The 286,735-nt window shown below is 46.5% G+C and overlaps 3 protein-coding genes and 4 long non-coding RNA genes across 35 annotated transcripts in view; 5 read left to right on the top strand and 2 right to left on the bottom strand.

The window, feature by feature from the left end:
* The first annotated feature begins 37,927 nt into the window (after window positions 1-37,927).
* On the top strand, window positions 37,928-48,905 carry LOC148004756 (uncharacterized). 3 transcript variants are annotated; one of them, XR_015625453.1, is made up of 5 exons: window positions 37,928-38,076; window positions 42,002-42,139; window positions 43,523-43,678; window positions 46,674-46,952; window positions 47,139-48,905. It is a non-coding gene; the product is annotated as an uncharacterized LOC148004756 (long non-coding RNA). The 3 variants fall into 3 exon arrangements; XR_015625454.1 differs by lacking the exon at window positions 43,523-43,678 and having other exon boundaries at window positions 37,947-38,076; window positions 47,139-48,768; XR_015625455.1 differs by lacking the exons at window positions 43,523-43,678; window positions 46,674-46,952 and having other exon boundaries at window positions 37,946-38,076; window positions 47,139-48,766.
* Window positions 48,906-67,142: 18,237 nt separating this feature from the next.
* On the bottom strand, window positions 67,143-80,321 carry LOC148004755 (uncharacterized). 6 transcript variants are annotated; one of them, XR_015625450.1, is made up of 5 exons: window positions 80,188-80,321; window positions 71,841-71,970; window positions 70,025-70,587; window positions 68,313-68,472; window positions 67,143-68,120 (listed from the first exon to the last, which is right to left on the bottom strand). It is a non-coding gene; the product is annotated as an uncharacterized LOC148004755 (long non-coding RNA). The 6 variants fall into 6 exon arrangements; XR_015625449.1 differs by lacking the exon at window positions 80,188-80,321 and adding an exon at window positions 73,720-73,837; XR_015625447.1 differs by lacking the exon at window positions 80,188-80,321 and adding an exon at window positions 73,764-73,833.
* A 32,020-nt stretch (window positions 80,322-112,341) lies between these two features.
* On the top strand, window positions 112,342-124,635 carry Pabpc1 (poly(A) binding protein, cytoplasmic 1). The gene is made up of 15 exons (NM_134353.3): window positions 112,342-112,733; window positions 115,077-115,270; window positions 115,456-115,571; window positions 117,749-117,888; window positions 119,338-119,432; window positions 119,701-119,838; window positions 120,015-120,110; window positions 121,191-121,463; window positions 121,694-121,784; window positions 122,371-122,481; window positions 122,560-122,714; window positions 123,156-123,240; window positions 123,547-123,677; window positions 123,988-124,080; window positions 124,556-124,635. The coding sequence occupies exons 1-14, from the start codon at window positions 112,541-112,543 to the stop codon at window positions 124,078-124,080; spliced, it is 1,911 nt and encodes a 636-aa protein (NP_599180.1). The 5' UTR covers window positions 112,342-112,540; the 3' UTR covers window positions 124,556-124,635.
* Window positions 124,636-137,305: 12,670 nt separating this feature from the next.
* LOC148004754 (uncharacterized) lies at window positions 137,306-166,784 on the top strand. 2 transcript variants are annotated; one of them, XR_015625457.1, is made up of 3 exons: window positions 137,306-137,722; window positions 144,941-145,515; window positions 163,523-166,784. It is a non-coding gene; the product is annotated as an uncharacterized LOC148004754 (long non-coding RNA). The 2 variants fall into 2 exon arrangements; XR_015625456.1 differs by lacking the exon at window positions 137,306-137,722 and adding an exon at window positions 144,321-144,459.
* Window positions 166,785-169,617: 2,833 nt separating this feature from the next.
* Window positions 169,618-230,164, top strand: Snx31 (sorting nexin 31). Of its 16 annotated transcripts, XR_015624324.1 has the most exons (15): window positions 169,665-170,126; window positions 170,256-170,330; window positions 178,286-178,400; window positions 179,700-179,764; window positions 186,255-186,365; window positions 188,757-188,847; window positions 192,078-192,165; window positions 194,896-194,965; window positions 198,297-198,389; window positions 200,371-200,574; window positions 205,750-205,863; window positions 211,748-211,825; window positions 222,465-222,521; window positions 224,958-227,318; window positions 228,723-230,164. XR_015624324.1 is itself a non-coding variant. In XM_087558501.1 (14 exons), the coding sequence occupies exons 1-14, from the start codon at window positions 170,061-170,063 to the stop codon at window positions 225,048-225,050; spliced, it is 1,317 nt and encodes a 438-aa protein (XP_087414627.1). In that variant the 5' UTR covers window positions 169,727-170,060; the 3' UTR covers window positions 225,051-228,504. The 16 variants fall into 16 exon arrangements, 13 of the variants coding, with proteins under 13 accessions (XP_087414630.1, XP_087414627.1, XP_087414629.1 ...); XR_015624325.1 differs by lacking the exon at window positions 200,371-200,574 and having other exon boundaries at window positions 169,618-170,126; XM_087558501.1 differs by lacking the exon at window positions 228,723-230,164 and having other exon boundaries at window positions 169,727-170,126; window positions 224,961-228,504.
* Window positions 230,165-233,884: 3,720 nt separating this feature from the next.
* Ankrd46 (ankyrin repeat domain 46) lies at window positions 233,885-254,859 on the top strand. 5 transcript variants are annotated; one of them, NM_001013948.2, is made up of 5 exons: window positions 233,885-233,957; window positions 234,676-234,786; window positions 245,962-246,294; window positions 247,417-247,575; window positions 253,135-254,854. In NM_001013948.2, the coding sequence occupies exons 3-5, from the start codon at window positions 245,984-245,986 to the stop codon at window positions 253,349-253,351; spliced, it is 687 nt and encodes a 228-aa protein (NP_001013970.1). In that variant the 5' UTR covers window positions 233,885-233,957; window positions 234,676-234,786; window positions 245,962-245,983; the 3' UTR covers window positions 253,352-254,854. The 5 variants fall into 5 exon arrangements, with proteins under 5 accessions (NP_001013970.1, XP_087412627.1, XP_087412628.1 ...); XM_087556501.1 differs by having other exon boundaries at window positions 233,909-234,307; window positions 253,135-254,859; XM_087556502.1 differs by lacking the exon at window positions 234,676-234,786 and having other exon boundaries at window positions 233,909-233,957; window positions 253,135-254,859.
* Window positions 254,860-279,973: 25,114 nt separating this feature from the next.
* The window catches only part of LOC134479711 (uncharacterized), a 25,907-nt gene continuing 19,145 nt past the window's right edge, over window positions 279,974-286,735 (bottom strand). The window contains exons 2-4 of one of the 2 annotated variants that reach the window (XR_015624762.1): window positions 285,252-285,419; window positions 284,318-284,484; window positions 279,974-281,478 (exon numbers count right to left, since the gene is read on the bottom strand). This is a non-coding gene — a long non-coding RNA (uncharacterized LOC134479711). Of the gene's footprint in view, window positions 281,479-283,606; window positions 284,485-285,251; window positions 285,420-286,735 lie in introns of those variants that run through there. The other variant, XR_015624761.1, reaches the window with a different exon arrangement.

Here is a 286,735-nt window from a genome sequence, read left to right as displayed (position 1 = left end):
ACATAGCCTAGACCATCATCAAGTACCAGCACTCCTCCTGTGGTATGCGTGTTGGCTTTCTCCAGCTGTGGCCCCACGTTGGGTTCCAGAAGGTTCCTTGTCCTGAGTTTCCTCCCTCAGGATGTCCAGGCACCAGGCTGAAAGGATGACGCAGAGTCTGGAACAGGTGGGGTCTGTAGATTCCAGTCCAGCTGCACTCACGTGTGCGTGTTCAAGTGTGCATGGTTCTCCAATAAAGGCCTTCTCTGGGGTTTGATACTCAGTGAAGCCGCTCTCTTAGATGATTTCAGTACAATAGCTGGTGCTAATTTACTGTATTAGGATGGACAAGGGCTTTGTATGAACTTTGGAGAGTGGAAAGGAGTTTTCTGTAGAGGCAGGTATTATTTCCCTAATTGGTTCTTGATTGTGTCAATAAAAAAGGCAGAAACCAATCACTGGTCAAAAGGAGAAAAGGTGGGACTTCCAGCTCCTGGGAGGCAGAGAAGGGACAGAGGGAAAGAGATTTTCAGACCAGGCTTTGCGTTAAGTAGGAAGCTTCAGTCACGTAAGTTCTTGGGGCACCTAGAGTTTCTAGCCTCCACTGTGGACTGGAGCCAAGGAGATCGGAGTGAGCTAACCATTAGCTGATAGGATTAGGGCAGGAAATTCTTCACCCAGCCATTGAGTTATCTGGCTAGTTTAAAAATAGTAAAACTAGTTTTTTCCATCCGAGGAGAAAGAGGACAGCCGGGGTGGTTGTTGGCAGCTTGGTGAGGCTAGCTGGGAGGGCCTGGGGGATCGAGCAATCACAGCTCCCAGGGACCTTCTGTGGAGCTGAGACTGGTGGCAGCCTATCACAGAGGTAAATCAGGAGAGGTCGGAGTGTGGGCCCAGGCACCAGGCAAGGTGGTAGTGTGTTTATAAAATTACACGCAACAGTTTTCAGGGTAAATGTTAGTGACTGGCTGGAGCTTAATGTACTGGGAATGCCTCATGTGTATGGAAAGGCATTCCGGGAATCTCAGGTACTTATCTCAGGGCAGGTTCTTAGGGGGTTCAGGGAGAGGAAGTTGAACTTGTAGGTTTGCCAAGGACTCCATAACCTTCCTCAGGTAGAGGGTGTGGGGGTCAGCTCCCCAGACAAGGTCAGAGAGTGGAAGCCCTGCTGGAAAAAGAGAGTCTTCCATTTTGTGCTGTATTCAGGAGAGCTGTGTGGACATGATGACTTTAACCTTAAGGAGCAGGGTTTCCCAACATCCTTCTGCTTCAGCTAGTCAAACAAGCAAAAACCCACAACAGTGGCTTTTAATGGGTATGTGCACAAGTGAATGGTGCTTTTCTCCATCGCTAGAATATTATTCACACCTAAAAAGAAACAAACCGTCAAGCTTCAAAAGACACAGGGAAACTTAACTGAATGCTACAGGAATGAAACCTAAAGACCAGGGTCAAGACACTCATGAGTCCAACACAGAACAGTCTGGGAACGATGAAGTTTATGTAGACCGTACGTAGGTCAGTGGTCTCCAGAGGTTGGCGGATGAAGATGTAGGATACAGGTTTCTCAATACTGTGAGGGTGACATACGTCACTTTGCTCAAAGTCTGAAGAATAGCTCCCCAAAGTGACTCACAAATGTGAACTTTGACAATGGAACCACAGAATCGTGCTCAGTCACGATCTATTAGGTGAACTAATGAACAAGGCCAGCTAACAGCAGACCCTATGCATTCATCCAGCAGAAGGGGTGAATCAGGACGAAACACAGCATGGCCTTGGGTGGAGATTGGTCCCAGGAATGAGTGTGTTGTGAGGTCCTGATGATAGAGACAGAAGAGGGGGATCGATGCACAGCTAGAACACACTACAGTGGCACACCCTTGGCAACAACTTCAAAACACTTTTGTACCCAATGGCAAACACTGTTCTCCCTCTCTCCAGCTCCCCTCCAGCTTCCCATAATCCAACATCAACACCTATAAGGTGACATCAGACCAGAGGGAAGGCTCTGAGACTGCTCTTTCCACAATGCAACTAGTCTGTGGGCTGTTCTGATTATCTAGGGTCCATACCAGGCTGCTGGCTAAGTATCTTGAACTGCACTGCTAAGTCTACCAGGGAGAGTTTTAAGAAAACCACCTCCCTGGAGTAAGGAGAGGAGGAGGTAATCATGGCTATTTGCTTGCTTCTTTTTTTCCTGTTTTAACATATGGTGTGGCACCGTGACAGCTATCTTGTGTTGGTGGGGTCCATTGTGTGAATATGTTCTGGGTCCTTGATGGACCAACGCTGCACCAAGGCTTTTCTCTAGATGCTTTGGGACATAAAACAAGATAGTTAAATACCTTTAATGGAAGTCTTACATTTTTGTTGTTACTTTTGGATTAACCCAAGCTGGGAGGCAGGTGTTTGAAAAGGAAAGGAAGGCTTAGGAAAGCAGAAGACTGTACCCAAGGTCAGGAAAGTGAATTGGGCTCAAAGGTAAACTTTCCCATCAGCCTTCTCTGTGGTTCATCCTGACTCCTCATTACTGCCCACTGAGCCTGTATCCATCATCCTCTGTCATTACCAAAAACACCTAAAAGAAACTACACACAAAGTAAAAAGATGTGTTTGGCTCACAGCCATGCAGGTTTAAGACCAAGACTGAGTACTCATATTGGTCCGGGCTTCTGGTCACATCTCAAGACCGGAGTTGAGGACAAGAGACTCTCTTCCCACAATTCTCTTTGAGGACCCTTCCCCAACACCCCACCCTGACCTAGATGTCCTACAAAAGCCACATTTTGAAGATGCCACATTGTTGGCCTGTGTACTGGATGGAGGCTGTCTGTGGAGACCTTTGGCCTGGCCCAATGGAAGGGTTCAAGTGAAGGGGAAAGGGTTTGAGCAGGGACAGGAAGGGCCTCTGCCTCTGCTGCTGCTGCTGCTGCTGCTGCTGCTGCTGCTGCTGCTGCTGCTGCCGCCCCTCCCCCTCCCCTGAGTCATTGCACTGACTGCACCAAGCCGAGCTGGCCTACAAGCAAAGTGCAGGGGAGCTTTGGACCCACACAGGAGCACCTCTACCACACTATGTGCACAGTACCTCCCCTGCAGACAGCCACTTAGAAGGGAGGAGGAAAATCCATGGAAACACTGGGTTTGTTGATCATGTTTATGTTTGGAACTCCTTAATAGAAAAGGCCTCATGACTTTTTTAAATTTAACTACTGAGCAACCTGCATTCCCCTGGGGAAGGGAGGTTCTTATTCAGGCTGTACCCCACCAGTCTCTGAGTCCGTCAGACTGGAGTCAGGCTTCAGACTACACTTCTTGGACATTCTCCGCTTAGAGGCTACCCCTGCTAAGGGACTACACTGACTTCCATTGCTGCCTGACCTGTGACTGTCTCAGGGGCCTCTAGAGCATGGCATTGTTCCAATACTGCTAAGCTGTCACTGCCAGCTAGACTGGGATCAGCGCTGGGGCCATCAATGCCCCTTCTGAGCCTGGGGCCCCAGTCAGGTCAGCAAAAGCTGGAGCTGGAAGACAGACACCCCAGAGCAGAGGCCTCTGACTGCTGACTCTAGTTCCCCACACAATGCCTTTGCTATGCCTCAGAGTTGCTGACAATACCACTCTGTGTCAGTAGATAAAGGGAATCTTCAAAATTGTCATACCCATGGATTCCCAGCTCTGCAGATTAGCACAAGCACTCTCTGCCTTACCTGCCAATCACCCAGTGTCACCACTGCTAGACATGCTGGGAATAAGGGCCCCTTGTGCGCTGAGGATGGCAGGAGGTCTAAAGGCAGTGTCCTGTGCCTGCTAATGGCAAAGAGCCCGTGGGCCCTGCAGGTGGGGTTCCAATGTAGGGCATCCAGATTTCCCTCAAAGGTGGAAGTCCTCTTAGCTTTCATGAACCTATTCCCCACATAGTATTTGAAACCAGGCTGTGCTCTGGCTAGAGAGGCTGGGTGATACTTGAGAGACGTGAGGACAGCCACACCTGACAGAAGCCCCACTCCCAGCCTCCCAGACCTCAGCCTCAGGTAGCTGTCCTTTCTCCCTCTTTGTGCCCCACGCCCCCCCCCCCCCCAAATTAGATACTCTGGTTATAGAGGTGTCTGCATTTGAGGGGAGTTACATGAATGGCTTGTACTTGAACCTGGGCTGTCTAGTCAATGTTGTGAATGAAAACTCCTCAAAGCAAGCGGTGTTTAGCTGTGAATAAAATCTGGAAGGAGTCTGTGGCCGCAGACACTGTGGAGCGATTGGAATCTCAGTGCTGTGGAAATTGGAATTTTGTAGGTTTGTTACTTTACCTGGGGCTAATTTTAGCTTCTGGAACTGCCATCCCTTGCCCTACCCTGTATCTAAACCCACGCCTTGTTATGATAAATAAAAACCTGTTAGAAGCTATTAGCTTAGCAGAACACTAGTTTCCACCAACCCAAGAACTAAGAATGTCATTAGATAACATTTTGGGCCTGCAGAAAAGCTTCCCCAACTCAGTGTAACCAACTCTTTGGTGTACTCAACTCTCTGGTGTACCAACCAGTGTATTTTAAACTTGCCTTGACTTCCTTTGTTCTGTAAAATTATAACAACCCCCCCAAAAAAGCTTCTAAAATCAGAACATGAAATTTGGGGTAACCCAAATCTGTGTTCCCAGGCCATGGTCACTCAATATGGCTCCAGAGTAAACTATTTCTTATTCTGTTTAAGATGAGAGCTGTGATTTTTAAGTTGACAGTATCTTATCCACAACCTTGAAGTCAAGTATAAACCTGATTTATAGGTCAGCAGACACTGAGGTGTTACCTAAAACATGCTCTCAGATAACACTGAGCACACAGGAGGAGAGTTCCTCCTCTAAGGTTCCCCTGACCAAGGTTCTTCCCACCAGAAATCAATAATCTAGGTGGGCACTGTCTCTTTGCCTGGTCCTCCTTCCTCTGCCTCCCAAGTGCTGGATTACAGGAAGAGACTTCCGTGCCTGATTCCTTTGATTTGCCATGTACTTCAGACTGGCCCGAAACTTACCCAGGATCCCAGGCTGCACTGGTTTCTCAGTTCTGCCTCAGCCTCCCAGACACCGGAACGATAAGCAGACACTGTCATGCCTGCTAACCAAGACCATGCCAGTTTGTAAACCACCACCGTCTGACTGAACTGTAACTGTGACAGTTCCTGTAACTTGCAGTAACTTGGTTTCCTGGAAGTAACTCATTTCTCTAGCTTTAATAGCTGGCAGGAAAGGTGACTATGGACCACCTAATACTTTCTGACTAGTGGTTCCTAGCAATGGCTAACCTCCAGCCAAAAGCTTTCTACCCCCTCCCACACCCCCATGTCACCTCTCTGCCCTGTACCCGAGCCAGCTTGTAAGTGGGTGGTACACTTTGGTTCTTACAGATCTCCTCTGCAGGATTTTCCCTACAGTTAAGGCCCACACTGTCTTGTCATCCCCTGTCGGTTTTTCCTTACTGCTGGCCTTTCGATATCCACAGAGCTAACTTCTAATAAATGGGCTCAAAAAATTCAGAAAATGTCATGTATATAATGAACTCTAATCTCGAATTATGGATATACAATTAGTTTTTCTCTGATTTTGAAACGATAAATGGTAACTTATTACAGCTTGGGACAAATCTGTCTGACCCTGTGTAGATGCCATCAAGTTTTCTGGCTGAGATGAACACTCATAGCTTTGCTGACTATCTTAGTCAGGGTTCTCATTACTGCCACAAAACACCATGACCAAAAAGCAAGTTGGGGAGGAAAGGATTTATTCAACTTACACTTCCACACTGTGGTCCATCACTGAAGGAAGTCAGGACAGAAACTCAAACAGGGCCGGAACCTGGAGGCAGGAGCTGATGCAGAGGCCAAGGAGGGTGCTGCTTACTGGCTTGCTTCTCATCACTTGTTCAGCTTGCTCTCTTATAGAACCCAGGACCACCAGCCCAGGGATGGCACCACCCACAATGGGCTGGACCCTCCTTGAATGATCACTAATGAGAAAATGCCTTACAGCTGGGTCTCATGAAGGCATCTCATTAACTGAGGCTCCTTCTCTGATACTTGTGTCAAGTTGACACACAGAACCCGTCAGTACAACTGACCCCTTATCAACTTGTCACGTTGTTGCAGGATATTTGACCACACTGTGAACCTCAAGATTGTATTGTTTACTGCACAAACCTATTTCTACTTGTGGTGTGGATCAGTCTTAGCACGCACCTTTAATCTCTCTGGCTGGAATATGATACACCCTTAGTACACATCTTCAATGCCAAACAACGAAGGTAAAGTTAGTTTGTAGAAGGAAGCACCCATGTTTGTAAGTGATGTCTAACTGAGGGGCAAAGTGATAAATCAGAGAGAAAAAAAATGATAGAATAAGATACGCCCAGCTCTCTTGAGAAGAGAAATAACAGTGTAGAGGGGAAGGGGGATGGGGAGAGAGAGAGAGAGAGAGAGAGAGAGAGAGAGGTTTTATCAGGAGACTTTTACAGAAACGGGTTGGAGGAAGAACAAACTAGACGCGGGTGAAAAGAGAATGATCCAGGGAGAGAAGGAGCCAGAAGATTAGAAAAATAAATTGTCAAATCCGTCTGAGGACAAGCAGAACAATCAGAAGCTGACAGAAGCCAGATTGAATCAGTCAGCTAGGAGAGGAGTTTAAGCCAGAACAGCTGAGTTGAATCAGAGATCCAGAGTCCAGAAAGAACTAGAAAGGGTGAGCTCATTCAGCAGTGAGTCTCCAAGGCCGAAACATTCTAGGCCTAGATTAGATCGGACGGAGACTAGAAGCTTCCAGGACTAGGCCTAGGTTAGCAGACTGAGGCAATAACTCTCGGAAATGACAACTGTATCAGGCAAATAAGTTACTTTTACAACACACAAACACTTCTCTGTTGAACTACAACTCTTCCTTTCCCACTCATCTTCAAGATCTCACATTTAAAACATAAACAACTTTACAAGTCCCAGTCTTTACAAATTCAAACATTTAAAATTTCAGTCCCTTCCTTTAAAATAGCCAATCTCTTTTAAAAATTCAAAGTCTTCTTTTTAAAAGTCAAAGTCTCTCAACTGTGGGCTCTAGTAAAATACTTTCTTACTTCAAAAAGGAAAAATCAGGGCACAGTCACAATCAAAGCAAAGCAAAACCAATTTCCAACTTCCAGTGTCTGGGATCTGCTCAATCTTCTGGGCTCCTCCAAAGGGCCTGGGGGGGTCCTCTCTAGCTGCCCTCTGTAGCTCACACCCTGTCTTCTAGACTTCAGCTGACTCTACTCCACTGCTGCTGCTGTCATCCCATGGTACCAGCATCTCCAAAATGCTGGGTTCCCTTGCTGCAACTGGGCTGAACTTTCCCCAATAGTCTCTCATAGGCTCGCTTTATGGTGCCAAGACTTAACAACGTCTCTGCACGACCCCATCATTCTTTGGCCTTCAACTGCCACTAAGGCTGCACCTTCACCAGTGGCCTCTCCTGCCTCTCACAGTGCCAAGCCTTAGCTGCTCTCCATGGCCCTTTCATAAGCCTTCAAAACCAGAACTACATGGGTGGCTCTCACACATTACCAAGTACAGCTTCCAACATTAGGTACAACTGTGGCTGCGTCTCTGTGCTCTCAGGAAACACTTCCCAGAAGATTTCACCTCAGTGATGCTTCTCTCTCTCTCTCTCTCTCTCTCTCTCTCTCTCTCTCTTTAAAGATTTATTTATTTATTGTATGTATGTGAGTGCACTGTCACTGCCTTCAGACACAGCAGAAGAGGGCATCAGATCCCATTACAGATGGTTGTGAGCCACCATGTGGTTGCTGGGATTTGAACTCAGGACCTCTGGAAGAGCAGTCAGTGCTCTTAACTGCTGAGCCATCTCTCCAGCCCTGCTTGTCTCTTTTTAATCACTGCTAATTTCTTACCTCTCGTCAATCAATATCCAATATCCCAACAAAGCAAAGGTTTTACTCTAGCTGTTCTGGTATCTTTGAATCACAGCTGCTTCTTCAGGCCCAGCTAACCAGAACCACAGAATCTTAAATCAAAATAGCAAACAGTCCTGAGAGTCTTTGAACTTCTCCCTGAAGCTTCAGAAGTCAGGCCTCCATTTTCTGCACTGTTCTCAACATAGTTATCTTCCAAGCTCCCACAGAACATCCCACGGAGCTCTCAACACTCAGTGGCTTTTCTAGCCCAGAGTTCCAAAGTCTTTCCACAGTCCTTCCCAAAACATGGTCAGGTCAGTCACAGCAATGCCACACAATCCTGATACCAACTTGTCCTAGTTTTCAGAAGTTATGAACAGTGGTGAGATAAAAGCTGTACCCAACTTGGAAAACGTAACAGAGCTTCGCCTGAGGCCAGAACATTTCTTTCTCTGTGTTAACGATCCCTAGACATAGGCCTGGAAGCTTCTAGCTTCTGTCAATCTAATCTAGGTCTAAAATGTTTCAGCCTCTGAAACTTACTGCTGAATAAGCTCACCCTTTCTAGCTCTTTCTGAAAGCTGTCTGGTTCGACTTATCTGTTCTGACCCAAACTCCTCTCCAAGCTGACTCATTCAAACTGGCTTCTTTTTGGCATCTGACTGAATTGTTCTGCTTGGCCTGAAATTAACTCTAGCAATCTGTTTTAATCTTTTAGCTCATTTTCATTCTCTGGCTCATTCTGTCTGCATCTGCAACCTGTCTCTGTAAAACTGTCTCCTCTCTCTCTGAGCGGCCATGCAGCTGCATTAAAATTCCTCTACGCACACCTGTCCACCTGGAGAGGGTGGAGCTACCGGCCTGGACAGACCTCAGACATACCCGGGGTTCCCTTGTCTCCTCTTTCCCCCTCACCCAGCACTTCCATTCTTCTAGGCTTTCCTGGTGCCAGTCTGACACCAGATTACCATGATCACCTGACTTCACCAGTTACACCAATTTCAGGATTAAACTAATCCTGGGTGGAGGGAGGGAATGCAGTGAACTTCAGGGACTTTGTATTCTCAGTGAAAAAAGGTTTGGCTTGGTTTGTCAGAACAGGGTTTCTCTGTGTAGCCTTGGCTGTCGTGGAATTCACGGTGTAGACCAGGCTGGCCTTGAACTCAGAGATCCACCTGCCTCTGCCTCCTGAGTGCTAAGACTAAAGGTGCGTAGCACCATGCCCAGCTTAAAAGTTGTGTAAAGTTATACAAATGCAAAGATTTAAGGAGAAGGTAGGTGTCTGACGAGGTTTGGTACTTTGTTGTGTATTGCAATGCTAAGTGTAGGCCTCCAAGACTTGGTTGCCCCAGGGATGAGAGAGTCCCCACATAGACCCAAGTTATTTCTGATTGGTAGATAAAGATGCTTACAGCCTATAACTGGGAAGAACTGAGATAGGCGGGGCTTGGTGTTCCTGTCCTTGGAGTCAGAGAAGACCATGAGGAGAAAGAGAGAAGGTGGAGAGAGGAGAAAGACACTATGGGTTAGGAGTCAAGAAAGCATGGCCAATCAGAGTTAAGAACAGCCCAGATGAAGCATAGAGGGTAGTTTCTGCCCAGCTTAGTGCTGATTAAGGCTTATAAATAGCAAAAGTGTATATGTGGTTTTTTTTTTCTTTTTTAAATCTGGGAACTGAATGATCAATGGTGGGGTAGAAGCCCTGGATTGAGATGAAATATTTTCTATAACAGGTGTCCAGCATCATTGGCCTTCCATATTGTTGGGCTATTGGATCCCCTCAGATTTCAAAATGCAGGAACTCTCTAATTCCTCTTTATCAGGCGATGCAGGGTTTGCAAACGGCCTTGCTATCATTTGAACTTGCTGCGTTCCGGATGTGTGAGTGCTGATTGACCGCTTTGGGGAAGTGGTCAGATTATGAAGGCTGTGGCTTCACAAATGGAGTCATAAAGGGACATTATTGGGAAGTGATGGAGACTTGACAATTGTCAGGCTATGAGGCTTCTTTAGTCTTTTTTTTTTTTTTTTTTTTTTTTTGTTCTTTTTTTCGGAGCTGGGGACCGAACCTGGGACCTTGCGCTTCCTAGGTAAGCGCTCTACCACTGAGCTAAATCCCCAGCCCCGAGGCTTCTTTAGTCTTATTCCTGGTCTCTTGCTGTCACATTCTCCTTCCTGTCTGCCAGGAGGTGAACTGCTTTGCCTTAACTCTCCCATCATCATGAAATTCCACTCACTCTCAAAGCAACAGAACCAGCTGGTCATGGTCAGAGACTTCTGAGGTCATGAACCAGAGTAACCTTTGCCCCCTTTAGGTTGCTATTTCAAGGATTTGGTTCCAGGAATGAAAAGTCAACTAAAGCAAACTTATAACATTGCAGATATGTCCTCCCCGAAGCCAAGAGCAGCTCAGCATGAAACCAAGATCATGAGACTGCGTGTGTGTGTGTCTGTGTGTGTGTGTGGGTATGTATGCATATACGATGTGTATATACAGGTGTGTGGTGTGTGTGTGCAGGTATGTGTATGTATATGTATGCATGTGTGTATGCATGTGTATGTATGTGTGCACACCAGTGTATGTGTGCACGTGCATGTGTGTGCATGTGTCTGATACTTGTTTTAATGTCGTGTGTCCATGAACTTTGTAAACAAGACTGTGTTGCAGAGTCAGAAGGCTGGATATTTGTACAATGTATGTCTACTGTACACCATTTCTGGATCGTTTGTAACCCCCAATACATTGTTCACACTGTGTAAGAGCTTGTTATTCAGTACTGTTTCAGGCAGTGGTCCCCAAACTTCCTAAGGCTGTGACCCTTTAATACAGTTCCTTATGTTGTGGTGACCCTCAACTGTAGTTATTTTGCCACAACCTCATAGTTGTAACTTGCTATAGATATTCAGATTTACAGTACAAATCATAATGTGTATATCTGATGACAGGTGGGATATCTGATAGGAGACCCTAGCTGAGAACCGCTGGTCTAGGGGGCAGTGGTGAGTAAAAGCAAACTTATACATATTCCATACAGACGCCACCATGATGGTCAAATTTGAAGCACTTACTGTACAGTATCAACTTCCTGACCCCAAACACAGCCTACAGGAGGCTTGACTTAACCACGGTGGGGACAACGGTACTTACTGTGCATGGCAGCGTCCTGCTTCGCTCACCCGAATGCCAACTCTGGGAAGGAAATCTCACTGAGGGTGAATAGGCAAGCAAGAGACCCAAGGGCCTGCATGGGGCCTGCCTGTGGCATCGTGACGGGGCCCCACTGGTGCCTGCTCTGTCCCGGGAGCCCTACTTAGCACACTGTAACCAACTTACTTCATCCTCGGGCCTAATCTACGAAGTAAGTTTTACTCTTGTTGCCATTTCACAGAAGCTGGATCTAAGATGTAGAAAGATGGAATCTCTGGCCCAGGGTCACACAGCGAGTTGACACCGAGGCTAGCATTGAGTCCAGACCATTCTAATGAGAGTTCAGATTCTTAACCCTCCCAGTGCAGTGGGAAGGATTTAGGGAGATGTGAACCTTTTCTTTTAAAGATTCAGAAACTTATAGGCAATTACTTCATCAGCCTTTCTGACCCTTTCTGTCAAACCCCTTGTTTCCACCAGACACTATGTGTGTACCTACTGTGTGCAAACTGCCAGCCATAATTTTATGTGGGCCTCACAGACAAAAAATAGTTGGTGCCCTTGGGAAAATGCCATAGGAAGCTGACTGGTGGGGCTCCCTGGTCAGGGATAATAGCATGGCTTTGCTGGTCCTTGAGTCCCTAGAGGTGGCCAGATGTGATTAGAACAGGCCTTAGAAGAGGGCTTCAGGCAGGTGTGGCTGCTAGGAGAAAGTTTCTTCCAGTGTTAGCTCCCTGCTGGTTCCAAACCCAAGAAGCGGTTGACTTGGCCTCAGCAATCAGCATCCCGCTGGTCACATGCTCCAGGCAGCTGCTCTTTGTTTTTATCCTTCACCAGGCCTCTCCGGCCTCTTGGGCCTCCCCGGCCTCTCCGGCCTCTCCAGCTTCTCCAGGAACAAATCTTGGAGTCTTGGGGTTCTGCTTGATCACCCAGGGACAGACCCTTCTCTTACTTCCAGTCCAGGGCTAGGGACATCGTATCCTTAGGGGCCTTCTGCCCATTTCCAGAGTGGTGATTAACCGTCCCTGGTAAGCCAGCATTACGTAAGGGGATTATGAAACTGTAACAGGAGGGTCTGCGAGATCTGTATGTATAAATAGACACAAACCTCTTTACTGCGCCACTGTGAGGTCCAGAGCCATCTAGCGGCAGAAAGCTGTATATGCAGCTCTTGCAAATCGGTTCAGAAAATAATTCTTTTATGTTCTAAATATGACACTTTGTACATAACTAGACACGGAGCCTCTCGGTTAAACTATGCTGAGAAAAAAGGGAGGCGAGTCTCTGTTTTTAACTTTAGAGGTAATATCCTTAATAAAAGAAGTCCCGCCCGTTGTACATGGGGTGTTAACTAAGAAATTCCAGTGTGGCGACTGTTTATGCGAGCCTGCCTTTCACGTTCGCGTACCCAGACGCACCGCTGCTTAGATGTTTTTAGATCTGTCCCTATATCATATTAAGTGCAGCTGATAAACATGTCCATGGGACCCGAGAATATTCTTTAAACCTGAGCATGGTTGTCTCGTCCACCCCCTCCCTCACAGTGCTGTTTCCTGTTCTGTTTATCCTTCCGCCTCAGTCAGAAGACTGGGTGGGGCTGTTACTGAAGACAGAAAAAGGACCGCAGCAAGGCATCTTTTCAATGGCTTTTGAGTTTCAGTAGAGTTGAACTTTTAGGAACCATGACGAATTTAAGACATAAACTAAATGTGTAACGTGTGTGTGTGTGTGTGTGTGTGTGTGTGTGTGTGCGTGCGCGCGCGCGCGCGTGTAATAAACTTTGGGGAAGTGTATAACATAGAGTCAGAGAAGTACAGGCAACATGAACTGCTCAACTTCAGTACACTCTGATACTGTTTTCTGAAGATGCCAGGTAAGGTTACAGTCCCAGCAGCAATGTGTATGTGTATGCATTTGTGTACACATTATATACATGTGTGTTCATGTATGTGTGTGTACATGTACATGTGTATGAATGTACTGTGTGTACATATGTAGGTATATGTGTACACATGTGTGTATGTGTGCATATGTGTGCCTATGTGTGTACATGTATGTGCACTTATGATGTAGTTCCTCATCCACACCCAAAGGAACCCCCTGACCAGTCGGAACCCCATCACTGTGCCTTGAAACCAAAAACACTTTCTATTGTCATAGAATGGGGGAGGGGGTGCATTTGAGAGAATAAATCCCAAACATACCTCCATTTTACCTGAGCGGGGGAGTAGATATGCAAATAAGAATTAAATTGGATGAAAATATGCTAAACATGTTATTTTATTTTTAGGGCTCACATTTGTGGGTGAACATACCTGCTACTTAGTCACTGGGAAAAACAGAGTCTTAAATCTGACTCAAAGCTGGGAAGAATGGAGCACATCTTTAATCCCGGCACTCAGGAGGCAGAGGAGATGGATCTCTGAATTCCAAACCAGCCTGGTCTACAGAGCGGGTCTGAAACAGCAGGGAGCACACAGAAACACTGACCTTAAAAACTACAACAACAGTAATAAATATGACTCAAGACACTGAAAAAAATACCACTCTCCATCCCCTCCCCCATAGGAGGGGAAGGAGCGGAGAGGAGGGGAGGGGAGTGGGGAGGAGGGAAGAGGAAGAGAGAAGAGGAAGGGAGGGGAAAGAGAAGAGAGGAGGGGAGGTGAGGGGAGAGAAGGGAAGAGGGGAGGAGAGAGAAGAGGAGGGGAGGAGGAGGGGGTGCAACAGAGAAGAAACACTTGCCTAACTTGTACATTAATCTGAATTCTTATTAGAAACAGATGGCAGTCTCAAATATCTAGTTTACAAAACTGTAAGTAGGATTTATACAAACAGGGAAGGAGTCATGTGGTTCCCTCGGCTAATCAAACCGTGAAATGTGGGCAGTGACCCGGACAGTGTAGGAAGCCCAGCGTGGATGCTACAAGACAGGACCCTAGACAGCAGGTATGCTTGTCACCAGTCACAGCACATGCTTTTCAAGATTTATTTTTATTTTATCTGAATGATTTTGTATGGAATCCCCGGAAGTGAAATCATGAGCGGTTGTGAGCCGGCATGTGGGTGCTCTGACTGGAACCTAGCTCTTCAGCCCCTACCACATGTTCTCAGCATTCACAAAGGGATGGGCGTCACCTGTCTCACCCACCCACTCTCTTGGCACTACCAGCAAGCCTCACTACTCTCAACCCGTCTTCTTGAAGAGGAGCTATAAAACAGGAAGGTTTGCATGGGGCGGGGGTTGGGAGGCAGGGTAGAGGAGGGCATGTGAGAAAGAGCTCAGCAGCTGTGGGACGGTAAACCATAGCAGGAAGCTTGGTGGGTAGAGCAGGTCTGAGACCCTGGAAACTCAGGGTACACATCTGAGAAGGTAGGCAGCTCCCTGCCAGATTCCTGGCTTGGAGCACGTGCCACACTTCCCACATAAGGGACCGTAGATCAGAACAGAGTTCCCCATGCTAATGAGGTTCCTAGAGGCCCCAGGGCTTAGCCAATGAGCTTCCATTCACAGATATTTCTCCCTGCAAAAGGTATTTAATCTCGGGTCCGCCCTGAGAGGTTGATACACATTCATTTTACATGATAATCAACCAATAGGCAGTTTAGAACCAAGGACTGTCATCAAGAACCCACATGGGAAGCATGGGGAAGGCCTTGGACTACTGAGCTGTAGCTCAAGTCTCCCACAGAAGGTCTCTGCACTTCCTGACAACCACACCCAAGTCACCTAAGGACAGTCACAGCCGAGCTAAGCCGGGGCTCCCCTCTGCCCGCCCCCAGACTCATCCTCAGCTCGCAGACCTCCTTTTCTCCGGCTCTTCCGTGACTTCCAGCGGCACCTGGATGTCCAAGAGTCTGAGAACCTCCATGGCTACAGCCTTGATCCGGGAACCCCCAACACTTCGTTTCTGTCTTCTCTGTGCCATTCTCCAGCAGCAACTAGAGGTCTGGAAGCCAAGAAATGCCAGCTCTGGCTTTCCCACACCTCGGCTACGTTTTCCCACCTGTGGAGAGGTGTCTCCCATTTCCCTAAAGCCCTGCACCCAGCAGCTGTGTTAGATTAGCTCAGTCAGGCTCCGTTTTGCCTCCCTGACGGCTGTGCCCTATGGTGAGGTAGAACGGAGCCCCACAGCAGCAGGTGTTCATCCCTGCTTCCTGATTGTGGGCGTGACCTTTCCACTTGGCCTCCATGACGGACCTCATCTGTGAATTGAGAGTCAGAACAAACTGTTTCTCCCGTAAGTTGCTTTTGTCTGGTATTTATTTCAGCAGCAGGAAAGAAAACTCAGAAACTACCAGAGCCAGGCATGGAGGTGCACGCCTATAATTCTGACACTTGGGAAGCAGAGGCAAGAGGGTCCAGTGGTCAAAGCCATCGTGGGCTGTGTGAAACCCTGTCTCAAAACCCAAACATAAAAACAAACAAATAGCCTTTGGACGAGAGCGAACATGGAGGAGTAATCTCTTCAGAAACCAGCTACTCCAGAAACACCTCCTCCTGCAAAAGCTCCTGGTCCTCTGCCTTTACCATCCACTCCTGATGAGCAGCCAGTATTCTCCTTCTCAGACCCCTACCTTACTCACCGGATAAACCACCTTCTCAGACAAATGCAAGATGTAAGAATTCTCCTTGGTCTCTGGTCATGGAACTGAGGAACTTGTCTGCCCACCGGAAGCCTGCCACTACAAAGAGTTAAGGACCGAACCCAGGGCCTTGCTCTTGCTAGGCAAGTGCTCTACCATTGAGCTAAATCCCCAGACCGGCTGATGACCATCTTATAGTGCATAAGACAACCCTTTTCCCCAATAAAATTTTTTTCTCGTCCCCAAATTTACTAGTGTTAAAAGTTATGAAATGTGATGCTAATAAATGCTAGGGGTTAATTTAAAAAAAAAACCAAATAACAAAGGATTTGAAACATTCCCAGATGGCTCTCCAGAGGTATAGTAATCCACACTTCTGTCAACTGCAACTGACCTCTCCAGCACTTGCCATTCACACCACTGAAAAGGAATATCATTCTTTCTTTTTAAAAAAAAAAAAAGCTAGAAATGGTATTAATTCCTATTACTGCTATCCAGACTTTCCCAAGTTTGAGACTTTTAAACACACACACACACACACACACACACACACAAATTCATTATCTTTACAGTCCTGGAGGTCCGAACTCTAAAATGGTCCTGAAGGTGTGAATTTGGCAGCAGGTGTGAGTTGGTGGCAGGTGTGAATTGGTGGCAGGTGTGGGTTGGTGGCAGGTGTGAATTGGTGGCAGTGATCCTGACTCCTGAAGCTCTGGAGAAAATGGTTTTCCTTCTTCCTTGCCCCCTGCTTTCCTCAACTTACCTTTTGTAAAGTCCCCTGTCTCCCTTGCTCATTTTTCTGTTGGTACACTAGTGGTTTTCCAGCTGACTTAGTATGTTTAGATATTTTGGAATTGTGAATTGCTTCCTGCTATATGATGCTGCTCATAGTTTTTTCCACATTTCTGGTCTTTGGCTGTGTGTTATATCAATCTGATCTAGCCATAATAAAATGCCATGTGCCAGGTGACTTAAACATCAGAAAACCATGTCTTACAGTTGTGCAGTCTAGAAGTCTGAGAGCAGGTGTCAGGGCCCTGCAGGCTTAATGTCAGCTCTCCCTGGCTCACAGAGGGCTCAGAAATTCCCCCTGTGTTCTCACAGGGTAGGGACACCAAGCCCCGAGTTTTTCTCTCAGCAGTGGATGCTCCCACCTGATAATGAACTAAATAAACCTCGGAAGCTGCCAGCCAGCCCCGATTAAATGCTTTCATTTATAAGAGTTGCCTGTTCATGGTGTCTCGTCACAGAGAGAAGCCCTAAGACACCTCCCAAGAAAGCACTCCCCCACTCTCTGTTCCCACCATGTTACTCCACTCTTCTGTCTGTGCACAGGTCATGGTGTGCGGCTGTGTTATTCGGTTTGCTTATTGTCTGGCTTCCTTGGTAGATGATCAACCCTAGGAGGGCAGGCACTGTGCTTGCCTTTTAATCATGGTTTCCTTTTTGATTCTCTCCAGACTTCTCAACAACATCTACAAGGGCTGGTGGGTTGGCTCAGTGGTTAAAGCAAGAGCTGAGAGTTGGGCACGGCTGAGCCCCTGTAATTGCAGTTGGGAAGGCAAAAAGGGACTTCTTGGAGCAAGACAGCTAGCAATACTGTCCAACTGATGAGTTCTGCATCAAAAGAGATAGAGGGTGACTCCCGGTATCTAAGGCCTAAGGCCTTACACATCCACATGGCACCTACACACCTACACACCAGACACACACACACACACACACACACAACCACATACACATGTACACAATGCATAAACATACACATATGCATATATACGTACATACACACACCCCCACATACACATCCAGACACATGCATACACACATATATATACATGTACACACATGCATAAACACACACATATGCATACACACACAACCACACATGCACACACACACACCCCACACAAACACACATAAAAAGTCACAATGCATTACTCTTTGTGGCCTGTTGTGCTTGCCTGGCCCCTCCTTCGTTGAGGACCTGTAGAGTCTATTAGTCACACTATGGTGAACGTGCTTGTGAGAACGACTTCCTCTCTGCCTCCAGTCTTACTTCCTGACTGTGCTCTTAGCAAGGCTGTGCTCACCAAGCATCATAAACATGTACATTAAGCTCATATACATTTGTTTTATTTTTATGTCCAACTCTAGCATCTAATTAAGGATGAATTATTACTCCTTCCCACCTAAAATATTTGGTTACTATTTTATTCTCTTTAAATGCAGCCTCCGATAGCCTCTAAGCACGTGAGCATTGGCAGTTCTGGATTTGCTGTCTAGATCTGCCTGTGGCAGCTCATGGGATCCCTTCTCTTTTTACACTGGCTGTAGAAAAGCATTTCTTTGTCTGTCTGGAAAAGCCATTCACTCAATGCAAACTAACAACCAAAGCCAACCTTTTCCATTAAAAAGAAAGAAAGAAAGAAAACAGTGAATTTTCTTAATATTTCTGGTTTGAATGGCTTTCCAGACACAGCAATTTATAACGGGCTGAGCTGAATGCATTTATGGCCCTGCATTCCTCTGAGCACTGAAGTGACTTCATCTTTTAAGAAAATGGGGGAGGACCTAGGAAGCGCAAGGCTCTGGGTTCGGTCCCCAGCTCCGAAAAAAAAAAAAGAACCAAAAAAAAAAAAAAAAAAAAAAAAAGAAAATGGGGGAAAGATCCCGTCCATGGAAAAACAAAACAAAAATGTGCTTTACTGGGGCCACTGAGGAACAGCACAAAGTCTGTTCCAGGTACTTGTGTCCAAGAGTGAAGAGATGTGATAGGGTCTTAAACCACACCAGGACCTGTCCTAGCTCTGTGACACAACTCAGTAATTAGTAACTATGCAGGCATGCAACATACAGAAACTATAGCACAACTCAGAGTAATTGGTCTCCCGCCCGTAAGATCTGATACCACAGATATAAGGCACCATACCCAGACACCTAAGACTTCTCTCATAGCCCCTGACTGTGCATCTCCATACAGTACCAAATGTGTACAGAGGCCAGCAAGATGGCTCAGCTGGTCAGATCACGTGTTGCCAAGGCTGAGTGTGATCCCTGGGACCTACATGGTTGAAGGGGAAAAAAACCAACTTCTAAAAGTTGTTCTTTGGCCTTCACATGTACGCCATGCCAAGTTCACGCCTCTCCCCACAAACACGATGAATAATTTTAAATAAAAATATGTGTATGGCAAGAAAACAAATGATTTCAAGATTTATATAATGTATTACATATTCTACACACACACACACACACACACACACACACACACACACACATCTATAGTGTGTGAGAGAGAGAGCTACTACAGGGTACAGCTCACAGTGCTGAGACCTGAGCCCATGACTCAGCGCACACTGAGCGCCCTTTCCTCTCAGCTGCACCTGAGCCTGTCAGACCACAGAATCAGCAGCCTCCAAGCCACAAATGTGCTGCGTATCACAAATGCGTTTGCCGCCGGGTGTTCAAAAGCTCAGAACTCACACTTCCACGGTGGTGGGGACCAGACGCATTCTGGATTTTTGCTTGGCTGACATTCTTTGTGTTCTGATTGGCAGCTGAAACCACACACTGCCTCTCAGGGCTGCTTCCCAGGCCATGCTGGCGATTAATAGAGAAAAGTAATACAACTTGTTAAGAATCCGTTTACTTCTCTGGAGTGACAGTCCTTCAGGGATTTTAACGTCAGATACAGACCAAATGGCGTCTATGGAAATGCAGGAAAGGTCTGGGGACCTTTGAAAGGATTAGGGATGGTGGCCCAGGTTTGGTGCTCTCACGATTGTCACTGGAGCCTAATAGTTTTTGCAAAGTTGTGTATTTTGTTTGTTTTTTTGGTTTTGAGACAGTGTCTCTCTAAATAACCCTGGCTGTCCCAGAACTCACTATGTAGACCATGCTGGCCTTGAACTCACAGAGATCTGCCTGCCTTTGCCTTCTGAGTGCTGGCTTTAAGGGCTTGCGCACACCATGCCCGGCCTCACAGCTGTGTTTTAGTCCACACATGGGGAGAAAGGCTCGAGTTAGTGAATTCTCCCAAAGCAAGACAGGCACTAAGGCAACTGCCCAGAGGTCCTGCTGCAGATGCTGCAGGTTCTTCAACTGTGGCTTCTGCGGTCACGGCTCTGTCACCTTACAGTAATTCTGGCACTAAATGCTGAAAGTTATCTGAGTCTGTGGCTATTCTGTGGGAGGGAATTGTTTAAAAAAGCAGAGGAGACTTGGAAAATCCATGCTAGTCTTAAAAGCAAAAGTAACCAGGTCAACTGTTAATACAAGAAAACCCAAACCTAAGTACGGATGAAGAAGTACATGACTGTCAGTAGCGTTTATACAGAAGCTACCCTGTCAACACCCTGTCTGAGGACCTGGGCTTTGGATCTTCCTTACAGCTTCCATGATGCTTGGCAACACTTGGCCAGTAGAGGGCACTGCAGGACACCATGGAGGACGGGCACCCTTCCAGGTTGCAGCTCCTTCTGCTCCTAGGGGTTGGAGTTCAACAGTGAAGGCAGAAGATGTGGGGTCATCCCCTCGGTCCGCAGCATGGACAGTTTTCTATAAAATTCCCACACCAACACATGGCTTCTCTCTAATAGAGGGGACCTTGCCAGTCCCTCCTGGCCACAAGCTCACTCACTTGGACCCTAGAGCAGCCCTACCTGAGTCAGGAATGCCCAGCTCAGCATCCTTGTTAGCCTCTAGGAGATTTTCCAGGGTTCTCTTTCCTCTGCAACACTGCTGTGGGATCACTGAGAATCCCCTGTTGCAATTCTTCGTTGTAAACATTCCTGGTGGATTTTTGTCTCCCGGCAATGAATTATTGTCTAACTCAAATGGATAGAATCATCTGGAGGGACGAGGGGAGGTGAACAGAAAGACACACCTTTTCTTAAGATCTTAGGTTCACATCTACCTCCATAAAGAAATAACAACATAAACGAGGGAGGACTAAAAAGCACAACGCTATTTAATGTACTTTCTGTGTAATGTGAGACCGTCCAGTAATGGAGACTTAAAAAGGCAAAGAAAGTTGTACCCATTCATGCTTAGGTTTAATGGCGACCAGGACCAATAATAGCAGAGGCAAGTGCTAGGTTAGCGAGCCTTTGCTGTGAGTGTTAGCACCAAAGTCACAAGGAAGATGTGTCCTGCATGGCCTCCCCAGCAGCTGCAGAGAATAACATGAATAGAACGTATATAATAGACTTCGGACCAACTTGAAGATGTCACTCTTCCAACAGTCCTGAAAAGCAGTGTGCGAAGGTCACATCTCTCTGGCTCTTGCTGTCCTAATCTCTAACACGGGGGCCACTCTTCTTCTCTGAATTTGAGATAACCTATAACGTGTCACATAACAGATCAGTACTGACAGTTTTGCTCCCTTTATTGCTTTTTTTAATTTTAAATTTGTTTATTCTATGAGCATGAGAGTTTTGCCTGCATGTTTGTCTGTGCACCATGTGTGCCTGCTGCCCATGGAGGCTGGAAGAGGGTGTCAGATTCCCTGAAACTGGAGTCACAGATAGTTGTGAGCTGCCATGTTGGGTGCTGGGTTCTAAACCTGGGTTCTCCGGGAAAGCAGCTAGTGCCCTTAACCCTGTGTCTCCAGCCCCCACCATGAGAGTAAAGCTATGACCTCAGTCAGACTCGGGTCAGGCGAGGAACAAAAATGAGCTGAGTGGTGCTGCCTGGGTGGTGGCAAAGAGGAATAGGCACACAGGGCTCAGTCAGCATGTCCCCACCGCATGAAAGCGCTGGTCTCCTCATAGTCACTCTCATTTCCAGGAACATCCAGGAGCCCAGACCCTGGGTCTTCTTGAGTGCTTCTGTGTATCCTAGAGGACTGGTCCCACAGTATCTTCCTCCATCGACTCAGCTTTAAAGTTGTGTGTGTGTGTGTGTGTGTGTGTGTGTGTGTGAAGGCAATCTGCAAGAGTCAGCCGGCTCCCTCCAACATATAGATCTCAAGACTAAAGTTTAAACCCAGGTCTTAGAGCCTGGTGACAAGCACCTTTACCAGCTGAGCCATCTTGCAGGCCCTCTCCAAGGTTTTGTCAGTGTCCCTGCAGACTGGGGTGATGGGATTTGAAATGTGCCCTTGGGGTCTCCCTTGCCCCTCTCTGCCCCAGAATCACAGGAAGACCATACTCTGGGCCCTCTTCATCCACATGTACTTTCCCTTTGACCCTTGTCCAAGTCTCTGCAAACTAGAAGCTTTACCTAAGAAAGTGGTCCAGGCCCTCTTCACACTGGAGTGTTAATGGTTTAACAGCTTCTCTCTTCACAATGAGCGAGGCAGAGCTTCAAAGCTACAGTAAGAAAGCCTTCAGAATCAAGTAGTAAAAACAGAGGATTTAGAGTATCTGGCCCCTCCCAGGAAGGAATGTGTTAACTTCAAAGCCTTCCTCAGCTTTTCTGATCTCACCAACAAAACCAAACCAAAGCCTGTCTTTGGAGAATGGGGCGGTGCAGGGGGCTGACTCGGGGAGGGTTCTGGGAGACCCTGGAGGGTGGGAAGCTTGAGGCCCGCTGTGGCACCATCTGCTAACTTTCATTCACCACTCCTGCCGTGTGCGGTGTCTATCAAGCATTTCTGAAACACACCTAAGATGCACTCTAACCTGGAGAAGCGAGCCACCCCAACCGGTTGCTCAAGATTACTCTAGATCAAAGAGAATGAGCAAGGCTTTGCCCATGACTTTCTCCCCGATTCAGGCCAAGGCTGCTTCCCTGACGTCTTCAAAGCAGGCCTTGCAGTTGAAGTGTGTGGTCACCAGGTGGTGAGAGCGTGCTGCAGCTGAGAACAGAAACCAGGAAGCCAAGCTCGCCAGGCACCCAGTTACCTTGGCCAGAGCCAGGACTCCCTCTCCACAGCAGCCACAGCCACCAAGAGTTAACAGAGAACAGCCACCGTCAGATGAACATCCACAGTGACCCAGAGCAGCTATGTAGACCAAACCCATCTCCGTGTCCATCTGGGAAAAGGAAGTCAATCTGTCCTTAGAAAATAAAAAGACTTGAGAGTGCCCACCTTTGTTTTTAAAGCCGTATTTGTTTATTGATTGGTTTATTGATTTTGCGGGGTAAGGATGGTGCTCACACAGGCGCACACTTATGCATGCTCAAGTGTGTGCAGCAGTCAGTTTGTTCTTTGCACTGTGTGGATTCTGGGGACCAAACTCTGGCTGTCAGGCTTGGCCGTAAACGTCTTTACCCACATTTCAATAAGTGTGTCTCTGTCACCTCATGCTTCCTTCTGGTCTCCTTGCAGGAGGAGACATTGCAATCTTGTGACACTTCTAGGAAAGAACTCATACTCTGAAGAAACGGGCACCCAGCTTTCATTTGTCACCACCTGGGAAAGAGCCTAGAGCAGTGTCACCACCTGGGAAAGAGCCTAGAGCAGTGTCACCACCTGGGGAAGAGCCTAGAGCAGTGTCACCACCTGTGTGTGTAGTAGCCTAGAGCAGTGTCACCACCTGGGAAAGAGCCTAGAGCAGTGTCACCACTTGGGAAAGAGCCTAGAGCAGTGTCACTACCTATGGAAGAGCCTAGAGCAGTGTCACCACCTGGGGAAGAGCCTAGAGCAGTGTTTCTCACCCTGCGGGTCTTGAAATCTTTGGGGTTGAACAGCCCTTTCACGGGAGTCCCCTAAAACCATTTGAAAACACTGATGTTTACAATATGATTCAACAGTATGGAAATTAGTTATGAAGTAGCAATGAAATAATTGTATGGCTGGGGGTCACCACAGCATAAGGATCAGCAGTAAAGGGTCACAGCAGTAAAGGGTCGCAGCAGTAGGGAGCCTGTGAACCACTGCCCTAGAGGAAACTCATCAGGGCTGAGCTATTAGGGTGTTAGAGATCAAAGATGCTGGGGCCCCTGCTCTGCCCTTCCTACTGGGACCTACGGGTTTGCTGGTGCCTTCTCCAACCTCACCTGTCCTTCTCAGATCTCCTTCCTGGTCCGTCTTCCAATACAGTCCCTTTATTTAATGTGATTTTCCACATGACATAGCTTCAAATATTTGCTCATTAAGTGAGCAAATCCTGAACCTGAAGGTGGTTGAGTTCATGGAGAACAGACAAATTAGGAGACGTTTTACCACCCGATCGACACATATGTAGCCTGTGTAGTCCTGATGGCTTATATCTGTAATCCAAGACTGAGGCAGGGGGATTGCTGTGAGTTTGTGGTCAGCACAGGTTAAAGCAAGAGGCAGTAATAGCACAGTGGGGGGAGGGGGGACAACAGGAGGGAGCAGCAATTGGGATGTAAAGGAAATAAATACATAAGTTAATGGAGAAAAAAAATAATAGCACGATCTTTCTGTTTAAAGACATTTCACTGAGCATTAACAATGGGTAACTTTTCTGACTCATGTATTACAGGCTGTGAGCCACCGTGTGCGTGTGCTTGTGCTTGCACTGTACTCACTCGAGCTCTGTGCTCAGCAGCAATGTAAACAACGTGTCAGCAGCAAAAAGCCTCCATGTTTTAGAAAAACAAGAGGGGGACACTACGTAGTCTGAGAAACTGAAGCCAAGAAACTCAGGGGTGAACAGGCCAAATCCTCATCCTGTTGGACCTACAGAAGTAGGAGCAGAGGGGGGCTCCCCACACCCCATCCCCAGACCATTCTTCCCTCCCCATCCCTCCCCACTTTCTGCCAGAAACAAATTAATGAGGAGAACACAAGGACGTTTGCCCACAGTTTTATGTGACTCCAGAGCCTTCAGCCGGGCCACCCACACTGAACTATTGCTTCTAATGCTGACACTTCAAGAAACAAGGACTGCCACCTGGGTGGACACAAGGAGCCCTGAGCTGGGGACACCAAGCCAGGCCTGCCTGTCCCCAGCCTTCCTGGCTTCTCCACTGCCACATCTTTTGCTTTCAGGGTGGGTCAAGACCCTTTGCTTCTATGTGGATGGTTAGTCCACAGCAAGATGGAGGCAGTGTTAGTGTAATTTGTTTTGTTTTGTCTTATAGCCGTGGCTTCTTTGGCCCACACTGGGGGAGAGGAACTCTGGTCAGTTACAGCTTGACTCAGGGGAGGATGGGGTGAAAGAGAGAAGGGCAGAGAGAAAGCTCGCTTTGGAGACCTGTGCTTTGAACTACTGTTTTCTGAGCCCTGGCCACCACAGCTGAAAATCAGAAGACTCAAACTGTCCACCTACTTAATACACATCTGGAAATGGCCAACAAGGGCCGCTGGAGTTGTGGTGAGGCAAGTAGGTGTGTTTGCAAATCCAGAACCTACGAGCCACCAGAACCAGCACACACGTGTATCTCATGCCTGCGTTTGCTTCTCTCTCTTTCACACAAGTCTCATCTGTGACCGTTCTAAGCCAGCAATTCTCAAAGTAGGGCTATAGGCTCCCACCCAGGAGGAAACATAAGATCTATCTTTGAACTGGCTAGAAGGATGCTTTGTGAATAAAGGTACTTTAGACCTAGCCTGAAAGTGGGAGGTGTGGACCCCTGTGGCTGAAGGAGAGATCCAACTTCTGTAAATTGTCCTCTGAGTACACAGAATCTAAGTAGACAGTCTGGTAGATAGATAGATAGATAGATAGATAGATAGATAGATAGATAGATAGACAGACAGACAGATAGACAGACAGATGGATAGGACTTGCATCCACCACCATCAGCCTTATAGGATCCATGAGGAATAGGCTGCCTGTCTTCCTTCTCCAAGCCACTGCATTCTTAGAGTTGTTCTGACAATCTGTTAAAACATGGTGGATTACAGTGAAGTTCTAGGTGTGCAGAGATGTGCCCCACCTAAGGGTTGAAAAGGGCAATTGACAAAAACACAGCCAAGAAGGATTGAATGGTGGGAGAGGAGGCAGAAGACACCAATTGGACAGTTTTCTGAGTTTGGTTTTCACTTTCTGAAACCTTATGAGGTTTGGGGGGCCGGGTTGCTGGAAGGGACTGGTTTTCATTTGACTTCTGTGAAGACCTATGTGGTGGCTTTTTTGAGAACCAAGGGCAGAAGCCAAGATTCGAGGTTCTTTTCTTCTGCCAACCATGATTTTCCTCTTCTGGAGGTGGATCTCTTCAGTCCATAAAGGTCGTGCTTCACTTGGGACACCAGGTCACAGGGACACCATTTAACCCTCTCCCGCATTATCCGAAGGCAGCTGGATGGCCAATGTCAAATCAACATCAACTTCTACTAAGATAGTTAGTGGCAGAAAAATCAGTACAAAGAGACTTGAAGTGAACCTTCAAGAAAAAGCCAAAGGTTGAAGACAGCCAGTTCCAGTCCTTAGAGCAAGGCGGTGAGGGAGACGCTGCTGCGCTTGGATAGCTAGGAATTCGACATACATTAAACAGGAACTTAATTACAAGTGATTTCTGAGGATTAACAGAAACTTTTTTTCAAGATTACAAATGAAAACTGTCAGTATAACTGCACCTGAAGTATTTATCAATGGCTTGCTATAGCCCCTATTTGTCATAGAACTTTGTGTTTGATATTGGGAGCACACAATAGGGTCAATATAATTGTCTCACCTTCCTTAATATTGCTATCATCTCTATAGTCTCTGTCTGTGTCTCTCTTTCTCTCATGAGCCTCATGACTCTTGAATACTGCTAGAGCTGACAAGACTGACTTTTAACACCAACATGGATTTATTTCCCAGTGGGTTAAAAAGTCAGGTAGTGTCAGGCTGCTGTGAAACTGGCAGGATGAACCTCCAATAGAGACATTTCTCTGCCCCTCAGGATTTAGTAGTGAAACAGCTTCATCAATCGCAATACAGTTGTGATTTGGTATAAGTGAGGGATGTTTTCCAGTCCTCGTTGTGCACGGGGGCTGGTGCTGTTCACGGTTTGTTAAGAACGTGGGACTGAGGGACCTGAAAGGACAGGGGCTTCACAGAGTCAACTAACCTGGATCAGAGATTGAACCACAAACCAAAGAGCAAGCACAGGCTAGACCTAGCCCCATGCCCGTCCTTATATGTAGCAGATGAACAGCTTGGTCTTCATGATGGTCCCCCAACCACAGGAGAGAGGTTGTCCCTGAGCCTGTGCCTGCCTGTGGTCTGACTCCTCTAGCTAGGCTGCCTTATCTGGCCTCAGTGGGAAAGGATAGGCCTAGTCCTGCAGTGGCTCTGTGTGTGTGTGTGTGTGTGTGTGTGTGTGTGTGTGTGTGTGTGTATTACCCAGAAGGGGGCTCCCACTTCTCAAAGGTCAGGGGAGAGAAAATGGGGGAGGATCTGTATGAGGAGGTAACTCGGGGAGGGGGTACAGGGGGGAGCTGGCATTGGGATGTTAAATACATACATACATACATACATACATACATACATACATACATACATACATAGAATGTGGTGCTAAGCTTAGGTTTTAAAAAGCTGTGAATTGGGTCTTCATCATCCTCTATAGTTCCTCATTTCTTTTCCCATGTCGCCTGTACCTCAGCCCTCAGTCTAGATGATGCTCATGGTACCACTACTGGTCTGTTTTGTTTCCATAACAGAATGGCGGATCATTTAAAAAAGAGAAGGTCTTTATTTGGCTCACAGCTCTAGAGGCAAAACAGTTCAGGATCGCATAGCCGCATCTAGCAAGGGCCCTCATGTTGTATCCTAACGCGGGTGACGAAGTCACATGACAGGAGCACACAGGAGAGTGGGCACGAACATTTGGAAGAGGGAGTCAAGGCAGTGACCCCCCTTCATGACAGCTTATCTCTAGTGAAACAGTCTGGTCTTCACAGAAAGACATTAATTCCTCTTAAAGGCCTCACTTGCCAACGTTGCTACATTGGCCCCCAAATATCAGCATGACGTCACAGGCACAAACATATCCAAACCTTTACTCTCAACTTCGTCATCAGCCAGAGATGGCTGAGTCAGTACCGGCCCATCGTGGATCAGGTCCTCCAGCGGAGGCCTGCCTCCTCCTGGCCAGAAGGCCACTCTTATCTCCAAGAGAGAAGAGCGCCAAGTAGGAAGTGGGCGGGGCTTGCTCCACTCTGCACACTGCTACTTCCGCGTCCACCTCAGCTCCTCGGGCCCCTGGTAGCAGATGGGAATATTTTCCAATTACGAACACCAGGTTAACCCTTTCCTCTTCTACTCCTGGTGAGTCTGAATTTGGGGGCTTTTGTGATGGCTTTGACCTCTTCTGTGCTTCCTCCCAGTGCAGTGTGGGAGGAAGGTCAAGGTTGGAGAGCTCCAGCTCTGACCCCTGCCCCATGGGGTGGTTCACTCCTGCGGCTTTTACCTCCAGTGCAGAGTCCCAAGCCGGATTCACACAGATTGCTCTTCCACAGTGACTATGGCTGCTGGTTTTATTACCTGTAGTAACAACCGGCATTTTCAAACTCCTACTGTGTACCAGACTCTAGGTGGGAAGCTGGCTACGTTTTTATCCCAGCTAATTGCTACAAGAAAATATGAAATCGATACTAATATTATCTATACTTTGCTGAGTAATTTGCCAACATGGATAGCTAAGTGCTGGAACTGGACTTTACCCCAGAGCCCAGAACGATGCTCTTGGAGCTGTTAGAAAGTCCTCCCTCCCCAGGTAAGTCCTGAAGCTAGCTTACCTTCTCCCCTCTTGGCTGACTCTGTTCAGCTGGAGTCAGGACATAAATACAGTAGACCTGTGTGCCCTGTATATCCTGCATTAGCCAGTGATTTATTCTGTCAGCTCAAGTGAAGAGAAAACCAGACTCAAAGCCCCCAAATTGCCCTTCGGAAGGGCAACTAGTTGCCAAGAGCCCTGCTCAGAGGTGCGCAGGGTTGCCAAATCGGATGTTGGAACTACTCCAAACAATACGTGTCATTGTCCCAGCTACTCAGGAGATGCAGGTGTCATAGTCTTAAATCCAAGGCCTGCCTGGGCTGGAATGAGTTCAAAGCTAGGCTGTACAACTTAACAAAACCTTGTTTCAAAGCAAAAGTCAAAACAGGTTTTGACCAGGTATTGAACACTTGTTCACCATGTACGAGGGCCTGGGATCAAGCCCTAGTATCGTAAACCAATAACAAATAGTGCATTGAAGAAGTGCTGTCATGGCTGCAGGACCCTGGAGCCTGGCTGGCAATATGACTCAGCTGCTCAAGCCCCAAGACCTGAGTTCTGATCCTAGATTCAGTTCCCTCTGTGAAATCGACTCCTGAAGTTTGTGCCTCTGACCTCCGCACACGCATGTGTATCACACACAACAATGATAAAATAAACTGATCAAATACCTTTTAAAAGCCACTGAGTTTGTCGACCCATAAAAGATCCAAAGGAGAGTGTGACCTGGGGCCTCTGGGCATACCCGAGAGCCTTCCCCAGAGTTACTGCTCTGCAGAGAGAGGCCTCAGACTCTGACAGCTCAAGGGGGTCAGCAGAACACACTCCATGTCCATCAAGAGAGGCAGAGAGTGGAGAGGGGAGAGGGGAGGCATCGGAGGAAGGGAGAGGAAGGCAGATTCCTTTCTGGCCCCAAACACACATCCCTGATTAAAGTTCAGAGATGCAGGTACCAAAGACAAGCTCTATGCTGAAAATGTCACCCAAACAGGGAATCCTACCTCTTGTCATTCAGTGCCAACATCACTCAAAAGTCACCGGCTGTCAGGGCAGAGCCCAGGTGTAAGTGAGGTGGGAGGGATCCTGGCAGGCTGCATTCATTCCGGTTTAGCTGGTTTCTGCTTAAGTCAATAGGTAGAGTTCCATTTGGTATCTAAATGATAGTGAAATGTCCTCTGTTCCTGAAGCAAAATGTAATATACATGGATATACGGATATATGGAATTGGGGTGAAGCATTTGGCAGGAGGCTGGTGAAAGCTGACTTCAGAGATGAACAATCTGGTGGCAAAGCTTCGATGACCTACGCTGTTGGACGTGGCATTGACTGCTGTGGATCCTGGACCAAGCACAAGGAAGACACCAAGAAGGAAGTTCTCAGATTGCAAGCGTGTGGCACCAGGGCTCTGTGGTTAGCTGTGAACAAGGGAAGTCACCCCCAATGTTCAAGGAAGGCCACACACTGCTACAGACCCACAGGAAGGGGTCACCAAAGTCAGGGTGACAAAGGCGAGGATGGCTCTTGGGGTGCAGGGAGTGGGATGAAGCTCATGGTCCTGCCCTTTGTCTTCAGTGGGCCAGGCTACCTTTAGCTGGTTAGTTCCTGAGCAAGAGTTTACTGCTCACAGTTCTGCAGGCTGAAAGTTCCCGTCGTCCAGTCAGCATCTGCTAAAATCCTGTGCCTCAGGAATGCGCCGTGTGTCCTCAGTGGAAGGGAAAGTCCATCCTTTCTCCTGTTTTGGAAGGATGCTAATTCACCCATGAGGACCCTGTTACCCCTGAAGGTCCATCTCTTATTGCTACCATACTAGAGATGAAGATCCAAGGTGTGGGTTTAGGGGAACACAAGCATCGAGGCTTTACCAGGGTCCTTGTGTCACATGACTTGAATCCCTGATTCCCACAGGTGTGTGTGTGTGTGTGTGTGTGTGTGTGTGTGTGTGTGTGTATGTGTGTAAGGGGTGGACAACCCAAGTTAGCTCAAATATTTAGAAAAGTCACACATGCATACAAACTCTTACAACAGACTAACGAGTCAGGAGAAAATGCAAAGGGATGCTGCTATAGCTATCCAGAGGAATGGAGAGAACCACTCTAGTGTTGAGCGGGAACCTGACCTCCACGGGCTGTCATGGAGGAAGGACATCTCTTAGTTAGGGTTTTTATTGCTGTGAACAGACACCATGACCAAGGCAACTCTTAAAAAGGACAACATTTAGTTGGAGCTGGCTTACAGGTTCAGAGGTTCAGTCCATTATCATCAAGGCAGGAGCATGGCAGCATCCAGGCAGACATGGTGCTAGCATCCTTCCAAAACAGGAGAAAGGATGGGACTTACCCCTTCCACTGAGGACACAGAGCATTCGTGAGGCACAGGATTTTAGCACAATGGCTTGCGGCCATTGGCAGTGAGCCGCAGCTGAGCCCCAGCTGAGCCCCAGCGACGTAATAGGTAGTCTGCAGTCTAAGGAGACACTGCATTTAACCAGGGGCAAGGGTCCAGGTCTGTACACTCCATTACCTATTTCTGCTCTGAAATGCCTTAAAGCCAACATTTGTCTTTATAAAGCTGATATAAAACCAAACAACGGACAACAACAAAAGAGAGCCAACCACACAAATATGAGATATCAATTGTAATGGGTTGACTATGCTCAGTTCAAAGAGTGGCACTATTAGGAGGTGTGGCCTTGTTGGACGAAGTGTGTCACTGTGGCAGTGGGCTTTGAGACCCTCCTCCTAGCTGCCCTTAAGAGCCAGTCTCTCCTGATTCCCTTCCGAACACGAACGCAATATAGAACTCTCAGCTCCTCCTGCACACTGCCTGCCTAAACACTGCCATGCTCCTGCCTTGATGATGATGGACTAAACCTCTGAACCTACAAGCCAGCCCCAACTAAATGTTGTTTTTATAAGAGTGGCCTTGGTCATGGTGTCTGTTTACAGCAATGAAAACCCTAACTAAGACATCAACAGTCACCAAAATCTTGTTTCTGTGGAGTTGTTTAAATTCATCACCTTAAAAAAAAGGAGTACAGGGGTTGGAGAGAGGGCTCAGCAGTTAAGAGCATTGGCAGCTCCTCCAGAAGACTGGAGTTCAATTCCTAGCAGCCACATCCGTTCACAACTGTCCGTAACTTTTGTTCCAGGGGATCTGACACCCCATGTAGACACACATGCATGCAAAACACCAATGTACATACAAAATAAAAATTAAAAATAAATAGCAGAAAAATCTGTAGAAAAAACGGGGCATAAAAAGTGAAATTTGGTAAGGAACTTATTAATTTCTTGTTTGTTTGTTTGTTTGTTTGTTTAGGTTTTTTTGAGCTAGGTTTTCTCTGTTCAACAGAGCCCTGGCTATCCTGGACTTCTTTGTAGACCAGGGCTCAAACTCAATAGCAGTCTGCCTACCTCTGCCTCTTGAGTGCTAGAACTAAAGACATATGCCACCATACCCAGCTCATGTTTCTTAAAACTTTCCACTTAAAAAAAGATCCTTGAAGCTCACCAATATATTATTATGTTTTTGAAAACAAAATGTATTATGTTTTATTTTTAAACGCTATTTTTTTAAACTGCCTTTATTAGTTTTTCACTAGCAAAGGTAGTCAGTATGTGACAGGAAGGACCTGTTCCCATCATGATAATAAACTTTGAAAAAGCTTTTTGACATATTGCCCTATTTGGTTGGAAAAACAGAACAAAACATCAAGTGGCTTCAGAATTCAGAAAGGCCTCTAGGCTGGTCCTCTGGACTGTTTTTGGAGAGAAGAAACAGGATAGGAATTTTCTGGATTTTGTCCAGGTCAGATCCAGTTCAAGATTCAAAGACAGAACAACACTGTCATTTGAGTTCAGTTTCAATTCATATTAAAATATCCATTTCCTGCTCTGGGTTCAGCTCCACTCCCTGCCGAGGGCTGAGAATGCCTTTTAGTGGAAGAAAAGATACTGGGGCAGGTATTTAAAAATAAAACAAACCCAGCAAAACTCCTGGAGCACAGGTAACAGTTCTCAGCTACACAGAATATCAAAGCAGGAGGGGTGTTCCGGGATTAGCATAGGCGAGCTTTGGGTTCTGAAGGAAAACAGAAACAAAATCCCAAACGTTAAAGAAACCGTCTTTGTAGTATAGTAAGATAGGGTCTTTTTGTTGTTGGTTTTTCAAGGAAGAGTTTCTCTGTGTAGTCCTAACTGTCCTAGAATGTACTCTGTAGACCAGGCTGGCCTCAAACTCTCAGACATCTACCTGTCTCTGACTCCAGAGTGCTGGGACTAAAGGCATGCACCACCACCGCCGAGTTTAAGAAACCCTTTTTGTTTTCCTGATGCTTTTTACATCCTAGCATTTTCCATGCAAGGATATAATTTACAATACTGAGAGTTGGTGTCTCCCTTTGAGTCTTTATCCAACTTTTCTTACATCTCTTTTATTGGCTGCTAACACCAACAAATACCAGAAGTGGTGGGGACACTTGCAGTTTTCCTGGGGCATCAAGTCCTGATGTTTGCTGAGTCCCAAAGTTGCTCTGCTTTTTGTCTGCTTCTAATAGTAACATGAATTGAATTTGACCAACACCCTTTTCAGCACCTACTGAGACGCTCAGTGGCTTCCCTGTTAATCTATGTGAGTACTGAACTACATAAATAGATTTCTTAGTGTTGAATTGCTTTTGAAGATCCGAAATGAACCCTACTGGGTCACAATGCACCATTTGAAATATTTTATTCAGTGTCTTTGCATCTATGTCCATAAGATTTAAGCCTTAATTTTGAGAGGCCTGAATGCCAGGATGTGGAATTTGGATATATTTGGTAAGGAAGAGTGGGGGAACATTGAAGGTTTGATCGATAGCTTGCCACGTGTAAGATCTCCTGGCCAATGCCAGGAATTTATCTTGAGTGATTATCTGGGACACTGTTCTGTTTTACATTGCTGAATGTTTCTTGTCTCAGTCCTGTTCTAGACAGTATGCTTAAGGATCATTGTGCAGATCCAATCACAAAATCTTTCCTTTTCTCTTAGTTGGAAATCAATCTATTTTGTGTAGCCTGAGTTTCTTTTCATGCTTGCATGTTTTTGGGAAGAGTGGTTTCCCAAGAAGGGGTGTGGAGCAATTTGAATAACAGCTTACAAGGAAAGAAGCCCTGTGCCCAAGACCTTCTACAGGGGTACTTACTGCAGTGAGCTAATACGGCATGCACACAAGCAGGGTGACTACTGTATCTGCTGAAATCTCCTGACATGTCAGGAAGTCTGTTCTGTTGTTAAACTATGCCAGTGTTGTGTCCCTTGCTGTTCTGAAAACAGTATCACTGTATGCAGAAGAGACCCCTTAATTCCAGCCAAAGTGTTTAAAGCCCAAGACTAGCTGATGAATTCAAGCCCAAAACAAAACAAGGTGGGAAACACATCTGTTGGCCCCTGAAGACTCCTGAAAATGTCTCAGATGCCTTCATGACAGCTCAAGGTCTGCAGAGAAGCTGTCTGGCCCCAGTTCTGTCCTTGGACTCATCACTCTGGATTGCAAGGGCCCAGCTCTCCTCGAGAAAGACCTTATCATTCTCCATGATAAAAAGGTTTAGCCCAGTCCAGAGGCTGTCAGACAAAAACTACATTTCCCAGTGTCCCTTGTAGCCAAGTGGCCACGTGACCAAGCTACTCTCAGAAGGTTGTAAACAGAAGTGTTGTTTTGCCGTTTGCTTGTCTTCTGTTTAAATACACTGGCCCATACTCCCCAATATAGTTCCCACTTCCCCAGACGTGGAGCCGAGGATGGAGGAGACCGGTCCAGACCACCATGCTGGCTCCCTCTCCATCTCTGTTATACAGGCGGTAAGCTAATGTCAGGGACAGCTGTATTTTGGCAGGTAAGGTGGACCAGACACCAAGCCTTGAAACTCCCTTTTGGGGCCATATCCATAATGTTAAGGGAGGCCAAGCTCACTTCCCAACAGGGAAGCTCTGACCCTGTTAATTTTCAATGACAGAGAAGCCAAAACTCAGCCATTATTCCCTGGAGTCCTGGAGAGAGGGGGCAGGTAAAAACCAATTGCATTGAGAGGGTGGGGTGGGGAGAAGTGAATGCCAATTGTATAATAGTTAAGTATACATCGGGTTTAGCATAAAGAAAGGCTGATGAACTGATGTCTCCTAACAGACGTAAAGATGAGGGAAATCTAAATTGCAAACACAAGGGGAATGCTAACTAGATTACTGCAAAACATTAAATAATTCCAGTGGGGTCCCTGCTTCTCTAAATTCAGATTAAACAGCACGTTCTTAGCTTTAATTATGGAAAGAAAACCTAAATGTTGGTTCAGGCTCCCTGGGCTGGTATGCTTGCCCAAAGCTCCCAGGAGAACTTACATCCAGAGGCACTCATTGAGAAATACGAATTAAGAACATAAATTTACAAACCAGTGAAACAAATGGAATTCTAACAAATGAATGAAAAGGGCAGAATATTGTAGAGAAGCCATTCTCAGTTCAGTGAGATGTTCTGAAACCAGGCCCAGCACGAGGAAGGCTAAGACCCAGGAACTGAGTTTGTGAGTAATCTGCAGCCTGAGGTAGTGAGGTGGAAGCTGTGTTCTAAGGGGGGTGGGACAGACAGTGATGAAGGAGGAGGCACAAGGTGTTTCCCCTGAGTGAGACACAAGTGACAGAGCACTTAAGAATAAGTGCCCCATCGCCTCCCTCCCCCCACCACATTCTACAGGCCTTTCAGTTCACCACCCCACATCAAAGAGTAATGAGAAATCAGCCTCCCCACCGTTCAGCCGGCTTCTAGTGTCTCTGAATCCAGAAAGTTGTTAAGACATCGTGTATGTAGTAGAAAAAAAAAAAAAACAACAGATAGTTATTCGTAATGAAAGCCTAATTGTGTGATTGCTCATTCTGCTTTGGGGAGGCTGTAAATGCACAATAAATACTTGTTGTACTAAGGCCAAGACACCAGTCAGTGTTCTGGTCCTATTACCTGACTCCTTTTTCCTTCACTCTGAAAGCTGCCCCTCAGATCCTCCCCTGCACAGTATGTCCTTACGAACTATGTTCTACGTTGGGGCTCAGTTTGTTTCTTACTCCCGCCTTGGGAAGTTTGAAAACTGTTTCCCGCTGGCTGTGGTGATACTTGGGATCCCAGTTTGTGAGGGGTGGAGGCCAGGAACATCAGGAGTTCAGATACAGCCCGAGCTACATAGTGAGTTCATGGCCAGCCTAGGTTTAACGGAAGCCAGGAAAGGGGTGGGGGTGGAAGGAGAAGTAACCGGAAAGAAAGGAATGAGAAACTTGAGGGGGAAGGAGAGAAAGGGAAAAGAAAAGCCACTAAGTCCCAGAGTGGCTAGGAGTAGGCCCCATGGGGAAGAACAGTAGGAGAGAAGGTGGGTGACATACTAAGAGCCCTTCAGACCCCCAGAGGAGGGTCAGGAGGTTAAATTATTCCAGGAAAGTGAGAGGGGAGTAAGTGGGGGAGCAGAAAGAGAGGGCTGGCCCTGGAGAAGCAGAAGCTTCCCTTTGAAGGGGGTGGGTCCTGTGCTGCTTGTATTCAAATGCTAAATTCTGTACCCCAGGATCTGGTTTCTCCAAGACAAGTGGGTCCTCACCTATACCAGCCTTCGTTGTACAAACCTTGCTCCCCAGTTTGAAACTATTCATTACATAAAACTGGTGACAGCCAGTTACTGGGGGACTAGGGAGAGGTGGAGTTTGAGTTACCTGACTGGGGGGTCTCAGGTGGGAACCATGAGGAGAAGGATATAGAAGGAGCTCAGAGGAGAAGGTTAAGAGAACAGGACGTATCTGTCAGTCATGATGGACTGGCATCACATGCTGGGGTGAAAGGCCTCCCCAGGACGCCAGACTCCTGGAGCAGAAAGAACCCAGAAAATTTCAAACGTCAAGTACCCAAACACAGTTGGGTAGTAGCCAGACTAGGTTAGAGACTTAGATTAGGGGTAACCCCCAGTAATTGCTCAGAGCTTAATAAATAAATATCATAGTTTGAGTCTCATCATTTGAAGCTAACTGGGCTAAGATTATTAAGCATTATTTTACATCCTGTCAGGAGACCAGGCCCCAGTTTGTGACTGGGCCACACAGGCTTGCAGGCCACTTTCATTGGGCCTACACAACAGAATTTATTTTTCTAGCCATTTTTAAAAATTGACATTTCACATAAAATCATATTTCCCCCATGAAACTGGCTCTGCAATCCCGAGCCTGCATTCCTCTGTAACAAAAGTCGCCTAGAGCCACAGCGTCCTGACAAATGGGCCTCTGGGCACCCCGGCTGGCCCCTGAGTTAAGCCTGTTGGGGATACTGGGGGCAGTGTGATCCTAGACAGTGAGGGTCATAAATAGGAAACTAGGAAACTTGTAAAGTGGTCAGGACAGAAGTAACCTCGTTCTTGTCAGAACATCCCTGGTCTATCCCTGACTTGTAACAAGAATTGTATGAAGAGTCCTTGGTGCTGACGGTGCCAGAGTGTGGCCTTTGAGCTCTGTAGCCAGCTCAAATGCTTGCTTATTTCAGGTAAGGTAGGAAAGTCTGTGGGAAGACCAACTAGGGTCCTCATGAGTAATCATGGTAGCTACTGCCCAAGCTGCCCAGCCAGCCCAAGTCCTCACTACCTGGTTGTTTGTTGGTTTGGTTTCTGTCAGGGTCTGTCAAGGACAGTCAAGGACACCAGACTGTCCCTGAATTTGCTTTGTGCCAAGAATAACACTGAATTCACGGTCCACTGAGTGTACACCCCTGCACCCAGTTATGCAGTGCTGGCCCTGGGAAGCAAGGCTGAGGTTAGGCAAGCCCACTATCAACTGAGGTTCATCCCCAGCCTCACAACATATGTCCAGACGGCCTGTGGTCTTTAAAGCCTGACTCCCTGGGTCCATCTGCCACCTGTTCTCAATGGTTCACAAAGACACCGCTGAGTATCGCCTCTGGCCATCTGAGGATTCCTCCAACAGCTGGGTCCTCTCTGGTTGGGCTGTCCTGCTCTCTGAGTCTACTCTTATCAATGAGCTTTATTGCACCAAGCTGTCATGTGTTTGCTTCCCTGTGTATCCTGTCACTTGCTCTAACGGTAGGGGTGCTGTCTGATTTTCTCTAGACCAGGGTGCAATCTGTCTGCCAGGCACTCTACGGAATCCTGTCCCTGCCTCCTTTCTCAGGAACACACTAGGCTCTTACACACACACACACACACACACACACACACACACACACACACACACACCTAGTGGGGAGTTAGGGCAGAAGAGACAGTTCATGGCATCATCAGAGACAATTCTCCAGTACCTGCAGTCTCTGTTAGCAGGCTTCCTTTCCCCTAGAAGTCCAGACTATGCAGCAGGATTGTAAAGGAACCCTTTTCTCTTGAGAGTCTGAGAGGGTTGGCTAACAATGCCAGACTGGACCATCTAAGAGAGGAGGAGCTGTCTGGGGCAGCTGTGGCCAGGAAAAATTGAATGCAAGCCACACACGTAATTCTAAGTTAGCTTCTGCCTCATGTAAGAAGGTCAAAAGAAATGTGGCCATTGACTTTAATCTTACCGTGTTTAATGTTAGTGTTTCAGCTTGAAATTCATTAGTTCATTTGCTGCTGCTCTATGTCTGCCTCCAAATTCAGAGTATGTTTTATGTTTCGAGTATAAACCACCAATCAAATGCTCAGTGGTTTGTGGCTTGTGGCTTCCTATTGCTCAGGAAGACTAGGTTCAGAAAACCGTTGCATTTGGGGAGGGTCTCTCATGGACACTTTAAAATATCACATGCTTACTTTCATCTTGGTGACTTTAGGGTCAAGCATGGCCTAGAAGATCTATTCAGGAGGGGGACGTGGACACATGGGCAGAAGTGAGGTGAGGTGCAGGGGTGAGGTGCAGGGGTGAGGTGCAGAGGTGGGGCAGGTACTGGGGTACAGGAGGAAGTGCTGCCACCTCCTCTCTCACCAACCATCTCTCAGAGTTCAAGGTGCCAGGCAGGAACGAGGGTCCGCTAGTAACCAGAGTGTTGGGGGATGGTTTTGTACATTGTTTATTCAGATACTGATTACTGGTGTCCAGAGATCTGGTTGCAGTCTGGATGTTAGCATTGTCAAGCATCTCCTGTCTCAATGTTGTGTAAAACTTGCTTTCCATCACCTCTGATTGGTTAGTAAAGAGCTGATCAGCCAATAGCTGAGCAGGAAAGAATAAGGCGAGACTTTCCATCCAAGCGAGGGGTCGTGGGTGACCAGAGGAGAGAAGAGTAGTCCCCAGGAAAGAAGGAGGGAGGACACTGATAGAGCAGGAACAACCCGGAGGAGACTCAGTCAGCAGGCTGGGAAGCAGGCCAGGCCAGCACAGTCGGGTTAGAATAGATGAGAACCCTGCCCAGCTATAGTGCAAGCCTTTTAATAAACATCCCAGGTCTCTGTGTCATTGTTTCAGAGCAAGGGCGGGTGTAGACAAACCTCAACCCAGATGTGATGGGTCAACCCTGTGCTTTTGGCACCTGGGAGACTGAGGCAGGAGGACCTTTTCAAATACGAGGCTGCCTTGGGCTACCACATAAGTCCACTTCTCAAAAAGGCAGGGAGGTGACTGGGGAGAGACTTAGTAATGTACTTACCACGTAAGCAAGGACTTGAGTTCAATCTCAGAATCCACTAAAAACCCCCAGGCATGGCGGTTTACGCCTAGCAATCCTGGTACTGGGGAGCCAGGGATGGGTAGATCCTCAGATACAACTGAGAGACTCTGCCTCAAAAACTGAAGTGGATGGATGCTGAGGGAGGGAGTCTGAGGTGGACTTCAAGCCCGCACGCACACGCACACATGCGTACACACCCGTGAGTCAGATCTCTTCCAGGGGGAGAGGGAACCGTGGAGCTGATAAGGGTCTAAGAGGACCGGGCTCAGACGACTGGGCATGTTAGATGTCTGTCTTTCAGACCCCATGCTGGCCTCTCCCAAGCCCCTGAGTGTTGTGTGTGGTATTACTTACTGTCAACCACCGTGTGTTCAAAAGGTGGCTATAGCATCTGTACACAGGGCAGCCTGGAAGGTAATTGCCCAGTTAGGAAGCTAGGCCTTGCTTCAGAAACTGCCATCAAAGGTCTGTGGGGCTCCCCGCCAAGCCTTGAGGAGCTTCTCCCGCTTTTTATTGGCGAGGAAGCACTGACTAGATAGCAGATGCCAGTAAACAGTGAGTCAGGGAGCAAGCCAGCGCCTGGGCCCTTCATTAGCACGGCGCTAGAATGATGGCTCTGTGAACCCTTCCTTGTGGACCAATGTCACCACATCCTGCCTCAGGGGATGGCTGAAGACCTAAGGGGTCCCCTATGACCCTCCTTACTCTACGAAGGTGGATGAAGGAGGCCTCACCTCTTCTTTATGAGTCATGCAGTTATGGTATTAAGTCTTCGTTAAGATTTATTTTATTTTTAATTGACTCATGCTCATTCTTTTTTTTTTTTTTTTTTTTTTGGTTCTTTTTTTCGGAGCTGGGGACCGAACCCAGGGCCTTGCGCTTCCTAGGCAAGCGCTCTACCACTGAGCTAAATCCCCAACCCCCATGCTCATTCTTAAATGATGCTTTAAACATGTTTTTTGTTTACCTCTTTTCCAGCTGCCATCTCTGTTACCTGACCCTTGTGCTCTGTTCTCCCTTTTCAAACGCTCTCCACTTTCCAAGGGCTCCTCCCTTATGAAGTGCTCCTCCCTTTTCAAGGGCTCCTCCCTTTTAAAGTGATTCTCTCTTTTCAAATACTCCTCCCTTTCCAAATGCTCCTCTCTTTCCAAATGCTCCTCCCTTTCCAAATGCTCCTTCCTTATGAAGTGCTCCTCCCTTATGAAGTGCTCCTCCCTTATGAAGTGCTCCTCCCTTTTGAAGTGCTCCTCCTTTTTCAAGTGCTCCTCCCTTTTCAAATGCTCCTTCCTTTCCAAATGCTCCTTCCTTATGAAGTGCTCCTCCCTTTTCAAGGGCTCCTCCCTTTTAAAGTGATTCTCTTTTCAAATACTCCTCCCTTTCCAAATGCTCCTCCATTTCCAAATGCTCCTCCATTTCCAAATGCTCCTTCCTTATGAAGTGCTCCTCCCTTATGAAGTGCTCCTTCCTTTTGAAGTGCTCCTCCCTTTTGAAGTGCTCCTCCTTTTTCAAGTGCTCCTCCCTTTTCAAATGCTCCTTCCTTTCCAAATGCTCCTTCCTTATGAAGTGCTCCTCCCTTTTCAAGGGCTCCTCCCTTTTAAAGTGATTCTCTTTTCAAATACTCCTCCCTTTCCAAATGCTCCTCCATTTCCAAATGCTCCTCCATTTCCAAATGCTCCTTCCTTATGAAGTGCTCCTCCCTTATGAAGTGCTCCTTCCTTTTGAAGTGCTCCTCCCTTTTCAAGGGCTCCTCCCTTTTAATGTGCTCTTTCCTTTTGAAGTGCTCCTCCCTTTTGAAGTGATTCTCTCTTTTCAAATGCTCCCCCCCTTTTCAAATGCTCCTCCCTTTTCAAATGCTTCTCCCTTTTCAAATACTCCTCCCTTTCCAAATGCTCCTCCCTTTTGACGTGCTCCTCCCTTCTGGCTTTCGTTTGACTGGAGCCTGGGAAGTCAGGTCACTGTGTCTTGGTATAGCTGTGTATACCAAGTATACCAATATAACTTTTTCGTCAATGTTCAGTTACCTACAGATAACTGAGGAGACCCTTTATTTGCCTGTAAATGTGACTTTTCTAGGCCATAGCAATCCTCTCTGCCTTTTATATTTGATGCCACTTTTTAGGATAGTAGAGAGAATAACTGCAGCTTAGGCTAGAGCACAGGGAACTTCCTGGAGGACGCACAAAGTTGGTATTATTTGCCTCATCAGACGGTTTCGTTTGCTCACTAACCCTGGGCACATTTACAGATACTTTTAAAGAATGCATTCATTGCTTACTATCTACACCAGAGAGGTGGAAACCAAGCTTACTTTCTCTCTCACTTGTCTTTTAAAAGCAGATCCATCTAGGGTGCCATTCAAAACGTGGAGAGAAATAGAAGCCCGCTGATTGTCTTAGGCTGGAGCCTGATGATAAAGCTTTGATGGAATCAGAAATCCTTCCATTTTCTGTTCCTCAGAGCATCTGCCCTTTACCCTTTTCTCTGTAAAGGACTTGAGGGCCAAATATGCAAGGCTAAGTCTCATGGGGGGAGGGGCAGTGAGTATTTCCAGTTCTCCAGTCAGAAGAGGGCAGGGCAGAGGGAGGGCTCTAGGGAGAGAACTGGGGGCCACTTGGGAAGATAAGGGACACGGAGTCACTGAAGCTGGCCATCATGGGCTAACACCACAACAGGCAAAATTCAGGGCCAGGTCACAAACTGGGTAGGAGATGGAAGGGAAGTGGAACGTGGCACCCATCTTGTTAAGCTCCTGTACAGAGACATGAACTCCTCCGTTCTGGGGAGACACCTGAAACCCGTGAGCAAGGTTTACACAATAGAAAGCCGTGGATAAACTGCACCTTTCCAGGAAGTGCGTGAGGTTGAGCTTAACCCCGGGGACAGCCAAGATCAGTTGATACCATGACTCAGCCTATGGCTTCATCAAGCCTCTGCCTACCTGTCTCATGGGAGGGAAGGTGGGGTTGTTGGTTTTGTAAACTTCCCTGAAGTCCTTTATTGAAACACTCTTCAAAAGGGCCCAGAAGTATAATTAACCCTCAGCTATTAGATACAGGGTCGCTATAGACAGGGCATGGGGTAGGGTGATGATGTCATATGGCCACTTTCCACAGTAAAAGGGATGGATGAGCTATGGTGGTTCTTTTCTGTCAGCCTGACTGAAGAGGCTCTGCTAGGAGACATAAGGCTGCACGTGTCTGACACAGTGTTCCACAGAGGCTTAACTGAAGTGGGTGGCATCATCCCCTGAGCCGGGGCACCAGACTGAATAACAGGAAAGGAGAAAGTCAGGTGAGTGTTAGCCCCCTCACTCCTCCCTGCTTCCTGACTGGATATAGTGTGCCAAGCCACCTCATGTCCCTGCGCCATGGTGGATAGACTGTGTTCCTCAAGCTCTGAGCCAAACTAAGCCCTCTCTTGCTTAAGTTGCTTTGTCAGGTGCAAAATGATTCACACATCTTTGGAGGGGATGCCTTTGAGGAAACTGAGGATTAACTTTCCAAAGAACCTGTGCATGCCTCAGAAGCCCCCCCCCCCATTTCTTTGTGCTGAGGGCTGGTCTCTCACGGGGACAATCCAGCACTTTCCAAGTGATGATGAGAGGTGAAGCAGATGCTCTGTGCAAGTGTGGCCTGCCTGTGACAGGGGATGCCTGGAAGTGCTCCCGGTGTTCTGGGGGACTGTACCAAAATGCACCTTCTAGTGAAGGAATATGGGCTCGTATGTGCTCCAGTGTGTGTCTGTGTAGACACGTTCTTGCCACATTTCAATTTGCCTTAAACAAGACAAACACGGACTGGTTGGGGTGGTACAAGTCTGTAACCCCAGACTTGGGAGTCTGAGGTGAGAGGGTTACCATGAGTTTGATGACAACCAGAGTTACATAGCAAGACCTTGTTAAAACAAACAAATGAAATTAAATTTAAACAACGCAGTATAGGCACCACCCTCCATTGAAATCCCTGTGTAAATCCCAGCTTAGGCAGGTATCTATGTGTTAGTGATATAAGTGGCATAGAATCCTCTTGGAATGGAAGTCTTGGTCGAACCTAAGAACAGACAGCAGATTGAATAATCAAACAACAGTGACAAGGGCTAGGTGTGTAACTCAGTGTTGATGTGCTCACCTAGAATTGGCCCAGAACTGAGTTTGATTCCCAGCATCACAAAGAAAGAAAAAAGAAAAGACAGAAAATGTGGATCAGTAGGTCTCTTGAACCAACACAGTGAAAGGAGAGAACTGACTCCTGCAGGTACTTCTCTAACCTTCACACACATGATGCGGTATGTAAACATGCATGTGCATATGTGTGTGCGTGCATACACATATACACAGACTATATGTGTGTGTATGTATATATACACGTACGTACATATTACACATTTTTTAAGAAGAAAAGAACTAAAGCCAAGCTGTCACTAGAACATAAATTAATGTTGACTAATAGTGCTACATTTCAACTTATTCTCAACTATGACAGCTTTTGCTCTTTTGTGGATTATTGGAGAGGCCACAACAGAGACCCGATGGCCCTCCGAGCTTTGTAGTATGGTAACTTCGAAAAGGAAGACAAGAACCTCCAAACAAATGAACAAAATTTCAAAATCCCTCAAATGCCATGACATAAAGAAATTCAAGACTTCTCAGTTTTTTTCTCTCCACTGTCCCCTCAGGAGCCAGATGCTCCCAGGGAGCTTACGGTGCTGCTCCTGAACCCTGGGCTCTGCAGCCCTCTTACTGCCTTCCTTTTCACCCCTTCCTCAAGTCTCCAGAGACTCACCGGCCTCGTGTACCCCAGGATAGCTATGAATGTAATCCAACACATAATTGTAAGCTTACTTTAAACATTATTGAGAGGAGGGGGAAGGGAGAGGGAAAGGGAGAGGGAGAGAGGGAGAGGAAGAGAGGGAGAGAGGGAGAGAGGAAGAGAGGGAGAGAGGGAGGGAGGGAGAGGGAGAAAGAGGGAGGGAGGGAGGGAGAGAGAGAGGGAGAGAGAGAAAGAGGGAGAGAGGGATATATATATATATATATATATATATATATATATATATATATATATATATATATATAGAGAGAGAGAGAGAGAGAGAGAGATATTTTTGCAGCTCATGACCCCAAATCAAGACGGTCAGTTAGGTATGGCTGCTCACACTTGTTAGCCTGAGACAGGAGGATCACTGTTCATTCCAGGCCAGCCTAGGCTACATAATAACACTGTCTTTAAAAGAAAAAGTCAGCAGGACTCTAATTTCATAAGAGGCCTTAGGTTTTCTTGGCAGAATTCAGTGCTGAGTCTTGGGCTCCTGGAAGCCATCAGAGCCATGTGCCATATGGCCACATCTGTGACACGGCACACTGTTTTTTCACAGTCAACAGGAGACCTTATCTGATGCTTCAATTCCCTCTTCTCAAAGAAATGTCTATTTTCTTCTCTGAAGGGATCATCTGGTTGGGCCAGACCAGTCAGGGTAATTAATCTCCCTTGGGTTAACTCAATGTCAACCTTAACTCGTCAGTAAACCTATTTTTGCTTCATCTTTGCTGTATTATGTGACTTTTGATTGGAGCAAATGTATTATATGTTTGAACATCCTGCCCACATTCAAGGGATGTCATTTCATCATAGGACAAGGGCTCAGGGGTCGTTCCAAAATTCTACCTACCTCATAGGTGCTGGCACCCACCTGTCCTCCGTTATTCACCCTAAAGTTATAGGCATTGGTTCTTAGCCTAGACAGGTAGACAAGCACACACATCCGGTGAAGGAAATAAACACAAAGTGTGAAGAAAAGTAGAAGGGGAAAGCTAATCTGTGGTTCCGATGATGGGGTAGGGGAGGAACAGTTAGTGGGAGACTTGAGAAGTGAGGTTTCAGTTGGAGAGACTTGTTGTCCTCCTAGGTTTTGTGTCTCCATTGTTAGCACTTGTCCGAGAAGCCCGGGACACCCTGACAGAGGTTGCTCACCAGTGACCATATGAATCCTTTCCATGTGAAGGCAGGAAGAGTACCTTGTAGACACAGGGAACTCTGTGCCGAGAGTCCAGAAGTGTAAAGCCACATTCTAGAAATGTCTGTTACTCTTTGAGCATGAGAGGCAAGAAGTTACAGAAGACAGAAACTAGGCTAGAGTGTGCAAGCCTTAGACATCCGCTAAGAAGGTAGACTTTGTTCAGTAAGTGAAGGGCACAGTTAATAGCTTTTCCAGAGAGAAAGATCTGGCTTCTGTGTGAGGACTGTAGCTCCCAGGAAAAGCATAATTTGAAGGCTGATTTTTGCTGGGAAGGAGAAATGAATGAGTAGGAGTGTTCAGAAGAGTTCATCGCAGAAGCTGTGTGGTCCAGGGAAGAGAGGGAAAGGCAAAAAACGGAGATGGTACAGATGGGAACAACTGGCTGCAAAGCCCCCCCCTCCCCCCGGAAGCAATGCTGGCACAGAAGCTTGCTTGACAGAATTTGAGGGGTAAGGCAGCTGTGGCGGGTGCCTAGCTTAGGAGAAGACCAAGAAAGAGATGGATTGAGCTTGAAGAGAGGGGAGGTCTGAGGCCTGGAGCCTGTGGGCAAGGCCAATGTGAAGGCAGGGGAAGGGCAGCTGTGGAGACCCAGGGCACCCTGAGGGTGTGTTGAGGCTTACATTGTGACAAACAAAGATGTCCCAGGGTTCTGATCTCTGTGCTTTGTGGAAGTCTCCAGCTTAGTTAGACGAACGAACACACATAAACTCAAAAGATGATGACGTTCAACTGAAATTTTCTAATGTGATGTCTAGGGAACATCCGCATTCTTGGGAAAATATTGATGAGCTTTTTAACCATAAAAGTATCATGATACCTGTAACCTTCTCTCAGTTCAGAAAAGAATAAATAACAGTGAGGCAGGGGGATAGAATGACGGCTAAGTGGTTAAAAGAACATCTATCTGTTTGTCCAGAGGATCTGAATTTAGTTCTCAGCATTCACACTGTACCTTCCATTTATCTGTAACTCTAGTTCTACAGGATCCAACTTCTTCTGACCTCCAAGACTATCAGGTATAGGTGTGGTACACAGGGATACATGCAAGCAAACACTCATACACATAGAAATAAATTTTGTTTAAAAAAAAGGACTAATGAGTCACGACAAGGAACAGTCACATGAGTCCATGCACAGGACATGAGAAGACAAAATTCAATACAACTCAAGTGTCAGGGTGTGAAGGATCCTTAAACTCAGTGTCTGGGAACATATACCAAGGAAGTTGGGGAATGCCTCATTGTCTTAAGGCACTGTGCCCAGGAAAACTCTTGCTGGCATTCCGGTGCCTTAAGAAAACAGGGGGAGGGGCTGGGGATTTAGCTCAGTGGTAGAGCGCTTGCCTAGGAAGCGCAAGGCCCTGGGTTCGGTCCCCAGCTCCGAAAAAAAAGAACCAAAAAAAAAAAAAAAAAAAAAAAAAAAGAAAACAGGGGAGCAAAGCTCACCACACCAGTGAGGTTTAAGGGACCATAAACCTCTAGTGAAAGTAGCTGGAGAACAGATCTGGGTAGACTTTTCTCCTGGTCTTAGAGAAGAGGCGTTTCCACTGAGATCTGTACCTTTTGGTTGAGGAGACATTGAGTTAAAATATATTATTCTCTTTTTAGCTCTGTAATTAAGAGATTGGGACCATGTATCCAGTGGCACCTCCTGTGACTTCTCTGCCCTGTTTTCTCATAACTTGGAGAACAAAAGAGTGTTTTTCATCAGAGCATCAGGGGTGGGAGAGGATTTCACAAGAAGGAGGATCGCTGTGAAAAACAAACTTTTAAAAGGAGACAAATCTGCTTTCGGTTCCCTTTTCTCTCCTCAGACTCCACCAAACAAACGGAGCAAGCAGGAGCTGCCGCTCTGGCCTGCCAATGCTTGGATGCGGTTCAGGACCGCCCTAAAGTGGATACTATACTAACTGAAAAAGCATATTTGGACAAAGGCAGGCATATGCACGTCGCCTCCTCCCAGTCATGAGACTCGTTATTCAGAACACTCAGCCAGGGCCCAGATCAGCTGAACCCAGAGATCAAGAGCCAAGCAGTAAATTTCCCCATTTTCTGCACCATGAAAGCCTAAGTCTTGCTGAGTAGCTGGCCAGGTATTAACATTCTCCGTAACTTGGCAAAGCAGCATGCACGCACGTGCACGAGCATGTGCACGTGCACATGCATACACACGGGGGCAGGGGGTGCTTTTGATCCCCTCTTTTAATTAGAATAGCAAACTGCAGTTCCAGGATGATGTGGAGGACATGTTTGTGAGACGATTCTTCTCTTGCATTCAGTCAGCAGGTGCTGAGACTGAGTTCAAATGTCAGTGAAGTTCATGGCTGAGAGAGGGATTTATGAACTTGGAACGGAGTCTGATAGGATGGAGAAGAGAGATCCAGTCTGAGGGAAGGGCAGGAGGCCCAAAGCCAACAGCAAGAGCAGCCTGTAAGGCGAGCCACCAGCCCCTCGACCTGTGTGAACCAAACCTGGATCCGTTAACCAAAGCAGAGTCAGAGTGGCATGTGCTGGCACGTGCCTGTAACTCTAGAACACAAGAGGCTGAGGCTGCAGGAGCTCAAGTTCCAGGCTAGCCTCGGCTACTTAGTAAGGATGCCTCAAAACCAGTAAAAACTGAACCAAACTGACAAAGAAGCCATAAGAAGGTAGGAAGGCTGGAGAGCGGTCTTTCTTTAGGATTTGTTTGCTTTATGTGTGTGAGTGTCTACCTCCCTGTGTGTTTGTGTACCACCTGAACGCAGTCACAATGGAGGTCAGAAGAAAGTGTTAGATACTATGGAACTGGAGACAGATGATTGTGAGTCACCACGCGGGGTCCAGGAACTGGACTCAATTTCTCTGCAAGAGCAGCCAGTGATTTTAACTGTCGAACTGTCTCCCTCTACCTTCCCCTCCCCTCCTCTCTCCTCCTCTCCCCTCCCCTCCCGTCCCCTCCCCTCCATCACAAAGGTCTTTCTTATTGAGAATGGGAATTGTTGCATGCCTCTCCCAAATGCACCTGGCAGGGTTTTGCAAGCCTCTCTGGAAAAGTGTGGGGATACTCTCTAACCTCTTCATCTACACGACAAGTCTACATGAACAGAGAGAGTGGATTTGAATACCAGTTCTAAGGGACTCCTCCTGAGACCTGAACACATTCATTTGCCACGAGAAGCTTTCGGTCAATGCAGAGGTGAAAATGCAATACAGCCAGTCCAGACCTGGGTCTGCTGTGACCCCAGAAGGCTCTGAAACGCCTCTGACCCTCAGTCCACACAGTGAGAACAGCAATGTTCCAATCTGGGATCATTACCAGCAACTCCAAAATTCGAAGGTTTCACCGAGGAATAGATTTTAATTTGTCTTATTTTTAATTTTTAATAGTGTGTGTGTGTGTGTGTGTGTGTGTGTGTGTGTGTGTGTGTGTGTGTGGTGTGCAGGTGTCCATAGAGGCCAAAGGCCTCACATCACCTGGAGCTGGATTTACAGACTGGGAGCAAACTCCAGTCCAGCAACTGTTTTTTTTTTTTTAAAGATTTATTTATTATTATATTTATATGAGTACACTGTAGCTGTTTTCAGATACACTGGAAGAGGGCAACAGATCCCATTACAGGTGGTTGTGAGCCACCATGTGGTTGCTGGGAATTGAACTAAGAACCTCTAGAAGAACAGTCAGTGGTCTTAACAGCTGAGCCATCTCTCCAGCCCGCAGCAACTGTTCTTAACCGCCGAGCTATCTTCCCAGCCTGTAAATTTTACTTTCTCTTAGTGTTTGTGGTTTGTGGTACATGTGCATGATGCGTGTGTGTTTCGGGGTTGTTGAAGGTGTCAATGATGGACGAATATATGAAGCACTTGTGACAAAACCTGGCACTGTGCAAATGCTCAGCAAATAAAACTACTGCCTATTATTTTAAACCGCTCATTGGGAGCCTGGTGTGAGTGCCCGCCTTTAATCTCAGCCCTCGGGATGGTGGATACAGAGGGATCGGGAGTTCAAGAGTATCCTTGGCTACATGGTAAATTCCAAGACAGCCTGGGCTACAAGAGACTCTGTCTCCAAAAACAGATAAATAAAAATGAAAAATAAAGACACTAGAAGACTTTGAGGTTGTGAATATGCTAGTTACCCCCATTGATCATTATACATTGGATACATATCAGGAAATATCTCAAGGAACCCCACAAATGTGTACAGCTTCTGTGTGCCTGCTAAAAACAAAGTCGGGTCAGGGGAGGTGGCTCAGTGGCCAGGAGTGGGGACCTCCATTCTTGAAGTGTATATGAGCTTCCCAGCACCGGTGTCCAGTGGCTCTCAACTACCTGTGACTCTAGCCCCAGGAAGTCAAATGCCTTCCTTTGACCTCCACATATTGACTCCCGATATTGGGCCCGCTCCCTCCAAAGGTTGTGTAACAATGGCTGAAGGCTCCGTGTTGGAGCCACAGAGACTTCCCTGTAGTCTCCCTGAGATCATTCGATTTCAGTTTTTTTATGTGAGAAATGGGCTAATAATACCTGGGGCCCGGTCCAGAGAGTGCTGAGGAGGGAAGCAGATAAACATTTCTACACAGTGTGTGGGCTGAACATCGAGAAGCAGAGTCAAGGGGTGAAAAGAAGCTCTCTGCCTGTCCCTCCGCTGGCCGTAAGCCAACGCCTTAGCTTTCTGCAAAAGCTGAAGATCAGAGCGGAGCACCAGGAACTCTGTTGCTGCAGTGTTCCAGAGTGACAGTGGCTGGAGTTGACTGTCGGTTCCTCCTCCTCCGGTAGGCACCTCTGAGATGTACGACAGGCATGCAGGTCAGGTTGGGAGACAGGGGCGCAAACAGATGGCACGGAAGTCAACAACGCTCATTCTCCATGAGCCCAGCCTCTGGCTGGGTAACCAGGCGCTAGCTTGACTACAGCCTCTATAAAAGGAAGAATTTAAAATTATAGGTGTGAGGAGAAGGAGTTGTCCTCTGCTACTCAAAGTGAATCCTTTCATAAAGCAAACCTTTCACCCAAACCATCACCTTGTCCTCAGGTGACCTACTCAGCACTGAGCTGAGAGACAAACACCATTCATTACAGAGGTTGGCATTGAACCTGCCCCGAGCTCTCTCCTGGCTTTACAACTGTGGATTTGACCTACATAACCAGCCTTTCTTCAGCCCTGAGCCACAGGACTGGAGAATGCCAGGTGTAAACTATTCTAGTGCCTAGGTGTTCCCAAGCCCCTCTCCTTCCTGCCCAGTAATAGGAGGCTCCCGGTGAATCAGGGGTCTCCGAGACACAGAACCGGAGTGAATGGGAGTGGGGATCGTTATGGGAGTGAGTGGTACATATAACAGGTTGGAAAAGGTCACTGTCTGTGAACCAGACAACCAGAAGGACAGAAACACAACTCAGTCAAGAAGCCGGAGGTCAGAGGTAGAGAGGCCCAAGAGCCTCTGTAGGGCCTGGGTGCAGGAGCTTAAGGGCCAAAGAACTTGGAGCAAAGTCCCACGGTCAAAGGAAGAGCCAGGCAGAAAGCTCGGTCCTGCTCCCACTGGAGGATGCTCTCCGCTGAGGTGAGGTTCTTGAACTTTGCTGACACACAGTCTCCTCTGGGGGTCCAGGCTCTCTGCACCGGTCAAAGTTCACGTCCCACAGTTAACATCCATTCTCTCTCCTGCTCCCTATGGGCCTCAGCTGCTGGCTCTCTTCAGAGATAAGTCAACAGCTCCCGGGAGGAACCTGAGGTCCCTGCCCTCCCTCCTAACAGAAAGCATGTTCTCAGCACCACCCTTTGTGGCTGCTTCCCCGGAACTTTCTCCTTCCTTCAGCGCCAGGTGGTTCAGCTGGCAGACTGGCCACGTGGTCAGGACCTCAGAAAAGCCTCAGGGACAGAAGCAGGAAGGAGAATGAGCATTAGACATTTTAAATTTAAAATATGGTCTCACTATGTATCTTGAGGTAACTTGAGTGTACTATGTATGTAGCCTTGGCCTCAAATGCAAAACATTCAATTGCTCTGCCTCAGTCTCCTGAGTGTTACAATTATAGACAGGTACTGCCACAACCTGCTTGGAGAAAAATCACTATTAAAGCACCTATTTGTCCTATGCTTATAATCTCAGTATCTAAGAGGCTGCAGTAAGCCCAACATACACACACAAAATAATAATGATAATAATTATTATTATATACATGCAAAATAATAATGATATAATTATATAAACATTATTGCGTATAAATATATGTTATGTTATATCAATACAATAATATATAACGATTATTACTTAAGGTTGTTTAATGGATTTAATGAGAAGCTTCATAGCTTCCATTTTGCATTCCAAGTCTATCTGCATATAATTCATTAAGTTGTATAGACTTTGGATCTAGTCAATTTGGGTGTTAGATTTTTTTTTTTTTATTAATTTGAAAGGTTTCTTAATACTGAAGCTTGTTAAAGTAAAAAATAATAAAGAACCATGGATGAGAGAGGAAGATAAAAGGAAAGAAGAAAAAGGAGGGCCAACAAGATGGCTCAGTGGACAAAGGTGCTTGCCTCTAAGGCTGATGACCTGGTCTCCATCTCTGGGGCCCACACGGTAGAAGGCTTGAACCTACTTCCACAAGCTGTTCTCTGACCTTGCAAGAGCAGTGCTGTGTCTCTGTCTCCCAACTTCAACCCTGCAACCCTGGGCTTACAGAATAATTTTCTTTCTTTCTTCCTTCCTTCCTTCCTTCCTTCCTTCCTTTCTTTCTTTCTTTCTTTCTTTCTTTCTTTCTTTCTTTCTTCCTTCCTTCCTTCCTTCCTTCCTTCCTTTCTTCCTTCCTTCCTTTCTTTCTTTCTATGAGACAGGGTCTCACTCTGTAGACCAGTCTGTCCTGGAACTCACAGAGACCTGCCTACCTCTGCCTCCCTAGTGCTGGCATCAAAAGTGTGAGCCACGAGACTTGACAAGATAAATTTCTTTAAATATAATTTTATAAAAGAAAAGAAGACGGGATAAGGTTAGATACGCATAAATAAACAAAATAACAAACCAGTCTGCATCAAACATGTCAGGACACACGGGCGGGCACTGTTCTCTGGCCCCTGTATTCTGGAAGCTGAGGCAAAAGGAAGGCAAACTGGAGGCCAAGAAGGACAATGTAACAAAACCCCATCTCAAATGGAAGAAGCCCCGGACCATCACTATGACTCAGCACTCAAGATGTTTGCCACCAAGGTTGACGATGTGAATGTGATCCCCAGAACCCACATGGTAGAAGGAAAGAATGGACTGCAAGCTGACCTCCACATACATGGCACCCGTGTCCATGCACACATACACACGCACACACACTAACAAGAAACAATTATTTAACGGAATTAAAATTTAAAAAAAGAAAAGGAGAAGAAAATTAAATAAGTTGGTTAAAAACTCCTATGGTTACCAGAGTGTTTGCACAGGGCAGAGATTCAATATATCATGCAGGTGTGGTGGGCTGGACACTTATGTAATCACAACACTCAGAAGCCGGAAGCTCTTTGTCATCCTTAGCTACGTAATAGCAAGTTGGAGGTCAACCTGCCATTCATGAGATCCTGTCTCAAAAAACAGCAACAAAATATCGGGTCCACAGTGGACACTCAAGTACCATTAGATTCCCGTGGCGGTTTGAATAAGAATGGTAACCGAGGGCTCATATTTTAAATGTTTATTCATTTAAGAAAGATTTCTTATTCACTTGAGAAGATTGGTGGGGTGGATGGCCTTATTGGAGAAAGTGTGTCACTGGGGCAGGCTTTCAGGTTACAAAAGTGGGAGCCAGGTTCCTTCTCCCTGCTGCATTCAGATCAGGTCTCGGCTCCTTCTCCAGCACCATGTCCGCCTGTGTGCCGCCGTGCTCCCACCATGAGAGTGGATTAAACCTCTGAAACTGTCAGCCAGCCCGAGTTAAATGTTTTCCTTTATAAGAGTTGCTGTGGCCATGGTGCCTCCTCACAGCAACAGACAGTGACTAAGACAATTTCTTTACCAAAGTTTTAGAGGGCACACCTACCCTGTGGTCGGCCAATATGGTGTTTTTGGCCATAGCAGCTACAGGTACCTAGGCTCTTCATTTCACCATGTCCTGGCTGTATTTATCTTCTTCCTTTTTCATAGTCTCGGCTTAAAGATGATAACTCCTGAACATGCAAGGAAGAATCTTTCTACTGAGCTGTATCCCTAGCCTTAAGCCCTGGTTTTCTACATTTTTTTTTCTAGTTCTTTGGGACCTTACTACAACATACGTATTAAGAGCAAAAGCTCTGTTAGGCTCACATGTCTTGTAAATACAGGTGTGTTCTGAGCACTGGGATTGACTCTAAGGAAACTTGGCAAGGGCTGTAGGGTGACTTTGCAAATAAATAGGTTTGCAACTCCATATATCTCGAGTCTATCAGTTAATTAAATGTGTCCTCTCCCCCACAGCTAGCTGAGAGCTGCAGCCCTCGATGAGGCCATCTGAGCAAGCCCTCTCAGAGGTGATTTCAGACCCGGACTCACAGCTGTGTCTCCATGCAGTTACTGTGGGCAAACTTGGAAATCGCTCCATGGTTAGTATTGATGGGCCGTCCTCCTCCTGCTGAGCCTGTGTGTGGTGGCTCAGCCCTGCTCATGGGCTGGCGTCTCCTCGCCCTTCTCTCTCAGCCCTCACAGATGAGGTTCCCTGGGGCATCAGGAGACTTGAATGCTCAGCCTCTTGTTAAGTGAGGCTTATGGGAAGGATCAGGGCCTTAGATGCCAGGGTGAGCCTATCTTGCTGAATCTTTTTTGCTTCAGTTTTAAAAAAAGATCACTGATTGTATAATAAACCCCAACTCTGTGCCTTCAAAGTTGTTCTGTACCTGTTAGAGACAAAGGGGAGGGTGCTGCTGCCTGGGTACCAGGGGCTCCAGACACTGCCTCTGGGCGCTTTGTCTCTGCCACCATGCTCAGGTGGTCTGACATTTACTGACGTGTTCATTCCAGGATAGTTAGAATTTTCTACTGTGTGAGACAGGAGCTGGCTCTCTCCAGTGGGGCCACGTATGGCCACCTCTCTAGTTTCTTTTTCTAAATGACATCCTATTTTATCACCTCGTGTGTTCTGGGCCCTGGTGTGCATCTGTGGACAGCAGTCAGCTTCCTGGAATTCACTCTATCTTTCCTCTGTGTAGATTGAACTCATCATCGGGGTCGGCTTCGAGCATCTTTACCTGCTGAGCTGTTTTACTGGCCCACCTCACTAATTCCTCACTGCTTAAAAGGCTGCGGTTTTGAGCCGGGTGTGATACGGACCTTCAGTTCCAGCACTTGGGAGGCAGAGGCAGCTGGGTCTCTGTGAGCTAGTGGCCAACCAAAGCCACTTGCTGGGCTGGTCTCAAAATAAAGGTTAAGGTTGCAGCCAGCTGCAGAGGCACGTGTCTGAAATCCCAGCTCTCAGGAGGAGGCTGGGGACAAGCGCTTGTGTTCTAGCCACACAACAGATTCGAGGCCAGCAGGGCTCTAACAGGAAAACGGTTTCTAAAAGCCAAGAGCTGAGGATGTGGTTCGGTGGTAAAGTACACTTCCCAGAGCCCCACCTGCCCACACATACAAGGTTACAGTTACCTCCTAAAATACAGCACTCCCAATTACAAGCAGGTTACAGACGAACTTCTAATATAAGTATGTCTGGGGCATATTGGCAGTGATTTTACTTGCTGACAGAGGCACTGTGACACAAGGCACATACTGTCCTCTGGGTCTGTCCTGTTAGGACTCCAACACCAACTCTAAGAAGACTGGAACCCAGGAGGTAAAAGAAGAATTTTTTTTTTTTTGGTTCTTTTTTTCGGAGCTGGGGACCGAACCCAGGGCCTTGCGCTTCCTAAGCAATCGCTCTACCACTGAGCTAAATCCCCAACCCCTTAAAAGAAGAATTTTAATCACACTTGCGGTATGTGCTCTGTGTGTGTGTGTGTGTGTGTGTGTGTGTGTGTGCATTTGCATACTTGAGCTATGTGTGATTGTGTGTTTGCATGTGTGTGCTTGCATGCTTGAGCCTGTATGTATGTTTACATGTGTGTGTATTTGCATGTGTCTTTATGTGTATATTTCTGTGCTTGTTTGAGTATTTCCCTATGTGTAATATGTGTATGCTTGTGTGTGTGTGTGTGTGTGTGTGTGTGTGTGTGATGGCAGAGGAGAGAGTGGTATGCATGGCTGATATGACTTAGATATGTACACACGTATGCATACAGGGCTGATATGACTTAGATATGTACACACGTGTGCAGATGTGCATGCTTTCTGGAATGCCAATGGTCCTCCTCCATCACTCTTCTGCCTTCTTCCTTTGAGGCAGCATCTCTGTCTGAACTTCACAATTTTGACCAGACTGGCTGCCTGCAGGTAGTGATCTTCCTGCCTCCCCAGCACAGGGACTGTAGGCAGAAGTGCAGGGCCTGGGGTCTGACTCAGGTCCTGGAGGCTACAGGTTAAGGGAGTTTTGTTGGTTGGTTAGTTTTATCCATTGGGGCTTCTAAAGACTAGGTCTCATTACGTGGCCCTGGTTGACCTGGAATTTGCTATCTAAATCAAGCTGGTCTTGAACTCACAGAGATTGGCCTGCTCCAGCCCTCCAAGTGCTGGGATTATAAGTGCCACTGTGCCTGGCTAACCAGTGATTTGTCTCTCCAGTCCCAGCACCTTGCTCTTACCTAAACCAAGTGTCAGACAGATTCATGTTGTTTATAAACACATTCAGAGCGTTCAGTGAGATGGCTGATTTTCCCTCCTGAAACTTTAAATCCTCTGATAGAAGGGATGCAGGGCAGGGAAGGAGCTGTGTGGATCACAGAGATGCCGGGGCTGCCACGTGGTGCCTGTCTCTTGAGTCTCTGATTCCCCCTAGTTGGATTAAATACCCTCTGAGGTCCCCTTCAAAGCTAAAAGTTGTATGGTTCTGCATTCAAAATGCTGAGAACTCCCCAAATACATTATTGTACAATGGTAGGTGAAAAGAAATTTTTAAAATTCATCCTGAACTTTTCCCATCTGAGCTCAGATCCCAGTCATTTGGGCTCCTGTTATTAGATTGAAGATTTTGCACAAACTTGTCAATTAGTGTCCAGGCACAAGACTCGCCTGTCAGACTAATGGAAGGTTCTGTGTGTCTGAACACCGTTTGCAAGATCTGGTTTTCTAATTTCAAGCTGTAACACGGATCATGTCTTATAGCAGAGGAAGATATCTGGGGTTAAGCAGTCTTCTCTTTTATGTTGTTTTGGCACTAAGGACTGAACTACAACCCCAGCCACTCATAACATTTTTGAGACAGAGTCTCACCTAAGTTGCTTTGGCTGGCCTGAAACGTTGCTGTTTAATTTAATTTAAAATTCCAGGTAAAACTTGCATTTTCAGTTCTCCTGTCTCAGCTTCCCCAGTAGCTGGGATTACAGGCCTGTGTGACCAGGTGCTAAAAACACTGCTAATCTACTCTCTAAGTGCATGCAGAAGGAGAAGTCTGGCAGATAAGTTAGACACCACACTCTTCAAACTTCAAACGATTCATCAAATGTCTAGGCTGTCTGCCCCCCACCTCCACCCCAGCATCCCTCTGGCTTTTTCCTTTTTAAAACTTGATTTTTTTTTTTTTTTTGGTTCTTTTTTTCAGAGCTGGGGACCGAACCCAGGGCCTTGTGCTTCCTAGGTAAGCACTCTACCACTGAGCTAAATCCCCAACCCCTTGATTTTTTTTTTAGGGTGTTTTTGAGATGAGGACTTATGTCTCTTGGACTGGCCTCGACCTCACATGTGGTTGGGGCTGACCTTGAACTCTTGCTTCTTGTGCGCCCACCTCTCAAGTGCTGAGATTAAGATGAGCGCCACCATGGCCAGTCCTCTACACTTCCTCTCGAGTTACAGAACCCAACTTCCAGTTCCCTGCTACAAACCTCTGTGTGGATATCAAACCCAAATATACCTCTCGTAGAGTTCCTAACATCTTCACCCTGTAGTCCGCTTAGCAAAACCTGGCAACCTAGTAACGAGCCAGGCCGAGTGATGGATACCGAGACCACTCAGCCCTGTTTCCCGAACCTCTTCAGTTCAAGCCCTTCACTCCACCCCAACCCTACTTCCTTGGTTCTAGCAGAATCCAGTCTTTTCCATCCATTCCTTCCAGCTCCCGTCATCCTGCTCCAGTGTCTGCCACTGCTGAGAAATGTCAAAACTCCTCCTCATACTGAACTCATTCGTGCCACAGCCGGGTTCTCCTCAGCACTAGTGCCCTTCCCTGACCCATTCTCTCTTCTGAGCTGGCCAGGCCTGATCCCTCCGTGGGAATGGCCCCTCCTCCCTCAGTGTCTTCGGCAGGCCAATCCGGATTCAGCCTTCTAGACCTGTTCAAAAGACACTCCCGGCAGGCTTCTCTGACTCCCTGCCATCACTCCACCCGAGACAGGGCTGATAACTGATTTCCCTGAGCCAAGTTCCCCGATGCTTTCTTTCCAAAACCCTGCCCAGGAATAGCCACCTCTGCAGCCCAGGACCTATGTACTGCACGGGGGAGGGGTTGTCCAGTCTCCATAGGTAAGCAGCCTTAGTCTATCAGCATCTGGGGATGAGGGAGGACACTCATTGAAGAGAGATTCTTCCCAACACTGGAGCGCAAAGGGGACAGCAGGAGCTTATGAGAATGTTGTCATGAAACCCATTCTTACGGTGTATATTTATTATTCTGTATAATGTGCCGATAAAAACCACTTTAAAAATAAAATACAAATGACTCGATTTTGCCCTTACTCTCGGAAGATGCCTTGCAGAACACAACATTTCAGCTTGGCAATTTTAGTTCAATGCTGGTTTTTGGCTTCTTTTGTTACTACTGAGAATCTGGTGATTGTCTAGTTCAGCAGTTCTCAACGGTGAGTCTTGACCCCTTTGGGGTTCAAATGACCCTTTCACAAGTAGTCACCTAAGACCATCAGAAAACACAGATATTTACATTACAATTCATAATAGCAAAAATTACAATTATGAAGTAGCAACAAAAATAATTTTGTGGTTGAGGGGGTCACCACAACATGAGGGACTACAGTTTAATACATTTTAAAAAGATTTATTTATTTATTATATATAAGTACACTGTAGCTGTCTTCAGACACACCAGAAGAGGGCATCAGACCTCATCATAGATGGTTGTGAGCCACCATGTGGTTGCCGGGAATTGAACTCAGGACCTCTGGAAGAGCAGTCAGTGCTCTTAGCCGCTGAGCCATCTCTCCGGCCCAGTCTAATACATTTTCAATAATGTTTAAAAACTTGGAAGGGTGGCAGCTGTGGAAAGGTTGAGAGCCACTAGACAGGTTGTCTCTCTCCGGCACAGTTTGTTCTGTTTTTGAAGCTCTTGCTTGGTTTTGGTTTGTTAAATTTAACTGCGATGATTCTAGGTCTTGGTTTCCTTTTATGTATCTTCCTGGTCAGTGTCCCCAGAGCTGTGAGGTGCAGTGTCTGGTAGGCTCTCGACACTTTTCAGTGGTATTTTTCTCTTTTTCTTCTGGGTCCAATCAAAGGAGCTCTGGGCTTTTTCCTCCATCGCTCTCCAGGCCTCTTGCCTTCTTTTCAAGTTTTCTGGGTGCTGTGTGCTACAGCCTGGGTAGTCTCTACTGGTTTGCATGTCTGTCCTCCAATTCTTGCTTCACTGTGTCTGAACTACCATTAAACATTTCTGTGGAATCTTCAAGTTTAGTTACTACATGTCTTATGTTGGGAAGCTCCATATGGTCGTTTTCAAACACTGTGATGGCTCCCTGGTCCATATTATCTCTTCCTATATTTTCTTCAAATTAAATAAGCATATTGTCTTTGTAGACTCTAGCTAATCATTTCAAAATTGCAAGTCTTTGCAAGTATTTTTCTCTAATTCATTTTCTCTCTGCCTCTGTCTTTCTCAATTTTAAAACTACACACACACACACACACACACACACACACACACACACAATTTGGGTGCTGGCTCACACATGCATGTGTGCAGAGGTCAAAGGACACCTTGCAGAAGTTGGGTCTCTTCTCCTGTCCTGGGAACTGAACTCAGATCATTAGGTTTGCTGGCACATGACCTTCAACTTCGAAGTCAACTCACTAACCTGGTTTGTGTGGTTGTTTGTTTGTTTGTTTGTGGGCTGCTGTTTAAGAAGGGGTCTCACTTGTTAGCTCAAACAACGCTGCAACTCATTGTGTGGCCTGGTTTGCCTTGGACTTGCTACAATCATCCCTCTGGTGTTGCCTCCCGAGTGCTGTCTTTCCCATCATGTGTCACCATGAACCAGCCCTAGCTCTCATTCTGAAGGGTTATTTTTGGCAGAAGTCACTGCCACTTGCCTATACCAGGTGACCAGGCACTTTTCATGGTTTCTTTCTTCTCTTTTCATTATTTCTTTTAAAAAATGTTTTCATATGGGTCATACATGTAACCTACAGGTCTAGTATTTGCTATGTGGTGCAGAATGGCATCAAGTCACAGCAAACCCTTTGCCTTAGTCTTAAAAACGCTTGGATTATATGCATGCCACCGTGCCTGGTTCTTCCAGTTTCTATTTTAAAAATATTTGTTTATTTGTTTGAAATAGGATCTTAGTTTGTAGCCCAGGCTAACCTAAACCTCACTATTTTGTTGGGGGTGACCTCAAGCTCTCAGCAATCCTCCTGTCTCAGCTTCCCCAGTGCTAGAAGCATGGGCAAAGTCACTACACCTAGGCTTATGGTTTATTTGGTTTTGCTTATTTATGTTTTTAGCAGCAGAGTGGTCTGGAGTCAAGCTGTGGGAGTGCCAGCCACAGCCAGGCATTCTGTGGCCTGGTCTGCTCCTCCTCCTGGTGACTTCCTGGCCTGGTGGTGAAGCTCAATCACCTTCTATCACCCTTGTTCTGTACGGTTGACCCATGAAGGGGTGGAGTGTTTGTGTGTGGCACCTTCCTCCTTGACCTGCGAGGCCCTCAGAGGTAAAGTTCAAGTTAGCCGAGTTGGCACAAGCCCCTCATACAACACCAGCTTCCTCTCCACTGCACTTCCTGAGTTCTTCACTTTTGATGGGGGGTTAGGTTTTATTGTCTTGTCTGACCTTTGATGTGTTTCAAAAGAAGGGCTGCCAAGGGTAAGGGCATCTGACGCCATGCCTAATGACCAGAGTTAATCCCCAGGTCCCGTGAGGTGGAAGGAAGAGTCTCCCACAAGAGTCAACCCCTGAATCATGTCCTCTGACCTCCACAGAGAGCCACAACAGGCACGCGTGAACAAAGTAAGGGTGAAAAAGAGAGAGAGAAGAAAAAGATTGGTTAATTTATTGTTTCATTGTAGTGAGGGCTTCTGGGAGTTTCGCACCGGGACTTTTCTGGTCACTACGGACCTTATTCTAGGATGTGGGCATCTTCTCCTGATCTTCCTGTTTTTTGAATGAACTTATAGACTAGAAACCCCATATGTCCTGCTCTCAGGAAGCTAACATATGGAAAAGGTAAGCATATGTTTTTAAAAGTCTTCTGTACCTCAGGAACAGATTCCTGGACAAATTCCCTTAAAAAGTGCCAAAAAAAATTATGGGAACATTTTAAGGAATAAATTTGAAAATTTCTAAGAATTTACTTTTTCACAAAAATTAATTTTCTAACCATTATTAGGTTATTTTTCAATCTCAATACTGTATCCAAAAGTTGCTTTTCCAGCAAATCTAGCCATCTAAGAATCTAGGACTAAGAATAAAAATCACTCTATGTGGTGCAATTACACAGCACAGACTTGGTTTGTTTTGTTTTTCTGAGACAGGTTTTCTCTGAGTAGCCCTGGCTGTCCTGGAACTCAGTCTGTAGACCAGGCTGGCCTTGAACTCACAGAGATCCACCTAGGGTTAAAGTCCTGTGGCACCACTGCTGCTTGCCTCAAGTATCTCATTTAATGTCTGTTATTCACCAGGAAATCTCTAAGGCCTAAATTAGAGCCTTTTAACTCACAAGGTCACACACCATAACTTAGGTTAGCCTTGAATTAACTCTGGTACTCAAGTGAGTCCCACACTCAAAACAATTCTGTCTCCGCCTCCCAGACACTGATATGAGAAGTGTGAGCCATCGCTCCTGGCTCAGAGACTCTTAAAGAAGCCTGGCTCTCAGGGTCTCTGCCCTGAAACCCTTAGAAATGTTACTCTAAAGACAGATGCACGTTTTGGAAGCTCATTTTAAGAGCAAGGAATGTTACCTGGCAGATTTAGGAAGACGGAAAGGCAGGACTATAAAAACCTGTCTTCAAGCGCAAGCAGCAGCAGGATGGCCACCCTTAGCCCAAGGTGACACAGAAGGCCTGGTTCTCAGCCCCACAGGGTGGACAAACGTGTAATCTAAAGATGGCAATGCAAAGCCTCACACAACCCCTGCACTCACGTTCTGGAGTTACACAGTTAAGATTTAAAAGGTGCCTTGACGGTGAATTCTTTTCAGATCAGGACAATATTAAAATCCAGTTTCCTTTGGAGACTGGCTCTGGAAAATCCAGCAAATTAAATGCCTGGGTTGTGCCTGCGAGTCCCCTGCCTCTGACCCAGTAGGGTGTGAGTGAGCATCTCCTCAGAGTGATCTAAAGTGGGGGCTCAAGAGAGACAACTCTGGAGGCTACAAGTGAGAGCTCCTGCTCAACCTCAGAGAGGGCCACTTTGGGGAGTTGTACAAATACCAGCTCAAAATGTGTAATGCCAAGGGCAAGTGGTGATTAGGTTTAGGGCATACGTGGAGTGCAGGGAGGAGGCTGCTCCTGTCTACCCTGTTAAGCCTTTCAAGTCATCACAAACGGACAGAAACCTAAGGGTGTCATTGGAGGCCTGGGTCAAGCCGCTTGCTGTTGGGAGTCAAGAATTTCAACTACACTCAGGAACAGGTCTGAGGGGCTGGAGACAAGCTCAGTGCCTAGGAGGATTTGCCAGACAGCCATGAAGACCTGAGTTCGGAGCCCAGCACCCACAGAACAAGCTGGGCATGATCACAAGTGCAGGTCTCTTTAATATGCCTCATTGTGAAGTAACTTTTATTTACCCATTGTAATTGTTGTCTCTGAGGCTTACAGCCTCTGTTTGCTAACCTAGGTCTAGGCCTGGAAGCGTCTAGCTTCCGCACAATCTTGTAAGCCTAGAATGTTTTCAGCCTCTGAGACTTACTGCTGAATAAGCTCACCCTTTCCAGTTCTTTCTGAACTCTGGCTGGCTGGTTCAACTCAGCTGTTGTGCCTCAAACTCCTCTCCAAACTGACTGATTCAATCTGGCTTTTCTTTGGCTCTGCTTGGCCTCAAACTAATCTGTTCTAATCTTCTGGCTCCTTCTCATTCTCTGGCTTGTTCTGTCTTTACCAGGATCCAGCTTGTTCTCTCTCTGTAACCCGTCTCTTTAAAATTCTCTAGGTAAAACTGCCCCCTTCTTTTCTTTTCTTTCTCTGTGCTGCTCTCTTTCCTCTCTCTTCTCCAGAGAGTTGGGCATATTCTATTCTGTCAAATCTTTCTCTGATTTGTCACTTTGTCCGCCACTAAATAGACACTACTTTCAAACACTATGCTTCCTTCTATAAATTAACTTTACCTTCATTGTTTGCGATCAAAGGTACATGCTAAGGGCGTGTCTGTATTCCAGCTAGAGGAATTAAAAGTGTGTACTGAAGACTGAGGACTAGAAGCATTTTTTTCAGTAAATTACACAATCTTAGGTTAACAATGTGATCAAATATCCTCCAACATGTCATAAATCATTCTGCAACTTAATTTACTGTAGAAAAGTCTTTTTTAGATAAAATAAATATACCAAAACATTTAACCTCACTTTTGAACCTTTCAACAAAATAGCCTCAAAAGTTAGCAAAATCAGACGCACAGCTGTTAATACAGCTAAATGTGACGTGACACTCTTGAGAAGACTCTGCCCACTCTTCGTTTCTAAGTCAGCCCCCTGAGCCCCACACCATTGCTCACCCATGCTTCAGTTGAGCCATTTCCTTAATGAAACTCACGCTTGGTTCACGTTGATCCATCCGAATATTCTTGCTGGAGCCTAAGAATCCAGACTTAGTTGGCAAGATGAGTTGATGAAGCCGTTTGTCCTCCGGACAGCCTGAGCTCAATCCCCCACGGAGACCAGGAAAGAGAGCTGACTCTAAACAGTTGTCCTGCACTAGGGCTGGATGTGGCTGTCACGCATCTTTAATCCCAGCACTTGGAAGGCACATGCAGGGAGATCTCTGTGAGTTCAAGTCTAGCCTAGTGTATACAGCAAGCCTCAATCCAGCCACCTTACATAGTGAAACATTAAAAGAATCTCAGATTCTTTCTCTCTGTCGCTGTCGCTGTCGCTGTCTCTGTGTCTCTGCCTCTCTCTCTCTCTCTCTCTCTCTCTCTCTCTCTCTCTCTCTCACACACACACACACACACACACACACACACACACACACACACACACTTTCCAACCTAAGCCACTGGAAACACTGAGGTGTCCCTTCAGTTACACTCTAGCACCAGAAGAAGATGAGCGCCGTGGGCAGATAACACTGGTAGGAAAGACTATGACTCTGGAAGCAGGGACTTAGGATTTGAGGTCAACCCTGGCTACTCTTTTGAGGCTCCCACAAACTTGAACACACTCTCTCTTCCCTCCCTCCCTCCCTCCCTCCCTCCGTCCCTCCCTCCCTCCCTTCCTTCCTTCCTCCCTCCCTCCCTCCCTTCCTCTCTCCTTCTTTCTTTCTCTCTTTCTTTGTCTGTTTGTCTGTCTGTCTGTCTGTCCTTTTCTTCTTTCTTTTTTGGTTTTGGGTTTTCACCTGAAAGCTCCTATGTCCCATAAAACTTTTGTTTAAATAAATGTGTTATACTTTCTTCCTGTTAGTTTGTCTTTGTCAAGTTTTATTTCCAACCCCAGGCCAGACTCCTAGAGAGCACAGGAAAGTTCGTGTTCTTCATAGAACCTTACTGCAACAGGGTCTCATCTGTCAAGGATCTCCAACTCAATATGTAGCTGAGGCTGGCCTTGAGCCCAAGCGTTGGAATTCGGTATGCCCCACTGTACCAAGCTGTTCTCATTACTTTACTATTAGTATCACTGAAAAATCTTAAAGCTGGAAAATCCAGCCATCCACATACTGTTGGGACTCAAGATAATGTGGCTCTGCCACTTAGCACAATCTCCCCCCTCCCCTTTCTTTTTATTTTAAAGACAACGTCTCGCTATGTAGCCCAGGCTGGACTATAGTGCTCAATCCTCCTGCCTCTGCTAAATTGCTGGTATTACCCCTGCAAATGAGCAATTCCTTGTCTCATCCTCTTAGACTGTAAACCGACTTTGTTATATTTTACATTGTTCCTATTCAGGAGTGGACTTAATAACAGAACTGTAGGAAAAAGTTTCCATCTGTTTTCGGATTCCTTCTGCAAACTAACCATCTGATTTGATGGGAAGCAGCCATTGGAAGAGCATGGAGGTTACTTCTGTATGAATAGAAGGAACAGTGAGATCAGCTAGCTCTGTCTGCTTAGCAGCATTGGAAGCACACAGGGCTCCCAATGCTATAAGCAAATGTTTCCAACTCTCCATCACTCAGCCAGTGGGAAGACGTACAATGTTTGTTTTTAGGTTGGCTATTGCTTTAGGCAGAGATTTGCTGTACTCCCCTTGGCTGTCCTCAAACTCATGGCACTCCTCCTGCCTCAGCGTCCCAAGTGCTGGTTGACAGGAATGAGCTATCACACCCATATTTTTGTTTTGTGTTGTTTTTGTCTCAAACAAGGAAAAATGTGACCCTGGCCTTCAAGAAGTCACAATGGGAACTGGAGAGATGGCTCAGCTCAGTGGTTAAGTGTGTTTACTGCTCTCACAAAGACTCAGGCTTGGTTCCCAGCACACACACCGAGGCTTACATCTGACTATAGCTCTGTTTTGGGGGGATCTGACACTTTCTCCTGGCATCTGCAAGCACTGGCCATGTAAGATGTACACATACATACCTTCAGGGAAACACTCATACACATAAAAACTTTTAAATGTAAAACTAAGTTGTAATGCCAGGCATGGTGGCACATGCTTTTAATCCACACTAGGGAGGCAGAGGTGGGTGGATCTCAGTGAGTTCGAGGTCTATAAAGTGAGTCCAGGACAGCCAGAGATATTACACAGAGAAACCCTGTCTTGAAAAACCAGAAGGACAAGGATAAAAATGTTGCGGTATGAGATCAGTCGTAAGAAGGGCTATAGAGGAGGGTTGTGGAGGAAGAGCAAGGTCAGGCATTGGGCAGGAGTTGAAGAGATCAGTCCACAGCAAGTCCAGAGAGCTGAGCAGCCTCAGCTTGGCCCGGGGTCCTCCCTTCTCCTTTCAAATCTAGCAGAGCTTCAGGGCACCAATCCTTTCCAGGCCACTCTCCTGGAGGCTCCTAATAGATGCCTATCTGTATATCCACAGCCTTCAGCTCCTAATCCGTGACTAGGCTGAGTGGCCTCCGGCAAGCTGTTGTCTGGGTGTCTCAGGAAGCTGAGGCAGGGCTACAAAGAGTGCTTTCATTGGCTCTGCCTTTTACTTTATTTTATTATTATTATTATTATTCAGTGACTTATTTGATCTTTTAAAAGATGGTCTCTTGTAGCCCAGGCTGATGTCAAACCCATTGTACAGCCAAGGATGACCTCGAACTCCTGATCCTCCTGCCTCAGTTGCTCCTGTCTCCCCTCACAGTTGTGTACCACTATACCTGGCTGGGATTCTCCCTACAAGCAACTCTAATGTACTTTACAGATGTGAATTCTCTACTCTTGAGGAAAGCACGGTGGTTGTGGTCAGGAAATGGAAGTCTAAGAAGGAGCTAGTAAGACAGTGCCAGTTGCTCTGAATGAGCCGAATTTTGTAAGACCTAAGAAATACCGGCTAGATTTGAAATGACTTCCACATGTGCTCGTGCAGTGGCATCTTCTCCTAAGAAGGTGGGAGAGCGGCAGACGAATTAGATGCTTGAGGTCCAAGATTTCTGTTGTTGTAAAATTACATTAAATGGTTTTCTTTTACCCCCACCAGGTCCTGCGCTGCAGTGCCCCAAGATATCTGGTAGATATCTTGCCAGAAACACACATCCCAACTCCGTGGTGGCCCAGTGTCCCTAGCTGCCGCACACTCTCTTAAACTTAAATCACTGCATGAAGGAACATACAACACAATGACCTCTGATCCAATTGATAAGATATAATTGCCCACCTAAACATGCAAAGCCCGGTACCATCCATCCCTTAAGAACATTCATAACAACCTGTAAATGTACGGAGTGGAATCTTAAATGTCAGCCTCCATGTTCTCTCTGCAGCTACTCTGCCTTCTCCAATCTCCTCCTCTTCCCTTAAACTTTTCTCCCACCCATCCTTCCTTCCCATCCAATGACAGGCCCCGTTCTACCTTGTACCTGCCTCACCTGTATGACAATCCTACGCAATTGCAAAGAGAGATGCAAGAAATCAGAGGCCCCAGCTTTAAATGGATTCCTAGGCAAACTTTGGAACGATTTCACCGACAGCATCTTACGTACTTAAAAAATGTAAGTTCCACAACTGAGGGTGAAACTCGGTGATGTGTCATTTATTAGCCTGAGTGACTTCTGGGTCTGGTCCTTAGCTCAGAAGCAAACGAAGTATCAAAACCAAAGAAGAACATTAGGAGAAGAGGAGGAAGAATGGATGGGCAGCCCAGAGTCACCACAAATAAATCCATATTTAAGTCACATCAACTTATTGAAATTACTTGTTATAAATTATTAACAAAAACTCAGGAGATATGGTTCAATTTATAATCTCAGGACTTGAGAGGCAGAGGCAGGAGGATCTGGAGGGCTAATGCTGAGGACAACCTGGGCTTCTTGACATGACCATGTCCCAATTAATAAATAAATAAAGTCACAATTAAAAATTATATATAAACTCATGGCATACTAGCCTATGTCTATAATCCCAACATTTGGGAAGTAGATGCAGGGGGATTAGGAGTTCAGGGCCAGCCTGGGCTACAAAAGATCTGTCTCCAAAACAAACAAAATGTGGAACTATACACACTAACTCACCTGTTTCTTTCTGTTACAGTTGTTAGAACTATGCTAAATATTTTGTTAATTACTAGTTGATTTGATCTTATTCCAATAATAACAACATAACACATGAATAACAATAAAAACAGTAACCTATTAACTGAAACTAAGGAAACTAAGATTCCTCAGGTAGGCAGTCCAAGGCCAGATACTTAGTATTTTTTGTTTTTGTTTTTGTTTTTGTTTTTGTTTTTTGTTTTGAGACAAGGCCTTGCTATGTAGCCCTATTCTGGTAGTTGCTACATAGTTCAGACTGGCTCAGATTTAGAGCAATTCTCCTGTTTCAGTTTCTCAAGCAATAGGATTATCAGTGCGAGTGATACCTGGTCGAAGCTAGTATTTGAAAAGTAGGGTTGAACTGGGGTCTACTGTGAGGACAAATCTGATCTAAGAACTGGACTGTATTCCACAGGGGCAGGAGACTTGAATAAAATGCCACACCCCAAGAGTGCCCCTCTATGACTTCATGCCAGCAAGGAGGAACTCACTAAGGACCAGCATGGCTCTAGAAAGTTGGTCCAGGGAGGAACATTTTTATGAGCCCGGGATAACGACTCAGGCTTATCACATTTACAGATGACAGAAGGCTATGTGGGAAAGGCAGTTTATATAGTGAATGGGAGAATCATGACTCAGAAAGGTCTTGGCAGATGGGAATAACAGACCAGAGCCAACAAGATACAATTTAATAAGGACCATGATAAAAAAAATCCCACACTGCAGCAGTAAATACATGTAGGGATGCCATGTTGTATACTCTGGTTCTCGGGCTTCCAAGAGGATCTCTTGTCGCTGCCTCCTGTCTCCCACTCAGGAGTGCTGGAATTACAGATTCTTGGCACCATAACTCACCTTATATTGGTTCCAGGGATCAAACTCGATCATCGGGCTTGTGCTTGCTACTTTGCCTCACCCGGCCTTTCCCTGGCCCCTTCTTGTCATCTTGTCATTAAGACAGTGTCCACAGAGTTTCAGCAAAAGACCAGGACGTGTTACCCCTGAAATAGTCCTTCAGTTGTTGAATGAAAGGTTGACAGGTTGCAGCTGTCCACTTACACCGTCAGAAATATAAAGTGACCCGGCACATGTGTCACGGTGATGCTTAGTGATGCTTGGTCAACAAAGTCCCACTGACTAGGAGAGGTGCCCTTTCTTCAGAAATGTAAAAAGCCAAGTGTCTGGAAAGGAATAAAGCAGCGTTTAAACTGTACTTGCAGACTGTACCCCTTCCAAATCCCGGGATCCATCCTGCCTGATCATAGGGGGCACTCATGACCTACTGACACAGTCCTGTCTCCTCAGGGTAACTTAGTGTTAAGCTGAGAGAAGAATCCAGATCCTTCCAGGCAGGACGTGAGTCAATCACCCACCTGTGGAGTGACTTGGACTTCCTGGCAGCTCCTGCTTCACCACCTCCCTTCTGGGTTCTTTACCTCTGGAATGAGAATCAGCACACGCCCAGCAATCATTCCCGAAACTGTACTCACAGAGTTGGGGATTTCCAAACAGCAGCCATGTTTTTCTTGTTACCTGTAGGAAATGCAGTGGCTAAGAACTGAAGCAGGTTTGAGTTCTGTCCTGACAGATGTGTGTGTGTGTGCTCGTGAGCGTGCCTGTGTATTTTATATGGTGCTAGGGATTGAACACAAGACCTTGTACATGCAAGGCATGTGCTCTGCCATAGGCCCACAATGAAAGACACCATCTAAGCAGGCCTTGATAAGCTTCAATGACCCCATCAGTACGACAGCCATCATGACAGTTATTAGCTACATAAGATAAAGTATGTAAACTGTTGAGTATCTCACTGGGCACATCCACGTGAACAATATACAATGTACAATTACTGCTATGCTTTATCTCTGTGCCTGTTCGGTATAGTTTGGAAGATGATCTATGATCACCGTGCTTTTATTTCAAATGAGTGAGTTTATTAAGTATACAGCAAGCCAAGGGTAGAAAAGTAAGTAGGAGTAGGTAGGCGGAAACAGCCGTAGATACCAGGGTTTAATCACAAACACCCTGCAGAATCAACCGAGGAAGCCCAAGTAAGGGAGTCAGCTGGGGTCAGCTGACCTGCTGAGTCCCGTGGAGAGTGGATCAGCTGGGGTCAGCTGACCTGCGGAGTCCCATAGAGAGTGGATCAGCTGAGGTCAGCTGACCTGCGGAGTCCCATAAAGAGTGGATCAGCTGAGGTCAGCTGACCTGCGGAGTCCCGTGGAGAGTGGAGCATCCCCATGTGAAAGGGCAACTAGTAAAGATAGATGACGTCATCAGTGCCTAGTAGAGACTGACTGGAGAAGCTGAGATGGTCAGCTGGAGCCCACGTCTGAGAATGTTCCCCAGGCTGAGCGTCCTCTCCACGGATGAGCTTCCGTGGCTATAATGCCCAGATTCCCTCTCCACTGCAGGTACCTTTGTATCATGAGACAAGCACTAGCCACCTCTATTGGGAAGTGTCACCAGGCATTTGGTGCCATTTCCTGTAGGCTGCTCTGGTATCCTTCTCCCTGCCTCTTATAGGAGGATAAGAAGTCTTAGGAGATGTTTTGAGGCAAACAGGCTTGGACCTGAAATGGGAGAAAACAGTCCCCCTTCCAGAGCCAGCTCCTTAGTGAGCTCAAGCAACGCGCGCCACAATAGACTGCCTGTTGCATTCAACCCATGACTTGCCCATGTGGTACTAAAGGAGACTTTTATATCTATTGAGTTATTCTATGACAAATAAGTGGGTGTTTTAATACATTTGGAGTCAAATGCAATAAAGAAAATTAGTTTACTATGAATGCTTTGCTGTTTTAGAGCCTTGTCCTTTTGTCTGGAGAGCTTGCCTATCTCATACCCAGATGCAAGACCCTTTTTTTTAAGTGTCTTTTCTTTCCTCGTTGGTTAAACCCTAATTTTTTTTACATATTTATTTTAACTATGCATTTGTTCTTATTGTAATATTTTCTCCTTAGGGATTTGGAACCCAGTTCTTTTGGCCATGGCTGCTCTTCAGTGCTTTGGAGCCAGGTAGAAATGAACAATGGGCTGGCGGGACCCCTTCCCCAGGTTCACATAAAGAGGGTTGTGGCATTACCTTGGATAATACAGCAGCCCTCGGGAGAAGAAGGTCGTCATGGTGTCTGGGTTTACACAGCCTTATTTGAAGTTATAAGGCCTGGAATTTGGAAGACGTCCCAATCACAAATAAAAGTGGACCAAAGACACAAAGAAAAGTTAAAACAGTAAGGTGCACTCTTCATAGAATATGCCTCAGGATTCAGGCCGGGAAGATGGGACAGTGTCTTTGACCAGTAACAATCTTTTTGTTTTTGTTTGTTTTTGAAGAGGCAGATCTGGGTATCCATTTAAGGGGCAGGGGAGGGTTGAGAGACTGCCTGGTGGGCACAAGTCCTCATCGGAAGTTCCCTTGTGGTCCCTTCTGAAAATAAAACGTATGTTCTCGATGGATTTGTTCCTCTGGTAACCGCCTTGCTCTTCATGGAGAGCTGGCCTGGAGAGTGTCTCTTCTTAACCCATTACACTTTCAAACTTGCTTTGGTTATGTCTTCTGGTTCTGGTGTTTCCGACTGTAAATGGCCCCTGATTAACTCTTTGTTTTCATCTCTAAAGTCAGCTGAGACTCCTTAATGTCAGCTCCTACAGTTGGAGGAGAGGTTTTTCATCAGCCATGCCATCTGCAGGGAAGGGTCAGGTCTTCCCGACCTTGTGACTTCCTTTGGAATGTCCCTCTCCCTTCTCCCTACAGGATGCATACTGGACAGAGCCATCTCCATAGACTCCATGGCCACTCTGGTCAGGGGCTATGAGATGACCCAGAAGGGTGCCATCATCCCCTGGGTTGTGGTTGATGTTGGAGGTCAAGGGCTGTCTCCCTTGTTCCTTCCTCCCCTCCTTCCTATGTTGGCCTCAGGCTTGGGCTGTGGAATGCTCTAATTGATGGCCTTACCAATCTTATAATTTTAACTTCTGTGTAATATTTAAAGAAACCATTTAGAGAAGATATTTAGAAAAATCCAACAGTTTTAAACAAACCCTGGTTTTGCTAAGGTCTAAACCAGTGGTTAAAGCCTAACAAAGATAGGAAAAGCACAATTATCTTGATTAGACATGCAGGTTTTTAAAAATTATTTATGTACTTTTATTTTGTGCACATTGGTGTCACACTAAAAGATGGCATCTGATCCCATTACAGATGGTTGTGAGCCACCAAGTGGTTACTGGGAATTAAACTTAGGACTTCTAGAAGAACAGTCAGTGCTCTTAACCACTGAGCCATCTCTCTAGCCCGTTTTTTTCCTATACATTTCCTATCCTTGTTAATGATTTTAGTACTTTGTAAGCAAAAGATATAACCCCACACTTATCTACTTCCTGTAGCTTCTCCATGAGAAGCTAGCTCATCCATGGAGAGGAGGCTCAGTCAGCAACTGCAGTAGCTGCCGCCTCAGCTTCCCCAGTCAGCCTCTGTTTGATGGCTCGCGAGGTTGCTGCCTTTCTGCCATTCATGATCAGAAGCCGGGCCAGACTTGGCTGGCTGCTCCTTTCGGTTCCCTCAGTCAGTTCCGAGATTTGATGATGTTTCGCTCTCAGCCGCTCCTCTCCATCTGCTACTCATTATTTCCCCCTTTAATTTGGTTTCTGTGATCTTAGTAACTCACTCACTCGAACTAAAAACATGATTATCCTAGCCCATTCTCAGACAGAAGACAACTATGTGGGAGCATTCATTTATTGAATTTCACATTGATCCACAGTTGAAAGTGAAGTAATAATAACGGCTGGAGAAAATACGGGCTGTTACCTTTGAAATACCAACACGGAGAAGGCAGACACCAGCTGGTTAGGTGCTAACTACGCTGAGAACCTGATCCTGAATCTCCAGCCCTCACCTTAGAAGGTAGGTGTGCTGGAGCACTTCAATCCCCGGCCTGGGAGGTGACGCAGGAAGCTCCCGGGCGCTCACTAGCCACACAGCTAGTCCCTCAAGTCAGTCAGTGAGCTCCTATTACAGCGAGAGACCTAGACTCAAAAAGAAAATAATGATGATGATAATAATAATGGTAGTAATACAGCGGAGAACAGCTGGGGGAGACAGCGCATGCTCGCCAGCCTCTGTTCTCCGCACACGTGATCAGGGTTCGTTGTGGAAGCTCCGGCCGGCGGCAGACAGGGATGATTAGTTCTGGCCTTGTGACTTGAAAACGCTTGAGTTTCACAAGGCCTGAGGAGTGTGCATACATCTCCTGAGTGTGGAGCTGCAGGCTGTGTGGAGAGGCGTGTGATGGAGAGGCCCGTCCAGGCCTCACATGCAGATCTCTGAGTGCAGAGCAAGAGTTGTAGAGTTGGGGTTGGAAGGATGGCTTTAGTGGGGTGCAGGGCTCTGATGCCAAGCGCGCAGGAAGGAACTCTGGGCAGGAATTACAGCCCTTCAGAAAGTTACGTACTGCCCTCAAAGCTCACTCTCCTTATTTGCAAAAATGTAAAAATGATTTTAACAGGATCGTGCAAAATTAAATCTGAGAGCTGGTGCCAAAATCAGAAACGAAAGTTTAACTCACAAAAATGTTTGTTCCCCTCACAGTGACAGTTAGGTTATTTACACTTAAAAAGTAAGATTTATTGTGTTTCGGTAGGGGGTTCCACAGGTGGGTAGAGATGAGAGGACAACCTGAAGGGATCCAGTTTTTCCTTCTATCTATAAGCCTGGGAATCAAAATCAGATCATCGGGTTTGGCGGCATGTCCCTTCCCTGCTGAGTCACCTTGCTGGCCTACTGTGTTATTTCGATGGAGCTCTGTAAAGAAGATAGTGCCTTGACTAAGGCTCAGGTTCTGGAAAAACAAAGGGAATTCAGAAAAACAAAAGTTCTCCTGGAGACATGACCCAGTCCAGAGCTGAAGAGCACGGAGTCTAAATCCCAACTGGCTGGAGCTCAGCTGCGGAGGTGCTTTAAGAATGCACGTTGGTCCAGCTCCAAAAAAAAGAAAAGAAAAAAAAATGCACGTTGGTGTTGAGAGCAGCGGAGAGGAGAGGGAATCCGGGGTGCAGGGTGTGCCGGGATGAGCTTTTGGGAACGTGACAACTAGGTGGAAAGATGGTGACCTAAACCTGGCATGACAGCTCGCTCTGCTCGCTCTCGGGGACTGAGAACACTGCCATGGAGTGAAAGGGACACTACCAAAAATGGGCCAGCATAGTGATGGTGGCTATAGTAAAAGATGGCCACCATCAGCAAGCGCGCTCTCTCTCTCTCTCTCTCTCTCTCTCTCTCTCTCTCTCTCTCTCTCTCTCTCTCTCTCTCTCTCTCTCTCTCTCTCTCTGTCTCTTTCTCTGTCCTTCTTTGTTTCTTTTTCTCCCCGCCACCCCTTACTATGTAGCCTTTCCTGTCTCCAAACTCACTGTCTACATAGACCGGGCTGCCCTGGAACTTGAACTAGCAGAGATCCACCTGCCTCTGCCTCTGCCTCTTGGGTACGGAGATTAAAGATTTGGGATGTTAAACTGGACCTTGTAGCTTTTTTCAAAGTAGGAATAGACAGGATATTGAGATGGACTGGATGAGGATGTTAAAGGCAAGTGTGGGATTTTTGGCAAAGGCAATTTGGCGGTGAGCAGCCGCAGTTTCCTGTGTGGAAAAGCTGAAGAAGGGCAGGCTCCAGGCGTATGTTCGGGCTCAGTGTGGGGGTCTGCCATTGAGACCCGACCGATAGAAACCAAGGTAAAACCGCAAGCAGTGAAATGCATCAGCTTGGAGTTCAGCAGAGGTACCAAGGACACAGCTGTCGGTTTAGGAGTCACCACAACCAGGTTACCCTGTAGCCGGAGTCTGGATGAGTATTCTCAGAGTGAGGACTGACAGTGGAGACAGAGGACTAAGCCTGGGGCCTATTTACTGCTTAGCAGGACAATAAGTAGAAGCCTGAGGGGGCGGGACCGGAGGAGGCGGAGCTTCAGGAGGAGGTTTCTGAAGAGACAGCCCTGAGAATGGACCTGAGCCTTGCAGTGTGTTGGCAGCAGAACTGCTTTCCGTAGGGTCAGATGATGAAAGTTTTAAAGAGAGCAGCCTAAATGCAATGTGGTAGTCTGGATTGTATCACTGTATCACATGCAGAAAAACCCAAATAAAATCTGGCCTTTAGTGAGCATTCTGACTCTCATCTCTTGCTTTTGACAAGTGTACCAAAGTCTAACAGAAATTGTTAATATTAGAGGAAGTTGGATTGGGGGGGGGGTTGGGATCTTTCTGAACTGCTTCCAATTTTTCTATAAATCCAAAACCAAGGAGGGAGGGAAAGAAAGGGAGAGAGGGAGAGAGGGAGAAAGGGAGAGGGAGAGAGGGAGAGAGGGAAAGGGAGAGGGAGAGAGGGAAAGGGAGAGGGAGAGAGGGAAAGGGAGAGGGAGAGAGGGAAAGGGAGAGGGAGAGAGGGAAAGGGAGAGGGAGAGAGGGAAAGGGAGAGGGAGAGAGGGAAAGGGAGAGGGAGAGAGGTGTCTCAGTTCTTTCAGGATAAAGTCATTCGACTGTGTATGAGCTGGGTCTCTGCTGAAAGTCTACCATTAAAAGTTTCAGCTCTGGAAAAAGCTGGGTGGTGGAGGCACACACCTTTTATTCCAGCACTCAGGAGGCAGAGGCAAGGGATCTCTGTGAGTTCAAGGCCAGCCTGGATACATACAGACTAGGATAGCCAGGGGTCTGGTACACAGAGAAATTTTGTCTCGAAAAAACAAACAAGCAAGGTAATACACAGACTCCAGTGGAGGAGAAGGTAAGTCAGCAAGGAGGTTTCTTCCATGCTTTCCATTCTGGGACCCGCCCGACGTCCTCCATGACGGAAGTGTAAGTGAAATAAGCCTTTCTTCAAAGGGCTCCACCACCCTCCCAAGAAATAAAAATATTATTTTCAACTCTTGGCTTGGAAAGATGGTTCCGTGTGGGTAAAGGGGTTTGCCCTTGATGGCCTGACAGGTTGGGTGCTGGCCTCTGGGGCCCATGCAGCTTAAAGTGAGAGATGTCTCCCGAGTTGTTCTGTAACCTTCACAGCTGAGCTGTGGCATGCAGGAGCAATGGTACACACAGAAAATGAATCAACTAAATTGTCAACTCTTCCTCCTTCTATGAAGTATAATAATACATTACAGTACCGCCTCAAACCCTGCACATTCACACAATTACAAATTGTCGATTTATACTGGAAAAAAAAAAACATAAACACTTTCAGCTCTCCGGCCATGATTCCTTTCCAGTGCTTGGCAGTGTCTGCCCTGAGTTTGACAGCTCCTGATTAGTCATTTGGACTTCAATGTGGGTGAGTTGATCACTGTTTCCTAACTGCAGGAAGGTGAGGAGCCAGGAAGTCAGGCTTTGCAGACTTCACAAACTGGTTTAGCGAGGGACTTTATAGATGCTTAGCTTTTGTTCTGTTTTTCTCCAATTGGCCTTTTTCCTCCTCCTAGTCCTCTTCCCCTTCCTCCTCCTACTCCTTCTCTTCTTCCTTTTTTCCTTCTCTTCCTCATCCTCTAATGATCTTCTCAAAAATTAGCAAAATTGAGGAGTGGGAGGGGATGGGGGTTTGTAGAGAGGAAATTGGGAAGGGGGATAATATTATAATATTGAAATGTCAATAAATAAAATAACCACTAAAAAATGAAAAAAAATTAGCAAAATTGGAGAAGTACGCTCTCCTCCTTGGTCGGTCACAAGCACTTTCGGAATGTTTGTGTTTACAGCCTCTCTGCCTTTGGCACTGGTCCAGTGTTAGTCCACTGCAGAAAGCATATCAGAGCCCCCAGATGACTTCACCAACCCAAGGGGGGTTGACAGCTGTCCTGCTGCCTCTGACAACCCACATGCTGCCTTATCTCCCTGTCCCAGAACCCTGAACTTGAGTTCTCTCATGCTGTTACTTCAACTAAGAGTGTTGGCTTCCTAGGACTGAAAGAGGAACCCCTGAGATCTTACACCTCTTTTAAGTGGTAGGTCATATATGTTTATAAACACTATTGTGACTGCCCTGTGAATGAAAGCAGTGAACATATGCTGAATTAATCATATATTATGTAAAACTTTGAAATGTGTCAAAATAACAAAACCTTGACTCATCAAGAATTCAATTACGCCCCGCCCCCTTCCCCAGACATGCGAGCTGGTTGGTGTAAACCTGTGATTCCCAACTGCTTTAGACATTGAGGCAAGAAGATCCTAACTTCAATGTCAGTCTCTGCGATTTAGTGAGACACGGTTCAGGATGAAAGTAAAAGAAGAGTGAGGTCGTGGCTTAGTGATGTAAAAGAGTGAGGGCATGGTTTAGTAATATAAAAGAGTGAGGGCGTGGCTTAGTGATGTAAAAGAGTGAGGGTGTGGCTTAGTGATGTAAAAGAAGAGTGAGGCTCAATGATGGCCTGTGTAGCCCACCCAGTGGGAGTCCCCGGTTTCAATACTTCCAGTTCAGGGGGAACTCGGGGCAGGTTCATTTTTATAACATCTCACGTACAGAGAAAATATATATACTAATCATTTACTAAGTATTCAGTCTCAACTAAACTTTAAAATATAATTGAATTCATTATTTCATTATTATTTTATACATCTGAAACCCAAAGTCTATAAATTACAGGGTTTTTTTTGTTAGAAAAAGATCCAATTGTAGTGACCTTTTCACATTTCTACCTACTGATGGGTTCTCTCTGATGGCACCTACACTCTCCTCTGCTTAGGAAGTCTGTCATTGCCTTCAAGGCAAACTTATAGGAAAATGAGAAGCCGTCTTAGACCTCATTAAAAAGAAACACAAAACCTTTTAGTTTGATTAGATGTTCTGCCTGAGATCCAGGCACAAACAGGGTCATCTGAGCAGCCCTGCTTCATGTGCGATTCCAGAAGCTTCTATTTTACCTGGAATTGGTGACTCTTCCTGAGAAGGCACTTACAAGGATCTAGTCACCCCTCACAGGGCACCGATGACACTCTAAAGAAGTGATTCCATCCAGGCCTAGTTTGGTGAACCAACAAGCTTAGATAAGTTACAGAACTGGTGACCCAATGGCAGATAAATTATCACCTCAGCCTGGGTGACAATTCAACAATGTCACATCCCTGGACCCTCTGGACCAAGTGGCTGGCAGTTCCCTCTCAGAGCAACTGCTTTCAGCTTTAATAATCTTTGGGGAGGAGCCTTGCTTCCTGGACCTTATGAGTTTAACCAACTCTTGAAGTGCACGAGCCTCCCCTCTCCCTCCAGAAGAGAATGCTTCACTTCAGGAAATGGCTAAAAACCAGGTATTGACTCTATCGTGAGCAAAAGGCTGCTTTGCTCTCGGTGGCTCAGAGGCAAATGGATCTCTACATTGAAACTTCAGTTTCATGGGAATGTGACAAGGCCCTGTACTCAGAAGGGCCCCATTCTGTCACTCTCTGCTCAATGGTTTTCTAATCAAAAGGTTGAGACTCTTGTGACACTGGGCTTTGCAAAGTATACACCCAGTCCTGCCTGCTATACTGTAGAGCTTTGTGGAGTGTGGAGAGCATTACCACAAAGGAACCATGCGTGCAAAGAGCCTTCGGTAGATACCCCAGGAAGGAAGTTGGGATTGTGGGAAGGTGTGTCTCTGTATATTCAGTTGTTGATTCTGTACCGGCAGAGAGCAAAACGCTGGCAGGATCTTGGTATTGTTATTTCTGTGGCCCAACTCCAGCCATCTTTTGTAAACATTCATCCTTCCTCGATAGCCTAGAGGCAATCTAGAATTGTATCTGATTGGCTGTAGTAAAGAGCTGACAGCCAATAGCTGTGCAGGAAGTGGAGGGCGGAACCTCCTAGCTGGTGGACAGTCAGATGGACAGACTGGTAGAGCTAGTCACTTGATAGTGCCAGGATTAGTCGGGTTAAACTAGATAGCTGGCCCTAGGTAAACGGCCTAAACTTTAAACTGTATTTTTAAAAAGCCTCTTTGTCGTTATTTATACCTCCTGAGGGTCCAAGAAAGTTCCGCTATATATAGCAGGACAGGCAAGTACCTCACGGTAGAAAAAGCTTTGTATGTGTGTGTGAGCAAGGTTGCTGTACTGTTTCCAAGGGTGTCGTTCACCCTTCAGCCTCCCCGCAGTTCCTAGTGTCTACAACCTGCCTGACTGCACATGGCGGGCCAGAAAGGACAGTGTGGATAGATGGCTGGAGTCGGGTGAGCCAGATCACATAGACTGCCGATGAATTAACTGCTTATTCTAATCCGAGATAGCTGGTGGATTTTAGAGAGATGACTAGTGATGTATTTGAGCACACAGATTGTGACACTGTGTCTTCAGCCACAATGAGATGTCACTTCACTAGCTTCAGTGTCAGAATGGAAATGGGGAGACGGTTGGTGGTCCAGCACAGTGGCTGGTGACTGGTCCACAATGGCACAATGACTGGTTTGGGGTGGTAGCACAAGAAGTGAGATACAAAATGGCCAGCAGCTTGTACCTTTGTCCTACATCTTGAGTAATAACCGACTCTTAAGGCCATCCGCCACGCTAGAGCAGAGATCTGGGTGACTCACTTGCTATGACAGTACGTACTTGCATAAGAGGTCTAGGCTTATTCAGACTAGACTGCAAAGCCATACTCAAAAATGAAACAAACTTGAAATTTTTGGCTATGTTTATTTTTGGTTATCAAATGTCTTTCTCATATCAATAGGAAATGAAGTTGTTAAAAAAAAAACATGAAAAGTGCTGGACAAGAAATGCTGTATCATAATGACTGCGTTCCCATAGTGATCTCACAAGATGCAAAATAACTGGGGCCACTTTGCAGTCAGCACACGACTATGAGTTGACAATAAGCTGGCTGGTGGATGCTGCCTGTAGCTGTAAATTGCTTCTAACAGGCAAAACGTCACATGAACCAGAAGCAGAGAGCTAGAAGCAGCTACCTTCCATACACGTACAAGCACAACTGCCCAAGATTTAGAAACAAACAAAAAAACCAACTGAGCCCTTTAGAAATAAGCTGATTCCAAAATTCTCTCGGCAATGATCACAGTGGCTCTGAGCTGTCCTCACCAATTTGAAGCTGTCCACGCTCTACAAAATGCAGAGGTAACATTGGGAGTACCACAGCCCTGAATCTGAGTCCTGACCCTTAGAACTGATCTACTCTTTCCAGTACATGGTAGGCAGGAACAACACTGACTGCTTACATTGCCCAGAAGAATCTGGGCTTCTGAGCAAGACATGCCACAGGACAAAGGGAAACACGAGTCTGGAATGCTGGGAAGGAAAGCAAAGCCCATAAACCAGGATGGTGTGTCATAATTAGACTGGGGTGGGTCCACTCAAGCAGATTGGAGGAGGAGGAGGAGGTAGAGGAGGAGGAGGAGGAGGAGGCAGGGGGATAGGAGGAGGAGGCAGGAGAGGAGGAGGCAGGGGAGAAGGAGGAGGAAGAGGAGGAGAAGGGAGAAAAGGAGGAAGAGGAAGAGAAGGAGGAGGATAGAACCTCGGAGATTTGGGAAACAAGTTCTCCAGGCAGACACAAACTGACAATTTTCGCATGATAGCTTGCAGCAGGAAAGGTATCAGGGATCCTCTTTGAGTTTAGAGACTTAGGAAGACAGGGTGGTCCTGGATCTTCTACAGGCTGCCATGACCATCTTTCTGTCTGGGGCTTGGTTTGCATCATTTGTCACCTGGGACCTTCCCAGTGCTTGCTCTGTGAGTCACCTTTGCAGACTGTGATGCCACGTGGCCATGCGGCTTCGATGAAGTCCTCTGGCCTCCTGTTCCCTGACACCCCTCCCACAGCAGACACTTGGTCTTCACTAACTTCTCCTTCTGTCTGTGCTCAGCTCTTCAGTGTCTGTCTGCCCAGATCTCCTTCCTCTCACCCTCTGGGCAGCCCTGTGGGTGTCATTTCTCTGACTACCACATTGTTTCGCAAACATAGATCTTGGGCTCCCGAATCCTTCCGATCTTACCAGATCACTGACCACAAGACTGCACACTCTGCTCCCTTCCGGCCTCCTCCTCTTTTGACACATCACTGCAGAGACCAAGCTGACATCAAACTTTCGACCCTCCTGACTCTGCCTCCCAAATGTGGTGCTGAGGTTATGGGCATGTGACGCCATACCTGGTTGTACCAGGCATTTCTGGCTTACTCCTTAACCAGGACCCACTGAGCCTAGAATGAAGCCCACGGTCCTCCCCCTCTCCCCTCCCCTCTGGCATTTTGGCGGTTATCACAGTCATTGCACACTTGCCTGGAAACTCAGGACGTGTCCACCTTCCCTCACCATGAGGACAGAACAGTCATCAAACCATGGTTTTTATTTCAGTACCGGGACTAAATGCGAGAGTGGCATCTGTGGCCAAGCACTGGGTTATATTCTCAGCCCTCTTTTCACTTTCGATTTTAAGACAGAGTCTTACGCTGTTGCTCTTTCTGCCTCAGCAGACTGAGCTCAGAATCTGCGTCTCAGGGGCACCCCTTCCTCTGGCCTGTGCCCTTCCTCTGGCACATGCACTTTTACCGTAGCTCTCCTCAGTCCTGGGAGAGGCTGTTAGCTCTGTCAATGCAATGCCTTTATTTATCATTGGTATAGGATCCCACATCTTAGCTAGAGTCAGAACCTCTCAGAAAAAGACTACATTTCCTAAGGTTTCTCACTGCTGTGTAATAAATCTCTTGACCCTACAGCTGTAAAACTGCGTTCTTGCCTACATGAACCTCCAACTTCAAGCACTTTCTTCGAAAGAAATGTCATGTACTCTTACTGCTCCTTTCTGCCTTGCCACAGGCTGTACCTGAGTTTAGACCTGACAACTGAGGACAGAATCCTTGGTTCAGCATTTCCCAAACGTAAATGCATTACCTGAAACACAAGTGTGGTTGGAGCCCAATGTGGCAGCATGTGCCTGTGAATTCAGAACCTAGGAGGCATAAATAGGGATTGTGAAGAATTTGGGGCCAGCCTAGGCTACCTGTTGAAGCCCAGTCTCAGAATTGCCACAACAACAACAGAGTTAAATGAAATATAACCCCAGCTATGGAGTTTCTGGTTTGGCTTCAAGTAGGTGTATCTGAAAATTACATTTCTGGTGCATTTCCGGAAGATATCCGTTCTGTTGGCACAGTGACTTCTGACTAAGGACGGTGGCCTTAGAGGACTATAGAGAAGCAAGCCAAATTTGGACCTGAGCTTCACAGGGCCATGCCCCTTCTGTGGCTCATGACCACTCCCTTTTAAACCAATATGAGAAAGAATGGAATCTGCTTGGGTCTTATCACACGTGTCTGATACAGAAGTTTTATATCCAAATAAAGCATCCATTTAAATCACCTTTTCAACCCTCTGAGCTTTTGGCCTTATCACACATGAGCACAGCTCAACTCAACCAGAACATCTGGTTGAGAACTGGGCACCAGAATGGCAAACCAGGGAGCCTATGAGATCTAGAAAACCCACCCTCTGAGTGCAGCATGCTGTCTGAGTGATAAGAGGTTCCCAGAATCCACTTCCCTTGAAGGTAGGATTGGCTATGATGAGAGCATTAGTCAGCAAACAGCCTCACTCCCTCCTTGCTGACAGGGCCAAGGTGTGTCACAGGCCCTGCTGTGACAGCCTGCATCTGTGACAGTTCTGACTGAGACAAGTCATCCCTGTAACCTCCTCCTGGGAGGAAGGCTGGGGCTTGGTTAGCCCACATTCTTCCTCTTCCCCTCAAAGGAGATGGCTGCTCTCTTTTCTCTTTCTCCCCTTCTTTTTCATTTTTCTTTTCCTCTTTGCTCAGCTTTTTGAGACAGGGTTTTACTGTAGCCCTGGCTGGCCTATCACTTGCTGTATAGACCAGGCTGTCCTTGAGCTTACCCTGTCTTCCTGCCTCAGCCTTCCAAATGCCAGGATTTCAGGTGCATACCAAAACGCTCACTTTTCTTTTTAATGACAGGACCTCACACTGAGTCCAGGACAACTAAACTCGATCTATAGCCCAGACTGACCCTGAACTCATGACCTCCTGGGTCAGCCTCCCAAATGCTGGGATTAGAGCCATGAACCTCCATGTTGGCTCACAAGTGTTGAGCGTTAAGAAGCATGTTGTACTCCAAAGTCTGTTTCAGTGTCCGGTCTTATTGAGCCCTGCCTGCGACATAGCCTGAAAGTACAAGGAAGCAGGCCCCATCCATGAAGGACCACAGCTCTGTGGCAGGCTGGGACGTCTACCCTCAGAGAAATTCACGCTCCTTAGTGTGGTGTTCAAGGCTCTTTACAGTTCGATTCCAACTTCCTCTTCTCTCTTATTCTCCCCAGTGGTCATGGCCATGTTGAGGTACATTTGCTCTGGAGGCTATGCCCACCATGTGCTCTTCCTTCTTCATGGGCCTCCTGTGTAGAACTCAGGCATCACCTCTGTGGTGCGTCCCAGAACGCCCTGGGTAGGAAAGAGAAGTACAGAGAAATGACCGGAGCCCAGGAGTTGGTCAGGTCAGAGTTCAAATCCACGTGGAGAACGTTGTACCTTCACCTCCTGTCTTTATTGCTGACTGCCTCAGTGGGTTGTAAACTAAATAAAATCTTCAGGTCCCCCAGACCAGTGTTCCTTAAAATAACATGCATAGAGAGTCCATGTGTGTCTTGTCAAGGTGCAGAGCTGAATCAGCAGGTGGAATTCTACATCTCTAACAGGTTTCCAGGTGGGATGGCTGCTGGAAGTCCCTGGACCATGCACCAGAGCCTTAGTCTAAGGGAAGCACTCATTGACTTTTACACCTAACCCCATCCCATCCTTCCTCCTTCCTCTTGTCACCCACAGCCTTTTAGCCACACCCACCGATACAATGCTCACACTTCATGTTTCGGTTGGCTGCTCTGTCAGTGTCTCCCACTAGACAGGGTTATTGGGGCCCAGGAGAAGGCCAGGCTTACAAATGGAGATTAATGTGTTTGTTGAACTGAGCTTTATAAAATGCAAATGGAAATGCCAACTCTTGTAGACGAGAATGGGAATGGGCAGATGTGCACCTGTGAGACGGGACGCGGGAATGTGCATCGCGTGCTGCACATGTCTGTCTGTCCACTTTCCCTTCTGCATCTGACTTACGCACCTGAAGCATGCTCACTTGTGGCCACAGCTCTGGTGATTATTAAAACAAACAGAACAGAACAAACAAAAAACCCAAAGCCAGATTCGTCTTTAGTTTAAAACTAAACCGAATCCGTTCCAGGATAGCAAGTGAGACACGCCACCGCTGACAAGCAGCAGTGGCCTGGTCCCAGTGGAGATGTGTCTCTGCATCATATCAAGGCATCAATCGATCACCAATCAACCACAAGCAGGCTCCAGCACCTCTCTCCAGGTGGCACTTGGTTTGTAAATGACCTTTTCTTGCCTACCTCCCCACAGATGCGAAGGGAGAATAACCTCATCATCTCCAGCCTGTTTGATGGATATGGCATTCGGACGGGCCAGAGGTGAGGAGAAGGAAGAAATATCACGGAATGTAGACTGCAGCAAATCAGAACACTTTTCTCACCCAGCTTGGTATCGTGCGGGCTCTCTAGATTCACGTGTGTTCTGGAAGTCTCAGACATACAGGAGACTTGTAGCCTGTCTGCTGAGGATATGAAATACTTGGTATTTGTTTGTGAGGGTTTTTTGGTTTTTGTTTTGTTTTGTTTTGAGACAGGGTTTCTCTAATATGTAGCTCTGGCTGTCCAGGCATTCACATAGACCAGTCTATCCTAGGACCTCCAGAGATCTGCTTGCCTCTCCCTGGCTGAAACACTTTTAAAGGAAATAAATAAATAAATAAATAAATAAATAAATAAATAAATAAAACTTCTTACTTTATTGCCCAAGCTGGCTCAAATTAAGTTACCTTCCTGCCTCCACCTCCCAAGTAGCTACAGGTGCCCATCCCGGTGCCCAGCCCTGTGAGGAGAATTACACTGAAGACTGGTGTGGGTTAAGGCAGCCAAAGGAGGAGGACTGAGGGAAACCTAGTGACTAGTAACATCATCACCCAAAGCCAAGAGTCAAAGAGTCAGAGCTAGGTTAAGAGCTGGAGCCATGGAGGAGCCCAGGGAATCATAGCAAAATGCTTGCCTCAGAAGTTAAATCCCCAGAACCACGTCTGCTTTTATTTGCTTGTTTGCTTTTTAAAGAGCAGAGAGTTTAGTGGACACACATAACCCTAGTGGTAAGGAGGCAGGGGCAGAGGAATCCCTAGGGATCCTGGCAGGCTAGCCTAGCCTAATTGGAGATCCTGTCATATAAAACAGGTGGACGGCGCATGAGAAATAACATCCAAGGTTGTCATCTGGCCTACACACACACACACACACACACACACACACAGAGAGAGGGGGGGGGGACCATGGGAAAAGGGCTGCCTTATAAGAGTGCTGTCCCAACAGAGGACACGTAGTTGGACAGTCTGTAAGTGAGAGCTGCAGGGACAAGTAGAAGGCAGTAGTATCCGGGTCCCTCCCCATTTCTCCCCCTAGTGTCTCCATCAGCAGAGTCTAACCAGAAGCCACGCAGACAGGGACCCAAAGGACACTCAGTATAGACATCAGCCTTCCAGCCATACAACAGTGTAGGATAAAAAATAAATGAAGGGTGAAGCGGCAGTGGGCAAGATGGCTCGTGCAGTAAAGGCTCCTGACAGTGGCAGACCTGAGCCCAATCCTCAGGCCCCCATGGTGGAAGGGGAGAACTGAGTCCTGCAAACGGTCCTCTTGTCTGTATACATGTGCTCTACCATGTATTCATGCACACAAAAGAAAGAAAAAAGTAGAACACACTGTAAGAAGTTTTTATTTTGTGGGTATGGGTGTTTTGCTTGCATATACAACTGTGTACCATGTTCATGCCTAGAATCCAAGGAGGGCAGAAAAGAGGTAGGAGCCCCCGGAAATGGAGTTATGGAGAGCTGTGAGCTGTCATGTAGGCAATGGGAATAGAACCAGGTCCTCTGGAAGGGCAGCCAGTGCTCTTAATCACTGAGTCATTTTTCCAGTCCCCTAAGTGTAATTTTTTTCTTTTAAAAAAGGAATGAGGGTTTGAGTGTGGAACCTGGTGTCCAGTCAGTTCAGCGGTGCACTTGAGCTCTTGTCCTGACTTTCCTAACTCTCATATCCATGCTTCCCTGGTTCCTGGTCTTTCCAACTCTTCAAGTCTCATCAAAATTTCTCACACCTGGAGCAATACCTCCACAGCCCTACAACATGAGGCAGTGCAGCCATTCCGACCGGAGCCACAGACCTTAATGACAGAATTTGCTCTCAGCTGCAGCAGCCATTACAAGTAAATTGTGTGGAGTCCACCAAATTATGGTTTTTAGCAGTCCAGGGCCAACAACATTATTCAATCAAAGACTACTTTTTTACTAGCGATGGAAAGTGCATGTGTGCTGAAGTTTAAATAAAGTAGCAGGTTATCGAGAGGCAGGGGACGTTTCCAAACACTTCTTTATGCTCATAGATCCATACCGGAGAGCTGTAAGATCCTTGGACCTACCGTACCTGCCTGAGATCTGCTCTTCTCCTCACAGAGACTTTAGCACTCACCACAGTCACAGGCTGATGATTGGCCAAGGGACAAGTTGGACAAACACCAGAGATGAAGCTTTCCTTTTAGGATTGTTTTTTATCGTTGTCTTCATCAGAGGGGGAGCGACAAAAACTGCCCAACAAAATGACGTTAAAATCTGAGACCAACAAAGTTTAAAGTATAAACCAGAGCCAGGGCGAAGACTGCAGATGTCCGTGCTAACCCAGAGAAAGAACGCATCTCTACATGCAAAGGGGAAAACAGCAGAGTTAAAAAAGCAAGTCCAGGGTGCCCTGGGCCAAGACACCCTACACACAGGCGGCAGTACGTGGTGATTGCAAGCCCGGTAGACACAGCACCAGGGCTGCTGAAGTTGTGATTCAGAAGCCAGGATTGTTCTGTGAAGAGTTTCACAGGACACCACAGCCAGATGCGTTAAATCTACTAGGATAGTTTAAACTCAAGAAAGCAGGAAGCACGGAAGCCACACTGGAGTAGGAGGGACTTGAGGTCACTTCTGCATGTTAGAACTCAATGCTGATTGCTCAGCTTGGTCCCTAGACTGGGGCATGGATGAGCGCAGGAAGCTGCTGTTCCAAAGATAAAGGGCACAGGGAACCCAACCTGCTTGTGCTCGCTCGTGAGTCTCTCTCTCTCTCTCTCCCTCCCTCCCTCCCTCTCTCTCTCTCTCTCTCTCTCTCTCTCTCTCCCTCCCTCCCTCCCTCCCTCTCTCTCTCTCTCTCTCTCTCTCTCTGTGTCTCTCTCTCTGTGTCTTTCTTTCTGTCTCTCTCTGTCTCTCTGTGTGTGTGTGTGCGTGTGTGTGTGTGTGCATGTCTGTGCACATGTGCATGTGTGTGTGCATGTGTGTGTGCATGTGTGTGTGTGTGTGTGTGTGTGTATGTGTATGTGGTGTGGCATGGATACCATAGCATGCATGTGGAAGTCAGAGGAAAACATGAGAGAAGTCTGTCTTCTCTTCCCACCAGGTAGGTTCCTAGAATCAAACAAGGTTTGCCAAGCCTGGTGAGAAGTATCCTTACCTACTGAGCCACCTTGCTGTCTTACTTTACTTTTCTTTTCTATCATGAATAGTTATAACAATAGTCAGCCTACATGTACCTGTTAATTTACTTATCTTTTCACTAGATGCTTAACTGTTCAGCAACTATGTGGTTGGCCTTAACACCTTTCATGCTCATCATGAAAGGGACGCCGAACTCCAATGTATACTTGAAAGGCAAACAAATGAATGAATAGCTTTTAAAAACAAATAAGAAAGTGGGCAGATAATAACCCCAGAAGAATAGGTCTGGGACCCTTTGCTCAAGGCTAAGAACTGAGCATGAAGTCTGGAATGGGCTGCGTCCTTCCAGCTGGTGAAGCCAGTCCACTGGGGTACCCCACTCCTCACCGTGATGTCATGCTGCCAACCCTTGATATAGGAAATTGGTTCCACATTCATCCTGATTATCAAACCCCACAGATACTCTACCCTCATATGAACCTGCACTGTATTTGTGTACAAACCACACACACCACCCACAAACTTTAAATCCCTTGGAATGCCCACTGCAACGTAAACGCTATACAAATAGTAGCACTGTATTGTTCAGGGGATGGCAAGGACAAAGTCAGTCAGGACAATCCGTACAAATGCAACACGTTTTTCTAAATACCTTTCACCCTCCTTTGGTGATGTCTACCCAGGGCTGTGGAAGGCAACTTCCTGCCTTACGGTTTGAGGTCAGACAGACCTGGCTGCAAACCCAAATAGCATTACATCCGCCACTGGCTTTGTTAAAGCCCCTGATGCCTTTGCCTCTGTTTCTTTTTATATAAAACAGTGGATAGCATTCACTTTGAGCAGTCATTCCAAAGAGCCAAGGAAGTGGGTACAAGGGACCCAAAGCGCTGGCGTGCAGATGGTATTCTGTAAGTGGAAATTGATTATGAATAGGTAATAATAAGTCATAAGTGTGGACAAGGCTGGGACGCAGCTGGGGGATCAGCAGGGAGATGGTGCCAGGGGCGGGCATGCGAGGTCGTAGCTCAGGAAGTTCAGGCAGAGCCTGCTCACAGGTGTGAACATTCCTCTTGTCAGATCCTGTCATCAGGTGATCCAAGTCGCCTTGACAGGGTAGAGCCTGTCACTGCTGGTCCACATACTTAACTGAGGGGAAAGTCTGGGCCTTTACTGCAGGCCCCAACCCACCTTCTCAGCCACATCTCCCAACATACCCAGGCACCTTCTTAAATGCCTTGGCCCCCAGGATCCTGGACGCGTTCAATCCGTACCTTTCTTGTTCCTTCTGCCTCCGACCTTTTGCTCACTTCATCTCTGGTGTAGCCTGGGCTCCAAAAACTCTAGCAAGAATTCCTGGAAGGCTCAGGGCCAGGGAAAGAAAACAAAGGTTTTGGTTTACAATTGTTCTCTGTGTCAGTCCCCACGAGGGACGCTGGCATGGTGGGAGAGGAGTGTTTTGGTGGGCTGTCCTGAGAGTGTTGGCATGCCAATTCAGCCTTTGACTGTAGACTATAGAGCACGGAGATCATGTAGAAACTGTGCTTTAGGATACTGTGGGCAAACGTCCTGTCTGTTGGTGGCTCTGCATGAGCTCACACATAGCAAGTACATTTCTGGTATGTAGAACTTCTCCTTCCTTACCCATATACAGAGGCTGTCCACTGGGAACCTGCCTGCAAGGAGGTCACTCTCAGTAGTTTGACAGGGCGGCCATTCCATTCTTGAGTCATACTCACAGCCGCTGGCTAAGGAGCTTTAAAATGACAGAGATTTTTTTTTTTTCCAGCCCTTCCCACGTTTTCAACAGTCACAACAGTATTATGTAATATGAATAAAAGACAAAACAATCTGAAGGTTGTTTACCAATTTTAATGCAAATTTTTAGCAGGTTATTGCCTGATGGCTGAGGCTTATTAAAGCAAAACTTCCTCAATGAAACTTTTAATGAGTGCTGAGGCAGATGTTCCAGAGGGCCACAGAGGGTGTGGGGACACTGCATTGAGGTCTCACAGCAGAAGAGAGAGTGTAGGACCTACTCAGAGCCAAAAAGCAGTGGGGCTGGGGGACAGTTTCTAAGAAGAAATAGTCAGTGTTAGGAATTAGACTGCCCACAGAATTCTTACTGAAGACAGGCCAGGAAACCCAATATAGCCCAGGGGTGTGGCAACAGGTGAGGAACTTGACCAGACATGGTGACCAGGAATCAAGAAGGAGGCTTCTTGTTAAACTCACTTAACAAGCTTCTTCGCTAAAACTGGATTTTTCGAGGAAGGGCATAGATGGGTTTAGCCGTCTTCCTAAAGTGCGGACAAGCAAAGAATGTGGGCCCTTGGTGGACCTGAGCTGTTTAGTACTCAGATTTCTAAACTGGAAAACCTGGAATGGAGACAAGCTTGCCACTTAGGACAATGCCCCTGTGATGATTTCAGAGACGGGAATATTTTCTGCTGTTACTGCCTGTGCGGGCTTCCCTGACAGAACACAGCCCCCTTTTCTCTAGGTGAGTTCCAGCCTGGAGTCACATACAGAGCACATGCAGAGCCTGGATTCAAACTCCTCTGTGAGCGTGGGACCATACTCACCTCATGGGGTTGTGGGTAAGAGTGATGCCATGAGTTCAAACAGCCCTCATCCAGTGACCACACTGCTCGTCCTTGAGATGCCCCAAGGTCATGTGTTGAAAGCTTGGCCTCCAACTAGCAGGCCTAATCTTTGAAGGATGATTGGGGTCATGAGGACTCTGTCATGGATAAATTCCTCGAGGATTCATAATTCGATGGATTACTGAGAGATAGTAGACACTTCTTGCGGTGGGTCTTGTTGGAGAAACTAAGTCACTGGCTATGGTGGTGGGACTCTCTCTTTCTTGGACAGGAGGATCTTCTTTGGAAGATCCACTAGTCCTTCATTCACTAGTGGGAGATGATAAGAGGTGTCTGGTGAAAACAGGGTGATACTGCACACAGGACCTCTCATGACTCATGTACTAGCTAGCATCAGCCCAGGGGCCTTCCTGCCAACCTTAAAGCTCTTTCCCCTAACTGCTTGGCTCCTAGACAAGGGGATGCTGGAAAGGAAGGTGGCTCATAACAACGGTTGCCTCCACACCAGCACCTCAAGATGACTCTGAGTCCCAGCAAGGTTTGTGAAAAAGATGATACACACGAACTGTCTTCACCCCCTCCCCAGACATCCTCTCCTCAGGCCACTGATGACCACCATGACCCAGGGCCACCATCAGCTGGCTTACCTGATACACCTTGCCTTTGGTCAGAAGATCCTGGGAACTCTCGAGCGCTCCTGCTGCTTTTGTGTTCCTCCATGGTCGGCTCTTTGCTTATGTCTTACGAGTTCCCCTGAGGTCCTTCCTTGGACTCTGTTGCTCTTACTTGTCTGGGCAGCTCTACACTTCCCTGACTTCACTAACCCTGTGAGGATGTCTTAGATGGACATCTTCATGTCTAGCCCTGGCTTTTCTCTTCAATCCCAGGCGACTGACTGCATCTGACTGAATGCTGGGTATTTCCCCCTAGAAGCCCCATAGACAGGTAGAAGCTGACATTCTCAAAAATAGCCCCATCCTGTTCTCCTTTGTTAGTTAGGCCCCACCTCTGGACCACACAAACAACCTGAGACACTCAGCCACTCAGTCCATTTATAAGTTCCTGGTACCACCATTCACAAAGACATCCAAACCAGACCAAGGGTGTCGCCTAAGATGTCCCCATTTTCCTAGTTTGGTTCCTCCAGTGTAATAGTTCAGAACCCACCACCTCAAATCTACACCTCTATCTATAACTGCTGTTGGACTGGCCCCTTAAAACCGTGTTCTACCCTCAGACTGAGGGATAAAGCCAAGTTCTTCCTCTTCTCCTACTCCAGAGGCATTGAGGGCTCTTTTTCCCCTGAGACTCTATCCTCCTCCAACCTCCGACTTTCTCTTTCCCCTGAGACTCCATCTTCCTCCAACCTTCTCTTTCCTAATCTTTGATTTCTTTTTTTTTTTTTTTTTGGTTCTTTTTTTCGGAGCTGGGGACCGAACCCAGGGCCTTGCGCTTCCTAGGTAAGCACTCTACCACTGAGCTAAATCCCCAGCCAACCTTCTCTTTCCTAAGCCTGTCCACGTGGCTTCTTCCTACCCTGACTGTGCTGGGAAGACTCCGCCCACCTCTTACTCACCCTTTACGATATCGTTTGGATGTTATCATCTCCAAGAGTCTTCTGAACCCCCAGGATGGTTGTAGTTACCGGCCATCCAGCCCTGTGACTATGTGTCACAGGAAATAACTGGAGAGATGAGCAATCCGTCTTCTAAGATGTTCCTTGGTGGGAATGATCAGTCCAGGTCTGGGTCTGGTACTCAACCTGGCAAGTGCAGCACCTTGATTTCGTCAGGAGAGCACTCTCCCTGTAAACAGACTTGTGATAAGCATGGAACCCAGGACAGAGGCTGTGAGCTGAATGACACAGCCTGTGGGCTCAGAACTAAAACTTGGATCCCCTGTGTCCCAGTCAGGAAAGGAACTTTCTTTCTGATGGGCTCATGAGATTAGAAGACTTTGTGTGCACCCTTCTTCTTGGAGGGAAGCCCTGCTGCTGCCTGCCACGGCTCTCCTCTGTGATTCCCTTTGCATGCCCCTGGCCAACCAGGCATCCATCTCATCCCTCTCTCAATGCCCCTCAGTGATCCTCTGCTAGAGTTACTGCAGAAGCCTGTTAGCCAAGGCCAGCCCGTTGGCTCCTGCTGTGATCCTAAGTATGGATTTCCTAGTTTAAGAAACAGTCTTGGGGCTGGATGTGTAGCTCAGTGCTAGAAAGCTTGGGCTCAACACCTATCACAAGAAGAAGGATCAGGAAGGAAATGAGAATCTCTGATCCTGAAACAGTCTTATTCTGCAGCCTAGAATAGATGGAAACCATATAGTCCAGGCTACCTTCAAACTCAATGGGATTCTCGCTCCATCTCCAGCTGGGATTGTGGGCACAAGCCCCCATCCTTCCATGTTTTCTACCACCATTTTCTCTTCTGAACACCTTGCATCTGAGGTTCTGACCCCTTTCCTTTGTGAATGACCCTTCCTACCTACTCCAGTGAACATCACAGTAGCTAGTCTTGAAGCTGGGCTGATTGACGTTAGGTCTCTATGACAAGAAAGTGTCTCCTAGCTTTGAGATAGCTCATCACTCCCAGATAACTTGCATCAGACAACAGGGAGCAGAAACTACTGAACAAGCCTCACGAGCAGCCTCATGGCTGCCCCAGGGAGCTGGCACGTGCTCCCACCGGAGTCCAACCACCTTCCTTCTCCTCAGAGCTAGGCTCCTCTTCCTCTCCATTCCCTTTGGTGGTCTTATTCCTCTCAGATGACATTCTCAAACTCAAAATGTTTCCCACGTGTGTCAAGCCCTCTGACTCCTGACACATTCTTTCCCCACAGGACTGCCTTCTGCCTATCAAAATAGCCCAAAAAAGGACTTTGCTGTGTCTGATTCCTCAGTCGGAGGCACCTTTTACTTGTCTTTAGAGGAGCCATGGACTTTTAAAAATGACATGTATCATGTGCATGCATGCATCCATGTTGAGGGGGTGGGACATGCATGGAGAACCTGTGGAAGCCCGGAGTCAGTTTGTTCTTCCCTTCCCTGCCCTACCCTTACATTAAACCCAGGGTTAGAACTCAGGTTGTCAGGATTGGCTGCAAGTGCCTTCCCAAGTGGAGCCATCTAGCCAACCCAACGATGTTCATTTCCCTCTCGTAGAGTAGAAAGGTTGTGCCTGCACAGGGTGTGGGGGGCATGAGGAGTAAGACCTCAAGCTGGGCCATGATGGTGCAAGCCTTTAACAGTCAAGCAGGAGGATTTCTGAGTTCCAGGCCAGCCTGGTTAACAGATCAAGTTCCAGGACAGCCAGGGCTACATGGAGACAACCTATCTCGAAAAACAAAAACAAAAACAAAAAACAAAAAAAAAAAAAAAAAAACAACCCCTACCCCTAGAAGCTTCCAGAGCACAGAAATTCAAAGTAAGGAAAGGAACCAGCCTCAAAAGAAGCTCATAGAACTAGAGTCTGGCCATCTTAGCTCACAGGGAAAGCTGAACCCCTGTCTTCCAGATGCCAGAGACACAGAAGCCCAGGTGCCCCTGATGCAGGAAACAGTCCAGCTGAGACGGCAAATGCACACGTTTCTCAGGAAGGTGTTCCTACATGGGTTGGCACAACTGCTGTCTTGGTGAATGTATATTTCTTCATCCTGGCAAGCCTTAGAGTTAAAGAGACAGGTAGTGGAGGAGCTCAAACCTGCTGCTTGTGAATAAAATTCTCTATTGTGTGGTATTTTAGTGTTTTAGTGCATGATATTTTAAACAGTCCTAATCTTTAATAATATTTATTAGTAATAACAAAGTGCCTAAAAGACTAACCACGTGATGCTGAATTAAATTATACAGTGTGCCACTCTAGATTTGGTTCTAAACTATAGACAATTTAAGTTTATTCGATACTTTGGGACTTTTAAGAAAAATTCCAATTCACCTGTGTCTTACTTTAACTTAGCTTTCCTTTTCTTGTTGTTTTGCTGTTTTTCAAGTGTTTTATGTAATCCAGACAGGCCTCAAGCACTCTGTGTGGCTGAGGCTAACCTTGAACTTTTGTTTTTCCTGCTTCTGCCTCCCAAGTGTGAGAGAACAGGTACACATCACAATCCTATTTGGTTATTGTTTTTAATTTTTAAAATTAAAAATATAAACTTTATTATTAAAAAATATGATATGCTGAGTGTGGTGGTGAATGTCTTTAGCTCCACCAGTCAAGAGGCAGAGACAGGTAGATCTGAATTCCAGGCCAGTCTGGCCTACAGTGAATCCCAGGAGAGCTAAGGCTACACAGAGAAACCTTGTGACGAACAAACAAAAACCCACCAAATAAACAAAAACAACAATCAGACACCACAGTTAACAAAACCCCAAATCTGTGCACATCAATGGCCATCTCCATAGTTAGAAGACCCGATCGGAGGTTCTGTAGTGTACACTGGGCCTTATACTTTCAATGCTGAATACATTTTATCCACTTATTCCCTACCAAAACCGCCAAAATCTGTGACAGAGGTAGAATTAGAAAAGCAATTAGTTTTATATCTTTTCTCGTTGCTCGTTCTTTTAGGGTATTTGTGTTTATTTGCATGTGAGTGTGTGTGTGTGTGTGTGTGTGTGTGTGTGTGTGTGTGTGTGTGTGAGGTGCATGTTTGTGATATATTTGCATGTGGAGGGTGGTGTACTAGCCTATGCACTGCAGTTTGGAGGTCATCTGGTGTCCTGTTCTGTCATTCTCTATTTCCTGAGACAGGGTCTCCTTGATCTAGAGCTGGACTGGCAACCCCCAATCCTGCTTCCACCCCGAAGTGCTGAGGCCTGTGAATGGCTAGGCCTGGCTTTTCATGTGGGTCCTGGGGATTCAGACTCAGGTCCACACGCTTACATAGTAATCACACTTACCTGCTGCACCGCCTCCCCAACTCCTTTATTTTGTTCTGCCTTGAGACAGGATCTCCTTGTGGGGCCATAGCTGCACTCTAATAATCACTGGTTCTCTTGCCTCAGTCCCAGAGTGCTGGGATTACAGGCATGTGCCACCTGCCTAGCTAGTTTATTATCTTAATGAGAATTACTTTATAATTTAAGAAGGTTTGTCAATCAGAAAAATCAGCATGTTTGAAAAATAGTCAAATTATTAAATTAATAAATGCAGTTTTAAGTGTTTAAGTGGATAAGATATCAATTTGTGAGGTTTATAAGTAGAATGATAGAGTAAATAAGTTTAATGTAAAAGCTTGAGATATTTTTAATTTAGAAGTAATAAATATTAATTTTTTAAATCCAAAATAACTTCAAAATAACTATTCCAGGAAAAAAAGTATTTACTGTTTGTTTTTTTTTTTTAAGATTCCCCCTTTTTCCCCACTTCGCACTATCATACAGAGAATTCACAAGGAAATTCTTTAAGTATGGATTCTTCACAGAGAATTGCCAAGAAAAGAGCAGGGACAGAAGGAAAGGCAGCAAGGTACAGAACTCTGAGAAGAGAGATATTCAGAGAACACACAACATGAACTCTGACCCTATCCTTTCCAAACCTACTTCCTTCCTGGTGTCCAGGCCTGTAACTTCACATGCCTGCACCAGGCCTGTAACTCCACATGCCTGCACCAGGCCTGTGACTCCACATGCTTACACCAGGCCTGTGACTCCACATGCCGGCACCAACTTTGCATTTCATTATTTCCTTATCCCAGTCTTTTCATTCCCACCGAAACGGGAAGACTCTTCTCCAGAAAACATACATTTAGTGTATACGCCACCTAACCCCACAGGCTGGACTTGCACATGTGTTCTATCTTTCATCTTCCCCCTTACCTAAAGCCCTGATGTGCCTTTCAGTTTTAGGTGTGCTCGCTTCCAGCTGTCATATTGTCTATGACCATGTTCCTCATGCCAGACATATCATACAGTACTACTACACCAGTCGTGTGTGTGTGTGTGTGTGTGTGTGTGTGTGAGTGAGAGGGGGGAGAGGGGGGAGAGAGAGAGAGAGAGAGAGACAGAAAGAGAGACAGAGAGAGAGAGAGCGCGCGAGAGAGAGAGCGCTGGGGCACACAGGTGTATATAAATATGTGTGTATGTATGTATGGAGATCAGAAGTCTCTCTAGCTGTACTCCATCAGACTGTGTTTCCATGTTCTTTTGTTCTTTTGGTTTTTTTTGTTGTTTTTTTGTTGTTTTTGTTTTTGTTTTTGTTGTTTTTTTTGTTGTTTTTGTTTTTGTTTTGGTTTTTTTGGAGACTGGGTCTTACCATGTAGCCTAGGCTAGAGTTTAAATCACAATCATCCTGCCTCATTCCCCAGAGTGCAAGAATCATGGGTGTGTGCCATCTTGCTGGACAGCTAATATTCTAGTGATCACTAACTTTGCATGAGTTTCTGTGGCTCCCAGTACATAGATCAAACAGAACCTGAGCTCCCCCGACACTCACTAACTAGGTGTCCTCCCTGACTCACTCACTGGAGTCCTCCCTGATATTCACTCACTGGAGTCCTCCCTGACACTCACTGGAGTCCTCCCTGACGCTCACTCACTGGAGTCCTCCCTGATATTCACTCACTGGAGTCCTCCCTGATATTCACTCACTGGAGTCCTCCCTGACTCACTCACTGGAGTCCTCCCTGATATTCACTCACTGGAGTCCTCCCTGACACTCACTGGAGTCCTCCCTGATGCTCACTCACTGGAGTCCTCCCTGATGCTCACTCACTGGAGTCCTCCCTGATGCTCACTCACTGGAGTCCTCCCTGACACTCACTGGAGTCCTCCCTGACACTCATTCACTGGAGTCCTCCCTGATGCTCACTCACTGGAGTCCTCCCTGATGCTCACTCACTGGAGTCCTCCCTGATATTCACTCACTGGAGTCCTCCCTGACACTAACTGGAGTCCTCCCTGACACTCATTCACTGGAGTCCTCCCTGACACTCACTGGAGTCCTCCCTGACACTCATTCACTGGAGTCCTCCCTGACACTCACTGGAGTCCTCCCTGACACTCACTGGAGTACTCCTTCAGCTCCCTCACTTCTCTTTTCCATGCTTCTCCCTCTTGCTGCCAAGCTAATTTAGGCCGATATTCTTCACATGGCACCGTCTAACGAATGTCTTTCCATGGCCCATTTACCTATCTCTAGAAGATTCTGGCCCTTTGTGCCCTTGGCCCCTCAAATCTGGATTCTTACTTCCTCCCAAATCTTGTGAAATACTGACTTCTTCCAGGCTTCGTGAGAGATTTGCTTTGGTCCTCCACCCTTCCCAGCCTCTGCTGTATCTGCACACACGAGATGTTGGCTTTGGCTTGCTTATATTACTTACTTGGTAACAGCACCTTTGCTCTTGTGTACCTCTTCTTAAAGAGATGGTATAAATATGTTTAGGAAAGGATTTTTTTCCTGCTCTGCCAACCCCAGGATTGTTAAGAGGATCAAAGAAGAAGGTTTGCATGAAAGGGCTTTGTAAGCCATAAGGTTTTAACCAACTACTGTGTAAGAGGGGTCCTGATGGTGCCAAAAATGTTGAAGACTAGGACTTGGAAGATTGAATTTATTTACTAGCGCTCTCTCTCTCTCTCTCTCTCTCTCTCTCTCTCTCTCTCTCTCTCTCTTCCCCCTCCCTCCCTCTCTGTCTGTCTTTCTCTGCCTCTCTGTCTCTCTTTCCCCCCTCTCTCTCCCCATCTCTTTCTCTCTTTCCCTGTCTCTCTTTCTCTCTCCCTTCTCTTTCTCTCTGTCTCTCTCCCCCTCCTCTTTCTCTGTCTCTATCTCTTTCTCTCCCCTCCTCTTTCTCTCTCCTCCCTCTCTTTCTCTCTCCCCCTCTTTCTGTCTCTCTGTGTGTCTCTCTTCCCCCTCCTCTTTATCTCTCCCCCACTTTTTTCTCTCTTTCTGTCACTCTTTCTCTCCCTCTCTCCTTTCCTCCCACCTTTGGGGGGGGTATGTAGTCCAGGCTAGCCTCAAACTCCTTATGTAGCTGAAGCTAGCCTTGAACTCCTGATCTTCCCTTTCTTTTCCAAGTGTTGGGTTAGCAGCCATGTGCCACCACACTGACTACCAGCTGTGTCTCTTACCAGCTGTGTTAAGTAACATGTAAGCCCTATTCACCAGCCTCCCCAGGGGAATGGCCATCAGGGGCTTTATAGAGCAGAGGGATGGGGAAGATCAGATAAATGGACACCAATAAAAACTCCTAACAAACTTTAGGGCTCTCATAAATGTATGTGCCTCAGAAATGGCGAGGCAAGCCGTTGGCTAATAAATGCTGGATGCAAATGCCAACACGTGTTGGCTTCCTGACTCAGAGGAAGAGCACATTCCACGATGGCATCCACCGCACCCCTTCCTCAAAGGCAAGTCACGGTGGAAATGTGGAGCACGTGTTACTCAAACACGCCTCACATTTCTAACCTACCAAAGAAATGAGACTCTGTGGGAGTGGACTAGAAGTCACTCAGTTATAAGGGACTCCTTTTTAAATGTTTTTATTTGTTTATCGTGTTTGTGTCTGTGTGTATGCATGTGGAGGTCTAAGGACACCTTGCAGAAGTCAGTTCTCTCCCTGCATCCTGTTGGTCTCTGGGATCAAACTCAGGTTGTCAGGCCCAGTGGCAAGTGCTGTTACCCTCAGAGTCAAGAGGGACTCTCTCTGTAAAGCATATTTCCCTACACTGCATCAAGTTCTAGGGCTTGTATTTGTTATACATTTAGTATGTATGTGCTCATAAACAGTTTTTGTTGCAGCAAATATTAATTGTATATACTCTGTACACCAGGTATACCAGTCGTGGGCTGTGGAGATACACCAGTGAGGATTAGACATCTCATACTCCAACAGCACGGGTGTAAACAAGCCTAGTGCCCTAGAGAGAAAGCGGCAGTTTACGGGGAATGGTAGTGTGGCTGGGGGCATCCAGGGGCATCAGGAGGAGGCGACACTTAATCAGCGTATAGGATGGAGTAGACAGCTATACAATGCAGCAGGAAGGAGCAGGGCCCATTGCAAGGCCAGGAAGACAAAGTCTCCGTGGCTGGGCGAAGATGCCCACAGGGCCAACGCCTAATGCTAAGTCCACAGCCACCCGGTCCCAATGGTACATCTACAAGACAGGCCACACCCACGGCTCAGAGCACCACACACCCCCATGGGGCAGAAAGGCCACACCCACGGCTCAGAGCATTGCACAAGACAGGGCAGACCCACACCCACGGCCCAGAGCATCGCACAAGATGGGGTAGAGAGGTTGCAAGAGCCAGCGGGTCAGGGACATCAGAGACTCCATCCATAAGTCTCCCTGACATGGCTATCCTGATGTGACCTGCACAAGGAGGGCTCCAACAACCAGATGGGGAATGGGGCAAAGGTCAGGAGGCTTCGACCTACACAAAGCTACAGGCAACTGGGCATAGCGGGGAGTGGGAGGGAGGCCCGCCCTCACTAGGGAAGAGCACAATTGGTTGTCCAGTGCCAAGTGCCAGCCCCAAAACACAGACAGTAACATTATACAGTCACAACAGGTTACACGTAGCAGTGTATGTGTACATGCGAACACATACATGCAAACACATATGTGCAAATGACTATTGACAAAAAAGGCCATGGATGTGAAGGTGAGGTGGGAGGGGCAGATGAAGAAAAAAAAAAAAAAAACCAGAAAGTGTCCACAGCCAGATCATGAGAAGCCTGGCAGGCCTAGGTGAGGAGGATTCTGGGGTGTATTCTGTATATAACATAAAATGAATCAATGAGCTCATATATTGTTGAAATTAAAATTGTGCCTTTTCCCTAAAGATAAAAATCCCATTGAGCTGGGTGGGGAGATGACTTGGTGAGAGCACTATCTACTCATGTGAGGACTTGTGTTCAGATCATAGCTCCCACATAGAAGACTGGGTGGCTCTGTACCTGTCACTCAAGGGCTGTAGGGGCAGAGACAGGAAGATTGGGGCTTTTTGGTCACCAGTCTGGGTCCAGGTTCACTGAAGGGAATAAGGCAGAAAATGATAGAGCAGGAACCCTACCTCTCATGTGCACACAGCACACACACACACTCACACACACACATCATACACACACATGCCAGACACACACACACACACACACACACACACACATACATGACACACAAATTACACACACACACACAGAGTTATTTTCAGTGTTAAACAGTTTGTGTCACTTCACAAAACTTAGCCAGATTTTATTCACATCTTAAAGAGAGGACTAAGCCTAAACTGTGTGGTTGCAGGCTGCCATGGGTTTAACCTGCTGCTGTCATTCCTGGCTTATGAAACTAGGATTCTTAACATTCCAAAAGCAAGCTATCTTATTAATTGCCAAGACGGCAGACAAGCCATCTTTCAGCAACCTTCACCAAACAGATTCTTCAGACTACAGTCCTAGAAAAGGGGGTGAGGGGCTGGTGAACCAACATGGTGGGTGATGTCCCAAAACATGTCAACAGAAAAACAAAGCCTCATGCCCAACCACGATGACTCATAGCTACAGTAAAGCCCCCAGGTAGAGGGTGAGCAAAAGTCTTATGTATATCTTCTTGTCATTTTAAGATGTATTCTTATTGCTTTGCTTCTAATTTTCATTATTTGGGGTTTTCTTTGGAGGGGACGGAGATCAGAGGACAGGTTGGTGGAGTCAATTCTCACCTTCCACCACACGGGACCTGCAGGCTGAACTCAGGCCATCAAGCTTGTAGCAGGCTAAGCCATCTTGCTGGCTCAGCCTGTTTTGAGTTCTTTTCTTTAGAGACAGGGTCCAGCTCAGGTTGGCCCTGAATTTGCCTTGATCTTCTTACTGCTACTGAGTGTTGAGTGCTAAGACTAGAGGTGTGGGCCACTATGCCTGCCTGTGTCTGACTCCAGGCATACATGTCATAAACGATTTTGGTCCTTTGTTACAGTACCACATTTCCAGATGCGTCTAGCCCCAGGTTCATGTGACTAATGCCTACCTATTAGCATAGGCCTAGGACACATCCAGCATCATATGAAGTTTATTAGGTAGCCTGTTGTCTACTTAGCTAATTAATGCATAGAAACTCAGGAGTCAAACAATTTAAACAAATTCTAGCACTCATTTCCTAAGATGACTCACTAGAACCACATTTCAAGAGGCAACACAAAAACACCAAGGATTCCATTTCTGAGCAGACAGGGGTGTGTCGGATGAGTGACTACACAAATGATTTTTTCCCGATGACTTTGCTCTAGTACACTCACGGGCAGCTATGGCTTAAGAGCTGGGAATTTTATTTTATTTTATTTTATTATTTTTTTTTTTGCTAAACATAAATTTCGATTAAGTACAACTAACACACTTAGTGTGCAGAGAATTATGTGTTCTGGACTGACACTAATCATGGCCTAACACACTTAATGTGCAGAGAATTATGTGTTGCGGACTTTTACTAATCATGGCTGACGGCATTAACAGTATGTCGGAGTGAGTGATGGATCCAAAGCCCAGTGTTAGAACTGTGTATCGACTTTTCTCATGTTTCCATCTTTGTGGACTCAGTCTTCACAAATTAATGCCTTTTGATTAACTGCAGTCGTCATGTTCATATTGGCGTTCAGACTGACGGAATCCAGATGGACAGAATGCTGTTGTATTTTAGGGTGTTCTTGCTTGTGCCCTAACAAGCTGCCCGGAGTTCCTCTGTACGTTCTCAAGCCCATAGATGGCCGTCTTTCCAGGGCATGTTGGCTCACTTAAGTGAAAAGGGACTTTGCACCCCAACATTCGAATAGTACAAGTCAGGCCCATGGTGGTGGAGCAACATTGTCCCGTGGCCACTCACTGAACAGAGTTAGAAAAGAGCTCACTGACTACTATTACTTACATCAGTCTTTCCAACTGAGTCACACAAGCACCTCAATTCTCATTTTTCCACATTTTTATCTCTTTTCTTTATAATTCACTATAAGTAAAAAGATTCCTGAGTTAACATGAATATTTCCTTTATCTGAAAATACAAAAAATCATCACATATTAGTACGTATACTAAACTATCAGATAATATTCAAAGTTTTCTTTGCTATTCTCTTGACTTGAAGCTCTCTAGGGATGACCAGACCAATTATCTTCCATTTATAAGTTTCCCTCTGTGTGGTCATCTTCTACTTACAGAAGTATGGTCCAGGCTTTGGGTCTTAGCTTATATTTGAGCCCATTGACATTTAAGCTCTGGGGCTGACAGCTTCACACATTAGCCTCTTGAGAAACTAGTACTTTTTTTTTTAAAGTGAAATGTCTTCTCAAATGATTGTAGCTTTGTAGCTAAGCTGTCTTTGCATTATATTTTATTTTATTTATTTCTAGGCGTGATGGCGCATGCCTGCAGTCCCGGCACTCAGGTGGTTTGAATAGTAGTGGTCCTCATAAGTTCATATATTTGAATGCTTAGTCACCAGAGAGTGATACTATTGGAAGGATTAGGGGGTGTGGCTTTGTTGGGCCCTACCTTGGTGTTTCCCTCCCCACTCGCTGAGCCTTTTAGCCTGCTATAGCAAGAAATTGTTTACACCCTTGGCAGCTGCTCTTAGCCCCTGATTTGGGGCTGGGATTTTTCCATGGCATCCTTCCTTCCTACCAAGCCTTCCTGCCTGTTGTTGTTAAGAAGTTGTTTATGCCCCTGATTGGGCCGGAACTTTCACCACACAGACTTTTCCTGTTTTCCTGGTTGGGGATTTTCACCTGCCTTGTTGTTTTCCACAGCTTTTGCCTTGGGTATATAAGGAGATCTCAGTAAAGCCTTGGTGGCACTCGCTGAAAACAGGTGACCTGTGTACGGGTTTTCTTTCAATCCCACAGACCTACGCCTGATATTCACATACTGGCGGCGCAGGAGCCAACATGGCCTTGTTAAAGGAAGTGTGTCACTGGGAGTGGACTTTGAGGTTTCAAAAGCCCAAGCCAGGCCAAGGTCTCTCTCTCTCTCTCTCTCTCTCTCTCTCTCTCTCTCTCTCTCTCTCTCTCTCTCTTGCTCTCTCTCGCTCTCTCTCACACATGCACACACACACACACACACACACACACACACACACACACACACACACACCCCTACCTTGCGGACCAGTGGACCAGGACATAACTCTCTGCTACTGCTCCAAGCACCGTGGCATTCTCCTGCCATGATGCTAATGCACTAAGCTTCTGAAACTGTAAGCAAGCTGCCAATTAAATGCTTACTTTTATAAGATTGGCATTGGTCATGGTAATAGAACAGAGGCTAAACAAAAGGAAGATTACAGTAAGTTTATAGCTAGTCAGGGCTACATAGTAAGACTCTGCTTCAAAAAAATTTTTTTTAACATAAAAAGAAACAAACACTATTTACTTTTTGTTGTTGTTGTGACCAGGAAACAGTGTCACTAAATTACTAAAATTATTAAAATATTTTTGGTTAAGGGGTTTAAAACCTAGACTATGTAGTAAGAAACGTCCTGGGCAGGGGTCTGCACATCAAGCTTATGAAGTTGATGGCAGTTGGCCACCACTTACCAATCACACATTTTCTTACTCAGCCCGTGAGTGAACCTAAAGAAAGACTTCTAGGCACAGGCTCTTCTTATCTTGCTGGTTTCCTGGAATAAAAATACAAAATAAGGTGATGAATGTGCTTTGAGGTTGTCAGTAACAGACTGGGAACCTATATCCTCTGACAGGCAGGTCACTCTTGACTCACAGCTGCTGCTTGGAGCTCTATGGGGTGGGGTGGGGTGGGGTGGGAGGGAGATGCAGGAGTGGGGCTAACCCAGAGGTGAGGCAACACTACGGAGCGTGGATATACGGCCAGTATGGCAGAGTACCGTGTCCAGCTTCACCACAGCCTGCCCTGAGCTGATGGCTATTATGGCTCTGTGAACCATGGCCTAATTTAACCATGGTTAAATTAGGGACACCTAGCCAATTTTCCCTTTTGCCCCTAGCCCCAAATACTTGCAAAGCTGTTTTCAATGTGTTTGTGTGTGCGTACCCAGAACTGAGTCTCCCTCCTACTTACTGTGACCCTGGATTTCTGGGAAGAAGCTGCCTGCACAGGCTGATTGGCTGAGAAAATGTCAATGGCTGTGGAGAGGTTGCTGATCAGACAGCATGGGGGTTTTCTTAACTTTCTAAGGAGCCCCTGACCAGTGGGCATCAGACCTGACATCCAGAATCAACAAAGAACAAAACCCTATTCTCCCTCAATGGAAATGCTAAGACTGTCATTAGATAACATCTGAGGTCTATAATAGAGATCTTATATAGAGGACCCTATAGCAAAGAGCCTATATAGGGGGCCCTATCTTATATAGAGATCCTGTGTAGAGGATCCTATAGTAGAGATCTATATAGAGGATCCTATAGTAGAGATCTGTAGAGGATCCTATAATAGAGATCTGTAGAGGATCCTATAGTAGAGATCTGTAGAGGATCCTGTAGTAGAGATCTGTAGAGGATCCTACAGTAGAGATCTGTAGAGGATCCTACAGTAGAGATCTGTAGAGGATCCTACAGTAGAGATCTGTAGAGGATCCTACAGTAGAGATCTGTAGAGGATCCTATAATAGAGATCTGTAGAGGATCCTGTAGTAGAGATCTGTAGAGGATCCTGTAGTAGAGATCTGTAGAGGATCCTATAGTAGAGATCTGTAGAAAGGATCCTGTAGTAGAGATCTGTAGAGAGGATCCTGTAGTAGAGATCTGTAGAGAGGATCCTATAGTAGAGATCTGTAGAGAGGATCCTGTAGTAGAGATCTGTAGAGAGGATCCTGTAGTAGAGATCTGTAGAGAGGATCCTGTAGTAGAGAACTGTAGAGGATCCTATAGTAGAGATCTGTAGAGAGGATCCTATAGTAGAGATCTGTAGAGGATCCTATAGTAGAGATCTGTAGAGAGGATCCTGTAGTAGAGATCTGTGCTGCGATGACCTCTGCCATTTCCAGCAACATGATTTTAAAATGCCTTGATATATAACTTTCTCTGTTCTGTAACTATAAAAACTCCATGAAACTGCTTCTTCCTTAAAACATTAGATTAGGTTTGAGAAGATTGAAGTATGTATCCCCAGGTCATGGTCACTCATATTTTGTATTTTTTTTGTTTGTTTTTTTTTTTTTTGTTTTTGGTCACTCATATTTTGTTCCAGAGTAAATGATGTCATTTAACAGTGAGCGCTGTTTCTTTGGATGGCAGTTCCATTCACTGCATCTGTGGCTGTCATGTCTGTCAGTCCATTAGACTGTGACAGCCTTCATATAATATTACACCATCATAAGCAGCTCTTGAAAGCATACATTCACTGGGGAGTTATAGATCCTCCTTATACCAAATAAGCCTCTTGATGCTACATGCAGGGACTCACAACACTAGTTGTATTAGTCAGGGTTCTCTAGAGTCACAGACTCTATGGGTAGTCTCTATAGAGCAAGGGAATTTGTTGATGACTTCCAGTCTGTAGTCAACTCCCCAACAATGGTCAGCAGCAGCTGTGAATGGTAGTCCAAGGATCTAGCAGCTGCTCAGTCCCACAAGGCAAGCAGGCAAAGGAGACTCTTCCTTCTTCCAATGTCCTTATGTAGGTCTCCAGCAGAAGTGTGGCCCAGATTAAAGGTGTGTACCCCCACACCTGGATCTGGAACTAGGTTAGATGACCTTGAACTCAGAGATCCTCTTGCCTTAGTTTCCTGGGATTCATAGCCACTTTGCCTCAAGCTCTCTATGCCAAGATCTGAAACTTGTATCTTGCAGCCTCAAGATCAGGATCTCAGGTGAGCCTTCCAATCTTGACTGTAGTTCATTCCAGATATAGTCAAGTTGACAACCAGGAATAGCCACCACAACTAGTCAACTCTGATTGCACTCATGTAATGGGATCTATGTCATTCTAGGTATATTCTAGAGGGCTGTAGTCCAAAAAAGTATGTCTCTGAGGAAGTTCAGGTTATCAAATTTTCTAGAGAATTTGGAAAGTGTTACTAAAATTTTTTAAATTCCACAAGGATGATGCCTTTGTAGCTGAGGCAGGAAGATCACTGTCAGGTAGGGGCTAGCCTGGGAGCTACACACACACACACACACACACACACACACACACACACACACACACACACTCACAGACCTGCATGTGCTCATTCACATGTACACATGTAATTCATATGGTTAAAAAAGAAAAAAGGGGCTAGAGAGATGGCTCAGCAGTTAAGAGCACCGACTGCTCTTCCTGAGGTCCCGAGTTCAATTCCCAGCAACCACATGGTGGCTCACAACCATCTGTAATGAGATCTGATGCCCTCTTCTGGTGTGTCTGAAGACAGCTATAGTGTACTGATATACATTAAATACATATAAAAAAAAAAGAAAAAAGACAAGCAAATTCTTTAAAGTGGCTGTCGTTATTTTACATTTAACATAGGGATTTTCTTACCTTTTCCTGCTTCTGAAATGTTTGAAGGTATTTAATAGATTGCCCATCAGTTTATGTGGAGTGGGAGCGCCTGTACAAGTCCGCAGAAAGTCTGATTTTAGTCTCCAACAGAGAATAGTTGTACTTTAGTCACCTTACCTGAACTTCACTTTGAAAGTGACTTTAATCCAGCCCAGCGGAAACCACTGCTAACCAAGACACAGAGCCTCAGGCTTAGGCCACACCACCTTCAGTCTCCACAGAGCTGGTACCTCAGCTGTCAATCACTATAGGATACGCTTTTACTGAATCAAAATCAGCAACTACTGAGAGCTGACCTAAGGAATAAAATCCACCTAATCGATTCCTTCATATGAACACAGCAGCAATAAAAACCACCATTTAAAACCACTGCTCAAAACTGTATATAGTAGTATGTGTCAATAACTCAGCATTTGGGAAGCTGAGGCAGGAGGATTACCCTGCATTTCCCTATTGTGTGAAACTTTGTCTCAGCACAATGAAACAAAAAAATATAAAGCAGAAGCAAAGGTACTCTGACCTGATTCTTTACAAAGTGAGCATCCGGAGACAGAGAGGCTGTGACTTTTATCATTGTACAGGTGGTGCCTTTGCCTCCCAAATGCTGGGTCAATATCTTCTTAATAAAGAGCCGCACACACCCGCGTTTTTAGTTTCACATTGGGAAAAAGAAGCTGTCTTCCTGAATCAGCCTAGAGTGTCCCATCCCTCCTCACACACCCCAACCAGGGAGATTTGCCTTCACTTCCCAAACAGCAAAGCAACCCTTTTCCAGGGACATTTCAATTGGCCTTTGTCTCTCATTTCTCAAATCCAGGACTGCAACACTGCTACCAGAATAACCTATGGGAAAAACCTACCAGGACAAAAGCTTACACCCTTCTTTCCCAAACTGCTCCTTCTAAGCCTTGATCTCGTGTGCAGCCAGCCCTTCCTTCCCCACCCAGTCTTGCAGCACCACATTTCCACCATGGGACTTTGCCCTCCCTTGGCAACCCAAAGCGTATTTCTACCTCCAGGACACTCTGGAAGGGATTTTCTCCCTCCCGGCCCTTTCTTCTCCTTTTTCTAAACACAGGTCTCCACGTCAAAGACCGCATCTTTTGAAACTTGGGCATCAGAGTTTTTTTTTTTTTTTTTACTTGTTAAGCCTCAGTCTATTATCGGCAGTTTTGTCCTTTCCTGTCTGATAAAGAGCTGTACAGAGGCAGTAAAAGCACCCAAGTCCCATACGTTGCGAGCTCAGTAAGTCTTAGCCATTAATAAAATGAATTCAGTGGACAGAAATGGGGCTTTGTTGTAGCTCGGGTTTACCGCGTGAACTTGTTATGGTAGTGACAGAGGCTCCATCGCCTCAGATATTCACACTGACCTCTGCACAGAACAGCAATGGTTTTTGTTTTGGTTTTGGTTTTGTGTTTTTATGCAGCTGCTGTTGAACCCTGTCTGGAGGAGGCCACTTCCCCGGCTGGCCACACCAGAGCCTCAAAGGCTGGGAAGTGGCAGACTTTTCTGTCCTACAGTTAGTTCAGTAACAGCTGTTGCTTGTGTCATCATGCATGTGCCTCTGTCTAGTGTTTCTAACACTTGTGTTTCTGGAAATGAAAGGCACTGAGTAAGGGGCTGCATTATAAACCTCTAGGCCATAGACTAGCTCTGCTAAGGGGACAGCGGTGCCCCAATCATGCTAACCAGCATAACAGATGGAGACTTCACATCTCGATGTAACTTCACATCGAGAGCTATGCTCTAGGAGAAGTCGTGGTATTCTGAGATTCCTGCAAGTTTCTGTTCTCCTCTACAGAAAACTACGTCATTCCTCTCTGTACTATTGTGGGTTTCTGAGTCTGTGTGGAAGACAGTAAGTGGGTCTCTGTTGAAGGATATAGGCCTTCTTGCTTGACAGTCACCGTGTAAGAACTAAGGTCAGATGATGTCATCTGATGTACATTCCAGGGAAAGGCCCAAGTTTGTGAGTGTGTGTGAGTGTGTGTGTGTGTGTGTGTGTGTGTGTGTATTGGGTGCACATGCATGTGCATGTGTGCATGCAGGTGTCTATGCGCACATATACATTTCATTCTGCTCCTTTCTGCATTCTAACTTGTACCATACATATTACATATTGTATATGGAAGAAAATAAAATCTGAATGGGATCTGTAGGAAAGGAATCCTAATTGTGGACATGTCAGTTTATAAATTGGGAATTCCTTACCAACCCCAAACAGAAACAAAATAGCCAATTTCCTGAAACATTAGATAACATTTTTCTATTCAATATAGTTGTTTCTTTTTTTTTTTTTTTTTTTTTTTGGTTCTTTTTTTCGGAGCTGGGGACCGAACCCAGGGCCTTGCGCTTCCTAGGTAAGTGCTCTACCACTGAGCTAAATCCCCAGCCCCAATATAGTTGTTTTTTATTTCAAGGATCAACAAGACATATACTCAGTAGGTAGAGAGGGCTACTATGTTCATCTATTGTCCATTCCCAACACGTTACTCAGTATTACCTAAAGATTTTCTAAGTCCAGCCAATTTTTACTGTGCTATGATATGAGACACTACAAATTAATGTGGATGTATTCTTAGTATAACCTGGGTAAACCTAAAAATTACTTCTACATTTCTAGTGAAGTGCTAGTAAATAGGTTCTCTGGAGAGTCTTAGAATTTATTCCTTAAATAAAACAAGTTATTGAATGATGTTGATGTCATTAGACATCTTTAGGCCCCCACAGAGAGATGGTGCAGTCTAAAGTTAGATAACACAGAGAAGTCAGATAAACATAGGCAGCATTTGAGAGAGAGAAAGAGACAGAGAGAGAGAGAGAGAGAGAGAGAGAGACAGACAGACAGAGACAGAGACAGAGACAGAGACACAGAGCCTCAAGCTTACGCCACACCACCTTCAGTCTCCACAGAGCTGGTACCTCAGCTGTCAATCACTATAGGACACACCTTTACTGAATCAAAATCAGCAACTACTGAGAGCTGACCTAAGGAAAAAAACATAAACATAGGCAGCATTTGAGACAGAGAGAGTCAGAGACAGAGAGAGTCAGAGACACAGAGAGACAGAGACACACAGAGAGAAAGAGACAGAGAGATACACAGAGACATAGAGAGACAGAGAGAGAATGAGACAGACACACGCACACACACGCACACACACGCACACACACACACGATTGGAGAAGTGCATTAAAAGCACAAGGAATTAACAAATCCTGTCCATTGACTTCCTATGAATATCCTTAGTCTCCTCTAAGGGAGGAACCCTCTCTGGAGGTTGCCTGGTTGCTCCTGAAGGGAGTCAGAGCATAGTAGGATCACCATTGTCTTCAGTTGTTGAGGTCCGGAAACTCTTTTCACTCGGTAGTCCTTACTTGCCTCTGCTTGCTTGGCTGTGCATTAGAAGTCTATCTGTGCTGGGCAGTGGTGGTGCATGCCTTTAATCTTAGCACTGAGGAGCCACGGGTAGACAGATCTCAGCTCAAGAACAGCCTGGTTTATAGAGCAAGTTCCAGGACAGCCAGGGTTACACAGAGAAACCCTGTCTTCAAACAAGGTCTGTTTATTGCCTGCATGCCTAGAACCAGAACCAAGAGCCCAGGCAGCATCTTAGGATGTGCCTCCTATAGTAGCCAGTGGCTACTAGATGTCAGATGGGCAAGCAGGCCAGGGCCTCTGGTGTGCACCGTCCTAGGGTGACAAGTTGGGGTTGTTCAGCCGGGTGTGGTGGTGTATGACTTTAATCCCAGCACTCTGGAGCAGAGGCAGGCAGATGTCGTTGAGTTCGAAGCCAGTCTGGTCTAGTGAAGTCCGGCACAGGCAGGACTACATAGACACATCTTGTCTTTAATAAAAATTAACGTGTAAAGAATGAATATTTCTGGTGACTAGAATGCTTCTTCTCTCCACCACTCAGCATTCATTTCCTGTACTAAGCTATCCTGAAGGCTGAATTACTAATTGGACTTTCCATTTGAAAGTCTGTACAAAATGGATGCATAGCAAAAACACGTTTTAACAGTTGTTTCTGGAGGAAAATGAAGGTACAACCTGGGAGCTATAGAATATGCATCCTCATCTCACTGCTTGCTAAATGCTCGCTCTGACAAAGTAGTCCGTTTTTTGTTTTTTGTTTTTTCTTTCTACTTCTGCCATTTACAATCATGTCTTCACGGGGACTTATGCTAAAGAGATGGCTCAGAGGTTAGGAGCACTTGCTGCTCTCTCAAAGAACCTGAGTTTGATTCCCAGGACCCCCCTTAGGCAGTTCAAACCCATCTCTAACTCCAGCTCCAGGAGATCTGATACTCTCTTCTGAGCATCATTCATGGGTGGCATACACACACTCTCTCTCTCTCTTTTTTAAAGGTAATCTCTTCCTCCAAGAGGGTATATTAAAAATGATAGGTTAAGGTAGTGATTATACGTGGTTTTAACTCTTGCTGCCATCTTTGCAAGTTATTGGCCATAAGGCTCCTTCATGCATTATTACAATGGTATTATGTTCATGCCCTTGGAATGAGTGGTCAGAGAAATACTTGCAGGACTTGGTTCTTGCCTCCCATCCTGTGGCTTGGGGTATACAACTCAGGTCAGGCAGGGAAACAAGCACTGTCAGCCACTGAGTTTTACAGACAGCCTTCTCCAAGGCCCCTTCTGTTTTCGTTCTGTTTTATATTGCTCTTTCCTTAGGAGCTTAAGTGCTAAAATGATGCCATTTTCTTTTAAACAATAACAATGGAATTTTCACTCTCTTATTTTGAAGAAACATTTTAGAATAGATTCTAATAGTTATGCCCCACCTGATAAAAATGCTGGGACTGGATATTTATTCACTGCCCCTTCAAGCATTTACATTTATGAGGACCAGAACAACCATTATTAAAGTGCTAAGGTTAAGACCTTGGCTTCGCCATCTTTATTTCAGGATACCCAGCATGATAGGCATTCAATGACTATACTAATGGAACCGACTATGCTCCTAGTAGAGTGAAGGGTGTTTTTGATTAACTATTTAAACTATAGCCTTATTTGAGTAAACAGATTGTGTAGTATGTTTTCCTAAAGAACAGCCTTAAACGATACTCATTTGTAAAGCATACAACGTATTTTTCAAAACTATTATCTTCCATTAATATGAGTGGGGAGGTGAGAATGGGAAGATGGGAACAGCATCTAAGATTCTCTGGACCTAAATTCTAACTGAGAAGAGTTATGACTAATTTACACTAGGCAATAGGCTAAGTATGCACTGACGATCATTGCATTAAAGAGCTGAGCAGTCATTTAACTTTTGACACTGTTAACCGTAAAATTAGTAAGTACTATTTGCTTCACTTCCCACACATCACTGTCAAAGGATGTTTATATAGGACTTCAAAACTGTAGAAACCTACTAAAGTGTGGTTTTTATGTTGATGTAATGTCATTTCTATTTGTGGCTATCAATCATTTACATCATCCCCCAACACTGGCACCCAGGAGCTAGATATGTAGATTAGGGTGCCCCTCAACTCGGAGATCTGCAAGACCCTGCCTCTATAACGCTGGGTTAAAGGCATCGGCGCCACCCCTGGTTAAGCGGGTGAAAGGCGTGGCCACGAAGCCTGCTTAAGCAGGCTATCTAGGTTTGTTTGGTTAAGAGTGACAGAGTAACTGTGAGAAACGCATACTTTAAAGGAAAACCCATTTTTCTCGAGTCCTGTTTACCACTGTAAAAAATGTAGGAAGCAGCTCAGAGATTCCGACAGAATATCTTAAGCGCCAGACTTCCAACAGCCGCCTCCCCTTCCCTCCCCTCCCCCTCGTCAAGGGTCCTGGACCCGTGCTGGGTCACGCCCGGGACGGTTGGGGTCCGGTTGAGGTCAGCCAGCCCGCGGCCGTTGAGAACTCCAGCTCCCGGCAGGCACCGCTTCCGCGGCCCACGCGCGTGGCGGCGCTGCCCGCTGGGACTCGTAGTGCGGTCCGGGTAGGAGAACGTGGCAGCTACCCTGCCTCCCTCCGCGTCCACCTCGGAAACTCGGCCGGCAGAGGCTCACGCCCGCCCACCCGTGTCCGGCGCCGCTCGGGGCGGGGGGCTAGCGAGGCAGAACCCCAGCCGCGGCGCCGGGAAGAGGCCGCGACTATTCGCGCACGTGAGGGGCGGTTGGCGCCCAGAAACCCGGAAGCCCCGCGCGCCGCCCACCCGCTGCGCTGACGGGTTAACGCTCTTTCGGGCGGAGGCGGGGCGTGTGCGCGAGGGGCGTGGCCAGCAGCCGCGCCGGGACCGCCTACTAACTGCCCCGCCCTTTCCTGGCCCTGCGCAGCGGGAAGTCGGCCCCTGGCTGGGGCGCGTGCGCAGAAGCCCCGCCCCGCCTCGGCCACCACCCCCACGCCCGCAGCAGCCGCTGCCGCCGCCACCTCTCCCTTCCTCTGCGCTTTCCTCCGCCTCCTCCGGCGCCGTCGCTCGCGTAGGGCCCTGGCGTCAGACGCGCGTGGGCGGGGCGAGTGCGGCGGGGGGTATAAGTAGAGGGTGCAGGAGGCGGTGCTTCCCCTTCTCCCCGGCGGTTAGTGCTGAGAGTGCGGAGTGTGTGCTCCGGGCTCGGAACACACATTTATTATTAAAAAATCCAAAAAAAATCTAAAAAATCCTTTGAAAAAACCCAAAAAAATTTACAAAAAATCCGCGTCTCCCCCGCCGGAGACTTTATTTTTTTTTCTTCCTCTTTTATAAAATAACCCGGTGAAGCAGCCGAGACCGACCCGCCCGCCCGCGGCCCCGCAGCTCCAAGCAGGAACCCAGAGACCGAGGCCTTCCTGCCGCCCGGACCCAGCACCGCCAGCCTCGCTCCCCCGGTTCCACGGCCGTTGAGTACGCGTCGATTCCGGTTGAATTTTGTCCCTCTGCGCTCGCCCCCGCTCCCCTCCCCCCGGCTCCGTCCCCCGGCCCCGCACTCGCTCTCCTCCTCTCACGGGAAAGGTCGCGGCCTGCGGCCCCGCGGGCAGCCGTGCCGAGATGAACCCCAGCGCCCCCAGCTACCCCATGGCCTCTCTGTACGTGGGGGACCTGCACCCCGACGTGACCGAGGCGATGCTCTACGAGAAGTTCAGCCCGGCCGGGCCCATCCTCTCCATCCGGGTCTGCAGGGACATGATCACCCGCCGCTCCTTGGGCTACGCGTACGTGAACTTCCAGCAGCCGGCGGACGGTAAGCGGCAGGCCGGAGGGTGGCGGGCGGGCGGCCATGCGGCCGGGGCGGCGGGCCTAGCGGGCCGGGCCGAGGGGGCGGGAGGGCACGGCGCCGCAGCCCCTCGCGGGCCGGCACTTCCTCCTCTGCGACCATTTTCTCGCCATCGGTCGCTCTCAAACTTTAGGGCGATGACGCGCCGGGAGGGTGGGTAAGGTAGCCTTCCCGGCGCTCCCGCCACAAGCTGTGGGGTTCGGGGGTTTCGAGCCCCCTCTGGAGTGGAGCAACGGGTGGAGGCGCCCCTCCATCTCCTTCCCTGGCCCGGCATTCAGGCTGGGGAGGAAGTACGATTCAGTGTTGGGAAATACCACGTGTTGAACCCTGTAACCTCACAGGCCCGAGGCCTGTTCCTGCGGGTGGCTCAATCGCTGGGAGGAGCCCCAGGCTTTAGAAGAAAGTTAATAGGGAGATGCCTGTTGGTGGTCCTTAGGGTCATGAGCTCCTTCCTAATAGCATACCCCTGGCTTGTGGACCGCGAAAGGGACATTATACCATGTGCACTGCCTGGGGTTTTCCCTAGATGAAGTATTTTCTGTCTTTAACCCTGCAGTGGAGGAGGGGATGTGGAAGACTCTAGGGCACCAGACACCTTGGCTCATTTTCAAACAAATTAGTTGGATATTAAGTTTAATAGAAGTGATTATTTAATGTATACATGCATATTTTTTCTAAAATAGCACCAGTGGTTATGAATTTTAAACTGCTGACCAGTTTTGGTCGTAAACATTAGGGTAACCTGGATAGGATTATGCTGAATTAGTAGCAGACAACTAATAATAGCTTCTTTGATTTTTTTTTGTGTGTGTGTGTGAAGTGTTTCAGAATCTTGGAGTAGTTGAGAAGTAACACATTGAGTTTATATTCTTAAGTTTGACAGTTCACTGAAACAGAAATCCAAGAATCAGATAAGGTCTACAGTCTGATGTTAAGTTTTTAAGTCTAGATGACCCTGACTAGAAGTCAGTTCTGTCTGGCTTTTATTTTAATAAGGAAGACTGGGGTTGATCAGTTTTTCATAGATAAAGGTGATACTGAGATTTTGAGTAAACAGCATCTTAGGTGATCGGAAGCCACAAGTTACAAGTTGTAAAAGTGCACTGCAGGTGGCCTGCCCTTTTGCTCTCAAAGGGCACTTTTAGTGTCACTTCATTAGAGCTCTCAACTCACAGGAGATGACAGGATGTAAGCTAAAGAAGGTAACTTGAGCAAGTAACCGAAAGAACTTCTATGAAAAGAAAACTTAAGAGACTTGAAACTTAGTGGTTTCTTTTTTTTTTAATTCAGAAAAACCCAGTCCTGACATTTGAAAAGTTGAGTTTCAAATTAACTTTATAAATTCATGTCAGTGAACCAATATTCTAACCGCTCAGAATCTTGCCTCTACATTCTTCATTTATTTTGTGGCTGTATGTTCAATGTTCCATCTTTTGAAATAGTTTTAACCAGTTTTTTCCTTTTTATGGTATTTTCTTATGTATTGCAGTAGTTGACTAGGGTTCTGCTAGTGACCAGTATTCAGTTTAGTAGGAAGATGTGACTCATTAGAAAAGAAACCAAGCTGGAGCACAGTCAGCGTGACCAGGGGTGCTTAGGAGGTGTGGCCAATTGATAGTGAGCTGGCTGCTGACTGTCACTTACTCTAGGAACTGGAATTCATTTATAGGAAAGCGGTTGGGGGGCTGGGTAAGGTGGTTTCTGCACTTATTCCCAGCATGAGAATCCCAGCATGAGTATTTCAGAGGTCTTGGCCAGCCTGAGCTACATGAGTTCCAGGAAAACTAAAGCGACACAGGGAGACCTTAAAGAAAAGGTTGTTGAAAAACTTGTTCTGTCAATAACTACATTTATTAGTGAGATTTGAAATTTGCTTCAGGGATTCAAGTGGACTGTTCCCCTAGAAGGTCTGGTTTCTTAGGTAGCATTTTTCCATTTAAGACAGGGCAATGGATACATAATTTTTGAAGGCAGGGACTCGGCCAGATTGGGCTTAATAGAGACCCTGTATCCAAAAAATTGTCTCAGCCTCAGCATTTCTTTTACAAGTATACATAAATCAATCTTTTTGGAGGTCTCAAAATTGTAGAGTAGGATTTTTTGATGTGAAGCATGCCTATCCAAAAATAACTGGAATAAATTGTTGGTTACGATGATCAAGGTAAAGGTCACGCATGGGTAGTGAAGTTCAGAGGAAGATGAGCTGAGGCCACGTGACTACCCTTTTACTCGAGGTCACTGGTCATTTTATAAAAAGTGGCTAATGGGATGTTACAAGTGATACTTACTCTGAAAATGTATTTTTCGCAGCGGAACGTGCTTTGGACACCATGAATTTTGATGTTATAAAGGGCAAGCCAGTACGCATCATGTGGTCTCAGCGTGATCCATCACTTCGTAAAAGTGGAGTAGGCAACATATTCATTAAAAATTTGGACAAATCCATTGACAATAAAGCACTGTATGATACGTTTTCTGCGTTTGGTAACATCCTTTCATGTAAGGTAAGCTGAGATGTAACAGGGCAGTATTTACAGTGTTGTGCTACGTTTAGATTTGGGAGTGACATTTGTGCTGTCTGTTAATGCTGTCCTTATTGTGAAGTTCCCTAGGATTAGGTAGCTAACATTTCTACAAAGTAGAAAAGCAATAGCAGGTAGTAAAAAGTGAGTGTTCTGTTTTACCTTAGGTGGTTTGTGATGAAAATGGCTCCAAGGGCTATGGATTTGTACATTTTGAAACACAGGAAGCAGCTGAAAGAGCTATTGAAAAAATGAATGGAATGCTTCTAAATGATCGTAAAGTGTAAGTATAACTACATCTTTTAGGGGACATCTTCAGTCTGTTTTTAGTAGTTCTCCATTAATTTAAAAACTAGTCAATGTTTGCTACTAAGTGCAGCTGAACTTGGTGGCATGTCTTTAATCTTAGTACTTGAGATCTCTAACTTTGAGGCCCACCTGCTCTATATAGATTGCAACATCCAGGGCTACATACTGAAGCTGTCCCCAAAAAAGATCTAACTGGATAAGTATATGCCTGTGATTTCATCACTGGAGAGGTAGAGGCAGAGGGTCTATGAATTCAAGGCCAGTCTAGCTAGGCTACATGAGAATCGCTCAAAGAAATCGGTCAAACTGTGTATGCGTGTACATACAGCACTGACCCACGTCTGCTAGGTTTCATAATCATTCGTGATCAGTAATGTCAGTTGCTCATCATAGAAACCCAAAATGAACCAGGTAACTAGAGATATAAAACTTGGTCAAATGAGTGCATTGCTGGATCCATACGATCTAATTAGGGAACTAATTCATCAGCCTGTCTTCTGTTTAGAGAAACTAACTAAAGAAATCAGAGGTGCTGTAAGACCGATGACCATGCACTGTGTGGTCTGGATACAGAGCTAGCTCTGGTGTTTGTTTTTTCCAATTAATCTTTTCCTGAAGTATTATTCACTTATCTAAAATAAACTTAACAAGAGTTAAAAACATTGGCAAATGACACTGAAAATTAAAAGGCTGTTGTTAGTAGAGATCTCTTCTTTGTTTGAGACAGTATTTTTTTACGTTATCTTAACTGTCTTGGTGAAACTTACTCTATAGACCAGGCTGGCCTTTAACTTAGTAGAAAGATCTGCCTGCCTTTGTCGCTGAGTGCTGGGATTAATGGTGGGTGCTACCACAGCCCAATTTGCAGGTTGATCTGAGAGTTCTTGGTGTAAACTCTAGTGGTGTCATGCTTGTTGACAGGCCATTCATTTTCATGACAAATTTCTGCTCGTTAGAAACTCAGAAAGATCATGGGTTGAAGACCAACCTGAAGTTACATTGATCTGGTTTCAAAGACAGAAACACCCCACCCCTGGGTTTCTCTAGCTAGTTCTGGCTGTACTGGAACTCTGTATATCCATCTGGCCTTGAGTTTAGATCCACTGCCTCTGCCTTCAAGTGCTGGGATTATAGACCTGCATCACCTCCCATCCTTGTTAGAGCATTCACTTATAAAGTGAAGGAGATGCTGATCCCAAATGAGAAATCTGAACTCCAAAGTGTTCTTTGCAATCCAGCAATTTTAAAGCTTGACAAGTAAGACTTTGGCATATTCGATTTTCAGGTAGAGGTGCTTAGCCTATAAATATCTGTGAAACCTTCAAGGTTATTCAACTTGTAATCACGATGGGAAACCCGATAGCAGTGCTTTAGTAGAAATTTAAAGGTCTATACTGTACTGGCAAGATCCAAGTAAAGACTGGTTTGCTGCTGACTTAAGTGTATAATACTGGAAAGCTGGTTGACTGTACATATAATTCCTCTTCCCTTTGAACTGTGGTGTTGGTGACTATCCTGAGAAGATGCTGTAAGTTAAAGCATTACTTAGGAGAGCAGAAGGCTTGGTCTGCAGTGAAATCATCTACTGAGGTTCCTTCCTCGCCACACTACATGGAGAGAGCGTGCCATTTTGAGGATTGAAAAAACCCCAAATCTCTTCATGCTTTTGGTGCTGTTGAACAGATAAGAAGCCTAGAAGTTTTTGATTGTGTGTGTGTGTGTGTGTGTGTTGGGGGCGGGTATCGAAGTTGGTATTCATTCCTCTTTGGTGTATTTATTATTGTATTTCACACAGTTTTTAATTCTGCAGAAGTGAGTTTTAGAGACTAGACCAAGCTCTTGTTTTAGAGAATTGAGGATTTCTATTTGAGCAGATGGCATAATGGTAGGACAATCCTTAAACAGTCATGAAGGAGAGAAAGCATGTATGCTAGGCTCTTTGGCACAGAACACTTATTTGGTCAGGAGTGTGAACCCTCTTGTATCTCCCTCTTGTATCTCTGCTAAATCAAATGCATTGTAATTATAGAAAAGTTGTTGTATTTTAAAATTTATTCAGTGAAGACATTTTTATTTTGTGATACATTTTGTAACCATCAGCCTTCATCTGAGCTTTATGATGTTAAAGTACTGACATTTTCATTTTACTAGGTTTGTTGGTCGATTTAAATCTCGGAAGGAACGAGAAGCAGAACTTGGAGCAAGGGCAAAGGAGTTCACCAATGTTTACATCAAGAACTTTGGAGAAGACATGGATGATGAGCGTCTTAAGGAACTCTTTGGCAAGTTTGGTAATGTGTCCAAGTTAAATCTTTATATTAAATTGTCTAAAGTTAGGGACTAGCATTTGACTAGAAGGCTTTAATACTTGGTTAGAATTAAGCTATAGTTTACTGCACAACAGTAACCTGGAAAGTAGACTGCTTTACAGTGACTAACACAAGATCATGTATGGGTGGCTGAGGAGATTTCAAGGTTTTGCCACATAATTTTAATTAGGATAATCTTAATGCAGACGTTAGTGTAAGAGGTAGGTGGATGGCTTCTGAGATCTTAGGGTTGGAGTAAACGAAGAGGAAATCAGTATTTGTAGGTGATTTAATGCTTATCATTGAACCTAAGAATGGGCTTTATTAAGTTCTCTATTAAAGCTAATATTGTAATGCTGTGTTGATTTGCCAAAGACAGGGTCTCATTTACGTAGCTCTGGCTAGCATTCAACTCAACAAGAGATGCCTCTGAGTGCTGGGATTAAAGGCATAAGACACACACACAGGGCTGAATCCTCTTTTGAGCAAGAGGAATTTTGATTATGCACAAATGTTAGTCATGCAAGATGACTCAAGTTTCTTTTGTATCTCTGTCTTACACCTGGAAGTTTTAAAATAAAAAGTGTGTGTGTGTGTGTGTGTGTGTCAGGGTAGCTCTTTGTACAAGGTTGGCCTTGGATTTACGAGATCCACCAGTTGTCTCCCAAGGGCTGAGGTTGGATTTTTTTTTTTTTTTAACTTATGTCACCTCTTGTACAGCCTGACTAGACCACTGTTGTAGTTGCTTTTCTGTTGCTAAGTGCTCAGACAAAGCTACCAAGGCAGCTTGATAGAGGAGTTTATTGGGCTTAAAATCTAAGGGTGGATCCATAGCCATCTTGGCAGGGAATGTGGTAGCAAGCAGGCCTGGCAGTGGAGCAGCAGCTGAGAGTGAGCTTGTTAGGATAACAGCCACAAAGCAGTTAGTTAACTGGAGTGGTATGGATCTTTTGAAACCTCAAAGCCCACCAATCAACTAGGGACCAAGTATTGAAATGTATACGGGTTTTGCTTATTCAGACAACCACTCCTAGTTCTTCCTGTACCAAGGTGTCACCTGCTTATGGTCTTCCCCACAAAAAGGGAAGGCAAAGCTTGTGTTTTTAGAAACTTTCAGGTAATTCCGTTCGTTATTTCCTGCCTGCAGATCTAGCCATTTATTCCCTCTACTGTTGAGAAGCAGATGACCAAAGAAGACTTTTTTAAGATCATTCTAAATCAAATTAATGATGTAAAGGGACAACTCTACTGACATAAGAATAAAATCTTTTATAAGTTTGTAAGACATCCTAAAAAATCTTAGAGTCCTTAGAAGTACATATGACCAGTAAAACCTTAGAACCAGGAGGCCTGGGATTTTTTTGTGTTATGTTAAAACATGAAATGTGTACACTAACTGGACTATTTTGAATTATTCAAAAAAATTTTTAGGGCCTGCCTTAAGTGTGAAAGTAATGACAGATGAAAGTGGAAAATCCAAAGGATTTGGATTTGTAAGCTTTGAAAGGCATGAAGATGCGCAGAAAGTAAGAGATTAAATCATTCTTCATTCTATGAAAGAATACTGTACAAAACCGTTGCTCTTGTATTGACGTTTGTGTATTTACATGCCAACATTATTGATGGAGGCTTTACATATCGTAATCACATTTGCATTCTGTTTTTAGAGTTGTGGAGATTGGGGATGGGTCTGTTAATGTTAGTAACTGGATGTTTTCCTTGTTAATGAGATGTATGTACTTTGACAAGCAACTAAGTTTTTATTTTTTTTTTTTTGGTTTTTGTTTCTGTAAGGCTGTGGATGAGATGAATGGGAAGGAGCTCAATGGAAAACAGATTTATGTTGGTCGAGCTCAGAAAAAAGTGGAACGGCAGACGGAACTTAAGCGCAAATTTGAGCAGATGAAGCAAGACAGGATCACCAGATATCAGGTTCGTTTTTACTTGAACAAGCAAATAAGACAGGATGTGGGATCCTATTATATTATTTCAGTTACTTCCAGGTAACTAGGAGTTTGAGGAGGAAAAAAAATGTGGACTCAAGTGACAGGTGTGTTAAGGTGCCATGATGGTCTCCTGCCTCTTCACAGTTTGTCTCTCCTTTTCAGGGTGTTAACCTTTATGTGAAAAATCTTGATGACGGAATTGATGATGAGCGTCTCCGGAAAGAGTTTTCTCCATTTGGTACAATCACTAGTGCAAAAGTAAGTGTGTGCTATGTTGTGTGTTGATTTGATCGTGTGAGTCACTTTGAGGCTAGGGAGTTGGTCCTTAGGCTCTGCCCTGTCACTGCACGGATGCTGGGGCCCTGTTCATTATGGGTACTCAGCTTCCCCCTACCTCCACCAGGTAGAAAAGATCCTATTTCTCTTTACTTGGAATCATTGCAAAGCAAAAAGATTATGGTCTAAGAACCTAAGTTGTGAGTTTTTACCCAGTGTCCATGATTTGAGGCCATCTTGCAGAGTTTTAGACGTATGTAAGTTTAGGAGCATGCACAGGAAAAACAGTTTTGGTCCCTGAATGATCCCCTTTGCTGGCCTTTATTCCGATTTTCCAGATACTCCTGTTGACTTAGACATTTATTAGAAACAGACTATAGGTGAATGCAAATAAGAAATACAGGCATGTTTGCCTTGTGATTCATCATGCACTTTTCAAGAATTTGCATTTCTAGTATTTTTGAAGGTCTTTGATTTCAGTGTTTGAGTCCACTTGTATATGATTGTACGGGAGGGGCATAAAATGTAAAATAACATTTCTGGCTGAGAGAAGCCTGGCAATTTAAACTACAGGACATGAGTTTAGTTCTTATTTACTAAAATAAAACCAGGATTGCCAAGCAACACAAAATGGCAAGTACTGGTCAGAAACGAGCTAGTCTTATTTCCTACACTGGACTGGAATTGCTGAGGCAGATGTGTTCAGATGGAGACTCTGGGCATCTCTTGGTCTTAACAGACTTCTCAGTAGAATAAGTAGTCCTGTCGTTTGAATGTAGTTTATTATTTACTGGTGTGCCTGTGTGTTTCTGTTTTTGGTTGTCCTGATTTAAGGAGGAACATTTTATGCTGGATTTAGACTTGTGCAGTTCTTTTCAGTGTTACCACAGATAGAAGTAATATTGCATGTCTGTACCTTGGATGCTCTTAAGTATCAGTAGTTGTAAGGAACTTAGTCAATACAGGATGGTTCTAGCATTAACAAGATTTGGTTCGATGACTAACTATAAGTGACAGTTCTTGGTTATTCTGTCATTTCCCTAAATTTCCCTTTTTTTATAGGTAATGATGGAGGGTGGGCGCAGCAAAGGATTTGGTTTTGTATGTTTCTCCTCCCCTGAAGAAGCCACTAAAGCAGTTACGGAGATGAATGGTAGAATTGTGGCCACCAAGCCACTCTATGTAGCTTTAGCTCAGCGCAAAGAAGAGCGCCAGGCTCACCTCACTAACCAGTATATGCAGAGGATGGCAAGTGTACGAGCTGTGCCCAATCCTGTGATCAACCCCTACCAGCCAGCACCTCCTTCAGGTTACTTCATGGCAGCTATCCCACAGGTAAGTGTGAAGAAGAGACAAAGAAAGCCATACTGGTTTCATAATGTATTTTGAGCTCTCCACAATAAAAAAAAGCACTAAGTATTAGAAATTGGAAAAACAAATGGCAAAGGTGGTAGAGTTAATTGTTCTGTTTTTCTTTACAATAAAAAAAGCACTAAGTATTAGATAGAAATTGGAAAAACAAATGGCAAAGGTGGTAGAGTTAATTGTTCTGTTTTTCTTTACAGACTCAGAACCGTGCTGCATACTATCCTCCTAGCCAAATTGCTCAACTAAGACCAAGTCCTCGCTGGACTGCTCAGGGTGCCAGACCTCATCGTAAGCCTCGTTTAGTTGTTTGGGAATTGGAGATGGGGATGGGTGGGTATGTGGGTGGATGATAACGTTTAACTTACCATGAGCTAGACTGTGGGTTCAATTTCCCAGTACTTCCTATTGTATAAGAGGCAAATTGCCCTGTTGCAGTGGTAAATTGCTTCTGGTAATTATGTTTGGTAGATTTGGCACATCCTTCGAGATGTTACTTAGACTGGTACTGACCTAGCAAGCATCCACCTCACCTTTGAGTGCTGAGAAGAGCGTGGACTGTCGTGCCTAGCTCTCAGTTAAAAAACTAAGTCAGTGGGTATTTGCTTCAGGTCTTCATTTGCCTTGGTAGTTATAACTTCAAAGTTTGCACTCTCCAGGAGGTAACCATTTTGGTCCTTACCCATTGCATAGCAAGCTGGGTTTAGGAGCACTTGGTGTTTCTTTTTCATTGTGTTTTTATCTCGAGTATTAAATTAAAATTCACTGTATACAAGGGTCTCTTCTAGCTTTTCATACAACCATTAGCCCTAGGAAAGCGTTGGCTCTCAGTCATTGAAATTCCCAGTTCATAATGAGTTTTTACCTTTCAATACAGCATTCCAGAATATGCCCGGTGCTATCCGCCCAGCTGCTCCTAGACCACCATTTAGTACGATGAGACCAGCTTCCTCACAGGTTCCACGAGTCATGTCAACACAGCGTGTTGGTGAGTCTTAAACCGAGAAACATTGATTCCCCAATTTAAAGTGGCACAACAATCAAGGTATTTTTTTTTTCTCTTTAGCTAACACATCAACACAGACAATGGGTCCACGTCCTGCAGCTGCTGCTACTGCAGCCACTCCTGCTGTCCGCACTGTTCCCCAGTATAAATACGCTGCGGGAGTCCGCAATCCCCAGCAACATCTTAATGCACAGCCACAAGTTACCATGCAACAGGTATAGTTTAATCATTTATTTGTAAGGGTCATAATGCTTAGCTGAACTCAAAGGTCTGACCTATGACCATAAACTATCTGGACCATCTTATTAGTTGATTATATGTGAAGAAAGACAGGTGGCCAACAATCTCCCTGTGTGTTTTGTTTAGGATGAATGTGAGGGACATGTTAAGGGAAAATTTATTGGTATTAGATTTAATCTTTTTCCTAGTCCTGCAACCAAAACCGATAACGGTAAAGGAGACTAAAATTATGTATCTCAAGTGCAGGTATGTCAGATGTGATTATCTGTACTTACTGATCTTTAGTTAATATTTCTTTCAGCTTCTCTTGGTCAAATTTAGGTAGCACTCTGTCCTTTCTATGACTGTCCATTATGGACTAGCTGATTTATGTCTCATTACTTAGATATTAAGAGGGTTTTCTGTTTTATATGTAGCCTGCGGTTCATGTGCAAGGTCAAGAACCTTTAACTGCTTCCATGTTGGCATCTGCACCCCCGCAAGAGCAAAAGCAAATGTTGGGTGAGTGACTTCATTGTCTTGACCTGTCAGAGTTGACAAAAATAAAGATCACTTAGACTCTTTGCACCTAAAATGAGATGGTGGTATGTGAAGGAATACTGGAAAGTGGTGGGCTGTTGTTTGCCATTGACATTCCACTCTAGCCTTGGAACAAGGAAACGTTTATATGTAATACTAACACTTGGGAAACTACTGTTCATATGGGTATGGTAGCAGGCACACACAGTACTATGTATTACATACGGTTCCTAAACCCAGGTTGATAACAGCATTACTGCTTTCATCAGAGTGTCCTTTTGTTCCTAGGTGAACGGCTGTTTCCTCTTATTCAAGCCATGCACCCTTCTCTTGCTGGCAAAATTACTGGCATGCTGTTGGAGATTGATAACTCAGAATTGCTTCACATGCTTGAGTCTCCAGAGTCTCTCCGCTCAAAGGTACTTTCAGTCTATGTTCTTCACAGAACATGTAAATGGAGCCTTCAAATGAGTATACAATTAGCTTTATAAATAGCACTGCAAACCTCTTCAATACCACGGAATAGCATGTGATTTCTCTACCTTGGCTAATTTACTCAAAGCTCACACTAGTAGATTGCTAAACTTGCTCAGGTCCAGTGTGTTCAGCTCCTGCAGCTGGATTCATGAATGCTGGTGCTTGGAGCTCATTCCATATTCACCTAGAACTGTGTGGTGAGAATTACTTTGTTGACGTGCTCTCTGAGCCAGTGTGTTCACCGTTTTCCAGGTCGATGAAGCTGTAGCTGTACTACAAGCCCACCAAGCGAAAGAGGCTGCCCAGAAAGCAGTGAACAGTGCCACTGGTGTTCCAACTGTCTAAGTGAGTTCTCCCTGCTCACCCCAGACATAAGGACATTAGTACAGGTTTCCAGAAAGCTATATTATACATAACAGAACCTTTCCATCTGATACTGACCAGTTTTAAGTCAATACTAAGGAGCAGATTTTTTTATAGTGATGTGTATGCAATGGCCTGTAACAGAAGTTAACTTTCATAATTAATGCTTTTTATTAAAATTAGCTTTAAGTGTTTTCTTGGGCCTCTGTCCCACCACCAGAAAACTGTTGGTGTTAGGTTGAGTATAGTAAGGTCACCAGTAAGTTTGTCAGTTAAAAAAAAACCTACTAGTAGAACCCTGTTTTGTAGGCCATGTTGTATATGATGTAATAGCTGTGGATATTAAAGGAGTAGGTATGGCTGAGTGCCAATAAAAACAAACAGGCAGCAGACTGACTCACTGAATTCAGGCAAGGGCTTTAATTATGTCTTTTTTTTTTTTTTTAAACATTTACAGATTGATCAGGGACCACGAACAGAAACTCGTGCTTCACCGAAGAAAAATATCTTAAACATCGAAAAATTTAAATATTATGAAAAAAACATTGCAAAATATAAAATAAATAAAAAAAGGAAAGGAAACTTTGAACCTTATGTACCGAGCAAATGCCAGGTCTAGCAAACAGTGCTAGTCCTAGATTACTTGATTTAAAACAACAAAAAAAAATACAAAAAAATAGTAAAATATAAAAACAAATTAATGTTTTATAGACCCTGGGAAAAGAATTTTCAGCAAAGTACAAAAATTTAAAGCATTCCTTTCTTTAATTTTGTAATTCTTTACTGTGGAATAGCTTGGGACGTCAGTTCTGTTCTATGGAGCAGCTGATGACTGAGCAAGGAAACGTAATTTGGATTATAAAATTCTTGCTTTAATAAAAATTCCTTAAACAGTAGATGGTTATGCTTTCATTTGCTTCCGTTCTCTGAGCAATTGGCAGGTGTAGCAACCTCTTACGTTGCTGCCTTAATAGGACAGAGCTGTAAGCAGCTACCAATTCTGAAAAGCAAAAACTGCATGTGTGTGTTGCATATGTGTTGCGAGCAGGGCTCTTATGAACGTCTTATTTTTTTGAGGTTATTCTAATTAATGTATTTTATTATCTTAGTTCCCCACATTAATTATTGAGCTATTCTGTGTATTGTTGGCTTCTTTAACATGCCTGCTTATCATTAGTATGGTTTCTGTGCTACAAAATTTTAAGAAGTGACAGTCACAGTAGCTACTCTTTATTGGTAGAAAGGACACAGTAGGTACTAGAAGGCACCATGACTACCCCTGTGCTACTCTTAACCCTACCAGAGTCTTAAGGACTGTAGTACCTTGTCACCCAGACCACTGGGAAAGTAAATGTACAAATTGGGTTGTGTCAGGATTGGCTTATGACCTTTTCATAAGCCTGTATACCCAAGCAACTTGTACTTTTGAAATACAGCTGTATTTGGGATTATAGGCATACACTATCAGATATCCAGATTTAATTTCACAAGCTGCTAAGATTGAGCTCAAATACATGCAGATAAGACATGTGACACCTCATCTCATGGCTTCTGCCTGGAATCACTTTGGCTTTGAGACCTGCCTGTGAGAATCCTGGGTTGCTTTGGTCTGCTCTTAATCCTACAGTTGATTGAAACAGGAACTTACGGCCACCCTGATACCTGTTGGGGATCACACAACACAAAATGTCACCAAACTTGGCTTTTGAAGGTGCTTAGGGAAGACAGAATATCTTAAATTTAGTAAAGTTTTAGGTTTTGGTATTTTGAAGCAGGTTCTAATTTGAAAAGCTTATAAGTTTTTGTGTGAAGTCATACAATTCAGGGAGATAGGGTTTGCCAAGACTGGCTTTTTTTGTTGATTGGAATTAATTTCTCATGGATTAGGAAAGTAGAGCACATCTATTTTAAATATCTTTGTTAGTAGATGGTGGGCACAAGCAGTGAATGATGTCCTACAGGAATTGCTACAGATGTTTAAAGGGTTTATCTGCAGATTTGCCTATTTTAATTTTTTTTTCAGTCAGGGTCTAACTGTAAACCAGGCTAAACTCAAGCTCAGATCCACCCGCTGGGTACTGATTTTAAAGGTGTGTGACACCACTGCTGGGCTTAGATTTTCCTATATAAGTGAAAACAAACTGCTTACAGTAGCTGTGGCACGGACTGAGTTACCTGACAGTGGTACTCTTCCAGACGAGCTTCTTGGTTTACTGCTTGAGTTAGAAATGTTATAGGGTTTAAAGAAGTATTTTATGTATGTGGATATACCTGAAAGAGGGCATCAGATCCCATTACAGATGACGGTGAGCCACCATGTGGGTGCCTGGAATTCAACTCAGAACCTTTGAAAAGTCAGTGCTCTTAACCACTGAGCCATCTCTCCAACTTCCACGTTTTGTACTTTTAAAGTGAGCACCAGTTAGTGTAGAGATGTTTGCTTGCTTTTAGATGCATGTGTATGCCATCTGTATGTCTGATACCCAGAGAACCTAGATGAGGGCCTCAGATCACTTACAACTGACAGCTGTGAGCCACCGTATGAGTAATGGGTGGCCACTGCAAGAGCAGTAAGTGCTCTTAACCACCCCAGTCCCTAAGGTAAGTCATTGAGCAAGCAATAGGAAGAATGAGATGCCCTGCAGAGAAATGGGCATTAGGTAAGCTTGGACAGTTCAGTGAGCTGCAGTGCTGTTGGCTACAATCTGTGTTGATACATTAAAGATGTCTTGAACTTCACCAGTTGCCACATACTTACTCTTGAAACAGGTTTTGGTCATTCAGAATTGATGGTGACTGGAAATACAAGGGTGTTGACACTATATCTGGAAGCTACCATTTTTATCTATTTGATTATTACTTTAAACTTGCACAGCATCATGATAGAATTTGAGCTGATAGCAGTGAAGGCAACTGCTGATAGGTTGCCATGGTGCTGTGCTGATGAAGTGGTACTTTCTCTCCAGTTTAGATTAACCTGTGAGATCCTATGTACTTTGAATTTCTTACTCATGAGGTAAAGTGAGGGCCCAGGCTATGTAAGCACTTAAGGCGAACCTCAACTTAGAACAGGTTTAGAGTATGTTCTAAATTGAGCAAAGTAAAATGATGGGTTTGGTTTGGACTGGAAGTAAGGTTGTCCAGTGCACTGGCTAGCTACTTCTGCCAGGCTGTGCTGTTTGTACACCTCTAAACAGGCCGGACTAGCCAAGGAGACCCTGAGTAAGCCTGCAGTCAGCCCACCTTAGCACAATGTCAGTGTCACTGGCTCTGACCTCCCACCCCCACCTTAGGTTTACTCTGCTGAGAATAGAACCTGTCTGCATTTAAGCAGCCTCCTAAGGGGGGGCTTTTCTCACTCCAGTCCCTTGGATACCTTTGAGATGTGGCTTGTGACTACCTGGTTCTCCAAGTGCTAGGTTGATGTGGCAAAAAGCCATAGTGCTGTTACCTGCTGTAGGTTGTGCTTTCACATTTGGGCAAGTTTGTATCCCCTACAAGGGTAGGAGAACATGCAAGCTACTTCATTGCAGACAATCCTCCAGGAAAACTTGGGTGGCATGGAGTATTAACCTCAAATTAGCATTCCTTCTGGTAGTCAAGGGATTTGTATTTTCAAACATACAGAAACATGTACATTATAAAGTACATGTTAATGGATTGATGTATTGTTGCTGATGGAATTCTAAGTCACACATGAATGGCACATGGGTTTTTGTTTTGTTTCGCTGAATTACATTCTGAGTTCTTTATCAGTCCATGAATAATTTCCGTTTCTCACATGTAAGTTAGGAGAGGAATGTACAAGATGGTATACTAAGCGTGCATCCTTTAGAGTTTTGAGCTAATCTAATAGAATTTTGTATGGGTAACTAGCTTAAAAATGATGGTTCTTTTGATACATCATAATTGGATCAATAACAATCATGAAGTGAGGACATAAGCCTGTACTAAGGTGACAGATTGAGGGCAGTTAGTATGAGAGATCTTGAATCAACTTTTCAGTTTCATTTTTTGAGACAAGGTCTCTCTGTAGCAGGCTTGGCTATCCTGGACTTTGTAGACCAGGCTGCCAGTCTCTGCCTCCCTAGTGAGGGTGAGTGCCACCACACCCAGCATCACTCTACTTGAGTAACGATGGGAGAAAGTGGTTTGGATCAACAATTCTAACTGGTAATATTAAAACCATTAAATAGAATTAATGGAGAGAACTCATGGCCAGGTGCACAGTAGGTACACAACACAGCTTAGTTTTTGAGACATGTTCTTGGCTATCCCAGGACCTACCTGCCTCTGCCTCTTGAGTGCTGGAAAAAAGGTGTGTACCACACCCTGCTCATTTAATTCTTAAAGGCATCCTTTGGGACTGATTCTGTGGCTACTGCATATGGAGGCTTTAACTGGTAATGGAGTTGGGGTTTGACTTCCCTGAAGCCACACAAGAAGCATCACACCAGAAATCTGAGGAACTTGGCCTGCTTTTGCCCTGAAGGAGGACTAACAGGCAAATAGTGTATCTTAAAGTTTCAAATCATGCTTTCTGATGGACATTTTGGGGTAGTCAAGAGGAATCCTTTGGGAGAATTAATGAGTCTCCCTTTTGAAACCCAGCAAAAGCCTGTACATATTCCCTAATTGTCTTTGGATGGATTGAAAAATATCTCATTCCTTTGACCCTTTTTTTTTTTAAACCTGTGAGCTTCTATAACAATTAGGATTTCAAACTTCTGAACATGTTTTTCAGAATGTATAATAAAATGCCAACTGTCACCCATGAAGAAATTGGCAACAAATGGAAACTGTTGATGGGGACAGGAATCTCAGCTCTTCCCTCATGCTCCTTGGACTTGTTGGGAAGGTGGCGTTGGTCCGCACGTCTCTACATGCAGCAGTACACAAGCTGCAGTGCAGTGTTTCTGTCCAGTGAGATCTTGATGTGCATAACTTAGGGACATCACCCGTTCCTTAGCTTTATTTTCAGGATTTTTACTACCTAGATTTAATTCTACATAGCTTTTAATCTGTACTATTGAGTATAAAAACTGTTCATACATATGTATGTGTGAGGCAGTCTCAGTGTAGCCCTGGCCTTCGACAGACTAAGCTGGCCTTTGACTCTCCAGGGCCTTCCTATTTCTACTTCCAGAGTAGTAGGGTTACATGTATGTACACATGAATATCTGGTTTACCAATTGTGATTACAATTTACCAATGTAATCACCTGTGAAAAAAGAAAAAAAGACTTAATAGTGCTTCAATTGTCCCTTGTTCCTCCCCTCAGTTTATTATTCCACCGTACCCCAGATGAAAACCAGCTCTACCATAATTCTTAAACTTGAAATGAACAACTCCCGTGCTTGGCTTCTGTGGGCTAGTATGTCTGTCTGCACCATGTATAGAGGTAGTGTTGGCTACTTGAGACTATCGGTGAACACATGAAAGTATCCATTGTCTCGTGTGGATAAACTTGTGGTTTTAGTTCTTGGCTATAAAGGTAACAAGCTCGTGAGTGGACAGGAATCACTGTAAGACAGGCAGAGCGGGGTGTTAGGCTGCAGTTACCATTGCCACCACAAATTATAGTTTGCTGCATTGCACTGGAACAAGGCCCAGGCCTGGGACAGTGGAACAGATCACTGCAGGACAATTAGTGTTTTCATATTGATTGGATTATAAAGTTAAATTTCATAAAATGTGTCCTATTTGTGAATTAGACCTACACTTGAATTTCTCCTTTGAGAATTAACTTGATGTGGTGTGATGTGCACATCTGCACCACTTCACTCTTGGCACCGCCTCTCCAGAGGCCAGGAACGTTGAGTCCTGGGAACTGGAGTTGCAGATGGTGAGAAGCTCCCCGAGGGTGCAAGGCATCCAAGCTGACTGCTTTGTGAAAGCAGTCAGGGCTTTTAACTGCTGGGCCACCCCTAAATTTTAGTTGTTTTTTTTAAGTAATATTTTTGATTCTTTGAAAGTTTCATATTGATGCATATCCCTTTGCTACCCCTAACAACTTTGCTTTTCATCTCCTGTCAAAGGTTAGGAAGGAGATGTGCCATTGCAAGAAGAGACATATAGTGACAGCAACGACAAGCCAGGGCTTTGCATGAAATCTGTCCTGAATGCTGGGTTCTAGATGACGGACACTTTATCCTTGTACAGAAGGCAGACAAGGCAGACCCATCCCAACAGGGACCCAGGCGGAGGGGTGCGCCATCACTGCAGCAGATGCTGTCGTTGCAGGAGTAGTGTTGGGAATTCTCACAGACTCAGGCTGAACCCTTCCTTTGCTGCTTGTGCATTTCCAACAATCTTCTTTCTCTTTATGGAACTAAGATTGGACCTATGGCCACCATGCTGTCTGTCAACACAGTCTGGCTGAGGTGGGCAGGTTAGCCTCGGTCTCCTGGACAGCTGGGACTACAGCTCTCCACTAGCTTAGTCTAATAGACACTGCCTCCCCTTTACCCCCTCATGTCTGCCTGCTTGGGAGAAGGGGGGTTCTTCATGAGTTGTCTTACACAGGCAGCACAGTTTGGGGAGACAGGAATTCCACTTTGGTACAACATGTAGGCTAATGCCCAGCTTGTTGGTCACTCCATGTCCTTCGCACCTTAGTCAATCTAGGACTACTTAAGGAATTAAGTTGTCTTTCTTACTGGTCCTCAGGTTTTTGTTAGTGTGTTGCTTTTGCTTTTGTGCAATTGAAATTTTATAAATGTTCTTCAAGTTGGGTTCATTGTCATGTCCTTAAAATTAGATTCAGGCAATGGATTTCCAGCCTACACAGTGGCTGCACCCTTACCTCAGCTATCATTTAACTCTTTCTCCCTAATCAGTTTGTAGAGAAACTCAAAAAAAAAAAAAAAAGTGCAGAATTATCAAACTCTCCCTATGCTTCCAAGTTTCTTCCACCAAACACAGATATTTACATTATGATTTGTAGCAGCAGCAAAATTACAGTTATGTAGCAAAGTAATAATTTATGGTTAGGGTCATGGCAATATAAAACTGTATTAAAAAGTCAGAGCATTGGGAAGGTTGAGAGGCACTGGGCTAATGGGCATCTTGCCTCTCACCACATCTAAGACTTGGGCTGGGTATTGGCCATTTATTTATAATGCACGTTAGAGATGGCTTTCATTTTGTACTCTGTCTTAACTTGACATATGGTGACTTTGCAAAAAGGGACTTTGCTTTGGTTTGTCTTGTGTCTCAGACTGGTCTTGACCTTCACAGTGTCCTTTATCTCCTTCCAAGTGCCTAATCTAAGACAGGTTTCCTGAACCTGGAGCTCACTGAGCTAGGCTACCTGACCCCAGGCCTCAGTCTCTGCCTACCCAGCCTAGCGCTGGGATTGCCCAGTACTCATGTTATCTGCTGGCCCCCACTTTATAATGTAAATGCCGGGCTCTGAACACACCCTAACCCTAACCCTAACCCTGAACGCAGATGCCCACGGTTTGTGCTCTATCAACTGAGTCATTTTCCCAGCCCCTGAATTTTTTTTCTAAAGTCTAGATCTCCAAACTATTTGAAGTTGGTTCTTATGTGTGGTGTGAGGAATAGATTTACTTTTTTCTTTTAATTTTTAAACTATTTTTAGATTTACTTAATTTTAGGTATATGAGAACACTGTCACTCTGTTCAGACACACAGAAGAGGGAATCAGATCTAATTACAGATGGTTGTGAGCCACCATGTGGTTGCTGGGGATTGAACTCAGGATCTCCAGAAGAGCAGTCAGTGCTCTTAACGGCTGAGCCATCTCTCCAGCCTGGACTCTTGATTCTTGCTCCACTTGCAGTGCATGCCTTGATCATCGTCAGGCGGTAACATGCTGATACCTAACAGGAAAGATTTCTTCAGAGTGTTTACATTTTCAAGAGTACTTCCTAGTTTAATTCATTTGGTAACTGAATATTTCTTGTTAAATCTCATTAATTCTGAAATATTAATACTTACAAATACTCTGTCGGGCAGCTAGGAGGAGGGTCTCCAAGCCCACGCCCAAAGTGACACACCCACTCCATCAAGACCACACCTTCTAATAGTGCCACTCCTGGGCCAAGCGTATGCAAACCACCACAGTTGGGGACCACTGCTCTGGAGGTTGACAGTCTCATCCTTTGGTATCCATCCTGAGGTGGGTTCTGTTTCCTGACTCTCTTCTGTGCTCTGTGTAACTGTTGGTACAGTTCCTCCTGTGTGGTGGTTAATAGTAGGAATGCAATCGTCTTGGGTCTGATCATGCCCAGAGACCTCTGAGGTCTCAGCGTCGAGTGAGGCACGTGAGGTCCACCCACAATTACTGATGTGGCCCTGGATTGATTCTCATCACTAACTACAGACTGTGGCAAGTTTTAATGTGGCACATCCTCACTTTTTTTTTCTATTTGAAGAAGCATATGGGTTTTTTCACTTTTTCAAGTGAAAAATATGTATATAATATATGTATAAAATTATGTATATGATTTTCTATCTGCACGTACAGCTGCAGGCTAAAAGAGGGCATCGGATCCCAGTAGAGATGGTTGTGAGCCACCATGTGGGTGCTAGGACTTGAACTCAGGACCTCTGGAAGAGCAGCCATGCTCTTTAGTCACTGAGCCCTCCCTCCAGCCCCTATGCTGCTTTTCCTGTTGAAACTCTTTCCTCTTGTCTGCCATTTTTTGTATCTTTGATTGTTTGTTGGCTGAATGGTCTGAGACATGAACTCATTCTGTATCCCCTAGGCTTGAACTCACAATCTACCTACCCCAGACTTTCGAGTGCTTGAATTACAATCAGAGGCTGTGTGGCAGAGGCTGACCTTGGACTTGTGACTTTGTATTCTGCTCCCAGCATCAGGCTGCTGCCATGTATAACAACACCACCTCTACCCAACACAGAATATTGTTATTAACATATGAATCTTGACATACATTTTATTTTAACCTAAATTCATTATTTTCTTTTTAGGTACTTCAATTAGAATATGTTAAATATCCATAATTATGGGCTTTATCATGACATTTTCATACATGTGCATATGCATTTTAATCATAGTCACTCCTGCTATGCTCTCATGTCCCTGTCCGCCAATTCCTCTCCTCCCCAGTAGTCACCCTCCCTTTGATTCAAGTCTTTTTTTTAACAACCCCATGAGTTTCCTTAGGAAACTAGGAGCATGGGTGATGGCTTGTGTTCAGAAGTGAGTTTGCCATCCCTGCATGCATGTCCAGGATCCACGGTGCCTTCTGAATTCTAAAGGAACCATCAGCAGTTACTGATCTTATTCTGGTTCTTATCTTTCCTCCCCCCACCCCCGTGTGTGTGTGTGTGTATATGTGTGTGTGTGTGTGTGTGTGTGTGTGTGTGTGTGTGTGTGTGTGTGTGTGTTGCCTGCATGCATTTCTGTGCACCACATGCATGCAATGTAGAAGGCTTGAAGGCACCAGATCCTCAGGAACTGGAGTGACAGAGTTCTGAGGGGGCTGGGAATTGAACCCTGGTCCTGTGGCAGGGCAGCAGTGTTCTAACTGCTGAGTCATTTCTGTGACTGCTCCACCCTTCTCTCAGTTGTTTTTGTTGCTTCTTTTTTGATATTTGCAAATACATAAAAGTTTAGTAAGCTCTACAGTGCTTTCACAGGCTCTGTCAGCCATTTTGAATAAGCATCAGCACCCTGACAGTTCTTACATCTGCATACCCACAACCTGCATGTGCCAAGATGGGAAAGCAGTTTCAGATACTGTCTCTAACGTCATATGCTGGCGCATACAACATACAGAATACATCATTTTAATCCCAACTCTTCAGAGGGAGAGGTAGGCAGGCTTCTGTGAGTTTGAGGCCTGGTCTATAGGACAACCTAATCAGAAAACCTGAAACCAAAGGAAGAAAATAAATTCTATTTCTTTTTGTTTGTTGTTAGTTTTATGAGCTGGAGTCTCACCATGTAGTCCAGGCTGGCCTTGAACTTGTGGAAATCAGACTCCCAAGTGTTGGGATGATAGGCATGTGCCCATGCCTAGCTAACCACTTATTCTTTAATATGAAGCTATCCAGTCAGCACCCGGATTTCTCCGGTTGTTTGTGTAAGTATCTGTTGTTCTGTGAAGTGTGTTTGTGTACAGACGTCTCACAACCATCTGTAATGGGATCTGATGCTCTCTTCTTGTTTGAAGACAGTGACAGAGTAGTCATGTACATGAACTAAATAACTAAATAAATAAATAGCTAAATAACTAAATAAATCTTTAAAAAAAAAAAAGAGTCCTCTTGTTGCAGCCGTCCAAGCAGCTGAGATTAAACATAAATACTGTCATAGCAGGCTCCAACTTTTTTTTTTCTTTTTCTTTTTTCTTTTTTTCGGAGCTGGGGACCAAACCCAGAGCCTTGCGCTGGCTAGGCAAGTGCTCTACCGCTGAGCTAAATCCCCAACCTGAGGTTCCAACTTTTAAAACTTGGGCTGACTATTTATTGTTGAAATGTAGTCGTCTGTGTGTCCTGGGTCCAAGCTGCAGGACACATGTGCTTCGAATGTTTTCTGTTTCCTGATTGTGCCCACTCTCTAAATCGTGACCTCTTGACCTGTGGGTCATGACCCTATATGGGGTAACTGAACATGGAGACCATGAAAATGTGGCAGAAATGAAAGGTTTTTAAAGTTCAGCAAACAAAGTAACTCAAGCACCCAATGCCCGGTGGGTCTGAGGTCTTTCTGGCAGTGTGCACCCAAACTGCTCGTGATGGCTTTGATGGATTCTGAGCACACATGCACATGTCAGACTCCGAATGCTGTCCCAGCCTACCCACGGTCCCTGCCAGAAACAGTTTGAATTAGTTTGAGATTCCTATGTGTATGAATAGCAGCGTTTTACTGTACATACAAAGGTTTCTGCTCGTGTAGAAACATGATTTAATTATGGGAAACATGGGCCTTGATTATGTTTCTCCTGCCACTCTGAAGCTTGTAAGTATCAGGGAAGTAAGTTTTGGATTATATTGTGTCAGAATGCTTGGTGTCTATTTACTTGTTTATTTTTAGTCCTTTGAGACAGGCTCTTGCTATGTAGCTCTGGCTGTCCCGGAACTTACTATGTAGACCAGGCTGGCCTTGAAGTCAGAGTTCTGATTGCTTCTCTGTCCTGTGTGCTGGGTTTAAAGACATGTACCACCATGCCTGGTTTAAGTTTAAAAACTGTCATTTGAAGTCGGGCAGTGATGGCACATGACTTTAATCCCAGCACTTGGGAGGCAGGGGCAAGTGGAGCTCTGTGAGTTCAAGACCAAGCAGGTCAAAGGTCAAGTTCTAGGAAAGCCAGGACTACACAGAGAAACCCTGTCTCAAAAACAAACAAACAAACAAACAAACAACAAAAAACAAAACAAACAACAACAACAACAAATTGCCATTTGAGTTGTCTATTTGAGCTTCAATAGAAAAACAAAGACGAAAAAACTGTCAAGTAAATTTTGGCCTGAAATCAGGATTTCCAGCCCTTTCTGCAATGTCCTGCTACCTTGTACTACATACAATCTTATATGAAACGGCTTCTCAGTGCTGATTGTAAAACATGATCAACTTCATAAACACTGAAATGCTCTGGAACCCGAGATTTAATTAAAAATAAACAAGCAGATATATCTCGTTTTAAATAGATATGCTCAACTTATGTGTAACACATAATTGTTTTAGGATAAATTTACGATTTCTCAGTAAGTGTTGGTTTGTGTGGTTGCTCTATACACCTGTGTACCCGGGATCACGCAGCTACTCCTCAGGCGGAAAGGTCACAAGAGGAACAGGTTTTAAGACGTTCTGCTCTAAATGGTGTCTTTGAATGAGCAAAAGACTTTCATTTTAGTAAAACTCAGCAGACTGATTCTGTACATGACTCCTGGTATATTCTGTCAGGACTCGGCATGGTAGGAGTGTTACACTTAATAGGAAAAAATGCCAGTGAAGGTTAGTGTCAAGCAGTGCAAACCTGGGGTTAGCATAGTCACAGCTATCAAGGCTCTGTCTGTCGCTCTCCAATGGTTAAAGCGCTTCTGAAAAATCAACTAAAAGTAAGTAGAAAGATTCTTGTAACTGGAGGTGGGGCCTGATAGCAGGGAATTAAAAACAAATTAAAATTCAAACATGCCTGGTATCCTGAAGAGTAATTTTAACATTACCTTTTTTTTAACCGATTAAAAATATTTAAAAATATTACGTGTATGAGTTCTGTGCCTGCAGATAGTATGTGTACCACATGTGTGCGTGGTACAGAGCCCCTGAAACTGAAGTCACAGGTGGTGGTGAGCCGGCTTGTGAGTGCTGGGAACTCAACTTGCAAGAAAACTACTAGACCTTAACAGCTGAGCCCCCCCAACACACACACCCAGCTTCTTCATTATGTGCATGCTTGTGCCTATGTGGGGCATGTGTAAGCCAGTGCAGTGCCTGTGGAGTCCAGCGGGGGTGGGGGGAGTAGGGGGTGAGGGATAGGAGTGGGGGATAGGGAGGTGGGGATTGTAGGTGGGGGGGTGGGGAGGTGGGGAGTGGGGAGTAGGGTGTGTGTGTGTCAGATCACATGAGTCTAGAGCTGCACTAAGCTGCTGCCCAGTAGGGATGCTGAAAACTGAACTTGGGTACAAGAGCAGAGTATGCTCTTAACCTCTGAGCCAGCCCTCCAGCTCCCTGACTTTTTAAAGGAGAGCTTTAAGACGGTCAGATCCAAACAACCATGCTCACATCCAAGCCTCAAGCCCCCTGTGACAGAATCGAAATGTTCTGCTCTAGTGCCGAGTGGTGACGTTTCTAAAGTTTATTTTTTTTATTTGAAACTCTCACAAAAGGTATTAAAGAAATTAAAGAATATAGTATAAAGAATTTAGTTTTAAATCCATTTGAGAGTGAGTCACCAGCCTCATGCCTCATGCCCTGAGCACTGAGGAAAGGTGGTCTGCCAGATGATGTGACCTCTCTGCCCTCAGACCCCTTAATGTCCCTGGCTGTCCTGGTAATGTCCTATACAGCGAGAGACCTAGTTCAGAACTGACAGCCATTCCGTTGTTGTGACTCTTTGTCTCATTTAGTTTGCAAGCATGCTCCAGTCTCCCCTTGACACTTCTGAACATCAAGGAGTGGTCGGCCATTCTGTGGAGTAACCCTTATTTCCAGCTCCCCTGGGGTTTTCTTACTGTCGAACTGTGACAGTTTATGGATGGTTTCATGGGAGCATCACAGGTCTTAGGCTGAATTCTCCTCATTGGGTCGTCGGTTCTCAAGTGGTCTTACATTGTTCTACTGCTGAGGACACGTGATTTGAATACTGAAGCCGCCATCCACCAAGGTAAAACTGTGGCCTTCTCCGAAATCAATGGATGCTTCTTAGGAAGTAATTTGTAACAAGGCAGACACTTGGTTCAAATAAGCATTGTATTCATCAGCTTGTCTGTAAGGATTCATGGCTCCCCGGTTTATTTATTTTATATTTTTCTCAATGAGTTATCATCTGTTACTTCCATTAAAAAATTCCCATCTCAGGCCTGCCTTCCCCACATGCTTGTGCCATGGGTCTGCACCCGTCAAGGAGCAGAGGAGTGCGGCTAGAGCCAGCGGAACCCATCTGCAGTTTTGTCCAACATCCAGGTGAGTCAGAGGCTCTTCAGGATTTGTGAAGAAGCCCTGCCCCTTACTGAGTGACCTCAGCAGCTATGGGGGGGTCCCAGCCTGTGCAGCTGACTGCAGAGGAGGATGGGAGCTGAGATTAGCCTCCTTCCTTGAGTTTCAGAACAGTTCTTCCAGTCTCTCATTGCCTAGAATTTAGTCACATGATTAATGCAGGGAATCTAGGTCCGCTCTGTTAGTGGAGGGGTTCGAGAAGAGTTCACTCTGTAGCCCAGGCTGGCCTAGAGCTCACTAAATAGCTTAGGCTGGCTTTGAACTTCTAGTGATCCTCCTGCCTCAGCCAAATTTGGGATTGCGGGCCTGAGAACTTGGTGGCAATCTGGTTTCTTAGTGGGGCTCATTGCCCTGTGGTCTGTCTCTATGGACAACATAGGTGATAGCTACTGATACTTTACAAGTGTCCCTGTCCTTTGGCTTTATTTGGTGGTGGTCCATGTATCTCCTCGGCACACTGGCAAATTGCTGGTAGCAGCAGCCAGCTCCAGGCAAGGAGAACATCAAGGAGAAAGATCCCTGATCAGGTGTCCCTTCTATGCAACCACAACTCCTACCTGGCGCCATCGTGAAGCTAGGGCAAGAATTCAAAGAACAGCATGATGGGATCAACAGCTTGGAAGCACAGTGGAGTGTCAGAGTTCAGAGTCAAGTCCCGGCACCAGCCACTGCTATCCTGTAGGGTTATAGGAAGTTGTTGCCTCTACAATTCTCAGTGCCAGGCAACCATGTAGAGTGACCTTCCCAGGTTGTCACCAAGACATAATGGAAATTGACAATTATACCAAATTTGACAGTCCCATTGAGCATCAACTCCTCAGTAGAGCAGGGCCCTGAGCAGGGGCAGACTCTCCTCCAGGAGCTGACAGCCAGATCTATGTTGGACTTGGGCCAGGGACCTGATCTGCAGGAAGTGTGACAACCATGACTCTAAGTGCTGTCAGCCTAACACTCTAAGCCCAGTGTTTCACCAGCTTAGCAAAGAGCAGAGGCTGTTTCTGCTGTGCACCTCTGTGAGGCCAGCTCCCAAGGCTCTCCTGATTCACCATGGCTTTATGAGTCCATCTTTGATTTGCTATTGTTTTGTGGATGCATCTTTCCTTGCCTGAGATGGCCTCTGCTTCTTGACTAATCATTTTTATTTTTAGAACAGAAAAACAAACCAACCCAAACCAAAAACCCACAAACAAACTGCCACGATGTTTAAAGCATTCACCCTTGTTTGCATGCTCTCTGAGATAAAAGCCTGCAGCCAGTATGGTCACACAGAACACAGCATTGTGTTGTCTCAGACAAACATCCGGGTAATCTGGCCACTTTTACTGGTTTGCCCGAGTACCCAGGGGATCTTGAAAGACCAGTTCTTGCTGTGTTCATTTCCTCCTTGACTTAGCATTGAACTTTAGAATGCTAATGTGTTTGCCAAAGGCTTCTAGAAATATGTAAGATATACGGAGAATTCTTCTTCTTCTTCAGATCCAGGACTCTATGACATCAGAGTAAGCACTTAGAGAATGCCAAGAGTGTGTGCATGTTTGTGTCTGTTTAGTCAGAATGGAGACGAAATGCTCCACCCTGGCCCACTTGAGCTTCTCTGCCTCTTGACAGCTTGGCTGACGCTGTTGGCACCAAACCCCCTACCTTTTCCACTCTAGCTGAGGCCAAGATGTGGTGCTAGAGGCCATCTTGGATCCCGTTAGTGCCTGTGCACCTGTGTGCCCCCAGCACACCTCACTTAGGGCATTGCTTATCTTGGCGCCTTGCCTGATGGCACTCAAGGGTGTGGTAAATGAGGTCTTGTTGGTTTCCTCAGTGGCTCCTCATCTATACTGTCTCTGCCGTGGACTCTGACAACTGCGTCTGGGGTCTGGATCCCTCTTCTCTTTAGGAAAATTTCCCCAACTTCAAGAGAACCTAGTGGATTTGATAAGTCACAGTGCCTGGCCATTCTCTGGGGGTGACAGTGTGACCCATCCAGGTGATGTTAGTCCTGTATCCCTCTGGGAGGTGTGAAGCCACCTGGAGAGTTTGATGTCATCCTGATGGCAGCCTCTCCCCTGCTTGTCCCAGCCAAGCTTCAAGGTCCATCCATTCTAGACTTCTTGACCTCTTTGTCCTGTTTGCCTCCCATCCCTCTGGGCCCAGGGACTGACATTTCTCTCCTGAACATCTGTATAGTCTCCAGTGTTCAGTGTCCTATGGCTAGAGTTAAGGGACAAGTGTGATTCTGTCACCCTTTGGCTTCCGTGACTTAGGGGAAAGGCAAGAGTCCTCACAAGCCCTGTGGACTGCTCTCTCCACTCCTCCCTACTTTCTTCTTTCCTCTTCTTTCTGCTTTCTTCTGGTTCTTTCTGCTCAAGCCCTTTGCAGCTCCAGGCCACAGTTGCTGCTTTATCTACAAGTAAACCTTCAAGCAGAAAACCTTCCTCAGCTTTTTGCCCGGAGACTATTTTTGATATCAGTTCTAATTTCCCTGACCCCTATGTCCAGTCTGCCACAGATCAGTTCATAGTGGCTGGCCAATTGACTTATAATTATGAACTCTAAGGCTGGGTGTATGTCTACTTTTCTCTTGCTGTGACAAAACACCATGACCAAGTAAACTATAAAACAAAGCATTTAGTTGGGCTTCCCGTTTTGGAAAGTTAGAGACCATGATGGTGGACAATAGGCCTTCCATCAGGAACAGCTGAGCGCTCACATCTTGAGCCACTAAGTAGAAAGCAGAGAGTGCACACTCGGAATGGTTGAGTCTTTTGAAACCACGAAACCTGTCCCCATGACACAACTCCTTCAACAAGGCCACACCTTCTAATCCTTCCCAAACAGTTCTATCACTGGGGACCAAGTATTCAAACTTAAGAACCTATGGGGGCCATTCTCATTCAAACTACCACACAGTATCACTTTTGTTAATATTTGTTGAATGTGCTGGAGAGATGATGGATCAGCTGTTGAAAACTAGGCTCACAATCAAAAGTATAAAATATATGTTAATGGACACTGAATGCTTTGGTCTAAGCATCCGACACAGGCCTGGCTAACAGAGGCTTTCCATCATTTCCCAGATTTAAGGTGTGAGGAATCCTTCCACCTGCACTGGTACAGGTGTCTACCTGCCATGCCTTCTGTAATTACCCTCTGCACAGTGAATCCTGGACAGTGCAAACAGGGTCCTGTGGCATGAGGTCCCTCACTTTATGAGCATCTGTGGCTCTTCCTTCAATTCTCAAAGCTCTTATCCCCCAGCCCCCTCCACCCCCACGCACGAGGCTGTTCCTGGAGGTAAAAGCCTAGATATCTTTTGTCTGAACACCTGAGTTGGAGTTCTGTAAGCTGTGACATGAAACTCCTCAACTAAGGGAGTTAACAGCGATCTGGGTCTGGAGACTTGTGGCATTAGGTTAGGCCATGAACACAGCTGCAATTGCTGTCACTACAGGAGGGGGCCTTTTGTGTTTGCTACCTGCTCTAGGCGTTTGGGGTATGGGTAAAGGTTTTACCAGAATACACTCTTCACAATCGGTTCCACTTTCAGCCATCTGTGTGTTCATGCACCTAACATGCCCCGTGCACCCACTGTGAACAACATTCACACTACAGGGAACTCAGCGCTAACGAGAGTCAGGCCCCTTAAAAGGTCTACAGGATACTTCGTTGGGAAGTGTGAGGTGGACATAAACAGGACAGGGAGTGCTCAGAACCCCTGGTGCTAAAGGCAGAAAGGCTGGACACAGGTGGAGGCGGCAAGAGGACAGGTGCGTGGGCTTGGGGCAGAGATCCAAGCGCGACCTCTGGCTCCACTGCTCCCTCCGCTCAGCCCTTCTGGGTGTTTGCCACTGCAAACAATGCTAAGGACACCCCCGCGGGTTAAAGGGAAGATCCGTGTGGATAGGGTGCATAAGCTGTCCAGGAGACAGGCAGTCAACCAATTGAACTAAATGTTGTCATGTGCCCTGGGTGGTACTATGAGGGCGACCTGAGAGATCTTTCACCTAAAATCACACTCTCTTCCCCCTTGGAAGCCATCGTAGTTGAATGACCAACCTCTGGAATTGGTTTTAGGATTTCTGGAAGACCCATGTTGAAGGGCAATTGTACCACTTGGAGGTGGAGCCAGTACAGCGAGCCATTATCAAGAACTAGTCCAATCAGAATAGGCCTGGTGGCACCGGCCTGCCGTCCCAGTTCCTCAGTAGACAGGCACAAGGTGCACAAGTCAAAGGCCTGCTTGAATAACATATTGAGCCCTGTGTTAAAACAAGTAAAATTTAAAGATAGGTAGATAGAGAGAGAGATAGATGGACAGACAGACAGATAGATGGGTAGATAGGTAGGTAGGTAGGTAGGTAGAGGGCTGGAATGGCTGGGGAGGTGTCTCAAATATTGAGTGTTTACTGTGCATATATGAGGGCCTGAGTTTGGATCCCAGCACTAACGTGAAAGTCTGGGGTGCTGTGTGTGTGAAATTCCCATCCCTGGGAGAGCTGAAATGGAAGGATCCCTGGGGACTTCCTGGACAGCTGTTCTAGCCATTCACTGAGCTCAAGACCAGTCAAAGACCCTCTTCTCTATAGAAGAAGGTATCTGATGTCAAACTTTGTCCTACACACACACACACACACACACACACACACACACACACCACATATACATGGATACACATACACACACAGCCTAGAGACATGCTCAGTGCTACAGCATTTGCCCAGGCCCTGGGTATAATCCCCAATATTGAAAGAAAAGAAAACCCATCAGTTTAATTTATCAGCAAAGACTGGACTTGAAGAACTAGACACTGCTGTATCTGTGCGAAGTACTTTTTATTCCCACTTGACTGTGGACTACTGACCTAAGTAAGCTCTTGGTGGCTCCTCCTGACTCTCTTTCCCTCGGCAGTGTTTGGGCAAGGGCATTGCACACAAAGGACAACTTCTGGGCAAGAGGGAGTCAGAACCGAGGCGTGTTTGGCTGTTAGCCAGGGTCCATCCTGAGAGGAAGAACCGGAAGGAGAAGTGTTCTTTCCATTAGGAGCGAGATTCCTACAAAGCCTGAAGCAGTGTGAACGCTGAGCCGCTTGTAGTAGTCCACAGGGGGGCGCCATGTGCCAATCTGTCACCTATGAGATGGTGCTGCCTGCCAGGAGGCAGAAGTTCACAGAGACCAGTGTTGGTGCCGCTGCTTGCCGCAGAGGGAGCCCTGCCTGGCTTTCTGGTCCCTGCTCTCTCCTGATCTAAAAGTAAGGATCAGCCATCCAGCGGCATCAGGAACTCCCAGGAAGCTCTGACAACTGCCCACTCCTCAGGGCTGCCCCTGGGAGGACCTGGTCAGAAGGCCAGGACAGGGCAGAGCAGCTAGGGGTCTGATGGCGACAGTTCTATGGGGCTGTTATTTGCATAGGTTGTAACTCACCCATTAAAGTCACAGTTCGCTGGGGTTGCTGAGCAGACTCGTAGTTATATAAACACCACCCCAGCCAATTTCCGAACATTTTAGCATCCTTCAAAAAACCCTCCGGGCCTGTGTCCTCACTCCCCCAAACCCCACTCCCAGGCAACAGGGCTCTTATTTCTGAGACTGTAGCGTCACCTGCCCTGGAGACTCAGACACACAAAGTAATGAATTCAGTGCCCTTGCTTCTGGCTTGCCACCCTGTTTTGCAAGCTTTATCGCTGTGGCACATGTTTTAAACAAGAGAATTCTATTTCACTGTGTGGTCATCCATGCTTTGTTCATTGGGTTATTATTTGATGGTTTCAGGTTTTTCTGTGTTCTAACTTATTGTGAAGGATGCTGTTATGACTGTTCTTTTTGAGAATAATCATTTATTCTTTTTCTTTCTTTCTTTTTATTTATCCTTGTATGTGGGTGTGGAGGTCAGGGAACAACTTCGCAGAGATGTTCTTTCTTTCCAACTTTCTGTGGGTTCTAGGGATTGAACTGTGCTACCACTGAATGAGCTCACCAACCTTTCCTATACATGCTCTTATAGGGACAAGATTTATTTATTTATTGTATTTGTATGTAGTGTGCTTGTGTGTGCCTCTGTGTGTGTGTGTATGTGTGTATGTGTGTGTGTGTGTGTGTGTGTGTGTGTGTGTGTGTGTAAACCAAAGGTTGCCGCCCACTATCTTTCCCTGACCATCTTTATTTTTGAGACAGTCTCTCAGTGAGCCTGAAGCTACACTGGCTGGTGTGAGCTTTAGAGACCACCTCTCTGAACCCACAGTGCTGGGGTGACAGGAGTGTGTCACTATGCCTTGCTTTCAGGCTGGCTCCTGGGAACAGAGTTCAGAGCTTCAGGCTTGCAAGGCAGACACACTTTACTGACTGAGGATTGCCCCCAGTGCAGCAAGACTTTAAAGTCTTCTCCTGGATGAATGGCTTTCTTTTTTTCCTCTAATAGACATTTGGCAATGTAGGGAGAGTTTCTGGTTGTTCAGAAGCTGCTAGTGGCAAACCGGTTGAATCTGAGGAAGCTGCTAAATGTCCTTAAGTGCCACTCCTGTGAACATAGCTAACATGCCAAGGAGAGCGTTTCTACCTTAGGGGGCAGGCATTCCTCAGAGAGGGTTGGGAGACTCCATGGCTTCATTCCCTCTTCCTTCCTGGAACTGTATCCACATGATCTCAGACTTCTACAAGCCATCCTGGGCCGTGAGATGGAGCAGGGAGTACAGGCATCTACTGGTAGGCCTGACGATGTAAGTTCGATCCTCGGGGCCCCACATGGTGGAAGGAGAGAACGGATTCATGAAACTTAACCTCTGACTCCCACAGATGTGTACCCCAAATAAAAGAAAAGCTACCTTTACTTTCAAAACCTTTTTCAAAGAAGTGAGAGAGAGCCATTCCCATTTCATAGACCTCTCCAGGCTGAGGCTGGGCGTGCTAGAGCTTTCAAACACAGGGCCTGCCTAGCGCTGGGGACTCAGAAACCACTTGAGGAGCCTTTACATCTGCAAGCATGTCACGATCACCTGGAGGTGAGCGGCCAGCCAGCCAGATCCCTCACGTTGTCCCGGATGGCTCTTTCTCCTCAGTACTCGAAATCAACATCTCCAGGGTAGAGAATTACTCAAGACTGAGAGGGGAGGATGCTGCTGGGTCCAGGAATCGGGGTTGGTCCATTTACTCATCTGCTAATGCAGACACAAGCTTAGGCCATCCCTTCTCCCTTCACAGGAGAGCAGCAGTCCGTGAAATCTTTTGGACGAGAGGGTGAGAGCACTGAACATCCAAGTCGGTTGGTTGTGAATCTGTAGTTGGCTGCCCCTGGTGGTGGAACCTGAAGGGTGATGTTTATGCTGCAGCTTTCTCACCTGAAAATGGATCTATCAGTGACAGTCACTGCTGTCCCTGTGACTTGGCTGTGCAGGTCTGTACTCCCAACTACTTAGAAGGCTAAGGCAGGTAATACAGAGGTTCACTGTCAGGGCTAGTGAGATGCTCGGCAGATAAAAGCCCTTGCTGCTCAGCCTGATGACCTGAGTTTGAACCCCAGAATCCATGTCAAAAAGCCAAAGATGTTGGCATATTTTGGCATCTGTAATTCTAGTTCTCCTGCAGCAGGGTGGGAGGCAGAGACAAGGGAGTCGCTAGAAGTTCTGGGGCCATTTTGCCTGGAGTGTGCATCAACACAGAACAGGAGGGATCCTGTCTCCACAAGGCTGAAGGAGAGAGATGGCTCCAGAAATCTGTGCTCTGACTTCCACATGTCCACTCGTGACATCTGAATGCCTCCCTGGACACATGTTCTGGTAAGAATAAATAAAAGTTGCTTAAAGTCTAAGTTTAAAGTACATAGAAAGCTCAAGTCCAGTCTGAGTAACTTAGAGGAGCTCTTTCTCAAAAACACCAAGAGCTAGAGATGACTCAGTGGTTAAGAGCACCGGCTACTCTCACAGAGGACCAGGGTTAGATTGTAGCATCCACGGAGCAGCTCACAACAGCCTGTAACTCTAGTTTGAGGGAAATCACAAGCCATCTTCACAGTGGTGCAGACATAGAGGCAGGCAAAACACCCATACATACATACATACATACATACATACATACATACATACATACACACACACACACGCACGCACGCGCACACACACACACACGCACACACACACGCACACACACACGCACACACACACGCACACACACACGCACACACACATGCACACACACCTACCACTGGACTGTTTCAACCTGCCAGCTTCTAACAATGGCACAGAGATTCATATTTATTCATAAGTTTAGGCCTCATCACTAGGCTCTTCCCAAGTAGCTGTGTAACTTAAGCTGCTTATTGTACTCTGTGTCTGCCATGTGGCCCATTATCTCTCCCGTTCCTTCCTCCCTCCCTGTCTGGGTAGTGAATCCCTAGTGCCTAATTCTTTCCACAATCCATGTCCTTGTCTGGAAGTTCCACCTTCTCTTTCCTGTCCTGCCATTAGCTCTTTATTAAAGCCAATCAGAGAATGCCTTAAGCAGGTGAGGAAGGACAGAGACACATCTTCACACAGTGTACACCTTCACCCAACACATATACACAAACTGTAAAATAAAATATTTTATTTTAAAAAGCAAACAAATCCTTAAGGGCTGGGCTTATATCTCAGCAATAAAATGTTTGCTGGACTGGGGCAGAGTTCTGGGTTCAATCCCCAGTACAACAGGAAGCAGAAGTTAACCAGCTTGGTGGAGAGAGTGGAGGTTGTGTACGCCTAGGGCTGCCCAGCCGGCTATGGTCACAATGTCTTTGTTACTTATTTGGTGATGTTTTTTGTTTCTTAACACAGGAATAATCAATGTTAAAAACACGGAAATCTCAAAACTGAGACCTTTCTGAGTGGAGGGTCATTTCTTAGTGGTATGCCAATGTGATGTCTGTTGGTTCATTTGGAGGCAGTTTTGTGCCCAGTATTCGGGAAACAGTTTAACCCACTGTTAAATTCCATGATCTGGTATGAGGAAACAAAAATGAAGTCAGTGAAGGGCAAGAACCAAGGGTATGAGGAGGGCATGACAGAGTGCTTGGTAGACATTGCTAAGAAACTGACATTTGTTTGAGACCTAAAGAAAGTGAAGGATGGGGCAGGAGGGTGCGGTTGGAGCTCAGTGAGTAGAAAGCTTTCTGACGTTCACGAAGCCTTGGGTTTGAACCCCAGCACCATACAGACTGGAATAGTGAATCGGAAGCTCAAGGACATCCTTGGCTACACCGTGTATTTGGGGTATCCTCAGCTACATGAGACCCTACTTAAAACAAATTAGGTAAAGGATGGGTCATGTGGCCATCAAGGGAAAGAACATTCTGGTTGGAAACAGCAGGAGCTAAGGAGATCAGAAAAGCAAGAGGTCATTTGAGGCCTGAGACCGGGGCAGCAGCATGGCCTGCTTTAAGGGGAAAATGGGGCTGTGAGCAGAGCCAGTCTAGAGTCTGCTAATGCGGGTAAGGGAGACAGTGGGCAGATCAGTGTGGAAGGAGGAGGAAAAGCATTGCTCTCCGCACACACAAAGTCTGTGTTGTCAGATTTGACCCAGGGTGGGAGAGGCGGCAGAATCTAAGCTGTCCCCAAAGAAAACATCATAACATCCACAACCTGGTCAAGTCTGCCAACACCTTAAGCCATGTTCATGATCAAATGTATTTGATTTTAAGCACTGCTAATGTGACTGTGAATCGTTAATCTGCTTTGAGCTCTTGGCAGGTGATTGTGCTTCTAGCCACCAGCCAGAGTTCTCTGGATTCTTGAATGAAAGACACACAGACACAGACAGACACAGACACAGACAGACACACACAGACACACAGACACAGACACACACACGCTTATGCCATGACTAGCTCAATGGCTGGGCGCTTCTAAACCTTCCTGTGGCTAGCACACACTTCCCCCCTGAATTCCCAAGTTATGCTCCAAATCTATATCTAATCTTTGCCACCTGGTTTTCCTTCCGGACAGCCCTCCCATGGGCTGCTTTCCTACATTGCTGGATGATTTCTCTCCAGAAGTTCTTACATTTGACTGCTCTGCTTCCTCATCATGGCAATTCTGTTCCTTCCCTCCTCTGTGATTCTGCCTGGGAATCCTAGAAGACCCTCCTCTTTCACCCTGCCAACCACTGGCCACTAGCGTTTTACTGATCAATCAAAAACCAGTTGGAGACAGGGACCCTCAGTGTCTGGATGAGTAGATTCCCATGTGATTTTAGGAGCAGAATTAGGACAAAGCATTAGAACCAGTCCCCAACATCTAATGCTAAACTAATGAATAAAACCCTTCCCCAACACTTAAACAGCTGCAAAATAGCTAATGAATTAAGTTCTACAGTAGCTTGCCAGCTATGCAAATGTTACATTTTCTTTAACAAACTAAGCTATATCCTGATTACTCCTTTACACACTGACCATGGGACCACAGATCTCATATATTGCACACTAGACCCACCATGTTATTTTTGTGTGTCATACACATCATGGATATCAGTTGATAAGTATTCTGTAGACTAATTCTAAACTTAACACTACATATTAACACAATTGGCACAGCTTTGGACTCTGAGCCCAGAAGTTTCTGGGCAAAGTCACATCCATAGGGGTTGTGTGGTATCACTATCTGGGCAAATGGGGGTGTGCGGGCATTGGTGTGTGAAAGATGGCTACTATTGCTTGGGGTGATTCTGGATCAATCAGATAGTTTTGTTGGGGCACAAATTTTGAAGACACTGGTGCAGGGGTCGGGGTGCAGGCCTGGAGAGATGGCCCAAACGGCTAAGAGCACACACTGTTCTTTCAGAGGGCCCAGGTTCATTGCAGCACCCATGTGGTGGCTCACAACCTTGAGGAACTTCAGTTTCAGGGGATCTGATACCCTTTTCAAGACTTCAAGAAACCAGAATGTACATGAGCACATAAATGCACAGGTACATATAAAAATAAACAAGCAAACAAACAAATAAAAGACATAGGATTCCGGGAGAACGACTCCTTCCTTCCCCTCTCATCCCTCCTTCTCTACCCCACCCCCTCCCTCCCTTTCATATATATTTCATAGACAACAAGGAAGAACAAGTTGATGCCAAAGGGAAAGGTTTCATTTCTTGCTCTTCCAGAAGGTTGAGGTGGTTTACAGGTCTAATCTCCAAGTTCAAATTACTTTTTGCTGTTGGCTATAGGTCAGGATTTGGAGACACAGGGTTTTATAATTTCCACCCACCTTGCTGGCTAACTGGACTTAACTGGTTCTCGACTCTGACTCCATGACGGGATAATTCCATTTAGAGCAGTGTGAAAGCTGGGCTAGTGTGATGGCTGAGGGCTGAAGTGGCTATTAAGAGACTGAGAAACAAACTCTCGGATTGGACCCAAGTACAACAGGAACTGCCTGTTCCTTCTTCCCAGAGGGAGAGCTTTGTTGGAGTGGAGCCAATGGCCTTGACTCTGCTAACGTAAGGTGAGGGCCAGGCCTTCAAAGGTTTTTTTGTTTGTTTGTTTTCTTTTGTTTTCTTTTAATATTCAAAGTTGCTGACTGTCTTAGTCAGGGTTTCCATTCCTGCACAAAACATCAGGACCAAGAAGCAGTTGGGGAGGAAAGGGTTTATTCAGCTTACACTTCCACATTGCTGTTCATCTCCAAAGGAAGTCAGGCCTGGAACTCGAGCAGGTCAGGAAGCAGGAGTTGATGCAGAGGCCATGGAGGGATGTTACTTACTGGCTCCTTTCCCCTGGCTTGCTCAGCTTGACCTCTTATAGAACCCAGCCCAGGGATGGCTCCACCCACAATGAGCTGGGTCCTCCTCCTTGATCACTAGTTGAGAAAATGCCTTACAGCTGGATCTCAAGGAGGCGTTTTCTCAACTGAGGCTCCACTCTCTGTGATAACTCTACCTTGTGTCAAGTTGACACAAAACCAGCCAGTATACCGACATCAAAATCTAGTCATACGTCACTTATTCAGGAAGGAGGGGTGGTCAGTTACTGTTGTACTTTGTGCTCAATTCATGATTTTGTTCTTTGGTCTCTTAGTAGTCACCTCAGCCCTGGAGTATCTGTCATAGTAGCACATTGTTCTAAATTTATTCATTATGGCCACAAAGGCCAAGAGTGAGTCACAGGGCCAAAGAAGCCCTGAGACACTTCCTGTGTGGCGGTGAGAGCATACACAAGAGTTAACAGAGTAATCAGATTAAGAAAGGCCACGTGGAGTTTACTAGCATGCACTTCTACAGTTGTATTATTAGATTTTATTTTTAACATCTGTGATGGTTTGAATATGCTTGGCCCAGGAAGTGGTACTATTAGGAAGTGTGGTCTTGGTGGAGTAGGTGTGCCCTTGTTAGGGGAAGTGTGTTACTGTGGGGTAGGCAATGAGACTCTCCTCCTAATCACGTGGGAACCAGTCAATCTTCTTCTAGAGGCCTTCAGATGAAGATGTAGAACTCTCAGCTCCTCCTGCACCATGCCTGCCTGGATGCTGCCATGTTCCCCTTGATGATAATGGACTGAACCTCTGAACCTGTAAGTCAGCCCCAATTAAATGTTTTCCTTATAAGAGTTGCCTTGGTCATGGTGTCTGTTCACAGCAGTAAAACCCTAAGACAGAAGTTGGTACCAAGGACTGGGGTATCCCTGTGATAGGCCTGACCATGCTTTTGTTCGGAAGAATGTGGATTTTGGAACTTTGGGCTTGGAAAGCAATGGTATGCTTTAAGTGGGGCTTAGTGGGCCATCCTATTAGGAATATGGAAGACTTTGTTGCTGAGAGTGATTTGAACTGTTCAGACATGGCCCAAGAGGTTTCAGTGGTGAAGGATTTCAGTATGTGGCCTAGAGACTGTTTTTGTGTGTTTTGGTGAAGAATGTGGCTGGTTTTTGCCCTTGTCTGAAGAGTCTACCTGAGGCTAAAGTAAAGAGATTTACATTAATTGCATTGACAAAGTAATTCTCAAAAGAGCCCAGCAGAGACTTTTTCTCTGGCTTAGTCTCATGCAGGGTATTCTGATCAAGCATGGCAAGCTGACAAAGAAAAAAAAATTCAAATCAGTGGTTCAAGTGATAATAAAGGGGCACCAGGAATTGAATGCAGCTGGATCCTGTGTTTGAGGAGATAAAGAGATTAAGAGAGTGGTGATCTCAGGGCAAGATCCCATCCAGCTATGCATATTATTTATGTTTTCAGTTGAACAAGGAATAGTTTAGGCTTTTAATCTGGAATGAAATTCAATCCACAAATGGAAGGCATACTTGTAATCCAGATCCCAGGCTGGAAGACACAGGTTTTTGATGCAGACCTTCTTCCTTCCCTCCTTCCTTCCTTCCTTTTTTCTTTCCTTTCTTTTTCTTTCTTTCTCTTCCTTCCTTCCTTCCTTTCCTTTCCTTTTCTCTCTTTCTTCCTTCCTTTCTTTCTTTTTTTTGGTTCCACGGGAGAGGTTTAATGAGAAAAGAGGAAAGGAGGCTGGCCATGGGCATGTGGGGGAAGGGGGAATGAGGAGAGAATGGACAGGGACAGAAGGGAAGAGCAGAGAACAAGGAGAGAGCAAGAGAGCAAGAGGTTGATGCAGACCTCGAGGAACAATGGCCATGAAAGCTTAGGTCCAAGCATGGTGGTATACACCTTAAGTTCCAGGAGACAGAGGCAAACAAATCTCTGAGTTCATGAACAGCCTGGTATAGAGCAAGTTCCACATAGAGAAAAGCTTAAGTCCAGGTGTGGTGGTATATACCTTTGATCCCAGCATTCAAGAGACAGAGCCATGCAGATCTCTAAGTCCAAGGTCAATCTGCAGAGCAAATTCCAGGATAGCCAAGTTTAGGCAGTGAAGGAGTTGGAAAACAGAAAGCTGGTGATAATGTAATAGAACAAGGGGCCATGTTCCAGCTTCTGAAAGCAGCAGAACTCAACAGCTTCAGTCATGTGGCTCTGGCTTTATAGTCAAGAGGAGAAGGAGACTACTGAGACCGTTGATGCTGGTTAGCTGGAGCTAAGAAATTACTGGTGATTAAGAAGAGACCAAGATCACTGAGGTGAAATCTGGAAAGTGTTTTCTGAGAGCACAAAGAATCTGTGATCTAGAGATAGCAAAGATTGTACCTGTGCTATAGTTGTACTTGGTAATGTGTAAGAGTCACCCAGGTGGTACTGGTTTTGAAGGCATGAAGGGGTCATGAAGAGCAGCTGAGGCTCAGCACTGTGAGAGGCCATGGAAGGCCATTGGTGAAGGTGCAGCCTCAGTTGTAATTGATGGCACAGGACTGAAGGGGTCAGGAAAAGGATTTGAGGCTTGGCACCAGAACCTATGAGAGGCTAATTGGTGAAGCCTAGTTGCAGGGGAAGACCCCGGTATATTGGAGATGCCAGTATGGTGGGATGATCCTCAAGAACAGCAGCAGCAGTGAAATGTAGTCAACCAGAGCCTAGAGTGCTACAGAGGGCAGAGCTGGTGATGCAAGCCCTTTGAAAGGAGCTCAGGAAATCATGTGTGGATCCCAGACATTGGAACGAGAAGTGAGATGCCAAATCTTTTAAGTTAATACTCCATTTTAGAGAACCTAAGTTTATATTCCAGTAAACTAACAGGCTAGTAACTAGCATTAGTTTCCAAGTTGCCTCCAAACAAAACCTGAGCCTGGCTCCAGTCTCTAGGCTAATCCCAAACAAGACCAGCATTTCCGGGTTACACCCTCAACAAGACCAGTGTCTCCAGGTTATTCCCCCAACAAACCTGCACCCCCAGGTTACAAGCCCACCCCCTACCTAACAACCACCAATGCAGAGGGGAGCAGAAATAAAGTTTATGATATGACTCCCAGCACCAGCCAAATATGTTAAAGGCCACAGTAGCTTTCCAATTATATGCTTGCACTAGTAGTCCCTTGCTGCTTACTATAAAGCCTAGCCCCCAGTAGACATTTGGGGCTCTCCCCCAAAAAATATCCTGTGTGACAGTGGTGTGTTGGGGAGGGGCAGCTCTTGCTGTGAGTTGCATCAGATTGGTTCCTGTCTGTGTTTTGGGGACTACTAACATTTCCCTGGCACTACATTTTGGTGCATTGGCCGGGAAGTTCCCCATGACACACAGGACTACTAATCAGGAGAGTCTTGAACCTAGAAAAACAAATCTAGGTATTTGTGTTTTTATGTTTGTAACAATGTGTTAAACTCCTTGTTTTTTCCCTAAGCACTAACTTTGAGTTTTCTTTGTGAGATCAGCAGAGTGGAAAAGAAGCAAGCTTGTGTAGAAATAAATGTAACTCTTCCAGCCATGCTGAGATGATTTATTTATGTGGAACCTAGTGGCTGTGGTGCCATGGTAATTCTTCTGGGTTTGAGCCACACTGAGGAATCTTTGTGTCAGAAGTTTTCTATGTGGTCTGAGCAGGTGAGTACTTGCCCAGTAGCACAAAAGCTTGTGATTTGTGTGGTGGCTAATTTGTCTGAATGTTAGAAACTTTCTGTGAGATCTACAGAGCATAACAAAAACTTGTGTAAAGACAAATGACTTATGTTGCCATGGTGATTTTTCCAGGTCTGAGTAAACATGCCTACAGTACTGAGTGTTCTGTGCGTGATTACCAATTTCTGGTTGGTTCATGTTACTGCCAGGTGTATCCTTTTCTTCCAGGTCTGAGTGGTGCCACATCGTCTTCTGTGAGCGCCTCCTTCTTGTTCATTCTTGTTATTACAATCTGTATCTTTTTCTGGATTTGGTTGGTTTTTGTTTCTGGTTGTGTCCTTTTCTGTTCACTGAGTCTAAATGGTGCCACATCTTTCTGGGAACAAGGCCTTGAATTTGTTCTGTTGCCAATTTGTCATTAGAAAAGTCATGTCTGGGAGCTGTGGGAACAGTGAGGTCAGGAGATGTCCTGAGCCAGTTTGGGTGGGTGTGACTCAGGGGAGCCAAGAGATACTCACTAATCTGGTTCTTTTCTTCTATGTGTATGCACCACTTTCTGGTTGTTTCTTGTTTCTGCCTGATAGAGAGAAAAGGTTGGACTTGTGTTTTGGGTGGCACAGAGAGGTCTTTTGCATAAGTGCCACTTTCTGGTTGTTTCTTGTTTCTGCTGGATGGATAGAGATTTTATTTGTGTTTCTGTGTGTTGTATTTGTGTTTCTCATTACAAGATGACTTTGATGAAGTAATTTTGATGAGATGACTTTGACAGATGATTTTAAAGAGGTGACTTTGATGGAGTGACTTTGATTTTGACAGATGTATTAACATGAGACAGGCTATGTCTACCACATTCTACAGGTTCCCTGCACTACAGAAGAGGCCAGAAAGCAGGTTTTTGGCCCCACAGGGGATCCTACCAGTAATCAAGCAGTTATTGATGCTTGCTTCCCCCTGACTGACCCAGATTGGAACTTTAACATCATTGAAGGTAAGAGGAGGCTCTTGGTCTACCATCAGGTTCTGCTGGCAGGTCTCAAGGTGGCCACAGGATGGCCCACAAATTTGGCTAGAGTATATGACATTAGGCAAGGAGAAAATGAAAGCCCTGCAGCTTTTTTAGAGAGGCTCCCATCTGTGTTTTGGGGACCAACACATTTTCCTGGCACTATAGAAGCTGTAATGTTGAAGTTGCCTTGGAGACTCCAAAATGTTTGAAATGCCAGAGCCATGGTATACTTGTTGAGGAAAGCTGCTAACAGGGAGTGGAACCAGCCCAGGGGAGTTGTGATGCAGTCAATGAAAGTGAAAGGAGTTGGGCATCAGACACGGAGGTTCAGACTTTGGAGTTTGCCCAGCTGGTTTCCTGTCTTGCTTTGGTCTGGTATTGCTTCACTATGACATTTTGGAATGGTAACATTTATCCTGTGATGTTGGAAGTGTTTGGGCTGCTTTTGATTTTGATTTTATAGGGGATTGCAGTTAAGAGATTGCATGAATAGACTATGGGGGCTTTGGAAGTTGGACTAAATGTATTTTTTATTATGCTATGCATAGGTATGGCCCCCATAGACTCATGTTTGAACAAGTCTATGGGGGCCAGGGAGTGCAATGTGGTGGTTTGAATATGTTAGGCCCAGGAAGTGATACTATTAGGAGCTGTGGCCTTGTTGGAGTAGGTGTGGCCTTGTTGGAGGAAGTGTGCCATTGTGGGGATAAGCAGTGAGACCCTCCTCCTAACCAGATGGGAGCCAGTCTTCTCCTAGCAGCTTTCAGATAAAGATGTAGAACTCTCAGTTCCTCCAGCACCATGCCTACCTGGATGCTGCCTTGTTCCCCTTGATGATAATGGACTCTGAACCTGTAAGCCAGCCCCAATTAAACATTGTTCTTACAAGAGTTGCCTTGGTCATGGTGTCTGTTCACAGCAGTATAACCCTAAGACGATGTCTTACTATCTTTAGCTTATAAACATATCATAAATCCATGTATTTGAAAGAATACGGCAACTCTGAGTGTGTATGGTTCAGCACAATCATTGGTACATATTCCTGTAGTCAAGGAGACAATGCCATTATGGAGATAATGAAAGAGAGAGGCTCAGGGATGGTAAGTGTGCTACACAGCATCCTCCAGCTGAGAACAAGTTCATGAATTGTATTTCTAAATCTTCCAAATATTCTCCTCCACTAAAGCCGCGTGACCTTCTGTGAGAGTCTAGAAGCACAATGTGAATGCTCGTTTTTACTGTCCGTGCCTCATGTGACTCAGGACAGTGGTACTACAAACACCTTTCTACAATAGAGAATCTTCCTCTTTTTGCTATGCAGGTCCCAGAGTTTGAAAAGATTCCAGGTGCAGGCAGGGTTGCTGGAAATGGGGGATCTTGCTGAGTGTCAGAACCAGCCAAACCTTCCTACATCCTTTTAACTGAACTTGGAACTCTCTTTAAAGCCTTGGGATACCCAGGACCAGGGCTGACATCCACCATTTTCACTTACCTGCAAGTATTGGGGAGGACCACCTTGTTGGCAGTGGCTCCCCAGGCTCTGGGTACCACAGTGTGTCATAGAGATCTCTGTCTCTTGGAGCTTACACTCTGGTGTGGACAACAGGCAGACAAGTATGCAAACCCAAAGATAGTGACAGCATGGCATTGTCTGGGTCATAGTCCACACTCTAGCTACTGGGGCTGGGGGAGGCAAGTACAGCACTGTGTGCTATCAAGGACATCATTTAACCTTTCCCGATCTCATCTCATCTACAAAATGAGGAAGTCAAATGTACAGCAGAATCACTCCTGTCTGACCTGTGAATTTTCCAAGATAATGACAGGAGGTTTGCTGGTTGTCTTAGTTATGATTTTATTGCTGTGAAGAGACACCATGACAAAGGCAACCCTATAAAGAAAAGCATTTACTTGGGGCTTTTAGAGATTCAGTCTATTATCATCATGGTGGGAAGCATGGTGGAGTCCAGGTACACATGGTGCTCTAGAAGGAGCTGAGTGATTTACATTTTGATCCAAAGGCAGCCAGAAGAAGGACCTCAATATGTAACGAGTGGAACTTGAGCATAGAAGCCCAGAGAGCCAACCTTCTTCTAACAAGGCTACACTTCCACCAAAAAGGACACACCTCTTAATACTGTCAGTCACTGGGCAAGGATAGTTACACCACCACACTGGTTATAGCAAAAGACAGAGAGGAGGACACCCCCATGTGGGAGAGTGGGGAGGACTCGCCTGTGGTGGACAATAGGGATGACTTACCTGTGGTGGAGAATGAGGAGGACTCTCATAAGGTGAAAACTGGGGAGACACTGATGTGGTGGATAGTGAGGACATTCTTGTAGCAGACAACGGGGAGGGCATCCTTGTGGTGGACAGTGAGGAGAACGTCCCTGTAGTGAACAGTGAGGAAAATGTCCCTTTGGTAGACAGTGAAGAGGATGCCCCAGTGGTGGATATGATGAGGACATCCCTCTGTTGGACAGTGGGGGGAACTACAGTTCAATGGACAGTGAGGGGGATAGCCCCATGGCAGATAGTGAGGAGGACGTCCCTGTGGTGGACAGTGAGGAGGACTCCCCTGTGGGAAGAGTGATGAGACCCATTCTGACAGTTTCCTTGAACCCACCTCTCCTCTAAAATAAAGCATTTTAGGGGTTGGGGATTTAGCTCAGTGGTAGAGCGCTTGCCTAGGAAGCGCAAGGCCCTGGGTTCGGTCCCAGCTCCGAAAAAAAGAACCAAAATAAAATAAAATAAAATAAAGCATTTTATGAGGAATGAGATGATGGTAGCAAATATGGCATTCTTAAATATGAATTCTTAAAGAATTAAGAATTCATTTATATAGTCAAGTGTGGTGTAGCATTTTTGTAATCTCAACCCTCATGAGACAGATGCAGGAGGATGGATAGTTGTTCTTGTCATTGAGATCTTTTTCAGATTTATTGTTTTTATGTTCACATCTAGTGCTGCTTTGCTCTCATATATGTATGCACCGCCTGATCTCAGATACCAGAAATGAGGCAGAACTTACTCCTGGAAGTGGAGTTACAAACAGTTTTAGCAGCCAAGTCGGTGCTAAGAACTAAAACTGGGTCTTCTGCAAGAAACAGGTGTAAGGGTCTAGTAGCAAGTCCTCAGTTGCCAAGGAATGCTGCAAAATTTACACCATGCAACAGACCTCGCTGGAGACATTCATCAGAGGTAGGAGGGATGTGAAAGGCCACCACTGAGCAGAGATAAGAGAGAGACAGAGCGGGCGACAGACAGCAGGTTGTGTCAGCCCAGACTTTATAAGGGCTATGGAGCATGTGCCCAAGGGATGTTGGGGACATCTCATTACTGACGATGTGCCACACTGGCATGTAGTGATGATGACTTCTGAAGGTGCGGTGACAGAACACCTGGGTCTAACATTCCGCCCTTTTGTTTATTTTAAAAGGGAAGGAAATGGGAAGGGGTGGTTGGTGAGGTATTTGTGAGGCCACCGTTCTCTTTAGACTGCTTCCTGTTGTCTAGTGACATTGGCATCTTTGAGCTGGAACGCTGGCTAAGGCATTGCCACTCAGGCTCTGAGGGACCCTGGGGTGGGGAAGCGCAGGCTGCATTGGAGCACTTTGCAGTCTCTGATGGATTGAAAACCTGCTGGAACAGATATATGTTAGAGAAATTAAGAAGTTAAGAAGTTTAGGGGATTTTTTTAGGTGTACATTTTTACTTTTAGACCTATGGTTCTGCTGGTTGGGGAAGAGGAGTCCCAAGATCAGTGTGAGCATGGGGTGAGACTCAAACCCTCAAGAATTGGGAGGTAGGGGCCATGCTGTTGATTGACAGTACTTGTGTGTGTGTGGAGTCCATTTGACCTTGAGAAGAGGATTTGAGTTGATTCCCTGAAGCTTATGAAGATTTTTTTTTTAAGTTTACAAAAGGATAAAAGTTTTAGATCTGTTAATAATACCACTGTTTGTACTCAGTTCTGAAATCCACATTATAGAAAGAGCAGTAGACTCATGCCTTTGAGGCATAGTAGAAGCTTGGAGACCCAAAAATTATTCTGAATTAAAAGCATGAACACTCTTTCTAGAGGGCTGGGTATATAGATTGGGCAAAGATGTTCTTAGCACAATGAGAAGCCACTTTAAGTCTATACTTAGAAAACAACCAAGGGAAATTTCAGCTCTTTAGCATGTATGCTATGCTATGCATAGTAGCATAGCATACTATGATGAGATAATAGCAACCCGTGCTTACCAGAGAAGGTTAATAGCTTATCAGAACCCCATTGGTTAAGGTTCAAATTCTGAACTTTTGAAGTTGTCTTAGTTAGGGTTTCATTGCTGTGAAGAGACATCATGACCAAGGAAACTCATAAAGTAATATTTAATTGGGACTGACTTACAGTTTCAGAGGGTCAGTCCATTATCATCAAGGCAGGAAGCATGGCAGTGTCTAGGTAGACATGGTGCTGAAGGAGTCGAGAGTTCTACAACTTGTTCCGAAGGCCTCCAGAAAGAGATGCTCTTCCACATTGGGTGGAGCTTGAGCGTTAGGAGACCTTAAAGCCCACCCCCATAGTGACGTACTTCCTCCAACAAAGCCACACCCACTCCAACAAGGCCACACCCACTCCAACAAGGCCACACCTATTCCAAAAGACCAGGGCTACTCCAAGAAGGCCACACCTCCTAATAGTACCACTTCCCATGAGCCAAGCAATTTCAAACCAGAAGTCTTCATGTAACAATAGCATAGAGAGGGGAAAGTTAGACATTTTTAATGTGCTTTAAATCATTTCATTAGACCTTTACAATCTACACACCTTACAATACTTTCTTATACCTTTATAACGTACACTTACATATGTTATAACACTTTTTAAAACCCTTACCCCCTATTTAAGCTTTCCTATCCTCAGACCTTACATAAACTTTACACTTTTTTTTACATCCAGTCATTTACCACGAGACACACATAGTTATTACTGAAAGAAGGCAGTGATTGTAAGGCAAGTTCCTTTATGTAAAATGAATTTGTAATTCTAGCCTGCCCATAGAGAAGACATACAATCCAGGTATTTTATTTACAAGTCGTAAGATTGGACAGGTTTAGACAGAGCTAAATCATTCCCCAGCTGTACAGTCCCTTGCTACCTGCTCATTCTCCTGGTCATTGTTCATGGTCCAGCTCCTCTCATCTTCCTCTAGCTCAGTCTCCTTTCCTTTTCTCCTCCCTCTACTTGTAACCCTCTTGGTGATCCCCAAGTCCCTCCCACCTTTCTCCTTCCACTGCCCAATCACAGGCTAGCCCTTTATTGATCAGTTAACTTGGGGAGTCAGGTTTACACAGCATCACTTGGTGTACATAAGGGGCAACTGCATCTTGAGAGTCAGTGTTTAGCATTAGAATATAAGCAGCATCAGACCATCACCACACCCAGTAGTGCTTTCCAGTGAGGAGAAAGCAGTCGAAGGCTTGGTTGATGCTGTTAAACTGTCAACGCTGGGAACTAGCCTTGTCCTCAGCACCATCAGAGCTGAGAAGGGTAAATTTCATCAGAGCAAGCAGGAAGTATGGACCAGGCGGCTCCCAAGTCTATTGAGAATGATGGAGACTTACTGGCTCCCTGGGCAGTGAGTTCCTAGGTTCCTCTGTGGAAATCTTGATTTCCTTGTGAGCAGAGCTCTCAGGATAGTTTTGACCACCAGGCCCAGAAGATCCAACAGACTTTCTGTGGAGTAGGAACCTGGGGACAGTCCTATCTTGTCTAGGCAAAGCAGAGCAATCAACTCCCCAGTGCCCTGCTTGTTCACAGTTTGGTCAGGGTGGTGAGTGAAACGAATGGCAGTTTCCCCTAGGGTCTGCTTTGCCTCGTTTAAAGCAAGCTCCAGATAAGTTCGGTGCTAATCATCCTCTTTGGGGAAGATGTCAGGGCTGCTGGCACTTTTCTCTAGTATGGGAAGCCTTTTCCTGCTCCTCCCTTTCTGCTCCAGGATTTAAGGCCAGCCTATACTTCTATACTTGCTGGGCAACCTGAGCTACATAAAGAGTCTCTCTCTCTCTCTCTCTCTCTCTCTCTCTCTCTCTCTCTCTCTCTCTCTCACACACACACACACACACACACACACACACACACACAGAATTACTGAGTATAAATTCCTCTGAACAATTTCAGTAAACAAAAACATCTTTACTAAGAAGTAAACCATCTTTGCTTCAACCCCAGTAGCCATTATTTTAATATCAGTAAAGAGAAACTTCTCTAGCTTCAGGGGAAGACATTTTGAAGGGAAATGAATCTGGCTAGGAGACAGGAGAGGTGAGAATGAAAGAGGAAGGACCCATCAAGTGTCCAGGAGTCAGAAAACACTGAATGAAGCAAGGTCCTGAGGTGGACAGTTCACATCCAAGAAGAGGAAGGCGGGAGGGGGCTGTGTGGAAGCCACAGGCAGAGAGCCCACTGTGTCTCCAGCTCCTCGGTATGGGTGCCAACCTCCCATAGACCACCTCAGGCTGCACAGCACTAGATACTAGGCCAGGCCATGAAGTATGTTCTCTAAATGCTTATTTAATAACAGGATATTAATTATTAACCATGCCCTGTCCCCTGTGAGTAAATTAGCATATCAATATTGCAGGTCCAATTATTTCCTGCTAGCTTTATGCAGAACCCAACAGAGAGAGCCTCCTCAGACTTTGTTTTCATAAAAAAATATGAGTCCACAGCCCAGGAGAAGGAGGAGGAGGAGGAGGAGGAGGAGCAGCAGCAGCAGCAGCAGCAGCAACAGCAGCAGCAGCCGCTAGATGACCACTGATTGAGAATATCACAAGGCTTGTGCTTGGTTCTGTTAAGAGAATGGGCACGGTTCCTCTAGCACCATTTGTACCTGCAGCCAGGGCAACCAAAAGAGTGCTTTGTGTTTCCAAGGGAGGATTCTATGCTCAGCCCAGTAGCCTACGACCATGTGTGCACATGCATGTAGACACATGCAAACCAGTTGCTCCCCAGTTACTCTCCTTAGGAAGGCTAGAGCAGCAGTAGGAGTCAAACAAGTAAAGCTTGTTTGCTTGGATTCTCTCGCTTGGATTCTCTCTCTCTCTCTCTCTCTCTCTCTCTCTCTCTCTCTCTCTCTCCTCATTTTACAGATGTGTGGATAAGCATGGTGCCATGGAACCATAGTGTGAGTGACCCCATCTTGGTTTGTCAGTTGCTCATTGGAGTCTCCCCTGAGCATGCTCACTGAGCTGGGATTCCCGCCATTCTTTAGCAGGAAGTTCTCTGGACTGTGGCTTCCTCACAGTTCTTTCTCATGGACTGTGGCCTCCCTGTGCACATTTGTGTTTGGGTCATTCTTTTTGTTCTGCTCAAGATGCTTTGTAAGCCCTGAAGGAGTGCTGCTTTCTTTTCTTTATTTTATTGGATATTTTAAATTTACATTTCAAATGTTATTCCCTTTCCCAGTTTCCTAGCCATAAGCCCTTTATCCCACCCTTCTATAAGGATGTTCCCCCTCCCCAGCCACTCCTCCCTCCCACCTCCCCCCGCCATGACATTCCCCTACACTGAGGGGGTCCAGCCTTGGCAGGACCAAGGACTTCTCCTTCCACTGGTGCTCAACAAGGCCATCTCTGCTACATATGCATCTGGAGCCATGGGTCTGTCCATGTGTAGTCTCTGGGTAGTGGTTTAGTCCCTGGGAGCTCTGGTTAGTTGGTACTGTTGTTCTTATGGGGTCACAAGCCCCTTCAGCTCCTTCAATCCTTTTTCTAACTCCTCCAATGGGGACCCCATTCTCAGTTCAGTGTTTTGCTGCTAGCATTCACCTCTGTATTTGACATGCTCTGGCTGAGCCTCTCAGGAGACAGCTAGAGAGTGTTTCTTTAGCACTGTCCAAAGACTCAAGCTCCTAACTTCTGTGTGTGCATGTGTATGCATGTACATATATGGGCATGCACATGTGTGTATGTGAATGTGCATATAGGCATGTTTGTGTTTGTCTACATGCAAGAGTTCATTTGTGCATGTGCGTGTTTGAGTAATGTGTATCTATGCTTGTCTGATATGTGTGTGAGGAATCACGGTTGCGAATCCATGTGTATGTATGCATTTGTTTGCATGTACCTGAGTGTTTGCATGTTTTTGTAAGTGTGCATGTATGTGAGTGTGTTCCTGCTTTTATTGATGTGTGCTTGAGTATGCATGTGTGTGCTTGTACATGCACTCATGCATACTGTTGTGTGTTTGTGTGTGCTTATTTGGGTGTGTGCACATGCATGTAGATACATGCAAACCAGTTGCTCCCCAGTTACTCTCCTTAGGAAGGCTAGAGCAGCAGTAGGAGTCAAACAAGTAAAGCTTGTTTGCTTGGATTCTCTCGCTTGGATTCTCTCTCTCTCTCTCTCTCTCTCTCTCTCTCTCTCTCTCTCTCTCTCTCTCTCTCCTCATTTTACAGATGTGTGGATAAGCATGGTGCCATGGAACCATAGTGTGAGTGACCCCATCTTGGTTTGTCAGTTGGGCCTAGTACAGGAGCTCAGTGCAAGCAGTGGCCTCTGGATTTTATCTGGCCATTATTAGCATTGATTGATTTTTAAATTCAATAACACAGGAATAGAGGTGTTACGCTCTAGTAGGTCAGAGACTGTGCACAGATACCTTAGCAGGCATGTTCATAGGGCATGCCTGGGTGCTGTTGATAGGACCAGGAATTGACCAGATTCTCCTGCCCAGAACTTTCAGGCCAGGGACCCAGTGAACAAAATTCCTGCTGGGACTGTTGCTAATGTAAACACCACGGGAGTATGTGGGGTGGGGGATGGGAAGTGATCTCAGAACTAGGGAGAGCTGATTTGCAGACAGACCAAAAGAAGAAAGGAAAAACTGAAGGGTCGACAATGCTCCTTCCACAACTTAGCCCTTCCTGAGGTCCTGCTCCCGCCCTCTTTACATTTGAGGTAGTAAAAACACATCACTTAGAGTGGACTCAAGTTTAGCAGGTCAGGTATGCATAAATGCTTTCCCCCAGACCCCATTTTTTCTTTTCTGCCATCTTAAGAGGTTTGGAGGGACTGCTAGCATGCTCCCAAGGGGGTTAGCACCCTTGATTTTTATAATCAGAATTTCTTCATAAGCACAAAGTGATAGAAGTGTGGGGGAAAGGATTTTAGAGATCATCCAGTGTGGGGCTTAATTTTCTCCTTCCACGATCCCCTCTCACCTGAAGATTTCAGGAACCCTCAAGTATACTGATATATAAAATAGTTGCACAAACCAGACATTTACTTAACATAATTATTTAATATAGATAGACATTTTCATTATTGAAGATGAGACTGAATTTGTATAGTAAAATGAATGAACTTATTTTTCATAGAGAACTAAATCTTGGCTGAGTATTGATACTGAAGAATGTAGACCATCAAGGATGTAGACCGTCAAGGATGTAGACCGTCAAGGATGTAGACCGTCAAGGATGTAGACCATCTGGCTGGAGAGATGGCACTGACTGCTCTTCCTGAGGTCCTGAATTCAATTCCCAGCAACCACATGGTGGCTCACAGCCATCTGTAATGGGATTCGATGGCCTCTTCTGGTGTGTCTGAAGACAGCAACAGTGTACTCACATACATAAAATAAATAAATGTTTAAAAAGAAAAGGATGTAGACCATCAAGGACGTAGACCATCAAGGACGTAGACCGTCAAGGATGTAGACCGTCAAGGATGTAGACCGTCAAGGGTGTAGACCGTCAAGGGTGTAGACCGTCAAGGGTGTAGACCATCAAGGGTGTAGACCATCAAGGATGTAGACCGTCAAGGATGTAGACCGTCAAGGATGTAGACCGTCAAGGATGTAGACCGTCAAGGGTGCAGACCATCAAGGATGCAGACCGTCAAGGATGCAGACCGTCAAGGATGCAGACCGTCAAGGATGCAGACCGTCAAGGGTGTAGACTGTCAAGGGTGTAGACCGTCAAGGATGCAGACCGTCAAGGATGCAGACCGTCAAGGATGTAGACCGTCAAGGATGCAGACCGTCAAGGATGCAGACCGTCAAGGATGCAGACCGTCAAGGGTGTAGACCGTCAAGGGTGTAGACCGTCAAGGATGCAGACCGTCAAGGATGCAGACCGTCAAGGATGCAGACCGTCAAGGATGCAGACCGTCAAGGATGCAGACTGTCAAGGGTGCAGACCGTCAAGGGTGCAGACCGTCAAGGGTGTAGACCGTCAAGGATGCAGACCATCAAGGATGCAGACCATCAAGGATGCAGACCTCAAGGATGTAGACCGTCAGCATCTTTGGAGTTTTGATTGCTCACAATGAGAACACTAATGGCAGAAGTATGTTTGGGCTGTTATAGGAATTGTTGGAAATTCTGCTCTAATCTCAAGCCAAATTTTGTTTGTTTTTGTTTTGTTTTGAGATAGGATCTCATGCAATCCAGGCTGACCTTGAATGTGAAGTGCATCAGAGGATAACCTTGACTCGTGATCTTCCTGTCTCCATTTATGACTTTTAAAATGAAACTCCAGTTAGCAGCTGTCTTAGTTAGGGTTTTACTGCTGTGAACAGACACCATGACCATGACCATGACAACTCTCATAAAAGAAAATATTTAATTGGTGCTGGCTTACAGGTTCAGAGGTTCAACCCGTTATCATCATGGTGGGAAGCATGGCAGTATCCAGGCAGACATGGTGCTGGAGGAGCCAAGAGTTCTACTTCTTGATCCAAAGGCAGTCAGGAAAAGACTCTTCTTCCACACTGGGAGGAGCTTGACCACTAACAGCCTGTAGTGGGTTGGCCTAATGCTGCTTGAATCTAATGCTAATTTGGAGCCCCTAACACTAGTTACCTCACACATAAGACACTGAGTGACCCTGCCCCTAGTTAATTGTGATTGGTAAATAAAGCTGCCAATAGCCAATATCTGGGCAGAGGAGACAAAGGTATGGTTGAGGTTTCGTGTGCTTGGGGAGAGAGGACCATGAGGAGGGAAGGAGAAGGAAGGAGACACTGTGGGATAGAAGAACTTGCAGGAGAGGAGAAAGGAGTGTGGCCATGGGATAAGAGAAAGAGAGTGTGGTCGTAAGTGCTGCCTAGGGAGCTAAGAGCATCCCAAATGAACGGAGTAAGTAAACTCAGGTTATCAATGGGAAGTAGATTCTAACACATGGAGGATAGGCAGCTGCCCAGTATGCTTAAGGCATATTATAAATACACAGGCTGAGTATGTCTTTCTTCTGGGAACCCAATAACCAAAGGCAGGGTAGAGGAGTCCCAGGCTGGGATTTTTGATATTTTTACTACAGGAGCCCTCAAAGCCCCTTCCCACACTTTCTCCAGCATGGCCACACCTCCTAATAGTGCCGCTTCCTATGGGCCAAGCACATTCAAACCGCCACAGAAATTTACATGGTACTTTGATCTTCTTATTTATTTTTGAGACAGGGTTTCACTATGTACCCAGTCTGGCCAGGAACTGAAGTTAAGGCTCCTGCCTCAGCCTTCTTAGATGTCCTGTCAGGCCAAGTTCAGCTTAGCTCAACCTCAAGCCTTGCCTCTGTTTCTCCAAGGCTCCTCTCACCATCTACATGCCTCAGGTCAGCTCACCTCAGCTCACACTTACGCACTGAGTTAGTGTCCCTTGCTCCAGTAAACTTTCCTGTCCCTAGACTCAGCTGTTCTGTCTGCTTCCTTGTAAGACTGTAGACGTTGGGACAGTATCTAGCAGGTCCACCGTGGGTCCCACGGCCCAGGCTGGATTCCAGATACGCAGTAGAAATATGCTGTAGGAACTGCCTCCCCCACACCCACCCCTTGGCTGAAGGCCAGGCTGCTTTCTGAGTTCCTCACTGAGGAGGAGCCAAGCTTCACCTTGCCCTACTGCTCCCTGTCTGGAGATGCAGAAAGGCCGGCTGTGCCCAGTTTGTGTGTATTTAACCCAGACCACAAATGCCGAATGGTATCGCTGACTCAGCAAGTTGACCTCATTTACAGCGCACATGGCATGGCTGAAGATGCGGTTCCTTGTCCCCAGCCCCGACTCTCTTATTTCTGTTGAAGAACTGAATTCCTCTTCGTGGGTGTCCACAGGCAGGGAGGGCTGCTCCTATTGCTTCCCAGGATGCCGTGGAGCATCTGTAATCCAGGAGCATCCTCCCAAGGTGGGAAGAGGAGCCAACCAGAAACAGTGACCTCTGCAGCAAGGAAGGCCTTCTGTGGGAGCCCTAGGGCTCAGAAAGGAGTTGCTGTGGTTTGCAGCGATGCTATAGAGGGAGGAGATCTGTTTCTGCTTTTAACCTGGGAACATGGATGCTAGTCACCGAAAATCGCATGTTCCTGATTTTCACTAATTTATTTGCAAAAAACCAAAACTGTTTCATTTATTATTAATTTTTTAAAAATCAGGCCAAATGAGTTCTGATCTCCTATTGTTGGAACAGAGAAGGGCGCAGAGGAGCATCTGTCTCCAGCCATAGCCTTGGCTGGGTGACCAATGACCTAATGTGAAGATGCTTATGATAGTTAGCCCTAACTCTTTTTTTAAAAGTTTACAATGGTGCAAAGGTAATATGCATTCAGTAGAAACACGCTATAATAAAAGAAATTAATAATTTTTCAGTGTTTAAATCCCTGTCCTTCATTTGCTGTGATAAAAATATTTCGAGGAGAGCAAAGGAGACAGGTCAGTCGATAATGGTGGGAAAGTCACGGTTACAGGTGTGTGAGGCATCTCACCACATCCCACCCACACTCAGGAAACAGAGAATGATGCACACTAGTGCTCAGCCTTCTCCTGACATCTGCCCCAGCCCTGGATCCCTGCTAGGGAATGGCAGCACCCAGAGTGGGCAAGCCTCAAATCAGCCACTGCAGTCAGGATAGCACCCACAGTCAGGATAGCAGCACAGGCACACTCAGTCACTGCAGTCAGGATAGCACCACAGGCACCCTCAGTCACTGCAGTCAGGATAGCATCCACAGTCAGGATAGCATCACAGGCGCGCTCAGTCACTGCAGTCAGGATAGCACCACAGCCACCCTCAGCCACTGCAGTCAGGATAGCACCCACAGTCAGGATAGCACCACAGGCACACTCAGTCACTGCAGTCAGGAGAGCACCCACAGGCACACTCAGAGGCCCATCTCCCAGATTTTACATTCTGCCAACTTGACAATTGTCACTGACCATCACAACTGGCTGCCAGTACCTGGTCCAACCCTGCCTGAGACTGGGCACTGGAAGCTTGTGGTTAGCTGCTGGATCATGATACTACCAAACACTGTCTCTCTAAGCTAGGGAACATGCTTTAAATTCACCAACCACTTACCATTGTGTTCTCAACTTACTTTAGATTTATGAGGAATTAATCCCACCACTAATTGAGTAGTATTCTTCCATAAAGTTGTAAGGAGTGTTTAGCCTAAAGTAATCTTTGTAAAATATTAATCATAAGCCCCAGAGTAAACCAAGAAAGCATATCAATAAGGCTAGATAAACACTTTTGACATAGATATACAGTGGAATACTACTCAGCAATGAAAAAGGAATCAAATTATAAAATGCAACATCACTAAGCCAAAAGAAGTAAAAGTTAAAAAAGAAGTGCAAACTCTGAATATAAACTAGAGAGATCTCTAAATAACTATGCTGTGCATATGGAACTAGACCATACAGTATATACTGCCTGATTCCACTTATATTCAAAAAGGCAAACTAATCCACTGTGACAAAGCAGATGAACTGTTGCTTGTGCTAAAGGAGGTGGGAGGGACTGGAAGCCCTGAATCTGGGACTCACAGGGTGGAAGGAGAGAACAGAGTTCTGTGAATTGTCCTGTGACCCTGACACATTCTAATAAATCCAGTACAAATGAATAAATCTAACTTCAAAATAATTTAAAAGTGCCAAAGGCATGCCAATAAAGCGATGGTACAAATACGGTTATTTTTAATTTTTAAAAATTATTTTTATTGTTTTACGTATATGGTTGTTTTGCCTGAATGGGTGTGTGCCTTGCATATGCCCCATGCCCAAGGAAGGCAAAAAACATCAGATTCCCTAGAACTGGGGTTACAGACAGCTGTGAACTGTGATGTGGGTGCTGGGAGTCGAACCCACGTTCTCTAGAAGAGCAGCGTGCTCTCACACTGGCTGGTCTCTCCAGCTTTCCAAACGTGGTCCTTGAAGAGGAGGTCTTGGAGCATTGGCTGGAATTAGACGGAGAGTAATCAATAAGCTGGTGCAAAGCCAACCCTTCTTTCGTTCCTTCGGGTCCCCAGTCTGTGGTGCCACTCAGTCTGTTGACAGACAACTCACAGATGTACCCAGAGGTTTAGCTCCTAGGTGATTCTCAATCCCATCGAGTTGACAGTCAATTTTAATCATATTCACAAATTAACATTAATCAATACCAACATCGAAAAACCAAGAAGTCCGTGAAAGATCCTGGGAAAAGATTCATAAGAACCCAGCCACAGAGAGAGGAGTCTAGTCAAGAGCTGGGCTTCCCCAGGTAAGAGAGATCCAGGCCCGGGTTGGGGATTTAATTCAGTGGTAGAGCACTTGCCTCGCAAGCACAAGGCCCTGGGTTCGGTTCTCAGCTCTGGGGGAAAAAAAAGGAGAGATCCAGGCCACTTCCATGTTTTTATTTCCTATTAAGGGAAAAAGAAGACGTAAAAAGCCACAAGAATAAAACAATAGCAAACCATCAAAGCTGTGTTACGTATGGACAGCATACCATATGCTGTAACAAAGTTAAGAGAAAACAAAACAAACAAAAAACCCCTGAGCCCAATGCCACTGTGATGGTCATAGGTACCCATTTAATTAACCTCTGAAGTGGCTTTAAGCCATCAGAACACAGGCACCTGCAACATCCTTAACCTTCTCTTTAGCTCTTCTGCCAAAGACTTTGGCCTCAAGATGACAGCTTGCTTAGGGAGCTTCCCTTTCCCCAGAACTTCATAGTAGCCCGGTCAAACAACATCAATGATGGGAGCAGGCTTGTTTTTCTCTGCATTGACCCATGTCTGTTCGCTGACCAACGGCCATAATTTATCCAGGTTGACAGTTGGGCAGAAGCTCTGGTTCCTCTCCAAGTGGTAATCCCTCATGCTAACTTTCCCGAAGTAGCCTGGATGGTATTAGTCAAAGTTGATCCTGTGGTGATGCATAACTCCAGCATCCCTGCGGCCTCCTGTGTGCTCACCGTGCTTAGCGATGCGACCATGGCCATGGCTCACGTGACCCCGAGGTTCCGGGTCTTCCTCAGTCTGGATGGCATGGCGGTGGCAGAAAAGAAAGAGTCCCCCCTTTCTAATCTTAATCCACAGTATACTGTAGCCAGTGCTGTGGTGGTGGGAAACTCTCAAGTCATCAAAGCTCCCTCCGACAAAATGACAGGAGTTCCGGAATGAGGCGGGTCTGAATGACCACCCCCCTCTCTCTGGTAGTGAACATACATTCTGTTGGTCACAGACACTAGACCTGAATCCTGAAGTGGCCCCGGAGAAGCTCTGTTTCCTTAGGCAAGCTGCCCGGCTCTAATGATTTGGGGCAGGGTTGGGTCAGTGACTTTCTGACAGCTGAATAGAATGTTCATGTGGCTAGAGCCAGGATTCTTCTGTGGGTTCAAGGAGCTCCCTAAAAAAGAGTTCGACGCTCTTCCCTGCTCCCTGCCCCATAGAGGCACACTTTCCTCCTCAAAAGTCTCTAAAAGTCCAGCCTCTGTCCTCCAGGATAACCCTGGCCAGAGAGCTTCTGGACAGAGGAGGGGCGGGGCGGGGCCAGGCGCAGACCCCGCCCACCCTCAGACATAAGGCTGGAGCGGGGGCTCAGGACACAGCATAGACTCTAGGCATCAAGTCCTGTTCTCCACGCTGTCCCTGGTCATCGCCAGAGTCATGAAGATGCACTTCTGCATCCCGGTGTCCCAGCAGCAGCCAGACACGCTGGGGGGCCGCTACGTGGTGCGTCTGGGGCCCAGTGTCGGCTGGGTGGGGAGGGGCTCGGTGACCCTGTGGTCCCCCTCTCCAATCCCCCCCTCCCCTCCGTCCTCGCCTTCAATAGATAACCGGGACGGATGTCTGTGCTTTCAGTTGTACTCCGTGTACCTGGACGGGTTCCTCTTCTGTAAAGTACGCTACAGCCAGCTGCACCGCTGGGATGAACAGGTGAGCCCCGTGGGAAAATGTGCCCACTCTGAAAGGCTGTGGGGTGTGTGTGTGTGTGTGTGTATGTGTGTGTGTGTATGGTGTGTATGTGCGTGTGTGTGTGTGTGTGTGTGTGTGTGTGTGTGTGTGTGTAGGGGGAGAGGAGGGGGGGGGGGCTGGCTACAGTCTCCTGATCCGTGAACTACAGGAACTTTCAATCCCAGAGCAATCTCCTATATCAACATCTCCAACATCAGGTTAGCCTTATAATATGAACAGGATCATAATGACCAGTTGCAAAGTCACCTCCTTCCCCTGGCTTCCTGCACTCATAGCCCTCAGACCTATCCCAGAGTAGAGTCAATCAGGACAAGTGGATTTATAAAGAGTGTCATTCATATAGGTTCTAGTTCTAATGCAGTCTCATCTGGCCCTATACAGATTGGCTTGTGGCAGCTAATCAGGAAGTGTTACAAGATTCAAAAGCATCTAGGGGGATTTCTGGGAGACTCAGGGCTTGAGAAGGGACTCCAAGCAGAGGAAGTGACAGTGGCAGATAAGAGCAGGAAGTGTAAATAGGCAAAGAGAAAGAGAAAAGCTAGGCAGGGTGTCGCATCCCAGGGGAGACTGAGGCAGGGGGCTAGAGAATTCAAGACCAGCCTGTGCTACACAGAGTTGTCTCGCATCAAAAAGAAAAGGCTGTGAGGTGAGTAGGAAAACCAGATTAGCTCAGAATGAGGCAAGAGCTGGGGAGGCTGGCACCTGGCAGGAGGAGCACCCAAACGGTCCCCTCTTGTGACGCTCCCTGTGCAAGCCTGATCCCCCACAAGCTGACATTGCCTTCACAGGCTTCTTCAGAGCTGGGGAAGGTATTGCAGGCAAATCAGGGGCTTCGGTCAAACTGGCTGTATTTATCTAAAGGCACAGACAGCTGAGCTGGCCAGAGAGTTCACACGGCAGACAATAGCAGCGCTCAGCATCAGAAGGTCAGCTGCAGCCCTTGCAGGGGTTTTGGTGGGGATAGGGCTGCAGCTGACGTGTCAGAGAGCATGGGTCACAGGTCACAGGTCACAGGTCACCTCACAGAGCCGACCCTTCTCTTTCCCAGACTTGGTCTTTTATGAATTACCCTGGCTGACAAGAACTCAGGAACATGCCACCCAGACAGGAGCTCTTTCTTAATGTTGCAGGTGTCCAATATGTGGGATATAAAGTCAATATACTTTTATTTTTGAGACAGTCTTACTATGTAGCTCTGGCTATTCTGAACTTCACTGTGAGAGATCTGCCTGACTCCGCCTCCCAAGTGCTGGGATTAAGGGTGTGTGCCACTATGCCTGGTAAATTCAATTCCTACAGCCAAAACCTATGTTAGCAAAGTTGTAAACTTTACTTAACATAATACACGTATAGTAAAGGCTTCACACAGAGCTCGTAAGGACGCAAGCTGGCAAGGACTTTATATTCCACCCCCACACACATATACACAGCCTTTTCTTTTTTATGGTACCTGTATCTGGTCAGACTAATAAGAATTCGGGCTAGGAAGATGGCTCAGTGACACTTGCTGCAAACCCCTGTTAACTCGACCTCAATCCCAGGAACTCACATGTAGAAGATCTCCAACCCACATGTCGTCCTCTGACTGCACACATGTGCCCCGACTCCACAATCAAATAGATGGAATTTAAAAAATGTTTTAAAAAGATTTGGAGCCATTCCACTTCTGAGAGAGAGAGAGAGAGAGAAGAGAAGAGAAGAGAAGAGAAGAGAAGAGAAGAGAGAAGAAAGGAAGCAGGCTGTGTGACCCACACCTTTAATTCCCGCACTTAGGAGGCAGAGGCAGGGAGATTTCTGAGTACAGCCTGGTCTACAGAGAGTCCCAGGGTATCCAGGGCTACACAGAACAACCCTGTCTCAAAACAGAACAAAAGAAAAAGGAAAGAGAAAAAAAACTGACAGAGAAGGATCTGGAAAAGCCCTTCAACTTTTGCCAGACTTGGAGAGGACACACACACACGCACACTCACACACACTCACACATATTCTCACACACACACTGTACACATACACTCACACACATTCATATACCACACACAGTTATACAGATTCACTCACACATATGCACACACACACACACACACACACATTCACACCCTACACAAGTCACACAGACTCATACACATGCACACACTCACATACACACATTCACACACTACACAAGCCACACAAACAGACTCACACACACGCACACACGCATTCCCACACCAGGCTGAGGATGTGGCTCACTCAGTAGGTAGAGCACTTGCCCAGCACCTTTGATCCCTAGTTTTTGTAAAGCAGGCATAGTCCAAGATCATCCTCAGCTACATCCCAAGTTCAAGGCCAGTCTAGAAAACAAACTAACAAAAGAAAAAAACTCAAACAGTAATGAGTGGAGGAACTATTTTTCTCTTCTGCACTCTTTCATGGAGGCTTTGAGGAGACTGAGGTGAACTCTCCAAGTCTTGGGATGCCAGTGGCTGCAATAAGCAAACCGAGATCTGCGAGAGGCCTGTGTTGGTAAAACTGGGCCGTGGAGATGATTTTTGACTTTTGACAGAATTTACTCAGCTCATCAAATATTTCCCATCTCCCCCCTCCCGTCCCTGCCCCAGACTTCCTTCAACAAGAAACATGATTTCTTGAGGAACCTGTCCTTGCTGTAAAACCTGCTGGGTGGTATTCTGCTCCATGTCAGGCACTAGATTCTTTCTCCACCGTGCTCCTGGCCTCAGGGCAGGGGCTCCCCTCCATTTGGGCAGATGGGTGACTCAGGCAGTCCTGCTGTCTGAAGGCTGCTGTGACTAGAGATAATGAGGGAATGTCTGTGACATGTATGTACACACGGCAAAGAAGACAATTCCCTTTCTGGCTCACTCGGTGAGCTATCAGCTAACCAAGACACAACTGCATGCAAAGAGGACAGATTTCTGCTTCACTGAATGGCAGCAGCAGGGGTGCAGAGTCAGTGCCCCGGTTGGTGGAGCAGCCCTGGCTGACGGCGATGCGGCGGAGGGCCTTCTGAGTCTTCCACATTGCTGTGAGAATATTTGATACGGTCCCAGATGCAAGCTGGTCTGCAGGGGTGAGGTAGGCAAGAGGCAACGGAACATGATGGGAGTTATTACCCTGCCTCTCAACTGATAATTGCCTGAGGGAGGACATGACCCTGTCACCTCCAGATCTTCTGATTTTCTGAAGGGAATCCAGAACATCATTTTTTAAAAAAGTTTTATTTTTGTAGTAACAATCTTAGTTTATAAAAAAGTACAACAGTTTCCACACACCAGTCATTCAATTTCCTCTATTCTTTTCTTTAAACTATTTCTAAGATTTATTTTTGAAAATGTTTTAAACGCATGTGAGTGTTTTGCCTGCTTGTATGTGAACTATGTGTGCACTCTACCCTCGGGTGTTAGAAGAGAGCGTCAGGTCTTCTGAAAATGGAGTTACAGAAAGTTGTATGCTACTGTGTGGGTGATTGGAATCGAACCCAGTCCCTCGAGGATGACAGCCAGTGCTCCTAACTGCTAAGCCTCTCTCCAGCCTGGTGTCCTCTATGCGAACACTATTTTAGTGTGTCCACTTGTTACAGTGATCCAGTTGGCAAGGATGTACTAATACAAACTGCGCCCATAATTTATTCAGACTTGATTAGTTTATGTCTAATATCCAGTTTCTGTCCAGGACCCAGGAGCATTCCCCCTCACGGTCATGTCTCCTTTAGCTCTCTGAGGATGCTAGTTCTCTCTGACTCTCCATGGTTTTCATGACCCTGACAGCTTAGAGGGGTCTGGTCAGATCTTCTGTGGCTGTCCTTCCATTTGGAGACTTTGTTTTCACATGATGAAGAGTGAGTCGAGGTTTTGAGGGTGAGGGCCCCAGAGGTAACTAAAGACATTCTACTCACATCGCCTCAGATGTCTGCCAGGACATGGCTCTCCCTGCTGCTGTTGCCCATCTCATGGCTGAGGAGATGAAGAGGCATCCATCTGGTTTTCCCATAGCACCCCTCCCCCATCCTCTGCCCCTCCCAATCCCCTATAGAGTACTCTTTGGAAGGACATCGATGTGCACAATGTATCCTTAAGCAATGGGGATTTATGTTTTCTGTTCACACTCACTATCTGGAATTCTGCACAGAGACGGGCCTGTCCCTTCCTAGTCACTCAGTCAGTGATTTAGTTAGGTCGTCATGGGATGATGGGTATTTATGCTTTGGATTATGTATTGACGCTGCTTCATTATTGATCTGGCTGTCTGAGCTTTGGCCACAGGACTGCTTCATTTGGTTCCCATGTCTCTTTTATGTTCAGCCATTGAACACTTCCACACTTTCTCCAAGGTGGTCCGGGCTCTGTCTTAGAATGAGGAATTCCTCTGTGGATCTGGGGTGGCTTTCAAGGAGGAATGAGGCCCAGGTCTGGGTGCAGGTGTGCTCGCTGCTGCTACAGTGTTGCTTCCAGGCCTGCCCTGCGAGCTGGGAGGGAGACACCATGTGCAGCAGCCCAGGCTTACCTGTACAGATTCCTACACGTGTCCATTCCTATTAGTTCTTCTTATTGCTTCAATGAAGGTTCTGACAGAAACAATGTAAGCAAGGAGGGGCCTATTACGGATCACATAAGGCCCATCGTGCAGTGAGGACCAGAGGGGATGAGAGCATGCAGCCTGAGCCACAGTGGGTCTAACCCTCAGTGCCCACTCCTAGTGACCTACTGCTGCCGGCCAGACCCTATACCCACATGACCTCATAGAAAATACTACCAGCTGGGGACCAAGTACTCAAATACAGGTGCCAGGGGGGACATTGCACATCCAACCACGAACCATTTGTATCTTTCTTACGCTAAACAGGAGTTCTTAGTGAAGTCTTTACATGGGCCATTCTGGCCCCCTGCCCTTATCTAGAAATTCACTCCAGCAGCGAGGTATCTGACCCCACCTGCCTGCCTGCCACTTGCATAATTGTGCTTGAGTCTGTGTGCTACACAGTAGCGTGAGAATTAGCTCACGTGGGCATGGAAAACGTTTTCGTCAACAGTACAGAGTGGATCTTTGTGCATTCGTCTTGTGGACCTGACACTCTTCTGTCCTGCCTGACGTCACTGCTCTCCCCCTCTCCCCACTCCTTCCAGGGAGGTGGTGTGCTGTGTTTGTAATGCAGCGAGGGTCTTCTGTCACCTGCTGTATTCCATCCTGAGATTCTCCAGACTGCCTAAATGATTTTTAAAATATGTGCATATGTCAAGCTTGTGCTATGAAGCTGAGCATGCCTGGATGAGGGTGGAGCGACCGTGGAGCAGCGTGGAGCAGCGTGGAGCGCCGTGGAGCGCCATCGAGCGTCTTAGAGCGCCGTGGAGCGCCGTGCCCCATGGGCATACGCTAGCACAGAAACTTTTCTGCTCTCAAATGTGTGCTTTACCTATTCAGTACTCCCCTGTCCCACAGCTCTGTTGACAAGGGAGCTTTGTACTATATTTATATTTTTAGCCTTTTCAGATGGTCATATACTTGAATTCAGTCCGTATTGACTTAGTAGCATGCATAGAGGGTTCATCTGTATCCTTTTGTACCTAGATCTTTTCATGGATGAACAATATTCTATTGTAGGAAGGAGGTCACTATCTATCCAGATCTTGAAGGGCATCTTTGCAGTTTCCTGATAAAGCAGATTGGGGGTGGGGCAGTATTTGCTTTTTGAGACAGGATTTCCCTGTGTAGCTCTGGCTGTCTTGGAACTCACTTATACTGTAGACCAGGCTGGCCTTGAACTCAGAAATCTACCTGCCTCTGCCTCCTGAGTGCTGGCATTAAAGGCCTATGCCGCACTAACCAGTTTCAAGCAGAGTTTTACAGACTTATTTGTGTGTGTGTGTGTGTGTGTGTGTGTGTAGGCCGGAAGAGGCTGTCAGAGCCCCTGCTACTGGACTTACAGGAAGTTGTGACCTGCCTGATGTGGTGCTAAGAAATGAACTCAGTCTCTTGGAAGAGCAGCAAGTGCTCTTAACAGCTGAGCACAGGCCATTTGTGTGGATGAAGTCTTTAAAGGAGCTGAATAAATTGTTTCAAGTATGATTGCTGGATTCTATAGTGAGACTATGCTTAACACCGTAAGAAATCACCAAACTGTCTTCTAACGTGGCAATAATATTGTGTATTCTCTGCAGGCTATGCTTTTAAAATTTAAATCACACACACACACACACATAAAAAAAATGCTGGCATCGAATTTGAGTTCTCTAGGACCTGAACAACAGCCAAGCAATAAACAGCAGGGGGCCATGGTTTGTTCAGTCAGACAGTTAATAACCTTTCTATATTCAGATCAACTTTTGGCCAGTAGAAATTTCTCTGCAAATAGAGACACTGTATACACGATCTGTCCAATAGCAACTTGCCATATGCCACTGTCCATCCAACACTTGGACTGTGGCTTGTAGGACTTAAACTAATTTAAAATTTTTATCTCGTTTAAGTAATTGAAGTGTCATTTTACTTACAAGGCAAGTGTAAATTTACTTACAAATTCCTCGTCACGAAAGCCATAGTTGTGTAATGTGGGGACCCTCATTTGTGTTCACTGTGTGGGTACACGGGTGTCATGGTTCTAGATCCTTGGAACGCTTTTCCCTTTGACTTGGGCGGTGAGATGCCACCGAGGATTTTGAGCAAGGCAGTGTGGCGACTCTACATTTTTGAAGTATTACTTGAGATGCTGTGTTTGGAATAGGTAGGCGGTCACTAAGAGAAGCAGAGAGACCGCACAGAAGGCTGCTCTCAGAATCCAGGAGCAGGAAGGCAGTAGCTTGCACCAGGTCGGAGAGAAGTGGTCAGGTTCTCCATGTGCTTTGAAGTTAGGGACCACGTGAATTGCCAGATACACCCAGTGATCATGGCAAAGGCGACTGACGTTAAACGGAAGCTTACAGTCTTGTCTGTTTGTGGCCTCCTTTCTCTTGCATCTGATTTCAGCTGGTTTCAGTCTTTAAGCCACAGGCTCTGGTAACAGTCAGGGTTCAGCCCCTCTGCCTCCCAGGTGCAATGCTAACATTTACTAAAATAATAATAATTTCCTTTACTAAAATAATAATAAAATTATCATCATCATCATCATCATCATCATCATCATCATCTCTCTGTGTGTGTGTCCCTGCATGAATGGTGTCTGTGGAGGTCAGTGGGTAGATCCTTCTGGAGCTGGACTCACAGGCAGTTGTGAGCTGCCTGCAAGGGTGATGGGAATAAATCTGAGTCCTCTGTAAGAGCACATGAGTAGTCACTCACGTACCATCTCTCCAGCCCCTAAAAGTTATATGTCTTCCATAAAAGTGACTGCCACCACAGTCTTCGGGTCTGTGTAGAAGTAAGAGGGAAGGCCTGCTTAGGCTTCATGTCAGCCTTCTAGGACATCTGTAATTAGCACCATCCCGTAGAGTCGACAGAAAGGACACAATTTAAGTTTAGGTGGCCACCTTGATTAGAGCAAAAGGAGCCAAGAAATGTGGCTCACAGCTTTAATCTGACTTAGAAGGCATCTAAGGAGGAGCCCTGTGAGTTTGAGGTCAGCCTGGTCTGCATAGCAAGTCCCAGAACAGCCAAGGCTACAAAGTGAGATGATTCAAAATATTTTTTAAAAAATGATCTGACTATAATCTCTGAGCTTTCATATGAAATTTAAGGAAATGCATGCTATTGTGGCAATCTTATAGAAATAGAAGGACTGGGTTAGTGCTCTGTGCTGTTACGGGGCGGCTGTGGAGCGCACCCTGGAAGACTCTTCAGAAAGACATTCATAGCCTCTTCCCCTTCCTCTGGCCACCAACGAGATTCATGTTATGTTTCTGTCTAAACAAAGGGCTCCAAGACAAGGTTTTGTGTCTCATCAGCTCCTCGTTAGTGCCTCACACTGACTGTGTCTTCGCACCTTTCAGCTGAGACGGGTGTTTGGGAACTGCCTGCCCCCTTTCCCTCCGAAGTACTATCTGGCAATGACTACCACGATGGTGGAGGAGAGGAGGGGCCAGCTGGAATGCTACCTGCAAAATGGTATGTATGGCTTGAACTCTGTTTTATAGCTTTATTGCAACCTAAGTTCCTCGTCACAAAGGTCGTCAGACCATCAGCACCATCTAGTTTTAGGGTTTTACCATCATCCCAACAGGAGACTTCATGTCCATCGGCAGTGATGTCTGTAACTTTAATTTTTCAAACCCTAATTTTAATGATGGTTCTTGAAAGCTTTAACCTCCCTTCTAGCCCACCACCCACCAGAAGTAGTGGGAAAGGAAGAATGGGGGGTGGGCACAGGAGGGCGAAGTGGACCTGTTTAGAAAGGTACTTTGGAGCAACTCTTGTCTGTGTCTGGAAATTGGCAGTTCAGTTCGGCAGCAGCAGCTCGATCCACTTGCAAACACTTCACAGGTACACCATCAGTCCAGGGCAGTAGAGTTGGGATAACAAACAGGAATCAGCAACGGTGACACTCCTAGCAGAGACAGCCAGGCCTTAGCCTCAGCACAAGTCAGCAAGAGGGACCAGGGCCAACAGGAACGCCAGGAAAAGCTCTCGGCTGTGTCTCTCTCAGAGAAGCGAAGATCAGTCAAGACTCGAGACCAACAAGCATCTAGCTGTGCGATCGAGCAAAGCTCAGCCTCCATCACTGTCCATCAAGTCCTTTGTACACTCCCTTCAAACATCACGTGTCCCCCATGGTCTTGCCTCACCACGTGAGTTTGTCTCAGCTGACATGATTGCCAATCAGCCCAAATCTGCGGAAGCACACCACCAGAAGTTTTTGGGTTTTTTTTCGTTTGTTTTGTTTTTGTTGTTTGGTTTTGTGTTTTTTTTTTTTTGTTTGTTTGTTTGTTTTGTTTTTGGTTTTTTTTTTTGTGCATTTCTCTTTATGGAATCCTGACAAATGGAGGTCAACTTGCAATGTAAGGTGGACATGTATGTTGTGACCTCCTACCATGTGATAAAACACACAATTAGTTCTTCGGGCCGATTTAAACGTTTCAAATTACCAAGTGTTTCACTGAAATGACTGTCTAGACCCGACCAGTGATATGTTTTTGCTTCTTGTAATGGTTCTATTATTACCCCAGCGGGTAGTAAGGGGACTTCTGAGCAGCATGGGTGGCTTCCGTGGGGTGGGAGTCCTGAGTGGGCTTGATAGTCTCATATTGCCAAGGCCACCTCAAGGGGGCAGATCTGTTGGTTGTCTTGTGGTGAGAACTCTCCTTATATCCCGGAAGGCCACACTGCTAGGGCAGGATCTGAGTTCCTGGGAGACGTGTTAGCAGACCTCAGCCTCTGCTCACTTAGTCTGCTTCCCATATCTTTCAGTAACTGCGGATCCCCGTGTGACAAGGAGTGACGTCTTCACTGAGTTTTTAACACTGGTGCAGCTGGTAAGCTTGTCTTCCTTACTGAAGCTGTCATTCCCTCTGCGGTCCGTCTGTCTCCCAGGCACACAGATGCCAGAACCTGGGTGAAGTGGATTCCTTTCCAGTAGACTGGAGGCTGCTTCCTGTTTGAATCCTACAGGGGAATGAAGTGTGTCTCAGACTTTGGTTTACAGCTTAAGCAGATACCTTGTTCTGTAGCCTGAGTGCCTCACGTCCCCCTGCTTGTCCTAAGAAAGGGAGAGACTGAGCTGAAGTTTTAGCACTTGGATCCCCATACTGGGATGAGACCCAACAGCTGTAGCCAAGGTCCTTAAAAGCACCACAATGCAGACACTGGGGCAGCAGGCCACGCTGCCTGCCGCCTGCCTGTCTTCCTAACTCCATTGTTTACTGACAAGATCTAGCCTGAACAATGTGCCTAAGGCAGCCCTTTTCCAGGGACTCCTAAAGGAGCCACAGGTCCCTCACAGCATAGCCTAAAACTTTGATAAGCCATTTGACTAGCAAAGCTTTCGCTCCTTTGCAAGCATTTTTGTGCCTGTACTTGGGACCTTGACTGACCAGAAAGGGAATGGAATTATTATTGGATCAGACTCCTGCATTAATCATGTTCACACTGCTATGACCAGAATATCTGACAGAAAGAAGGACGAACTGCTTCTGTGGCTCAGGAGAGGGTTTCTGTCCATCAAGGTAGGGAGGGCTCAGCCTCAGGAGAGTGTGTTTGGAGAACAGCTGTTCATATCACTGCAGACAGGAAGCAGAGGACACAGCGGAACCAGGGCTGGACTGTAAATTTCACTGACTCACCTCTAGTGGTAAGTCACATCTAAAAAGTCCATCACCTCCTGAAACGGGGCCCCCAAATGGGAAGCAAAAGTATAAAACACCAACCTGCCAGGGCCTCCTGTCAGCTCCAGACCACAGCATCAATCCCTAATAGGGAGAGGAATAATACCTTGACCAGAATCACAAAGACTCAAGGAAGCTTTCTAAACACAGGGGTCCACGTATGTTCAAGTGTTAACTGACCTGGTCAAACAGAGAAACAGCTCTAGGGCCATCCGTGGTGCAGTGGTTTTACTTTGTAAGCACTCCTTTTCTTTCTTCATGATGGTGCAGATCTGGCATATGACAGGAACACTGTGCTATCTGTCTGCCACCCTTGTCCACACTCCCAGCGTCTGTCTGTCTGTCTGTCTGTCTGTCCCCCTCTCCTTTCATTGTTGATATAGCACTACTTATTACTGATTGTAGGATAATTCCTAAGAGTGTACACAATGCTAAGGGACTGTCCTTTCTTCACAGCCCCTCTGCCAGGAAAACCCCTATTTTCAGTACATTTAGTCTTTCTGTACAATCCATGCATGTCCACGGATATGAATATACATTTTATTTTACAATAAGCACATAGCAGATACACTTTCTTTTTTGAGACATTGTCTCACTGTGTTCGCCAGGTTGTTTCCCAGATCATTATGTAGTCTATGCTGGTCCAAAACTCTCAGTCTCCAAATGCTGGAACTATAGGCATAGCACCAATGGCCTGACTTACAGGTCTTAAAACTTGCTGTTTGGAACTTAACATCTGGGTCTGAGAGATGACTCGGTGGTCGAGATCGATTATTCTATGCCACAAAACCCTGGTTAGGTTCACAGCACCCAGGTCAGATGGTGCACAGCTGCCCGGATCTCCAGCTCTAGCTGTGTCCTCTTCTGGCTGCTGCTTGCAGGATCACACAATGCTTTTCCTCCTCTGCATTTCTTCTGATAGGCCACAGCCCAAGAGGGGCTGTCATTGAGTCACTGAAGTGGAGTAATTTCTGGATCTTGTATCTTATTTCTGAGCCTTTTCCCATTAATGCTCTGTCCTAAGACCAGTACAGTCTGGGGTGTGTAGCAGCAATGCATAAGCCAATGTCTCTTACAGTGACCCAGCATTTCAAATGCTTCTGTCCCATCCTATCAACAGACCCAGACTCAGCCTGGTGATTGTGAGTCAGGTTTGGAAGGGAGGCCATGAAGATTAGATTTTGATTTCTGTGACTCAGGACAATACCTTCAGACTCTTTAACTCCCTTCCCTTCCCTTTCTCTTTCCCCCTCCTCTCTCTCCCTCCCCCTCCTCCTTCCTTCCTCCCTCCCCTCTCCTCTTCCCTTCCCTTTCTCTTCTCTCTCCAGCCCATTCCCCCTCCATTTCCGAGTCCCCATTCTCCTTTCTTTTATACTCTTTGAGGCAGTGCTCACTGTATCACAGGCTGGCCTTGAACTTGTAATCTTCTTGCTTCTGCCTTCCAACTGCTGGGGTAATGAGTAGCAACAACACTGGGTTTGTTTAGCCTCTTTACATATTAGTTTCTGCAACTGAAAATGGGGAGCAGAGTTCCCGCCTCTTGGAGCTGCTTTGAGAGTTACACCAAAACTCACCGGAGGCACGGTGCTCCCTGGAGGGGGGAGGGGGTTCGGGCACAGTATTGTGGCTGAAGTTAGACCCATTTCCTCTTCCGGGTCCTGCAGGAAAGCAGTCTTTAGTGCTCCCAGAGTGACCACATATCTCTTGTGATGGTCCCCGAGCTGTGCTCTTGGCTTGGCTGAACCCTGAGACAGCATAAGTAGAATGGATTGCTTCCTCTGCTTCCTGTGGCATGACCGAGTCCATTCCATTACGCTGAAGAGATTCTCAGAATGTCCTGGGATCAGGCCTGAGACTCTTTTCCAATTTTCAAAGACAGTTTTTCCTTTCAATGTTTTCACCTTAACTGCAGAAGGGGTGTAAGGCAGAGGAATCTTACGCCTAAAGGTGTGTGCCTCCCCCTCCTCCCTCAGGGCTGAGGACTGAATGAACCTAGGTCCTTTTGCTTGCTAGGCAAGCAGTCTGCCACTAAGCTAAATCCCCAACCCCTTGAAGGTGTCTTTAAGAGAGGTTTATATTGGGGTTGGGGATTTAGCTCAGTGGTAGAGCACTTGCCGAGCAAGCACAAGGCCCTGGGTTCGGTCCTCAGCTCCAAAAATAAATAAATAAATAAATAAATAAATAAATAAATAAATAAATAAATAAAATAAAATAAAATAAAAAAGAGAGAGGTTTATATTAAAAATTTGAAGAGGAAATTAAGTTTGAACTGGGAAGGTTGTCTTATTATGTACCATGTCTTGTTTTATCTCACATGTTCTACATAAAACAAATATGTACTAAGGGGTGGCTGTGCACCAGCCCTTCTCTAGAGGCATAGAGACACCAGTAAATGATGCCCAGGCTGGCTCGTGGACTCTGCTCACTTGGGGTGACAGAAAATTCTCTAGGCGTATAAATATGTGTCCTAGTCCCTGGGCTGCAGTTTGCCATGAATAGAGACTTAGATCAAGCACTCTGGCACATGGCCACAATGCTAGAGAGAGTTAGCAACCTGTCAAGATGCTTCTCCCCACAGCCCCGTCCCGGCATTGGTGGGCCCTGCTGTTTCCAGCGATCTTATGCCCATTTACCTGAATGAAGTCCACACATACTGTTGTTTCTATGAGGTTATGTGAGACCTAAGAGGGGGGATCATGGGTGCTGTCTTAGTTGGGGTTTTACTGCTATGAACAGACACTGTGACCAAGACAACATTTAATTGAGCTGGCTTACAGTTTCAGAGGTTCAGTCCATTATTATTAAGGTGGGAGCATGGCAACATCCAGGCAGGCATGGTGCAGGCAGAGTTGTGAGTTCTACATCTTCATCTGAAGGCTGCCAGTGGAAAACTGACTTCCAGGCAGCTAGTACGAGGGTCTTAATGCCCATACCCACAGTGATACACCTATTCCAACAAGGCCACACCTTCTAATAGTGCCATTCCCTGGGCCGGGCATGTATAAACAAGCCATCACAGTTAGGAAGGTATTCTAAAGGTGATGCTTAAGCTGGTCTTGAAAGTTTCCAGAGTGGGCATTACGGAGAGTTCATATTATATATTCTCCAGCTCCCCTCTCATCGGGGATAAGAACCACCAATAAATCTGGATGTGTGTTTGTTGGGGCTCAGGGCTGGTACTTGTGAAAGGAAAGCAGCAGCTGATTCCATGGAGTGTGGGTCCACATCTCACCGACCCAGCAGCCCTCTGACTGGCGCCCTCTGGAGCCAGATCAGCAACACACCGATGTCATCAGTGCAGAAAAGAAGCAATGGCTGAGATGGCTGAGCTCTCGCAGTTAGATTGCCCCTCTGGGCTTCCGAAGGCTGAAGAGCCGAGATAAGCAGGGGTATGTGGATCTGCCAGACGGTGGAGGCGCAGAGAGAGAGGGAGAGAGAGAGGGAGAGAGAGAGGGAGAGAGAGAGAGAGAGAGAGAGAGAGAGAGAGAGAGAGAGAGAGAGAGAGAGAGAGAGCAGGCACGAGGCAGCTTTGCCGCCTGGATGTTTGCACTGCAATCCATGTGTGGTGCCTGCAGCCTGCTTAATGCCAAATAATCACATGGCCCCTTCAGGGCTCGAGAGCATGAAAAAGGTAGAAAGGTTCCATCGAGGACAGCAAAACCCCGGCTGCAAAAGTAAAAGAGGCTTTGACCCTATGTTTGGTGCGCTGGGCTCTGGGTACCCTCTTATTTCTCATTCTGTGAGGAAAGAGGTATTATCCTGGGTTGATATGCTTCTAGTTAGCAAAAGATCTGAATCCAAACCCACAGAGCCTGGATTTGGAGCCTCTGATCCTTTGTGTTGGTGTTTCTGGTGGATGCAGCTTCCAGGATGTAATCATTCTGGCTTGTGTATCTAAGATTCACTCCCCAACTGACCATGCCCTGGATTTTCGTTCCGTGTATGCTTTAGGAACAAAGGGATTGTGAAAAGGCAAAGCTAGAGTCTGTGGACTAAGGACTCCTTCATGCTCCTGCTTGACAAACCTCAGTGTGCCTAGGAGCCTAGGTTTGAGGACAAAGGAGGCCAAGGAGGCATTAAGAGAGGCTTCTGCGCCCTGGGAACTTCCTTATTTAGGCAGTTGACCCTACTGAGTTATTGTTGGGGACATCGGGAAGCCACAGTTCCCCCCTTTCCCAGGAGCCGTGGTGCCTCCATTTCGGGAAACCATGGGCCCCCATTTCCCCATAGAGAGACGATAGGGTGCGTTGTGGAAGCAGCAGAAGTGAGGCAGATGTGAGGTCATGCCTGAGCTTTCTTAGATTCAGTACCTCAGGAATGGACACTGAAAACTTCTGCTTCTCCACTATACAGTTTCTGAGGTGCTGGGGATCAAACCTAGAGCTTTATGCTTTCTAGATGAGAACACTACCAACTGAGTGGCTGGAGCTTTCTTGACTCCTTTATTTAATATCTGTCACCACTAATTGAAATCAGTGTGACTTTCTCCTCAATCCTACCTCTAACAACAGGGAAGCGATAATTGTAGTGCCTGGGTGTCGGGGATGAGTTCTGCTTCTGTTCCTCGATGTTCCCGAGTCCTCACCATAGCCCTCTGAGGTGGATGGCAGAGTTCTCCTTACAGTAGAACTGAAGGAATGAGGTATATAGCGGAGAGCGATTAGCCCAGGTTTACACAAGGCCATATGCCAGGGATAGCCAAATCTCACAAGATGTCCCAAAACAGTGGAGCTGAGAGAACTTCCGGGGCGCTAGAGACATGGAGGTGCTGGGATGACAGACCCCGTAAACCTGACCCTAAGTGTCTCTTCCATTCAGCTCTTTCCCAGACATCTTTTTTGTACTGTGCTGGCAATAGAAAGGAAATTGTTTCCCCAGACTCTTCAACTCATTCTAGCAAACTGTGTGAGTCGCAAGACCCTCCAGAGTTTGTAATAAGCTGAGAGGAAAGGTGGGCAGCCTGAGTTTCCCAGGTTCTGCAGTGGGGCAGTCTTGCTGTACTGAGGCTTTCACTCACAGTGTCGTTTACGAATGCCAGGCAAATCGTGCCAGCAGCGAGCTGAACTTCCGGGTGCCCATCTGGTGTTCCGGCTCCGGGAAGTTCAGCCAGGTATCCTGGCACATGCCTTTAATCCTAGCACTCTGAAGGTAGAGGCAGGTGGATCTCAGTGAGTTCCAAGCCATTCAGGTCTACAGAGAAAGTTCCAGGCCAGCTAGAGCTGCATAGTGAGACCCTGTCTTTAAAAGGTATGGGGTTGAGGATGGAGTTGGCTGCTGTGGGAAAAGCCCCACCCATCCAGCATGCCACAGAGCCAGACCTTTAGGGTACGTAGACACATCTAAAGTGAGTTAATTCAAGTTACACAGCAAGATGTGGATGATTTTTATCAAAAGATTTTTTTCCCTCCAAAATGGATGCTGTTTGGAAGCAATTTAGACCTCACACTATTGCTCTGCCTTGACTCCTCTCCAGACCCCCCTTCACCTCTGCTCGGTCCCACCAAAGGACCTCCACTAAACCTCTGCACTGGGTATTGGCTCACTTCAGGGACCATCTCCCTGCACACAACGGGGACGGGCAGGGAGCTCTGGCCCTCTCCGTAATGGGCATGGGAAGTGACGTCTGTGCTTTTATTTATAGCAAACACTGAACATCACCACCAAGAACGTTGTGCTGGCTGTCTTTCTGCCTGACGGAAGGAGCATTAACGTGGGAAGTCTAACATCAGATACTGCTGAAAGGGTCCTCGAGGTAAGCTTTGCTTAGCCCCAGCTCCAGAAATGCAGAAGCAGGTCTTACGAGGCAGAGACTTGGATGTGGTGAGATTACCTCCCAGGAGTTCCTTGCCAATTATTTCACTCCATGGATGATCTATCTGCAGAGGTGCTGTATATAAATCATCCCAAAAGGGAAAACTGACCAAGGAAGCCAAGGGATAGCCCATCCTCAGGGGCCTCCTCAATTTTATCCTTCCTGAGACCTCTGTGGGTTTTCCTAAGGTTGTGGCTACTTCCCAAGCTCTGTCTCAGAATGCTGTGTGTGTGAGAGCAGGAAGGAGCGCAGTGCCCAGTGGAGTCTGGAACAGCCATACCCAAGAGGGCAGGGGCAGTCCTGCCTGGCAAAGAGGGGCAGGGGATTTCTTGAAGACTCCCTAGAAGCCATGTCCAGAAGGTCTAATGCTGAGGTCCAAGGGCCTGACCTGAGTTTGAGTCATTTTGAAGATGACAAAGACCCTAGAGCATTCTCCCTGCTTCAGGTGTGGCCATCAAGCAGTTCTGCCTCCTTGGCCTTGTCACTCTGCCCCAGCCGTGCTGCAGGGGGATGCTGTCTTCCCAAGCCAAGCCTTAAACATATAGGCTAGGTGGAGGAGAGCAGTGGCCCGTGGCCCCTGCTAAGGAAAACTGAGTGGAGGTACATTTGTTTTTTGGAGTTTTTTTTTTTGGGGGGGTGTAGTTGTTGTTTTGTGAGACCACATTTCAGTAGTAAGCATAAAACCCCAGATGTTGACATGAAAGCCTGTTTTCAAAGAGGACTATCCTGAACCTGGAGTTGGAGGTTTCCATGGAGCCACGGTTGAAGTAAGTTACACTTAAATGGTTTGCACTGGACCAGAGTCACAGCAAATCACACTTGACCATGATAGGGTGCATCACAGAGAAGCAGGACACCAGCACGCACACTTGTATTTGCCACTGAGTAGTGGGAAATGCCTTTTGCTGGGTGTGGACAGGAAGGCAAGCCCCTGGATGCCAGAAAACAGATGTTTGTGGAGAGTGCTGCCTCAAACCATAAACTCTAGGACAGCCCAGGATACAGGTCCACCCTGAGCAGGACAACCAGCCTCAGGGGGCCCAGTTGGCACAGATTTTGCCTTTATTCACCCTGATTTTCTAGAACCAACATTTTGTTAGCTACTTCTCTCAATGCCCCAACAGAAACAGGTTCAGGGAGGACAGCTTTGCTTTTGTTCATGGTTTGGGAGGGTGCCCCATCATGGTGCAGCTCATGGTGACAGGGATGCACAGGTCATGGTGACAGGGATGCACAGGTCATGGTGACAGGGATGCGCAGCTCATGGTGACAGGGATGTGCAGCTCATGGTGACAGGGATGCGCAGCTCATGGTGACAGGGATGCACAGGTCATGGTGACAGGGATGCACAGGTCATGGTGACAGGGATGTGCAGCTCATGGTGACAGGGATGCGCAGCTCATGGTGACAGGGATGCAGCTCATGGTGACAGGGATGCAGCTCATGGTGACAGGGATGCGCAGCTCATGGTGACAGGGATGCGCAGCTCATGGTGACAGGGATGCAGCTCATGGTGACAGGGATGCACATATCATGGTGACAGGGATGCACAGGTCATGGTGACAGGGATGCACAGATCATGGTGACAGGGATGCGCAGCTCATGGTGACAGGGATGCGCAGCTCATGGTGACAGGGATGCAGCTCATGGTGACAGGGATGCAGCTCATGGTGACAGGGATGCGCAGCTCATGGTGACAGGGATGCAGCTCATGGTGACAGGGATGCGCAGCTCATGGTGACAGGGATGCAGCTCATGGTGACAGGGATGCACAGATCATGGTGACAGGGATGCACAGGTCATGGTGACAGGGATGCACAGGTCATGGTGACAGGGATGCGCAGCTCATGGTGACAGGGATGCAGCTCATGGTGACAGGGATGTGCAGGTCATGGTGACAGGGATGCGCAGGTTATGGTGACAGGGACGCGCAGGTCATGGTGACAGGGATGCACAGCTCATGGTGACAGGGATGCACAGGTCATGGTGACAGGAATGCGCAGCTTTGACTCCTCACAGCCCAGAAGTGGAGCTGGCCTAGAACCTCCAAGCCCCAGCCCAGCGAATGTGCGATAGCATCATGGGCGAAAGTCTCGATAATCTCCAAATTCAGTGCTGCCTCTTGTGTGCCAAGAGTTCATGAACCTGTGGAGGCCATTTCAGATTCAAACTGTAATAAGTACTGAGCCATTTTTAGATTCCAGCATGTTTCTTTGCATATCTGCTGGCCTGCAAAGGCATTCACCATTGGTGTGCACCAGACCCTTCCAGCCTGCCCCTGCAAGTATAGCTATTAGCCCAACTGTCCCCCTTTGCTTGTTCCTGGTTAAGGTGGTGGCACACAAACTTGGACTGCATCCAGAGCTGGTGGGCTACTTCGGCCTTTTTCTCATCCAGTGTTTCCCGGAGGGCAAGCTCTCTGGTAAGACGAAAAAGGGGGAACCCAGGAGTTGGAAAAGTATGAGAGGGATTTGGCATTAGGGTGTGGAAAATACCCACAGAGGGACTGGCTACCCTTCAGATTGAGGTCTCTACTGCTGTCTTCATCTCTGGATCAAAGACTTAAAGAATGTACCCAGGTGTAGTGGTGCTCACTGTTAATTCCAGCATTTGGAGGTGGAGGCAGAAAGATCTCAGTGAGTTCAAGGACAGCTGGATCTACATAAGGAATTCCAAGACAGACAGAGCTACACAGTGAGGCCCTGTCTTAAATGAACAGACTATTTGGAGAGTAAAAGACTGTGTCATTGTTCAGAGACAATGTACCCCCAGAGAGGTATTGTGTCATTTCAACTTCATGTTATGGTGATATAATACCTGATAGAAACAACATAAGGAATTATTTATTGTTTTCCCATGACAGGGAAAGCAACAGGGGACAAGGCAGAGCAGTTCCCATCATAGTAGATAGAGGAAAAAGCAGAGCAGTTCACATCATCGCAGATAGGGAGCAGAGCAGTTCACACCATGACTGATAGGGGGCAGAGCAGTTCACACCATGATTGATAGGGAGCAGAGCAGTTCACACCATGACTGATAGGGAGCAGAGCAGTTCACACCATGATTGATAGGGAGCAGAGCAGTTCACACCATGACTGATAGGGAGCAGAGCAGTTCACACCATGACTGATAGGGGGCAGAGCAGTTCACACCATGACTGATAGGGGGCAGAGCAGTTCACATCATGATTGATAGGGAGCAGAGCAGTTCACACCACCCATAGCTGATGGGGCAGAGCAGTTTACACCATGACTGATAGGGAGTAGAATAAAAGACTAGGGAGAGAAAAACAAACAAAACAAAGGAAAGACACATGGTAGAGGTCCACTTCCTCCAACTATTCCACCAAGGAATGAAGTGATGCATTAGGCTAGACCCTTTATGATGTGATTGTGTCTGGAAGCACCATCTCTCTCTCTCTCTCTCTCTCTCTCTCTCTCTCTCTCTCTCACACACACACACACACACACACACACACACACAAACACATTGCTTTATTACAATTTCCTAGGCTTTATTAATGTAGTCAAATTGATGAGATTACTCTTTCCTTCTTGACATAACACACACTCAGGGGGGGAAGGGAGGGAGGGAGGGAGGTAGAGAGGGAGAGAGAGAGAGAAGGAGGAGGGAGGGAGGGAAGGAGGAAGGGAGGGAGGGAAGGAGGAAGGGAGGGAGGGAGAGAAACAGAGACAGAGACAGAGAGACAGAGACCATCACACATGGTGTAGTCAGAACCTAAATCTAAGGGTGGGCCAATACCTGCACTTCTGGAGTCTACTGGAGTCTACTGTGGTCCTAACCTCTGTGCCCTGTCACCTTCATCTATGGCTTAGTGACTAGCTATGCCATCGCCTCCTGGTTGATGGGGTGCTGGACTCCTGGTACCAAAACACATCTCATAACCACACAGTGACTCTTTGTTAGGGAACATTCGCTGTAATACAGGAATAAGTGAGTGCTTAGATTCTTTATAAGAATTCCAACAAGGGGTTGGGGATTTAGCTCAGTGGTAGAGCACTTGCCTAGGAAGTGCAAGGCCCTGGGTTCGGTCCCAGCTCCAAAAAAAAAAAAAAAAGAACCCCCCAAAAAAATTCCAACAATACAGAGAAAGAGGGCAGCCTCATGTGTCTTTTGTTCTCTTTCCACTGCAGTCTAGATGACGCAAGGCCTTTAAAGTTGTGAAATTGTGTCAATTACCTTAAAGCTGGAGGTGGTTTGCAGTTAGAAACCAAAGGACTTGGGGTAGGCTGGACTCTAGGGGCTCATGGGTCCTGGCATGGCTTTGGGCACCTCTAGACCTATCTCTTTATCTGAACCCCAGGGTAAAACATCCTACCCAATGGGCTGGGATTTGATGAAAATAAAATATTAAATTTGGGGGGGATGGATTTCAGAAAATTGAAAATACACACATGCAAGAGAATATTTTTGTTCCTCCCTGCTCTCAATAATATTGCCTTACCTTCTCATTTGAAAACTGTTTGTAAACTGTGCATGCTAATTACCTGAGCATGCTATTCCAGAAACAGACAAACACATTCGTGCCTTTCACAATGTCAGAGTTTATGGAATGACACCAAATTCACAGGTACAGCAATTTGCTGGGTTATCCTGCCTGCTGGGGTCTTAATTACTAATACTTTCTATTCCATATCTTAATTACTAATATTAGCTGCTTTACATCAGAGAACACAGTTGGTACGGTCTCTGTGTTTGTCTATATGTGGTTTCCACAATGAATACAGGTTAAAGAGAGTGCAGGAGAGCTCAGAGGCTTCAGAAGCCGGGATGGTACACTCAGACTGGTGGCAGGAAAGAAACTGTTGCTGTAGTGATCAGGCATCAGGAGAGACAGGGTTTCCAGTAAATATGTAGTGGGTTGTGGAGAAGGAAGGACAGAACTAGTTCCAGAGCAGAAACAGAAGGTCCAGGTCCAAGTGGGCGAACAGGAAGGTGTGGCCAGGCAGACACATGTCTGGGGAACATGGGGAACTGGGTGTGCTGAAGGCTTACAACGTTAGCTGGAGGTTCTCTGGGAGTCCTGCTGCTGCATACACAGGTTCCAGATGGCAGGTTGAGCCAGGGCTATGCCATCACATTGAGAAGAGGTGAGAAGAGGCGTTAATCACTTGATGGGATCCAGGAGAAGCAGTTCACCCTTTCCCTGGTCCGGGGTGTCCAAGAAGTTTTGGAGCCTTGTTTTCTTGTAATTTTAGTATACCTCTGTGCCCCTACAGTCTCAGTTCATCCTACTATGAAGAAGAAGTTATTTTTTTTTTTTTGGTTCTTTTTTTCGGAGCTGGGGACCGAACCCAGGGCCTTGCGCTTCCTAGGTAAGCGCTCTACCACTGAGCTATATCCCCAGCCCCAAGAAGAAGTTATTTATCAGTCTGTGCTGGGTGGCTGATGAAGAGAGATGACGGCAGATGGTGTGTGTGTGTGTGTGTGTGTGTGTGTGTGTGTGTGTGTGTGTGTAGTCACCCTGACTTGCAGTCATTGTCTGTCCTCAAAAGGAAGAGAAACCACCAGCAAAAGGCTGTGCAATGGAGTCCCAGGGGCAAAGTGTGGCCTGGAAGAATAGTTTTACACAGTGTGAGGTCATGCCGAGCAGGGCTGGCCTGATCTTCATGCTGCCTTCCCCCTCTTTAGTGGTGAAGAAGCTGGCTGATTTTGAGCTGCCTTACACTAGTCTTCAGAGTTCTGAAGTGGAAAACTGTAAAATCGGACTCAGAAAGTGGTGAGTACCTGTAGCATCAGAAGCCACTGTGGGTCAGACCTTGCCAGTCTCACCACAGCTTGAGACACAGGTGTGTGTGGGGGGATTGTGGGCTTGGAATAAAAACTGGCAAGACATTCCCAAAGTGTGGCTTTGCTCTGGGCTGGATGACTAGCTGTAGTAACTGAAGGAGTCTTGGAAATTATAAGCAGGTCTGGTGACTGTTGGACTGTGGTCTGCCTGGAACGCAGAGGTAGTGACTCAGGCGTTCACACTGAATTTGACCCATCGTGCTCGTGGCTCACACTCCTAAGGCAAGAGCCAGGGCCACCTACACTCCTAGATTAAAAGGAAACAAGTGTCCCTGCAGAAAATGCTGTTATTTTCCTGGGAAGGGGAGTCCTACCAAGAACAAGGTCACAGAAAAATCACAGGGCAAGGCGGCTTGCTTTGTCTGACAAGCTCAACCCCCAGTTATTTCTGTGACTGTTGAATTGCTACTCAAGCTGGCTCTGTCCAGCTCGGTTTTTCTGTAATCCGAGGATACAGATGTTTTTAAAAAGACATCTTTGTATCTAGGGATAGTGATTTACTTGGCCCAGTACTGTTATGCTGGGTCTAGTTTGTGGCTTTGAATCTCGAAGAGATAGTCCTGGCTACTCAGAAACTTTAGAGAACTCATTAAAACCTTGTGACTTGAAAACTTGAGGAGGAGGAAAGAACCCTGCTTCCATTTAAGGGTTCAGTCAATAACTCTTCTGGTGCTGCTTCCAATGCTGTGTGTCCGAGTGTGGCAGGTCCTAGAAGCAGAGGACACAAGCTAAGCTCCAGCTTGCCAAGTTTGGTGAACTCCCCAAGCCTCAGTTGACATGCTTGTAAAATGGAAGAATAATCCTCCTAGGATTATTGTGAAGATTAAAGCAATTCCGAATACTGAATAAAACCTGGTCAGGTTTGTTACCATCATGTTGGTAAGAACAGCAACAGTAACAGAAAGAACCTGGGCTGAGATTTTTCAAGTTCACACTTTCCCAAGGGCTGGAGATCAAAAGAGTGTGTGGCCAGACTGCTTCCTCACACCAAGAAGCCTGCCTGCATTAGACATTAGGCTGTGCCTCTGTCTCCCTTAAACAGCTGCCTCGCTGCAAATGCAAGGTAAAGATCCGCTGTAGTCACAAGCCAGCACCTCCATCCAACAGAAGGAAGAAAAGACACACACTGCTGGAGCTGGAGCTGAGGGAGATTTCCATAGGGGAACAACATGATAGAACACCCTGGTGCCTACCACCTCTCCAGAGGCAACAGAGAAGCCAGCTCCAAGCTGCATGATTCTAAAGGGTGGGCCTGGCTGGGTTTGAAGGATTTGTCTACATCCAGGACCTTTCTGAGTGTCTCTCTAGTGATTATATGGCTCCTTCTAGATCAGAGAGAGGGGTGTTGACCTTGTCAGCTCAGGGCCCCGCCTCTAAAGGTGTCTCAGGGCTGTCCAACCGTGATGTAATTCTCAGCCACACAGGGGCTTCTGAGGTGTGGACATTAGCTGAGGAGAAGGTTAGTCGGAATGTTTCGGTTGCTTTTCTCCCCCAGACTGAGTGGGCCCTTCAGATCCTGTTTCCGTCCTTTCCTGGGTCGGATCCAGTTCCCGGTTTGATCACGCTGTTCCGCGTGCTGTAGCTGCTCACCTCTGTCGTCTCAGCTGAACATCACCTATATCTCCTCTCTCCCTTTCTGTCCATTCTCAGAGCGCCACTGTGCTTGCACACAACAAATCTGTTATCTTGGTGGTTCTGATCCAACAGATAGACACGGATCCCCAATGTGTGCAAGTCACTCCCCTGAACCCAGAAGGATGCCCTTCTTATGCTTGAGGGCTGGAGCCTCCATAGCTGGTGTCAAAACAAGTTGATCAAAGCAGCAATTGGAATAAGTTGAAGGCACTGATGAAGCACAGAAGAGGAGTGTTAGCCTAGGCTGGGGAGCAAGGCCCAGGGAAGAGGTGTCTGCAGAGCAGGCTTTCAGAGAAAGGAGTGTGTTGAGGCAGTGTGTGACCTTGTAGGAAAGAGGGGAGGAGGAGAAGGGGGAGGGAAACATGGCTGAAATGTAGAGTTGCTGTGGGGGTGGTAAGAGATACAGGGGAAATGAACAAAGAAGGGAGACGCAAAGTGCCTCAGACATGAGCAGGAGAATTGATCCAGTCCCCATAACCAGAGAGCTGAAGGGCTGCTCAGGAAAAGTCACCAGGAAGAAAATGAAGCAGGAGGAAGGATCAGAAGCCTGGGTTGGGGATGCTTCCTGAGCAGCTCTAGAGGCAGAAGGGCATGGCCAGGTGCAGGGTGCTGAATATGTATGGGCAGGTGCAGGACAGGTGCAGGGCAGGTGGACAGGGCAGGTGGACAAGGCAGGTGCAGGGCAGGTGCAGGGCAGGTGGACAGGGCAGGTGTTATGCAGTGGGGAACAAGAATACACATAATTTTCCTAAAGCGCTCTCTCTCTCTCTCTCTCTCTCTCTCTCTCTCTCTCTCTCTCTCTCTCCCTCTCTCTCTCCCTCTCCCTCTCCCTCTCCCTCTCCCTCTCCCTCTCTCTCTCTCTCTCTCTCTCTCTCTCTCTCTCTCTCTCTCTCTGTGTCTGTGTGTCTGTGTGTATGTTTTATGAGAGAAGGAGACCCAGTTCCAAGAGCAGAAGGCCATTGCTTTCCAGAACATCTGGCTGTGTCCTTAGGCCTATGTCATATAGGATCATGTAATCGTGCAGGTACCTGGACCCGGCAATGGACTCCGTGTTGATGGACTGCAGAGCAGCTGGGGACTTGCTGTACATGCAGGTGAGGTCAGCACTGGCTGTTGGGGTTGGAACTATATGTTTCTCTAGAAGTTGAGAATCTATATATAATTGGCAAGTCATGAGACAATCTAGAAAAGTTTTCAGGGACTGGGATGGGGTGGAAGAAGAATGTTATTTAGCGGGTATGCAGGGTTTTGTTTTTGTTTTTGTTTTTCTTTTATGTCATTGTTATTTTGTTGTGTTTGTATTGTTTGGAATAGGGCCTCACTCTGAAGCCTGGGCTAGCCTTGAATTCTTGATTCATCTGCCCCAGTCTCCTAAGTGAGTTAAAGACACGAGTCACTATGGTGACTCCAGTTTGGAGTGTTTGTTGGGAACTATGGAAGGTTTGGTTTAGATGGTGGTAATGGTTGTACAACGTTACACGTATGTGAAACCACTCAATTATGTTCTGAAGATGGTTGGAGCTGAGCTGGAGAGAAGGCAGCTGCTGCTGCAGAGGGGCCAGGCTGTTCCCAGCACCCACACGGTGTCTCACAACTATAACTTTAGTTTCAGGGATTCGACATCCTCTTTTGGTCTCCATGGGCACCAGGCACACACAGGATGTGCATACACACACATAGGCACACATGCATATGCAAACCAACAAGGCAGGTGGTAGTGCATGTCTGTGAGCCTAGCACTGGGGAGATAGAGGCTGGGGAATTAGGAACTCAACAGTTCACGTCAGCCTGAAATATATGAGAGCAGTTGTTTTCACTGGAGTCTGTTGCTACACTTGTTTAACTTAGCATGCTTTCCTGTATGAATAGCATATGGCTTTTCCTCATGGTGTTAATTATCCTAGATAACTTTTAAAGCTAGAATAACCTAATATTTGATTATACACCAACTAAGTTTCCTATTTCAGGGTATTTTATACTGCGTGTTTTAGTCAGGGTTTCTAGTCCTGCACAAACATCATGACCAAGAAGCAAGTTGTGGGGGGTGGGATGGGGAAGATTTATTCAGCTTACATTTCCACATTGCTGTTCATCACCAAAGGAAGTCAGGACTGGAACTCAAGCAGGTCAGGAAGCAGGAGCTGATGCAGAGGCCATGGAGGGATGTTACTTACTGGCTTGCTTCCCCTGGCTTGCTTAGCTTGCTCTCTTATAGAATCCAAGACCACCAGCCCAGAGATGGCACCACCCACAGTGGGCTGGCTCCTTCCCACTTAATAACTAATTGAGAAAATGCCTTACGACTGGATCTCCTGGAGGCATTTCCTCAACTGAGGCTCCTTTCTCTGTGATAACTCCAGCTTGTGTCAAGTTGACACACAAAACCAGCCAGTACAATTGACCCTTTGTCAACTTGACACACAAGCACATCACTATTAAACCTCAACCCTTGCTTTCTTATTCATCCAAGATCTAAATTTTAAAACGTCCCACAGTCTTTACAAATTTTTACATATTAAAATTTCAATCCCTTTAAAATATCCAATCTCTTTTAAAATTTCAAAGTCTTTTTACAACTCAAAGTCTCCTAACTTGTGCTCCACTAAAATACTTTCTTCCTTTAAAAGGGAAAAATATTCGGGCATAGTCACAATCAAAAAAGCAAAATCAAACTCTAACTGTCCAATGTCTGGGATCCACTCACGATCTTCTGGGCTCCTCCCAGGGCTTGGGTTGCTTCTCCAGCTCTGCTCTTTGTAGCACACACCTTGTCTTCTAGGCTCCAGATGCCTGTGCTCCAGTGCTGCTGCTGTTCTTGGTGGTCATCTCATGGTACTGGCATCTCCAAAACACTGCTGTCTTCTGCTGCAACTAGGCTTCACCAATAGCCTCTCACAGGCTCTCTTCATGGTGCCAAGCCTCAACTCCTTTGCATGACCCCTTCAGTCCTGGGCCATCAATTGCAACTGAGGCTGCACCTTCACACATGGCCTTCCATGGCCTCTCACAGTGCCCTGCCTCAGCTGCTCTTCATGCCTTCAAAACCAGTACCACCTGGGTGACTCTTACACATTACCAAGTCCAGCCACAGCACGAGGTACAACCTTGGCTATCTCTGAAATACAACCTCTTTGTGCTCTCAGAAAACACTTCCCAGAAGATTTCACCTCAATGACGCTGGTCTCTTCTTAATGGCCACTAATTTCTTAGCTCCAACTGACCAGCATCAACCGTCACAGTGATGCAAAGGTTTCACTTTAGTAGTTCTGGTATCTCATTAATCACAGCTGATTCTTCAGCTTTCTATAAGAGAGCAAGCTGAGCAAGCCAGGGGAAGCAAGCCAGTAAGTGACATCCCTCCATGGCCCCTGAGTCAGCTCCTGCTTCCTGCCCTGTGTGAGTTCCTGTCCTGACTTCCTTTGGTGATGAACAGCAATGTGAAACTGTAAGCTGAATAAACCCTTTCCTCTCAACTTGCTTCTTGGTCATGATGTTTGTGCAGGAATAGAAACCCTGACTAAGACACTACATGACCTCACAGGGTAGCTGTAGGCTTGGAGTTGAAAGTGTAAGAATATCACCTGACACATTATCAGTACTGAACAGCCATCTTTCGGTGTCCACGGAGGATCGCGGCATCTCTCTTCAACAGAGATCAAACTCCAGGAATGTTTAGGACCCTCCTATAAAATGGGACAGCATTCCTGCATACAGAAAGCTGCACTTACGTATAATTACATATGATTATTTTTTGCATTCATATTCTGCCATCATCCCTTAGAAAGATAGTCTTTCCCTCAAGAGAAACCTATTCATGTTTAATTTTCTACTTTTAAAAAGATTCATTTCTTAAAATCATGTGTGTATGTGTCTGTGTGTGTGTGTGTGCATGGAAGGGCAGGTGTCTGTGATGGCCAGAGGCATGGGATCCCCTGCAGCTGATGTCACAGGTGCCTGTGGGCCATCTCCCATGAATGCTAGGAGCTGACCTCTGGTCTTCTAAAGGACAGCACATGGATTTAACTGCTAAGCTACCCCTACCCCTGCCTTTCAACAGGTTTTATACTTCAATCTCTTAGGAAGTTGACTGGATGATAAGTGTTCTAATAGTCCCAAACTGTGGAACACTCGTTTCCTCCTCAGTAATTTGATTGACTCTAAACCAGCTGTGGTGATGCTTTCTGTTAATCCAGACGTGTGGGAGGCTGAGGCCAGAAGATCACGAGTTTGAGGCCAGACTGACCTACGTAAAGAGTGCCCAATATTGAGACCCTGTCTCAGAACTAAGCAACAACAACAAAAAAAGCCATCTTTATAATTTGTCAAATCCTTATGTAGATCCTCTTGGATCTAGGTTTTTCGTCTTTTATATAGATCAATTTATTTCTACCAAGGTTGGTAATTATATAATTATGCTATTTTAAGGCAGTGCAGGACGTTGAAATAGAATGGATGAAACCCACACAGGCTCAGAGGGAAGAATTAAAAGCGCTCCAGAAGCAAGAGAATCAAACAAAGGTGAGTTAAGCTTGGTACCGAGAGGGTCCCTTAAGGTCAACTCCATACATACCCTAGAATCGAGCTGTTACTATGGTTCACAAACCCACCAAACACTGAAAGTGAGAGCATGTATGTGTGCTCATGTGTGTGTGTGCTCGTGTGCTCGTGTGTGTGTGCATGCACTTGTGTCTGTGTGTGCGTGTGTGCGTGTGAATATATGTGTGTGTGTATGTATATGTATATGGAGTCTTTGGCCAAGTTAATTAGAATGGATCCTCCACATTATTACATAACTGCAGAGTATTCTCCCTTATGATTATGTTATCGTTTAGCCAGACGGTTTCCTTTTATTAGAAGTCAAGTTGCTAACAGCTTTTGCTGAACCACGTTCCAGGACTCTAATTTATATTTCCTCTTCTTGTGTGAGCTTCCGGTTTTGGAACAGACATGGTAGCTGGCACCACCTCATCTTATGCACACATGCAAGGATACTGAACAGAAGAGGACTCAAGGCAATTTGCACCAGTTTACCAGAGATGAGCTCACTATGGCTCATGAGCCACTGTTGTTACAAATAAAGTTTTATTGGCACACAGAGGCACTTATCTGTGTCTATAGTAGTCACTTTTGTGCTACCGTGAAAGAGGTATGACACTGAAGAGAAAGTAGACTCCTAAAACCATTGCCGGAGACCACATCCAGGACCTCACACATGTGGGCCAGCGTTCACACTGAGCCCCAACCCATTCAGGACCTCACACTTGTAGGCAAGCATTCACACTGAGCCTCATGGCCCAACCTCAATTATATATTTTTTTTTAATTTTCTAAATGAAAATACATAAACATGCTATCCATGGCTATGTGTGCTGAGTTGACTTTTCAAGGTAGTTGGTCTTACATAAACGATTTGTTTTATCCCTGTGTGTGTGTGTGTGTGTGTGTGTGTGTGTGTGTGTGTGTGTGTGTGTGTGTGTAATTAGTGGGGGGTGCCCATGGAGGCCAGAAAAAGACATCAGATGTTTTTGGAGCTGGAGTTTCACAGCTGCCTGACCTGGGTGCTGGAAACTGAACTCCTGTCCTCCTTGCAAGAGCAGCAAGTGTTCTTACCTGCCAAGCCACCTCTCAGCCCCAGGTACAGTGTTCTCAAGAGAATGGAGTTTTCAAGTGGATAATCCTTGCAGATTTCTGTGCTCTGGTTTCTAGGCGTTGGTATCTCTACATGAATAGCAAATGCCAAGGAGTGTCCGTCCGAGTAAATTAACTCACTAACAAGCAGCATTGTAGCGTTGCCTTTAATTAAATCCCTTCACTTCTCTAGTGCACAGCAGCTGAGAGGTTATTGAATGTTTAAAATTCTCCCTTCCTCCTGCTTTTTCCCTTCAGTTCTGGGGATTGAGCTCAGGTCTCATGCACACTGGCCAGTGCGCTGCCTCTGAACTGTTCCCAGCCCTCATTGCAAATGAAAAGGAGACAAGAGTTGTGCTGAAAGATGGCTCAGTGGTGAGGAGAATCTGCTGCTCTTGTAGAGGACCCGGCTTTGGTCCTTAGCACCTGCACATTGGTTCACCACCATTCATAGCTCCCCCAGGAGATCTGATGTCCTCTTCTGACCTCCCCAGGGACACACAGGATACATGTGACACACATGATACCTGCAGGCAAATCACTGTGAGTTAGAATCACATCCACTCTTTTGTTTTCTCAACTGGACACTTCCTCCATTCATTACTTGAGTGTTTTGACTCCAAGGACTCAATAGGAGCAGGGTCAGAAGTCAGTGTGGAGACGAGCTCCTGCATGGCCTAGCAGGGACCCTCCTAGGGCTGTTGTCTACACTGGGGACCTCGTTTGAATACTCTAGAACCAAGGGGCTTTGCTGTGAGCCCATCCTATGGGTTCCATCAGCAAGGCACAGCTCAGCCTCCCTCCCCACTGTGAGCTCTGAACCTGTGAAAACTGGTCTCTTGCTTCCTTCTCCCCCACCCACCTTGGAGCAGTTTTTGGAGCTGTCACAGAAGGTCCAGCACTATGGGAACATTCAGCTGGATCCCTGTACCTGCAACCACCCGGAACCTGGCTGTGGGGTCCTGCTTTCCTTTGGCAATAATGAGATCAGCTGCCATATAACCCTGCCGGATGGTCAGACCCAGGACATTGTTTTCCAGATGAGCAGAGTGAGGTGTTGGCAGGTCACTTCCCTTGTGAGTATCTTGCGCCATGCTTTGTCATTTAAAGTCTCCTCCTGTGGCAGGTGGAGGGGCAAGCCTTTAATCCCAACACTCAGGAAGCAGTGCAGACAGATCTCTGAGTTCAAAGCCAGCCTGGTCTACAGACAAGCTCCAGAACAGCCAGGGCTACATAGAGAAACTGTTTCCAAGAACATCAAAAATAAAATAACGTCTCCCCTTGTGATCTGAAAATTCTGTCACTTTGGATGTCACAGTTGGGGCTGGGCGGACAGGCTTGCAGGAGAATCAGTACCTTGGTGGATAGGCATCTCGACCTGGTGGTAGGACATGCCTGTGGTCAGTACAGACTCCCAGCCCAGAGCAAGAGAGACACAGCAGTCTTCTTACCTTCTCACAGGCATCCTTGTGGCTTGGAAGTTAGAATCATAGCATAGAGGTGACAATGACAATGGTGACCACATGTTTATTGAGCACCTACTATGTGTTTAGTGTTACCAAGAAACGGGTCACTGCCTAGTAAAGTCCTTCTGAAGGAGTCCTGGCTTGACCTTATAGAACTACTTCCTTTATACTACAAATCTTTAGCATCAGATTTCTTGATGTATCAGCTACTGTACCGAGAATTGTCACATCTGTTAGTTGAATTCTGTCAAGTGCTCAATAAGCAAACTGTGTTTGTCTTGTGTGCACAGATCACTGGTAGAGGACAAAAGCTGCTAAATTATGAAAGCTACAGCAGCACGCCCTGGGCCTAATGCTCACCCTCCCTCCTTGACACTGCCAAACATTTCTTCCTTTAAAAATTGTTAAGCGGGGTTGGGGATTTAGCTCAGTGGTAGAGCGCTTGCCTAGGAAGCGCAAGGCCCTGGGTTCGGTCCCCAGCTCCGAAAAAAAGAAGCAAAAAAAAAAAAAATTGTTAAGCACTATGTGCATGCATGTGAGCTGGAAGGATGGCTGGATAGATGGTTGAATGGATGGTTGAGTGGATGGATGGGTGGTTGGGTAGATGGATGGATGCATAGACATATGTACATACGATTGGATGGATGGACAGACAGTTGGATGGATGGAAAGATAGATGGATGATTGAATGGTTGGATGAAAGGATGGGCAGTTGGGTACATGGATGGATGGATGGTTGAACAGATGGATGGATGGATGGATGGATGGATGGATGGATGGATGGATGGACAGATGGACAGATGGATGGACGAACAGACAGATGATTGGATGGTTGGATGGAAGGATGGAAGGATAGTTGAATGGATGGATAAATGGATAGATAGAGATGTTGTGGGGGTTTTGTGTGTGTCACAGTTCACATGTGGAAGTCAGGGGACAACATCGTGAAGTCCATTTTCTCATGCCTTTACATGGGTCCCAGTGTTGGGACTCAGGCCACCAGGCTTGCATAGCAAGCACATTTTCCACTGAACCATCTCACTGGTCCATTTTTTCCTTTTCACAAAGCTCTGTCTCTTCCCTCCCCGTTGTATTGGCTTTCTGAGACCTGGCAAGTCCCAAGGTGGAAAGTCAGACAGCTGTTCAGATCTCTCCACCACCCAGCGTCTCCCCCCTCCCACTGCTGGCCACTTCCCTCTGGGTCTCAGGAACATTGTAGCCTCACGTTTCCCACGGCAGACCTGTCCCTTGTCCTTAAGTTCATCTGCACTTCTTCCTGCTGTGTTTGCGGACTTGGCAGATGATACTCCACCCTCCAGCTGCCATACCATGTGCAGAAATTCCTTGGCCTTTTCTCTCCACTCTTCTTTTGTGCTTCATTGCTGATGGATCCACCTGCTATCTTGCTATCCCGCACAACCCTCCTTCCCCAACACTCATCTCTGAGTCTCCACATCCCCATACAATGGGTGAGACCAACTCTTAATCCAGCCCCCAGCCTTTTGGCCCTTTAGGTTCAAAGAAAACAAATTATGTGATTTTATTACTTTCAAACTTGTAGAAATTTATTTTGTGGCCCCAAATTTGATGGACTTTGGCTAGTTGCAAATGTGTCTGACAGGACTGTTTTCTGTTGGGTGGAGATCTATCCGTGGTGTTTCTTATCTCTCTCTTCTCTATCACAGTGTAATTCTTTGAAAACTCAGTCATGGCTCTGTATATATTAACCATGTTTCTTTCTGAGTGGCAATCTCTGGTGTGATAGACTGGAGTTTTCTATCCCTCTCCCGCAGACAGCTTGTTTTGGGGTTTTAGCTATGACTGTGGTTGATATCAATGCTGGCTTTGTCAGAGCTCAAGTCTCCATTCCTGTGGAGTATTTAGGAATTCTCAGTCATGCAGCCGCTGCCACCATCAACTTCATCAACTTTTATCACTTTACAAACAAGCCATGTCCATCCCATACCCAGTGTCCACCAGCCTTTAGCAACTGATTCATACTTTCTATCTCTACGGATAGTCTTTGCCTGTTCTAGAAATTTCCTATTAAAAGCAATACATGGTAATACAATATGGCCCTTTGTTGGCATTTAGTCTAGGCTCTGCCCACAGTTACCTGGCAACAGTCAAGTGTGCCTGACTCACTATAGAAGGGGCTGCTTGTCCCCTCCTCTCTCTCTCTTGTCCTTTTGCTCTTGCGCCTGCTCCTTACCCTTTATCCCCATTCCTGTCTCCCCTCTCTATGAGCTCATGGCCAGCCTCCTCTCTCTCTCTCTCTCTCTCTCTCTCTCTCTCTCTCTCTCTATCTCTCTCCCTCCCTCTCTCTCTCTCTCTCTCTCTCTCTCTCTCTCTCTCTCTCTCTTTTCCTTTCTCTGTCTCTACTACCCTCTCAACTCACCTCCCATGCTCTGAATAAAACTCCATTCTATATATACTGGCTGGTTTTGTGTGCCAACTTGACACAAGCTAGAGTTATCACAGAAAAAGGAGCCTTAGTTAGGAAATGCCTCCATGAGACACAGCTATAAGGCATTTTCTCAACTAGTGATCAAGGCGGGAGGACCAGCCTGTTGTGGGTGGTGCTGTCCCTGGGCTAGTAGTCTTGGGTTCTATAAGAAAGCAAGCTGAGCAAGCCAGGGGAAGCAAGCCAGTAAGTAACATCCCTCCATGGCCTCCGCATCAGCTCCTGCTTCCTGCCCTGCTTGAGTTCCAGTCCTGACTTCCTTTGGTGATGAACAGCAATGTGGAAGTGTAAGCTGAATAAACCCTTTCCTCCCCAACTTGCTTCTTGGTCATGATGTTTGTGCAGGAATAGAAACCCTGACTAAGACACTATACTATACCATTGTGTGTCTGGTACCTCAAGAGGTGAAGGGATGCCTCAGCATAGGCTCGCAGAAGCAACCTCTTCCCCGACACCATACTGCCCCTCCACCAAACATCTCTGCTCTCTCCTATCTTTTTATGAAAAGCAACACCCTTTGACTAGATTTTTACTTAGCACTCTAAGGTCTAAGGTCATCCTTCCCATAGCAGGCATCGTTCGTTCGTTGCTCTTTACTGCTGCATGCTCCACTCTATGGTTAGACACATTTGACCCCTTATCTCTAGATGGGCATTTGGGTTATTTCTGTCTGTTGGTGGTAACGGGCCATGCTGATGTGAACATCTGCGCACTAACTCTGGGAGCTGTTTCCAGTTGTCTTGGGTGTGTCTAGGAGCAGAATTACTAGGTCAGATGGTGAGTCTGCGCTTAACCTCTGGAGTAGTTGGCAGTCTACTTGGCAAAGCAGTTGTAGGAGTTTATGTCTCAGTTAGGTGTGCTGAAGGCCCTGCTTGCCTCCTCAGCCTTGCCAGCACTTGGTCATAAGCAGACTTTAAGAACTGTAGCCATCCTAACAGATGTGCAGTGGTACCTCATAGCTTTCTTTATTTCAGTCTCCTCCTCCTCTTCCTCTTCTTCTTCTTCCTCCTCCTCCTCCTCCTCTTCCTCCTCCTTCTCCTCTCCCTTTTCTCTGTGCATCTTGGAGATTCAGGACTAGTGTCAGAGTTTCACACCACATGTTCACAGATCACAGCTCAGCCAAACACTTCACAAGTGCCCTCAGGATGTTCCGCCCACAAACTCTAAACTCACCTTCACACTTTGCCTTTCCTCTCACCTCAGCAGGGCGTCTTCCTTTGGGTTCCCCCACCCTGGGCTATGTACAGAAACTCCTCTGGCACAGAGTAACTGAAGCCTCACTCCTTTATTCCCTTTCTCTGCAGCATTATCTGGTAGAGCATCTGAAAACAACTATTGCTAGTTTGTTCTTCACATAGATGCCGCAAGACTAATATTCCTGTATAAATCAAACTGCATTGTCATCTAGCTTCCCCAAATCTCCTAAGGGGTGTCCACCGTCCTCAGGATGAAGTCTGCAATTCTTGGTTTTATTTATAAATCCATGAGAATCAGGCTCTTTGTTAGTGAGCACTAGAAGCCTACACATCCAATTTTAGTAAGCCAGAGGACTCTGGAAGGATGAGTGTTGATTACTTGCATGTCCAAAGGAACAAGGAAGCAGAAGCTTAAAGTCAGGAGCAAAAGAGCTTTCATTTCCAGGCAACAGGAACTCTGTGGAGACCTTCTGTTAGGACATCTCAATTCTGGAGTCAAACGAAGGCACAGAGTGTTTGTCAAGGTGGCCTACCCTTTCCCCTGTGTTTTCCCCTCATGTTTTTCTCCGAGGGTTCTACATAGTTAGCTACGGTGGAAAGGGTGGCTTTCCTAAGGGAACTTGAGTCTTCTTTACTAGGAGAAACAAGGATAGATGCTGTATACAAATGCCACAGCCTTCAGAATCTCTCTCCTGACTCTCTAAGTCTCCTCCTTACTGCCACCTTGCTTAGAGCCCAAGCCACAGACACACTAGGTCCTTCACAGTGTCCCCAAACCACCAGTCACCCACCAGCCACCCTCATCCCTCAGGGGGTTGACCTTTTTCTTTCTTCTACCAGGAATTACCCCTCACCTTCCTCTCTTAAAAAACAACAACAACAAAGCCAACTGGACAGCTTCTCCTCCTGCTCATGCCCCTCCTTCCAGGAAGCCTTTCTTTATGCTCCTACCCCTCCCAGACCTGTACCTGTCCCCTAATATCATTTCCGGTAGTGTACTGTGCTGAATCACTGCCATGGCTCCTGGGGAGACCAGCAACCTTTGGAGAATTGTTGCTGCGTTGATGTCACGAGCGAGCACTGGTTCTGAAGGCATGGATGGTCATGGTTTCTTCTCCTCTGTAGGGAACTCTGCTGGATACTGATGGGCCCCAGCGAACTCTCAACCAGAACCTAGAGCTGAGATTTCAGTACAGTGAAGATAGTCACCAGCAGTGGTTTGTTATTTACAGCAAACAGGTGAGTTCTCAGGATAGAGTACAACTTTGTGGGCTGATGGGAAAAAGGACACAGTACTGCGCCCAGCTTGTGGGAGGACAGTTCTTTACTGGCACTGGACTGAAATACTTTGCTTTTATTTTCCTGGTCACCATGGTCATAATTTCAAAGAATTTAGTTAATGCAACAGCCAGCTTTGAGATGTGAAAAAAATCATCTCAAAGGAGGTATATTGTGGCTCTCGAGTCCAGTGGCTTCAGACTGCATTCACTTGGGTTCCATGACTTGTGGCAAGGCAAAACATAGTGGAAACATGTGGTAGCTCAAACCGTCTTGGGTCACAGTGTAGGAAGCAGACAGAGGGAAGGGGTGGGTCCTAATGCTCCCTTGAACGTCACGCCTCCAATGATCTGCTTTCTGCTAGTTACCACCTACTTTTGTCTAAGGCCAAACAGAAATAAAGGAAAGCAAGCGGAGGGGTGGGACTTTTTTCTGATCCTGTGCTTAGATACAGAGCTTAGCAAGACTGAGAGTGGGTAGTTGACATCTCCACCTTTCCCTTGGCTTTACTCAAGAAGATAAGCCTTTGCCCCTTAGCTGATAAATAAACTCCTCCCAGGAGACTTTGCCTTTGTCTCACTCCCTGCTCAAAGGAGTCAAGGAATCAAGTAGCTGCCAGAGAACAGAATCTATGGCGGGGGTTAGAGCAGACATAAGTCATTGCCTGGAGCCAGACACTTAGACCCCAAACAAAACCAGAATCTCTTAGCAGAGAACATCCGGATCATAAGTGTCTGACTAAACTGAAGAGAAGCCCCCAAAGGAAAAGAAACTGACAAGACCCCAACTCAGCTACTTCAAGTTGGAGTCAAAACTACAGGTGAAAAAATTTTAATTAAAAAATAATAAAGAAGCACTTGGGAGGCTATAGGATGATGTCATTATACAGCAAGGCAGGTCCAGGATAAGGCGAAGCCTATCATTGGATGAGAAGGAAGGTAAGCAGGGAAAAAGTCTAGGAGAGAGAGAGAGAGAGAGAGAGAGAGAGAGAGAGAGAGAGAGAGAGAGAGAGAGAGAGAGGAGAAGGAGGAGCCGGAGAATCAAGATGGAGATGGAGAAGGATGATCCAGGTGGTCTTCAATTGTCCAGGTAGCTGGGATGGACATCTGTAGGCAAATTTATCTTAGCAAGGTGAGTGGCTTATATCCTTATCAATTGGTTATAAGTTTATTGTGTGGATATATTGTGCATTGAGAATTCGACATGTAAATCTGATTGTTGGGTTACAGTTTGTTGAGTCTTGATTTTACTGGCTAGCTGGAACCAGAGAGTTCATGGCTAGCAGAGAGCTGCCAGGAGAGATGCTAACCAGAGATGAATTAGCACTAGTTCCAATGGCCTGCCAGAGCCAGAACTAGCGAGAGAGCATGACCGCCAGGGTACAGGACTGCTAAGGTAGGTTTTTTATTTTTACCACAACAGGAGGCAGAGGCATGGATCTCTGAGTTCAAGGCCAGCCTGGTCTACAGAATGAGTTCCAGGATAGCTAGAGTTACATAGAGAAACCATGTCTTGAAAAACCAAAATACTGCTGCTGTTGCTGCTGCTGCTGCTGCTGCTGCTGCTGCTCCTGGTGATGGTGATGATGGTGATGATGGTGGTGATGGTGATGTTGGTGATGGTGATAGTGATGTTGGTGCTACTGCTGCTGTTGGAGCTAGCTGAAGAGATGGCTCAGCAGTTAAGAATACTTACCACTCTTGGAAGGACCTGGCTTCCATTTCCAGAACCCACATGGTGGCTCACAACCACCAGTAACTGCAGTTCCAGTATTCAACACCCTCTTCTGGCCTTTGAAGGCACCAGCATGCAGGCAAAAGGTTGTACCATAAATAAAAATAATAAATCTTAAAATTAATAGTTTTAGGTGTTCTAGATCCAAATAAAAATACTGAAGTAAACTTTACACCGATGTTGTTTTCAACATGAGTCCTGCTTAGTTACACAGAAAATTTTAGAAATTAGAATTTAGAAATTTCTGGTCACCAAAGCCCCCCTTTTGACTCTCTAATACAGCTGTAGCCACACCAGTGTCCTCTGAAAAGCAAAAAGAACTACAATCCTAAGTGAAAAAATGCTCCTTGAATGTCTTAGCCAGGGTTACAATTGTTATGATAAAACACCATGACCAAAAGCAGCTTGGGTATGGAAGAGTTTATTTGCCTTACTCATTGATAGCACTGTTCATCATCAAAGGCATTCAGGACAGGAACTCAAGCAGGTCAGGAATCTGGAGGCAGGGGCTGATGCAGAGGCCCTGGAGGGGTGCTGCTTACTGGCTTGGTCCCCATGGCTTGCTCAGCCTGCTCTCTTATAGAATCCACAATGGGCTGGGCCCTCCCCATCAATCACTAAGTAAGAAAATGCCCCACAGGCTTGCCTACCAACTGGTTTTCTGGACCATTTTCTCAACTGAGGTTTCCTCCTCTCTGATGACTCTAGCTGTGTCAACTTGACATAAAACTAGCCAAAACAATAGGTCTCCTTCAGCGTGAGGCATCCTTAGGAAGAGAATAGGACATTTTGTGCAATTTGCAGGTAGTTGGTGGAGGGGGGGGGGAGAGAGAGAGAGAGAGAGAGAGAGAGAGAGAGAGAGAGAGAGAGAGAGAGAGAGAGAGTTGAAACCCCCTCCCTTCACACTCTCCTCAGAATACTGTGCTGTTAAATTTTATTATAGTCTTTTAATCGAAACAGCAGCAAATGAGGCTAGGCCACCACAGAGGCACAATAAACATTTCAAAAAAGGAACTCCAATGAGATCATGCTTCCTTTGGAGGATGAATCATGTTGATGAACACCCAAAGGGCTACCTTTTTACAGAAGGCAAGAATGTGACTGTGCATTCCAAATATAGGAGGGCCGAGGGGTGAGCTCTCTCGTGCTCCTCTAAACAAAAGCTCAGGGGTGTTTTGGTTTTTGTTTTGTTTTATTTTGATTTATTTGTACCTAGCCTGATCTGGTTGATAGAGACCCTGGCTTGTAAGAACAGCATAGGAAGATAGTGGAATCGGTCCATATCTTGTGGAACACCATTTAAATATGCAAACTACCCGCATCAGCTCAGGGTTTTACTGTCTTAACTTGCATCTTGATTTTATAAAAGTTACATCTATGTGCAGGTGCACAGGACTAGTCATTATAAATTAGGCTTTATATACCTATGCGGTGGTGGACATGAGAGGAGGCCTGGTAAGGGTGAGCTAGGGCTTCAGGGCCCTGAGACCCTGAAGGGACAGTAGGAGCTTCGCCTGTTCCCAACTCCATGTAGCCACAGCCACCCATAGAGAGACTTGTGGCAATCAATCACATAGAGACAGTGCCCGAAAGCCCCTCATCACGTAGATGAGACAACTCAGGCCAAGCCGGTTAGAAGTACCTGCTGTCAGACCCACCCCACCCCGAAACTGTATATAAGATTCTATCCAGAAGGAATATAGGTGTGCGAGAGTTCCTCGGTTGGCTGAGAGCATCTCTCACAAGTGCTGTAACACTGCCTGGGAAGAGAATGCTCTGTACTCTGCTGGCTAGCTTGTCAGCCCTCCGCCAGCCCATCCTCCGCCGGCCCATCTCCGCTCAGCTTGGTGCAGCTTCTCAGAGCAACAGTGGTTCCAGGTTCCCGGGGCAGTGACACCAGAATAGTGGTGTTGAAGGCCCTTCCCGTCCCTGCTTGTGCCCTTTCCCCTTCGCTTGAACCCTTCCACTGGGCACGGCCAGAGATCTCCGTGGATAACCTCCCGTTAGCAGGCCGATACACACCACAGATGTTACTCTTCCTTAAGCACCTTTTCTCTCTTTCCCTCCTCCTGCCCCTGGGAGCGGTCTCATTCTTCTTCTGTTCTGTAGCCATCCAAGCTGTTAGTCAGATCACCCAGTCATCCTGCTGTCTCTGTGGGACCCTGAGAGCCCTTGGCCATCACTCTAGCCTGGTTGCCTCTCCTCTGTTGTCTGTCCCAGCAAAATGACCAGTGCTGGACTCAGGGCAGGAGTAAAGTCTAGCAGCTGCAGCCTTTGCTTCAGTGCCTCAAACCTTGACAGAGCCAAGCCAAGATTTAAAAAGAACCCAGTTCAGTAAGGAGAAGGGTCATGTGGGAAAGAGCATGGGTGGAGTCCCAGGGACCTTACGTCTGGCACACGGGGCACACAAAAGGACCCCTTGCTCCCCTGGAAGATGTGCAGCTGACCCACTGTGATTGACACTGATGACTAAGCTACGGGGATGCTGTGGCAGCAGACCAGCATTAAACAAGTGAAGATGGACAGTGTGTTTTAAAGTTTTCAGTAAGTCAGGTACATAGCATACGCACTTAGAAAGCAAAGGCAGGCAGAGTTCAAGGCCGGCCTGGTCTGAAGAGTTTCAGGACAGCCAGGGCTACACAGAGAAACCCTGCCTTAACCTCTTCACCTCCCAAAGCAAAAGGTTTAATTTCTTCTTCCCAATAGACAAGTTAGTTTTGCCTAATGATAGGCCTCTCAATGATTAGTGCATCATTAAATGGAAGATTTCCTTATTGATGACTAGTGTAAGTAGCGTGTTGCTTATTGCTTATGATACACAACCTTCTCATTACGTAACAGAAGCATGGGACAGAAGCAGGGTTAACAAGGAAAACGGCCAGGAATGAGGTTCTGGCTGTTATACTCATCTGTCTTTGAAAGACCCTCAGATGGAGGAGACTCTCGCTCCAATCCTGAGGACGACGCCACCCCACGAACACACGAGACTCACGTCTCCTGATGCAAAAGCAAGAGGTTTATTCAGGATACCAGTGCACTGGGGCTCGACACAGTCCTCACACAGGAGGATGTGAAGAGCCCCGGATAGCAGACACATATAGTTTATATAGTCAATACAGCTTCATTAGCTCAGCCATTCCAGTACCAAGGACATCTGACCAGTCAGATGTTTCCAGTCCTGGAGTTCCCAGGACAAGGCCACAGATTGCTATATCAGCACAGCCATGCCAGTACCAAGGACACCGGACTTGACAAATGTTTTCCAGCCTGTAGCACAAGCTATACCACCTGTTCTTGTAGGCAGCTAGCTTCCTGGGGAGTAGGTGGGATGTACTCCCTGTGCTTCCTGATCTATTGTCTAACGACTAGCTAAGCAGAGGCCAACGTAAAAATGTTTTTACTCTTAAGAAATGGCTGCACTGATGTCAAATGGGGATCTTCCATTTTAAAATGTTCTCTTAGTACACTGCTGCAATTGAGAAAGCATTTGTTTGCCTGCTAATAGCACTTGAATCTAATTTCTAAAAGTTAAGGACGAAATTCTTTAAAATGTTCTGGTGAGTTTTAGTTTCTATTATACAGTTCGAGGAGAAGAGGAAGGAGGGGGGAGGGGCGGGGCGGGGAGATGGAGGAGGAGGAGGACCTCTGGAGCTGAGGGAGGATTCTGTTGTTTTAAAGATTTGTTTATTTTTATTACTTTTTAAAATGTGTACGGATGTTTCGTCTGAGTGTATGTAAATGTATGTCTGTGTAGTGTGTGCATGAAGGGCCCAGGGAGGCCAGAAGAGGGCATCAGATCCCTTGGAACTGGAGTCACAGGTGGTTGTGAGCCACCATGTGGGTGTTGTGATTCAAACCTGAATCATCCCAAAGAGCAGCCAGTGCTCTTGACGGCTGAGCATCTCCCCTGGACCTGATGCTTGCTTGTTTGCTTGTTTGCTTGTTTGTTTGAGACTGGGTCTTAAGCCTTGGCTGGCCCGGAACTCATTGTGTAGACCAGGCTGGCCTCAAACTCACAGAAATCTTTCTGTCTCCACTTCCCCGGTGCTGGGCTTGAAGGCATGCGCCACCGTCCTGGCCTAAGAGAGTTCTCTATTTCTGGGTTTCTTAGGCTTTCTTCCTGAGCAGCTGCCTGAAGAAGATGGTCTCAGAGAAGATGGCAAAGCTCACTGAGGAGAGCCCAGAAATGGTAAGAATTTGAGATCTTTTTGTGTATGCCAACACGTGGAGACCAAATCCGCCTCTGAAGTCCCAGGGTTAGTGGGCCCTGTCCTCTCGGGAGGCAGCCACTGCTCTCAGCAGGTAACTCTGACTTTGCTACCAGAGTTGTTAGGGTGGGAGCCTGGGTCTTAGCAGCTCTTACGAACATCTGTCTCCAACAGCCAGTTAGACTGACAAGCCGTGGTGAAAAGCAGAGAAAGGAGCTGTATTTTCCCCAGACTTCCTGTCTACCAAATAGGAAGCTACCAGAAGCTGCTGAACGAAAAACTCTCAGGGCAGTTTTTGTTTTTCTTCTCAAAGTTTTCTTTATTATCTGGTCTATCTATTCTACTGAAGGCCTAGTAACTTCCTGAAAGGTTTGGTGCATAAGCTGTAAAACAAAACGAGAACAGCCTGAGAGCCTAACTTCTCCGATTATCTGATTACTGTACAAACACGTTCTCAACAAGATATGACAGGCTGATGGACACGCGTATTGGCAAATTTAATATCTTTAGAAGGTTACATCGATCCTTAAAAAGGTTTATTCATTTTATTCTATGTGTGAGAGTCGTTTGTCTACATGTATGTACGTGTGTCCTGTGTCTGCCTGGTGCCTCTGGAAGCCAAAAGAGGGCATCAAATTACATAGGACTGGAGTTTGTTTATGAACCACCAGGTGGGTGCTGGGGACTGAAGCCCAGTTCTCTGCAAGACCAAGTGATTTCAACCATCTCAGGCTCATACACTGATCTTTAAAATGACAACAGAAAACATTTGAACACTTCCTGTAATGTTTTTCACTTATACTTAATTCTTTATTAAGAATGTGGCAGGCGGCGTCTTTAACAGTAATCTTTATGGCTCTTCTTCTAAGAAACCAATTGTCCTTTGACTTAATTTCCTTTTCTTCTGGATCTAAAAGTATCTCTCCAAAGAGAATAAATTCTCTGCCTCCTGGTGATGTAATGGTTTCAGTTGTACCAGAGAGCAGTCGATGAAAGAAGAGCTTTGAAAACAGAGTAATAAAATCTGCCCTTGTAGGCACAGTCCTCTCTCTTAGGCTTTGATTATCATATATTTATAAAGGGGGAAAGAAAAGCAATTAACTAAAGGAGGATTTTTTAAAAAGAAAGACATGCCCGCAGGCGCAGAAGAAACGACTAGCTAAGGAGCGGCTCAATAGAAACCAACCAGACCACACACCTGTCCTTAGCACATCACTTCAAATTTACCATTTACTTCAGTGAACAACAGAATTAACACTTTAGCCAGTAGACATGGATCCAGCCATCAAAATATTCAACAACAGTCCCTTCTACAAATTCTTCATTTATTTTATTTATCTGTTATGATCTATTTTGATTCTTGGAGAGAAATTGCCTTCAAAGAGACACCACATTCCATGCTGAATTCCCCCACAAAGCATTCAGTAAAAGGTGCCCTGGTGTGAGCTAACCTCTGCCCAGCCTTTTGCGCTCAGTGCCAGGCCTCTGCACAGAGGAACACAGACTAAAGTCACTTTTGGCTTAAAGTGGTCATGTAAATGTAAGGTGGTGACATTTGCTTGTTTTCTAGACAAATACATTCTTGGAAGAACGCACGGAGACCTCCTCTGTCGACTAAGGCACACACACAGGTCTCTATTTAGTGAGGGGATCCTGAGTCCGAGGTTTTGACAGTCTTGAAGAATTTGGGGCAAAGGGGAAAACACTGGGGAACTTTAACCAAATGAGCCTCAAGATTAAAGTACCCAGTCCCCCAAAATACTGGGTTTTCCCATTTAGAGGGGGTCAGAGAGTAAAGATATTCCATATCAAATCAAAATCTATTAATGTCTTGTTAGTTTGTGCAATTATTTCAAAAGAACAGCTTGAAGTAGTCCGGTGACTCTGAGAATTCCACTCTCCAGGCCCCATGGAAGCTGGTTGGGCATGGCAGCCCACCCTCCTGTTACCCCAGCACAGAAGGCAGAGGCAGGAATCCTCAGAGCGTCTGGCTAGCCAGGCAAGCTACAACAGCAAGCTCCAAGTTCAGAGAGAGCCCCTGTCTCCACACGTAGAATGGAGAGGTACTAAGGAAGGCTGGACGACAACCTTGGGCCTCCGCAGGCACACACATCTGCATATGTATGAAAAGATAACCCACATACACAAAGCAAAACTAAAGTAAGCCTTAAAATGTTTATGAGGTCTGCTTGTTGTTGTTTGCTTGTCTGTTTGTTCAGCAGAGTCCGGCTGTATACTCCAGGCTAGATTTGAACTTAAAGCTATCTGCCTGTTAACAACTTTCCAGATGCCAGGATTACAGATCTGTACCACCACAGACATCATTAAAATCTGAGTCAAACAGTTGCAGTGAAGAATAACATAAACACACACTCCCAAAATAATTTAGAAAATTAAACGATTTATTTGCTTTGTTTTATGTATATGAGTGTTTTGCTTGTATGCACGTATGTATGTGCGCCACATGTGTGTCTGGTGCCTGTGGAGGTCAGTAAAGAGCACTGGACACCCTGGCATTGGAGTTACAGATGCTTGTGAGCCTCCGTATGGGTGATGGGAATTCCACAGGTGTTTTCAGCCATCTTTCTAGCCTTGTATATTTAGCATTGTAAGGCAATATTAATCATAAGCCAGAGAGGTTGTGTGTGTATGTGTGGGTGGGGACAGATTATAGCATTCTTAAAGCTCTCTCTCCTCCCACATACAGACCTCAGTGAATTTCTCTAATACTTGCTGATTTTTATTTATGAGTACAGTGAGAAGGCTTAGGAGGGAGGAAAGTCAGAACAGAATTATAAAGATGTTTTATTTTAAAAGAAAGTGTATGGGTTAGGATAAATTTTAGCTGCATATAACAGAAAACAAAGTAAACATCTTAGCCGAGTTTTTGTTGCTGTGATAAAAACACTGACCAAAAATAGCCCAAGGAGGAAAGGGTTAACATCATCATACAGTTTACAGTCCATCCTGCAAGGAAGTTGAGGCAAGAATACAGCGGGGGTGGGAAGGTGGGGGGACTGAAGCGGAGACCATATTGGTTTGCTCCCATGGCTTGTTTCTTTGCTTTCCTATACACCCTGGGACCACCACATGCAGTGGTGGCACCGCACAAAATGGTCTGGACCCTGCCACATTAACCATCAATCAAAAAAATGTCCCACGGGCTGGTCTGATGGAAATATTTCCTTTTTCAGATATGTCTTTCTCAGTTTGTGCTAGGTTGGCAGTTACAAACAGACAGACAGACAGACAGACAGACAGACAGACAAGCCCAAAGCCAACCAGGACAACAAATGTCCTAAACAAAACAGACGCCGCTTCTCTCTCATCCTGAAGAAGCCCGGAGACACTACAGTGTAAAGAGAGATCTTTCTGCTGTTCTGTCCTCAGTGTGAACTCTCACCTCTCGTGCTCTGTCTGAGTACCAGCCTTGGCTCGTCCTTAGACCTGGGGACTATGGAGAATGACTTCCATCCTTAAGGAGGACTCTAAGAAATCTCTCGCAGACTTTGTCAATCACCCCGAGGCTGCCAGAGTCTCCTGCATTTTCCTTCTGCCCATCTCCTTTGGCAATAACCAACCGTTTTAGTTGGAGAAACAAAACACCCTGTTCAAAGTTACATTTACCAGAGCCTCAAAGGCAACCACAGGTCTGCAACATGATCAGCTCTCATCGGCTGAGCCATAGTATGTGAGACTCTGAGACGAAAGCTGTTCTTCAGGCACTCAATAGAGTGGAGGGCTAGGCACTGCCTTGCTAGGGTGTACAGTCCCTGGTTGTTTAATAGTTCTTTTCTTTCTCCTGAGGCAGAATCCAGAAGCCTGCCCCCAACCCCTGACTAGCTAGATTACATTCACTAGAGGTGCCAGGCACTTCTCCCCCTGCTTGGTGCCCGCCCATAACCTCTGGGTGCTCTATGACTCTGCTCCCCGTGAGTCACCAAGTGGGAAAAGAGGTTGCACAGGTATCCCTCCAGTCTGTCCTTGCCTGCCATCTGTGCCTTCATATCTCCCTGTTGAAGGCTACAGTTGTCATACACCCCCTTCCTGCAGCCACCCCAGACTCCCTCACTGCAGTCCCTCCATCAAATGCTATGCAGATAGTTCTAGAAAAGGCCTGCAGTCCCAGGTGTGCTGGTGCAGAGACATGAGCCCAGGGTTTGGTAATCTCAGGCAGGAGGGTGGAAAGTTTCAGGCTGACTTGAATTATATAGAATATAAAACCAGCCCAAGTTAACAGTAAAACCCTGATTTGCTTAAGGGATATTTAGGTCAGCAAGATGTCTCAGTGGTTAAAGGTGCTTGCTGCCAAGCCTAGTGACTTGAGCTCCAACCCTAGGACCTGCATGTTGGAAAGAGAGAACTGATTCCTAGGGTCTATCCTCTGACGGCTATATGCATAGAATGGCACACACACACACACACACACACACACACACACACACACACACCCCAAACAAAGAAATAAAATCACACACAAAATAAACAAACAAATAAGTAGAACTGTAAAACTAACAATTCAGTGTTGTAGTAATTTCCAACCCCAATAAGTCTGTATAAAAAACACACAACCAAGTTATTACATCTGTAAGCTATATGCCTAGATTGGGCAGACCTATCACTATGCTAACTTATTCCCCAGCTATGAGACCCCTTGTTACTTGTGGTTTCTCCTGGCCATGTGGTTCTGCTCCATCTCGGCTTTCCCCTCCTCTTCATCCTCTCTCTCTCTCTCTCTCTCTCTCTCTCTCTCTCTCTCTCTCTCTCTCTCTCTCTCCTCACTCTCAAAGACCTCTCTTCCCTACTCCCTCCCGCCACTGCCCAATCCCAGGCTCTAGCCTTTATTGATCAATTAAAATGGAGAGAAGATTCACATGAGATCACCTGTGTATGTGATCGACTGCTTGTCAGGGGCAACTCCTCTTGAAACAGAATTAACATCAGAATTCAAACAGCATCAGAACATTCCACAGCATTTCCCCCGTTTTGCCCAGTTAAAGGGCTCTTTCACTCAGATATAAATCGAACACAATCATACAATTACTTATAAAGTATGATATGTACTTAATATCCAGTCTATCATATTTGCCAATTTAGATAAAGTACTCTACCATCTATCCTAACTTATGAAGTTTACAATTCTGTGCCTGAATTATGTTGATTTTAATTTTTATTACCACCCTTCTAAATCTGCAAAATCTTCTTTAATGCTAAACAACATAAATTCAATTATGAGACTATAACTAGTCTTCAACCCCACCAGAGATCTGAGAAGGAATTAAATATTACCGAAAATGTAGGAAGTCCAAAACATAGCTTCTAAAACTATACAATTTGTAGAAACAATTGACTGTCTGGACAATCCTTTAATTTCTTATAATGTTCAAGCATCTGTCTGCAGCCTTCTGGCCCAGAACTATCTGACAAACCTTAAGGGAAACAGGAATTACGAAAGACTAGCTTACTCTGACTTGGCAGAGCTTAGCAGTCAACTATCCACATCTGTTTGTCCTTTCTGAATAGTATTTTTGTCTGTAGATGAATTAGGACAATTCTTGCCCAGTAGCTACCTTGCCACAATCAATACAACTTCACCTGGAGGTAATGCTGCTCAGTATCTCCCTTGAAGTGGAATGAGGGTACTGTTAGGAGCACACATGTCTCATAGTCAACTGATCTTCAGTAATGACATAATATTAGATGCCAGATTCTATGAATCTCTGATGCTTTGAAGATTTTTAAAAATATATTTTATATATTTTTGAAGATATATAGCTAAATTATCAAACATTGATTATTCTTAGCTATTTACTATTTGAATAATCTTGAAAACATTGTTGTAATTAACTAAATTAGAATCTAATATGACCATGAGTTTCACTGTCTTGCATTAGCTTGCATTACTTAATCATCCTAAAGCGCTTATAATAGCAGCTATTAGAAGGACTAGGTCTAAGCCTCTGTATTCCTAAATGAGTTACATAGACACAATGCCTATCTAAAGGTAACAACATTAATTTTAAATTTTGCATCAATCTACAAAATTTTATAGCAATAAAAACCTTAAACCAATGTAAGAAATTATAACTTTAATTTTGTCTCAAATATAGAGATTTCTATCAATGTATGATTATGGCTATAAAATACTTTGCTTAAGAGTAAATTTAATATCTTCTCCCTATTTGTCCCTATTGATTTCTATAATACTACTATACACTCCCCCCTTTTCCTTTCCACCCCTTCTCCTTTACCTAAGAAAGGAGGAAAGAGGAACAGAAAGGTAGAAATCCCTGAGTCTGTGTTCTCTAGTTGCCCCCCGTCCAAGGCTACAACATTTGCAAATTATTCCTTAAACGACAACATATCTATAATTCACGAAATAACCAGAACCATCCACCCCAACCTAAGGAGCTGGGACAACGATCTTCTTTTGTTTGCTTCTAGCTGAATTGAGGCAGAGAATTCCCTTCTAGGGCCCCAGAGGTAAACAGAAAAACTGGTTTGTTAAAGGAAGGCTGGCTGGGGTCATTTGCCTTCCAGTCTCTATGTGCTGAGAAAGTTCAGTCTGAGAGGTTTGACAGGCGAGCTAGCTGTTCTGGAAATGTCCTGGAAGCAAGTCTTTAGAGGAAACAGCTTCGATGTATTTGAGGTAGGATCAAGCAAGGAGCTGGAATGGAAGGTCCCAGAATCTCAGCATCCCAGAGTGTGAATCTTGTCAGAGCTGTCTTTCTCCTCTTCCATTCTGCAACATATGAACACTGCAAGCAACACATAGTCCTATAAAGACATTCATATGGGGAGCATGTAGGGTAACAGAGCAGTTAAGGAAGATCGATAAAGAAAGACAAGTGTCTTTCTTTAAAGGTTCGATTGATCACATAATCAAACTTCAATATAAATTTCCTTTGTGCCATCTTAAAGGATGGTATGCAGTAATAAGTCCAGAGAACTTTGTGCCTAATAAGTGTTATTGGCTCTATGTAGACATTTAAGTCCCAGCTGGTCTCTGTGTACAGGGACATACATGTCTCTGCGTATACGTCACCTATCTTGTCAATTTCCTACTTGTCCATAGCTGAGGTCTTCAGGGGTCTCCCTTTATCATGTCTGATTTTTCTCAACTTGGAAGGAACCCATTGCTTTTCTTCTCCTGTGGCATAACTTCTCCCCTAGAAGAACATATTTTCTGTTTTCCATTCTGATGTCAGAACATACTTAAACAGGCTGGTTTAGTTCAGAAGTTTTTTTCTACAATCCAATGTCTTTCAGTAGCCATGGTTTTTGGTTCATTAGCATTTTAAAAATTTAAGGTTAATGAAGCACTATGTAATCTCTCTCTGGGGGTCTTCGTTGTATATGAATAGATAAACTAAAGTTTGTTTTCTAACAACCTTTGGTTGGTTTTCTCTAATTTTATCTTCTGCCCCTACCTGAGTATTTTCCCTAATTGATATTTTAAGTTCCTCCCACGCTTCATTTCTCTTCTTTGTTGCTACTCCAGGTTCCATAACTTCCTGTACTCTCTGTTCAAGGTTCTGCTTCCACGTTTTAACTTTTTCTTTATATTGTAATTCTATTTTATTTTGACTGATTGATTTTAAAAGATTTTTCTCTAAGCCTTGCTTCTAATCCTCATTCTCTCTCTGCCGCTCAGTGTGATCTGTGAGCCTCTGTATTTTTGTTTGAACATCCTTTCCAGCTCCAACCTTCACTTTCCCTCTCTGTTGTTTATCTTGACCTATAATTCCTGTACCTTTAGTTCCAGTGTTTCCTCTAGACCATGTTGCCAGGTCTTAAATTTCTCTTTCTGTTGTTAATGTTGCTCTATAAATTCCTGTGTCTTCTCTTCTAGGCCCTGCTTCCATAATTTTAATTTTTTATGCCATAATTCTGATATTGTACCATCTACCTTATGGTGATTTATTAGCTTTAGTAAATTTTCCTCTAGGCTCTACTTCAAAATTTTATCCCTATTTCATTGCTATTCAGTCTGATCTATGAACTTCTACATCTTTTCCAGCTCCTGTCTCCAACCTTCATTCTCCTCTCTCTGTTGCTTATCTTAACCTAGAAATTCCTGTGCCTTTAGTTCTAATGTTTCCTCTAGGCCATCATGTTGCCAAGTCTTAGATTTCTCTTTCTGTTGTTCGTGCTGCTCTATAAATTCCTGTGTCTTCTGTTGTAGGCCCTGCTTCCATAATTCTATTTTTCTTTTTGTTGTAATTCTGATACTGTAGCCTCTATCTTATTTTGATTTTGTAGTTTAAGTAAATTATCCTCTAGATGCTGCTTCCAAATTTTATTGCTACCTCTTTGCTGTTCAGTGATCTATGAACTTCTGCATCTTTTGTTCTAGCATCTTTTCCAGTGTTTTCTCTAATCTTCACTTTCCTCTCTCTGTCTCTTATCTTGACTATAAGTTCCTGTGCCTCTAGTCCCAGTGTTTCCTCTAACCCCTTTTCTAAGGCTCGTTATTCTTTATCTACTGTCCTGTTTCATTGAGAAGACATAGTAAATCAAGCTACTCAAAATTGTAATAATTACAACTGGACAAGGTGTCAATTTCCTTTAAATACATCCAAGTCAAACCATTCAAAATATCATCCTATAAAAAGGTATTGTGTTTCTCATCTTTAAGTATCTAATATACATACACACATATCTGTCTGTCTGTCTGTCTGTCTCTATAATCCAGTTTATAATTCTTATTATCTGATCTGGAGCTTCTTATACCTTTGTCTCCCTCTGCTGTTTGACTTGGACACTGCAGTTTGTTTCTGGGCCACCCTGGTTACTGGGTTCCAGCCAGCAGTGTGGGTGCTAGGTTGGTAGAGCAGGTCTGGCTGTCTTGTGTCCTATTTAGATGTCTGGGATACGGGAAAGTGAGCATGGAAAGGCATGCTTAGGCAAAGGGGCCTGGATCAGCCTGCTGTGCCTGTGAGACGGCTTCGGAAGGTTCACATACGTGTCTTCACAGGCAGTCATGTCACAGGGTTCTTAGTCCTTTAGGTTCAAGGATCCCCAACTGTGTTGTGGTACTGACACTAAGTCCCAGCGTGGGGCTGGGGTGTTGCCTCTGGTTGTGGTGGTTTGCTTGGGTCTTGGAGTGAGAGCCTCTCAGTTAGTTCTCTGTAAACCCCTTAGCCTTACTTGATGATTAATCTCCATCCTGCTGCAGGGTTAGAGCACAGCCGAGTTATTTATATGGGGAGCGGGGGAGTCATCTTAGGTTTATTCAGTCCTAAGCCCCACATTGGGCACCAAATGTTGTAGTAATTTCCAACCCAATGAGCCTGTATAAAAACCGCACAACTCAGTTGTCATATTTATAAGCTATGTGCCTAGATCGGGCAGATCTATCACTATACTAACTTATTCCCCAGCTATGAGGCCCCTCGCCACTTGTGGTTTCTCCTGGCCATGTGGTTCTGCTCCATCTGGGCTTCCCCCTCCGCCTCCTCATCTTTATCCTCTCTCTCTCTCTCTCTCTCTCTCTCTCTCTCTCTCTCTCTCTCTCTCTCTCTCTTCTTGTTCTCCTGTACCTGCCCCCACTCTCAAAGACCTCCCATCCCACCTTTCCCCTCCACTGCCCAATCACAGGTTCTAGCCTTTATAGACCAGTTAAAATGTGGAAAATGTTCATGTGAGTTCACCTGAGTATGTGATCGACAGCTTGTCAGGGGCAACCCCTCTTGAGGAAGCAGAATTAACATCAGAATTCAAACAGCACAAGAACATCCCACAACAGTTCAGGATTTAACCCATTCATAGAGTACATGCCTTGCTCAAGACCCTGAGTGAGATCTACAAATAACAATGCAATAACTGTCATCATCGCCGTCGTCATCGTCATCATCATCATCATCATCATCATCATCAACCCTGTCATCAGCCCAGGTTGTCACTTCCCTCCTCTGGGTCCCTAACTGCTGAACTTTATGCACTCAAGGCCCAGCACAAAGCTTTACTCTGGTTCTGTTTTGATTAATTGTGCCTTTTGACTGCCCAAAACTCCACCTAGCTTTATTTCAGTGAATTCATCAGAGCTGCATAGATGATCTCAGGATCTAGAAGGACATTTTGTTTTCTTTGAAATCCTTTTAAAAGCTGTGTTAAATTACAGGATCCACAGGCAGCCACCAGTGTTAGATCTGAAGCTTACTGTCACTTTGGTGACTTCAATCCTGCCACAGGAAGGGCAGGCAAGCAGATATGAGGCAGTTGTGGAGATGCAAGGCAGTTGTGCACATGCCAGGCACATATACAGGTGTCATGCCTGGCAGGTGTGCAGGTGCCAGGCATGTGTGCAGGTGTCATGCCAGGCATGTGTGCAGGTGCCAGGCAGGTGTGCAGGTGCCAGGCAGGTGTGCAGGTGCCAGGCAGGTGTGCAGGTGCCAGGCATGTGTGCAGGTACCAGGCAGGTGTGCAGTTACTAGGCAGGTGTCATGCCAGGCAGGTGTACAGGTGCCAGGCAGGTGTGTAGAAGACAGGCAGCCGTGCCCTATGACTGACAACTGAAGGATCATCAGGGGATGACTGTGGAGAGGGAGACATGTCAATTAATGATTATTTATGTGCTTGCTTCTCTGGGCTGCGCTGACATTTTGCTAACTTATTTAGCAGATCGAGGTTCCAGATCAAGGCAGAAGTAAAAAGCACCCGGGCCAACCCAGCCAGGTCTGTGAGTAAAGTGAGATCATTGATGTGCTGTAATATACTGTATAACATTCCCCCACTCTCCTTTAAGCAAAGTCATTGGCATTGAAGCCTAAGTTAGATAGCTGCCTGCTTCTTAGAAACCCCTATGTAAAAAAAAAAAGAAACCCCTACGTAGATGGGGTGCAAGAGGGTCGGTCCCAGACTGCCTGTTTCTACAGCTGCTTCAGCTGGGCTTAGGACAAGGGAGAAAATTCCTGTGATTTTCCTCATCTCGAGCACTCACAGAAAATCCTCTTTCTATTGAAGAGATTTTGGGTTATCTGTGCATTCCAGTCTCGCAGGTTTTCTGAAGCACAAAGCCACGTTTATGTTTGTAAGTTCTCTTGCATGTTAGCTCTGTGGTGCAGGGAAGATGCTTGGCGGGGAATGCTGTTAAGTAGCAGTCGACCTTCGTGTGCACTTTTCTGTAAGTTAATACTCTCATCCTCTTACAGGCTGCAAATCTACTGAGGAAACTAGACGCAGAGAGATCAAGTGCCCAAACAAAAGTTGAACAGTAATCAATGGTGGAAAAAAGCAGGGCTTCTGTACCCAGAACCGTTCCTGTAATTATCCCACCAACCCTTCTTTCTATGTCCAAATTCCAGTGTAGGCAAATGAGATAAAGACACCCTGTGAGTAGCATTTTAATGGGGTTACTATTGGCTTAGCACCTGTGTCTGGTGGGCATATAAGTGACCCTTAAAATACGTAAATACAGAAGATGCTTTCCTTCAATAAACGAGCTCAGGAAACAGCACAGTGCTTGTGGTGAGACAGTCCCATTTAAGAGTACCTGCCGCTCCAGCCTTGTACCCTGGGTTCAGTCCCTGGGTCCCACAGTGAAGGAGAAAACTGATGGGTGAAAGCTAGCCTTTGACCTCTATATGTTCGTGCACAGAGAAATTATTAGTAATAACAACGATAACAACACTAACAATAGTTCACAACCAGGCTGGCTGGAAGAGGCAGGAAAATGTCGCTCATGGCTGAGATTCAAGTTTGACCCCTGGGGACCCAAAGGAAAAGGCTGATGTAGTGGCCCCAACATTCACCATGAGATGGGAGGCAGAGAAAGGAGAACTGCTCAGAAACCTGAGGGCCACCTTGCCTGAGCACACAATGAGGCAGAGACGAGGGGGAAGCAGAGAACTGACTCCCCAAAGTTTTTCCCTGACTTCCACATGTGAGCTTGGTGCCCCCCCCCACATACACTAAAAATAGATAATTGTTTTAAAGATTTATTTATTTATTATATATAAGTACACTGCAACTGTCTTCAGACACACCAGAAAAGGGCATCAGATCCCATTGCAGATGGTTGTGAGCCACCATGTGGTTGCTGGGAATTGAACTCAGGACCTCTGAAAGAGCAATCAGTGCTCTTAACCACTGAGCCATCTCTCCAGTCCCAATAAATAATTTTTAATGTAAAAAGAAACTTTATACACAAACCTTTCTTTTTTTATAATAGTCCTCTGGTTAATTAACCTGTCACTTCCGCCCTGTGTTCAGACAGACCCAAACCCTAAGGGCATGCCAGGTAATCCTGGCGTGTGACCTACGTGGCTGATCCTTGGTGTTTACCATAAGGACAGGTGTAGCAGAACTGGGGTGAGAGCCTTGAAAGTCAGCTTTATCGCCAGTACCCTAGTGAGACCCAGTACATGTCTATAGTTTCCTTATCTGCAAACTGTAGAGATTTTCAGACCAGCGTTTAAGTTCATGCCTTTTCACAGCACTCTGATAGCCAGCCTCTAAGATCTCAGCCTTGGCTGCACATCAGAATCAGTGATGGCTGGCTGGCTCCGCCGCAGAGTCTAGTTTAGTTGGGTTTGAGATGTTAGTTCAGTCCGTATGCACTTGCTGTGCAAATATGAGGCCTGTGTAAAGACTGGGAGTGGTAGTGTGCACGTGTGATCCCGGCACTGGGGAGTCAGACCCTCCCTCGGGGGGATGCCGGGGACTCACTTAGGGTTCAGTGAGAGACGCCAACTGGTAAAATAAGGCTTTGAGAGCTCATTAAGTACTAAAAGCAAATACGTTCTTCAAGTGCTTTACACGATACTTTAAAAAGTTTGTGTTTCTATGCACAAGAAAGTGAAGTGAAGAACTGAAATTCACAGGGCTCTGAAAGGATAGGGAGGAACAAGGCAGGCAGGAGTTAATGTAGCCTGGATGGCGCCCCAGAGCCTAGAGAGCTTCCTGAGCAAGCCAGCAGGGGGCGCTGTCCTCGGTCTCCACAGAAGGGCACCCCCAGTGCAGGATAAGAGTACCTTTTAAAGTAACCCTTGCTTCAACAGACGCAACCTTCGGCTTCTCTTTTGATAGTATTTCAAACTCCTCGAGTGATTTCTTGTTGTTATTATGGAAATTTCTCTCTCTAGTTTACATCTCTACCTCTCTATTTTCCAGCAGAAAGACTATTTTAATTTTCTGAGAAAAGGCAAGATGAAGAAATCCGAAGGTGACTATGTATGGGGCACTCTAACAGAAGAAGGTCTCTGAAGGAGTCTCGTCTTTACGGTGCCAGCGTGTGGGGTGGGAGATGGCTTCCCACAATTTAGATATTTCTCGACTTCTCTCTTTCTTTGACATTGAGGTCTCCTCTGTTGATCAATCTACCTTCTACACTCTGTAACTCTCAGGGTTAAAACGGTGTAGGGAACAAAGCTATAGAGTTGGCCTAAGTGGCAGGTGGCAGGTGGGCAGGTTCAAATCAACCAACGGGAGGTTTATTTTTTTTCCTCTAAGAGAGATGTGTATCTGGCTCTGTGAAGCCCTTTGTATGTTTTGGTATTGCAGGGATAAAAAGCTTGCTCTAAATTCTAGGAATGCATTTGGCACGGAAGTAGATTTACCAGCTCAGGGAAATATGGCTTCTTTGACCTATTCAGAGAGCAAAAAGAGGGGTTGGGGATTTAGCTCAGTGGTAGAGCACTTGCCTAGCAAGCGAAAGGCTCTGGGTTCAGTCCTCGGCGGGGGGTGGGGGGGGTGGGGGGGTGTGTGTGTCTTACAGAGAGCAAAAAGAGGTTGTAAAATTCTGGTCCACATCCTCACTTACTCCTTAGTCTACTAACACAGATGACCGCAAAGTACCGGCTGCCCTGGTCTAAGTCCCTCCACTGTGTGATCCTAGTCCACTACCGGAAGATTGGGCACTGGTCCTGGAGAAATGGCTAAGAGCACTTGCTACTTTTGCACAGGACTAAATTCCTGTAACCACATGGTAACTCGAAACCAGCTGTAACTCTAGCTCCAGAGGATCCAAGGCCCTCTCTTGGCACCCACACATACACATAATAAAAATAAATAAAACTGAATTCTACCCAACAATCATCACGACAACTTGAATATTTTTCTTTTGGAAATCAATAGCCCTGTGCTGATAACAAGTATAAATCTCTTAGCTTTACAAATGTGTATTTTTCCCTACAATATTTTTCCTTAAACGGCTTCAAGTATACCATAGTGATCAACATAATTATGTATAGACTTAAGAACACACTAAGTGGGGAAATAAGTATGAAAAAAAACTACTGTTTGCTTCTGAGCTAATTATGAAATGTATATGAAATCTGATGAATACAGAGTTTGCTCATGAAAATTGTGTTCACTTTTTTGAAGTGTGGAATCTGCAGGTCCTCTAATATCCATAAACAATGCCTATAACCATAACTTCCGGCCATTAAAGATTGGAGTTTGTGCTTTAGGCTGTGGTGGGATCTCTGCAGAGATATTCTGTGTTACCCCCTACACACACACACACACACACACACACACACACACACACGGGGTGGATTAGTGTGTTGGGATCACCATCAGAGTCAATTGGAAGCTTATCGACTCTCGCACCAACTTAAGATTAGTCAGGATCCATCCATCCCAAACAGCATAAGGGACCGTCTCAGACAGTGGGAACACAGGAATTGTATTGGGGTTAGAAGAGGAACACTATGTGATTGCAGCTTCTATAGCCTTAAAAAAATTGTCTGATGTCCATTTTATGTTTCAATTTGACATATGAGAGTAAGTCAGCCCAGGGAATGTGTAATTGATGTCAAAAGTGTAAGGTAGACCATGCACCAAGGGCAGTTGGGAGCCATCGGGCCAGCTCCAAGAAGAGAGACCTAGAAGACAGAGGAGAGCGGGCAGGGGAGGGGACCCTCTAGCAACAGGGAAGGAAGCATCAGTGATGGGGAAGAGAGCAGTGCTTAGGAAATGAGCCAAGCTACTCTCCCTGGAGCTTCAGGTCAAGGCTGGGGGTGTGGTGCTTGTCTGAAACTCCAGCACTCACAAGATTCAGGCAGGAAGGTCACTAGTTCAAGGCCAGCCTGGGCAACACAGCAAGTCCCTGTCTCAAACAAAGCACGTATAGTTTTAAGTTAAAATCAGGGGAGTCTGTAGAGGATAAAATGAAACAGTGCATACCACACCAAGGCAGTAAATAGAGGCTCTGTCTGCGGTTTCCACCTGAGCATCCATGCCCACCTGCATATAGCACATGCCCCTTAATTGAAGAGGACAAAGCCAGAAGTAGGAAACCCCCAGCATCTAAGAGTTTGGAAGTTTGACTTCCTTCAGAATCAAAATAGTGGTCATTGGTTGGTGAGTCTGAATTCCAACTGCTGGGGTGGCCAGCCCTGCTGCAGGCCCACGAGAGCTGTGAGCCCCCACCGGTCCTGGAACTGAATCCCAGCTCTACGGAGACTCCCTTCCACAATGGAGCCATCTCGGCACTGGAGAAGTCAGCAGTCAACAAAGAGTATTTATAAGGTAGGCTACAGCTTACACTCTCAGCAGCTCTCAAGGGGTGCCACGGGGCTTCGGGCATGCCTGGCAAACACCTTCTCTCCCTCCATGCTGGATCCACAGATTCAGCCGCTTCTCCACCTTCATCCATCGAGGCTGAACAGGTCCTGAACAAGTATAGACTTTGCTTTTTCAGCATTGCTCTCTAAATACGGTGCAGTGGGCTTTTCAATCAGGCTTGCTTTGTATTGGGTATAATGTGTGATCCAGAGGGCGTTTAATGTATGGGAACACTAAGTGAAGGTTTCATGCAATGACGTGTGATTTTCCACAAAGGATGTGACCACCATGGATTTTAGGCCCCGTGGAGCCCTGAGAGATAAGTGTACCTGTAAAAGAGGTTCCCCTCGGCCATTTCTCCTGACATAACTACATTCTATTATCCAATAGCACTTCTAGAGCTAGGGTTGTTGTTGTCGTTGTTTTAATTTTAGACTGAGTCTCATGATGTCGCCCTGAATGACCTGGAACTCACTGAACAGATCATTCTGACATGGTACTCACAGAAGTCCACCTGCCTCTGCCTCCCAGTGCTGACACTAGAGGTGTATACTACCACACCCTGCTGCGTTCGTCAAAGCTGAGGTCTACATTCCAAAATAACTACCATAAGTAAACTTGAATTTGAAAATTTCACCAAGGCATAATCGGAGTTTAAAAGAAAAGGAAGCTGATTAACTGTAGCCAGCCATTGTCTGAGCCAGTGGACTCCTGTGGAGGAGGCAGGGTGTGCTTTGCCTGTGGGATGGGCATAGCCCACGCGTCTCCCGCTGCTTCAGTGGGGTCCGGCTAGTGTGCTGCAGGAGCTTACAGCTGGGAGCATCCTCCTGAGAGCAATGAGGCAATTCTATGTTAAACATTCCAGTTAGAGATGAGGTTACGATCATCCCCAAAGTTAAAGAAAACTCGTGATCTAAATTTGTGGGAAAACAAATGGGTTTCAGGCTTTGGTAAGAAAGCACTGAAGTAAAGCACCCTACCAGACGAAAATGGGAGACGCTCACACAACCCGCAGTGCCCGGAGCACCCGGACCTTCCTGGATCCCCTGCTTCAGGAGCAGTGTGTGCAGTGCCAACCAGGCGGGCAGAGAAAGTGGCTATGGGAGACAGCAGAGAGAGCCTCTCCTTCTGGGATAACCTCCTTCCTGTCCTCCGCAAGCCAAAAACGTGTCAAGGCAAAGGTGTGCTACGCTGTCACACAATATTAAAACGTGCTGCATTAACTTAGAAAAAGCTGTGACCAGTTATTCCACACCTGTGTTTTCGAGTCTCATATGTGCCCCATGAGACTCGGTTAAGGTGCAATTGTACTTTACCGACAACGTTCTCTTTAATATAAGAGAATCAACAAACACATCTTTCTCACAGATCTGGAAGCCGGGAGGACCGATACACCAATGGCGTCTAGTTCAGGGTGTTCTCCGCTCCCCATCTGCATATTGCTGAAGAACCTGCAGGAAGGAAGGAACTTGCCCCTCACGTTCTTCTGCGAGGTGACCCTCATCCAGGGGGCCTCCGTGACCTGACCTTTGGATATTGTCACACTGGTGATTGAATTTCAACATGCACATTTGGGGACCATACCAACAAAACCAAGCTAGTTTTCCCTGTTTCTTAATCCTTCCCTGTGGGCTAAAGTATGGGTTTGCAGTGCTTATCTTTGGGGTTCTTTAAAAAAAACATCTGTGGTCACTGTTAAGGGTCACATTCTGAATGCCTTACAACAAATAGGTGGGGAGTTGTTGCCTCTCAGTCTCAAACCATTTTCCCCTGTAAGCCAGTCAGGTTCCAATTCTTCCTGGCCGGGAACATGGGTTCTGAGGATGTCTCAGTCCACTTGTGTAGAAATAGCGGTGAGAGGCTGATGCTCTTCTGACTCTCGGGTGAACAGACATTGGCTTCACCTTGACTGTGAGGCCACAGTATTGTAAAGGTAGGAAGGAAGCAAAGACCAATGTTTCAAAAGGACACAGGGAGCTCAGGCAGGACTGAAGAATGTCTTTCCTTCTGTGTAATGATCACTGGGAGTGTGTTTTGAGATGACGATGAGAGTTAAGGCTTCTCAGAGGTAAATTTCCAATTCTGTTGGGGTCCCTAGAGTGAGCTCAGCCTCACCCTTTGGAGTGAAGTGAGCCCTCTAACAATGCAGAGGACTGGAATGGTCTGAGCTGCCCACTCTGTGGACTGAGCAGTCACCCCCAGGCTTTGGGGGACCAGTGAGAATCTTTAGCTTTTTCTGTGCCCAGACTTAACAACCCCGGGGGTTAACCCCAGGCCAGCAGATTTGGTAGCAAGTGGGTTTTTGGCAGCCGGTGGTTGGTTATTGATCCTCCAACAGTCCTTTCTAAACCATCACCCCCCTGTGCAGCTGGTACAGCTGCATAAGGCAGCTCCTGGAACAAATATTTTATCTTATCAACACGTAGTTTTGTACTCCCACGGCCCAGCGTTTCAGTCACCTGAGCAGGATTTGCAGGGTTTGGCTACTGTGCAGCTGTAGGGGGGGATGTAAATGAGTGCTAGACACTATCTGTGTTCCTGTGGGATGCTCATTTCCTCTGGGTGAAAGCCTGGATGGTTCTAGACAGTTCTGGCACGGCAAAGAAAAACAATCTTCTCCTTTCCAGGCTTTTAGCTACATCCATCTAACTAAAAAAAAAAAAAAAAAATCAAGTTGCAAGATGTTTATTTTTTGAAAGTTTGGCTTGTGACACTTTTTAGTTGTGCTGGTTCTTGGAAGAAAATGTTTTTCTCTTGGCTTTGACTTTCCTCAGTTTTGAAAAAAAAAAAAGATTCTGCCTAGCCCATATATTTCCTTGTGGCTTAAGTGTTTCAAAGTGCTGGGGGACAGAGATCGATCTAACCCTGGTGCCGATGAATGTGTGTTATAGTATGGTGTTCAGTGGTTTGCTGGGTCTGTGGTTCTGACTGAGAACCCAGGAACCCTGATTCACTGCTGGTGAGAGACCTGTGGGAACTTCCCTTTTCAGGAGCTCGTCTCCCTTTCCTGGTCCATATGTAGTACTACAAGAAACAAAAAAGTCTGGAGCACGGATACAGGGTCTCGACCAGGCTGCCTTAACTCACAGAGGTCTGTCTGTCTTTGCCTCCCGAGAGCTGGATTAAAGGCGAGCACTGCCAATCCTGCCTTAGGATGGACCTCTACCTTTGCAAGTCCTGAGTGTTTTTAAAAAACACCACCCCATTCTGAACACATCTCTTTCTGCACAGAGAACTGGTTCTGACTAGAGGGTTGTGTTCTTTGGATCAGGGCCCCCCCATTAGTATTTTTTAAAGTCTTCTGCATTTTCTGAGGCCAGGTAGCAAGGCTTAATCAGCACAGCCTAGACTTCTATGTCCCCCAATGAGAAGGAGACATTGAAAATCCTGCCCGGAGCAACCCTCTGTTCATTGCCTGGCTCAGATCTAACACGACATTCTCCACCCAGCCCTGGTTATGCATCTAGATCCCTGGAGCAGCAAAGACACAGCCACTAATGCTCTGCTGTAGTACAACTTTGAATCGGCTGTGAGTGGGCACAGGTGATTTTAATGTCCCTGTGGTGATTAGACTGTGCCGATAGTGTGGAGAACCGCTAAGCAAATATTCCGAATACAGCCCACTCATCCACACTCTTGTGGAAGTTCAAGGGTAAAGATGTAAGTTGGCCACACAGATGGATCCTTTGCTACTACCACAGGCTGCACACGTGGCCTTTAACTCTGAAGAATAAATATTGAGTCTCAGAATAACTGTTTATCCAAGCACATCGCTGCTGTCTTTCCTCAATGAAAAAGGCTTTATTTCATTATCTTATCCCAGTTGCGATTTTTACAGTCAGAACTTATGACCAAATGTATCTGTGGTGACAAAGACAAAGAGGGACATTTTCCTGATCAGAGTAAAGTCTAAGATAAGGCACTCGTAATAAACAAGATGGCAGCCTTTAAATGTCCACCTCCCCACAGTCCCCAGAACCTACACACATGCAACTTTGCCATGTGTCTTAGCTTCTTCTTCTTCTTCTGTTGCCGTGATAAAGTAAGGTGACAGAGAAAGCCCGTGAGATAAAAGGCTTATTTCAGCTCGTAGTTCAGGACACAGTCCATCTCTTCACAGGAGCCATGGCCATAAAAGCTTGAGGCAGCTGGTCAGAGTGTATCCACAGTCAGGAAGTGGACAGCAAGAGATGCCTGCCTCTGCTCAGTTCCCTTCTCTGTTTACACAAGCCAAGGTCACAGGCGGGGCCATGTCACCCACATAGGATGGATCGTCCTCCTTCAGTTAATGTAACCGAGGTGATGCTCTCCAGGCCCACCCAAGGCACCTCCTGGGTGACTCGAGATGTCACTCCAGGGAAAGGGGGCTCTGCAGGAGTGAGCATCCAAACAAAGATCCCAAGATGAGGAGATCATTCTGGAGGATCTAAGTGTGTCCCATGAAAGCACAGGGGTGTTGTAAAATAAGGGGGGAAAGTTAGAGAAGATGCTGGCATGAAATCCAGGGGAGAGCAAAGGCAGCACATGGAGGAATGGCTACAAGCTGAGGGACAGAGGGTGCTTTAGAAGCTGAGTAAGTTAGGGAGACTGAGTCCTGAAGACCCTCTAAAAGCAACGTAGCACTTGAAGTTTAGCTGGGTGGAAACTCTGTGGCTGCTGGCCTTCCTGGTGTATAAAATGACTACTGCAATCGCTTAAACAGTTAGATTTGTGGTGGTTTGTTACCATGGCAATATGAAACTGAGGTACAGCCCTCTCCTATACAGACCCCAGCCAAGCCTCGGGAGGGATTCTGGAAGTGTGTTCACAGGAGTTTGGGGAGTTATTCAGCCCCTGCTGATGAAGATCGCTGCCTCTCTTTCTTCAGACTTCCTCAGGAACTCTTCCTGGGGAGTCAGCACCCGGTGGGGCTCAAGTAAGCAAGAGGACAATAGGAGACTCTTTACTTTGCATTTAGGAGGATATAATCTTGTGATTTATGGTCACTCCCACTCAGTATCAGGATATCACTGAGATGTAAAAGCAGCGTCTGTGAAGATGTTCAGTCCCCACCATGTCAAGTACCCAGACATGGGGACAAGGAGTCAGAGGGCACAGGCAACTCGAAGTCCATTTCCTTAGTCTCGTCAGAGGAGGGAAAAAAAGCTGTCTTCACAGTCCTTAAATTTTCCCTGTTGAACGAAGCCATAATTCACGAAAAAGAAAAGATAAATTAGAATACAGGCATTCAATACCCTCTCAAGTTGTTTGATATACCAACCAGGGAAAGATAAATTATATGAATAGAATTACCATTTAAATTACCCAGTGCCTTGACACAGTGGATGGGCATATATGGAGATATTGACTAATTGATTAATGTATCCCCAATTTACAGAATATTTATGATCAGTCACTGTTCAAGTAAATGTTAAATAGCCTAAGATGATTGGCGGCCCTGGGGATTGCTGAGCTCACCCCGCCCTGGTATCTTAGATTCAGTGTATGTACATGTGTGTGTGCGTGAGTGCCTCTGTGTGTGGCCTGTGTCTGTGTGCACATGAGCGCATGCATGCACGAACCCAAGTGTGCAAATACTTATGTGCACTTGTTCATGGAGACCAGAGGTCAGCCTCAGGTGACATACCATAAGAGCCAACCATCTTGGTTTTTTTGAGACAGGACTCTCATTGAGGCCCAGAACTCCATGAGTAGCACAGGCTGTGCTGGCTGGCCAGGGAGACCCCCTGAAATCAGATATCTCCCACGGGCCAGAACCGCACATAGCCAGCATGCTTGGCTTTTTATTCGGATTCTGGGGATTGACCTCAGGTCTTTAAGCTTGCAATGCAAGTCCTTTACCAACTGAGCTATCTCTCCAGCCTTTTTATAATTCTTAAGTGAAGGAAATGTGAGATTTCTTCAAGTCAGGCAATAATCCTAAACACCGATTTGACATTGCGGGGGCAGGGGGGGTGCACGACGGATTTAGACTTAATTCTTGAACAGATGACCTTCTACAGGGTCATCTGGTGGGGTAGATGGTACTAGAACTCAGAGAACAGTGTTTAAAAGAAGTCACCTTGGTTGTATGACTGGAGTTGAGAGAGAGAGAGAGAGAGAGAGAGAGAGAGAGAGAGAGAAGCTATGTGAAAGAATGTTCCAGTACATGGGTGTATCATCATTTTCAGGTTTGATTGTACACAAGTCACGATAAGTCAAGGACTTATAAATAAGGCGTAAGCATTCAATCTGAATAATAACTCGGTAGGATCGAATATTAAAGTAGACTTGTAAGCCATGATTTGCTAACAAGTGGATTCAGATCTTCCCTGTAGCCGGAAACAAATTAATGCGCGTGGCACTTAACATATTTGTTTCTGCCTTTTAAATTTCTACTTAGTGGAGTCAATGGGACATGTATTTAGAAAAAGAGGTGAAAGTGCACGATGCTGGTAAGAGGGCGAGCCGCCGCCATGTGAGCCTCCCGCCTGCAGGGGGCGCGCCGTCACGAGGTGCAAGGCCGCTCTGCCCCGCGTGAGCTCCACCTCTGTGGCCGCCAGCGCCCCGCCCTCAGTCACTGGAGAGGAGGAGCTGCTGCCTTCATTGCTCCTTCAGGATCAGGTACCTGGGCCGGGGCTGTGGGCAGCAGCTGGACTGGAGCGAGTGACACCTGCCCTAAGGGCCGTGGAGCCCGGTGCGGGTCCGAGCGGCTTAGCCGCGGGCGATGATGGCGGGAGGGCCTAGGTCAGGCCTGGGAGATTGCACGGAGGATGCCCACGGATATTTCGGAGTCTCCTGGCAGCCCACGCCCCAGCCCTATGGCGACGTCCTTCCCAGGCCGGGATGCAGAGCATAGTTAGGAATTGTCATGTCCTTAGCTGGTCACGAGGAGTCCGCAGCCCTGGCGAGCGTGGGCACTGTGGAGGTCCGTGTGATCTGCCCAGACTGTCACACTGCCCAGGGCATTCTCGGTGAGACAAGGTTTGCACATTTTGTGCTTAGGCCTCAGGCGATCATCAACTTTCATACTTTGACACGCGTCATTAAAAAGCAGTTGGTTTCTCTCCGGAGAAGAAAACATTTATTCTTAACAGCATTCCACAGAATCTCGAATTGGCTGAGGAATGTAGTAAGTGTGTACTATTGAAGAGTAAGGGACACTGCTCACTCTTCAGAATGTGGCATGGTACTTAGGCGCTTCCCAAGGGCGCTCTCAGTGGTATGGTGGTTTTTATGTTGCAGTAGCAACTGGCTGTCTTCATGTCGGATATTGTGCCCACTAATGTGCCCTTTTAAAGTCTTTGCAACAGCCCTCACAAGTACCATCTCTGATTTGCAGATAAACTGAGGCACAGAGTCTAAATTAACCTGTCCAAGGCCAGACAGTTGGCAGAGTAAGTGGAATCAGAGACACACAAGACTTCACGCCAGCACCCTTTACCTTCCAAAGGTAGTGTTTCTTTTTTCTTTCTTTATTTTTTTTTCTTTTCTTTTTTTTTTTTTTTTTTTTTTTTTTGGAGCTGGGGACCAAACCCAGAGCCTTGCGCTCGTTAGGCAAGCGCTCTACCGCTGAGCTAAATCCCCAACCCCAAAGGTAGTGTTTCTTAAGATTTCTGCTTATTCAATCAGAGCTTTCAGGGACTAAGCCACTACCTAAAGACTATACATGGACTGACCCTGGACTCTGACCCCATAGGTAGCAATGAATATCCTAGTAAGAGCACCAGTGGAAGGGGAAGCCCTGGGTCCTGCTAAGACTGAACCCCCAGTGAACTAGTCTATGGGGGGAGGGCGGCAATGGGGGGAGGGTTGGGAGGGGAACACCCATAAGGAAGGGGAGGGGGGAGGGGGATGTTTGCCCGGAAACCGGGAAAGGGAATAACACTCGAAATGTATATAAGAAATACTCAAGTTAATAAAAAAAAATTCATAGTAGTAAATACCTAGGCAATTATTGTGCAAAATATATAGGACTCATAAATTGTACCTCTTGAAGAAAATATACAGAAATAAAGTTAGATAGTGTGGAAGTTTCTCTTCCATACAAAGTTTCTTATAATGGTGGAAAAAAAAAAAAGATTTCTGCTTATTGATAAAATTTGTAGCCTGAACTGGTTTCTCTTAGACTTATGCTATGACATTATGCCTGTGCCACTGTCGGTTTACTTTAAAGAGAAGTATGTTTGTTCATTAAGCTTTGTGGTGGTAGTAAGGTTAAATGTCCTGGGTTCTCACTGTTTCAGAATAGGTTGATTTGATGTAGAAGTGTGTCTGTGTTTGTTCGCACATCTTAGCTGTGTGTTCGTTAATTGTATTTTCACAGCAGCTCTATCGAGTGTGCGTTGCACACGCAGCATGGATAGAACTGCCACATGGTGGGTTATGAAGGACTCAGGGCACATTCTGTACAGCAAATGGAGTTGCTGACTGCATGATGAAGGAGTTTCACTGTGAGACTGGGGATGGTTGTTCCCCAATCCCAGAGACTGGGGCTTATAGAGTCTAAGTTCCTTTACTATTGCGGGGACTCCAGTCTAGCATGGTGGAGAAGGGACGGCGGCAGGGACATGAAGCAGCTAGTCGCACTGTAGCCGTGCAAGCCACTTTACCCGAGCAGAGGGCAGAGACTCAGCCCTGTGCTCCGCTCCATCTTCTCCATTTTGCCCTTGCTCCTGAAACAGTGCTGCCCACTGTGGGCCTTTCCACTCCAGCTGACCCAGTGGAGGAGCACTTCCTCGCCGAGACTCCCTTCTCAGGTGCTTCCTTGTGTCAAGCCAGCCACCACTGAGTCCCAATTTGCTTAGCTACATTAGGATTTAGCATAGAATTTAAGAGTTGCGTTGTCAAGAGCTGCCTGTGACATGGGGGCACAAGCCTTTAACACCAGTACTCAGGAGGTAGGGGCAGAGAGATCTCTGTGACTTAGAGGCTAGCCTGGTCTACATAGAGAGTTCCAGGACAGCCAGGGCTGTTACACAGAGAAATCCCGTCTTGTACTAACCACCCCCACCCCCCCAGAAAAAAAAAAAAAAGAATTGCATGGTCAGGGTTCATGCAGCAGCCCCACATCCTGTTTTTCATGGTGGGGCAATTCTAAGAACCAGGGGTGACCCAAGTCCTGATCTAATGGAGCTAACTTTCCCTTGCAGGAAGATGGCGACAATAAAATTATTTGCTTAAAAGTGGAAATAAATCCAGTTAATGGTAATGATTACTAAGAAAAAATCTAAAGCGAGGCTGTGGTAGGACATACTGGGAAAGGGACTTACAGTTTTGCAGTAAGAAATCGTGTCCGAGAGAATGTGCTGAAGTGACAGTGTGGCCATGCAGGGCCGCCCTCCAGCTGTCAGGGGAAAAGTATACAGCAATCACAGAAACCTAGAGAACACCAGCCTGTTGGAGACTAACAAGGAGCCACAGGCTTGAGCAGAGGGCAGAAGGGAGGAATGAAGCCAGAAGCCTAGTGGATGCTAGTAAGGGTCTACATAGGAAGGAGGAGGTGGACAGAGTGATTTGATCAGAAGAGCAGCAGGACCTGACTTAACGTGTTCAGGCTGACTGTAATTCCAAAGATGGGTCAGAGAGAAGGAAGTACCATAGCCCTTCACTGTTCCCGAGGATATAATCCAAGACCTCCAAGAATGTCTGGAACCTTGGATAGTACCAGGTCCTTTATATGAGGTGCTATTTCCCCTTATATGCTTGTACATGATAAAATTACTTAACAGGGGACACTGAAATTTAGCCCCAGCACGGGGAACCAGGCCTCCATTACCTGAGCCTTTGGGGGACACTTCCTATCCAGACCATAGTAGGTATGGCTAAAGGCATTGAGACTGCGTGACTAAGGAACTGAACGTTGATGTGACTGAGAGAGAACATTAAAGGACATAAGGAGAAACTGGAATAGTTGAGGGAAAGGGGTAAGAGTGGAGTGCAGGGAGAAAGGGACTGGCTGTGTTACCCGCTCACTGGATGAGCCCCACGATGGACGTGAGAGTGGCAGGTGACAAGATGGTCGTAAGAACAAGGTCGGGTGCTTGCCATAGAACAGAGGCAGGTAAGGCTTTGAGGCGTCACAGCCCTGCTTGAATGGAGTGGAGTGCAAACAGACACAAACAGCAACGTGTTACATGCAAGAGCTGCTTCGCCTGCCGTAGTTGAAACCATGTTTGTTTACATTGTAAAGTGATATACCTGGCTGCAGTAACTGCACTCTGCAGCTCTCAGCATTCTTCTGGGATTCATAGATAATTGTTTAAAGTCTCTCATCTAAATTAGCACTTTAGTGAGCTACAAGAAGAGTGATATGGGAAGTAAGGAGAAGGAGTGAATTGGAGCAGAAGCCTGTGGTAATGGAATAGGAAATGAGTAACCAGGGATCGGAGTGTGTTCTGAGTAAGAGCAGTGGGGAGGACCGTGTCAGACGCTGGCCTTGAAGCTGGCTGAAGAGCCTTAGCAACAGTTGTGCCCAAAGATTTCTCCCTGTGTGGCCCCTAAAGGCCACAGCAGAGACTGAAGGATATAAAAGAAATATCCACACGGTGAGGGAATGGGGACTCTGGACGGTCAGAGGTGCATTAGGATCAGGGGGTGGGACTTGAAGTCCAGGAAGGGCAGCTAAGATGGTGGTGCAGCCTGAGGGCCTCCCAGATGTATCTGTTTCTGAAGTGGTGGTCCACACCTACATCACCTGATAACCTGTAACTAAAAGCTCAGCTCAGCTCAGTACAGATAGAAGAGAAGCCGTGTAGGAGGGCTTGTTTGGATGAGTGAGTGTTGCTGGACAGACAGGCAAAGGCCAAGGACACGTTTACAAGCTGTCTTGAACCTGAAGCAAGCTTTAAATTGTCTCGGTCTCTTCTTATGCCTCTGTGGCTTAAGATACAAAACATTTATGATTCATTCATTTTCCAGAATCCAAAACTTGTGCATTCTGGGATATAATTTGTCCCATGAACTCAAAAATAAGAAACTTGTTATAGTATTTGGAGTCCATGAGATCATCGTCTTTTGAAAGCATCTTAAAGAACAATTCTCGTGTCATAATGACCTTTTCTTGAGTGCCAGAACAAAAGCTCAAAGTAGCAGTTATTCAGAGTTTAAATAAAGAATTGTTCAGTATTACCGTTTGTCGTGTCTCTAATGACAGGCCATACAGAACATTTACCATTCTTGCCGGTCTCCTTAGTATCAGTCAGAGGGTAAATGACAAGATGTGGCTTTAGGAGATAGTGAGTAAGTATGGAAGTGTGTATGTAAAGCAGCTAGGAGCTTTAGCTCCTGGGGTCTGAGTCTTCACTGGATGGTTCGTCCAGGAGGCGGTATTATTCAGCAGAGGACACGCCCTGGAAGACAGTGGGCCTGAGTGTAGTTGTTGCAGGGTGCACTCTGCAGTCGATGTGCTCTTTTCCTGTGTTGTCACCCTGACCTTTGAGCTTTCTGAGCAGTCCGTAAAGATAGTTCCTGAGTGGAGGCTGCAGAGACGGCTCTGTGGCTAAGAGAGAAGTCTGCTCTTCAGGACCCACTTATGTGAGGTGGCTCAAAGCCTTCCGTAACTCCAGCTCCAAGGGATCCTGCACCTCCGACCTCTCTTCACACACGCACAGAACTACCCCCACCATCTATCCATAATTCCTGGGAGCTGATCCGGAACTTGTCCCCGTCTCTGAAAGATCCTGCAGAGCACTCTGGGAGACTGAACCCGCCCATCGTCTCCCTTGCTAGGAGAGGCTGTGTATGGGCTGCCTCTGAGTCAGACAGAGACTCACTCTGACTCGTCCCTCTTCCACTTGAAAGTATTCTGCTGGGGAGACTCTGGGAATTGCTGGGTCTGCTTTGCCTCAGGTACAGGCATTCTCTACTTCCCACCCCACCATGGTTTCCTAAGCGACAGCAGCATGTACAAGATTCAGCTAAAACCTAACTTCTTCCTTTACTAGTCTTACTACATTGTGTGGGCTTGGAAATGTAGGGAGGTGAAAAACCCACATTTTCTTCTTACATCCAGATCCCCGAATTCATCCTCCCTTCACTAGGCATCAAAAGATGACCCCCTACATCTTATTGTCAAGAGAGAAGAGAGCCCAGCTCCCTGTAAAGCCTCAGACACTTCCTTTCAATCCTAGAGGCTTCAGCTTTAAAACAGCCAACACCTGTAGGTAGGTCCTTCTCCCAGTTCAGGGCCATTTAGCTAATGCTGTTAGCATCTGTTGGGGAAGTTGTCTGCTCATCCCTCTGCAGTTATGTGTAAGTGTGTGCAGCCAACGGACCAAGGCCACCACATGGCCTGTTGGCTCAGTAGAAAGTGTAAGAGTTGGGTTTTAAGGTATATGAAGGCCATTTGGTATAGTGAAAAGTACTATGATGTGTGTAGCCTCACGGTAGTCAGACGGCCCAGTGACGTCCACTAGACACTCTCCAAGGTTGTGTGACAGAAGAAGTTGCTCCCGTGTTGTTCAGACGGAGGCTTTGCCTGAAGGATGCCTGCTAAGTGCCTGCTAGCCCCTGTGCATGATTCTGTTTTCACACACAAGGCAAGGCGGCCTCCAAAACTAAGCCACGCTGCAGCCCGGATACCTCACAAGGTGGCGCTGTTGGCTATGAGAACCGCTGTGAACTCAGCCGTTGTCCATGAGTAACCCAGGGGCAGGACAGGACGCAGAGGTCCACCTCTCAGGCCCTTAGTGTTCATGCAGTGTAGTATAGATCATAAACTGGAAAGGACCCCTTTGCAGTTAGAGCTCTTTTTTTTTTTTTTTGGTTCTTTTTTTCGGAGCTGGAGACCGAACCCAGGGCCTTGCGCTTCCTAGGTAAGCGCTCTACCACTGAGCTAAATCCCCAGCCCCACAGTTAGAGCTCTTAAATGCATAAGTACATAGTAAAGATTCTAGAAAACAAAATATTAGCCTACCCAAACTACCAAGTAGTACTTTTGTGGAAATTGGACATTTTATTTAGACTTATTTAAATCTATTGTCTTTTCTAAAAGTTGAGTTGTGACTAAACTCTAGTCAGTAAATCAATAAAAAAAATTCTAAATATTGCTAGAATACAGTAGACATCCCTGTTTTAGTGTTGTTAGTTTCTTGTTGGCAGAGGGGAAATTGGGTAAGGGTTCGTTTGTTATCTCAGACAGTGAGAAAGGCTTAGGTCAAGTGCAGGAATCCAGTCACTTCCCGTACACTGGAGGACACTGTCAAAGACTTTGTTATTGTTGTTCCACAAGAACTTTCTTGTACTCAGTGATGACAGGGCTGCTTCCTGTGGAGCAGGCCACACGGCTGAGCTTTATTGTTGTTGAGGTGAGGGGAGTCCATTTGGAATGTGAGTACGTGTGCCTGCTCCCTTCCTGAGACCTGCGGTACGGTACGCACGCGTACCCTTGGGTTAGGACCAGTCACTGCTCACTGGGCGGTCTCTGGATCTAAGTTAGGGTTCTGAGTGCACACTGGCACGGTTCGGTTTCCTGAAGCGCTTGCCTTCTGCTCATTGCAGTTGTATTCTATGTGGAAGTCCCTGGACTCCTTTATAGGGATAAGAACAACCAGCACCACAGACTCCAGGTCGGACTCCCTCTCCCCCACACTGCTTCCCTCTCTCTGTGATGTTAGGTAGGGTATGCAGTGAGGTCTGATGGCTCCCCCATGCCGCCTACTCCCAACATGCCAGTTTTGCTTATAGTTTGCTCCAGCGTCCTAGCTTTAATACCTGCTTCTAATTGCTCCTCCGTAGGCATGATGCCACCAGTGCATTTGAACCAGGGGAGTAGCACTTTGATGCTTTCCCAGTGACTTTCAAAATGAAAGACAAATCCATACTGTATGTACTTGATTATTAATACTGGATAGAGAAAGACATGTAAGGTTATCAGCACAGCCCATACTAAGACACAGGGCCTTTCCGTTAGATTCTGGCCATGAAGCATTTGATCCTAGAACTTCTATACTTCGATCCAAGGCTGTGAATTCAGAATTTGGTATGTAAACGAGAAGCATGTTGGATAGACCTTTCCATCGAGTCTGGCTCTCAGGCTTCCACCCAAACCTCCTTGCTTGTTATTTGGCTTTAGGTCACAGCTGAGGCCTGAGGGGGAGCGACCATCAGTGCTGCACACAGTTCTTACTGACGCTGCACCACCCCTCACGCCTCACAGCACATGTCTTGGCAATGCCCACAAGTCTGCCTGTGGACAGGCCTCGTGCTCACTGCCCTTTACAAACAGAGCCCTCGTGAACAGCCAGTGTGCTTTCCCGGGCTTGGCTGCTACTCTAGGCATTGTGCTTTTACTATGCCAGCTCTTTTTTCTGGAGGTTTTCCTCCCTACTAGATGTCACCCCATTGCTAGAAGCTGCTCTGTTACCAAGGGATGGATATGCCTTGCAAGCTCATGTCTGCACAGCAGGCCTGGGACAGTACTAACCGCAGACCGAGGACTAGGTCATACAGCTGGGAAGGATCCAAGCTGGCTTTACTCCCAGGCGGTGCAGCACCACACACATCCGGATGGAGTGGCCAAACTCTGACAGCTTCCAGCAACAAGAAAACGGCTCTACAGTCCTGAGAGCTGCTCCTCACACTGGTCAGACTTCACGTCTCTCCCTCCTGCTTTCTCTGGGATAGTGCAACCAGCTAACGTGACATATTCCAGGCTCAGTGAGTGTTTACTGATTGAGACTTCCCTTGTGTGATCCAGGCTGCTGCCCAGCACCCTGCTTCAGCAGTCCTTCATAGGCATGGTCAGACAGGGCACCCTGCTGCTGAGGGAAATCGGAGGGTGGGCGGCAGTGCTGGAAGAGCAAGGCTGTGCAGGAAGACCAACTGCTGCAGAGATGAGGAAGGGCAGAGAGGAGATACAGGCCAGGGAGCCAGGCGATCTGTCTGGCTGAGCTATACGCTTGGGCTCTTTGTTTACCCTTCCGCCTCTTTCGTTTCTTTCTAAGAGTTCTTTATAGAGCTAGGGATGTGGCTCAGTGATTGATCCTTGCTTATGCAAGGCCCTAAGTTCAAATTTTGTGGCTCTGGAAAACTTACTTATCCAAAATTAGAGGTTAGCTTCCATTTACTTTGTGGAGAATATGTGTTCAGAGTTCCAGAGGCTGAGGGTAACTTCCAGAGCCTGGCTCCTCCCTGTAGATGACACATGGAGGTCTCTTTCTCGCCTGCGCTTTGTCACAACTCCACGCCACGCCCCTCCGCTCTCCTCACTCACAAGTTAGTCACTTGGTGGCCTGGCCGGTTGCTGCTTCACCTCAGGTGTTCTGGGGAGTGTGCACAGGCCTGTGGCCTGCTCTGTGTCATAGAACAGCATGCTCTTTCTCACTGCACCTTGCTGTAGGTCAGGTTTCTTGTTCTCGACCCTTCTGGGTTCCGTACCGTTTCTTTGCTGAACCTCGTTAGGAATTCAGACACAGCTCTGGGTGTCGTGGGGGAACATTTCACCTTGCACCTTCCCCGTGTGTTCTGCTGTGAACTTCTTCATGGCCTGAGACACTCAGGGAGCTGTGGCCTGCACCTCCCTGACCAGGGGGAGAGGGCTGTCTGTAGGGAGTCTTAACTGTGGGGTTAAGGTGAGCAGTCCCTCCAGCATGGAGAAACTTCTCACCTTAGAGCAGACTAGAAGGGCTGACTCTTCCCCAGCCTGGGCCTCACCAGAAGAATCCCAGCCTGCTAACCAGAAGGGCTGAGTCAAAACACCCAGTAGGTAGGTTTCTAGTGTTATTTCTTACAGAGTGTAGCCAACGAATCTCTGCTCTTGAGAATACTTGGTAAATGCACTTATATTTCCAAAATATTTTATGTTGGGTTTTTGTTGGTCTCATTTTCTGCTCCAGTCCAGTGAGGGGTAGGGGGAGAGGGGGGTTAAGAGAAGGCTCTCGCAGAAGAACTGCTAACTACTTTATAAAATAAAATATTAAGGTGGAATTATGTGTGTGTGTGCGTGTGTGTGTGTGTGTGCGCGCATACGTGTAGATAACTACTACATGGAAACTATGCCTTTTTAATTTTTTTTTCTTTTCTTTTTTTCGGAGCTGGGGACTGAACCCAGGGCCTTGCGCTTGCTAGGCAAGCGCTCTACTACTGAGCTAAATCCCCAGCCCCTGCCTTTTCAATTTTTTTTTAAAAGATTTATTCATTTATTATATATAAGTACACTGTAGCTGTTTTCAGACACACCAGAAGAGGGCATCGGATCTCTTTACAGATGGTTGTGAGCCACCATGTGGTTGCTGGGAATTGAACTCAGGACCTCTGGAAGAGTAGTTGGGTGCTCTTAACCGCTGAGCCATCTCTCCAGCCCTGCCTTTTTAATTTTTAAAAAATATTTTCTAGATTTATTTTATGAGTGTCACTGTTTTGCTTACATTTTGTCTGTGCACCAAGTCTGTGCCTGAGGCCCAAAGGTCAGAAGAGGGCATTGGTCTGCCTGCACCTGGGGTTATGGATGCCTGTGGGCCACCGTGTGTGTGTGCCAGGAGCCGGACCTGGGTGGATCTTCTGCAGGAGCAACATGTGCTTTTTTAAAAAATGATTTATCTATCTTTATTTTATGTGCTTTGGAGTTTTGCCTGCATATGTGTCTTTGTAATGGTTTTGGATCCCTGGCACTGGAGTGTCAGGTAGTCTTTGGGAATTGAACCCAGGTCCTCTGGAAGATTATCCAGTGCTCTTAACTGCTGAGCCACCTCTCCAACCCCCAGCAACAAGTGGTCTTAACACACTGAGCTACCTCTCCAGCCCTGAGGATTACTTTTTAAGGAGTTGTTATTATTTCAAGCCAGCTTTGGTAGCTAAAGCAGGAAGAGCAGGTGTTAGAGGCCAGCTGAGCTCTGTTCCTAATGAACCCTGCCCCGCACAGACCCCTGACCATGCGACTTAGGATCAGAAGTGCTTTATCTTGACTTCTGTCCACAGTGTTCTTACCAGCTGCTGTTCAGCTGTGGTCATGTTCTCTTCCCTCTCCAGAAGGTCCTCTCCTCCATCCCCAATTCCATCATTTCCTGCCCACTGACCTACTGATTGATTGCTTGTCTCTAGTCTTTTCTGTATAGCTCTGCACATGTCTGTCCAGGTCTCTGTCTGAAACACCAGTAAGGCCAGCCGTCTCCTGGGCCTGAAGTCTAAAGGACTCTTACAGAAATCGAAGGATAACAAACTCACCTTGAAGTTGTTAGAGTTACATAACATTCAGTAAAACCCTAAGTATATGCCTGCTCAACTTGGACCCAGGAGTGAAGGAACAGAAGCAATAGGTCCTCAGTGTGTATGGGCTGATACCTGCCTCAGAGCCAAGAGCAGGAAAAGTGCTCTGGAGCCAGGCTGCCCAGGCTGCAGAACTGAATAGAGAGGCTGAGAAGCTGCCAGACTCTGCACTCCCAGACCCTCCCTCGGTGAGTGGGGTGGAGTGGCCTAGTAACCAGTTCCATTAGTGTTCAGAAAGATTTCCCCTGAGAAACTGCAAGCTGAGTCTGTGAATTAGAGCCTTCTCCATAGGGGCTGGCAAGATGGTTTAGAAGATATAGCTGCTTGCAGCCAAGTTGGATGGCCTGAGTTTGATGCCTGGGACCCCACATGATAGGAGGAGAGAACCAAGTCAGACAAGTTGTTCTCTGGCCTTCTCACATGCACCATGGTGCGTACACGTGATATGTACAGACATGCACACATGATAGAAAAATAAGCAACTGGGTTTTTTTTGTTTTTTTTTTTTTGTTGTTGTTGTTTTTAAACAGAGCCTTCTCTGTAAATGCCTGGTCTCTGTTTTTCTGTTCTCTCTTCAGACTTCCTTTTGAGAGACTTTATTTCTTTTTAGTTGAAGCAGCGGGTAAGGAGAGAGCTGTGAAACAGAGTGTGCTTGGCTGCGGCTGCGCAGGGCTGCGCTCAGTGTATAGTTTTCAGATGTGTCTCTCTGCTACACAATGCCTACTGTGTGCCTAGCTTCCAGGGAATTCAGAGAGCACAACCCAGTGGCGCTTTGGTGTGTGGACCGTACTGTGGGCACAGCTACTGTCTTGGCCCGTGTGTGTCTTCCTCATATCTCAGTCCTTAGACCCTGGGAGTTTGACAAAACCGAGTATTGAGGTGACTATAAACACAGCAGAAGAGGATTAATTCTGTAAGTCTGTTGATTTAATGGCATTTAAAAATCAGCGTGTTGGTTCCTTTAGATTTTGAATAAAGTCTTAAGTTCTGTGCCTCAGATACGGTGTTGGATGGGGTAGATCACGTTGGGTCGGTGGGCTTTTCCCACAGGTACTTCTGTCAACTCTGTAGAGCATCTCATATAAGAAGGAAGTGTATGAAGAGCTACCACGCACTAAATGAGAGTACCAGCTGTAGTGTGTGCATGTGGAGATGGCTTAAAGTTCACATGTGTTTCCTTATAAGGGGATGACCTCAAATATAATTGTTTTAGCCCTTTATTGTGATAAAAATTAAAAGTTTTACAGTAATTTAATTGCCATTTTGATAGGAAGAAAATAAAATCTTTTAGGGGAATATGAAACACAGTAGATACTTTTATGATTATTGTTTGGTGAGAAAATTTATTCGGAGAACAAGACAAGAACGGTAATAGAGTTCCTCTGACCGGCTGCCGCTGCCCTCACCTCATCTCTCACTGCAGGGGTGTCCGTCCACCACAGACCATGTCCTACGTTTTTGTGAATGACTCTTCACAGACTAATGTGCCCTTGCTTCAAGCTTGCATCGATGGGGACTTCACCTATTCTAAGAGGCTTCTGGAAAGTGGCTTTGACCCAAATATCCGAGACAGCAGAGGCAGAACAGGCCTGCACCTCGCCGCAGCCCGAGGGAACGTGGACATCTGCCAGCTGCTACATAAGTTTGGTGCTGATCCACTGGCCACGGATTATCAGGGGAACACAGCCCTCCACCTGTGTGGCCATGTGGACACCATCCAGTTCTTAGTTTCCAACGGGCTCAAAATTGATATTTGGTGAGTTCTTTGTTCATTTGAAGCCTCATCGTTTCTTCCCATTAGACATGCAGGCTGTGGGCCGATCACCACCTGGCCCATTGTCATGACAAGTTCAGAAAGGTGTGGAAGCCCAAGCACTTAGTGGGGCAGTGTGGGAGCCCTGGAGCGCTGTGTGTGCACATGTGGCTTCTGTTAATTATGAAGTACAGTTGAGCAGCAGAAGGGAACTGTTCTATCAGCTTATTCTAAGCTCACAGTGAGAAGCTCTCTCTCTAGCAGCTTTTAATTATTTTTTAGATTTCTCCCATGCAGGTTTCTGTATGTTGAACATTATTCCTGAACCCTCCCTTTTCTCATGTTACACATGAGACAGGCGTGTCAAGAAGTCACACAGCTTATAAAGGCTGGAGTTTGAACTAGTTCCTCTGCACAGCTCATGTGTGTCCGTCAGAACATGCTACCCCATCCTAGCTCCAGGCCTGAGTCCTAAGGAGAGACAGCTGGAGGACACTGGGGTTTTGTTTGAACCAGTTCTATACAGTCTCCTGAGTGGGAGGGCCAGCTCCCCTCAAAGCTGAGCTTGAACTTGAAGTTTCTGGTTCCTGCTGTCCTGGCATCCCAGAGCCATGGCCGAGCGGAGCAGAGCATGGCAGCAGATGTGTCTGTGACAGCAGGACAGAGTGGAGTAAGTCTGTCTGCTCTTCCTTTGCTAGAGTCAGATAGTGCAGCGCTAAGACAGCTTTCATTCATATACATATATAAATATATATGTCTGTATACATACATATGTATAAGTATACATGGACATGGACATGCATGAATATACTCACTGTGTATAAAGACTGAGTCTAGAGACATGTGTATGTACATATATGAATATACTCACTGTGTACACAAAGAATGGGTCTAGGACTCTAGGACTCGACTTCCCGATTCTACTCTAGAAGTTCTCTTTTTCTCTTTTATTTACTGTCATCTGTTCTTTGTTTTCCCTAAATGTTGATTCAAGTGTCAGTTTCTGGTTTCTTGGCTCTGCTGTGTTTGACTTATGAACCATTGGCGTACACTTTCCTCACTGACAGGAGCTAGCCATGTGGTGTTGCCACGACAGTGACCCTTTCTTTTTGTGACCCTTTTCAGCAATCATCAAGGTGCTACCCCTTTAGTTCTGGCAAAGCGCCGGGGTGTGAATAAAGATGTCATCCGACTGCTGGAGTCTTTGGAAGAACAGGAAGTAAAAGGATTTAACAGAGGCACACACTCGAAATTGGAGACCATGCAGACGGCGGAGAGCGAAAGGTACTGAGGACTCCACTATCTAAGGCACGGGCTGAGTGACGTTGTCTTTGAACCTGTGGCTTCAGATTACAGTTGCAGAACTTGACAGAAGTGCCCAGTGATGGCACACTTGCTCACAGAGCACAAAGAGTGCACCACAGTGGATGAGTTGGGCAGGAGACAGCTAAAGGCAGGGTCTGAGGAAAGGAGACTCAGAGGTTTTTTTTTTTTTGGTTCTTTTTTTCGGAGCTGGGGACCGAACCCAGGGCCTTGCGCTTCCTAGGCAAGCGCTCTACCACTGAGCTAAATCCCCAACCCAGAGACTCAGAGTTTTAAGTGCAGATCACAGGAATGAATGGGATGTATTAAAGACAGAAGGTGGGTTGTGTCAGTCAGCAACTGCAAGGGCCGGTTGGTGGAGTGCGGGGATCCATAGAGGGAGGAAGACTCATCATAAGCAGACACCGCCACTGAAAGTCTTTCTCCAGTCTCACACCTGCAATACTGACCCTCAGAGGTGAGCAGGAGAATTTCCACAAATTCTAAGCCTGCCTGGGCCACATAGTAAGACCCTGATTATGTGGGTCTCAATCATACACAAGTGCTCACAACTCAAGCAAACGAAAAAGGAACTTTGATGTGAGCAGGAAGTATAATCTATACACTCGGAGCCCAGTTGTGGGGACTGGCAAGGTCTTCATGTGTGATTGTTTCTTACCATCACCTCGCAGGGTGGGCAGCACAGGCGAGGTCAGTCAAGGTCTGTAGAGTGGTCTGCTCTGCCCGGATGGTTTGACAGGCAGAGCCGATAGGCCTGACCTAGGTTGAAGTGGCACAGAGTCTAGGGCTCTTGGCGTCTCAGCGTTGAAATACTCAGCGAGCTCAGTCGTCACTTGCCAGCTTTCCAGCTGTAGCAGAGTGCCCGGGCCTCTGTCCCACACACCATCTGGATCACCGAGGTCAGCCCTTCACAGCCCAGCTTGGGATGCCTTCTCGGCTGGGCCAGCTTCCTTCCTCTGATGGCTGTGGCTCCACACCCTCCCTGGTCCTGCTTTGTCACAAGCACTTCCTGTTGTCCTAAGGGAGCTCAAGGTTTCACTGTGAACTGGTGACACTCGTGAGTTTTCCAGACACTGACAGGTAGGCAAAGCAGCAGGGGCTCAGACATAGAGGCGGCCCTCTCCTTCCCCTCTGCAGGGTTCAGAATCCGTGTGCCCAGGGCAAGCAACAGCGCTTAACTCTGTCTCTGCAGAGTAATGGGAAATGTGTCTTCATCTTTCTATATCAGATTACTGTAAGCTTCTTCTGAAAGATGTCTGTCTGTCTGACTGTCTGTCTGTCTGACTGTGTGCATTTGTGTACACTGATGTCTGCATCTGTGCACGACTAGAGAGGCCAGAAGAGGTTTCCGGTGCCTGTCAACCACTCTCCACTCATTCTTTTGAGGCAGGGTTTCTCCTGAACCCAGGCCTGTGTTTTCTCCATTCTTCCCCTCCCTCAGAAGTGGGGTTACCGGACGTGAGGGGTGCCTGGCCTGCTATGTGGGTACAGGGGTTTAAGCTCTAGCTCTCAAGGCTGCACACAAGTGCTCCTAACTGTTGTGTTTATCCAGCCGCAGCCTTGTGCTCATGAATTTGTGTTTTCCTGCTTGCACTTCGATCCTGGCCATAGGTCTCTTTATCAGGAATACACTTGGACTTTATTCTGCCTGTCATAATTACTAATTAACTGAGTCATGCTTGGTAGCAATGTGAACTGCTTTCCTTTGCCCTCGTTGGCCTTTGTGTTACTTACAGCTCTGTGACACTGAAGTTTCTTGACGTAAATGATTAACACCCCTGCCACTCAGTTCCCCTTCCTACTCCTGCTCTCGGTGCCATAGTAGCCTAGATTAAATTCCACTTAAAAACAACATTATAAAAATACAAATAGGGAAGTGAATAAATCCCTTACAGAAAGACAAGAAAATACAGATCAAATAGTGGAATAGTCCTTAACTCTGAGGACAGCTGTACCAGACAGGTAGGCTGTCACTGCTGTTATTGAGGTTGTGGGGAAAGTAGACTCTTGAGGACAGCATGGAACAGGAGAGCCACTTTGGAAAACAGTCTGACAGCTTATCAAAAGGAATACAGAGTTAGAATGTGACCCCACAATTCCACGCCTAGGTACATATATCCACTGAGGAAAGAAGAAACATTGCCTGTTTATCCAAAGGAGTGTTACAGTGCTATAAAAACTAATCAAGTATTGGCAGATGCTTCAGCCAGAATAAATACTAAAAAATGCTGTATGGAAAAGCAGGCGTAAAAGGTCACACACGATTTATTCTGTTGGTATGAAATGCCCAGCAGGGAAGAAAGGAGATTGCGGGTCCCTAGGGTCTGAGAGGACAGTGAGGGTGACCGATGTGTGCAGAGTTTGAGGCAGCACTGATGACGGGCTGGGAATTAGATAGTAGACATAGTTGACACCTTTGAAAGTCCTCAGAACCACTAAGTTCCAGCCAGCAGGGCACATGGCTCTAATTCCAGCACTGGAAGGCAGAGGCAGGAGGATCTCTGTGAGTTCCAGGCCACCCAGGGCTATAGAGACATAAAAAGATGAACGTTTTAGCACAAATTAGCAAAAAACAAGTAGAGGACTAAGTAGGAGGTGGTCTTACAGCTTGATCTTGTCCACCTTCCAAGCAGTATGTTTGCCATGTATTTTCGTAGGGTTCTTTCTGTGAGACAGGTTAGCTAGTGTATGACTTAGTCAGTATTTCTCCATCTGCGTATTCATCCAAGTTCAGTCTTATTCTCTTAACAATATTTGTTCTATGTGTATGGATGTTTTTTGTCTGCATGTATGTGTGTGTATCACAGGTGTGCAGTTCCAACAGAGGCCAGAAGAGGGCATCAGATCCCCTGAACTGAAGTTACAGATACTTGTGAGCCTCTGAGTTGGTGCTAGGAATCAAGCCTGCGTCCTTTGAAACAGTGGCCAGTGCCCTTAGCCAGTGAGCCATCTCTCCAACCCTAACTGTATTATTGTTATGACAATTGGATGACAGAAACAGTGAAGCTGACATGTGTTTAAAGAAAAGACTAAGCCAGGTAGGGTGGCACATGCTTGAAATTTAGCACTGGGAGACAGAAGCAAGAGGTCGCCTCAAGTTTGAGGACAGCCTGGTCTACATAGTGAGTTTGAGGCTGTTCCAATAAGACCCTATCTCAAAATGAATCTATCTCTCTCTCTCTCTCTCTCTCTATATATATATATATATATATATATATATATATATATATATATACACACACACACACACACACACACACATATATACATATATACATACATATATATACATACACACACACACGCACACACACACACACACACACACACACACACACACACACCTACATACCCATACCTCACACCCTCCTCTCTACTAGGGTCGACTAGTCCCTGAATGGTAGGATGGATGCATTCCCTAGCCTCTGTTAGTCTGTGTTTATCAGCAGAGCTCAGTGGGCTCCTGGAGAAGGCTCACAGAATTCTCAGTCTACACAGGGATCTCTTAGTGTGAGAGGTGTCAGCTCAAGCAAATGAAATATCAAAAGTCTCTTTGTTTTAATTTGACTTCTCAACATTCTAATCTTATAGACCTTGCTGGAATTTTCTTAAATTTCCATACTGTTGTAGACTTACTGCAAGTGTCTTGTTGTATTAGTTCTTCATAAAGAAGGAATCTGGGTGTTGAGCACAAAGGGCCCATTAGGAAGTCAGCATCTGGAGACCAGTAACACATCTCCAATAATGTATGAGCATTGGTTAAGTGTCAAGAGTCAAATCAAATCATTGGATCAAAAACTGCCAGTCTGCATGAATGCGCCCATGCTCTCTGGGAGTCCGGGCTCTGAGGCGTTGCTGTGTGCTGGTTTTGTTCTGTGCCGCTGGTTGGGAGAGCAGGAAGGAAGGGATTGTGACGGTGGTGAGCTTTCGTGAGCAGTGGACAGCTCATATGTAGTACACTGTAGACTTTCAGTCTACCACAGGGCGGCCTTCACACCCCCAGGCAGAGCTCCTGTTTTCCCTGTGGTGTTTACACTGCTCATGATAGGGCCATGAACACTTGAGTCTGTTTATAGACTATTTATACTACCATTTTAAACATTGTAAATTTTAACATTTAACATTTTAAAATGTTCAAAATGAAAATTCATAATTTGAGACTTCGTGTTCATAAACATAACCAAAAAGGTAAATTAAAAAATTCACTTGAGTGTAGTGTGTGGATGTGAAGGTTGAAAGGGAATTTCTTAATTTATTATTTTTAGCTAGGATCACTCTTCTTGCAGAAGAAAAATGAACTCATTTCCTGTTGAGGTATAAGAGAGGTAAAATGAGCAGAAGAAATCTGGACATGGTCATACACACACACACACACACACACACACACACACACACACACACACACACACACACCTGTGTTCCCAATGCTCAGGAGACTGACGCAAGATTGAGAATTTGAGGCCAGCTTCAGCTACAAAATGAGTCCTAGGCCAGACTGAACTACATAGCAAGACCCTGTGAATGAGTGAATGAATGAATGAATGAATGAACGAACGAATGAATGAACGAATGAATGAACAAGCAGTAGGGAATGTGAGACCAGTTCCTGGTCAGCAGGATGACTCAGTGGGAAAAGCACTTGCCATGAAAGCCTGAATGGGAAGGAGAGAAATGAAGGTCAAAAGGCGCCCTCTGACCTTCACATGGCATCATGTGATCTGTGTGCACACGTGCAAATGCACGGGAGATAATTAAAGGATTTTTAACCCCAGTCTACATGTACTGTGGGCTGAGTAGTAAGCTTCCATTACTAGATTTTATTTAGAGAAATTTTAACTGGGCACATGACTGAACTACATTAAGAGAGAAGTTCCCTCTTCCAAATGTTTACATTTCATTTCATGTGTTTGAGCAGTTTCCCCTACATGTATGCCGTGTGTTGAGCGTGTCAGATCCCCTGGAACTGGAGTTCTGATGATTGTGTCCTGTGGGTGATGAGAGGTTAGCCAGGTCCTCTGCAGGAGCAGCCAGCACCCTCATCTGCCAAGCCATCGCCAGCCCCTCTGTTTGAATCTTGTAAATATAAAACAAAAACAACATTTTGGTCAGTGTGTTGATGGAGACAAGGTATTTGACCTATTTTAAGATCTCCACTTGGGGCACCTTTTTAACAATGTTTTTAACGCATTTTGACAAGTATTTGTGTGCAGCGTATTCTGATGGTGTCCACCCAGCTCAACCCTCCCACTTCCCCCAGACACATACTGAGACTTCCTGATAGGATTTTAATTTAATTTGCCTGCTGCATAGTAAGCCAGGGACCTAATTGGTATAGCTCACCAGTTTACGGTTTAAGGCCACCAATGTGTGGATTCCCAGGAGTGAGTAACCAGCACATGTCTGAGCGGTCTCTGTAGCAAGTTCTCCTGTGGAGGCTGGCCTTCCCTCGGCAGTCGCCTGTCTTTGCCTTAGGATGGAGTGTGTTTTCATGCTCCTTTCTTCTCTTTGCTCTTTCCACAGTGCCATGGAAAGCCATTCACTGCTCAACCCCAATCTCCAGCAAGGCGAAGGAGTCCTGTCCAGCTTCCGGACTACGTGGCAGGAATTTGTGGAGGACCTGGGTTTCTGGAGGGTCTTGCTCTTGATCTTGGTCATTGCTTTGCTTTCTCTGGGCATTGCCTACTACGTGAGTGGGGTGCTGCCCTTTGTGGATAACCAGCCTGGGCTGGTGCACTGAGGGCTCTCGGACGTAAGGCAAGGGGCAGCTGGTGTGGCTTTTCAGTTCTTAGACCATTTGTTAGCACAAGGCAGTGAGGCCTGTCCGTGTTTAGGACTTTTATTTACTGTGACGCTTACAGAAGAATGATGTCCCCTCTGAACTTCACCCTGTAGTTGGCTATACTGCGTCCTGATGCCACCCTCTGACGCAGCCGGGTCCAAGGAAGAATTCTCCAGGCTTGTGTGACCCAAGTGTGGTGGACACTGAAGGTAGAGGCTTGGGAGGCCTCAGAGCGGGGCCTGACCTTGATGGAGGAGCAGTGGCCATCTAGGATTCCATTCGCTAGTGGCTTTGTTTTTTTGTTGTTTTTTTTTTTTTTAATTTACTTTCCTGGCAAGAGGAGGGAGAGAAAACTTTCAACTTAAATTTTAATTTCTTTTACAATCTGTATGACAAATTAGAACTGTTAGAAACTTTGACTTTAAAAGTTCAGGTTACTCAGACAGTAGACAGGTTTAGGAAGTTTTTTCGTTAGCATGGATTGACTTGATCAATGTTTAGCGCCATGGAGCGATTTTGATTCATTCTAAACTGATTGCAGTGTCTGAGAATCAACTCTTTGAGGAGTTCAGCTCACTCTTCAGTCCCTCCCATTGTTACTTTTGAGATGTCCCATTCAGAAAAACACCAGGAAACCCTTTGTAGTGAATAGTTGTTAGAGAAAGAGTGCTCTCCTTCATTATCACCAAACTCGGGAGTGCCGACAAGCCAGCTGTGTCATGGGCACACCACAGTTAACCCTGGGTCTGAACCCGTCTAAGTCAGCAGGAGCCCAGCCGTTGGGGTAGGGGGTGTATTTCTGAGTAAAGAGCCCTGAACAGTACCGTGCTGCTGCTACGGTGTCTTCCCGTGTCCAGGTGCATTATATGAATAGAACGCAGCTTCCCTGCAGTGTCTGAAAGCCCTCTTTGGTCCTGTGGTATAGAAATCACGTAATTTTTGTTTGTGTTTGTTTTTATATTACAGAGCATGGAGGCTTAATAATTGAGTAAAATCTGAAACTTGCAGTGAAGAGCTAACAGTTCTCTTTTCTATAGCAAAGGTACCCCTAGCTGACTGTCCTTCTACAAGCCTCTCGCTCACTGACATTTTCTCCTCTGCTTCCAGATACCCAGTACTGACACTCTTTTCTTTCATGCGGCTTTACCCTGTCTGAAGGAACTGTTTACAGCTCCTTACTGGCTGCTTCAGAATCCGCCTGCAGTGTCTTGCTTTTAACTAATCATGTTTGGTGAATGCAAGGGGGAAACAGTCTTTTGCTTTTGCACGGAGAACACTAGAATTCAAGTTCAAAGTGTGTTCAGAATGAGTGCTGTGGAATTCGCTTCCCCTCTGTAAATCAGACTGTGTGATGTAATACTCTGCCTCTAAGATCCTTGCTTCCTGCCCAGCCCTGGTTTCTGTGCATCATGTGCTCAACATTGTTCATTTAACTGCTTCCAATAAATGCATTTATAAATCTTTCATCATTGGCCCTTTCCTTGGTGTCGGATTTCAGGAGTGTGTAATGGACTGCAGTTAGCTATTTTAAAAGCCAAGCGTTTTAGCTGATGCAGATAGAGGCTCTCATCTTTGTTTGGCTTACAAAAGCTACAGAACTAATCAGTGTACATTGCATATGGACTGAAGTGTGGTGACTGTCATGATTCAGCACCTCCCAGAGAGGTCACTTATCACGCCTCATCTCATTCTGCTTGTCACTTTGAGTGCCACCTGTTTCCTTCCCAGAAGATGAGAAGCCTGCTGCAGAGGTCCATAGGCCGTCTAGGCCAAGGTCCACTGCCGGGCTGTGAGAACACAAGGTCCCACTGCTGGGCTGTGACAGAGACACAAGGTCACACTGCTAGGCTGGGACAGAGACACAAGGTCACACTGCTGGGCTGGGACAGAGACACAAGGTCACACTGCTGGGCTGGGACAGAGACACAAGCTCACACTGCTGGGCTGGGACAGAGACACAAGCTCACACTGCTGGGCTGGGACAAGGCAGTCCTCAGGTTGTCTGTTCTCCTCTCTCCCTGCCTCTGGGATGCATCTGGCCACAGTACCCTGTTTATTGAGAGCCTGGAGTGCTGCCTTCTCAGCGGGATACTCGGCATCCCTCTCCTGCTCTTGTGTTCTCTCTCCTATAGCGTACAGCTCTTTGCACACCTCCTGCTGCTGTAATGTTGATGTTTGTGCTTAGCTCAGGGCATGGGAGCAAACTGTCCACAGGTGCCCCACGCCTCCTTCCGATTCTCAGACGCGCCACGCTCACTGTACAACATTCATGCTGCATTTCCTGGCCTGCTGCTATGTGCTTTTTGTTCCTAGAGTCATAAACTTCAGGAGAGCAGGGCCTTGGGCTGGTTTATAACCCTCTGCCCATGCTACGTCTTAGAGAGCATTTGTGCAAAAATACGGGAAGCATTGCTTATTCACGTATCACTTTGTATGTTTTGACACAAGGTGTCGTAGAGCCCAGGCTAGCCCAGGCTAGCCTCAGACTCCCTATGTAGCTGAGGACGACCTTGAACTTCTGACCCTCCTGCCTCCCCTTCCCAAGTGCTGAGAGTGTAGGTGTGTGCCACCGTGTCTGGTTTTATGTGGTGCTGAGGATTGAACCCAGAGCTTCCTGCATCCTAGGCAAGCACTGTACCCACTGAGCCTCATCCCTGCCTCTCATAGATTTCCAGGTTAAGTATCTTTTAAAGTCACACGTTGCCCCAACAAGCAGCATGTGTGAACTGTGTGGGAACCACACCTGCCTTTGTGTACAGGTGCCAGTGACTAGGCCAGGGTACTGTGCAGACTGATGCTGTGTGGTCCCCTACCCACAGAAAGGCGGACATTCACCAGGACTGCCTGCTGCAGGCTTACACATGCGCGCACTCGCACACACACACACACACACACACGGACGATGTAATCCGAGGTCTATAGGCCTTCTGGGCTTTGGGCTCTGCCCTCTGGTTGCTGAATCCCTGGGGAGGCTGGTTCTGAGGTATGGGTGGAATTTTCATGTTTCATCCCTGTATAACGTGCAGAAGAAGCTGTCTTTCCTGTGACTTCTTTCTGTGTGATGCCCCTAGTGGAGCCTCCTCTGTCAAATGAGCAGTCATTACACAGAGCTCCGGGTTCTTACCAGCAGCCTGTGTCTGCATGAATTCAGCATTGATGCTGTGGGAGGTTTAGAACCCACGTGATCTGGACCATAGACGTGGAGGGGCCACTGTTGGCTTTTAGTGGGAAGGGTCATAGATGTACTATGTCCTGAAGTTCATGTGACAGCCTTGTACAACAAGGGATTGTTATATACTCCGTGTGTGTCCTAGTGCGCTTGACAGTCCTGTAGGAAGAAAAAGGACTTCTGCTACTGTGTGAGGCTAACCCCAACTCCATTTTACATTTAAAACATTATTTTATGTGTATAGATGTTCTGCATACGTGTATATCAGTGCACCACATGTGTGCCTGGTGCCTGTGGAGGCCAGGAGAGCACACTGGGTCATCTCAGTGCTGGAAGCTGATCCCATATTCAGCCCCAGTGGAACATCTTAGCAGGCTAAGGGTGAATCAGAGTGAGCTAGTAAACAGCCTTTCCGTGGCCTCTGTCCCAGTTCCTGCCTCTAGATTCCTACCTTAGCTTCCCTCAGTTATGGATTGGAACCTGCAAGAGGGAGTAAACCATTCCCTACCCAGGTTGTTTGGGGTCCTGGTGTTTATCACAGTGACAGAAAGCTGCCTTTGTCTGTTGCCCAAAGGATGTCCACTGGCCTGCTGAGTTGGCTGCATACTTAGAAGTCAAGAACTGTAGTCTGGATTCCTCTTGACCATGCTCATCCTGAGCTCAGTTGTAACAGTAGCAGAGCTGCTTAGAGGAATTCAACACTGGCCAAGCAAAATGCTGGGGAAAGGGCTCTGTGGTGAAGTGTTTGCCATACAAGCACTAGGGCTAGAGTTTGGTCCCGGCAGGAGCCTCGCTTTCACCCCACAGTCTCGGGGAATTGTGAGGGAGCAGGTTCATTTCCTCTTTCACATGGGGTGGAGGCAGTACAGGAAGGCCGAATTCTAGATACACCTGAGCAGTGACTCCTTACGGGTCTGACAGCTTTGTGTTGTCCATCTAAGCTATGCGCATAATCCTCTTCCAGCCATTTTTTGTCATCACAGGGTGGAAGACGGGTATCCCTTTTAGTATGAATTAGCAAGAGTAGTAGGGGGCCTTTTTTCTGACCCCCCCAGGACCCATCATACTGACCGTTTACATTGGAAGGGTAGTTGGTTGCCTCCTGTTCAGAATGCAGTTGTAGCTTCCAGGCTTCCTTGCCGGTGTGGAAATGTCTTGTTCATTCTAAACCAAGGAAATCGTGTTGTGGTTGTCCTCCCATTCCCGTGAGTCATTTGAGTGAAGATGGACACGTGGGCATTAACAAGGCTGCTGTAGTGTGGAAGTTCAGAGCTCCCAGACATTGGAAATCTCGCACTGGGTGGGTGTGCGCTACAGGAGGGGTGAGCCACTGATCCCACTTGAAGGAATTCTAAAATCTGATTCCTCCACTGCTCTTAGCACTTCCGCTGTCATCTCGCCCACTGCTCCCTACCCCTATGTGCCTGCTCGTCTGGGCACTTTAAAAGACAGATCAGACACATTAAAATACAGATCAGACACATTAAACAGTCTTGTTGTTGAGGTCTAGGTTGGTGGCCTTCTCAACATTATGTCAAGCTGACAGCATAAGAAGCCACAGATGCAGGAGTCTAATGGCCCCCATTCATTTGTCCACAGGGGAGTCACTGCAAACCTGGCATCCCCTCATTAAACAGTAAACACACCTCTGCCACCTTCCCAGTAAGGCATCCCACGATGCAATGTGTTGGGGCGCTCAGCAGATGGCCCGTGTCAATCACAGACAACACCTTCCATTGCATAGTCAGTTCTTGTCAGAGCACTGTCTTTCCAGGTTCACTGCAGGCTGCAACCTTGATAGAATTTGGGAGATCAGTGATTACAGGAACCGGGTGAGCATCTAAGTCCTGGAGGCCATGAAATGACTTAGTTGATGGTGTTTAACAGTGGTGGCATTATCTCTTACGTTAGAGGCCAGCCTCAGCTACAAAGTGAGTTCCAAATAAGTAATCAATAAACAAATACATAGGTAAGTAAATGCTGTTCATAAGCAGCCCAGTGTGGTAGCCACGCACCTGCTGTAACAGCACCCAGGACTCTGAGATGAGAGGCTCGTATATTCAAGGCTAACCCAGACTACCTGCTGAGACTCTGAGGAAACAAGACAGGAACACATAGGCAGCTTCCGCACATACATTGTGCCACAGATGCCCTCCAGGTAGAAAACATTTCAGCAAACTCATGTTTTTCTTTTTACAGCATCTTTTTATGTGTGTTTAAAGCATTACAGCACATGGACTGGTGAGATGGCCACCAAGTAACAGCATTTACTGTGGAAGCCTGGACACCACAGTTTGATCCCAGGAACCCACAGCTTACAGACATTAGAGATTAAAGGTGGGTTAAAGACCAGGTGTGGTGGTGCATGTTTTTGATCCTAGTACTTAGAAGTTGGAAGCAGATGAATCTCTGTGAGTTCAGGGCCAGCCTGATCTACATAGTGAGTTCCAGAACAGCTGGGACTCTATAGAGAGACCCTGTCTCAAAAAACAAAAATAAATAAATAAATAAATAAAATGGTGGATGGAGAAAATCAACTCCATGGATTGACCTCTGACCTTCATATATGTAGCATGTGTCACACACACACACACACACACACACACACACACACACACAGCATTGCATAACACTTTCTATAGCTGAGTGGGTGTTTGTTTTGTCCACAAACCAGCGACCTGTTTGGCGGTTTAGTGACAGTAGCTGGCCTAAGGATACACCTCCGTCTTAAGCTGGAAGCAATTTTGAAAGTGCAGCCTGAGTTTTTTCTCCTATAACTTTGCTGACACAGCAGCTATTATCCCACATGTCCAGGGATTGATTTCTAAATTTAAAACCTCTGGGTCAGAGCTGTATGAACTGTTTCACCAAAACTTTGGCCCCTAGAAAATAAAAATGAGTTTTGAAATAGTTTCTAGGTCACTGGTGCAGAAGCTGGCAAAAGGCTGCAGGGTGGTTTGGAAAGTCCTGGTTAGCCCGGCTCCATCGGCACAGACTGTGCTTTCAAGCTGCGAGTCACCATGCCAGAGAGGAAAGAAACGAAGGAAGCCTAACCATCTCCCCAGCCCAGAGCCCTTCCCACCCTCAGGGTGCACGTTAGCCTGGATAAGCGCCTGGCTTCAGCAGCAGGTGGGAGTGTGGTCACATCTGTATTTCATTGGATCAAACATCAGCTTTTATTTGTTATTTTCAAGAACTCTGATTTTGGATCAGCCAATGGAAGCTGTGGTAGCTCTAACCCAATGTGAACTGGTCTTTGTCAAGCTTTAAACTCCCCAAAGCTCTGATTTTATGTGAAGGGCAGAAATAATACTGACCTCTGGGGTTTCTTTTAATAAAAGTAGTAACAACTGTTTCCATGCTGATGGTGCATCAGGCTCTACAAAGGGTTGAAACTCATCACCCCATAAAGAGAATGATTCTTAAAAGGTTAGGTGTGGGGCAGAGGAGATGGCTCAGATCATAAAGTACGCACCCCACAAGCCTGAGTGTGAGGCTCGGCAATGCAGACTACGGTTGCAGTGTTCTACAGAGATGGGAGCAAACCCAGAAGAAATCCAGAAGGTCAGGGCCCAGCTAGCCCGGGGTACAGTAGTGAACAACGGAAGGCAGAGATCGTGTCTCAAAGAAGGGGAGGGTTAGGACCTGGTCCTCACTGTGTAGACCAGGCTAGCTTCAAACTCCTAGAGCCTGCCCCGCCCTGCCCCGCCCTTTCCCGGCCCGCCCCGCCCTGCCCTGCCCCGCCCCGCCCCTGTTGAGTGCTAGAACTAAAGGCGTGCACCACCACAGCCAGCCCAGAAGTGGGGCCAAAGAAACCTCAGAACCAAGCAGTAGAGCCCAGAGACTACCCAACAGCAGAGAAAAACACCCAGGCTCGTAGCCCCAAATTGGGCAATCCCAGGGGCACATTGAACAGGGGAGAACATACTTTCATAACCACAGGAGCAATTTCAGAATGCCAGGTGTGCAGCTCCGGAGGGTGGTTATGATGGCCACGGTTGCTTTCAGAGCTCGTCATAACTTCCTCCCTGTAGAACCATGCACAGTGCTCACGGTCAGCGCTCACGGTCAGTGACTTTGTGGAGCTGTGTTTTCTCTGCTCGGGCCGTTTCTGTTTAGAAAATGTGAGGCTCCTCTTGTGGTCACTGCACCTGCAGTTGTATTACCTTAGTAAATCCCAGGGCAGTGGTGACATCAGCCTGCCAACTACAAGACTGCTTTCATAACCAAGCCCAAGATGCCGCACTGCAGGCCGGTGGGTCAGGGCAGGTACTGATAACACAGTTCCCCTTCGGGGATGAGGTTTATTAGGAGAAAGGGCCTGAGACCGTGATCAAACCTTGAGGTGGGAGAAAGTTAGAAAGGAACACTAAATGTATTAAATACAGCACAACGGGGTCTGTGCTGGCTAGTTTTTATAACAGCTTGACAAATGCTAACATTAGTAAGAGAGGATGGAGCCTTCGTTGAGAAAAATGGCTCCATAAGATTGGGCTGTAGTCAGGCCTGTAGGGCATTTTCTTAAATAGAGATTGACAGGGAAGGGCCCAAGTCTTGGGTCCCAACTCTGGGCTGGTGACCCTGAGTGCTTTCGGAAACCAGACTGAGAAAGCCAGTAGGCAGTGCTCCTCCGTGGCCTGAGTCCCTGCTTTGGCTTCCTTTAGTAGACTGTAATTCAGGATATGTAAACCAAATAAAGCCTTTCCTCCCCAGGTTGCTTTTCGTCATGGTATTTCATTAACTCTAACTTAGACAGGGCCTTAAACTTAAACTTTAAAGGACGCACGAGAGGCTTCTCTTTAAAACCTGGAGAGGAGCTTCATTAAGAATTAGCCATCATGACAGAATGGGATGGGGCAGAGACGTGGGCCTTCAGAGATGTCCTTTCCTACAAACCGAGTAACATACCCGGTTTATAATCCTTCAGGTAGTGGCAGGGAGTCCCATAGTACCTGATATAGTCTGATGTTATGTGTGCTGCCAGGAAGGAGAAGGGGCCCGGGCTTCGGGGACACAGTTTGAGACCTTCATTTGGGTGGCCACAGCCAGGCCTTCACACACTGTAGCTAGAGAAGAAGCAGAGCACCCTGCTGCCCTGTGGGTGTTGGGGACGGAATACAAGAACAGCCCTGCCATGTGGACGGCCCGGCGGCACCTCCGGGGCCTCCTGGGTCTCCAGCTCCTTCTCTGTCTGCTCCTCTGGAATGCCAGGGTGGTGTGAATCGAGAATCCAGGAGAAGAGCAGGGAGCCTCCACAGCTCAGCCCCTCCTTCCAAAATGTCATCAGCTGCAAAAGGCAGCTAAACCACCAAGCTCCTCACTGGGCCTGCAGCTGCTGCCTTTGCCAGATCACTCTTCTGGCCTGGGCCAGGTATCCTGAAAGTCACAGCCCCACCTGTTCTCAGAGTTGCTGCCAGAATCTGCCCCCCAGCATCTCAGCTCCTGGAGTCAACAGCACCTTTGTCCTTTGCCTCTTCCTCTTGGCTAACAAAGCACACAGCCTATTGCCTTCCCAGACGGTGCCTGATCACTGCTGGGGAGAAAACCCTCCTGGGGCTCAGGGGGCTAGGAAATAAAACAGGTCAGCAAAAGAAACAGGTTTATATTCCCTTATGTAGCTGCGAACAGTCTCTCTCTCTCTCTCTCTCTCTCTCTCTCTCTCTCTCTCTCTCTCTCTCACACACACACACACACACACACACACACACACACACACACACACACAGGTGACTCAAAGAGGCAGCTAGAAGCTTTGACTCAGAAACCCTCAAGGTGAGGGAGATGGGGAGTCATTCTGAGAGGACAGATGACTCAGGAGAAACACGGGGTCCTAGTTTTAACGTGTCTAGTCGGGAGGCATGGTGGCTTAGGCAAGGCCATTTCTTACCTGTGTGCTGACTTCAATAATTAGAGTCCTCTTTCCCTGGTGGCAATTGGGAACAGAGTCCTGATGATTGCCTCTTTAAGGGAGGAGGGGATCAGAAGAATTAGCTCCCTACAGGGCAGGGCTTCCCAGAAGAACTTGTGCAGGGCTTATTATTCATTCAGAGACATTCCCCTGTCCTGGTTCCCAGCCCTGCATCTGTGAGGCTCAAGGGCCCACTCGACCCACCTACAGCACAGTCTCAGGGTCGGTGGCAGCCTTGAGGAGGGAAGCTGAACTGATTTTGTTTCCAGCTCTGGCAGGAAGTGAGCCATGCAGCTGTAGGCAGATGCCATCTACATGATGTTCCTGAATTGTACAGGAATTCCTGGACCTTAGGACACAGCAGGGTCCAGAGTCTGAGATCACAGGGTGTTTGTAGCTCTTGCTGGCAGCCTGAACCTGGGAAGGAGAGGCCTAAAGACAAAGCAGACTAAAGTCTCATGCAGTAGCCAACTTTATTCAGAGCTTCAAATAACTTACTCTCTGGGGGTTAAGAGAAGTCACATGTGTAACGTGTACAACCACAAAGACAAGCCACATGTGGCTAAAGCATGTTTTCTCAAAGAGGCACATGAATAACAACAGCTGAAGAAAACTAACTCCTATCTGCTACACCTGGGAGGAGCACAGAAACATTCCAAGAGCAATTCCATAGTTTGAAGAAACAGAGGTCACAAGACTCATGTCTTCTTGGAATTCTCTTCTAAGCACTCAGAATTCCCATCGCACAACTCCATTCTTAGATTATGTTCCAACAATGAGGTACAACCAAAACAATCCAAAAGAAGCCCAGACCTCTCCCAGTTCCCTATCATGAGAGGGTGTTGTGTAGCTCATCTCTCCCCTCTCCCATAGATATAGGTGTGACACCCTCCCTGGGGAGACATGAAATAGCCACTCCTCTGAGAGAAAGAACTTACAATACAGATCAAAGTAAGGATACTTCCAAAGTCTAACTTGGTGAACCAAGGTGTTTTATTGGGATTACTTCGAGAAGTGTGGGTGCACAGGAGCAGGAGTGACTCAAAGACTGCTTCATCATAAGACCCAACCCAGCACAGATGATGGTTTACAAACACTGAAACCTAGAACATAACCTGCAGGCAGGTAGGGCTGGTAGGTTAAAGAATGTTTCTTCCATAGAGTTCAGTTGGTCTGAGCCTCTCCAGTCAGTTCTGCTGGTATCTTCCTCTTCTAGGCAACTTTTTTGCTGAGAAGGTCTTTCAGCAATCCTGTCTACTTATTGTCTACTTATATAAGCCTTGGGAGGAAGGAACTGAGTAAATCTGGTCAGTTTCAGGGACTTCCTGAAGCCTTTGAAGTTGCTTATTTCCTGTGTTTAAGGAGCTTCCCTGCAGGAAAGAATGTTTTACACACACACACACACACACACACACACACACACACACACACACACCTCTTAAAGCATCATAATAGGCTGACCTTTAGAGAAATCACTACATAACAATAGATCAGAAGAAGTGAGGCAACCTTTAAGGAACTATGGCAATAGCCTAGATGAAAGACAACAACTAAGATGTGCTTAGCGCAGGGCAGTAAGTAGATACATCCCAGCTATATTGTGAAAGATAACCCAGGGTTGTTTTGTTTCTTCATTTTGGGACCTGTGGTAAGACAATCAGGTCTTTCGGAAGTACTAGAGAAGGACCTTATGGTATGTTATTATTGGGTCTTAAACATCCCAGAGGCTATATGCTAAATAAAGACTTGGTCACCAGTCCGTGGTGTTATTGGGAAATGATGGAACCTTTAGGAGGTGGGGCTACCAAGGAGGAAGTCAGGTCACGGGGGAGGGGCATACCCTGGAAGGGCCTTTAGGACTTCTTTAGGACCATAGCTGCAGTCTCTGTCTCTGTCTCTGTCTCTGTCTCTGTCTCTCTCTCTCTCTCTCTCTCTCTCTCTGTATAAAAAGGCCAGTGATCAGCATGTGTGTGTGTGTGTGCAGGCCCGCAACCAGTCCCAGGTGTTCTCTTCACTGCTCTCCATCTTTACGTTCTGACACAGGTCTCTCGTTGACTTTGTGCCCATTGGTGTGGCAGGGCTGGTGGACAGTGAGCTCCAGAGCCACCTGTCTGGGTTCCCCTCACTGCCAGCTCTGGTCATTTTTTCATGGGTTCTTGGGATCTGAACTCAGGTTCCTGAGTTTGCCTGGCAAACTTTACTAACCAAGCCATCGTCCCAGTTCCAGCCCCCTCCCTTAGCCATCATACAAAGTGTGCCTCTGCGTCCACCCACCAGTCTGACTAGATAACCAGGCACTGAAACCTCTGAAACATGACCCCAAATGAACCTCTCTTCCTTTTAAGTTGATTCTCTCAGCCATTTTGCTGCAGCACTGGGACACTGACTCACACACAGGAGACGAGGAGTTTGTGTTTAGATCTGTTGAGTTGGGGCATCATTCAGCAACTAGAGAGAGTCATCAGGCAGGCGGCTGGGTTTTGAGTTTAGAATTCAGGAGAGAGATCTGGGCTGGAGGGAGAGATCCATGAGCAGGTGTGAGTACGGGTAGACCCAAGGGCCTTGGGCACTTGCTGAAGTCACCTAAGGAGTGTGGACAGAGGGGCCTGCGGCACTCCAGAACTGCAAGGCTGGGAGATGAGGAAAAATCGGAGGTATGAGGAAAACTAAGAGATGACGGTCTTCCAGAAGCCAAAGGAAGACAGTGTGGCTGGCAAGATGGTTCAGAGGGACAGGCGCTTGCTCCTGAAGCCCACAGCAAAGGAAAAAACAAACTCGAAAGTTAACCTCTGACCTCCACATGAGTGCTGGGACATGGGAGTGTCCCCCCACACACACATACATACACACACACACACTCACACACATAAACACATACACTCACACACACACATAAACACATACACACACATACACACATACACTCACACACACATACACACACACTCACACACATAAACACATACACACACATACACACATACACTCACACACACATACACACACACTCACACACATAAACACATACACTCACACATACACATACACACACACACATAAACACATACACACACATGCACACATACACTCACACACACATAAGCATATGCACACACATACAGACACACACATGAACACATACACTTACACTCACACATACACATACACACACACACATAAACACATACACACACATGCACACATACACTCACACACACATAAGCATATGCACATACAGACACACACATGAACACATACACTCACACACACACATACACATATACACATACACATAAATACATACACTCACACACACATAAGCATATACACACACATACACACATAAACACACACATACACACACACTCACACCCATGAACACATACACTCACACACACATACATACACACACACATGAACACATGCACTCACACACACATACATACACACATAAACACATACACACACACACACACACACACACACACACACACACACAGTATTAGTGAATACAATACCATTTTGAAAAAAGACAGATTACCCAGGCAGGAGTGGGTGGTAGCATATTCCCGCTAGATTGAATAGGTGTATCTGAGACCCAAGGCCTGTTGTCAGGTTTAGCCATGTGTGGGTCATCGCTGTCTTAAGAGCCATCTCCTCAGCATATGGAACGATGGGCTAGGCTTCAGGGGATGTGTGGGGCAGACAGTTCTGAAGATCAGCGAGCAAGGAAGGCAGAGCCAGGGGCAACTTTTTAAAACAGAACTTACGTACATTTAAAGTGTACCGTGTAACCATGTAGTCAAAATGCACCTCACTAACATCACCATCTGCCCCTTCCCATCCATCCTCCTGCTGCAGGCAAGCACGGGTCTGCTTTTCTTCTGACTTAGCAGGCCATGTAAGTTGTGTCCTGTGCCATGCACTTCTGGCCTGCCTCTGCTCTGCACAGCTCCAAGATGTGCCCATGCTAACGCGGTCATCGGCGGTCCCCCGGTATTGGTTAAGCCATGGTCCGTGTGTGGACTGCTACAATATTATTGCCCATGACTTACAGGACACTGGACTCGACCCCACTTTTAGCTATGATGTTTGGAGACACTAGAACATCTGGTGGCAAATCTCTGAACATAAATTTTGTTTCTATTGGACAGAAATTGTGATAGTGATTCCTCGAAAATGTGTGTGAGAGAGCATGTGTATATGTGTGTATGTGCGTGTGCATGTGCACGCACACGTGTACACGACATGGCAAGCATGCAGAGATCAGAGCACAGCCTGTAGGAGTTCCTTCTCTCCTGTCCTGTGGGCCCAGGGATGGGAGTTGGGCTGCAGCAAGTGCTTTACCCACTAAGCCTGCGGTCTGCAGATGCAGTCTGAACAGAGTGCCAGTTTCCTTACTAACACTCCCTTTTCTCTTTGTGCCTCTCTCTTCCCATTCCTGATTGCTTCCCCATCTTTGTTTTTGTGACCTTGACAGGTATGGAGTGTCCTGGTCAGCTGTTGAAGGTGTAGGGTGTGGGACTCGGGAAAACATGGAAGGGAATGCCTTTCAGTTGGACACGTGGAGATGCCCCAGGCTGATAGGGTTCCCCACTGATGCCACCCTCCCGGGTGGCGAGGGCAGCATCCTCTGCAGAGGCTGGCTGCTATGGAAGCGTGGTTCTTCTCTAGGCCCCTATCCTTGCTTTTCAGCAAGCCCAGCCTCCTTTGAGACCAGAGCAGAGGCCATGCCTTTGCCGGGAGATTGTTGGTTCAAACCTGTGGAGTCCTCTTGGAAGGGAAATTTCCCCTTTCCCTTATTAATTTGTTAAGCCCACTTATAGAGAAAGATTTTTTTTTTTAACTAAAGGGAAAGTAACAGCAGGCTTGTATGCTGTGCACATGTGTGAACATCTGGGCGCTTATGTCCATTGAGATGGTCTAATAGAGTAAAATGTGACAGTTTTTAACAAAAGTTGCAATTTTTCCACTTGTTGTCTCTCTTCTTTTCCTCTTGCTCCTCTTCTTTTTCCTCCTCCTCCTCTTCATCCTTCCACAGGGTCTCACTGTGTAGCCCTGGTGGCCTAGAACTCATGGTATAATCCAGGCTGGCCCCAGACTCACAGAGAGTCTGCCTTTGCCTCTCAATCTTGACGTTAGAGGTGTGCGCCAGCACACTGGGCCTTACTTACGCTTTTTAAAAATGTACTTCTTGGGTGGGAGAGGTGGCTCAGTGATTAGAGCACTATCTGCTCTTGCATGAGACCTGAGTTCGGTTCCCAGTTCCACTCTAGACAGCTCACGCCTGCCTATAACTTCAGTTCCAGGGAGCTAACACCCTCGCTGGCCTCCACAGGCACTTACCCTCACAAACGCATACCCCCAGAGATGCATATACACGCACAAAAGTAAAAATAAAGTAAATCTTAATTCACTATCCCTTGGGGCCTAGGATAAAGTCTCTGTCTAGTGCCTCAGAGTTCTAGGGCTAATCTGGGCTTAGGAGTAGAGGCAGGAAGATCAGAAATTCAAGGTTGCCTGGGAGAACCAGTTTCTTTAAAATAAACTTCACTCAGAGGCGGGAGCAGCTTGCTGACAGAATTGCTTCTTCCCCAGCTCCCCCACCCCTTCACAGGAGGAGTCCCCCCTTCCCCTCCCCCTTCCTGCCCCCTTCACCCACACAAGCGGCGCTCCCCCTCCCCTTCTCACCCCCCTTCACTCACACAGGCTGAGTGGGGAATTCCAGGGCTGGGACAAGCCAGCGTTTCTGTTTCTCTTGTTTGGAGAAAAGCAGGTTATCTTTCTGGGTCAGCTGAGCTTCAGGTGGGGCCCGGGTAGTGGGGGAGGGGGCTGATGCTCTCTGGGGAGCGGTCAGGAGGAGGAGGAGGCCAGTGCAATCCTTGGTTGTCCCCAAAACAGCCAGGCTCTAGGGGACTGTGAAACCTGGTGGAGTCTAGTGCCGGGCTCAGGAGAAAGGCCCCACCAGAGGGGAAGATGAAGAAATCCACGTGTATTAGTGAAAAGGGCGGCTGGAGACGGAACACTACACAGGATGTGGTCACTGTAGCTGGAGGCCCTGCCCCACCTTCCTACCACAGGGTCCCCTCTTATCTGGCTCAGGTGGGAGCCCCCAGCCCCATGGCATGTGGATTATGATGGGGACAGGGCTGGCGATGAGGTGGTCCCCCCTGAGTTTTTTATATAGTTACAAACAAAAGAGAGTCATAAACCTAGATAGTCTTCAAATACATTCTGGGGGCCACAGGTGGGGCCAGCAGAGCAGGGAGACAGTCATGAGTCTCAGGTGTTACCTGATAAAAGTGTTAGCTTTAGGGTTGGTGGGCATTAGTGTTCTGCTAATTCCAAAAGGTTTTATCTGAGTCAGTCCCAAAGGTGGGCAGTGAGACCAAAGACCGCTCTGGGGATTTGGCTTTGGACTGGCAGCATTCCAACTCATCAAAAGTATGGAATAGGAATCTCTTGGCTTGCAGAATGTTTCAGATAGACATGCCTTCCCCCCACCCCCCGAACATTACACTACACTACATGAATGTGTGTGTATCTGTATACAAATCAGTCTACATCCTGCTGGGACAACAGAAGAACTGTTGCCACCGAGAGGGGAAGGTGATAAACTCTCATTCTGGGGAGACTTCTCCGCTGCCCACGGGTTTCTCAAGAAGACACAATACATTGTGCAAGCACTGGAGCTCACGGTACGGAAATTCCCGCTTCCTCCAGAAGACAGTGTTGAGCCCACTAGTAAGAACCCGCTCTCCCCACCCCATGTGCCTTCCTGCCTGCTTTTCTGTCTAAAGCCTGGGACCTGAGCTGTCTCCAAGCTAGAGTCTGGAGGCTTCAAGCCAGCAGGGGCACCATCCACAAAACCTCTTAATCTGGTTGGCTCCTGGTTTTCTGTCCTTTGTTCCCTGCCCAGCACCCCTGCCACACACCCCCATTCCAGCTCCCCCCACCATGGGAAACAGTTCTTCCTGCATCTGTCTTAGGGCTTCCTGTCAGGAGGGTCTGGCTCAGGTCTGGTCTTCACAACTGTGCATCTCCATAGACAGAGGCAGGGGCCACAGTTCAGGCCAGGCCTGTCAAAGTCACTGTGGCAGGCACTGGGACAGAGCAAAGAGCTGGTATGGAAAGGAGCTGTAAAGATCTGCATTGTTCTAAAAGCAGCTTTGGGGATCCGGGGTGGAAAGCCCACCTCCCCTTCCTGACTGCCCTCAGTTAGATACAGATACTGTTCGAGCTGAGTTTCTGCCCTGACCACCACGGACCAAAACAAAATGGAGTTACTCACACCAAATGCCATGTGTCCAAATAGGTATGCCTGGAGGGCCAGAGAGCAAGCTGCAATCTCTGTTGAGATATTTAAGCCAGTCAAGCCAGAAGAGGTCCAGGGAAGATGAGGCTTAGCTTTCCACCATCTATGGTTTCCTAAGTCCCTGGGCCTGTGACTTTAAGGATGACAGCATATTCCCAAAGACCAGCGTTCCATAGAAGATGGGAATGTGAGCCAGCATCTTTGGTCTTGGGAATTCCTGAACATGTCACCTTAAAGGAGGAGTCAGTGGTGGCCTCCTCTCCTGCCTTCCATGAATCTTAAATATAGAAGAGAAGCTGTAGGCCTCTTTCTTCAGGTGCTCAACAACAGACGAGAACTGACACACACACAGACACACACAGACACCCAGGTAGTGGAAGGGTGCTTGAAGGCTTTCTAGGACCTGGATTCCAGTTGGATCAGTCGGGGGGTGGCTACAAAGGCCAAATTTGCTGTAGGAAACAAGACAGTTCCAGGAAGGCATTCTCTTAGTAAATCCCAGGTCACCAAGGATAATCAGACGGTGGCTAAAGTTGGAGTTAAGATCACAACTGTCATTTGTTACTCGGAGGGTGTAGCCTGTGCTCTGTGGGGCTCTCATCTGTGCTTAGAGAATGTGGGTTGGTGTCTATACCCAGGTGAGGGCAGGCACAGGATAAGGCAGGGCCCGTGATTGGGTGGTGGAGAAGGAAGGCGGGCATAGAGTTTTGAGAGAGGAGAGATGAAAAGGTGAAGAAAGAACCAAGATGGCGGCAGAGCAGGATGACTCAGATCTGTGTGGCATTAAATGGCCACAGGTCGCTATGAAAGCCCTGTAAGGGATGGATTATTACAGGACACTTTGTCTTATCTAGGTGGGCAGTTTCTATCATTATCAACTGGTTGTGAGTTTATTGTGTGGATGTTTTGTGTAGTGAGGATTTACTGATATAAATCTGATTGCTAAATTACAAGCTTATTGAGTTTTGATTTTAGTGGGTTACTGGAAGCTGTGACCATAACCACAGGGGTCGGACGCTGGGAATGTGAGAAAAGTCCACAGCAAGAGGGCAGCCGCTGCTGGGGCCAGAGAGTAACCGGCGACAGCATGGGATGGAAATTGGAAACTTATCCAGTCGGGTTGAGATGCTTCGCTGACTGAGGAGAAAATACCCTGCAGATGCCATGTGGCCCACCAGTGCCGGCAATAGTGAGGGTTTTTAATATTTACCACCACAAGAGAAAGTTAGGAAGTTGTCTCCTTCATCCTCTGGTTACCACACAGCCTTGTGTGATGGCAGTGCTCGGAGGTAAACATTGCTAGCACCAGATTTGAGGCCCACCCTAACAGTTTGCCCAGTTTGTGCCTTCTCAAGGTTTCCCTCTGCTCCCGTACGCTAAGTCCCATCCCTGACATTTTCATTCCAGAGTAGAAAGCAGGTAGACTGTAGGAAGCACATTTCCCAGATTCGCCAGGCTCAGGGAACCCCCTCTCCCATAGCCTCGTGTACGGCTCACTGGCTGTCCTTAGAGGCTCCATTCGTAAGGTTTATTTTTATTGTGTGTTTGCCTGCATATATGTCTGTGCACGCCTGGTACCTGTGGAAGTCAGAAGAGGGCATCAGATCTCCTGCAACTGGAATTAGAGGTGGTTGTGAGCCACCATGTAGGTCCTGGAAACCAAACCCATGCTTTCTGAGAGGGCAGCCAGTGCTCTTAACCTGTAGAGAATTCAGCAGTCGAGCTTTAGCTCATACATTTGCTGTCTGTCCCCTCCAGTCAGGTAAGGCAGGAGGGGTAGTGTCAGAGACAGGGAAGTCAGGAATGGGGAAATTACCAGTTCTAGGAGGGGGCAAGATTTTATCTTTTCTTTCTTATCAGCTCTTAGCATTCCCAGGCAGCGCAGGCCAGAGCCTTTGCATCGAGGCAGAACCAACCTGGCTCAGGAGGAATTTCCCCTTTGGTAGAATTGCTTCCCAGGTGTTCTTGACCCTGCCTAGGAGAGCAGAATGCAGAAGGGCACAGCTCTCAAAAGAGCCAGCCACCTAAGATGGCCTAAGAAGGCTGATGGCCTTTGAATTTGGAATGTTCCCTTCAGCCTGAGCTGTAGGCCATGAAGAGACTCTTAGAACTGAGTGGTCAAAGCTGGGAAGAAACATGGCTGCTGCTTCCCACAACTGACACAGTGGCTGGTGTCAGGTTGTGTGTTATAAGATGCAATGTGCCGTGGCTCACACACACTGTGCCACACACAGCCACAGCGCAGGCACAGCCTGTATCCCTTCAGTGGTCCTGCTGCTCTCGTTTAGTCCTCAGAGGAACACTGACGGTGGGTGCCTCTGTGATAGGATGCCGCTTGCCTGGGTCATCACCTTACTCAATGTATTGAGCACTGGCATGGTCCCAGGACCTGTGCTTCTGACAAAAATTCTGTCATTAGCCAAACTCTGCCGAGGGTTCCCTTAACTGTTTTTCAACTAGGCCTGTAGTTTGGGGGCCATATCTGTTGTCCGGGTTTAGCATGCCTCTTGCTAAAGTCAGTCTGACCAGGAGTCTCCACTCTCAGGAGCTGGTCTCCAACTTCTTGGGTCTGATTACCCCCTCATGTCTCATCATAGGTCAGCATGGACTCTGGTAGACTATATCTCTATTCCTCTTGCCCCAAAGGTTTCTTCTTCGTAACTTCCCATCATGGGCTTTGGCTTGGTTGCCCTGAAACACAGCATCTTAGCAATGGGATAAATAACAGGAGCTGGGAGCTTTCTCACTTCCAGCCTTTTCCCACAGAGGCCCTGAAAGAATCCTCAGTCTTCCCTCTGCAGAGGTCATCAGAGCATGTGTCTCCCATGCCACAGCAAAGGAATGAAAACCCAGACACCCAAGGAGAACCCTGACACACAGGCCTGGCCTCGCCCTGTTCATTACCACAGGGCTGGTCTTCTTTGTCCTCCATGCATGCCTCTGCATAAAATACGGTCAGACAAGGCTTTGGGGGGGGGGGTGGCTCAGCCTTCTAAGAATGGGGCCCACCTGACTCCCAGACCTATGTCAAGCGACAGGCACAGTGGCCTACTCTTGTAACTCCAACACTGGGGAAGTGGAGGCAGAGCCCTGGGGCTCACTGGCCGACGTAGCCTCAATGATGAGCCCCAGATCACAGTGTGAGATTGAGTCTACGATGGCGTCTCTAGAAGAACAACGCCCAGCTCCTCAGGGTGGCAGCCTAGGCTGTCCTCTGGTCTCCCCACACGTGCACATATGCCCTCCAACACAACCCCCCCCACACACACATATTCAAAAACACAACATTACATTATGTCCCCTATTTCTGTGGGCCTTCATTTCTGAAGCTTTTTGTGTCATATAAAATTTGAATCAAATAGCTGTGCATGCTCATTTCGGCCTAGCCCATCGTTTGGTGTGGAAACTCAGTCCTGAGGTTTTGAGTTGACTCCGGTCTCTTTCCTCACCTGCAATGTCAAGTCGCAGTCCTGCACTAACTTCAGTCGTGTGAGGTTAGGTCTCCAGGAGGCTCAGTGCTACCTGCACCATTCAGGGTGCCACATGGGGGAGAAGAATGTAGCCACCTCACCCACAGACTTTACTTTCCCCAATGCTGTGTAGCCATTAGCCTCTAACTGGGGCTGCATGCCTGATTTACAGGACCAGAGGGAGCCGATGATGTGAACAAGCCCTACACTGCTGCTATGCAAACACTGTGCTCAAGGATCACTAGAGCCCTGCTTACCCCACCACCTCTGTGTGGTCTCAGCCAAATTGCTGACCTTCCTTATGCGTCATAGGAAACCAGGTGCCGATGCCTGCCCCGGAGGCTCCTATCTGTGTGCACGTGAACCCTGCTCAAGAGGCTCAGCCAGTGGCTGGAGGTGGGAAGCCATAAACATCCAGAGGACGAGAGCCCGTGGGCTGGTGCTGAGCATACAGTAGGTAGCACTCCTGTGTCTATGCAGGCACTAGTGGCTTCCGGCCCTAGCCCCTGACCTGCTCACCTCAGATCCGCAGGACCTCAAAAGGACAGAGCTCATATCATGGTCCCTCAGAGTATCTCCATCAGATGCCGTCACCACAACGGTCCAGTCCATTTAGATTCAGTCACTCACACAAGGTTGCACAGCTGGGAGTGCCAAGGAGACTTCTTGGAGGATGGGAAGGCAGAAGAGGGGAGGTAGACAGAGCTGCTTGGGGACCCTGAAACTCAGCCAGAGTGGTTACTGCCTTTTATGTGTCCTAGGCCCTGGTCCAACCTCCAGCCACTCACCTATGAACTGGACAGACCACGATCCAGAGTCTGAGAGCCTAATACCAAAGCAGGAAGCCTCTTTCCTGCTGAACCTGGCTTCCTCCTTTCTCTAGGGGACAGGAAAGGCTACCACCCCCTGCCCAGGAGAGTCAGATCTGGGGCAGGAGAACAAAATGTGTGCTGGGTGCATGGTAGCACACCCATAATCCCAGCACTCTGAAACTGAGGCAGGGGGATGGTTTGTTCCAGGCCAGGCTGGGTTCCATGGTGATACCCTGTCTCAAACAAACAAAAACACATGTGCTATAAAGAAATATAATTAGGAGGAAGAGGAAGAAGAGGAAGAAGAAGAGGAGGAGGAGGAGGGGGGGAGGAGGAGGAGGAGGAGGGGGAAGAGACCTGGCTAACAGAATTGCCTCTTGTAGTAATTGGTGTCAGTTTCCCCTAATTCAGAGGACTTGGTGAGAAACACTCTTAAACTCATTACAGAAAAGATTCTTTTGAACCGTGAGGGTTTTCTAGAAGTCACATGACAATTTCACTTTCACGTATTAAAACCAAAGCTTGCATTCAGCATTTTCAAAAGCTTCCTGGGCAGAGACAGCCAGCAGGCTGTAGATGGAGAACAAGCCCACCCCCAGAAAGACTCAGAAGCAGTACTCACCACAATGGCACATCTGCTAAGCTCTGAGCCCCACCCAGAAGCAAGGGATGGAATTCCTGTGGCTAAGCCCCTGGCTGCCATGGAAGAGGGGTCAGACTTTTTATTTTCTGGGTCTAGAGGAGACCCAGTATATAGGGCCTGGCACAACACTGTGTGTGTGTGTGTGTGTGTGTGTGTGTGTGTGTGTGTACCCCTGTGTGTGTATGTGTCTTTGTGTGTGTGTATGTGTCTATGTCTTTGTATCTGTCTGTGTCTGTTCTGTATCAGTATGTCTATATGTGTGTGTGTGTGTGTGTACGTGTGTATGTGTATGTGTGTACGTGTGTGTGTGTGTGTATCTGTCTGCGTGTCTGTGTGTCTGTCTGTGTGCACAGATATTTTTGCAGACGACAGGAAGTTTCAGAACCTAGCCTTCCTTTCACTGTGACTCAGCAGCACTTTCTTCTCACCGGGTAGGGGACAGGTGAACAGCAGATACCTTCCAAGGCACCTTCTCTGCCAGGCTTCCCTGCCACCCAGCCCTATTCGCCCACCTCAGCTCTGTCTGTTCAATTGCTCGAAGTGTTTCCAGAAATATTTGCCCCCCCCAGGGCCACCATGCATCCCACACATAGGCAGAACAGACTCCAGTCATCCGCCATTTTGTAACGCTGATGTGGATCTAGCCCCAAGCCAAGACTGTGCTCTAGAGAGATGCCCTTAGATTCAGCACAGGGACATCTGGATTCAGACCCTTCCAGGACAGCAAGATCCACCCCTCTAGACCCCTTTCTTCAGTCAGCACAAACGTGACCTGTAGATTAACAAATCCACAGATGCTCCCGGTCCATAGCAGTGCCGAGGACACCGTCTGGGCATTTGCCTGAAAGCCATAGACCAGATGTCCTCTCTACCCTCGAAATTTCAAAAAGTGTGTGGCCCACCCATGTGTGTGGAATTGCAGCATCATGGGCTTGGAAGCAAGCCCTGGCTGATGTGCTAGCTGTTACTCATGTGTACTGTGGTCCCTGCCTTCTCACAATGTCCTTTCATCTGTCCCATGGCCCTGAGGGCCGCGAGTCCATCACACTGGCCACGTAGGGGTTAAAGGAAATGCTACAAACAAAGTGTTTCTTTCTATAGCACTTGCAGGAATAAGCAAGTGGAGAGTGTGACAGATCAGTCCCAGCCCCAGTACCCTTCACTTGTCCTCTCTGTCCCTCCAGCCTCAGTCTGTTCCCTACTTCCCAGCTGGGTCCCTCTCTTGAAGAGCCCGTGTTGTTGGTCTTGAGAAAGCTAGCCTACCTCTCAGGTACCAGCTCCTCCATATGTCCTGTGGCTGCAAATAGGGTGCTCACTGGCCAGCCGCTCAGGACGAGGTGGGGTGCCATGGGATCTCAGGCCATGTGTGGAAACTTGGGTTCTCAGAAGCTTGGAGTCTTGAGCTCTACTATGCCCAGGGGTGTAGGACCTCAGGCAAGCCCTCTGCTCTCTCTCTTCTTGATCAGAGCTATGTGACCAAAGCTGTCCCCAGCTGATATGAAAACTTAGTGACCAGCTGTGGTGGCTATCTACTAAAGACGCCAGCCAATTCCAACATGTCTAAGCCAGGGTTTCTCAACCTGTGGGCTTTGAATCCATTGGGGTTGAATGACCCTTTCACAGGGGTCACCTAAGGCCATCAAGAAATACAGATATTTGCATTATAATTCATAACTAGCACAATTACAGTTACGAAGTAGCAAGAAAATAATTTATGGTTGGGGTCACCACAGCATGAGGAACTGTATTAAAGGGTCACAGCACTAGGAAGGTTGAGAACCGCTGTTCTAAATACTAGCTCAGCTAGCTTCCACTGTAGAGGTACTGTGGCACCAGGCACTGGGAAAGGCCAAAAACCTCAGCTACTCTCTCTGACTGGGTAAGGCCTTCACCTCATGCATTCACTGGCTCAGACCTTGTAGAGGGACACTCAGAGATGAGACTCGCTCTCAGTAGGCCATGGCTAATTGAGGCTGCCTTCAAGGGTGTCTCTTCTACTCATTGGAAAGTCACAGATGTTCTGGAGATGGGTTGGGGTCTTGGTGTTTGCTTTCCCATGGGTCAGCATGGTCCCATGTCACTTGATCAAGGAAACTGTTTTCACATGAACACTCTCTGTACATCATCAACATGGTATGGAAGACATAAATACCTCAGAACTCAGTCACCAAATATGTATTCCCTGTTGAGACCAAGCCTGTCGAGAAGAGAAGCCCTGAAGATGTTTATCATGCTCAGAACCTAGACCGGCTCTATGTCTGTCGTGACTCTTGGGGTACATTGTATAGGGAGACTTTGAGTCCTCTCAGGTACAGAACCTCCTCCACCCTCAAACCCACTTTGTATACCAGCAATGCAAGGCCGAAACTGTCAAGGACATCAGGCCCAGCTGGCCAGACATCCAAGGTTATCTCTGCCTCCAGGGAGAGCCTGCTGGGGTGCAGTCTGTTGAGACAGGCCAGATGGTCACTCAGGGAGACCTTGGGTTCCTGCTGGACTTGTGGCAGCCTTCTGACTCCCACAGTGAGGATTAAAAAACACTGCTCTCTTGGCTGAGGCTGTGGCATCTATTCCTGTCCCTTGTTGTGTTAGAACTACCACAGTATGCTGAACACTGTGACCGTAAAGTCGTCCATTCTCTGTAAGTTCTGCTTTGCCAGGGATTTACATGAAATTCTCCCTGATTCCTGTCAGGAATCAATGTTGCAGTGTGTGAGCATGGTACTCAGTACCATATAACTAGTACCTAACACATATGACGCTTTCCAGTGTGTGAGCGTGGTACTCAGTACCCTATAACTAGTACCTAACACTTATGACGCTTTCCAGTGTGTGAGTGTGGTACTCAGTACCATATAACTAGTGCCTAACACTTATGACGCTTTCCAGTGTGTGAGTGTGGTACTCAGTACCATATAACCAATACCTCGTTATTCCCTCCTCGCCTGCTCCCTCCAAAGCCCTCTTGCTCCTTCAGGTCCCCTGGCTTAGTCTCTCCTCAGCTCACTCATTTTCTACCTGAGACAAGCAAAGGCCAGGAGTTGAGGACACCACTCTGAACTTGGGAAGCCAAATCTGCCAACCTCAAGCATTCAAGCCCATCTGGTTTCTCACCTCCTGGCTTCTGGGTCTCGGCCTTCCAGCCACACCTGAGCCGTTACCCAGAGATCTTCTGTGGGTTGTTGTGTTGGTGACTCACACTGGTCACAAGTGATGGCCATGCATGGCTGTGAGCCAAGGCCGTGGACCATGGTGAGAGTCCCTGTTGAGGGTTCTGGCAATGTTAGCGACGTATCTCACTCCATGAGTAGGCACTCCATCAGACTCGCCTGCTCTGCTCTCTACAGCTTTTCCCCATCCCTGGGTCCCCACAGTCTCCGAACTGTGTTTCCTCTTAGCCCCACATCTCAGATTTGGAAGCCAGCACTACCTTTTATCAACTGAGTGAGGCAGGGGGCAGACGTGCCTCTGAGGCACCTGAGGAATATTTACTCGATGGCCGTTTCTCCCACAAGAATATTTTGGTTTTTCACCTTTAGTTTGATGACATTTTTCCACAGATCTTAATCTGTGGGTGTGAACCATGAGGTCACAGAGCACCACTGACATACTGATTTCACACTTATTTAAGAGTACCCATGGCTGAAGAGGGGGCTCGGTGGTTAAAAGCATTTACTTCTTTGACCTGCGTTCAGGACCCAGCACCCGTGTCTGGCAGCTCACGACTGCCTGTAACTCTAGCTCCAGAGGATCTGACGCCATTTCTTGCACACAGGAGCTATACATTCGTGCAATACACATACACACATTTACAATTACTAAAAATAAATATGGAAAAAACAGTAAAATTCTTAATTTCTTCCCCAGGTCAGGGTTTTGGGAAAAACAAATGGGTCTGTCCAACCTTAAGGATGAGTTGGGGATAAGAAAGGCTAAGTCAGGATTAGAAGGATTAGGAAGTGTGGCTTTGTAGGAGGAAGTGTGTCACTTGTACGTGGGCTTTGAGGTTTAAAAAGCCCATGTTGGGGCTGGAGAGATGGCTCAGTGGTTAAGAGCACCAACTGCTCTTCCAGAGGTCCTGAGTTCAATTCCCAGCAACCACATGGTGGCTCATGACCATCTGTAATGAGATCCGATGCCCTCTTCTGGTGTGTCTGAAGACAGCGACAGTGTATCCATATACATTAAATAAATAAATTTTTTTAAAAAAGAAAAGTATTTAAAAAAAAGAAATGAATAAAAAAAAAAAAGCCCATGTCTCTCTTGGCCAGCAATCAAGATATAACTACGCATGCGCCATGCTTCCTGCCATAATGATGATAGTGGACTAACCCTCTGAGACTATAAGCCAGCCCCCATTAAAAACGTTCTTTTCTCAGAGTTACCTTGGTGGTGGTGTCTCTTCCCCACAGTAGAACGTGACTGAGACAGGACTCCTCCCTCTCTGTAGTTACTGTTTCCTTTTGGTTTTATGTGGGTTCCAGGATGGAACTGTCCTGTGCTTTCAGTGCTGGAAGCAGCTGACCACGTCCGGTTCTTGTTTTGTTTTGTTTTGTTTTGTTTTGTTTTGTTTTGTTTTGTTTTGTTTTGTTTTGTTTGAGACAGAGTTTCATGTACTACAATCTATCCTCAAACTTGCTACATAGTTAAGGGTGATCACGAGCTTCTGATCTTCCTGGCTCCAACTCCCCAGGGCTGGGGTTACACCATGCTGGTTTCTATGGTCCTCCAGGTTGAACTCAGAGGTGGTGCTTGCTGGCACACATGACCAACGAGCCATGTCTGCAGCCCAAGGCCTTTCTCATGAGCTGTGAGGTGAGCCTGTTGCAGCCATCTATGTCCTTTGGGGCCTCACCGCTCCCCCCATCACAGAGGCTCTTGCTATCACCTCAGCCTCACAGAGTGCCGAGCAGCACTTTGCCTTGTGTTTCCGCCCCTTCCATTCTCAGCAAGTTCTTCCTGAAAAGCCTGCTGTGGTCGACTGGCTGGCTCAGTAGCTTCTGCTACCTTCTGCTAAAGGAACTCTCCCTCATTTCCAGAAACCATTAGGGCTTTGCTCCACCTCTCCCCTCTCCCTTCCCTCTTCCTCCCCACCCCACCCCCTCTCACCTAAACACTGGGCCTTGCTTGTGGCTTTGTAGCACTAGCGGGCCAGGAACTCAGCAGTAGTCCTGCCTGGTCTCCTGAATACTAGCGTTCAGCATTACAAGTGTGCCGCACACACTAGACCCAGAGGCCCTTTAGTTTTCTTCTGTTCTGTTTTAATTTGGTTTGTCTTCGCTACTTTGAGACTGTGCCTCACAATGCACCTCTGGTTGGCTTGGAATTTGCTACATAGACCGGGCTGTCCTTCCAAAGTCTGGTAATAAAGGTGTTTACCACACTACAGCCAGCCAGAGTTCATCTTGAGTGATGCGCCCACTCCCATATTCCAAGGCTCTCCTTCTTTTTTTTTTTTTTTTTTTTTTTTTCTTTTTTTTTCCGGAGCTGGGGACCGAACCCAGGGCCTTGCGCTTGCTAGGCAAGCGCTCTACCACTGCAAGGCTCTCCTTCTTACCATCCCTTTTTGAGTATTGCTCAAAGGAAGCCCAGCTCACCTCATTGAGACCTTCATCTCACCACGGTGGGCAGCTCTTCCTGCTTGTCCACAGCCCTGACTTTGACACCCCGAGTCTTGAGCAAACTCTGTCCTGTCCCTTCCCTGTCCTTCCAAGAACCCCAGGCTTGTGAACCCCAGATTCATCAGACACCTACCTGGAATTCTAGGTTGGTCCAGCCTGGGTTAAGAGTAGCTGATCCATAGTGACAGATCAATTCAGAGTTCCCTGATTTACTCACAAGAGAGAAATATTCTTAGATCATGTCAAGTTCCAGGGTGGACAGTCCACAGGTGGCTCTACCCTGCATGGTGCTTAGGTGACCAAAGTTCCTTCAAGCCAGGGTGCCATCATTTCTCAGAGGAGCTTGAAGAATGTTTGCTGTCGCCAAGGTTCTCACGCTCCACTGTCTAAAACCTCCACCTCACAGCAACTCGGGCTGGGAAAGCTGTGTAGCTCTTGCTCAGCACCAAGTGGGAACCAGGGCCAGGGACATGGCTCAAGGGTAAGCACTCTACCAGGTTCAATTCCCAGCACACACACCCATCGGTGCCTCAGTTCTAGAGGACCTGATGCTCTCTTCTGGCCTCTACGGGCACTAGGCATACAAGTGGTACACAGACATAGCTTCAAGCAAAACCCTCGTACACATAAAACGAAATAAAAAAAAAAGTTTAAAAAGTGGAGAACTAGAGCCCTTGCTCTAGATGCCTGCCCTTCTTCATCCCATGCCCCCCACTGTCACCTTATTGCCTTCCTGCTGTCCCATTCTCACCTCCTGACAGGAATGTGTGTCTGCCACCTACAGCCTGTGAGGGGCTGGTGATGGAATCAGTCACCAACAGTCATCTGACCCATCTTAGAAACACACTACAGCCAGCACTGGTCCGCATGCTCGTTCCTGGAGTTCTTGTTTGTTTTAAAATTTATTGTATGTGCTGTTGTCCATTATCTCCAGGCCTCACGGATGGGTACCAGCTCTAGGAGAAGTGAAAACAAACGTTGGCATCTTCCTTCCAGCTCAGACTAATCTTTGGGGAGATTGTCTGGATCCCATCCAGGCACATTGGCTGTAAGGACACCATTACCAGGAAATAGAAGCACACTCCAGATCATAGCCCCTGACCTGGGGGCTTCCACCCCTACTCCAGATGAGGCCGGTCCCATTTGTCTGTCAAGGAACAGGAGAAGGCAGGGTTACAGTGACCATCAGACATTGGTATAGTGCCATGCGGAATAACGGGAACTTTGGGCCCAGAGGTTAGAGAAGGGAAGAAGAGGGAACTGCAGGTGGCGCCTACAGAAACTGTGTGAGGCTAGTCACCTGTCCTGTAGTGAGTGCACACCCACTCACTTCTGCAAAATGGCTTCCTTTTTTCTCTTCCCATTCTAAGCATCCCCCAAGGGTGGTCTCTCTCTCTCTCTCTCTCCCTCTCTCTCTCTCTCTCTCTCTCTCTCTCTCTCTCTCCCCCTCTGTCCCTCCCTTTCTCTCTCCCTTCCTCCCTCTCTCCATCCTTCTCTCTTTCCTTTTTATCTGAGGAAAATCATCCTGATCCTGTCCATGACCCTTGTCATTACTTTTGATCTAGCTCCCTTGAATAGTCTCACCCCAGACTTTCAGCTCCAGGTGGGCAAAGATGACAAGCAGCCCCCACTGAGATTATCCACCAACACACTAGACACAGTTTGTCCAAAACAGCACAGAACTTGATGCTCACTCCGGGCTTCCCATCATCTAGGAAGGAGATGTGGGTGGGCCTCATCTTGCTGTGTGCTCGTCCCATGGACTAGTCATGAATCCAAATGTGTGGGAGACATCTTTGGTTCTTACAGATTGACTGCCTCTAGTACAATGCTCACTAATGACTGTCTGTTCGCTCGCTTGGCCCCATGGCTTCGTTTTTCCCTCACGTCTCCATTTCTCCTGCTGTGTCGTCCCAGCACTGACCACAATGACCACAGACCTTAGTTTCACATCCTTGTCCTCTCCAGTCTGGTTTCATCAGACCCCAGGACAATGGCTTCCTGAGAAATGATCCCAAGAGAACAATGCCAGCTTTCGTGCTGAAGTATGTCAGAGCCTCACAGCGAGGATCGCTAATTGGAAGAAACCAGGGAGGGCTGGGCCTGAAGCGATGGGACAATAATCTGAAGGCCTGTGTGGTGGAGGAGAGCTGGCAACCATATGAACTGTGCTCATGGTGGCCTCGTGGAGGGCACATGGCACCAGGAACTCCAGGGCAGCACGGATGCTTGATCAACCCAGAGGATGGGGGAAGGGACAATCACCTCCCGAGGATTTTTGAAATCTCCTTGCAACAGTCTCCTGGATTTAACAGTCAGTATGCACTGGTGGTCTACTCACACATGGCTTTTTCTCGGCATCCCCTTTAGCTCTCGGTCCCTCTCGGTCTCTGGTTGGTCCTGACCACTGCAGCCAGGGATGGCAGTGCCCACCCTACCCTTCGTCTAGAGTTGCTTTTGCCATGGGCACCTCAGACCGAAGCTTTTTAACTTTTTATTCTCTGGGCCACAGAGTTAGTTGGGGTTTTGTTGTTATTGTTTTATTTTGTTTTCTTTTTTCTAAATTCTGGGATAAAATACTCAAGAAATGAAGAACTTAAGAGAGGAAAAGACGCCTTGGCTCATGGTTTCAGTGTCTCCGTAGCTTTTAGGACGGTTAAAGTAGGAGCATCATGACAGAAGAGTACTGTGGAGGAGGAAAGTTCACCTCATAGCAGCCGGGAGACACTTCAGCAGGCGCTGGAGACCAGAGACATCCTGTGAAGGTACAGAACCTACCCCAGGGGCTCACCTCCAAGTTCACAACACCTGGAAATGCTACCAGATTGTGACAGATCTGTCTTCAATTACGTCAGAACTCGCGTGGTTCTATCAGCTCTGAATGACCAGATGAAGCCAGGGCTCATGGCTTCAACACACGAGCCTTTTAGGGGCAAAGTCTTTCCAACAGGGATGACTTTCCTCCTTCTCCTCCCAGGGAATCTACTTTGACTGGAAAGCCAGGCTTTCTACTGACACCTGGGCCTCTGCTTTGGCCAGCCACACAGTATTAGGTTCAGCAGTGAGGCCCACAGAGTCATGCTCTTTTGTGGGACATATATACCACCAAAGGCTACCTACCCAGAAACCACGCATCAGTGTCCCTAAATCTTCTTCAAAGTCCTCCTGGAGTGCCCAGTAGAGTCACCCCAATGAAGGCCTGCTTTCTGCAGCTGCCCTGATGCCTGTCCCTTGTCGTGAGTCTGGGGTAGCTCAGAGATTTACTTTGACCATGAATGAATTTTAACAAACAAGAGGCTTTATTAAATACTTTCCAGGAACCATGGATACAAACATACTGGAGACCCAAGCTTAGAGCACGTCACCAAATAACATTAGGCACTTATAAAGACAAAACTCATAGGGCCACATACTTCCTGCTTTCCTGCAATTAGACACAAGCACATCCTGTGCACTTGGGACAACCAAGCTTGTTTACAGTTTGTTATCTTCCGTGAACCACAGCCCTTAGCCCTCCAAGAAGTCTCCATCCTCAGTGAGCGGGGCTTACAGTTTAGAGGTAGTTTTGTTTTACGGAGCTCTTAAGCCCAGTGAGTTAAACAGAAGGTTGGCCACAACACTTTAACCCATGGCCTGTGATCCCAGTGATGCTCTGGTTCTGGCTTTAGTAGGTCTCTCACCTCCAGATTCAGTGCTGTCCACCCTGACGGCCTAGCCTCTACTCTAGCTCCTGTGGGAGCCTCCCACTGCCCCTAGATTGGACCTTCATGGGCCCCAGGTGCTTTCAGCTTTCAAGACATGGAGGCCTGGACTCCTGCTGGGTCCACATTCTACAGTGGGCTTGGTTCTTCTAGCCTAGACCTACCTCCCTTTACTGTCTTCCTCCTTGTTCCAGGACAAGAGAGAGCAAGAGAGAGAAAGGGAAACTTGGGGGACTTGAGAGAGGAAGGCAGCCCTGTCATCCCAGGGTCTGATTAAAGCCTCACCATCTGACAAGCAAGATTCCAGTCAATGCTTTCCGTAAAGACTGCAGATGAGTTGATATTTTTTTCACGTGTTGATATTTTATGTTTCAGTAGCAGCCTCTGGTGTGCGTTTAAGGCCTGAATGCAAATGCCCTTGGGTGAAGCCTCATTCCTCTCCCTGGACCTGCCTGAAAAATCCCAAACAAAATGGTTAACTGCTTTGACACTGAAGATGCCCCTCCCTCTGTGGGGACTAGACTTTCACTGTGTCAACTGAGACCCTGTCAGGAGCCTCTCAGGAACTGCCTTGTCATCATTTACTGTCATTTAGGTTCTACAAAAGGAGCTGTGACTTGGCTTTGAGGAACCTGCAGCAGCGCTCTTGGGTATGTCTTACTCCATCATGAACAAGTCTCTTAATCGTTCTGCTTAAGCCTTTATTTAAAATACCATTATTAAACCCCAACTCCACCTCATGGGCTGTGCTAAGTTATCTGTGCCAATGAGATGAGTCAACTGAAGCCAAATTAAAGTATAAAAGCAGATTTATTGGGGTCAGCTCTTGGACAAGTTCACCAACCACACAGGAGAGGGTCATGAAGTCACCACGGAGAGGGAGACAGAGAGGAGGGGGAAGAAAAAGACAAAGGGCCACATGTGCAGGGAGAGGAAGGGTGAAAGGAAGCCCAGCTCCCTCTCTGTTCAGGGCAGAGAGCAAGGAATGCCAGCCATGCCCTGTAACCAGGAGATGCTGGGAGAACCTGGAGGCCAGGTCCACTTTGGTAAAATATCCACCTCAGCAGTTTGTCCTAGGTCTAAATCCCAACAAATTGTCATGAAATTCCTTTCTGTGTCAAAGCCACACATTTTGATTTGACCTGAGCTGAGGTCCCTGAAAGTCTGCTTGGCCCCTGAGGATGCCGGGGTGGGTGGGTGGGTGGGTCCCATCCCTGACCTCTCTTTCTGGTTGGCATTCTGTGTGCTTCCTGACACCGAGGCACCTGTGGGTCACGAGGGTCATTCCCGTTCCCAACCTTCACAACCTTCGTCCAAGTAGGTACTCAGACTGAGCCGTTCTTTTCTGTTGAGTTTGTTCTCTTTCATGTTCTTCCAAGAAAGCCTCCTGTGAGAAAGTGTGAAAGCCAAAGTTAGGGTTTTTGTGCCCAAGAGCTCCATTAAACAAATGCCTCTAACCTGTAAGCCCCACTTGGCCAAGGACAGATGCGTCCTGAGATGCTGGGGTTGTAGTTCACATCCAACAATAAACCACGTTTTCATTTCTCTAAGCAAGTTCACTTGACCTGATAGCACTGGATATGCTTGATCACGTGTACACACTAGGCGGGAAGTGTGTCAGGATGTATGCTTGCCCCAGATTGGACGAGGGTAGGAAACACACAGTCTTATGGGTCTGCCTTTATAAGCTCCTGGCCAATGTAGCTCATGGCCATTTTCTGGAAAGCCTGGAGTGGACCTGGCCAGCTTGTTTCCCCAGCCTGTATTTAACTAATGCTTGCTTCAGATTTGGCTCAACACTGTGGTAATGCTCTTATTCTTACCTGGTGGGATTAACAGAATCAACAGTGGCTTTGAGTCCTGCCTGTTAGTTAGCTGTCATTAGCAGAGTTTTCCACAGGGACAAGGTCAAAGGACACGGACAGCAGTGCCATGATATCACAGTCTTGGAGGATCAGTCTGCCTTCCTAGTTACTTAACACAATCTTTTCGAGTCACTCTTAGTCCTTACATTGGTGGGGACGCTCACGACCAGGTTGAGTCCTCCACTGTCTAGTGACTGGGAACACAAAAGGAAGTACCCCATTTGCTCTGATGTGACTTTCTGAGATGTGTGTAGAATATTCACCCGGGCACTTCTAGAGGAAGACGTTTTCCCTGATGTGGTCTTTGGAGCACTTGTACTGGGAGCACCAGTATTGCTTGCAAAATGCAATTCCTGGTCTCCCTGAAGACCGACTTGAGTGAAAGAGGTCCTGAGGGCAGAGGCTGGGAATCTGTGTCCCTATCAGAACCTGGCTTAGTGCTTAGCCCAGAGTGATGGACTTTTCTGTCCCTTGCAGCAAACCCAGGGCTCCCAGGGCTTCATGGCTCCTGGTCAGTATTAACCCTTGATTTTGGGCATGTGTCTCATTCCACTCTGCCTGTGTGGGCATTCTCTAAGTTTCTGTTGGACATTAGCATCACTGAGACTCCCACTACTGCTTTGTTCCTCACGGTACTGTATCTTCGATGGACTGATGGACCGAGGTACAAACTCAGACCCCATCTATGAGAAGACAGAGGAAAGGAGGTGGTAGTTTCAGTTAGTGTCCAGCCTCACTGGTTTTTTGGCAATCTGTAGGGGCAGAAGTTTTGGTGTTCTGTTCATGATACACAGGTGTTCAGCAAGGCATCGGCACCCTCCATGACTCTGGAAGGCAG

This window comes from Rattus norvegicus, chromosome 7 (assembly GCF_021556685.1).
Source record: "Rattus norvegicus strain SHRSP/BbbUtx chromosome 7, alternate assembly SHRSP_T2T, whole genome shotgun sequence".
In the NCBI taxonomy this organism is placed as follows: Eukaryota; Metazoa; Chordata; class Mammalia; order Rodentia; family Muridae; genus Rattus; species Rattus norvegicus.
The sequence above is the reverse complement of the archived record's forward strand: the minus strand, read 5'-3'. Positions and strand labels throughout refer to the sequence as shown.

Excerpts from the sequence above, each read along its gene's own strand:
- Pabpc1 (NM_134353.3), top strand. The coding sequence starts at position 112,541 with ATGAACCCCAGCGCCCCCAGCTACCCCATGGCCTCTCTGTACGTGGGG. Across the intron at positions 115,572-117,748 it reads CTTCTAAATGATCGTAAAGT|GTTTGTTGGTCGATTTAAAT; the intron begins GTAAGTATAACT and ends TCATTTTACTAG. Across the intron at positions 122,482-122,559 it reads CATGTCAACACAGCGTGTTG|CTAACACATCAACACAGACA; the intron begins GTGAGTCTTAAA and ends TTTTCTCTTTAG.
- Snx31 (NM_001447178.1), top strand. The coding sequence starts at position 170,061 with ATGAAGATGCACTTCTGCATCCCGGTGTCCCAGCAGCAGCCAGACACG. Across the intron at positions 194,966-198,296 it reads GGGACTTGCTGTACATGCAG|GCAGTGCAGGACGTTGAAAT; the intron begins GTGAGGTCAGCA and ends TGCTATTTTAAG. Across the intron at positions 222,522-224,957 it reads ACCCGGGCCAACCCAGCCAG|CAGAAAGACTATTTTAATTT; the intron begins GTCTGTGAGTAA and ends TCTATTTTCCAG.
- Ankrd46 (XM_087556502.1), top strand. The coding sequence starts at position 245,984 with ATGTCCTACGTTTTTGTGAATGACTCTTCACAGACTAATGTGCCCTTG. Across the intron at positions 246,295-247,416 it reads GGGCTCAAAATTGATATTTG|CAATCATCAAGGTGCTACCC; the intron begins GTGAGTTCTTTG and ends GACCCTTTTCAG. Across the intron at positions 247,576-253,134 it reads CAGACGGCGGAGAGCGAAAG|TGCCATGGAAAGCCATTCAC; the intron begins GTACTGAGGACT and ends CTCTTTCCACAG.